The following is a 224857-nucleotide window of genomic DNA, read 5'->3' as shown; positions in this document are numbered from 1 at the left end:
TCACAAAAAAGAAGTGACATAACTCTCATAAAGCTGACATCACAGTACTTTTAGAAATGGGGCCTGAAACCTGGGCTACAATAGGCACACAAAAGATACCAAGCTCACATGGAAGGAAAGGTGAGAACCAGATGTGGATTTGAAGGAGTCAGAGGCTGTCCATCTGCCATGTTCAGTGTCCTAGAAGCCCTTTCACTTCTCAACCAACCCTTAACCCAGTTCTACACAAGCATGCACACACATAGGCACACATGCCCACTGGTGACTGGAGGGAGTAATCCAGCCAAAAGAGGCTGAAGAGGCCATAGACTTCTTGAACACCTGTCTTCAGGAAGAACGGAACTAAGAAAAAGGATATAAGCCAAGCACCGTTTGCCAGAGTGGAGGGTGAGAGCGACAGAACCCAGACATTCTGCGTGCCTTCGAAGGTAGCAAGCCACCTCCAGCTCCCAGGTACAGGCATCCCTAGATGGGGTTGGGCATGCAGCAGGGGAGAGGGGAGGGGCCAGGAACCTAGTTATCCAAACCCCTTACTGTTGAGAATACATATTCCCTTTGTTCTGAGTAGACCCTTATTGTGCTAAACATCCCCCACAAAATATTTCTCTATTTCTTGTGATCAAAAGGAAAATGAACAACTGAAACTTCAGACTGAGGCAGGAATCCCTAAGGGAGAGAATGGAAATGTGAAGACTTTGTGGGCATGTGCAGAAAAGCTCCGCTCCTTTCCTGTCTCTCCCAGTCTTCCGTCAACGCCCCTTCTCTGTCACTACAGCAGAGCTCCTATTCACTCTTCAAGACCCAGCTTAAGTATTCTGTGGTCCTCTCCTGGGGCCATAGAAGGAATACATTATTCCTTTCTAAGTCATGAGAAGATCTGATGCTCATTCCCACTATGATGTTTGCCTGTCCTCTCATGGACAGTGAACATCTTTATCTTGAGATGTCATAGCTCTACCTTATGGCCTGCACTGTGCCCCATCAGCTAGCATGCCCAAGTGAGAAATTCTTGGGTCGAGATAGCTCAAGTACCCTGAGTCCCTATTTGAGCCAAACAGAACGCATCTCAGAACAGAATGTCCACAGTCAAAAAGAAAAGAAACTGAGATGGACTTCACCAGACCCTGTTCACCAATCTCCAACCAAGAGCTTCCCTCTAGTTGTGGTTTGAGTGTTCTATTTAAACCTTGAATCGAAGCATAGTGGCCGGTGTGGTAGTAGTGAGAGACGGGAGCTTCAGACGTGTGAGCAGGTCATATAATTGCCCTCGACGGCTTTTTGTGGCTGTGGGCTAGTTATTTGCAGAGTGGGCTCCTGATAAGAGGTTGAGCACACCCCTCAGTTTTCCCTGTCTTATACATGTTCACTTAGTTGCCTCACAGGGATGACCTCTCTAGACATCTGCACCATGCTTTTAGACTCCCTTCCAACAGAACCATGAGCCAAATTAATTCAGAGCCTACCCAGTCTTTTGTATTACTTACAGGATCTGTGGTTGTTTGAATGTGAACCATCTCTTACAGGCTTATGCCTTTGAACATATGGTTCCGTGCTAGTGGCATTGTGTGGGGAGAGGTAGCAGAACATTAGGAAGCTCCACGGGAGGAAGTGGCTCTCTGAGGGTGGGCCTTCAATTTTACACGTCAGCGCTACTTCCTATCTGCTCTCCGCCTCCTCCACTGTAGACACAATGTGACTGGGTGCCTCACACTCCACACCACACCTTCCCTGCCGTGACGGACTATACCCTTCTTAAACTGTAAGTCAGAATAGACCCTCTCTCCCTTACATTACCCCTTGTCAAAATTAGGTCATAGGGAAGACACAGGCGAGGGCACTCCTTCTTGGCCTGGCAGTTGGTGGGGCACTCGCTCTGCCCAAGCATTACCTGACAACCCTGAATGGTGCTGTATCTAAGTTGCTTGCAGCTGTTTGTCTCTGTCCCAGCTACTGTGAAACATATACAAAACTGGAAACGGAGCAAACATCCATGGAGGAAAAGCCTTGAGCGCCGGGAGATGGGAGTTGGGCGAAAATGTCCCTTTTTTCATGTCTAAGGAGACAGTAAAGGTGCAGTCTACACAGCTTCTTCTGAGTCCACGCAGCTGCCTCCCCTTACCTTCAGTATAACCAGCTCACAATGACAAAGCCTTGGATTGGCTTTTACTCCTTCCATCTTTAAATTATTTCCCAAAATGTGCTGCCCATCAACAAGCCTTCATCTAAGTCTTTGCAAAGACACAATGTTCTGGTGATTTGGGTAGCAGAGTACAGCACACATGGAACATCTGCTTCCATGAGCCGCATGAAGACCACACTGACTGTTGTTACAAGGACTATGAAGGATATCATAGCTAGGATACTTGCCTTAGTTAAGGTTTCTATTGCTGTGAAGAGACACCATTACCACAGCAACTCTTATAAAGGAAAAATTTAATTGAGGTGGCAGCTTACAGTCCAGAGATTCAATCCATTATCATCATGGCAGGGAGCATGGCGGCATGCAGCCAGACATGGTGCTGACTACATCTTGACCAGAAGCCAACAGGAAGTGGACTGAGGCACTTGGAGTATCTTGGGCATATATGAGACCTCAAAGCCCACCCCCACAGTGACATACTTCCTCCGACAAGGCCACGCCTACTCCAACAAAGCCACACCTCCTAATAGTGCCACTCCCTATGAGCTTACAGGGGCCAATTTCATTCAAGTTACCACAATACTTTTGTGGCTAGATAGGCATCTATCTTAGAGATGGGAAGAATCTCAAGATGGTAAAGTTTAAATAAAACTAAAGAGTCACCTGTGTACAGCAATGCCAACTCCTATATCTAAACAAGCTTCATGTCATTAGTTATGACACATGAGACCTATCTTAAAGATGTTCACCTAGAGTTTGATCCCTTTCAGACCATGGCATGCAGTCATTGAGAGCGTGTGGGGCTATTTCAAGAAACTGTAATAACTTATTTGAGCGCTGCACCTTGCCAGCAGAGAGAATAAATGACTCCTCATTTCCACTAGTCTGCTAATACATGTAGATGCTATGGAAGCTAAATAGAAATTCATTGTGAAAACCTTCCAACGTTTTTAAGTAGCCTTTGGTCCTTGTGTGTCCTCTGTCAATAAACACAACACTCCCCAGCCTGAAGGCTATCTGCAAATCAGGTTCCTGTCACAAGGAGAAGCTGTATTCTCAGCGCTAACTCACACCCAATAAAACAAACAATTGGGGGGGGGCAGAAAAAAACTAAACAATTAATAATAGACACTAGGCCTCCAGCACCTGCATATGTGGTCCCATTTTCAAAGAGGAGAAACCGGATTTACAATATGTAAGGAAGTTGCCCAAGGCTATAGGTAAGTGATTTAGCCAAGTCCAGGATTGAGACCTTCAAGAGCTTCTTGTCACATTTCTAGTCACATGTTGGGGGCATATTGTGCTGTGTTCTCTGTGTGAAGCACAGTCATTATCCAATCCCACTCTTTGAAAAGTTTTCTTTCTGCCTACCTCACTCAATCATTCTGTCTGTCTGGTTTAAGCAGGTTTCTCCTGCCTATCCTTTTCCAAAGACTTCTTGCTCTTTAACCGGGAATCATTCTCTGGCCTTTAGCTCACCTACAAAAGAAGGTACAGGGAGGCAAGCTCTATTTACTGAATCTCCACAGCTGCCCCATTCTATCCCGTGTGCTAGGGAGGGCATCCTGGGCACTCATAGTGGCATCAAGGGAGGGCATCCTGGGTACACTTAGAGGAAGCAGACAACAAGAGCAGAATCTCACCATTTCCATCTCTCTTTCTGGAGATGCCAAGTGGCTGCAAGAAAGAAATGCATGGTCACATTTTCTGAGTGTGCCCCTTTGTCCCAAAGTCAGGGAGAGCTGCTTTCGGAGCCCCCTCACACCCTCCTCTGCTTGCATAAGCACAGGAGCCCTGAGCAAGCCCTCCTTTGAAATGCCAGCATACCCCATCCCTACCCCCACAGCCCCAGGCAGCCATCAACCTTGTCAATTGTCAGAATGACTGTAGAGACACAGTGAAGCTGGACCCAATCAACCTTGGCTGATTTGCATGTGTAATTCACTAAGTATATCTGTCACAATGCTGTGGGCGACTCCCTGACAGGGTGTGCCATGATGAATGGCCACTAAGGGGCAGAAAGAACAGAAGTAAGGTTCCCAGGTCCATCAACACAGAGGACTGAATGTAAGTGTTGAAGGGGCTTCAGGGCATCTCCCCAAGAAAGGTTTCCAGACATGCCTGCAATGTCACATCACAGACCTACATTTGGCATTCATCTGGGTTGTCTCTTCCTGCATCTAAAATATGCCAGTATGCCACAAAGCATCCCTGTCCCAGCAACTTATCTAAAGCCTCAAAGAAGCAAAGTAACAAGTGCCCTTTGGCCTAGTAATTCAACTATTCTAGGATTTTATCCTAATACATGCAAATATTTGGCTCATGCTGTTCTTTATAGATGATTGGATGATAATAGTGATGATGATGATGATGATGATGATGATGATGATGGTGATGGTGATAATGAAGTTTGGCACTGGTCTATATGCCTTATATATATTGATTTATTTTCACAGTGACTCTTTGGGGTAAAATATGATTAAGAGTATTATTATCGATATCTTTATTAGTGCATTGTTAAGCACCATTTTACAAATGAAGAAAACATTAAAGAATATCATCAATATTTAGAGGCAGCCTTCAGAGACTGCAAGAAGTCAGCCACTATTTGATCTTTCAGCATTCCAGAGTGTTCCATATACCCTTTAGTTTTCAACAAAAACTGTGATAGGGGCCATAATTATAATCATGTTGTTGTAATAACACCAACCTGCCTTTAAGGTAAAATAATGTCTCAACCCTCAGGCAGAATGGCACACGCCTTGGTTTTTCTGTGTTTATGGTAATGAGGTTGTTAAACCAGTACACACTACTGGAATGTCATCACAGCATGAAGCCTCTGATTTCACAAAATGGAGCTAGAAGAACAAAGGATAATGTAGCTCAAGTCTTTGGATGTGTTGGATCATGTATGTTGTTTTAAGGCTAGGATGAGTTTATAATGGAGCCTAATATAAAGGAAATAAAGAGAAACTTAAAGAAGTAATTTTCCCAATACTCTGGGATGAAGTGTGTCCCCCAAATTCATTCATTGGAGCAGCAGCATGGCAGTATTTGGAGTATTAGATGGCTGAGTTTAACTAAGTCATACACACAGGGTCCTAATCCAGCACTATTCTCTTCTGACAAGAAGGGGCATGGGAGTTCCCGCTTCCTCTGTCCCTCCTTTCTTCTCTCCTCAACCAAATGACACCTCCATATGGGACTCTAGCATCCCCAAACACAGGAAAATAAGTTTTTGTTGTTCAACACACACAGTCTATGGTATTTTGTTATGGCAGCTTGAGCAGGCAGGTGCAACCAAGATCACATCGTCATCAAATAGTAGAGCAGAATCTGATCCTACTCCCTTCCTGCATCAGGCTGAGTATAGTTGACACTTGCCCCCATCCCCCACCCTGCAGCATCTACCAAGTCTACCAAAGATTTCTTTTCAAAGAGAAAAATGTGGCAAGAAATGGGCTCCAGTCTACTGCTAGGAGTGAGCATGCCTGCTCTTGTGAGGGTTGATTCTGTGATGAGGAGAGAGTCACCCTGAGGAGGTGATGCTAAGGACCAGAGTGACAAGATGGAATGAATCTGAGTCTTGTCAACATCACACCGACCCTCCCTGACATCTCGTTGATGAGCTAATATGTTCTTACTGTTCATGCTATTACGAGTGGTGTTTTCTGTTACTTGTTGTAACAGACATGCCAACGGAAAACATAATCACTATAGGAAATCCCAAATATAGCTACCCACAGGTCTCAGAGGAGGGAGGTCTGACATGTCCAGGACCTGAAAACCACACCATGGCCTCACAGTCCCAACAAAGACAGTTCTTCATGTCAAACTCATTTACACCGATAGGAAAAGGTAGCTCGGGGCGCTTCTTAACAAACGCCCCCATGTCTACCCAGTGGGCTGACACTGTCTCTAACTTGTTCCTTTAAGGGTGATCTGGACAGAGCTCCAATTTGGAACATGAGCTGAGTAAGATATAACTCTTTGTTGTGTGATATTTTGATGGCATTCTGACACCCCCGAGACTGCCAATAAGCTTTGCTTTGAATCAGAGGGTGGATCTAGCTACTAGCTGACCAATATTAGCCTTAGAGGTTTTCGTCCTTGGGAAGCTTCAGCCCTGGCTGAAGAAATGATGTGTCTAGGGTGGCAGATAAATCACTGAACTTCATCAAACCATTGTACATTGTGTTCATGTATCGAAACACCACACTGTATCTCATAAGCATGTGCAATTACTAGATGTACATGTATTGAAAGACCACACTGTATCCCATAAACATGCATAATTACCAGAAGGAAACAGCTCAGAGGGTAACGCACTTACCATGCAAGCATAAGAACTGGGTCCCAGCACCCAAGTGAGGCTGAGTGCAGTAGCTCATACCCGTAATTCCAACACTCCTCCCATGAATAGGAAGGAGACAGAGATGAGAGAATTCCCAGAAGCTTGCCTGGCATACACTTCAGGAAACAGGAAACTGCCTCAATCAAGGTGGATGGAGGACTGATAAACAGAGTTGGCCACTGGCCCATGCACATTTGCACTCACATAAACGTGCACACATGAGCTATACACACATGAGCATACACAAACAAGCGTGCACATTGTACTCGTGTAGACACAATGTTTTAAAATGAAAAATTAATAAATGTTTAGGAAGAAAATGGCTCCACATAGAACTATTAAAACAAACAAATGAAACTATATAAATATATAGTTTAAATATATATTTTATATATATTAATAGTTTAAATATATTATATAAATAAATATAAATGTCATGTAGACAATAGCAGGTGAAATATTAATTGACATTAAAGACAATATACAGCTGGGAGAAAATTAAGCCAATTGACTAGTGTGTTAGCTTTTTTTCCATAATAACCTGCTTGAGGTAACATTGAGACATAAAGGTTATTTTCGACACATAGTTCTGGAGCTTCTGGTGGAGATCCTACGGGTCCACCTTGTCAGGAAACTGGTGACAGTGCTAATGGCCATGGTGAGAAGGAGAAAAGCAGAGAGATAGACAGATGCCCTTGAGGGCCCAAGGATCCCCATAAGATCCTCAAGACCCCACCTCCTAAAGGCTCACAGCACCTCTGACTTGCACAATCCTGGGGTGAAATCATTGACACACGGACCTCTGCAGGAAGCCTTTGTCCAGAACATAGCACTTACTTTGTGCCAAATACAACAAACATTCTTGTATTTAGTTCCCCAATAATTTAGACAGGGGTTGTCAGCTCATATTTGAGACGGGCTCAAAATCACACAGCCAGTCGGTGGCAGAGCCAAGATTTAAAATTTCTAGTTGCTAGATCACATTCTTTGTTCCTACCATTGGTGTTTACAAAGGAGGGTATGAGTTGTGCCTTTCAATAAAAACACTGATGCAAATCACATTTGGTATTTTATGCACTGGTCTTATGAAAACCAATGTATATCTGGTTAAATCAATGGGACAGACATGATTTTAAAATAGGCCATTCTCAACCTGCCCCTGCATCTCATGTCTCCCTGAGTATGGCAGTGGAAGGCTTTTTCTCAACCAATGCCCTCGTTTATTTCACTCTTTACTGGCATTAGAAGCCACAGACACTGGGTTCTAGCAGAGTCCAGAGGATTTCCTTTAACAAATGAGGACTCAACGTGAAGGTACCTTCCCTTAGAACATAATTCCTGAAATATTAGTTTTTCTTCAGCTCCACGGGTACCTCAGTGTCAGAGCCTCTCCCAGTTATGGCTTTTGTCTCTGACTCAGCTGAGCATGGCTTTTCAGGATAACAGTTGCCAGGTAAACACACAACCTAAACAATGGCATGTTATCAGCAGACAGACGCTGAATTAGCCCAGTGAGCCACAGGTGTGGGCTGGCAGCAGGTGACAGTTAGGGCTGCGAGGTTTGAGAATCAGAGCTCTGCAGACTGCTGGGGTCCTGCTGGAGTGGATTAGTGGGTCTGCCTTCTGTTGACAGGAGCCATAGAGGCTGTAAGATATTTCAACCTGCAATTTGCGGATCCAATGCTTTTTTACGATATCCAGCTCTTTGAACAGTGAGGCAAAATCTGCCCCACTAGTGGGCATTGAATTCACATCATTGCTAAATGTGTGTGTGTGTGTGTGTGTGTGTGTGTGTGTGTGTGTTCCCTGCATCCCGCCCAATGGAAAGTAATTCACGAAGTTCCCTCTGCAATCAACTTTTTCCTTGCTTTCTTAGGTCATAGCACCCCTCAAAAACCTCCAGATTCCCCCACAGAGGACCACAGAAGGGATCTTGGGGAGGGGGTCTTTCTCTTAAGCTAACTCTGGTTGGCTGGATTTCTGTCAATGCATGAGCTTGGGATACAGGTTATTAAAACGTGTATTTGCCACTTGATTGAGGCTTTAAAAGTACAAAGTCACATCTTTGCATATTTCCTGGGGAAGCTGTAAATGATGAATCCTGGGGTAGGGTATCCCCCATCTCATCCTTTTTTGGAAGATTCTCTGCCTCAAGAAGATGAGCCATACCAGGACCTCAAATTGCCCGGAAGATGTGCGGAGGGAGGCTCACTGGGACAGCTCATCGGAATCCGACCTGTCAGCAGCACATGGCCCGGTTAACTTATGAAGAGCGTCATGTGAGATTGTTTGGTATTCTGTAGAGGCAGTGGCCTATGTTGGGGGCCAAGGAGTGCAGGACACTTTGGGGTCTGCCAGACTTTCATTCCCTCCAGATCGCCCCTGCCTCCCAGCAGGAGCTGACCCGGGCTTGGAAAAGGTTAACTAGCACAAACATTCATCGTTTGTGGCGAGTGGGAAAACCCCATGTGCTGCCCCAGCTTCCCTTTATGAGGCATGCGGGGTGGGTCTGCTCTGTTGTTCCATGGTTGGCACTGGGTAAATGCCCAGCGTGCTTCTGCTTGAGGGGCTGGAAGGGCCTGTCTCCAGGACAGAGCCTAGGAAGAAGAAGAAAAAAGCCCACCCCATGCCATCAGTACCCTCCCATGTCTACAAGGGGGGGGGGGTGTGAGGGGTGAAGGAGGGAAGGACAAAAGTTGGGGACAGAAAGACTCCGGAGTACTGAATACAGGCGTTCACCTAGACCTAATCGGTTCAAATGCTCCATTTCAGACCCCATCTGCTTATCTCAAGCGAAGTTTGGAGACCAGCTCCTGTCCTATTGTGAGCCCATCATTTTGCAAATCTATTCCTGTCCGAGCACTCATTATAACAGATGTCAGCGGAGGAATCTGAGCTGTCGGGGAGCCGCCAGCCATGAAAGAGTAGCAGAGGCAGCAGGCCAGACACACAAAACAGTCGCCCCATCGCAAACGTAAACAGCAATGTTTGTCACAATATTTTCCCACATGGCCCCACAACTCCAAAGGACGGTGTTTGGAATAGAAAGGGAAAGGAAACAAGTCACTGTAGCAATAAAGAAGCAGGAGCAGGACATCAGATTCATTTTCTGGGATGAACCCTCTCTCTGTTACCTAGTCCTACAATCACCTTTCTCTGTAACAGAAACTAATATACGTCTAGCCTCACGGGAGAGCTTCTTGGTGGTGTTAAGAATTCTGTTCCAGTTAACTTTTAGGCTGGGCAGCAATGAAGAGAGTTCAAGGCTTCTGTTGTTTGGTTGTTTAGTTGGGGTCCCCCTCCCCAAGTTTTCTCCCTTTTCTGTGGCATCCTGTGGCGATGAAAGGACCCAACCTCTTGGTACAGTTTCTTGCCAGCCTCGCCCTCCGCGGAGTGTTAGGGTAACCTGTGAGGCTGCCAGCAGTTGGGATGCAACTAATGGACCTGTTTCCCTCAAGGGGAGTTGGCTCAACTAGGCTTTCTTGTCAACAGAAAGTAAAGAGCTATGTTTGGGAAAGAGACATATTGGATCCCTGGACTGTCTCCCAGCTCCTGAATGCACTGGTTGGAAATAGTCCTTTTCACAGTGTTAGGTAAAGAATGTTAAGCAGGGAACTATGAAGAGTTAGCATTCACCAAGACATAGCCTTGGTCTCATTATCTCTGGAGTGTAGAAACCATCTCTTCCTTCCCATCCTGAAGTAAAGCCCATTCTTAACTCTGCTTCAGGAACAAACCCCTCACTGCATCTGCTAACAGAGTTTGCAAGAGTCACATGGATTCTTGTTGAAAAGCAGAAGAAAAGTCTCTGAAAGGGTCTGCTAGCTCTTTAGTTTTAATTGACCCTAATGTGGTGATATTGTGTTCCCCAATATATTATGAACACTAATAAACTTATCTGGGGTCAGAGAACAGAACAGCCATTAGATATAAAGGCCAGAAAATGGTGGCACACATACCTTTAATCATTCCAGAGGCAGAGATCCATCTAGATCTCTGTGAATTCAAAGCCACACTGGGAACAGCCAGGCATGGTGACAATGCCTTTAATCTCAGGAAGTGATGGCAGGAAGCAGAAAGGTGTATAAGGCGTGAAAACCAGGAACTAGAGCTGGATGAGCTTTTAGGCTTTGAGCAGCAGTTTGGCTGAGATCCATTTGGATGAGGACTCAGAGGCTTCCAGTCTAGGGAAACAGGATCAGCTGAGGAACTGGCAAGGTGAGGTGGCTGTGGCTTGTTCTGCTTCTCTGATCTTCCAGCATTCACCCCAATAATTGGCACTGGCTTTGTTTTTATTAATAAGAACTTTTAACATTGTGCTACACCTTAAACTACTCTAAAAGTGGTTTGTAACTTGGTGATGGAGTACTTGACAAGCAGATGTGAGGCCCTGGTTTCAACAGTAAGTACCACAAGATAAATTGATTTAATAAATACATGAAACAACTGTGGATTAAAAATCTCTATATAACTTGGACTGGTGTTTGCTGGGGAAATTTTGTGTATGTGAGATTTAGAGATTAAGGCAGACTATAGTGTAATGGTCAACCTAAACTGCATGTCTTTGAACACACCTTTAAAAGAATCCTTTGTTTGTTGGCCACATAGAGCCTGGAGTCTGGGCTTCAACCTGTTGGTGTCTGGAGGCCATGCTGTTACTACAGCCATCCTGATCCGAGTGGCAGGGACTTCTACCTGGAGCCAGGATGCTGACCAGGTGAGCTGCTGCCTGGGGCCAGGCCTGGGTCAGTTGTCCAGCTGCAGCTGGGGTCTTTGTTGAAGTCTGTGGCCCAGATTGCCAGTAGGACTTACACAGAGACCGGGGATGTGGGCCGCAGACTGTGGCCTTGTTGGAGTATGGGGGCCATACAGATCTGGGTGACCTGTACTGCCACCCGGATCCATGGTGTCATCCAGGCCCAGGCTGCTGATGAGGGCTATATCTGGGTCCATGGCCCTACTGCAGCCAGTGTTAATATTATGACCAGCCCTGAAGTAGAAGCCTCTTTTTAAGGAAAAACCCTGCTGCTGCTGCTGCTGCTGCTGCTGCTGCTGCTGCTGCTCCTCCTCCTCCTCCTCCTCCTCCTCCTCCTCCTCCTCCTCCTCCTTCTCTCTCTCTCTCTCTCTCTCTCTCTCTCTCTCTCTCTCTCTCTCTCTCTCTCCCTCCCTCCCTCCCTCCTTCCCTCTCTCCCTCTCCCTCTCCCTCTTCTTTCCTATCTTCTCTTCATTCTCTATTATAATAAATCATTTCGGCGAGGATGTAGCGTCTGGGTTGTGACTGTCCACTCTCGTGCCCCGCCATGCCCGCATAGAGTGGGTCACCCGCCAGCCTGCCGCTGCATCTGCCCAGCATGTCAGCATGGTTCCCTGCATGCACAGAGTACCCTTGGGGGTCCCCTCGTAATAATTCATAACAGCCAGAGTCTGTGTTGTTGTCTGAGGCTCCTGCTACCATTGAAGGCTGTGCAAACAGAGGTGTGGTCTGGAGCCATGTTGGTGTACAAGGACCACACCGCCACTGGGTCCCGGGCCTATCTGAGCGGCCTCACTGCCACCTGGAGCAATGGTGACATGCATTGCCGCAGACCAGGTCTGGGTCTGTGGTCCTATGTGGCTGGGGTCTGTGCTGATATCCAAGTCCTGTATTGCTGCCAAAGCTCACATAGAAGGGCAGGATTGGGGCCACAACCTGAGGCCTTGGTGGTGTCCAGGAGCCATGCTGCCGCCAGAACCATCCCGACCATTGCTTCCTTCCACCTAGCGCCAGGATTGTCGTCTGGGCCCAAGCTGCTGCTGAGGGCCCAAGCTGCTGCTGAGGGCCATGTCTGGGTCCATAGTCCAGCTGCAGCTGGATGTCTGTGGCCTCCATCACCTCAGGGTCCCATAGGAACCATGGGAGACAAGATCAGAGGGCCCAGCTAAGCCAGCCCCGCCCTTCGCTGGAAACTGCAGCAAGACAGCCAGCCTTGGCCCTCACAGGGGAGCTGACCCCTGCGCTTGGGAGAGATGGCCTCACCCCTCACCACAAGCGAGATGAACTGATCCTGAGGGTATGGGCATAAGGGAGCTGACTCTACCCCCCTCACCTGAGGAGGGTGGCCCCGGTGGCCTGGACTGACCAGCTCAACTATCACCCAGGCCCACAGCTGGGCCTTGGGTTGACCCTCCATAACAGCTGCCCCATCTAGGACCTGCTGGAGCTCGTGAGGGGACTGGTCCTGTGGAACAATACCCACAGGATCTCCATGACTCAGGGTAGCAGCAGGAGATCCCAGGGTGGGTCTGGTGAGGATCCAGTGATGATGGTGTGCCAGAAAACAGAGGCCTTGAGCCAGACCAGTGACTCATTGCAATCAGCATTTGCTAGTAAAACTGATGGACAAAATGATACACTATATGACATGCTGAGGCTCCCAATGCCACCAGGATGAATGAACAGGTGTTGGAGAAGCAAAGAGGTTTTTTGTTGTGTTTGTTTGTTTGAGGTTTGTTTTGTTCTTGTTTTTGTTTGCTTGTTTGCTTTGGTTTGATTTTTTTTTAGTATTCCTTTATTGTGGGGGGCACTCCAGAGGGGAGGGAAGGATATGGGGGGACTGAGAGGTGAGTAGAATTGGGGTACATCACGTGAAAGTCCCAAAGAATCAAAAAAGAAGTTACATTTTCAAATAAAAATAAAAATCCTTTGTCATTCTGCCCTGCTCTGTGCTTCACAGAACCACATCCTGTGCTTCAAGGAATCACACCCCTGTGCTTCACAGAATCACACCCATGTGCTTCAAGGAATCACACCCATGTGCTTCAAGGAATCACACCCATGTGCTTCAAGGAATCACACCCCTGTGCTTCACAGAATCACGCCCCTGTGCTTCAAGGAATCATGCCCCTGTGCTTCAAGGAATCACACCCCTGTGCTGTGCTTCAAGGAGTCACACCCCTGTGCTGTGCTTCAAGGAATCACACCCAGTGCTTCAAGGAATCACACCCTGTGCTTCAAGGAATCACACCCCTGTGCTCCAAGGAATCACACCCATGTGCTGTGCTTCAAGGAGTCACACCCCTGTGCTGTGCTTCAAGGAATCATACCCAGTGCTTCAAGGAATCACACCCTGTGCTTCAAGGAATCACACCCCTGTGCTTCAAGGAATCACACCCCTGTGCTTCACAGAGTCACTCCCCTGTGCTTCAAGGAATCACACCCTGTGCTTCAAGGAATCACACCCAGTGCTTCAAGGAATCATACCCCTGTGCTTCATACCCCTGTGCTTCAAGGAATCACACCCCTGTGCTTCACAGAATCACACTCCTGTGCTTCACAGAGTCACACCCCTGTGCTTCACATTCCTGTGTTTCACAGAATCACATCCCTGTGCTTCAAGAAGTCACACCCCTGTGCTTCACAGAATCACACCCTGTGCTTTACAGAATCACACCTCTGTGCTTCACGGAATCACACCCCTGTGCCTCACACCCCTGTGCCTCACAGAATCACACCTCCCTTTCCAATCCAAATCAGCCAGGCAAATGTCATTTTCACCCAATCTGTGGCTGGGGCAACTGAGACTATCTGAGAGCTAGGGGTGAGAGGTGTGTCTTCATCCCTGCCTCTCTATGCCTTTCCCTACAACTTGTCATGAAAAGTTCCATCAACTTCACATTCACTCATGTGGGGAACCATGACATCATAAACAAATATATAAGAAAAGCATGTATATTAAAGCAGGGAAACATTTGTAAGGTATAAAACAGAAAAAAAGAAGTGACAGGGTACATAATATGACCCAAATTCATTTTGCAGTTGGGTTTATTTTTGTACGTTGATTAGAAATATATACAAAACACTAACCATGGTTGTTGTGGAATGGTGAGAATCTTGCTCTCTCTTCTCAGTTCTGTCTGTACATAGAACATTTTATACAAGTTGCATGTGGAAAAAAAGTATTTTTACAGAATAAAACAAATGTGCCTTACAAAATAAAACCAATGCCCTTTGATGGTACAACCAACCAGTTTGTGGTACACATCACAGATAATGCTGGAAGTCAAATGTAGTAAGGAAGGAAGCTGGGCATGACAGTGCAGTAGGTTTGGCACATGGCAGTCTGAGGCAGAGGATCAGAAATTCAAAGACATCTTCTATATACTTAGTAGCTTGGGCAACTTGACAAATCTAGAGTCAGCTGGGAAGAGAGCCTCATGATTGTCTACACTGGGCTGGCCTGTGAGCATGTCTGTGGGAGCTGATTGATGTGGAAATGTGCAGCCCACTGTGGGAGGCAACATTCCTTAGGCAGCAGATCGTTAATTGTGTAAGAATGTGGAGAAAGGAGCTGAGCAAGAGTAAATTAGCACCTGTTTTGGACAGTGGGTATGTTGTGATGAACTGTGGAACGCTAAGTTGAAATAAACCTTTTTCTCCCCAAGTTGTTTTATGTCAGAACATTCTATCACCACAACAAAAATACAACTTACAACAGCTACGAAATGAGCTTGCAGCCAGCCCAGGCTACCGCCAAATAAATTCAGTGTCATGAGAAAGGAAAGCAGCTCTGTTATACCTTTAAGGTTTGCTGTTTTTACTATATTTATTTTATGTGGTTATATGTTTGGTGCCATCAGAGACCAGAGGACATCAGATACCCTAAAGCTAGAGTTATAGACACTTGTTAACTGTCATGTGGATTCTAGGAACTGAATCAGGGTCCTCCGGAAGAACAGCAAGTGCTCTTAACTGCTGAGCCATCTCTCCCAGACCCACTCTGTCATATCTTTAATCATTCCAAAATGATTGAGATGACCCCATGGATCACTTTTGACTCCCAGCTCTATGCTCTCCGGGGAAAAAAAATAACATCATCTGCCATTTGGGTGATACATTTGTTAAATTTTCATTACTTGTTTGATCTACTGTGTGAGCGAATGCAGAAACATGAAGATGGGACACTTTAGTGTTAGATGAGTGTCTGTCTAAGCTCCTCTAACATGGGGTAACACACAGACACAAGTCTTCAAAGCAGTCGTACCAAGCCACCCCTGCCCACAGCAAGGTGGAATACAGCTCACATGACACCAGGGAATTGTGTTCCCACTGATGTACCTGGAACCCCTATCTGACACAGGAAGTTCAGTGTCCAGTTTGCTCCTTACAGAATGTGACTGCTGCCCAGAAGATTTGGCTGACAACATGAACTCCTGGAGATCTCCTGGGTACATTTCATAATGCTAAGGATGCAAATGACTATGTAGCCAAGAATGTTAACTTTGTGCAACGGTGGTGGCCACATCCTCCGACTCAGTCAGTACTTTACTGTGGCCGTCTGTTGTCGTCCCAAACAACTCATTAGTTACAGAGGACTTGAACTTTCTTAAATTATTTCTTCATGTTTTCATTTGATACTGATGGGATAAAGTTTAATATTTATTGTGCCTCCAAAACCTTGCAACTAATCTGATTTTCACTGGGCTCTGTTGCATTCAGCAGATATTCTGGTCTTCGTTACTGGTCTTATCCATCACATTTTTAGTTCTTAGGGGCCTGAGTGTAGAAACTCTCTCTCTAATATCTGTTTTCCACAAAGCATGTCCTCTGTGTAGCCCTAGAGCCCCTGTGAACAGTGGATCTGCTACCAGGAGTTCTGAGAACCATAGCACACACTATACTAGGGACAGTTAATATTTCTAAAGCTGTCTATTAAAAGCAATATCCAAAAAAAAAAATTGTCCATGGCATCAAAATGTGTAAAACTGGTATTCCTATAGATCAGTGGTCCTCAATAATGCTGTGACCCTTTAATACAGCTCCTCATGTTGTGGTGATCCCCAAGCATAACATTATTTTCATTGCTACTTCATAAATTATAATGTAAATATTTCTGGGGATAGAAGTTTGCCAAAGGAGTCTTGAGAACTGCTGCTGCAGGTCAAAAGTTGCAAATATCAGCAGCTTACTTTTGTTCTACCACACACAGACTTTCAAGTCCTAGGATTAGAGAAGATGTACTAAAAGTGTGTTGTGTGGGTGGATCGTCTACCCTGAGAGCTTTCACATGAGAGCCAGCACTGGATGTTTTTGAGCAAAGGCCTGCATTGTGCTGCATCACTGCCTGGTTTGAACACTAGCTCAACACTTCCTAACAGATAAGTCTTCATGTCCCTCAGGCCTCAGTTCTTCACCTGGAAAATGGGATGACATGGTACCTGTTTCCTAAGGTCTCTATGCAAATTAAATAAAGCATATTAAGTGCTTATGTTCATTCCTGGGCATATAATAAATGTCAATAAATTTTTAATTCTTTAATTTGATCAATAAAAATTTATTAAGGACCCATTGTGTCCAAAATTATTTCTCTTTAGTGGGTGTTGCTATTACATGAGATTTTTTAACTGCCTTTTACACATTCCATTCACACATTTTTCCTGTCAGTCATCATCTTAGAGATAAAGTTAAGAGTCACATAAATAACACAGAAGTCACTCTGAGGCTTTGAACATCTGGCTTACATGCTATTTCTCTTGCTTTTTTTAGTGTTATGATTGTCTCTTCCTAATGGGATGAAAATTCCATGCTCTAGAAGAGAGGAGAGGAGGAATGTTGGGAAAGTTGTAATTGATACTTTCTATTCAAGCATTTATGTCCCCAGGACTAAACAAGCCCTTTAAAAACCCATGACCAGGCAGACGAAAGACTGTAGCAATCACATGGGATGGAGGACACCAGGAGAATATGGTCTACAGAATCAACTAAGCAGGGATCACATGGGCCCACAGAGACTGAAGTGTCCATGCACAGGGCCTGCAGGGGTCTGCACCAGGTCCACTTGTGTATGTTGTGGCTGTTAGCTTGGTATTTGTGTGGGACTCCTAACAGTGGGAGCTGGGGTGTCTCTGACTCTTTTGCCTGCTCTTGGGACTCTTGAATTGCCTTGTCCAGCCTCAGTGTGAGAGCTTCTGCCTTGTCTTAGCATGTTTTTTTTGTTGTTGTTGTTGTTGTTGTTGTTTTGTTTTGTTTTGTTTTTTTACATGTTTGGTTGTTGTTTCTTGGCCCTTTTCTGAAGGGAAACTGGAAGGAGAGTAGATCTGAAGGAGGGGAGGGGCTGGGAGGAGTGGGATGAGGGGAAACACTGGAGTGTATTACATGAGAGAAGAATCTATAAATATAAAAAACAAATAGAGCCCGTGACTGGGGGCTGGAGAGATGGCTCAGTGGTTAAGACCACTTGCTGCTCTTGCAGAGGACCTGTCACACTCTTCCTTTCAATGTTTAATCTCTTGTTCTCTGTCTCTTCTTGCTAAGATGACAAGTCCACAAGCAGGGCATCTTATCTATTTTACTTATTATTTATTATCCATTGTTTATTCATTATTTGTCCCCCCAGAGTCTAGCACAGTGCTACAAGGGTAAGGGTCCAAGGAAATGCTGAAGGAAGATCCCAGACTCAAGTAGTATGTAAAAGCAAAGAGAATTTATTAATACTCAAACATGTACGCAGGGTCGACACCTATACAAAAATAAGCACAGCTAAGGGTAGTGTCATCGATAGGTCATCTCATGTAGGATTGGTTAAGAAAGCAGCAGTTACATTAGTATACCTTCATTTGTCTGAGTTTTAGTCTTGACATTTTTTGACACACTTGCACAAACTTGGGCAAGTCTAGATGTGACTCAGAAGGGGCTGCTGGATTTGTCCTTGAGGCATGGTGACCTGACTTAGGCCTAGTATTTGTTTTCTCTAGTCTCTGAGTGCAAAAGTATTGTGGACAAACAGCCCTTCATGGGAGAGACGCCTGTTTTTCCCTTCTCAGAGAACTGAATCCTAAACTCAGTTGTGAGAATTTAACCCCTTCAGCTGAATGAATAAATAAGCAAATTAATCTGAAGAAAACGTATTTCATTTGTAACAAAGCTTGGCACTTTTGATTGATGCTCTCTTTAGCAAAGACAATCTTTGACTCCAGTACTGAACAGGAGGAGCTAGAATATTCCAGAGAAATCCACAATGTAGCTTTTATTAAGAGAGATTGATGAATGCCCACTATCTAAGGAGATGATTGACAGTCAGGTAGTTGAATTTTCCAAGTTAAGAGAAAAATCCAAAGATCCTTAGCGAGTCCCTTTTGGAAGAAACAAGAAAAGCTGTTTGGCTTCAAAGGCACCTAAGATGCTGGAATCCACCTGACCCAACATCTCTAGAGTTGATGGACATCACACGGTGGCCTGTGGGAGTTACACGCTCTACAAACAAGGAGCCCTGTTTCACCAACACAGAAAACCCCAAACCACTCTCAGATCTTTGCTTTGTCCAGTAGCTGAGGGGTAGACATTCAGGAGCCTGCAGAGGGAGAACATCCACCCAGGGAGCAAGAACAAAGCATGAGACATCCTCCCTCTAAGTTCTGACCTCATCCTGGGCCTGGAGGAGTCTAGTTTCTTCTCTGCTTGCTGGGGTAAAATACCCTGACAAAATCAACCTAGGGAGAGAGGTATTTTTAAGCTCCCAGTTCCAGGCTACAGTCCATCACAGGAGGGACGTCCAGGTGACTCTAAATCAGTAGTTCTCAGTGTGTGCATCACAACCCCTTTGATATCCTGCATATCAGATATTTATATTTCAATTCATAACAATAGCAAAATGACAGTTTTTTTTAAGATTTATTTAGTTATTATGTATACAGTGCTGTGTCTGCATGGCCAGAAGAGGGCATCAGATCTCATTATAGATGGTTGTGAGCCATCATGTGGTTGCTGGGAATTGAACTCAGAACCTCTGGAAGAACAGCCAATGCTCTTAACCTCTGAGCCATCTCTCTAGCCCCGCAAAATTACAGTTATGAAGTAGCAATGAAAATAATTTTATGGTTGGGGGTCACCACCGCATGAGGAACTGTATTGAAGGGCCACAGCCTGAGGAAGGGTGAGATCCACTGCTATAGACTGTGCCTATTTGACAATTAAACTAACCAGAAAGAAGCTAAAGTAGGTTCTTTACAGCAATGATCTCTGACCAACAGGGCTCAGGGCTGCTAGAAACAGGGGTGTAGGGACTGCCCAAACACCAGCAACCCTCCAGCCTGAAGTTTTTTCAGCCTTGATCTTAGTTGCATGATGTGAAGCCAATAGGCTCGAGGAAAACATATAATCAATTTCCTGTTAGTTAGGTGTGAAGGCTATTATTTAGAAAAAGAGGCCTCATGACTAATTCTATTGTAAATCTGTAGAACCATTATTATTATTTTTGTGCAGAAGCTTAAATAACAGACATTTTCATAAAGAGAAAAGTGTTTAGCATTGTCAAATGCTACAGAAAAATGTAGATTGAACAGCAAAGAACACACACAACCCTGGTCCTAGCTTTCAAGATGATTTGGAGCTAGAAGCCGAAATGAGTTAATGGAAAAATGGGATGTAAGAAAGTACCTATGGATTGTGTGGGAATTCTTCCCAAAAGAAGAACAGAAATGTGAGAATTAATCCAGCCAGCCCAGGAGGAAACGGGACTTCGAATTTTGATGAAGAAGTGAGAAGCTTGAGCATGCTACGGTACCAGCAGGAAAGCATTGCTGGGATAGAAAGGATGTTTAACCTATGACGCTTGTTTCATTTTAGCTCTTTAGTGGCATGCATCCCCAACTTCTTCACTGTGATCTTCTGCTTTAGAGGCTGGAAGCCTGGAAACTACATCTCCCAGAATTCCTTAGAAGGGCCTTTGGATTCCACCAATGAGAGGGCAGAGCTGACAGTGGAAGGGCAGAGGCCAAGCAGATGTCACTACTGTCTGACAAAAGAGAGCGAAGGGACGGCAGGAAGTTTGTCCACTCCAGACGTCTCCCTGAGAATCATCCCTGTGGTGGTTCAGCAGCTGAGGTCTTTGGTGACAGTTTGCCAAGCTCGCTGAAGCTTCTGTTTTCCTGAGAACTAGCTGTGGCTCTTTTGACCTTTGCCTCCAGCTCTTCCAGTGGTTTCTGCTTTTCTAGTCAAACCTTTGTTTGGAGAATGAGGAAGCATGAAAGAGTGGGGTGGTCTGTGGAAGGAGAGGGGGTTTGAGGGAGTGGACAACAAGGGCAGTTAGGGACTTGGGTAACGGTGTGAACACAAGGGTGAGGCGTCCACATAACAGTTATGGTGTACATTTATTGATCTCCTAATGATCTAAGGGCTTTCAATTAATTTTCCCATTTAATGCTCATTATGATGTAGTTAATATGTGTATCATCACCACCACAGTGTCCTGGAAGAGGGAACTTCAGTTTAGACAGTCTGTCTCTTCATCCCCAGACGTATGTATAGATGATACAGATTCATACAAGTTGTATTCAGATACAGTTGTGCAGATTTTGTTAATATCGTCCTTCATTCTTATTTATGTAAGGGTATAGCACCCATCTTCCTATTACTCATCACTTGAACTTGGATATCAACAAGTGACATCTGCCTGTGTGATGTCACATTCTGTCTCAATTAAAATAGTCACCACACTGAATCTCACCTTCATCATATCTTTTTAAAACACAGTCACATGACACAGTCACATGACACAGTCACATGACACACATGTGTATTCTTAAACCTGTATGGTTGGTTTTAGCTTTTCTTACCTTTAATAAAAACGTAACATGATGAATAGAATCTTTTGAGGCTTAATCTTATTTCTTATCTTGTAAACATGAGACGGTATTTATTACTCGGACTTGTGAATTCCCCTAGGCTGTTGTCAGTACCTATGTCTGTCTGGTCTTCTGATGACCGAGGAAAACGTGTTCAAATCTCCCTAACACAATGGCAAACCTGCTAACTTCTCTTGAGTTAATTTTTGCTTTATGCATTTTGGAGGTACGTTGCTTAGCAAATGCAGACTTTTTGTTTCTTTCTCTTACATTGAACTTTCTCATTATATAAATTATTTCCATTGTTTTCACATGTTCTCTGCCTTAAATGCTTGTCTTATGACTAGCATCTGCCTAATATGTCATGTTCTATCTCTCAGTCTTAATGTCTTAGATTTATCCCTTTTACTTGATTTTATTTCTATTTTATGTGTGTGGCTGTTTTGCCTGCATGAATGTCTGTGCACCACCACTTTGGGGCCTGATACTAATGGAGGCCAGAAGAGGATGTGGGATCCCCTGGAACTAGGGTTACAGAAGATTGTGAGCCATCATGTGGGTGCTGGGTATTGAACCCTGATCCTCTAGAAGGGCAGCCAGTGCTCTTATCCACTACCTCATCTCTCCAGCCACATTTTTATTTTTAAAATCTATTTTTATTATTTTAGAATGTCATGCAATGTATTTTGACCTTACCCCCCCTCCTCCAACTCCCAGATCCACCCCCACCTACCCACCCAACTTCCAGTCTTCTTTTTAAAAAAATCAAGTTCAATTTGTGCCGCCCAAGTGTTCTTGGGTGTCGAGGCTATCTCTTGATGTGGCCAACCTCCCAGGGGTCACACCCTTATGGCTTGAGCTTGTGTGGGTCTTGTGCATGTTGTCATGATGACTATAAATGCCCATGAGCATCTGCCCTGCTGTGTCCAAGACAACACTACTTCTCTGAAGCCACGGGACAGCCACGGGGCAGCCACGGACAGCCACAGGGCAGCCACGGACAGCCACGGGACAGCCACGGGACAGCCACCGGACAGCCACCGGACAGCCACGGACAGCCTCTGCTCTTGCACTCTTTCTGCTCCTCTTCTACAATGATCTCTGAGACTTGGGGGACGTCTAGAACACACCCTCTCCAATGTCTCCTGTTCTCTGAAAGTTCACCAACTGTGGGTGATAAGTTTTTTGCACCCCATAAGCCTCTCTTCTGACACAGCAATCCAAATCAGACCAAATCAGACTGAATTAGAAAAGCCCTAGTTTAATGGGTAAAGTGTTCCCGGGTGATTCTCCAGCTCCCCAGAGAGGAGACAGGGATGACAGACTGAAAAATCATGTGTCTGTTTTCTGGGGTGCAGCTTAAATACCCTGTGCGTCTTGAGCATCTCTGGGGGACAAGCTGTGTTTGGTGGGCTTCGAAGTGGCGGGTTTGGGGAAAGAAATGGGTGAGGGAAATTGAAGTAGATCATCCACCAGAAGAGTGGGTCTGCCTTCATTGCCAGATACTGCAAAAAAGAAGCTTTGGTATGAGGGTTGAAAGATGCACTGGTCCATAGGTGTGTTAACTGTAATACAACGTCTGTTTAGAAGACTATTAGTAGGCTCTCCCAGGGCCTGTCACCTATCCAACCATAGGCTCTTGGTCAGGAACACAGTCACCTAAAAAAAACCAGCCCAATGGAGACACCAGTTGACATGCCAAGGTGGGTGGGGGACATCGTACCCCTAAACGAATCACTGCAGACAATTAATGGCTGATGAGAGAGGAAGAAGCAGTCTTCTCCAAAGAGAAGTGGTCATCCCTGAACACATATACACATGAGCAGCACTAAAGGAACTCAGCAGGCTGTGTGTGTGTGTGTGTGTGTGTGTGTGTGTGTGTGTGTGTGTGTGTGTGTGTGTGTGTGTGTGTGTGTGTGTGTGTGTGTGTAACTGTAATAATGAAAGAGATCATGAACTTTAAGTAGGAGGAGACACAAGAGGAGTTGGAGTGGGGAGAGGGTGGAATTATGTAAATACAGTCCCCATGTACGAGTTTCTCCAAAACAATTGTCTCTAAAGAAGATCCTGCTCCACCGGGCAGTGGTGGCGCACATCTTTAACCCCAGCACTCGGGAGGCAGAGGCAGGCGGATCTCTGTGAGTTTGAGGCCAGCCTAGTCTACATAGTGAGTTCCAGGAAAGGCACCAAAAGAGAGAAACCCTGTCTCAAAAAAAAAACCAAAAAAAAAAAAGGGCCTGTATTTGGTGTCCTATTAAATTTCAGTCTATGATCAAATAACTGTGCCATCTCTTCCTCTGGAAAGACCCAAGACACCTCATCCCTCAAAGATGACAAAGATCCATTCCATTTTTAACTCATCATTTCTCTTCTAGTTGTGTGTAATTTTTGCTGTTTTGATAAAGCATTGATTTGATCAGAACAGCACTTAAGGGAGACAGTGTGTCCCGGAGGTTTTTTTGTTTTTGTTTTTTGTTTGTTTGTTTGTTTTTTGGTGGCACATGCCTTTAATCACAGCATTTGGAAGGCATATCTCTGTGAGTTAGAAATTGGTCTGGTCTAGCCTACATGGGGGAGTTTCAGGCCAGCTAGGGTTACATAGTGAGACCTTGTCTCAAAAAAAGAAAAAAAAAGTTGTGTTCTTTAATACCAAAGTCAACTCAAGTGTCTTAAAACTACATAGAGTCATAATTTTTCTAAATTGAAAGAACACCAAGGATCAAGCTTGAATGTATTTGAGTTCAAATCCAGTTAATGAATCAAAGGTTGTCCACATCTACTGCTCATTTCTATTTCTGCCTAGGATTCCATAGCCACAAGAATCTTGGCCTTGAACCCATCTCAATGGCAAAGTTTTGAAGAACTCATTCTTCCCACTGGCTGAGGAGTTCTGAGTTGTCAGAGTTTTCAGTGTTGACCTCGGCAGTTTACAGCATTCTGTGAAGCAAGCCAAGCACAGATCACCAAGTCTGGGTTCATCTGTACCATGTTTCCTTTCTTTTCAAATATATGTAGCTCTGGGCATTCATGGATTTGAAATTTAGTCAAAGATTTTCCTAGTGTTTTAGTGTGTCCAATGATATGCTCACTTTTCATTTATGACCAGCATATTTATTGTATACTTGCTGCACAATATCCCACAGAACAACCTTTATATATGATGATTCCCACCTTCTCCAATTTTAGCAAGAACTACGTTTGCCATTTGCATTGAAAACTGAATGTAACATGAATTACTAAAGTGATCTTTTAATAAAAAACCCAGAGCCAGATATTGGAGTGAATGCTGAAAGATCAGAGACAAAGGATCAAACCACTGCCACATCTCACCTCTATGACTCCTTGGTTTGAAAAAGCCTTCAGCTCCTATCTCCTCATGCCTTATATACCTTTCACTGCCCAGCCATAATTTCCTATCTCAATGCTTTCTAATGCTGAGGTTAAAGGTGTGTGATTTCTAAATACTGGCATTAAAGGTGTGTGCCACCACTGCCTGGTCTCTATGTTTAATCTAGTAGCTTGCTCCATTCTCTAACCTTCAGGCAAATTTAATTAGGGTACACAAAATGTCACCACATTTCCCCTTTTTTTCTAAAATAATAAAAAAGTTATAACTAATATAAGAAACTATATATAAGAAGTACAATAAGTATATATAATATATACAGTCAAGAATTACATTAACAATGTCCAGTCTATAAACATTTGACAAATTCAGAAAAAATATTCCATTATCTGTCCTATTTTGGGGAGTCCAAATGTTGTACCTAATTCACTTTCTATCCTAACTTGTATTACCAACAGAAAACTATCTTTTAATATCTTTCAAAATTATACACTTTATACATCTTTAGTGAGTTTCTTTTCTGAATTTGTTAACAAGGAAAACTATAACTATAAAGTCTTCAACTACCTCAGAGACCCTAGAAGGAAATAATATTACCTGAGTAAGCAAGAAGTGCAAACAAGTGATTTCCAAAAAATGTCCCGGAGGTCTTAAGAGACACAGAAAGGGTAGGGGACAGCAGGACTTGCTGATGGTAACATGACACAAAAGGATAAGGCCCTGTGACGGAGGTCGTGTGAAGCGAAGGACTTTGAAGACTGAAGGCATTAGGGCCTACGGCTTGTCCAGATTGTCCCTGTTGAATCCTAAGCTGGAGCTATGCTCTTGGTAAACTGTGTAAGCTGAAGGCGTTTGAGAGAACAGGTCTAAGACTTACAGTCTTCCCCTGAATCACACTATGGAACCCTCGTGTGAGAGATTGAAAGTAGGGCTCCATCTGAAATAACTAACTCGGTGTCCTGGAATATCTGCAGTATCTCTGAGGCTGCAGAACCCCCGAGAGAGGATGCAGTGAACAGGCGTCATTGCACACCCTCCTGCTTACCCCCCCCACACCCGGGTCCTGCTGCTTCCCCCACGATTCTGCGCTCTGACCACGGGAACTTGTGCAAAGCCGGGGCTCTTCCCTCCTCAGACCTTTATTTCTTTACGGTACCTCCAACTGCATGAAAAACTGGTGGCATTAAGGAGGCAGAGCCAGGCGGACCTCTGTGAGTCTGAAGCCAGCCTGGTCTACAGCATGAGATCCAGGATGGGCACTAAAACTATACAGAGAAACCCTGTCTCAAAAAACAAACAAAAAACAAAAAGAAAGAAAAAAGAAAGAAAGAAAGAGAGAGAGAGAGAGAGAGAGAGAAAGAAAGAAAGAAAGAAAGAAAGAGGAAGGAAAAGAAGAGAGAGAGAGACAGAGAGAGACAGAGAGAGAGAGAGAGAGAGAGAGAGAGAGAGAGAGAGAGAGAGAGAGAGAGAGAAAGTGTGCACATCTTTTGGTCAACTGGCTTTTATTACCGGGGTCCCAGCCAGGAGCTCAGAAAAATGCAAGGAAGAGAGATCTTCCTCCCCAACCTATCCAGCATGCCAACCTCTAGCTGTCTGCAACTCTTTTGATTTAAACTAAGTCAAACTAAAGAAGAAATGAAATGCTGCAATCTCTCTCACGTCAACATCTTAAATGCTCAAAGGACCTCGTGGCTTAGTGGTTAGCATAGCAGACACCTTGGACATAGTCTCACTCTCTAGAACGTTCTATTGCACTGAGCTCGGCACTAGCAGAAGCCCTCTGTAGTGTCCTGTACGTGTTCAAATGTAATGTTCTGTGAAGGCTGTCTTTGTTTCCTCTCAGTAAACATTTTATCAAATCATTCTTCAGAGAGCCAGGCATTGAATCAAGCCCCCAAGGATTTTTTTAAATCAGAAATGGTTGCAAGAAGGTTCTACCATGGCTGGGGAGAAGGTTCTGCAGTAGGATTCCTGGTGTGTACCAGACCTTGCTATAATGCTGTGCACTGCCAAAGTATCCGAAGTAAACATGGAAGTGGCTCTGCGGCTGGAAGAAGATGTGCGACATTTTCTCTAGCCTAAATCTGCCAGTTTGAGTGTGACATGGAGAACACTGTCAGGAGTTCTCTGCTGAGAGTTCAAGGTTGGGGGAAACTCCATTCTCGCCTCCTGAGAGGAGGAGGGCCTATGGAGCGGCCTTGGTCTAGTCAATCTAGAAATGAACACTCTGACCTGTGAGGTAAGAAAACTTACCTCAAAGACCTGTATTTTTTACCTGAAAATAAAAATGAGAAGAAAATAGAGGTTTTACTAATCTGAGAGGTACTAGGCCTCATCTGGAGCCTGCTTCCAGAGTATTTATGGAAACACCCACCAAGAGCAAAAACTCAGCGAGACAGTTGGGGGTTCCACAGCCCTTTCAGTGTTCAGTGAACTGCTACAGTTGTGGTTCCCGTTAGTAGATGTAGGTTGTCTTAATTCCATAACCAATTTTCTAAGCCAGACACACCATTTGAAAAATTCTGCCAATGATAATGCGTACAAAGCAGCTCCAGATTACACTACACAAAACTGTCGATGTTAGTTGCTTTTACATTTAAAATGAGCAATTGGGAATAATTCAGACTAATACTTACAAACAAGAAAATGGTATTGATCCAGGTTCAGACCAACCTCATCTTTTGTTTGTTTGTTTGTTTTGTTTTGTTTTGTTTTTCTTTTTTTTGGTTTTTTGAGACAGGGTTTCTCTGTGTAGCTTTGCGCCTTTCCTGGAACTTGCTTTGGAGACCAGGCTGGCCTCGAACTCACAGATCCGCCTGCCTGTTCCTTCCCGAGTGCTGGGATTACAGGCGTGCGCCACCACTGCCCGGCTTCAACCTCATCTTAAAACAAAAAGCATGGTCATATAGTGAAGAGTGGAAACTAAGAAAGCCTGAAGAAGATAGAATTATCAAAAACACGGTTGAAGCACATTTATCTATTCCTTGTTTTGAACGTCACTGCAAATACGCAAATACGGAGGTGATGACCTCTGACAGAATGATTGTCTTCCTCTTTATACCGACCTCTGGTGTTGGGGCAATCTCCAGGACAGGGTGCCCAGGGGACCCTCCCCAGAGCCTGCGGCAGAGATGGCCTGTGCTCTGCTGCCATCTCGTGGGAACACGCTGTATACACACCTCTGGGACCCGCGTAAAGAAAGGAGGAATGTTTTAGAATCAAAGAACCAAACTATAAAAGAATCTGAGTTCTTGTGACCGTATCCCCTACTGCCATGTGCGTGGAAAGCCTCACAACTCAATCCAGATTCCCTTCAGGCCACAGGAACTCAGAGGATCTCTTGTTTCCTCTGTAACCTGTTGATGACCTCCTAGCATTGCTGAGCCGCACACCCCTCTGGCTCCCACCCCCTCCCCAGATTCTCAAATATCTAGATTGGTAATCGCTGTGCATATTTTATGAGCCCCCAGACCCTGCTTTCCTTCCCTCACTTATTCCATGCAGAACTGTAAAGGTCTCACAAGACAGTCGTTTCTTGTTTTTTATCACACTGACTTGTCTGTCTTTTGTGGTAATTATTAGGCTGGGTGTTTTTCATTTGGTTGGTTTTTTGTGAGGTGTTTGGTTTGGTTGGTTGGTTGGTTGGTTGGTTGGTTGGTTGGTTGGTTGGTTGGCTGGCTGGCTGGCTGGTTGGTTGGTTGGTTGGCTGGTTGGTTGGCTGGTTGGTTGGTTGGTTGGTTGGTTGGTTGGTTGCCTGGCTGGCTGGCTGGTTGGTTGGTTGGTTGGTTGGTTGGCTGGTTGGTTGGTTGGCTGGTTGGTTGGTTGGTTGGTTGCCTGGCTGGCTGGCTGGCTGGTTGGTTGGTTGGTTGGTTGGTTGGTTGAATGATTGGTTGGTTGGTTGGTTGGTTGGTTGGTTGGTTGGTTGGTTGCCTGGCTGGCTGGCTGGACTGGTTTGGCTTGGTTTGGTTTGGTTTCTATCTCTATAGCTACACAAATGTGTGACATGTTGGGGTGGATCCGCGTGCTTCTCAGCGCCCCCTGGTGGCTTGGACAGTAGCAGTCCAAGCATGACCCCACCCAAGAGGCGCATCTATTCAGATATCATCAGTGTCTGAGAACATATTTGTGCGTGTGCAGATTGTTTTTATGTGCTCAGTTGTCTTGGAGTCTTTGGATTTAGCATCATGCTTAGCAAACCGATTCCTTACAGTGAGGGATAGGGGGAAAAGGATGAGCGGAGGAGAGGGAAAGACTTGTGTAAATACGATAATTAAAACAATTGATAGCTAAGAGTGGTGCTAACCAGGCCGAGATCCGGAAGTCCAGTCGAAGAGAGGGAAGAGGGATTCTATGAGCAAGGCAGGTCGAAATCATGATAGGGAAACCTACAATCCAACCAAGCTGGTGGGAACTCGTGAAATTTAGACCAACAGCTGTGGAGTCTCCACGGGACTGGACTAGGCCCTCTGCATAAGCAAGATAGTTGTGTAGCTGGTTCTGCTTAAGGGGCCTCTGGTGGTAGGATCAGAATCCATCCCTGGATCATGAGCTGGCTTTTTGGAGTCCATTTCCTATGGTGGGACACCTTGCTCAACCTTGATGCTGTGGGAGGGGCTTAGACCTGCCTCAACTGAATGTGCCAGGCTCTGCTGACTCCCCATGAGAGGCCTTACCCTTTTGGAGCAGGGGATGAGGCATAGATGGAGGGGGGAAAGCTGGTGGGGAGCAGGAGGAGGGATGAGAGGGGGATCTGTGGTTGGTGTGTAAAATGAATAAAAAATGTCTTAATTAAAAAGAGTGGTGCTAAATTAGATTTTCTCTGTGTGGTAGATCAATGCTGAAACCCAGCTTTTCACTCGGAGCTGAAGTATGATTTTTTTCCTAAATTATCACACAATACCTCATTTGATATCTTAATCTCTATTATATAAATGACTTCCATACAAATTACAAAGCTCTTAAATCTCACAACTGCGTTTTGGGTACCTAATGAGGCCCAGCGGCAGGGCTGGATTTTGGGAGGTTTTGTTTTGTTTCTGTTTTCTATTTCCAATTGTACTGAAGGCCTGTTTTTCATTACACACAGACTTTACTCCCATCTCACATGATCTTATAGAAGCCAGGTGTGGTGATGCTTACCTGTATCTCCACCTTTCAGGAAGCCGAAGCAGGAGGATAGTGAGTTCAGTCCTGTCCCAAAGATTAGACATATTCTGATTGATAATTTTTATGGTTCTGGGATAGCAAAACTTTCTTTTTATTATTACCCGTTGGTTATAGAATAAATATCTACTTGTAACAAACACTAAAAAATATGAAAAGGAAATCAAATCACCTATCATTTCACCCACTGTTAATGCACGCTGATATTCTGAAGCACCCCTTTGATTTCAGTCCCTTTCTACATCTGGTTTTATACATACAGGTAGGTAGGCCAACAGCAAGAGAATATGTTATTTCCTTTGGGATCGAAATATACTTGAAATCTCATAGAGTCTCAGCAGTTTTGAGTAGTATATCTTTTTCTTTTAAAGTGAATCTTGAAGAATTACCTCAATTATAAAATGTTTCTAATATTTGTTAAGTATTCCACCACTTTCATATGTTGTTAATATATTAGCCCCTTCTTTCTTCCTATCATGTAAACCTGTAGAAAATATGTTATGAATTTTGGATCAAAGTTTCTTCATATAAGCCTAGACTGATGAATTCTATTTCAAAAAGTATATTTGGCTCGAATTAAAGATATCCAAAGTGTGTTCAACTTAGCTGCAGAACTGGAGCTATCATGGACACACTCCAGAGAAACACAGCTAATGAGGTCCTGTTTCGTGCGCTAACAGACTGGATTAAAGATTTAAGTGGGGCCCAGAGAGATGGCTCTGCGGTTAAGAGCACTGGCTGTTCTTCCAGAGGTCCTGAGTTCAAATTCCCAACAACCATCTACAATGAGATCTGGTGCCCTCTTCTGGTGTGCAGGCATACATGCAGGCATAGCACTGCATAAGTAATCATTTATTTAATAAATCTTTAAAAAAATATTTAAGTGGGAAGAGTCACAGTGGTGCCTTATGGTGATGAATAATAGGATGTCTTCAATATTACAAGGCTGTGGGGGATGGTCCCTGCACAGCAGAAAGCCTCTTGAGGTTCACTGTCCACAGACTCCATTTGAGCCCAGACCTATTGGTTGCCATGCGTGTCAATCACTAAACAGGACATTTGAAAGAGGATGGGAGGATGGCCCCCACAGGCTCATATGTTTGAATATTTGGTCCCTGATTGGTAGAACTATTTGGGAAGGAGTAGGAGGTGTGGCCTTGTTGGAGGAAGTGTGCCACAGAGGGTGGACTTTGAGGTTTCAGAGATCCACGCCACTCCCAGACATCTCTCTCTACCTCATACTTGTGGATCAAGTAAGCTCTCAGCTCCAGCGCCAGCCTGCCTGCTTCCCCACTATAACAATATTCCAAACTATAAACCCCATAACCTCTTTCTTCTGATAAGTTGGCTTGGCCGTGGTCTCTTATCACAGCAATGGAAGAGTGACTAAGATAAACTTACCAATCGGAAGTGTATTTTAAACAAATACAATTTGTTCATAGATGTATGACTTTTTAAGAAGCCTTCATACACATGCCTCGGGATGCTGCCTCCAGAGAGACAGACTGGTCATGTGCTCACTCTCCAGGCATCAGTTAAGATATGGGAGGGCTGTGGTTGATCTATTCCTGCTTCCTGCTAGTCCTAGCCACCACCTCACTTGACCTCTGCTCATCTCTTGAGTCCTGTGCATGGCAGAGCAGCACTCAGCAGCTTTGGAGAAGACATGGAAGAGGCTTTGGGCATTCCGTTCTCACCACCTCATGCAAAGGCTCGGGAACAGGGCTGGGTTGTCAGCAAGCCCTGCTACTAGCAGATCCTATCCCTGTACTGCGTTGTATAATGCAGCCTGTAATGGTGGGGAAAGCACAAGCTTTTTGGTCACGTGACCCTGGATTCAAACCTGACTCAGGCAGGCGTCAACATATCTGAGGTTAGAAGATACATCAGATTTCAAAGTTTGAGTCTTCCTTCCTCTGGGGGGAACAAAACCACTATTTATATCTTCCTTGACTACTCATTGATCGGAACACTGCAAGTGCTCAGGATTATTATTATTATTATTATTATTATTATTATTATTATTTGATTATTTCTGCCAGGGTTTGAATTTCTTGTGGCATAAGCCCTCAGCAATAAAATCTCACAGACTATCAGGTCTCAGTTATAATGAATATCAGGATAAGAACATAGGAAATTAGGTCAGCAAAATGTCAGTGGCAACTGCTTGCAAGCGTCTAGGAGCGCCAGCTACAGGTTGGAGCATCATTCTGAGAAAGTCCTGGAGAACAGCCTGACAAGATTAACCTGGTGATGTAGAAGACACAAGACCAGTCTTGGAAATTTCCCACTTGTTACATTTAAGGAAGAACTGCTGGTCTGTGTGTATGTGATAGGATTTAAGAAATTCTATAGAGCCTACAACAGGCTGAATGGCAACTCCCACAAGGACATGTCCTGGCCTCCAGAACCAGCAAATGTGGCCTTAACTTGAATAAAGACTTTTGGGATGTGGCTAAGTCAAGAGCTTTGAGAGATGCAGCCTTGTCCTAGCCTGATGAGCTGTAAACTCCATTACAAATGTCATCATAAAGAGACAAACCTGGAAAGGCAGATTGGGCTAGAGGAATGTAGGAAGACAGACACAGATATCACACATCCACAGACAAGGAACATCTCTCAGCAAGGGAGTAGGGATCCCCAGTAAAGCCTTGGGGTAATCATAGCCCCAGTGACACTGTGAGTTCAGAGGTTCTTTTAAGCCCCCAAATTTGAGAAAAAAAAATCTGTTCAAACAGACTGAGGGAAGTAATCAATATCAAAGAGCAAGTGAAATGATATTCAGTTCTGAGACAGCATATGAATTCATCCAGACCCGTGCAATGGACCCGAGAGGGTGGAAGAGCAAGTGGGAACACACTGGAGTTTAATTTGGGTGAAGCTCCTCCAGGGGGCAGCAGCCATTCTTTTTCAGTGCCACCAGCATACAATACCACATGTGGCACATTGTAGATGCCAAAGCGCTGATGCTAAACAAATGAACGTAGAAAATAGAGAGCTGAATAAATGAGTCAGTGGATGAATCTGGAACTTGTGTGTCACCCTGATGGCAAATGTAGCCATTAGTGATGTACAGTACCGTTAGTTACTGTAGCTCAGTACCTCATATGTGCATGGCAGTCAAAATGCCAGGAGAAAAAACAGCCCAAATTTTCAGGTATTTCCCCAAATTTTATCACAGTAATGTGGCAATTATAAAATGTAACTACAGGGAAAACAAAGTTCTCAAGTACCCTCGTCATTAATTGTGTGCATTTTCTGGATAAGAAACTCCAAGTTTGACTGCTTTATTGAAGGTCACCAGCAAATCAGTGGAAGGCTGAAGACTACAGTTTTGAGCTACTAAATCTCCTTGTGTCAGGTCTTTCTTGTCGGACTTTCTTTGGACCACCAGCCCCCAAATAATGACATAGAGACTTATTAATTATGAAAGCTTGTCCTTAGCTTAGGCTTGTTTCTAACTAACACTGAGAACTTAAATTAACCCATTCCTATTCCTCTATATGGCTTTTTACATCTTCTCCATTCTGTACGTCCAACTTGTTTTGCATCTAGATGGTGTTGCTACCTCTGTTCTTCCCAGAGTCCCTCTCTCTACCCAGAAGTCCCGCCTATCCTTTCTCCTGCCAGCTATTGGCCATTCAGCTCTTTAGTAAACCAATCAAATGCCTTAGGCAGGCAAGGTAAAACAGCAGCACATCTTCACACAGTTTGTTCAAATGTCCTGCAACAGCTCCTCCTGTATTTGATGAAGAGTCCTCAATTGAGATCCCTCTTCCCAGGTGTGTTAAGTTGACAACCAAGATTTGCCATCAGAAGATTCAACGTGAGAATTCCAATGAAGGCACATGTGGAGCCATCTTCATGAATGTGAGCTTCCATAGCTCCCACAAGCCCACCTGAAACACATCTTGACTCAGTCATCTTATTTTTACCTCCACCTTTATTGGTCAGGTTTCATTCTATGTTTTAGAAACTGCCCAGGCTTTATAACCCCAGAATGCTCCCTCTCCTGGGTAAATAAACACCAACGCTAAGAATACTTAAGACGCTTAGACCTTGACGCTGTGAGATAAGATAGTGAATAAAATGCTCACCACACAAGCATGAGGCCCTGAGTTCAGATCCTTGGAACTCACATTAAAAAGTCCAGCATGGTAGCATGCTGCTAAAATCCCACTACAGGGTGAACACAGGATAAGCCAGCCTAACTAACCAGCAAGCTCCAGGTTTAGTGAAGGACCCTGTCCCAAAAAAATAAGATGGAGAGAAATAGAGGAAGACACATAGGCCTGACCGCTGACATCCTTACACATATGTACATGTGTTCACCCACATGAGTACCCACCCAAGGACACACACACACACACACACACACACACACACACACACACACACACCCTTTGCCTCTCTTGCTGGGACTGTACTTTTCAAACATTTTGGTCCTGGGAGTCTTTTCACTTTTAAAAATCATTAAACTGTACTTTAACACATTTTTCATCCCAGTCTAATAAACTTGAATTTACGCTTTTAAGAGCATTGCATCTTTTGCTATACTTTCCTCTAATAGCTGGAAACAAGGACCACACGTGTGTACCTTACAGAAGCTCATTGTTGTGAAGTGTTGGCCATCAGAAGGTCAAGAAGGGTCGGCGGGTGCTTCTCTTTGGGGGGCAAACAAACCAGCAGAACCTCTAGCTGAGCTGTGCAATATCCGTTCATCTATCACGGCCCTTTCTGTGGAACTGCACACACATAATTGTAATCCCCATGCTTGCACCTTCTCCCAATGTCCCGAGCTGTTGAAACTCATCTGCAGGGCCAGAAATGCGGAGTGTTTGCCTAGTCTCCATGGGGTTGTGCAGTCCTGTAATCCCAGCCCTCGGGAAGCAGAGGCAGGAGTTTCAGACCTTAAAAGTCATCCCTTTCTACATAAGGGGGTTGATGCTAATCTGGGCTACGTGAGAACCTGCCACCACCCCCCAAAAAAACCTCACTATCTGGTACAGAGCTCCTGTCTCAGGTTAAGGCTGCTGTGTTTTCCTTCTGTTCTCATTTCAGCAGCTGGACGAGCCAGAATCTTTGCCCTCTGGGCTATAGTTAGACCATTTGATTTTGTGGCAGCTAGAAGTTGGCGATTTCCTGGGTGTCTTCTGTCACCTGGCACTGTGTTAGCATGCCCAACGCCTTGTCTCCTTCAGTCTTCACAGCAAAATGTTGTCAAAGCAGCTTTTGTTATCTTCCACCTACAGCGACAAGGAGACAAACAAAGAAGTCACTTGGCTTCCAGTACATGGCAATAAGAATGCAGTTTTCTGGCCTGGGAAGAGAAACACTTCCCAGCTCCACAGTTCACTTCTTCAGGGACATGGTTCCCTCCCTCCGCACTCAACACCAGCATGACTTACTTCAGAAAAATGAAAGATCCAAATAACTGTGCTGCTTGCTTCCAGAATGTTCTGAGACTCCATTCATCTAAATGGTGGGCTCTGACTACTCAAAACAGTGAGGAGTGCTCTTCAGAACTCTTAATGGCCAAGCTTTCTCTTCAAGACTCACTTCCAAACACTTACCTCACTGATACATCAATCCATGTCACTATATCCCAGTGTGTGTAACACGAATCTTAAAAGGTCTTATCAATTAAAAAAAAAAAAAAAAAAAAAAAAACCAGAGCCAGATATCAGGGTGAAAGCTGAAAGATCAGAGAAACAAAACAAGCCAGCCATGTTCCTACCTCTTTGAAATCCTCAACCTCAAGAGAGTGAGTTCCTGTTTCCTCATGTCTTATATACCTTTCTGTGTCCTGCCATATCACTTCCTGCAATTAAAGGCATGTGTCCTTCCCAAGCAAAGACATGAGATCTCAAGTGCTGGGATTAAAGGTGTGTGCCACCACTACCTGGTTCTGTTTCCAGTGTGGCCTTGAACTCACAGAGATCCAGACAGATCTCTGCCTCCCAAGTGATAGGATTAAGGGTATGTGCCACCACTCTCTGGCCTCTGTGTCTAATCTAGTGGCTGGCTCTGTCCTCTGATCCCCAGATAAGTCTATTGGGGTGCACAATATATCACCTCAAGTGTGTCCATTCTAAGACCACTAAAATATTACAAATAAGTTGCCTCAGTACAACACCTTCCCTTGTATGACAATACTCTCATGGCTTGAATGTGAACACAGAGTCACATGTTTGAATAGTTGGTCCCCAACTGATGACATTCTTTGGGGATGTTGTGGGACCTTTAGAATGTATCACCTCATTAAAGGAAGTAGGTCCCCAGGGCTGGGCCTTGAGATTTTATAGCCCACTTGCATTTCCATTCACCTTCTACTTCCTGGTTTCAGATGTCATGTGACCAGCTGCCTCATGCTGCTGCCATTCTGCTTCACCACAAGGTGCTGTTTCCCCTGAGACTGTGGTACCTAGCAAACACTTCTTAAATGGCTTTTGTCAAATATTTTTGTCACAACAATAATAGTAACCAGTGTCACTGCTGACACTCTGTTTATGGGGTGGGGGAGCGACCTTACTCCAGAAAGCAAGGAATACAGATTTGATTGATTGATTGATTAATGATTGATTGATCAGGAGGTATACTTCAACCATCTCCTCTAAAGATTCACAGACATCCTTGGTTTCTCATGTTCCAGGTGTGTGTCCTGATACGTATCCACAATCTCTCCAGATCCCTTGAACAAGTAAATCTTCATAAGTGTCTGTGGGCCACAAAGCAGTGACCCACCTGTAAGTGCATCTCTGGGACTCCTGCCTCAAGTCAGTCTGCTTCCGGTTGAGACCCAGAAGTGACCATCCTGGGCCGGTTCTGACCTCTGGAGACCTTGCCAGTAGCCACCACACACATGGACACAGTGGAGGTAAAGAGCAGGAGATAAACAATGCCGATTCTCTAGATGTTCCCACCAGAAGTGTGTGTTTCCCAAGTAGGAGCTCCTCCAAGTTTTGATTGTATCACCAACTTTCCAATCCTCATTATCAACCTGACTGAAATTTAGACTCACCTAGGAAGCTCACTTCAGGGTATGTCTATTAGGACGTTTTCAGAGAGGCGTAACTCCAGGGAGACCCACCCTGAATGTGGCTGATACCATTCCCTGGGCTGGAGTCGCTGACTGAATAAGAAGGGAAAGCAAGCATAAGGCCAGCATTCATCGCTCTGTGTTTCCTGAGTGCGGATACGGTATGCCAGCTGCCTCCAGTCCCTGCCTTCACAGCCAGAGGCCTCTCACTGCTACACTTTTCCTCACAGTAATGAATTATACCCTCAAACAATGAACCACAATAAACCTTTCTTTCCATTAGCTGCTTTCACCTGGTGTTTTGTTATGGCCATGGGAAAAGTAGCCCGTACAAACTCACTCAATGAACCAACGCAAAAAATCTTAAGATTTTTCTTTTTTAAACCTTATTATTATTCTATGTGCATTAATGTTTTGCCTGTGTTCATGCCTGGTGCCTAGAGAGGGCAGAAGAGAGCCTGGGGCTAGACAGTTGTAAACAGCCCTGTGGGTGCTGGGAATCACACCCGGGTCCTCTGGAAGAGCAGCTACTGCTCTTAACCACTGAGCATCTCTGCAGCCCTCGACATTCTTACACCTGTCAGATACTTGTCATGTCCCTCTATATCCCTGACACTTGTCTTTGTCGTTTCTACAAAGACTACAAAGATAGAAAAACTCAAATTGGGCCATTGCAGAGGACAGACGTGCAGTCTGTTGAAGACTTTCTTTGGTGCATTCGATGTCACTTGCCCCAGCAAAGTGTTTATCTTGGAGAGCACTGTTTCCTGACTCACTCCCATTCCCCTGGCCTCTCTCTTATACAGATTCTAAACCAAAGGCCGCTGTTGGCCACTCAGTTCACCCAAATAAAACCTGTGCTGCCCATGAACAAACAACTCTGCGTCTCCGAGCCTCCATTTTCCTTCCTGGACAGCTAGAATGTGATTCACTGTTCAGAGAACAACCACAATAAGGCAGGAAGTTCCCAGAATGCACCACAGTGCTCGAGCCCATCCCCATGTCTTCCTTTCTCCATGAGAAGGATCCAGGAAAGAAGGCTTCAGAAGCAGGAGAGGTCTATCAGGAAGAGTGCAGAGGACATTGTTCAGAAGAGTCTACAGGGAAATGGATATTGGGCTCAATTAATTGAAAATGGAGGCCTTGACCTTATAAAGGCCTAGAAAGGCTACCCCTCTCCCTCTGTGATGTCCTCACTCATCTCCATGGCATTTCTCTCAAGCCTGAGTTCTCATCAGAGTGACATCTGGGACTGGAAGCCTACCACTCACTGTTCCAAGTCCAGTGGGAGTGACCCAAATATTACATGAGATGTACTTTCAAAAAGTATGTGCTGTTTTCATAGTTGTTGAAATGGAAAATGTAACTGAGTGTGGCATATGTTTTCTCACTATGTCTACTCTTCCCAGAGCAAACTGATACTACTTTTAATCGAAGGGAAGAGAATGCACACAAAGCTACACACACACACACACACACACACACACACACACACACACACAAGGAAGGAAGGACGGAAGGAAGGAAGGAAGGAAGGAAGGAAGGAAGGAAGGAAGGAAGGAAGGAAGGAAGAAGAAAATAGCAGGTCTGTGGCAAACACAAACTGGGTTTATTTCTTTCTCATGTCTGTCCTGAGTGTTAACCTATAGGTCTTGGTAGACCCAGGGAAGATGCTTTCTTTCTTCATGAAAAGGTCATTTACATGCAATCATGAAAGCTTAGAACCAAAATAGCATGTAGAATTCACTACCATCCACCCCATTATTGAACAAACAAGGGCTCCAGGACTCCAATAGTTGAAACACCCAATCCAGTGTTACATGGAACAGAATCAACTCTCAGATTCTGAGTTTCTCAAGTGTGATTATAAAAACCCACACTGTTTCTCTGTAAGTCTTTGTTAGAGCATCTAGAAAAGAAGATGCTTGGGGCTGACGTGTCTGCAGCACCTTGAGAGGAAAAGCTAAAATGTAGAATATTGTGTGAACATTCAACATAAGCATCACCAGAAAGACGTGTGCTTTGCATCGATACAGAGACTTCTTCAAACTGTGTGCATGACCCAGTACAGTCCACTTACAAAGTCTGGCAGAATACACACACACACACACACACACACACACACACACACACACACACACACCCCTCACCTCCCAGGGAACCCTGCCCTGCCTCTGTTCAAAGACAGCTTCCTTTTGTTGATGGCAATTGCTTGCGCCAGCTGAGCGACTCTTTTGAGCCACACAACAAAAAGACATGCACAGAGGCAGCTTTCAAGACCTAATCTATGGTTAAGGCCACCCCTTCCCAGACAAGTAGGGTGGCTGTCAGCTGCCGGCCACATTCCAGGGACGGGAGGCAGCATGTGCCCTCTGCCCAGAGCCACCTCAGCACCGCCCAATAAAGGCCAGGGCCTGCATCCCACAGACGACATTCCTCCGCAGTACAGCTGCACTTAATGTTTCAACACATCCTATTGTTTGCTGCTTTAATGAGGCCTGTAGAACACTGTGTTTGTGACTGACAGCCACCACCATGCCAACGCGCAGGCCCTTGAACTTCTTGAGTTATGCCATCTAACAATTCTCAGTCATTAGTGAAAAATATTTATTTTAAAGTAAATACAGTCATAGCAAAGCCCACTTCACTGGCAGGTGGACTTTGTCCCTTCTCTTCTTGTCCCAACAAAAGGATATGGCAAATAGAACATCCACTTTGCAGACACAAGCAAGGTTCAACTCCAGATGTACTAGCTGGGGAAAGTTTGTAAAATACTTTAAACTTTAATTTCTCAGCAGCAAAATGTGTATAAAAACCACATCTTCCTGAAAGGACTACCAGGAAGCTGAATAAAGAATACAAGGCAGAGACTCGGTACTGTACCCAGCACTTTGTGTGAGCTCAAGGGACATTAGTGTTATTAGTTTCATCAGAATATGTGGTACTGGAAAACCATCCAAAATAACTTTTTTATCCCTGTTATCTGAACCCCTCTTTATCATGTTTTCATCCTTTTCCCTGACACTTCAGAGAAAATGAATTATAACCTGAAAGTGATTTGAACAATGACTAGCAGATGATACATCACTTCCAGCTATTGTAACAGTTATTGTTGATAACACTGCTATTATTACTGAGTAATGAATAAACTATAGTACTTTTGAAGACAAAAATCAATTAACTGGGCCTATTTGATTACCCCATGTTTCTGCTCTGAAAGCCTTTTTTTTTTTTTAAATTAAGATAGGGTCTCAATATGTAGTCCTGGCTGGCTTAGAACTCTTTATAGACTGGGCTGTCCTCAAACTCATTGAGATCTGCCTGTCTCTGCCTTGTGAGTTCTGGAATTAAAGCTGTGTGGCTCCATGCCTGGCCACTGCTATGGAACTTTAAGAGGAAAAAGAAAATGAAGCTCATGTGGGAGTGAAATAAAATATGGTCACAATTTAGATAAAGTAGGGCCACTTTATAATAAAAATCATAAAGTAGGAGAGAACAAATTAATGCCCACATGGGAAAGACTACCCTCCACCCATGTTGTAGTTTTACTGAAACACAACCCCACATATCTTTTCACATTATCTGTAGTTGTTGATCATATTACAAGAAAATAATGTAGCTTCCAGATACACTTACGACCTATAAAGTTCAATTTTTACCCTCTGGTCCTTTACAGAGAAAGTTTGCTGACCTTAAGTCTGAAGAGAAGGTAGCTGGTTGAAGACAGCATCTGATACTATGCTACTGTGGTGACAGAGTATATTCACCAGCAAATAGTTGTTTTTTGTTTTGGGGGTGGTTTGTTGTTGTTGTTGTTGTTGTTGCTGCTGCTGCTGCTGCTGCTGCTATTTTGTTTTTTGCAAAAACAAAGTAACTGAATAAATGAAGAACCAGGAAAGAGTTGACTGATTGTCATCCCTGACCTCAGGGCTTCATGAAGTCACGACCACCTCAAACTGGTGTGTCAGCTCTGTCATTGTCCTGGAGAACAGTTTGAGCCATTGTTGGGAATGAATGGGACATAAATATTGCTTGGAAATCAGATAATAATCCTGGGTTCCAGCCAGTAGGCTCCAAGTGTTCCATGCTCTATTCAAACAGGGGAGGGACAGGGGAAGCTGGTAACTGTGGAATGTATGTTGGATTTTACATTGAGGTCACGTGGGGAGCAGAGAGCAAAGGGGAGAGATAATAGTCAAAGTCCAAAGGATGTACTTGTCTCTTGCAGAGTGAAGGAAACAGGTTCACGTGGTTCTCCATCCTGCTGAGCTCTTCGGTACAATAAAAAAGCAGACTTCTGCATTCAGAGATCAACCATAATCACTTAGAGAGCAAAACCTAGACAAAGGCTGGTTGAGATTTGATTGGGATTTAGGATGGACTGCACTGTTGAATTTTAACACAATTGTAAGCTGAAATTTCTCTCAGAGTTCCTACTCTAACAGTATGTGCTCAGTCATCCTCCATGGGGTGGGCCTAGCTTTATATTTGATCTCTACACCTATCCACAAGAGTTTAGCACATTGTCAAGTGCACAGGATCCTTGAGCAAGACCAGATGAATGAATTGGGTCTGATGGCACAGGCTGTAATCCCAGAACTTGAGAGGCTGACACAAGAGGATCACCACAAATCCGAGGCCAGGCTGGGCTCCTTAGTGAATTCCAGGGCTACAAACAAGACCCTATTAAAAACTAAAAAGATGGTTGAGTGAACAGTGGAGTGGTTGACCAGTTGTCAGAAGACAGATTCAGCAATAAGATCAACACTTGACGATGTTGTTGATTGAGATATGGAGTGAGGCTCTTCACTCCAGCATCTGCCCTCATCATTTACTGTGGACACAGCATCTCCTTCATTCCTAGCACTAACTTAGCTATGCTGATGACCCCATTCCAAGTCCCAGATTGCCTGATACTATATTCCTATAGATACTTCATCGGGCCACTTTATAATAAAAATCATCAAATAAAAATCTGTGGCTTTAATATAATAGGGGCTTATTTCTTGTTCTAATGGGTAGACTTCTAGAATGAACCTGGCCCTTGTTTTTGTTGTTGTTGTTCGTTTATTTTGTTTTGGTTTGGTTTTTGGTTTTTCAAGACAGGGTTTCTCTGTGTTACTTTGGAGCCTGTCCTGGAACTCACTCTGTAGACCAGGCTGACCTCAAAATCACAGAGATCTGCCTGCCTCTGGCTACTGAGTGCTGGGATTAAAGGCATGCGCCACCACTGCCTGGCTGGCCCTCTGTTATTTAGATACAAGATTTCCTTCTGTTTTACTGATCCAGCAGTTGTGTGACTGGCCTAGTTGGATATCTCAACTTCCCTCAGCTTTCTGATTTGTAACATAAAGATATAATAGAACTTTGAGGGTATTAAATAATCCAATGTAAAGGACAGAACACATAGCACTTATTCACAATAACGCATTAACTAGCAGGGCACTGAAGAGGACAAGTGGAAAGATGTCACCCTAGACCTGGTACTTCAGTGGGGACAGACAGGTGACAACAAGACACTAGTTCGGGGAACAGGCTTTGTACTGGGAACAGAAATGGAGCAAGCAGTACAATGGAGTGGCTTCCTGCCCATACCAGCTTCAGTGAAGGTTTTCTAATGAAGGTGACAATTAAATGGAAACCGATGACAGAGAAGAGTGAGTCCATCAGTCACCAATCAGAGGCAAGAGGGAATATTTCAAGTAGAGGACACAGCTAAGGAAAATGCTGGAGATTGCTGGGACTGAACTAGAGTGTTGAATACATGGGAGAGGGGGTGATGCAATAGAGTGAATTCCTGATGCTTCAGGATGAGACCTGAGAGAAGACCAGGGACAGCTGAGGGGAGACTCAGGCTACAGCCAGCACTTCTCTCCAAACCACTGAAGAGTTTTCACTTGGTTTACTTGTATCTGTAAAAGAGATCTCTGAGTGAGTACTATTTGCAGAAGGCTTGTGGAGAGTGGAGAGAGAGAACGTAGGATGCTATTACAATAACATAGGCAAGCAAACATGATGGTCTCATCCAATGAGAGGTGGTGGAGACCGAAAGAAGTGATTGGATTTATGACAGGATTCTACCAGTTGATGGTAGATTCAGTAGCAACTGCTTGTATTCCTGATGAAAAAAAGAAGACAAATGAAAATGATTTGATTTGGGTATGGTGGTGCACACCTGTAATCCCATCCCCAGGAGCTGGATGCGAGAGGATGGTTGCAAGACCTTCCTGGATGTATGAGACTTTGTTTAAAACAAACACTGGAGCAACTGGTGGTAAGCGTTCATTATCCCTCTGTAATAAACAATCCCTGACTGCCATGGGTTGACATGCACACAGAAATGTGTTGTAGGAAGGACCACATACCCACTGTCTACTGATTGATTAAATTACTGAATGAACAAGAAGAGGAAAAGCACAGAAAGGGACATCGAGTGGTGGAGTTGAAAGAATCTTTGCCTCCTTTACAATTTTACCTACAAGGCCAGCGACTGGCTTCCACAAAAAGGAAAAATAAAAATCACACAACCACACACACACACACACACACACACACACACACACACACACACACACACCAAGGTTTGCTGTATACAAAGATCTAAACTAACAGAGGAAAAGGAAAGGGTCTTGAGAGCAAGGATACACGTGTTGGGTACATCCCTTGCTTAGGGAAGCTGACTCCTCAAAAACCCAGGATCTGATGAATGTTCAGGAAATCCTACAGTCATGTCAGCACCTAATAGCAACCAGAAGCATTGATTTACTAGGGCAGAGCATCATGCTGAGGAACCAGGGGAGCACTATGCTAAGGAACTAGGGGAGCACTATGCTAAGGAACCAGGGGAGCACCATGCTGAGGGAACAGGTGAGCACAGGGTCAGGCACAGGCAAGGACCTTTGTCCAAGGCTCCTTCATCCTTCTATGCATCATAGGAGGCGTCACCCACAGGTAGTGCCTTGGCCCCAGTGTGCATTCTACCCAAGACATGAGCATTCCAGCTGAAACAGGAAGACTATGGAAGCTTAGTATGATATACCTCATAATATCAATTCTCCTTTTTAAAAAAAAGTCCCCCCAAATAGCCAAACTAATGGAAACACATGAATTTGAACCAAAAGCTGTGGAGCCCTCAACTAGATCAGGACCTGGATGTTTGGAACCCTGGGCTTACACAGGGACACTTTACTCAACCTGGAAGGAGGGGACTGGACCTGCCTGTACTGAATCCACCAGGTTGAATTGAATCCACAGGGAAGTCTTGGCCCTGGAGGAGATGGGAATGGAGGGGAGGGGCTGGGAGGAAGGTGGGGGCGGGGGCAGGAGGGGGAGGACAGGGGAACCCATAGCTGATGTGTAAAATTAAAACACAAATATAATAAATTTAAAAAGGAAACAAAAAAAAGTCCCCCAAGAAATAGCAATGAACTAAAAAATTGTCTCTCTGTGAAGATGTAAATTTTGGAATAGTTTCTAATAACATTTGGAGCTAAATGAGTCTATGTTCAAATGTTGGCTTTAGCTGACCTTTGACCTTAAAGAATAATTGTTTGGTTTGGTTCAGCCCACCTCTGCAGGCTGGTGAAACACTGTGAGTAAAATCTCAGCATGGCAAGAAATTCTTAGCTTCAGTACCTTCCCACTACTTTGCCTGCCTTAACATGCTAGGATACTTTTCCTTTGACACTGTAATTTTGAGGGGTTGGATCAATCCCACATGACTTGAAGGGGGAACATCAGTATAATAGCCAGGCAGGGTGGCACACACCTGCAATCCAACCTACTCTGGAGGTGGAGGCATGAAGATCAGGAATTCCTGGTCACCCTTAGCTATGCAGCATGTTCGTGTAGAGTTGAATTCATAGCTCTCTTCAGCTACATGCAGGCCATAAGTCACAAGATGGATGCACCTCTATACACTATATCCTTTTACATAAAGCTTGAAGCCTCAGGTGATCCAATTTGCCCATCAGTTATGCTATACTGAAATGACAAAATCAGTAGACTGGATAAGGGGCTATCAATTCTGACATGCACTGATGAGAACCTTGGCCATAGTTGTTTTGAGGTAGGGTCTCACTGTATAGCCTTGGCTGGTCAGCAGCTCTTGATGTAGACCAAGCTGGCCCGAGATAACAAGTGTGCCTCATGTCCAGCATCAACCACAGATCCTCTGTGGCCATGCCTCAGTATAACAATGAAGAGACAGCAGCCAGTTTGGGTAAGCTTTTCGATAACTGGATTAGACAAACCACAGATCATTCTTAACTTAAAGATCAGATACTAGAATGGTGGGCCGCCTGAACTGGCAGAGTACTGGCCAAAGCAAGATAACCGGAACATTCATTACTGTTGCAACTTCACACCACCTTACTGACCTTGAATAAATCACTCAATGTCTTTAGACTTTATTTTTTTATTTTATAATTTAATTTAATTTTACATATCAGCCATGGATTCCCCATATCCTCCCCCTCCCACCCCTTCTTTAGACTTTAATTGTCATACCTACAAAGATCATACTCCTTGTCCATTCCGTTTAGCAAAATTGTAATAATATTTAAGTGAAATGGTATATACACAAGTGTACTAGAAACTATAATGAACAAATCAGTATTATTTATCCAGTTCCGTGTTCTCTGAAGGCAGCAGAATGTGTGACATTCTATAAATGTTTGCTGATAAGTGGATTAAAAACATCTACCTAATCAGAGTAAATGAAGATACTCAGGTCAGCACCTACATACATCAGCCAAATAAAATGTTATTTGGATTTTCACCTGAAGAAATCTTTAAACAGAGATGATTTCAAAACAAGATGGAAACTATGTGCTGTTCTCAGTTTAGCTGGATATGTCCTTCGATTTATAAAAACACAAGATATTTTCATCCAAAGCTGGGAAAGAGGTGGGCAAGGAGAAAAAGAAAGCAATATTAATCAGTAGGTTAGTACAAAAAGAGAGATTTCTAAAAATAAATATAAGAGTTTCTTTTTAATAAATTCTATATTTGAAACATAAAAAGCCATCCTTTTGTTTCAATGTTACAATCAGATTTGAAGGAGAAGAATATTTATACTCTGCTGCGGTGCCAAGAATTCTGTGTAAGGAGCAGACAAAAAGATCGCCCAGCTAACCCTAACACCAAGCTGTTGAACAACACTACATCCCCCTGAAAAAGCCCACCCAGCCAGTAGCCATCAAGAGAGAAGATACCCTCCTCCTGCAGAGAGTCCTGCCTGAAACCACGAGCTGGGATTCTGAAAACTATGTGTGGATTCTGAGTATCCGACCCTGGCCAGAATGGACATTTTATCAGGGACCACAGATGTCATAGAAGGGTCCCACTAGGGTAGCCAGCATGTCCAAACAATTCCTGGTGTTTTCCCCTGAGGGAAGTTAAGGGCTTGTTGTTAGGGCTTCTGTGACAGCAGCCCTTCCCCAAGCCCTGGTTACTTCTGATGTCCTAGGTGCAGGGAGATCTGTTGAAACCACATGATGAAGTGACCGTTTCTATTTTCTTTCCTTAAGTGTGTGTGTGTGCACATGCACATTAATTGCTAGTGTGTTGAGTGTGTGTGTGCACGTCCTCACGTGCCATCCTGGAGTTCACCCATTGGGCCAGGTATCCATCAGTCTCTGTCTCCCCAACACTAAGGTAACAAGCACTTACCCCTGTCCTCAGCTTTTGTTTTTATAGGTACTGGGCATGAAACTCAGGTCCTCATGCTTGCAAAGCATGCACTTTAACAATGGAGCTAGCCCAGTTTTTCAGTTTTCTAAAGAGAGGTCCAAGAAGTTTCAGCATCTGGCTACTACTCTCAGCTGCTTTTAGTCCTCAGCTTCACAAAAAGCTGCCAGGAGAATTAAAACACAGAGACTCTATTTGTGGGGTTGTGTTCCCTGCAAAGCAAAAGATATTTCAGCTCCCTGTGTGGACAATGTGGCTCTGTGGTCATCTCTCAATATCCAGAAGGAACTGGTTCAAATGCATGGACAAAAGCGAATTGGGTGTTTTCCTCAGTATAACCTTGGAGTCCATACTGCCCAGATTCAGAGCCCTATCCACCCCTCACCATAGTGACCCCAAAAAAGGTATACAGCTTAGCTCTGTCCCAGTCTCTCATCTGCAAAATGGCACTAATAGGAATACTATACATTAAGCTTATCGTGAATATTCAGTAAGTTAAATTAAGTTACTTGTGCTTAAGTAAATACCTAAATGTATTAAATTAAAAATTAGATTAAGCTCATTTGGAAGATGAGCTAAGTTAATGAGTTCACAGATAGAACAGTACTAGCACATGATGAAAGCTATGAGTGAGTTTACCCCGATGATGATGGTGATGATGGTGGTGGTGGTGATAATGGTGATGATACTAGGTGATGGTGATGATAATGGTAATCATGATGATGGTGGTGGTGGTGGTAATGATCATAGTGATAATTCCGTTTCCTTCACTCATACTCACACAAGTAAATCACTTCACTGCCCAAGATGACTACACACTAAAACTCAGTAATAAACATGCTACAAGGACACCTAAATGCTAACAGTGCTAACAGCTGAACATCAACAACACAGACACTCAACATCATTACCCAGGAAGCTTCCAGGCCAACATCCTGGTCCCCACTGTCACATACTACTCTTTTTCCCTTTCCCAGTATGTCAAGAGGAGATTCCACCTGTCACCTAAGATAAAACTATGCCCTCTTGCTTTTTTTTTTTAACCACTGCAAACAACAGGCTGTGGGGGGCAGAGGAGGTAAGTCCCCATCAAGAAAGTCCCAAGGAACAACAGTAGAGTCCCTTAGGGGAAGGAAGCCAGTTCCAGGTCTAAAAAGAGGCTATGAACAGCACTTCACCAGCAAGGAGAGAGATGAAATGTGTGGATTAAAGGCTTCTATTTCAAAACCAAAGAGACAGAGAGTATAACAGTCTGCAAACGTGGATAGGAAGTGCAGTAAGAAAAATATCAACACTCCTCCCGGGAGGGGAAGCACAGATCAGCAGAACAGGACTGAGCCTGTGCAAGGGGAACCCCAGGCCCCTCAGAGCGGCAACCCCAGGCAGAGTGGAGACTGGGCGGGCTCTGAGATACTAAATGTTGTGCAATCGGTGCTGGAGAGTTACCCACCATGTGCGTGGAGCCCTCTAAGCTGCTTGTGAGTTCCAGGCATCTTGGAGAACAAAGTGACAGGGATTTGAAACAAGTTGAAGAACTGATGTTAATAGTTCTCAAAAGAGCCCATCAAAAACAAAATTAAACCACACAGCTATGCAGGTAGTTACTGCACAACGCCATGTGGGCAGCGTTTTTCAATGCCTCTGGCTGCTGAAGTCTGTACATATGTCCTAAACAGGCTAACTCTACTTCCTGATAGCTTAAAAAGTAAACACGTCTCCCTGATAAAGTCTAGCAGCATTTGTCCCTAAGATAGACCCTGAGAGCATCCGGTCTAGGGGTTGCTGACAGAATTATGACAAAACCAAAAAATCCCTCGGTCTCAAAGTTTCTGAACTTCCTCAAAGTTGAACTGCTTCTGCTTTGTTCCTGGTGCTGCTCTGTTGTAGGACTTAAATCCTTACGTGCTATCAAGTAGTCAATCCAGGAGGAAGACTTCCCCAGGTCACCTGGTGAGGGCGATTTTCTCCAGCATGCCTATAGCATCTCCCAGAACTGAACAGTGTCTAGAAATGATAATGCAGCTCGATTCACGATTTGTCCTGGGACAGAGCCCATTCCAAGCCTCAGATGTGTTCTTCACACCCTTCCGAAAGAAATAACATCAGAAAGAGACTGCCAGCAGATCTCTCTGGTATAGCAGCAGAAGGAACCTGGCTGCCACAGCAGGTGACCTTCAGAATCTCACTGGAATCAGTTTCTCCTCAAGTAACAGTCCAGTGCAAAGGAAATCAACTGGAAAACCTCAGGCAGTCCTGACCTATTCTTTTCTCCCAGGAGTTCAGAGATGGCTTCTCTGAGGTAGCCCTGGACATTAGGAGTTTTTAAGGTTCCCCCTGGAAATTCTAATGAGCAGTCAAGTGGAGACTCACTGAGACACACAGATAATATGACTCCCCACTTCTTACCATTTGGACCTGTATTTAGCTCCAAAGGGCCTATACTAGAAAGTTCCAGTGACTGAAGCTCAATATGACATTTTAAAAGCTCAGGGAAAGGTCATATAACCAAATCTATTGCAGGTGCTTGGTGGAATAGGCCAAGCTTGGGGCGAGCAGCAGAAAGCAGTGGGACGGCATTGACTCTGGAACAGGATTCCGGGGCCAGGTTAGCCATCCAAGGTACAGAGTCAAGACAGAGGCTGTCAGAACACCGTGACCAGAGCAGCTTTGAGAAGAAAAGGCTTAATTATAGCTTACACTCCGCCATAAAAGGCTGTCAGGGCAGGAACCTGGAAGCAGGAGCTGATGCAGAGGCCATGGAGGACCGCTGCTCACTGGCTTGTTCTTTCTGGCTTTCTCAGCCTGCTTTCTTGTAGAACCCAGGACCACTTGCCCAGGGCTGCCACTGCCCACAGTGGACCAAGCTCACCCAACATCAGTCATAGAAAATGCTCACAGACTTGCCTACAGGCCAATCGGTTGGAGCCATGTTCTCAGTTCCCATATGACTCTAGCATGTGTCAAGTTGGGGGGGGGGGGGGGCGGGGCTTAACTAGCATAGCCTCAGTTCTCTGCCTCAGTTTCTGTATCTGTAAACCTAGGGGAACACCCTTAATATTTCACCACGTATCAAGAGAATCGAGCAAGCCAGTTCACTGAGAGGAAACAGGGACTAACAGGTGGTGGCTTTCAGTATGTTCGTTGTTGCTATTTGATTCTGTTCAGGCCTGGGTTTCTGCTCCAGGCTTCATGGGGTACAGAAAGAAGGATCACCGTCCCACTGCCCTCAAGATATTCACAACAGCATAGGAGAGAGACAGACAGGTGGAATGTAACATGTGTGACTGGGCTTTTGTGACAAGGTGCACGAAATTCAGAAGGAATAGGAAAGAAAGTCTTCCTGGAAGAGGCAGCATTAGATTCAGCCTTAGATGACTTGATTAGACAAACAGGCTCAGTCACTCACTCATTGCTTGAATAACCTTGAAGAGAAAAAAAAAAAAAGGCAGTTGAAAACCCAGCTGTTGAATTCTGACAGCCACAGGCGGATGAGGACATCACCATCTTCCAAGGCAGGAACCAGGCTTCTGGAACATTCTCTACATGCTTGGGACTATGCACCGTGATGGGCACTCCCATAAATGCTCCCTACAGAAAATCTGAACCTTTATGTTAGAAAGACAGGCCCAGAATGACCCACAGCGTGGTATGGAAAGGGCAGCAGCAGGCAGCGGGCACAGCCATAGGAAGGGAAACCATCCATCTCTCAGAAATCCCAGTCAGGTCTCTCCCTCGGGCCCGCCAGGAAATCCTGTCACTCAGCCAGGACTTATATACAGCTCAGAGTGGCCCATCCCACCAAGCGCCTGCCCTGCGTATAGTCAGCCAGGCCTTATCCACCTTCCCTTTCTAACCAGGGAAAAGAAAGGATTTAAAAGTAGACACAGACATGAGAAAGAATTACTGAGGCACTCATCAAAGCAAGTTAAAATAGCTAAATCACCTGGCATAGGAAGGAGCAAGCGTTTCCTCAGCATGCTACCGACTTTAATCCCTCTCTTCCTGGGGCTGGTTATGCAAAACACCTTGTTCCCTGCTGAAGCTGCAGGACTGGTAAGATCAATTTTCCTGTTTTTTCTTGCTAACTTTCACAATGTTCTCTAGATGTCTTTGTTTTCCCACATAATCTTGGGTGAAAAGCCATGCCTGGACTTCATAAAAAATCAGGGAAACTTTACGAGAATAAGATCCTAACTTGAGATGCTGTCCTTGTGGAGTGGGCTGACTTGGCCATTTCTTGCTCGCTGTGCTGACTCTACCGCTGACATTTCTCTTTCCTGGCAGAGCTGCATGTTCTGGGTTTTGTCTGGATTGTCTGATCCCTGTGAGTACCTACCATCGCATCTTCCCAAATGTAGAAACCAAGCAAGCCTGTGGGAAGATGACCAGGGGAATTCCAGGGTACATTGATGATGCCTTGTTAATGAAAGCAAGCATCAGAAACATTTCCAAAACCCGTCAGGCCCTCACACAGGATTCCTGCCTTCCTCAGGCTGTAGTGGAGGACCATGGTGACCTTTCTTTGGGCCTCATTCACTGCATCAGTATAAGGACCCCTGAGAAGCTCACCCAGGCCCATCGCAGGTTGAGGTTGAATCTCAATGAGCAGCAATCTCAGGTGATTTAAGATGGATTTGGAGTGTCTGGTCTCAGCAGCAGACAGCTGTGCTCTCAGGGCACTTTCCTGAGAACATGGCAGATACCACGATGGGTACCTCTCCAGACACTGGTGAGGGATACATTTGATCTGCGATGGCGCAGTGTTTCAGAGGCGGGGCTACAGGGCTGTCATGACACTAGCGTTAAGCAAGTGAGTTAAACCCTCCAAGCTCCCATTGCTCCCAAGACAGGGATCAGCAAATTGTAGGGATTGCTGTCACCACTAACTTCAGCAAGGAGGACTTGCTTCTGGGTGGGCACTCGGCCTTGAGCACTGTTCAAAGCTGTGTTTGTTCTTCGGTAGGCTCAAGCTTATAAAATGAGTCATTCCATTTGAAGACGGCAATCTGAAAGTCGGACAAATATATACAGTCATGTAAACTTGCTATGTAGCTGAGGATGACCTTGATCTTCTTGCCTTTACCTCCTGAGTGATAGAATTTTAGCACCACAAACTCATGATGTTATGCAGTACTGGGGATTTAACCAGGGGCTCTGTGCATGCTGGGCAAGTACTCTATGAACTGAGCCACATCCCCAGCCCAAAGAATTTCTTTAAAAGAGAGTTAAATTGGGCATATTAAGAAGGAAAATCAACATGACATCAATTTATCCATCTATCCAAAAAGAAACCCCAATGTAAATGAAACGCTGCTCTTAGAACACTTGAATCATGCCACAACAGTTAAAGGGAGTGCTGCAGTATTCTACAAGTAATGTCCAAGGGCGCACTGGCTCACAATGATCACCAAGTGAAAGAGTCTAGTAAAAGCAGAGGTTGTTCTTCTCTGCGCCACTTGGGGGCTTATAGAAAGGGCTAATTAAGGAATCAAGAGGCTGATAGCTCATATGTGACTTTGGGCAAGTCACTGCATATTCCAAATTAGTTTCAGTCCTCAACTCCACCACCTCTGTAACAAGAGCTGTGACCCTTGCCCTACTCTCTGAAGCAAAGAGAATGACACCTTTGGGAGTCAGCAGAGCTGTACGGTGTTCTGTGAATAGAAGGTGTCCTCCTCTGCAGACCTACTCGTCCTGGTGAACTCAGAGGTGATGATGATGTTTCCATCACACCTAACCAGTGCTGGGCTGCTAGCATGACAAAGAAATATGAGACATGGCCCTGTACTGCCTGGAATTCTTAAATAGAGAGCAAATGTGCCCTTGGATATTACTTCTAGAGTGTTCTGTTTTGCACTGGACTATGGAAGAAAATGGTCATGCCTGGATGAATTTCAGATTTAGCCCAATAGCAGAGGAGTCAGCTTCTGATGAACTAACTGCCTGTTTCTTTATATAGAGATATAGATATAGATAGAGTTATTGTTCACAATTTGTACATCTAAGCAAGTCAGTTTTCCCATATCAAAACCTCTTAACTGGTTATTTAAAGGAAACCACTTACCCAAGCAATTCTTAGCAAGCGACATCTCGGTCTTCCAAGTCCTTTCGTTAAACAAACTAAGCAAAGGCTCTGAAACCTGGAAGAACTCAGATAAGAATCCAACGTTTCAAACAAAAGGTAGCAATCACAAAAGGCAGTCCAAAGCCGAAGCGCTAACACTCTGGAATTCAAGCCAGGTGCAGTGCTCGGAGTGGGAGGGGTCTCTCGCTGAAAAGCCAGTTGATAGCAATCAACCTCATCGCCATTCCTGACTAGTGAAATGAAGCAGGGAGACAAGTCATCCTAGCAGATACTTTCAAGGCTCTGATAACAGGAATGGGTGTTCTTTGCTGTATTTGCACAGGCAAAAAGGTGTGACAAGAAGTCTTTGCTGATGATCAGGACGGAGTGCCAAGCCTGCTCGGTTAATATTGCAGCCAAGTGTCCAGACGGTTACACCAGGATTACCAATGACTCTTTTGGAGTTCGAGATTGCAGGTACTGATTATGAGAAGATGAATGTGTCCATGTTTTGGTGCTGAGAACTGTGACTCCAAATTGGAACATCCTGCTTCAAACATTGCAAAGTAGTTCCAGGATTTATCTCTTACTCTGAGACTATACTGAGCCCAACTTAGGTAACTCACAATCTATAGACTTGAGTCTAAATCTTTCTGACTGTTGACTCACGTTAAATCCAAACTTCTGTTGTACATAAACACTCTCCTTCCTCTTGACTTTCTATTTTTTTCAACTGGAGTCTTGTTTCATTTGAAAACGGTTCTAGACCTGGGGAGATGGCTCAGTGGGTATGTGCGTATGAGAGCCTGAGGTCAGATCCCCAGCACCCACTTAAGAAAACACGTGGAGCTCCAGATGCCTGTGACCCAGCATTGAGAGCTAGAGAAAGAAGGGTCCCTGGACTGATCTGCCAGCCTAGTCCAAATGGTAAATTTCCAGGTCAGTGAGAGACCTTCTCTCAAGGAGACAAGGTGGAAAGTGGCAGAGGAAAACAAGTGAAATCCTGCCCTGGCTTCTATCCATGAGCATAAGCATACATACCTGCTCACTCATATACACACAATACACACACACACACACACACACACACACACACACACACACACACACACACCATAGATAGATAGACAGATAGATAGATAGATAGATAGATAGATAGATAGATAGATGGATGGATTTAGATAGATAGATAGAAGGAAGGAAGGAAAGAGAAAGAAAGAAAGAAAGAAAGAAAGAAAGAAAGAAAGAAAGAAAGAAAGAAAGAAAGAAAGAAAGGATAGGGTTCTAATTTGAACATGCTTAAAAAAAAAAAAAACTGTAGGTTGCCTTGACTATATTTTAAGATTCTGTCTCAAAAGCAAAATAAATTTGCTAAGCCTTGGGTTTGGTATTTATTTTGCTAATAAGCTGTGGAACCTGATATTAATTAGAGTCCAAAGATGTAGCATAGAAAAATTTTAGCATTGTTGGATTGCCTGTACTATGTTCTTAAAGGTCGTTTCTGATCCAGAGCTCCCATAATTCAAGGCTGGTCCTCTCTAAAGGGGACAAGTGGGCCTGCACTCCTACTAACAGGTGTAGGCTCAAAGGCAAACACAATTTGTTATTTATTCAGCTAACCAATTTAGAAATTGGGCATTGTGCAATGAGTTAAGTTTTAATTTATGTATAGATGTGTACATGTTTGTGGGTATTTATGTGGTTTGGATTTTTTTTTTTGGTGTGTGTGTGTGTGTGTGTGTGTGTGTGTGTGTGTGTGTGTGTGTGTTTCATTCACATGTGAGGACAGAGGTTGGCAATGGGTATGTTCCTCAAACACTGTCCATCTTACCTGTTGAGACAAGGTCTCTCTCTGAAGCTGGAAGAGCTGTCCAGAGAGCACCAGGAAGCCTCTGGTCTCTGTTCCTCCAGGCTACGGCTACCGGAGGGCACCAACGATGCCCAGCTTTTTATGTGGGTACTGGGCACCCAGACTCAGGTCCTCACACTTGCACAGCAGACACTTTACCAACTGAGCCATCTCCCCGCCTAAATGAGTTCATTTTTAATTCAAGAATGACAAATTACTATTTTTAACATGAATGAAATGAAACCTTAGCATTGTTTTATAACAATTATTTTATCTTCACAATTGCCTAGTATGATCACATCATATTATGAACCAAAGTTTCTCAATATTAACTGGTCTAGAATTAGCAAGTACATGCATCAGTTAACCAATGAATTACTGAGTGAGAATACATTTGCTGTGGCTCTCGTTTTCAGTTAAGATCATATCAAGGTTAAAGGTTAAACTTATATGACTTCTTACTAAGAATGTTTTGTATTCTTTTGATAAGGGTCAAGATGAGCACTTGGTTCTATGTACCCCAGGTACTATTACCACTACCTCTTCTAATACTAATACTAATACTATTGCTATTACTACACACACACACACACACACACACACACTAAAATTTCTCATGGAGACTGCTCGTTTTAGAATGGAAGACTTGTCTATCATTCATTTATGCTAAAACAAATAAGCAAAAACAAAACCTGACTGGTTCTTTTGTTTTATTTTACTGTGTATTTTTGATGTTTCAAGAAATTGAATTATAAAGGTATGACTAACATAAAAGGCTGAACCTGTTTAATGCATACAATTCAATGCACTTAGAGATCAGGACACCTGCAACACCATGACCACTAGTTCCCCGTCAACATACCCATGGTTCCCATCTGTTTCACTGCGTCCTCTCTTTCTCTGTGACAAGACCACTAACCCACAATTCCCCATCTTTGCAAACAGTAAACATACAGCTTCAAGTTAACATGAGTGTTAGCTATAGGCATAGACTTCACAATAGACTTCTAGAACTTCCATAACCAGAGATTTGTACCCTTTGACAAATACCTCACTTCTCCCTCGTTTAACCCCCAACAACCACTCCATGCTCTGCTGCTATCCATTTACCCATCTGAGCTTCCTTGTGTCAGTAGGATCATGTAGTATTTGCCTTTCTGTGGTTGGCCTTTTTCTTTTAGTATGCTACCATCAAGTTAATCCACATTGCTTACGAATGGCATAATCTCAGAGCTGGAGAGATGGTTCCACAGTCAAGAGCACCGACTGCTCTCCCAGAGGGACTAGGTTTAACTCCTAGCACCCATGTGATGGTTCACAACTGTATGTAATTCCTGTCCCGAAAGATCTGATGTCTTCTTCTGGCCTCCATGGGCACTGTACACACATAGTGCAAAACACTCACACAAATAAAAAAAAAAAAAAGACAAAATTTTAAAAAGCAAATTGCATGATCTCCTATCTTAAGGCTAACTAATATTCCACTGCATATGCAATGTTCAATATTCTCTGTGACATATGCATGTTTTTTCTTTATCCATTCATCTATCAGCGAAAGCTTAGAATTTTGTGGCTATTGTAAATAATGCTATAATTAAGATGGAAATACAAACTATATATGTACAAACACACACATATGTATGTGTGTGTGATCTTCATATCATTTCCCTGACTGTGTTCTCAGATGTAGGATGGATAAGTCATATGACAGCTATTTTTTTTTAATATTTTGAAGAGCTGTTTTATACAGTGGCTGCACTGACTGATGTACATATCAACACTGAACAATTCTCTTTTCTCCATATCCACCAATATTTGTACTAGAGGGCCTTAGACAAAACTCACCTAATGGGTGTGAGATCACATTCATTGTGCTTTCAGAAAGAGTCTTCTGGGTTACAGATACATGTTCATACATTCATGGGCTCCATTTTTGTCCTCTGAGAAGTTAAGGCCTCCATCTCTGCTGTGAGTTCCCTCTGTCCCCTTGCTGTAGAGATACCCCTGCTGGTATAGTCAACGTTTCAGAGAATGTCAGTACCATCCCTGACTTAACTATGCACGCAGCAGATGTCTGCTGTTTGTTGTTTGTTGGTCAGCTGCATTTTAGGAACTGCTCTGGAAAAACTTGCTCCCACCCTGATCTTTTTGTATTTGTTTTTATTTAATTTTTTGTATTTGTATTTGTATTATTTTATTATGTGTATGGGGTTCTTGCTGGCATGGATGTCTGTGCACCATGTGCTTACAATACCACCTCCAAAGGCCAGAAGACAGTGTCAGGGATCCCCTGGAACTGGAATTACAGATGATTGTGAGCCATATTGTTGGTGCTAGGAACTTAACCTGGGTCCTCTGGAAGAGCAACAAGTGCTTTTAACTGCTGAGTTAACATTCCAACACACACACACACACACACACACACACACACACACACACACACACACTATTCTCAACAACAGCACAGTTGAAAGATGAAAGAGACCATATTCATCAAAGATGGTCTCCACTCTGAAGTCTTATCCTAGAATGAGCCAGACCCCAGGGACTCCCATAAACAGAAGGTAGCTGTCAGGTTCCATAGAGTTGTAGTCTAGAGTGGTAGCTCATTTGCTGCTAGAAATTGTTCTAAGGGATGTACTAGAGTATCTCCTGCACAGAGGTGGAGTACACATCACTAACTACACTGTAGCATCTCAGCGGTAGAATTTCTTTTCAGAAATGGTATCTGCAATGAATGTGCTAGTCTTAAGAAAGAAGTTTATGTTTAATCTGCAGACCCTTGTGTATCATATAACTCGTTATCCTTCCCTTCTTGCACAGGCTGATAGAAAGCTCAGCAACAGATTGAGGGCCACTTCTAGACTCTTCCAAGGCTTATTATCATCATTCATTTTATTTAATAACTTCTGATAACAGTGTATATACTTCCTGTGTGCTGGTTCTTTTTTTTTTTTTTTTTTTTTTTTTTTTGTCAACACGACACAAACTAGAGTCACCTTGAAGGAGAAGACCTCAGCTGAGAAATTTCCTCCATCAGGTTGGCCTATGGACATGTCTATGGTGCATTTTCTTGATTGATGATTGATGATGTAGTACCCAGCCCCTTGTAGGTAGTACCACCCCTGGGCCAGTGGTCCTGAGTTATATAAGAAATCAGACTGAGCAAGCCAGTAAGCAGCATTCCTCCATGGTCTCTGCTTCAGTTTCTGCCCTGATTTGCCTTAGTGGTGGACTGAGAAGTGTGTCAGCCAAATAGACCCCTTTACTCCCCCGAGATGCTTTGGATCATGTTGTTTATCATAGCAATAAATAAACAAACTACATAGCAATCGATAAACCAACTAGCAAAAGCAAACTAGAACACCCTTCATTTTCATTGTTTCTTAATTTTATTTGGTCATCTATAACAATTAAGAATAATTCATGATTAAGCTTATTCTACCTAGCAAGCTAAATTGTGTGTGTGTGTGTGTGTGTGTGTGTGTATTAAAAACCTAAATTAAAATCTAGGGCTTAGCATGGATAAGATAGTTCCATGAATAAAAGCACTTGCCATACAAACCTGATGGTCTGAGTCTGACCCTCAGAACCTGTATAAAGGTGGAAGGAAAGAACCAATTCCACAAAGTCATCCTCTGACCTCCACATGCATTCATGCTCTAGCAAATACACACACACACACACACACACACACACACACACACACACACACACACACACAAAATCTATATACATATAACAACAAATAAATCGAATAAAATATAGGACAACCCCACCACCTAGAGTTAACTCTGCTCTTATGGTCATGAGTTCACATCCTCTCTTTGTTCTCCAAGGTACTCGATTGAAATCAGAACATACTCCCTGTCTGTCCCTGGATGCCGCCATATATGTAGAAAGGACTACCTACAACCTCAATGTTGTCCAGGCCACTGGGGCCCAGACTGCATGGGTAAGTGACACAATTTTTGGATTTTGAAACTTGCTTTTCCAGTTCACAGAACCATGATAGGAAGGAAGCCCAGTGAAAGAAGAATGTGAGTATGATTTTCGAGAAGTTGGCATTTCATCTATATGTAGAAAATCTCTCTTTCCCCAACAACTTTTATATAGCAATCTGCTTGCTACAGTTAGTGATCTCTCTTCAAAAGATTTCCTTGGAACCAAGCCTATTCCTATAGCTCTAGTACTTGGGAGGCTGAGGCAGGAGAATCATGATTTCAAGGCCAACCTGGGTTGCAAAGCAAATTTTAGACCAACCTAGGATATATAGCAAGACCCTGTCTCCAAAGAAAAAAGGAGAGGATGAAAGAACAAAAGAAAAAAAGACCTTTTGTAAGTCATAAAAATATACAATTGGGAGAATACACATATATCATACACATGTGTATAATGGAGATCATATGTTTATGTGTATATATGACATATATGTATGTGTGTGTGTGTGTGTGTGTGTGTGTGTGTGTGTGTGTGTGTGTGTGTATAAAGGTAATGTCCAAAGAAAGAACATTGGACATTTGTAACACCAAAATAACTTTTCTTATCACAAATTCTCAAAGATGGTTGTTATTGTCTTTATCCACATCAAAAAGAACCATGAAGCATTTTAAAATTTTACATCTAAAGATTTTATATGTCAAAAACTATAATGTTGACCTTAAAAGACATACTGTAAGAAACTGTGTAAAGGTAATGGTATGTGAGGTTATATGAAATCGTATGCATGCTGTTGGAGTAACTTGGTTGGTTGGTTGGTTGGTTGGTTGGTTGGTTGGTTGGTTGGTCAATTGGTTGTTTGCTTGGTGGTTTGTCAGTCAGTTGGTTGGTTTGTTGGTTGATTTCATTCATAAGCTTGATCAGAGCTAGAGCTACCTGGAAAAAGTGAATCTCAATTGAGAAAAGGCCTTCAACAGATTGGCCTATTTATAGGCAAGTCTATGGGGAATTTTCTTGATTGAGAATGTATGTGAGAGGGTCCAGCCTACTGTGGGCAGTGCTGCTCTGGACAGGCGATACTGGGGGTACAGAAAAGCAGGCAGCAGGCAGCATTCTTCCATGCTCTCTGCTTCAGTTCCTTCCTCCAGGTTCCTGCCCTCACTTCCTTTAGTGATGGGCTGTGACACGGAAGTGTAAACCAAATAACCCCTTCCTTTTGCCAATTTGCTTTGTGCTATGTTCATCACAGCACTAGAGAGCTAGCTACCACAGCATATATGCATAAAAATTAACTGCAGCCAGCTTCCACTGGAGGAAGTCCTAGTCAACGATAAACCCAGGCTTCTGTGATCCACCACAACATTTGCTGGCTAAAACTGATGATAGCTGTCAATACCCAAATATTGACTGGACCTTTTCTGTGGTATGCAAATTATATGAGCCCCTCCCCACTGGGGGTGGTCAAAAATCTGAAAATCTTAATTCATGGATTAGCTTCTTGTTCCCTCGCTTCTAAGACAGTATGGAAATATCCCCCTCGGACCCACAAGGAGGCATGTTCTCCTCTGCTTTGTTTCTGCCTGTCTGAAGTTCAGAAAGGCCTTTCCAAAGCCAGAGAAGGGGAAAGACAGCAACTCACATACTGGCACGCAGAGACTCTAAGTGTCCAGGTTAATTTTGATCTTGATGTTTTTCTATCCACCTTCTAAACACACATTTTATATTTTATACACAAAACTGTGTCTTCTGTTTGTTTTCCCACAACTAATGACTAAATGAATAATGGTTTCCACTCAGTCCACATTATTGGCATTAGGCATAGGGATGCCCTTGGCTGTTCATCACCTAATGAGAATTCTGAATATTCCCATCTGACTAGGAAGAATCGGGTATTTGAAGAGCATGTCTTCCCAGTCCCCCTGTGGTGTGCTAAGTGATGCAGCAGGCACCAAAGGCTACTGTATTTCTGTCCTGTCCTCTAACTAGAGCAGAGCTTGTCAAGGAAAGAGGAGGGCAGAGGAAGCTGCAATGTCTCTGACTCCTTTCTTGGTGTGTCTTCACCTTCCCTAGCCAAGGCCTGGAGTATGTTTCTTGCCCTGGGAAGATCAAGCTTTGGTATTTAGACATCCTGACCATTCTGGTCATTGCTCTATTCCAGCCTTACTCTGTATTCTGGTTTCATTTCTGTTTCCATGACAAAATATTCCAACAAAAAGCAACTTGGGGGAGAAAGTGACTTACTTCATCTTATAATTTCTGATTACATCCATCACTGTGGGGGAAGTCAAGGCAGGAACTTCACAGAGTTGATCAAATACACAGTCGAGAGCAGAAAGGAGGAAATATGTGCACGTTCCCTTGCTTGCTTACTTATGCTCAGCTTGATCTCCTCCCTCTTAGACAGTTCATAATCCCCTGCCTAGGGAATCGTGTCCCCCACATTGTGCCGGGTCTTTGATTAACTTAAGATGATCCTCCCACCACCACAGACAACTCCAAAGGCCAAGCTAATGTGGACAATCCCCCACTGATGCTCTCTTCCCAGGTGATTCTGTTATGGTTGTGTCAAGTTGCAATTATAGCTAAACATCACACCTGCCTGCAGTACTGCATACTTCTGGGACTCCAGTGTACCAGACCCAAGTGCTGAAGTCAGCCATCTTTACTGTAGTTCCAGTGCTTTCAGAGTTCAAGGACGGCTGGCTTTGGGCGCCAAGCATATCCATGACTGCAACCGCTTCTCATAGCCTTCCCGATAGACTAGAAAGAGTGTTTACATTTGCTTTTATTTTTCTATCTCATAAAAAGCCTAAAATGATGCAGTTATTGGCCTGACACAGCATAGACAAGAACAAGCTTTTTTCTGAGCTGTATTAGGAAAGTTAGTGTGTCCAACAGAAAGAACGGCAGACCACATGCAGGCTATGTGAGAGCTTGTTTCTCTGAGCCTTTTATTAGCCATGGACATCATCTAAAACATGAGCTGCAAACAGGACTCAAATCCTTAGCAGTCATCATCACCCCGCTATGCCGTGTGCTAGCAAATATGGCAAGGTTCTCCCCTGGGATCATCAGTGCTAAAAAGGATTTTTTTTTTTTAATACTCAGCCATTTCCTCTCAGAGCAGGCCCATGGTCAGAGAGGAAGAAACGTGAAAATGGATGCCTGACATCAATTCTGTTGTTTGCTAGTGAGGTCAAAGGGTGCTTCCCTTTATCTTCATGCTACAAACATTCCAAGCTTCCTTCCTTCAGCTCAGGAAGAAGATAAACCCTTCCTGGCTGCCTGCCTTACTGTGCCCACTTTGTGGCCATAACAAGTCTGGTCTTGACTATCCCTTTACATTTCCGCAAGGACAAGGCCAGCTGAGGACTGCTGACATGGGTCCATCCCTCTATTCTGAGGAAGCACATTCCCATCCTCCCTATGACCTCGCATTGGAGACAGATGGGGTACTAGCTTCCTTTACGGTATGACAACAAACACATCCATCTGCAGCATCTCTGGCTCATTGTGAGAAGTACTTCTGTAACGTCTGATTCTGGAGATAGCAGATCAATCCTGAAAACTCAGAAAATGTCAAAAGCAAAATGAAAAAAAAAAACAAACTACCCATAATCTTCTAAAAATAAGAATAAGGCATGCATTCTCACTGAGGGAAAAATAGCTTCCTAACAGAAGAAAGATGTTTTTACTTCAATTTAATCTGACTCACTCTAATTAAAATTACTGCCTCTTTTTCAAACATGCATATAGAGAAACTTATTTTTAACTAAGCAACTTAATCACATTTGAATAGAATTTTGCTCTGCAGCACAGGCTGTCCCAGACCTCACTATGTAGCCTAGGCTGGCCTTGAAGCCCAGGCAATCTTCTTGCCTCAGCCACCAGATTGGTCATGTTACAGACATGCTCCACCACGTTTGGCACTGAGTACCAACACCCTGCTTGAGATGAAACCCACTGTTTTTCATTTACTCATCCTTTTTCTTTTTCTTTAGTTGTGAATGCAAAGGTTTTGTACAACTCAAGTAACAGAGTCTGAACGTGTGCAAAGGAGTCACACACACTTAAGCTCAGCTGTGAGCCCAGTAATCCATTTCAAAGAGAAATTGCCTTCTTAAGATTTAGTTAGTTGTATGTGTATATGTTTGTTAGAATTTATGCACACCACATGCATGTAGTGTCCACAGAGGCCAGAAGAGGGTGTCATATACCCCCTGGGACTGGAGCCACCAAATATGGGTTCTGGGAACAGAACCCAGTTCCTCCTCAGGAGCAGTCAGCTCTCTTAGCCACGAAGCCATCTCTTCAGCCCCTAAAGGAGAAATGGTCTGCTTTTTTTTTTTCCCAGCTCGATGTTGCTACATTCAATGCTGTTTTCAGTGGTATATTTTGTGCTATGTTGTTTACATTTCCTAGCTCTCCCTTCCCACTTTATACAGCTTACTAGGCACCACACATTTCACAAATACATAATGAATCTATGGATCAAGAGCCATCCTGATCTGCCAATTTGTATGAGCTTTGAGGGATAAATTCTTCAGAGTTCACACGAGGAACTTAGCTGGGATCTGTTTCCCAGGCAGACAGTTTCAACGAATGATGACTGGAATATCAGGATATGTTTTTGACTAATGCGTGCAGTGAGCTCAAGTTGCCTGGGCTAGGCAGACTCTTAAAAGATAAGGCTCCAGGAAGGCCCCTAACTCTAGCTGGCAGGAAATGCATTGTCTTATTTTAAGACAACAGGCCAGCTGGTAGTTTGCTGACAGCTCCTGATACATGAGAAAAACCTTGACACAGAGGCCACCCACCAGTAGTGACCTAAGGGAACTGTGATAATGACCTCAAATTGTCTCATCAGCTGCTTCAGCCCCCACAAGGCATCACAAATGTGCCCCTGAAGCAAATTCTATGATTGCTGTTTCAAGCGGGGTTGCTGAGAATGCCAATTTTGCTATCCCCACTTTTTTTTTCTTTTTTTCTTTCTTTTTTTTTTTTTTTTTTTTTGGTTTTTTTCGAGACAGGGTTTCTCTGTGTAGTTTTGGTGCCTGTCCTGGGGCTCTCTCTGTAGACTAGGCTGGCCTCGAACTCACAGAGATCTGCCTGGCTCTGCCTCCCAAGTGCTGGGATTGAAGGTATGCGCCACCACCGCCCAGCTTGTTGTCCACATTCTTAGTGGGGTCCCTGAGGTGACACAGAATGATTTCAGATGCAGGAAAGAAATGTTCACTTTTTGCTTTAATAAGTAGTTTTCATGTGTTATTAAAAGACCCCACTTGGACTATAAAATGAGGATTCTTTCTATCCCCATACTCATGCTATCTTTTTCCCAAAGCTCCTTCCAGGGCTGGCCAGCCCATAAAAAGAAAGCATTTATTGATCACCTATGATGTGCTGCACATAATCACGTATAGATTAAGCCTTTCCTCTAGTCACATATGCCATAATCTATGACCCTGTATGTCACAGACAAGTAAGAGAGACTGACATAAATGTGTGAGAAACCAGTTGTACAATGATGCCAGGTGAGGATGCCATGACTTTGAAGAGACTATCACTTGCCCTGTTGCCTGCCTAATCACTTCCAAAAGGCCCCACCCCTGGCATGGTCACACTGGAGTCAGGGATTTGACACAGCGATGTGTGGGCGACACATTACCTAACAATAAAATTTCACACTAACCAGTTGTAAGCTGCACCAGGATAAAGTCATTCCTACAGAGAAAATTGTCCCATTTCCTACATAGTGTTTGATGCTGGGGCTTTAGGAAAACCCCTAGGAGACAAACATGTCCCCCAGGCCTTCATTCTTAGCATAGCTGTAGGCAAACATCCCAATGGCGGGTGGCTGTGAGCCTATAGAAGGCCACTCATTAAAGACTGACATTCATTGAGTCTCCTCTTTAGAAATAAGCCTTGCCAGTCTCTTCTGTCCTGGCTAGATATTATTTTACTTTCTCTTGAAAACACAAAGAGAAACCATTGCCAGCTCAGAAAGCAACACTATGCACGCAGCAAGCATTAAATGAATCAATCGGCTAAGTCAGTGATTGGTGAAAACCTGTACACCAGGGGAAAAAACCTAGGGAAATATACGCAACAATGCACAGAAACAGTCACAGACTGAAGTCAGAGCTGACGAGAATCCTCTGAGGCTCACGGATGTGTGACTTCATTATCTGACCTCTCTGTGCTTCCATTTCCTTAGGTAAAATAATAAGAATAACCACTCAATGGAGTCTGTGGGGGATTCTGTTCAGGATCTAGAAAGAAAATAAGAACAACAACAACAACAATAATAATAAAAACAAAAGGCAAGAACTGAGAATGTGTATCAGTGTCAGAGACATGGTCACCTCAGTGCCAAGAAGATACATAGATAGATGATAGATGATAGATAGATAGATAGATAGATAGATAGATAGATAGATGGATGGATGGATGGATGGATGGATGGATGGATGGATAGATAGATAGATAGATAGATAGATAGATAGATAGATAGATAGATAGGTAGATGATATATACATTGATAAATAGATAGTGATAGGTAGAGAATAGATATCAGGGGCATCATCAAATAGAAACAAATGAATAAAAAAAACTTTTAAAAGACAACATTTGGCCCCTGGCTGGTACAGCTCTGATTTGCTAAATGGTTGTTTAAACACTGAACAAATTCTTCCTGGACATTCACAGTAAGTTACAATGGTACCACAGCATTTAGCATGTATACAGAGACCAAAGGTAGGAAATGTTTAAATATACACATGTGTGGACAGGAATGTAGCTTAGGTGGTAGAGTGTGTGTCCATCATGAACAGGCCCCTGGGGTTGATCCTATGCTCTACAACAAATAAATAAACACACACTTCTGACTCTTAGAATTGTTTTCATGCCAGTGGTATAAACTATAGGGAAAGACACTGTGTTCATAGAAGAAAGATCAGTCACTTACGGGAACACTGGCTACCTCTTTCCAACCTGACATTGACACACTCACCAGTTCTAAGGGATATTTTTCTCATGTATTCTTTAGTCATAATTATAATTCCCTAGTAGGGTGTATTCACTTAATCTTTTAAAAAAAATTTTCTTTCCCTTCTCTTCCTCCTGTGTGTATGTGTGTGTGTGTGTGTGTGTGTGTGTGTGTGTGCGCGCGTGTGCATACACGCTGAGGATCAGACATAGAGCCTTATGTGTTGGAGATCCTTGATTAAAACTGATATAGTCATATTTTTATTGCTTTAGCCATTTTAGTAAGTATTGAATAAACATTTTTATAATTAATTTTAATTTATGTTTTTAGTGTGCTTATTTCTTTTTATAATATTCCCATTTATTCAGACAGTTTTAAATAAAATAAATCAAAATGTTCCCACTCAGTGAACACATGTGCCAAGGTTCATTACAGAGAGACCTCTGGGTTCAGTTTTTCTCTTATTAAATTTGGAGAGTTCTTTAAATATATTAGATACAGAGGGCTGATTGAATTTGTGACTTACAAATACTTTCCCACAGTCCACGTCTCATCTTTGTGCTCTCCTAACAACACCTTTGAAAGGAAAACCTTCTCCATCATGATAAGGCCAGCAGAGGTTTTGTCTGTATCATGTGTTCTTAAATAGTGTTCTTTCTATCATGTCTAGGAATCTCACCTAGCATCTCATAGGTTCTCTTCTAGAAGCTTCACAATTGTAGGTTTTATATTTAGGCCATGTTAGCCTTTTTGTCTGAGTAAAGATAAGGATCAAAGCCCATTTCCAATTATTTCCAATAATTCCAGCAACATTTGTGGGAGGTGTTGTTGTTGCTTTTAAGTTTGGGCTCTGTGCTTGTGTGTGCATGCGTGCATGTGTGCTTGTGTGTGCATGCATGCATGTGTGCATGCATGCGTGTGTGCATGCATGCGTGTGTGCTTGTGTGACAGATAGCATGTAACCCAGGCTGGCTTCAAACTCAGTATGTAGCTGAGAATCACCTGGAACTCTTGGTTTTCTAACTCGACCTCTGATACATGTGCTAGCACACCCAGCTCCAACTACATTTCTTCAGAAGATTCTCCACGTTCTTCAATGCCTCAGTACTGTCTAGAAAACAGTTAACTGTGTTGTGCTTCTCATGTGGGCTCAGTTCTGCATGGCTGGCAGTACCATGCTCTATCAACTTACCTGGCTAAATAGTGCATGTCATCAAACTTGGACTCTCTCTAAGTCAGTCTGGTTACTCTAGAATCTTTGCCTTTTCACCCAGTGTCTGGTTATTAATTTCTACCGTAACATTGTATTAGGGTTTAATTGATGTCATCTTGCCTCTATACATCATTTAATCCCATTGCGGTCAGAAAGCAACCTTTGTATGATTTCAGTCTCTGAATCTGTAGAGACTAAAAATTCCAAAATATCACTCATCTTGGAAAATGTTCCATGTTCTATTATAAAAAGGGCGTGATCTGCAGCCCTTAGGCAATGCGCTATTAATGTCAGTTAAGTGGAGTTGATTGACAGAGCTGTTCAGGGCTTCTCTAGTGTGAAAAATTTGATGATCACTTATTACATCAATTATTGAAAGAAAGGTGTTGCAGTCTGTGACTCTGTGGATTTAAATGTTTCTTCTTGAGGTTTTATGGAATTTTGTTTCATGTACTGTGACTATTGCCATGTTCATTAAACTATTATTTATATCCTTTTGATGAGCTGGTATCATAACATTATGAAATCTTCTTTCTAATCCCTGGTTTAGAAAAAATGTCCCATTCTGAATGAACTTGTCTGATGAATTCCACCCACCCCAGCTTTCTTGTGATTGGTGGTATCTTAATACTTTTCTATTGCTGTAAAAGAAGAAGAAGAAGAAGAAGAAGAAGAAGAAGAAGAAGAAGAAGAAGAAGAAGAAGAAGAAGAAGAAGAAGGAGAAGGAGAAGAAGAAGCCATGAGCCAGGCGGTGGTGGCACACGCCTTTAATCCCAGCACTTGGGAGGCAGAGCCGGGCAGATCTCTGTGAGTTCAAGGCCAGCCTGGACTACAGAGTGAGTTCCTGGAAAGTCACAAAGCTACACAGAGAAACCCTGTCTCAAAAAAAAAAAAAAAAAAAAAAAAAAAGCCATGACCAAGGTAACCTACAAAAGAAAGTATTTAATTGGTGCTTCCTTACAGTTTCAGAGGGTGAGCTCATAACCATCATGGCAGGAAGCATGGTGGTAGGCAGGCAGGCATTGTGCTGGAGCAGTAGCTGAGAGCTTACATCTTATTCATAAGCTGGAAGCGGGAGAGGAGGGAGACAGAGCCTGGGCTGACATGAGCTTTTGAAACCCCAAACCCACCTCCAGTGACATATCTCCTCCAAAGAGGCCACACCTCCTAATCCTTTCCAAAACACCAAATTGACACCAGCCAGGGCAACACAGTGAGACCATGCCTCAAAAAATAAGAAAGAAAAAAAGTGAATCTTTTATCACAGAATATGGTTAGTTCTTAACATTTCTTGTATGTATATGTGTGTGTGGTCTGCACTGGTGTATGAATGTATGAGCACATGTGTATGGAGGCTAGTGAGCACATGTATATAGAGGCTGGTGAGCACATGTGTATGGAAACTGGAGGTAGATGTTGGGAGGCTTCCTCAGTTGCCTTCCACCATTGAGGTAGAGCCTCTCAGTTAATCCGGACATCACCGATGCAGCTAGTCTAGCTAGCTGGCTTGCCCTGATATCCCTGCCTCTGTCTGGCACTTATGTGGGTTCAAGGGATCCGAACTCCAGTCCTCACTCTGCAAAGCAAGTGCATTTCCACTGAGCCAACTCCCAGGTTCAGTTCTTAACTTTCCATCTAGTGTGATAACCCACACCCTTTGGTTAAGGTGTTGAGATATTTATAGAGAATACAGCAGGCTCACATCCACAGCTCTGTGGGCTTTCCACTGTGTGCAACTGCTCTGTTGCTCCGTCTCCTTCTTCACCTCCCTATGCATTATCTTCTCCAATCCTGCCTCACCTTCTTTATTGACTTTCTTGCTGCCCTGTTTATTTAAAGGAGTTAAGCATCTGCTTTTAGGTGTATAAGAACACCTTTCACTTTCTACAGTCTGCCTTCAGGCCGTATTGCACCACGCCACACGCAGGCATCCACGGCGTCACAACTTCCATCTCTACATCCCAGGCATACCGCTCTGGTTCTCTGCACCTTACTGCAGCATGCTGGAAGCTCCTTGACAAAGCACTAGCAATTTGGCCTTGACCAAACATGCTTCAAATGGTTTAGAATACAGGGAGGTGATTTTACACTTAAGCTCATTATGACAACGTCTGGCATTTCCATCCCTTCCTGTGCCTCTAGATCTCTCTCTGCTGTCATTTTGTATCTTCCTGGACAATTAATTACATTTCTCTTTCAGCTTTTGTATATCTGAAAAGAGTATTCATCATGCCTTTGTTCTTTACAGATATTGTTGCTTTAGGTGGGTTTTTTTAGATTGGCAATGGTGTTTCTGTTCTAGTACTTTAAAGATAAATGCTCCACTGTCCTCTAGGTGGAATTGAGTCCAACCCTGGAGCTGTTGTCATGGTAACGTGACTCTCTTATCAACGTGTTGGCTTTGCCTGCTTGTAAGATGTTCTCCTTGTCATCAATTTTAAGGAGTTTTATAATGGTGTGAGATTTTCATCACATTGCTTTGTTCAGGGTTCTTTGCATGCTGGGAACTGGATGTTTAGCATCTCCATCAAGTTTGGGAAACCTTGACTTTAAAAATTCAACGTCTTTTCTCCTTTCCCTGGACATTGTCCCACAGTTCACTCATGTTCTATTGATGTGTCCAGTGTTTTCTCGGTTTTCATTTTCTCTTTACTGCTGGTCTGCAGGCTGGACATTTTGGTGTCAGTATTTGAGCAGTCATTAATTGGAGACAGTGTGATTTGACTCCAATGTAGTGTTTTCATCTGTAAACATTAGGCTTGGGTGTCATTCACATCTCTCCCTAACACACTTTCCCTTTCTGCTCTATTGAACATATGGGACAGAATTGTAACATTGTCAGTCTTTGTCTGACATATGTGTCCTTTCTGTTGGTTTTAATTAACTAGTTTTTCTCTTCATTATTCATGCCTAGTTTTTATTGACTTCAGATATTGTAAATTTTACCTGGGTTTGGTGTTTGATAAACTTGTATCTTTTACATTTCTTAGGGGTGTGTGTGTGTGTATGTATATGTGTGTATGTGTCTGTGTGGGGGGGTGTATATGTGTATTGTGGGGGATATATGTATGTGTACATGAGAGTGTGTGTGTGAATGTGTGTATGTGTGTATACATGTGTGTATATGTGTGTGGGTTTGTAAGTGTGTGTGTGCGCATGTGCGTGTGCGTGTGCGTGTGCGTGTGCGTGTGTGTGTGTGTGTGTGTGTGTGTGTGTGTGTGTGTGTGGTGAGCCACAGTAAGCATGTGGGGCTCAAAGAACAACTTTCAGGAATCAGTTTCTCCCTCCACCACGTAGGTTCCAGGAATCAAACTCAGGCCCTTGGACTTGGCGGCAAGCACTCCACCAGGCGCTATACTTGTATTTCTTAAGTTTTCTTTGCAGGCTTTGCCTCTGATGAAGCCTTGCATCCTTAGCCATGTCATGGGGACGTGGACTTATCCCAGACCAGAGACTATGCAAATTAGGAAAGGCCTGATGTGCACAGACACACATGCCCCAAGGGCTTTCCTGGCCCCAGCTTAAGAATCTCTGCCCCTCTCACCCCTCCATCTTCACCATCAGCTGGTCTTCTTCAGGCAAAGGTTAAAAGCTTTAGCAAGGCCTCCATTTATGACCTGGCCTCCCCGTCCAGTGGAAAACAATCTGTCCTCTCAAAATTGGGCTATGTGGCATAAATTCTGAAAATATCCAGTAGGAGGAGCTGTGGGCCCTGGGCTTCTTGCAACCAGGCCTCAGTTGACTTGTAGAGAGCACCATCCTCTGCTGGCTCAGGCCCAGCCCTCTCCTCCTGACAGAGACACGTCTGCGCCCTCCTCACCCATTTTTTCTTTCCTCAATTTTTTTCCTGAGTGTCGTTGACTGTTATCATGCCAATCCTAAAGAGAGAAACTACCAGAATCTCCGCTCGGAGCTGTAGCAATTTGCCTTTACTATCACCTAGCTTTCCAGCCCAAGAACACCTTGCCAAGGGGACAGGACGCAACTGAACCTCAGGGCCAGACATGAGCTGTGCTGAGGGACACAGACAGCAAAGTCCAGGCTGGGATTCAAATTCAGAAGATTCCAATTGCCAGGCCCAGGGTCTTTCTAACAATCCTTCACATCACATCGCTAGTTGCTTAACAGCCCAGACCAAGTCTTTCTCTGTCTCTGTCTCTCTGTCTGTCTCTGTCTCTGTCTTTCTCTCTCTCTCTCTCTCTCTCTCTCTCTCTCTCTCTCTCTCTCTCCTTCCCTTCCTTCCTTCCTTGCATAGAGGCAACATTAGTGGTACCAAAATGAGTTCCATTCTGGATGTTTTCATACCAATACCTCATTTCAAAAGTGACTGTTAATATAGCCAGAATCAGATGGCATCTTCTCCCCTCATTGTACAAACGTGTCTGTCACCTGTGTTGTGGTCCTAGCCTGTCTGGTTGCTTGGTGAGGGTCCATCACAGTAACACGCAGGGCAACAGACCCCTAGAGTATCTTCAGGCCTTTGGGGACTGGCTTTGCTGCTATTGTGGAAAATCTAGATTTAAAATATGCACACCTCCAATCCCAGCACTTAGGAGACAGAGACAGGCTCTGTATGTCCAAGGCCAGTGTAAGGGAGGGCACACACCCCCAACCCGGATCAATACAGGGCATACCCAAACACCAAATTCTCAGCACAAAGGAGATTTACTACCCTGGAGGGGCAAGCGGAATTGAGGTGGGGGTGATGGTGTACAAAGGCAGCAGCAGCAACAAGCAAGCAAGAGAGGGTGTCTCTGCAGGAGTGGGTTTTTAAGGGAGGGGTGGGGTCTGCCTAGGGTGAGTTGGTAAATCTTGATTGGCTATATTAGCCACATAATGAATTTTGATTGTTGGACCTTGGTGTTTTGTCTCAGGAATGAGTCAGAGGTGAAATAAGGGGCTGTTTTAGAAATGGTAATAGTTCTTAGTAAAGGGGCAAAACCTGTGTGCAATGTTTGCCGAGCACCAGCCTGTGCCTGCCAGGCCTCGGCCTGCGCCTGCCAGGCTCTAGCCTGTGTTCAGATCTGCTAGAGCCCCTTCATCCAGCCTAGTCTAAACAGTGAGTTCCACAATAGCCAGAGATACACAATGAGATCCCGTCTTGGAAAAAAAAACAACAAAACACACAAGTATGTCAGCCTCTTATATTTTGAATAGGAGGAGCCAGAGGAAACATCAGCTTCACTTTGGACAACTCATGTTTCCTCCACAGTACCTGTAAATGGCCAACCATCTGTTAAAGGACCAACTTACTGGGAAAGCCACTAGCGTCTTTCAGAGAACAGCCTTTCTCTGTGTTTAGATGTCACTTTATCTAAGAACTGCTTCTGTGGTCTGCATATTTATGTCCTGGCCCTATGTGGCCATCTGGTTTTGTTACTATAACAGATCACCTGAGGCAGCCTGACTGTATAAAAAAGAGAAGCTTATTTAGCTGACAGATCTGGAGCTGAGGTACAGACTGGCAGGTGCTCAGCTCTGGTGAAGGCCATCTTAGCTGTGTTGCAGAGTGGAAGGAACTCACATGGGAAAAAGAGATCACATAGAGAGCAGAAGCCTGGGGCCAGTCCCAGCTTTTATAGCAACCTCTTGGAAGAATAAACCAGGGTTCTAACCAGACATACCCAGCAGTCCCTTCTGAGGACAAATGGTGACAGCTCACCCAAGTTGACATTAGACCCATGCTGCAGGCCACAGGAAAATGTATGGAATCCAGCCACTATGACAAAAGCTACTACTTGAAAAGGTCAAGGTCCTTTCCGAAGGTCAAACATGGCTTAAGAAGTCTGGACAATATTTTAGCTTTTGTATATATATTAGCTGGTTCCTACAGTAATTTTCTTGTATGCTATGTGTGCTTCCAAGAACTCCTAACAGTGTATTTATCTAAAATACCTATCAAACATCCAAGGCCAAACAATCTCCTGAACTAAGGAGATTATGGAAACAACGTCTGTCTCCTAGGTCAGGCAGATAGCTTTATTTCTTGTACAATTTAATCTGAGATCTTCCTTTCTTATACAGCCTTACTAACATTATAGATTCCTAACATTTTTACCTAACCACTTCTAGGAATGTAGATTGAGCACACAAATTCCCTTTTGGATATACTAACCAATGTTAGCTCTCAGTTGACCTCCTCCTTTACCACTCCCCTTTTGGGTTGTAAAGGAAAGCCTGACGGTCACTGCCTGAGGAAATCTCTTGTCTGCCTTTACTACCCTGTGAGAATTCCAGCCTGGTGACCTTGCTTTGCCAGAGGACTGCTATTGCTTAAGGTTCATAACTGAATACCTCAGAGACGTGGAGACATCTGAGAGGGATAAGGAGACTTAGAGGAGAGAATTTGAGGACAAGATGCAAGATGAGGAAGAGCCAGATGGGGAAGAACGAGATGAGAAAGACCAGGATGGGGCAGAACTAAAATGAAAGAATTAAGACAGAACATAGAGGGAACAGCAGAGAGGCAGAGAGAAATCAAGCAAGAAAGGAGCTAGGCATGACAGCAGAATAGAAGAAGCACTGTAGAGAAAAACCTGACTCAGAAGAATAAAGTGTATGGACTAAGTGTTAGTATTTAGCGGCGCTCTTACCCCGTGAGGAAGACGTTCAGAACACGACAAATCCATAGAAGAGTTTTTATTAAAGAGGATAGAGGTGACAGGCCTGTGTGAAACACACGTGGGTAAGGAGATAAGGGGGGGAGAGAGAGAGACTCATGCAAGATGGCACCGGCTTTTTAAAGGTTGGGCCATGCATGCATACAGGAACTCCTGTGGGTACTCTATACATGCGCAAAGATTACATGGCTGGATGTGCGCTTTACGCAACCACATAAAGCCACAGAGTCCTGGTCCCATGAGATGTCTGACCCGGAGATGGCTATTCTGAACCGGAAATAGTTAGGCGGTCCGCCGGGCAAGCCCAACCATGTGGACATGTAATTCTCTATCATTCCCGACTTTTATGTTTTAAAAAAGAAAGAAAAATGTGGATAGATGGGTATGGGATGCCGTTTCTCTCAAAGACTGCTTCAGGCTGAATGTTGGATGTTGATTGTTTCTTGGGGGAGATGGGGAAGCTGCCTGAAGTCCTGAGATAAAGTCCAGTAGCTGTGTTCATCCTTCATGGTATGGCTGGTCCTAGGATGCAGTCCTGCAGCTGTCCATCCTCCATGGTGTGGCTGGGAACCTTCTATCTGACAAAACACTGGTGACATAAAAAGCTTAGAGAAAAGACTCATTATTATTTTGTTTTTGGAGTTGACATTTATCTGAGGTAGATCTGGCCTGTCTGGTTGGAGACATGTTAAAAGTGGCTGTGATGTTTTAGTACTCTGCTTAATTTTTGACCTGAGACAAGCCTTATTCAAGGTGGTTTATTTAAGGCACCTGTTTGTTTTGTTATTTTAGCATTTGGGATATACAGGTGATCAGTTGTTGAGTACTGAACAGTGATAGATTGTTATATCCTTACCGCCTGGATATTTTGATGGTCCCTTTTGCCTCTGGCTCTATGTGGCCCTAGTTGGGAAAGGGGCGATACCTTATTCCTCTGGAATTGGTGACAAGGCAGTGGATCCTGGTGTCCTCTGGAGCTTGAGAGTGGAAGAGAACTTATTTTTTTGAATTAGGGACAAGGCAAAGATCATGGCCCTGTCTGTATGCACATGAGAAACACAGGTGGTAACTTTGAAATGAGACAATGAGCTCTTATCTTAGTTGGAAATCCTTCTCCTTAAGTAACTCTGAAAGTACAATTAAATCTGGTGAGGTAAGTAAGGCTGTCCTCTGTTCCCGACAATAGAAAGGAGGAGTGACATCCTAAAACTCCCAGGACTGAGTCAATGGCTCTGGTGTCCAGAAGCAAAGAAACTGATCGCTTCCCTGCTGAGTTCTGGGTTCCCTGCTGTGTCTGTAGCCAAGCCTAGGTTTGCTGGAGGTCTTAGCTTGCTGTACCCATGCGTCTTGGCGCCTGGGGGCAGTCAGCTGACTGGTTGTCTTTCTAGGCAGCACAAGGACAAGGCTGTTGATGGGCAGGGCATTCGCTAGCCAGTAGCCTTTTTCATTTAAAACGGGGACCCAACAGCTTTTGGGAGTCAGCAAGTGCCAGCATTTGGCAATTTCGTTTTCGGGCTTTTCTTTCCTGGCACACCTTAACCGCCACAGATGACTCTTTTGCCCGTGGGGTCAGGAGCCTTGTTCTCCAGATACTTAACTTTTAGCCGGGAACAAGAGATGGATTTTACTCTATGTCCTGAATTTTTCCTGACGATTGGTGGCTTAAGGACAGCTTTTGGAAGATCTGCCAGTAGGCAGACTGTAAACCGATCCTTTTGGAAGACTTGCCTGAGGCTATAAGCTGATTTCTTTTGGCTTAGGAGCCATCCTGATTATTGTAAACTTAATTGTTTAGATCTCAGTTGCTTTTAGACCAGTCTGTGGTTCTCAAGGCAGTTTGAGAATGAGTGGGTGGAGTTAAGGTGAGTTAGGGTGAGTCTTAGAAACCGCCCAAGCCCGCACATTTGAGCCCGCCCACCACCAGCGCGGAAGTCAGACAGAAAAGGTTACACATTGCAGACGCCTTAGTGGGAAAGGAAAGAAAGGGTTTAGAGCTTTAGCAGAAAGCCTGGAGATGAAACAACTCTTATTTTCCCGTTTGCTGGCTGAAGTACCTGCCACACTGTTATGTGGTCAGGTTTACCGGTACCCGCCCCATCCGCCAATGTAAGTGGGTGGTATCTGCCCTCTGTCCCATGGCTGTAACTGAGTGAAAATAAAAAAATTAAAATAACAAACAGGGATCAGACTTCAACTCAGGCATCCTGAGAATGAAGTAAGATCTAAGATCAGCTCAAGTCCCCCCCCACCTTTCGTCAAGGGATGGGAGGAGCTGCGACTGTGCTGCCGTGGGTCCACCCGGTAGACCCCAGACGTTTTTTGCTCCGAGCAAAAATGGGCCTGCCTTGCCAGCACAGCCTGGACAACCCCCGGGATTGTCCCTTGCAAACATATAGCTCAGATTTCAGCCATTAGAACAGCAGACTCACTGTAAAATATCATGGCGGTATCAATAGTGGAAAGCTGCGCTTCTCATGGCTGGCCACCACCTGCGGCGGCCAGCTGGAGGTGTGTGCTGGTTGGCGGAAGAATCACAAGCCATGGTTACCTTTTTAGAGCTTTTAGAGAGAGAGAAAGCTAAGATAAAGAGCAACTCTTTCCATTTGCCTGTTCGCTGGCCAGAATTAGATAACTCCCGTAAAAGATTGGGATTTTTTGTTATTTTTTAAAGCATACGTGGGCCATCTCGCAGTACAGAGACAGATACGCTTAGGAATCTTTAAGTAGGGCTGATCGAGTTGGAAGCCTTATTTCCCATGTCTGCAGTGGAGAGGCAAAAAACGAAAAACAAACATGATCCGGAGCCAAGACCTCCCGGAGGTCTGGACAGATCTTGGGCACAAGCCGCCTTATCAGCTCGTCAGCCCATAAGGGGGGGGGGGGCGCTGTGTGAAGCAAGGACTCCCCAGAGCCCTTAATGCTCAGCCACCCCGTCAGGTGCGAAGAACATGCCGGCTTCACACAGCCCCCAGGACGCACCTGACAGTGGTAGTCCCTTTCAGAAATATCTCAAGCTGCAGACGTGGGAGGTGGCTGGAAATCCAGGCCCACAATGGGGGCCAGCCATAGCCAGTAAAGAAAAGGGGAAAACTCACCAATCAGTAGCGGTGTTGCATGTGGATTTGTGCAACCAGGCTAATGGAGAGTGATCTGTCCCGAACGGAGCAGAGTTCCCAGTGTGTGTAGCACAGTTTCTGTCCTTGTTCCCAGGTTTCCAGGCACAGAGTGCCCGGAAGTGCCCTTTTCTGCACGGCACCAATGTTAGTATTTAGTTTGGCGCTCTTATTTAGTTATTTAGGCGCTCTTTTATCTGCGAGGAACACGTTCTGAACACGACAAATCCACAGAAGAGCTATTTATTAATATAGGATAGAGGATAGAGGTGACAGGCCTGTGTGAAACACACGTGGGTAAGGAGATGGGGGGGGGTAGAGAGAGAGACTCATGCAAGATGGCACCGGCTTTTTAAAGGTTGGGCCGCACATGTGTACAGGAACTCCTGTGGGTACTCCACGCATGCGCATAGGTTACATGGCTGCATGCGTGCTTTACGCAACCATGTAAAGCCACAGAGTCCTGGTCCCGCGAGATGTCTGACCTGGAGATGGCTATTCTGAACTGGAAATAGTTAGGTGGTCCGCCGGGCAACCCCAACCGTGTGGACATGTAATTCTCTATCACTAAGGAGTTTCGTGTTCATTTCCTATCATCAAAGATTAATTATCAGCTCATTGTAGATTCTTCCCAGACCCTAGGAAGGGACTTTGGAGGAGCAGGACCTCCATAGTTTCCATTAGACCCATTAGTCAACATAGCAGGCACACACACACACACACACACACACACACACACACACACACACAATGTAAATCAAGTGACACACAATAGAAGAGGATCCTTGGGGCAGTCATACCTTAACTTCTACCACTTAGCACCATTTAAAATTCTGTCTAATTGGTTGTTGCACTAACTAGCTTCTTTGATCAGTGTCCCTCAGCCTCAGTGTGCATGTAATGTTTTGTAGAGTGTTGGTGACTGATTGGAAAACCCTTTAGTGAAGGTTGATCATAGATCCAGTCAGCAGGAGTTTAAAATGCATGCTGGTTTGCAACCAGCCCTGGGTGAAATCCAATTTCCTTTGCTCTCCTTCATAAGTACATCACGGAATGGCTCAAGCCAACTCACTGCCTCATCAGCCCATCACTGCTGCTCCAGAGTCCAAATCTCTGTCCCTGAAGTCCCCTCACCTCTGTAACAGCTCTACCCAAAAGCTACTCCTTCAGCCCTTAGCTTTTCGAGACAGGGTCTTTCTATGTGATTCATGATGGCCTCGAACTCACTATGGTCTCTAGCTTAAGATCAGACCAACAGAATCTTCAATTGTTTCCTGCTTGTTTGTTTGTTGCTTTTGTTTTTTGTTTTGTTTTGGTTTTTTGTCCCTGGCAACTAACACACTAAGTGGCACACTGTAGGTGCCAACTGCATCTTTGCAGCATGCATTTATTTACTCAATCTAGAATGAATGAATAAATCTAGTCTGTTTGCTTATTCCAGAATGCCCAGGAGGAGCAGAGTCACCGTGCAGTGGCAGAGGCATTTGTGATGATGGCATGGAAGGCACTGGAAGCTGCTCCTGCCGAGTAAGTTCACAGAGCTGCTCCACCCCTGAAATGCTGCCTCCCCCTTCCTCCCTTCCAGCCAGTTCCTCTGCCTTAATTACAGCCCTACACTAGGAGAAGTCTCTAAGATGAACAGCATTAATAAATTGAATTTGTGATATGCAATAAAATGACCTCTCATCTTTCTATCCACCTATAAAACCCGAGAAAAGACCTATGGAGTAGCCCTCTTGGAAGACATAAAATGAGAACACATATGCAAAGCTACATTATGAATCTGTACAAGGGTATAAAGCTGTCACTTCTTGCTACTGTTAGTAATCTCCCCTGCTACTAGACTACCCTGGGCCAACCACAGGCATGTGGCCATTGAAGAATTTCTTTGTCTAACAAAAGTAACTCTTGTGAATTTCAAAGTGTGGAAGAATTAAACACAAATCCTTCTCAAGGGGATTGAGTTCAGCTCCCTTCAGAACAGACCTCGAAGTGTTTTCTTTTCACCCTTGGGTAAGACAGTGAGGGGAACTGCCAACACCTACTGTCTACTTATATTATTGGGCTGATGGTTTTCTTCTCTAGGGCTTAGACCTTTACCAAAAGAAAATTTAAAAATAAAAAAATTTAAAAATTTTAAAAAAACACTAAAACAAAAACAGAGATTCATACACAAAGACTTCAAGTGGCCTGAAGGAAGAAAGGCCCAGGGGAAAGACATATTAGAGAAGCAAAGGCTGGCCAGACCATCAACGGGGTGTCCAGGGGCTTTCTGGATAACACAGGAGTGCCTCAGGATACCCTCAGGGCTGATGTCATCCACCTGTGTTTTGCAGGCGGGCTTTAGCGGAACAGCCTGTGAAACCTGTGCTGCTGACAATGTTTTTGGGCCCAATTGTTCAGCAGGTAAGTCTGATTCATGTTCATTTAATGCACTGTGAGGATTTAAAGTCTCCAGAGATGGTTACTTCAGTTTTTAATGGTGGTTTTAGATTTCTGGTCTCCAGAAATATATGGATTTGTGTTATTGTAAGATACTGAGTGTCTTAGCTTTCCATTGCTGTAACAAAGAACATGAAACTGGAGCTTTAGTGGAGAGAGAAGGTTGATGCAGCTCACAGTCTGGGAAAGAGAAAGTGCATATGCACCACATTTCCTTTATGCATTCGTGTGTTGATGGACAGCTACGTTGGTCCCACCTCCTTGCTAGGAGAGTAGAGCTGCAATAAACACAGATGGACAGTGTCTCTCTGCTAGGATATGGAGTCCTTTGGGAATGTACCCAGGAGTGGCATAGCTGGGTTATATGATACATCTAGCAAACATTTTTTTGCAAGAAAATCTATAAACACATATATACCTTCAGCCCCATAAGTTCTTTGGCATATTCCATAATACATTTCATTTGCAGTAGAGGGAAGGCTTCCTCATTCTAATCCATGGGCTTGTTGAAGGCAAGACTCCATTGTACTTTTCTCTCCAGTAGCTTCTATGATGTTGACTGCATGGGAAACACAGCTGTTGTTAGCCAAATGAACAGATAAGTGTGTGAAAAATGTGTGAATGATGCCAGGAATACTATTCTGACCCAGAGCATAATTTCAAGAGATAACAGATGAAAGGTTAGAGCCATGGCTTAGACCCTGGTGGAGCTTTGGCTCCAGGGCTGCCAACTCAGCAACTAGATATACGCCTAGAACGTGTTTTCTGAGTGAGTTTCTTACCGAAAGAAAGAAAGAAAGAGAGAGAGAGAGAGAGAGAGAGAGAGAGAGAGAAGGGAGGGAGGGAGGGAGGGAGGGAGGGAGGGAGGGAGGAAGGAAGGAAGGAAGGAAGGAAGGAAGGAAGGAAGGAAGGAAGGAAGGAATACCACCATCTTTAGGGAGTAGTTCATGAGACAGAGCATGAAAGCTGTTAGCTGTCACTGTTATTATTGGTGGTGTTATCTAGCTCCTCCTAATCTTACATATTTCTTCACTCCTGGCTCTGTAAAGAGTATCTGATAGAGTACTAGCAAAAGCAAACTGAAACCATGTCTGTGTGTTTTCAGCATTTACATTGTTTTAAAGGCTAGCAACTAAAATATAACCAACTGATTAGAAATGACATGTCCATATCTCCTTCTATGTGGCTCCTTCCCTACACAATCAACTAGAATTTAAATTATATAAGCTAAATAAATCCTGAGGTGGGAAGGAGGAAGTGAGCACTCAGCACCCCAGGAAGCTGAGCAGTTATTTGTAGATGAAAAGTTAGAATAAAGATGAGCCATGTAAGCTCCTCGACACCAGGCATTGATTGCTGATAAACACAAACATGATGGAAATTCCAAACATTTCCCAGAGAAAGAGAATATGCCTCATGTTTGTGCCACCCAGGAAGCAAAGGCCAAAAGGATGAAAATGGTTTGGTCCCTAACTATTCTTAAAAAATGAGAATTTATTTGTGTTATTTATTTTTATTACATTTTAAAAATTAAGTGTGTGTGTGTTCATGTGTGTGCACGCCATGGTACATGTGTGCAGGTCAGAGGACAAACTATAGGCCACAGTTCTTTCTTTTTACCACGTGAGTTCTGGGGATTTGAACTCAGGCCATCAGGCTTGGCATCAAGCACCTTAACCTGCTGAGCCATCTTGCTGGCCCCAACCCCTAAAGTGTTAAGAGAATTAAGCCTAAAAAGAGATCTAGGGGAAAGCTTTCCAAGTTGTAGGTTTCAGTAGAACTTCCTGAGATATTTTCACAGGTACACTGTCCAGCCTAGAAGCCACAGGCCACATGTGGCCCCTGAGCTCCTGAAATGGGGCTAAAACAACCGAGGAACAACTTTGAATTTTTAGGATGTACTACCAAACTTAAATAGAAATAGCCAAATGTGGCCAGTGGGCCTCATGGTGGAAAGAACATCATACATCATAGATAGAAGAGCAGCCCATGAATCCAGACTGGTCTGAGTCTCGAACTAACCTAGGCTCTGTGTAACTTGTGCCAGGAAACAGGATTGTTGTGTATCCCCTGGGGGTGACAACACAGCCAGACTCCTCCTGTGTCCATGGAGGCACATGTTAAATGGGAGGCGGAATGAGTAAATCGTGGCAGCTGGTCATTCCCCAAGAGCAAGGCCCAAAGAAATCTTTCAGGCAGGCACCAGTGGGTGCAGGTATTGTCTCAACCACTGGAGTCTTGGTCCCTGGAGGTGGAGCTCCTGCCCGAAAGTGGGGCAGCTCTACTCGGCACCATCTATTTTTAATGCTGACTTTTCCCACTGCCAGGACACACCCTTACCAGGCTGTTTATTGGTGGAAGATGATTCAGAGCTACATCAGCCAGTGACTTTCATCTCTGCTACCAGCACCAGAGCCACTCAGTGTCTTGTTCTTGTCAGAAGCCTAATGCAAAACCCACATTCTCTATGTAATGCCTTCCTGTGTGCCTGGCAGTGTAGAAAGAGTTTTGCCACCCACAATCTCCTCTAGTCCTCGGTACACCTCTTGAAGCTAACTGGGTAAAGGAGCAGGGAGGTGATGGAAGGCCATGTGACCATTAAGGGGGCAGAAGATTTGACCCAGGTGTCTGTCTGGGTTCTCTGATCCCCCAGCACCGCACTGTTCTGGCCACGGGAGCATGCACCATGCATTAGACACGAAATGTTCAATGAGCTGCTGCTCCCAGGGAGCTGGAAGTGTCAGTAATAATGATGTGCTGCGCGTGGCCTATGCAGGATACTGTGGGGACCGCCCTCTGACTGAAATGGCCAAGCTTTGGGCTACTTTGAAAGTCACACCATCCAAGTTTCACATGCCTCTAGACCAGTGGGTTGTGAACTTTCACAGGGGTCACCTAAGACTATTGAAAGACTGTCAGAAAGCACAGATAGTTAAGTTATGATTCAAAACAGTAGCAAAATTGCAGTTATGAAGTAGCAACGAAAATGATTTTATGGTTGGGCTTCACTACAACATGTATTAAAGGGCTGCATCATTAGGAAGGTTGAGAACCACTGTCTAGAGATTTGCTGAGACCAGTTCGCGATGCATCAAGGGCTTTAGGAGAGCATCTGGGAAGCCCTCAGCTCCTCACTTCTCCTTCCCAAGGACAATTTCTTGGCAGTGACTGACAGGCCCACAGTACAGTGTCACAAGCTTCAGAGGCTGTCTGTGCCTGCCAGTCACCCAGTGCAGAGACAGTGCTGGAAGATGATGGGACACAGGGAGAAGCCAGAGCTGCCGGGGCTCATAGCACACAGCTGGGAGAGCAATCTCATAACAAGGAGAGTGTTTGCTGTTAACATGTGACCATTCACTCTCCCCACCCCCAAGCCGCCACCATCTTCCACTGGCTGTGTGGAAATAAGAACACTTAGTTGTCACCTCGTCTCAGAGTTCTGCATTCTCTGCTACTCTGTCATCTCCTTTAAGTGAGATGCTAGTCACCTGTGTTTGCATGCCTTGTGTTTAATGCCACATCTGCCAATAGGCAGAAACTGGGTGATGATTGTTTAATTGAATTGACTTGTCTATTAAATTCTATGTAAGAATCCTTTCTGTTGAGAGCTCTCCTCACTCATCTCTATAATCAACTTGAGTTTTCCCCCAGGGTTTGCCTCTTCCCAAACCTGCAGCCATGCATGGGCATCGATGCATCTTACTGAGACAGAAACAAAGATGACCAGGACATAAAGAAGACAGTGACGAATCCAAATGTTTCCGGTCCTTGAGAGAGCACTTACTAGTTAGCTCCCATTTTTTCATCGGTAAATCGAGAGTAATAATGTCACCTGCCTTGTGTCACCCTAACTAAAAATGCCTGAGAGAACATGAGTGACCAGTAAAGGCTAGCACAGGTCCAGGCCTCAGGACGGTAAGGGAGCGATATGCCTCAGAGGCAAAATGTATCAAGAAACGAAATAACCCAATCAAGATAATTATCATATAAGCTTCTTCGGGCCAATGTAACAAAGCAGTTCAAACTGAGCAACATGTTCTGAATCACAGTACTGGCAGAGTTTACTCCTTCTAACATTTTTCTCCATCCCTGCTGGAGCCCAAAGGAGCAAAAGATCTGTTTTGGGACTCCCGGGATGGCACTACAGAAGTGGGCTGTCCCACCAAAGGGATGTAACAGAAGCCACACACAGGGTACAGGACACACAGGGTGCATGGGTGCAGGACACACAGGGTGCATGGGTATGGGAGACACAGGATGCATGGGTGCAGGACACACAGGGTGCATGGGTGTGGGGGACACAGGGTGCATGGGTGCAGGACACACAGGGTGCATGGGTATGGGAGACACAGGGTGCATGGGTGCAGGACACACAGGGTGCATGGGTGCGGGACACACAGGGTGCATGGGTGCAGGACACACAGGGTGCATGGGTGCAGGACACACAGGGTGCATGGGTGTGGGGGACACAGGGTGCATAAGTACAGGATGCACCTGCTACTTACCCCTAGTGTGGTCTTCACAGAGCCTGCCCCCCTCTCACCTCTTCCTAGCCAACTCCCTTTGGTGGATTGGGTAGTCGTGTGTGTCACACTGTGCTATGATTGGTTATTTCCTTCTTCCATTGCACTGTGGACCCTTTGAGGATGGAGACTGGTCGAGCACAGTATTCTGAGCATGGTTGTTTGCTGGCTAATCACGAAAATGGAAGGGAACAAAGCGGATTCATCCTGGACACTTAGAAATCGAGTGTGTAAACCAGTGGATGGGCTGGCACAAACTGGAGACAGTGCAATACAACGCCATTGCCGCAGTCCAGACAAAGCTTGGCAAGGACCTGGATGAGGACCAGTAAGACAGTGAGCAGGATGTCAAGGAAGGAGAGGCAGACGAAGAATACTAAGGGTTTGGTGCAATTTCAGGTGTTTAGAAAACTTTAAACTTAGTAACCCATGAGTTTCTAATGTTTTGTTGTTGTTGTTGTTAAGCAAGTACCTCTTTGTAATTGGGACTCATTTGAGCTTATATGAAATGTACTCACAGCATGAAAAGTGTGTCTGGTAGGCAGAACAATGCCCCCTACCTCACAAAGAGCCATGTCCTACTAACCCTGGAAGCCATGAGCATATTAGGTTACATGACAGGGGGTAGTTAAGGTTGTGGTGGGATCAGGGCTACTAACTAGTCAGTTCGGTATAAAGAGATTGCTCTGATTGCCCAGGTGGGTGCAGCGTGGTGAGGAGGTAACCATAGAGACAGCAGTGTGAGAAGGACTTGGTAGCTCATCTGAAAGTGGAGAAAGGGGTCATAAGCCTGGAAACATGGGATCTTCCCAGAATCTGGAAAGGTGATAGAAGAGATTCCAGAGGAAACGCAACCTTTCTGCAGCTTTGATTTTGATCTGATGCAACGTTTGTACTTCTGTCCTCCAGAACCGTCGAATGGACTTGCACTGTTTCAGGCTCCTCTTTAGGATGGCTTGTCACAGTGGCAACAGAAACCTCACACAGCGTGCTTTGTGGGAGTCTTGGCTTCAGTATGCTGGGGGCTGGCTTGAGAGTAAACTGTAGCAGATGAGCCACCAGCTGGGTGCTGAAGCATTGACCACTCATATCAATGGCCCTTCATTTGCCGTCCATGACCCATCACTAGACGGAGAAGCCATCTATTTTGAGCAGACAACAGGATAGAGTCATTCCGGGCCCTAGTGGGTTCCTTTTCTTTTCTGATCTTTGCACTGCCCTCGTCATTCAAGAAGTAAGATTTGTTTACAGAGATGTCAGCCACCAACAGGGACGGGGTCACAGGGAGCTCTTCTCTTCATAGGAAGACACTAAATCAGTCCTACTGCCAGGCTATCCAAAGGTGAAGCAAACAGCTCAGTAGGGAAGAGAACCCCAGTGCCCACGATGTGCCAGACATAGGCACCATTGTCTGCCTTACACACTGAAAACCCCAACTCAAATAAAAGAAACATGAAGCCAAGATTCAAGCTGGTCTCTCTGGGAGTCTCCCCCACCTCATTGTGCAGAGAGTCTCAGAAGGGCTGTCTGAGGCTGTGACCCCTCCAGGGTCTTTAGGAGCAATCTCTGTGAGATAATGACCCCTCCCACGTTTTCTGCCTGCAGTGTGCAACTGTGCCCATGGTGTGTGCAACAGCGGACTCAACGGTGATGGAACCTGCGAGTGCTTCTCCGCGTACAGGGGCCCCAGGTGTGACAAGCGTAAGTGACTGTGGTTCCTCCCGGCTACAACAGACCAAAGAGATGCAGAGATGTGTTTCTCTTCTCCATTTGTTACTGGGGCTCCACCTGGGGGGAAGGGGAGTGATGGGTTGCCAAATGTTTTGTAAAAGGAGGCCAAAGATTAAGTAAGCACGGTAAAAAAAAAAAAAAAAAAAAAAACAGCTAAAGAGTTAAGAAAGGGGAGAGGTGGGTAGAGCAGTGGGTGGCACAGCCAGAGCTGTGCTATAGGGAGGCTGAGCAGGAGGCAGCGTGAAGGGAGGGGGCACAGAGGGAAGGATTCAGGCTGGGAGACCGAGAGGGGCCATCGCCGTAAGTTAGTCCATAACGGAGACAAAGCATGCTCTGAGTTACAGAAACACATCAACAACCACAGACAACAGAAGAGTCTCCAAAGCTTTGTGACTTACCCAAGGGCACAGGAATGACAAACAGAAATGGGGTTCAAAGCATTGGGTCCCTGGGAAATCATTTCAACAGTCTATTACAGGTTGAAGTCCAGGTTGAAGATGAAGAGTAGGGGTGAGTTAGACAAAGTGGGGCAGTAGAAGATGAGGACGCTGTAGAAGAGTGGCTGGAAACCGCAGAGAACTCTAGGGGACATGGAGTACTCAGGAAGGGCTTAACCTGGAAGGAGGTAGCCATCCCCATGCCTTGTTAGACATGGTCATGATGGCAGCCCACTGGAAAGTCGAGAAATTCCCCAGGCTAGCATTGAACCACAGTCACGTGGCAGTCCTGAGGGACCTGGTGAGTGAGGCTGGTAAGCCAGGATGCAGGGGACAGGTTAACCTAGAGTGTTCAGTGTCTCTGTGGAAAGGACTGTAGGAAAGTGAGCACTGGGTCCAGGCCAAGAATGCAGCATTATGGAGGGACAGTGCACTCTGGGTGTACAGCCTGGGCAGACATCCCACTGAGACCTGTGTAGCAGCAGCAACAGCAAATGCAGCAGGGTCACTGTATCTCTGTGCTGCATCCCAGAGCCGCTCCCGCCTGTTACACTGCCCTGCCAGCGCCCTCTACTGTTAAGACTTAATTCTCTCTAGGCAGGAGAAGCAAGCATCCTTTCACACCCCTACTCAGTCCCAGCTCAGCCATGACAGCAGTTTCCACTAGGTGAATTGGAAACTGAGGTATTTAAAACACAACATCTTGGTCATATTTCACCTGTGGCACTAGGTTCAGTCAACTTATCATCTGGATTTTAGCCTCCTATAAAATAAGAAAGGTTAGAAAAGTTTGGAATTCCTCAGAGGAGAAACTCCTTTTCTTGAAAGCCCGAGCTGTGTATGTACTGTGGAAGGGGTAAGTCCATGAACCAGCCCGTCTCCTCGGCAAAGGAGACCGCCCTGCAAACTGTCCATTCACAGGAGCCCCAGGTGGGCCGGATGACCTCTGTGATCTCAACCAGCCTCCTTCCAACCCCCACCCATCACTGCCCAGTGGACCTATGAACAGATGCCTTCTCAGCATGACAGACCATAAAGCTTCCCAAAGAAGAACACTGTCCAACTCACTTCCAAGTGAAAAATAATTTTTGTCAAATCGAAAGATACACAAAAGACTGGGACAAAAAAAATATTTGTAATCCACATGGCAGGTACACTTTTATTAATGTAAAGACCATGGCTGAGTTTTAAAAATAGACCTAGGAGCAGCTAATGCTCAAAATCAGACATGAGAAGCAGCAAAAACCACAGGGCGAGAAACCCACAAGTAACTGCGCTAACACACATGACACCAGACTGAAGTCAGATGACAACTCTGGAGGGTGATTTTGTTCAGTTTTGATTTCTTGCCCATTCTGTTCCTCAGTTTGCAGATGGATTATGACTGTCCATGGGCAAAGAGGGATGGCGGTGAAGGTGTGGATTCCCACCAGCGAAGGGGGAAATGCTGAGGCCCTACTTGTCGGGATTTACCCTGAAAAGGGAGAGGGCTGGAATGGGTAGATAAAAACACATGAACCAATAAATCCAGGGCATAGCATTTGTAAGAAGAAGCAAGCTGGAAATAGCCTGAATTTTGACCTTGGATGAATAAATTTTGGTACATCCTAAGCTAGTTAAGTTAATGCCAACTTCTATATGAAGTAAACACAAAAAAAACTTCAAGGGTTTAACATTATGGTTCTCAAGCCATTTATTAGAGCATCATCAAAGCCATGAGCTACTTTTGGATTATTTAAATTGATGAGAGAAACATAGGGAGTGGAGATATGCACCTCACCCAGGCCATAAGACCTTCTAGGCTGGGTTAGTTCACAATTCCACAGATAACTGAACATTTTTTCCATGACATGGTATCTTTGCTCAGTTGCCCGTTTAAGTGGTTGTTATGGTTAAAAGTAAGTCCCAGAGCTGGGGCGGCGACTCTGTGGATTAGAGAACTTGCTGTGGAAGCATGAGGACCTGAGTTTAAACACCAGAGCTGGGTGTGGCTTGCACACATAGAACTTCAGCATCGCAGGACCCAAAGACAGGGGGATAGTTGGGGCTTACTGGCTACAAGCCTAACTCCAGCTTCAGTGAGAGACCCTGTTTCAAAGGACTATGACTACTCAGCAAGTTTAAAGCCAGCCTAAGTTACAAGAGGTCCTGTCTCCAAACAAACACACTTATCCTACTAAGGGAGTCCTTCCATCGTCTTCCTGTGCAGCCATCCCTGAGTGTGCTGCCTTGCTCTGCCCAGAAAACTCCAGATGCTCACCTTCCAGCAAAGATGAAACCCAACTCAAATGCAAATGCCTGCCCGGTTACGAAGGTGATGGCCAACACTGCAAGCGTGAGTAGAACCCCACCCTGTGTGTGTTTCTGTGTAGTTCCTTGAGAGATACACAAAGCTCCAGCCGAAAGCTTGGTGGTCTTCAAAGCATGGCAGATTCCCCTTCTGTAGTCAAGCACATGAAGAGACCATGTCAACACAGCATCACAATTACAGTTCCTGATGTTCCTGTGTGAATCTGATTGGTAGAACGGGGTGGTCAAATGGGATGAAAGGATCTATTTCCTCTTAAACACTGCCCAACTGCCTTTGTGCCTGCAGTTCATTTGAGCCACAGTCCCCTGGCATCGCGTTTCTCTCTCCTCCATCTCTGAGAGTGCTAACCATCTCTCATTGTTGCACTGTCTCTCAAGCCGTCAACCCATGTTTAAAAAACATCTGCCACCCTCACGCGAGTTGTTCCTACCTGGGACCAAATCGGCACAGTTGCTCATGCCAAAAAGGCTACGTCGGCGATGGTCAAGTGTGTCTTCCAGTAGACCCCTGCCAAACAAACTTTGGAAACTGCCCTACAAAGTCTACAGTGTGCAAATATGATGGGCCTGGACAGGTGAGCTAAGACACATGGAACTGATATGTCCAGAAGTAGAAACAGGAGCTTTAGGAATACAGACCCTGGGCACCTGTGTCCTTTGGGCCTTCCTGTTCTGGTTCCCCATGCTCAGTTTGATGTTCCTCTCTAGGCAGTCTTCATAGTGTTTGGATCACAGGGCTTCCCTAAGCTATCTATCCTCCAAACTCCACATTCCCAGGCCCCCACCCCAAGTCAAGACTTAGCCATGCGATGTTCTCTCCAAACCTCATCCCATGTGGAGACCAACAAAATACAGACAGAATTCAAAATTAGACTGGATTAGTTTGTCCAAAATCAAATGAATGCAGTCTATGTCCACCTTCAATTCTCTGATCTCAGGAATGTCATTTTAGATTAAGGGAGATCCTAAGAGCCCAAAAGGATGGAAACTTAGCAAAAAGCCAGCAACACTGACAGGTTGTAGGGACTGAGGGTATTGTGGGCAAGACCCTCTGAATTATGTTATGACCTTGAGTGATTAAAAAGTTGCCCTGGACTTTACTGAGGAGAACAGTCGAAAGAGCTCTGTTCCCTGTAAGACTTGTCTATCAAGTACTTAGTGGATGCTAATTGTGGCCTTGACTACACACCATGTCCACGTGGAGAATTGCTACACAAGATGAAGAAAAAGCTCAGTGGGCAACCCAAGCACAGGGTACCCCTGATGGGAATGTTCTCAAATTCTGCAGATAATCTGTTCTCTCTCCCCTCTGAGCATTCTCCATACCAATTTCTGAGCCAGGTTTGCATTAAAAAAAACTCAAAGTACTCAAAGTTCTCTTTCTCAATATACAGGCTTCTATAGGAAAACCCATGTTATGCCATGAATGCCAGAGCTTGGAAATGAGACCTAAGATAAGATTTTGTCTCTTTAAAAATGAGCCCAAAGGCGGACTTTGAGAGCTTAGGGAGCCTCTGTTTTTCACGTAGAAGCAACATATTGCATCACCTCAGGACTTTTAATCCTGTTGTGCATATTTTGAATTGCATCATTTTTTGTTGGGTAAAATGTTACAGCATCCTTCATCTCCATTCTCTTCTTGTAACAGTGAAAAGTTTCTCTAGATATTGTCCAGGTCTTCTCTTCCACTGAAAACCAGTATTCTAGAGGAATAGTACCTCCCATCTGAATGACAATTTCTATTGACCTATAAGCTGTCTAAAGGGATTGATGTGTGGGGTTAAGGTTCAGAAAACAATAAAACTAAAAATCCAAACTTTACAAACAAGGGATATGAGCTTTCTAACAGGAAGGATATACAACCATGATTTCTATTTCTGGAAATTTTGACAAGTGTTTTGTGTAAGCCCCCACTTCAGTCCTGTTTACTGTTAGTGTTTGTGGGAGAATATACATATAGATTAAAGAATAGCAGCTGATGAGACCAGCTGGAGTCCAACTTGTTTTTCTCTCTCCATCTCTAAAAGTCTCACTGCGAGTGTAAAGAGCATTACCGTGATTTTGTACCAGGAGTGGGGTGCAGTATGACCAACGTCTGTGAATCAAACAACCCATGTCATAAGAATGCAAACTGCAGCACCATTGCACCAGGCCAAACCCAGTAAGTCTTCTCCATCTCACTAGATCTGTCCCAGATGGTGAAAGTGGAAACCAGTCAATGTGGTAAGTTCCTTGAAGGAGAGGAAGCATTTCTTAATCAGCCCTATATCCACTCCATCCCAAGTAGTAAGGGGCATAGTTAAGTATTTCCTTAGATCTGTTTAATTTGTGGGTCAGTCAATAGTTATTTCCTTCCTGATGACTGTGAGAATACTCTGAGCATTGACTTAGCCCAATATTTGGGCTTAAGGGAACAGAACCCAAAAAGAAACTGCCATACCTGGGGAAACAAATGGCTGTTGGGATTGCAGTAGTTAGACCACTAACATATACTCCTGTTTCAACATTCCTGGGACAGTGCTTGTGAATGATACAGAATAAGACTGGGAAAAGTGAATAAGCATGAGAGGTTATTTCCTGGAACCAAGTTTTAGAGCAAGTTTACCATGAGGGAAAACATTTGTATGCAAATTCCCAAGGCAGGGGCAACTTTCATTGTGGGAGGGAATGGTGAGGGGAGTTTAAAGACCAAAGATTAAGCTGAGCATGGTGGCAGAAAGAAAGAAAGAAAGAAAGAAAGAAAGAAAGAAAGAAAGAAAGAAAGAAAGAAAGAAAGAAAGAAAGAAAGAAAGAAAGAAAGAAAAAAGGAAGGAAGGAAGGAAGGAAGAAATTTGAGGTTAAATCATGGCTTTGGTACCTCCCCAGTGCACACCCTTGGAAAGGGGCACCACATGCCTGTGTACACAAAAGTGATGTCTACTCCCTAGAGCTGAGGGACAGTGACATGAGGAAATGCTGTTGTACAAACTCCAAGAAGACATGCTGTGTTTTCACCACTAGATGTGGATGGAGGCTTGGGTATCAGGACCCCTGTGCTTACATTACAACTCTGCCACTTAACCTCCATGAACTGGTGGTTCTTAAGCCAGTTGGGAGAACTGTATCTCCTATCAGGACTGTGATGAGGACCATATGAAATTACCTTCGTCTTGCCTTGAGCAGAGCCTTACACACACCAACAAACCACAGCCATGCATTGAAGTACACTGGCCCTCAAGATACACATGAACACATGGGTACACCTCTTCCTCCGAGTCTAGGGAAGTGGAAAGATAAGTAAACCAACACGCTCGTTTTATCTCCCTGATAGAAAGTCTAAGCAGACTACCTAATACGATCTCTCTCTTCATGTTCAGAAAGACAGAAATAGAAAAATGAAAACGGAACAGTGTGAGCTTCAACCAAACCTATGTTAAGGATGTTCGGTTGAACTAACAATGAATTTCAGAACTGTGTATGCCACTTGTCAGCCTTCCTACCTCCTCATCCTCAGGAAAACAAATCATCTTCACCTTAAAGAGGTCAAGATAGAAAGTCTGACTGGACGAGATTGGTAAAAGGAGAAGCTATTGTCCCTTAAGCAATGTACAATAGTTGATCTGGATTAAAGGATTTGTTAAGTTATGTCTCAACACAGCAAGTTTCTGCAGAATCTCAAACCCATACCATTAGTCATAGGAGGTCACCAATCAGGAAGAAGGGGCTCAAATGTAAACTCCACCATTCACCACTAGGGTCATCTTGACGAAGTCTAAACTCTAAACACAATCTCCTTACCTCAGGAGAGAGCAAGAGACCACCTTTTCCCATGAAGAGCTGGCTACATTTGTTCTCTGAACTCTACATTTACTATTGCTAAAAAGAGAAGATGGTGCCATTCTTGTGATGGGCATCACTCCCCATTCTACTTATCAGTAAGGGTAGGAAATGAGGGGCAATAGGGAGAGGAGAGGAGCTTCCATGGATGGAATTCATCTTGGCTGAAAGGAAGCCGAGCCAGACTGAGCCAGGCTGAAAAGACAGCTTGAAAACAGCAGGCTTCACATTCCAACCACACCAAAGTGCAACCGTGGTGAGCATTAGTGATGCTCTGGATCAGCAGTCAGGTCCTTTTTGTTCATTACATCCAGTAGAAAGGGGGCTGGTGAGTGCTCCAAGTCCCTTTCCTAAGAGTGTTAATCCCATTGGGAGGCTCCACCTCGATGACCCAGCATGTTCCCAGCTCCTAACCTATCACTCCCTAAATCCTCCTGTTGAAATCTCCCGAGGGAGAGGAATAAAAGAAATGAAGGAAGCAATTGATCTAAGATCTCTGGAATAACTACACTAACTCAACTTACACAGCATCCAGAGTTACTAATGCCGACATACAACCTAAAATGCAAATGGCTGTGGGTGTTTTTAAAGCCTTAAGACCATGGAAGATATTTATACTCAATTTAAAAAAAAAAAAAAAAAAAAAAAAAAAAAACTCTTCACCAAAGAGGCAATAGGTTCCAATTCTTTTGCACCACAGAAAAACTGAGAATATTCAAGTCAGAAAACAATCCCAAAGGCTTGGACTTTGGTCTGAGGTTTAAAGTAAAAATTAAAACTAGTTATGCCTCCTACATTCCTCAATGCTGAGGCCATTAAGACAGGATTCTCACCACCCATAAAACAGGCCGTTGGCCTCATAAGGACTGGCAGAAAGAAAGATCCTTAGGAGCTGGCAAGAGTTCCACATGGTGTCCTGGCAATTGTCTTCAGATGCAGCCCGTGTGGCTTGTACTGAGACTAAATCTCCATGGTTCACAGAGCTGTAATCCTTAATTAGTGTAGTGTGGTACTTAACAGTCAGATGAAGGGTCAGTACTGCCTGTAGGAGAGGCAGTCAGAGAAAGAACATAACAGCTTTTAAAAGAAAACCAGGGGCTGGAGAGATGGCTCCGTGGTTTAGAGCACCGACTGCTCTTCCAGAGGTCCTGAGTTCAATTCCCAGCAACCATATGTTGGCTCACAACCACTTGTAATGAGATCTGGTGCCCTCTTCTGGCCTGCAGGGACACATGCAGGCAGAATATTGTATACATAATAAATAAATAAATCTTAAAAAAAGAAAAGAAAACAAAAGCAAGTGTGGTGTTGTACAACTGTGTCGAAGAATTTGGGAAGCTGAGCAGGAGGGTTGAGAATTGGAGGCTAGCCTGGACTACATAGTGAGATCCTATTTAAAACATGTACCAGTTTAGCGCTTCTGGGGCTTATGGTGGGCCCAATTCTTGTATATATTCTGTAAGGAAAGGGAGTCAGGTGGGTTGGGACATGTGGTAACAGGTTTCTCTTTGGAGGAAATCACTTTGAGTTTCAGTGAAGGGTAGATTGGAGAACAGAACAAGAAATGCAGAATGTCCAGTTAAAAGGCCTCGGCTGCAGTCCAGGCAATGGGGTTCTGAAACGTTTGTCCCACTGAAACGTTTGTCCCATGGACTTGAAGATAGATCTGTTTCCCAAGAGCACAGATGGGTTTGTGAGAGTGTAGCTGTTCCCTGGGATACAGCCCCAAACGTATCACCTCTGTGCTTGGTGGGAGCCTAGCAGGACCTCTGCAGCTCCCTTAGCTCTACTCTCTGGAAAGTTCTTCCCCTTCCTCCCCCTTGGTCCCTCATTTGTTTCCCATCCTAGTCAATCTCACCTTCCTGCATACTATCTCAGTTTCAGCTGTGAAGTCTTCTGAAAAGTGGCAGGCGGCTGCCAGTGCCTCCTGACTCAGAGCCAAGTGCTACATTTTCAGGAATGTCCCAGACTTCTTGACACCATGTTAGTGGTCTGAAATTAGCTGAGGTCACTGATAAACCACTGAGATTGCCAAATGCTGTCAGGCAATGCTTTCCCGCCTGCTCCTTGAGAGCCAGTTAGACATTGGCCAGCATGCCACAGCTAACACATCTTCACCTCCTTTTCTTATGAGACTACACTATTGCATTAAATTTCTATGGTTTCTCTGGCTCCTCAAATATATATATATATATATATATATATATATATATATATATATATATATATATATATTTGACTTAATTCCTACTTAGTGGGTGAGTGGGTGACAATTGATTAGGAATGTCTTAAAGACCTGGCCCTGTTCTACATTCTGGAGTGACCACAGTGACCAAAGACACCCAAAGCCTTTGCTCTCACAGAGAGGGAAGTAGATATTTTTCACATAACTGGACTGACCAGAGGCTCCACAGCACAGTGAGAGGACGTGCAAGAAGAACTGACCCAGAGTGGGGGCGAGCTCCGGGGCACCGTGCTGGGAGAGTCACAGCACCAGGAGCTGGAGACAGTGGCATCTGCAGTCAGGAAGCAGAGAGGACACTTGTGATCGGGAAGCAGAGTGATGAGTGCTTGTGCCTAGTCCTTCCCCCTTTTGTTCAGTCCAGGATCCCAGTCCAGTGAGTGGTGCCACCCACAATTAAAGTGGGTTTACCCTCCTCCATGAACCTAATCCAGATAATCTCACTAAGGCATGTCCATAGATTTCCTCCAAGGTGGCTCTACAGCCGACCAAGTTGTCAGTCAATTTTAACCCTCCTGGGTAGCTTGTTGTGTATGGAGGTCCTTGAGTCTACATTTGTAGCTAACATCACAAGTGATTCTTATGTGGATGGTGTCTGGACTGCACTGGAAATTACTTCTACTGAGAACATACAGAGCTATCTGGTGTTTATAAGTGTGCTTGTGCGTGTGTGTGTGTGCGTGTGTGTGTGTGTGTGTGTGTGTGTGTATGTGTGTGTGTGTGTGTTATATTCTCTAAACCCCTGCTGGAAAGACAAACCAGGTTCTGCACTGACGGCTAAGTCTGGGCCTCTCTTGGCCTCCAGTCCTGTCCATCATATGGTTCTCCTCGCCTGGGAAGCCTGGGAAATGAAGCATTGGGCTGTGTACTCTCAGCTCGATGGCCCCAAGGCCCTGAGAATGTGGTTCTGCCCTCTCTCCAGATGCACTTGCCAGAAAGGTTACATGGGCGACGGCCTGACCTGCTATGGAAGCATCATGGAGAGACTCAGAGAATTAAACACTGAACCCAGAGGAGTGTGGCAAGGAAGGCTGACCTCTTTCATCTCGATCCTGGGTATGTTGAGTTCCTCCTCAAGGGCAGCCCTCTCTCTGCAAGGCACCAGCAGGCAGAAGGGACAGACAAAGCTGGTGCATTGGGGCTCACCCTTATAGGGAAAGGCCATGCAGGGGATGAGGAAGAGTAGAGATGGCTGTTTCCAAGGAGACAGCTGTTTGCCAGGCAGAGACTGAGGCCAGGGTCATGACATCACCACAGATTAACAGACTAGCAGCAAGAGCAAGAGGGACAGCCACTGATGTAAGAGATTGTCCCTTTTTCCCTAAACTTCCTGTGTTTCTCAAGGATGAATAAACGTTGGCAGAGAACACAGAGGATAGAGTCACTAAAGCTCCATGGTCGTATCCAAGTTCAGTGGGGAAGGTGTCATTTGAATTTTGGACAAATCTTGCTTGTGTTCACCCTTAGCTGAAGGCTACTAATTAACCCGTAGTGGCAACAGATATTCTTGGAGCCCTGGGCATGATAGCATGCTCATGCATCCACAAATGCCTTCCACAAACTATTACCCCATCCTCTGAAGGACAGAACATCACAGCTCATCAGAGCACTGGGTAAGACCTCAGCCAAGCACGGATTTGGCCAATCAGCAAAAATATAGAACACAGACCTGACCAAACAAACCTTAAAATGGCAGCATTGATGTGAGAACTGGCTGAGGGTGCTAAAACAGTTTCCAAGAAAGGACACAGTAAAGAAGTCACTGTCCTTGCAGGCCAATGCTGTGTTCTCTGAATAGTTTTTACTGTCGCTCCTGTGTGGTGTTCCACTCTTGGCAAGGCCTCCTAGGGAGAATCAGGCACTAAAGACGTGGCTTGGGCTTGAGAAGAACCTTGCAACAATTTTAACCTTCGGCTAAGAACTCCCAGGACACTACCTGAAAACAGGAAGTGCAGAGTGTCCTTTGAAAAATAGATGCCACACACAAACATTTGCCAGGCAGAGCTCGGTTTACCTTTCACCTCCAGGCATCTTGCTCCTATGTGGGAGCACAGAGCCTGGTGTAATCTCCCAGCATCTCCTGGGTGATGGAAACCCGCTAACTATGTAACCTGCAAGGCTCAGAGCAGAATGCAAAAGCAAGGTCCTTTGTTCAAATATTCTGCTTTTCAAGAGGGTGCCCATGGAACAGTAGGTCTATGGTGGGCTTCTCTGAGCTGCCCTTGAGGGGACCAAGGACTGCATGTGGAGACCAGCAGCTCAGCCAGCCATGGTCAGTGTCCAAAGACCTTGTCACACCCTGCCCTTTCATGGCAGAGCATCTAGAAGCCACAGCTAAGTCTTAGAGAGTTTCAGGAATATGTAAGGCCAGCACATCACAGCACTGTCTGCTCTTAGAGAGTCTCAGTTTACCAACAACACCACAGAGCAACGAGAACAGACCAGCCCGACACAAGACCCACCGAACACTTTCACTTCCGTGCACCTCTGACCCACATGACATTTTCTTTCACTGTGTGTTTGGACTCTTAAGACAGAACCTATGCCTGGCCACTGAGCAACCTAGGACCCTTCACTGTGCTCCTGCCCTCAGACACGGCGCTAAAAGGATTCGACGTGAGTATATAAATAAAACAACCCCATCCAAGGGGCCATTATAAATGCCTGAGCAGTCAGTGTCTTATTTAAAGTGAGAAACCTCTATTACACTCAAGATAAGGATGCTGGGTGTCTTAGTTATTGTTCTATTGCTGTGTAGAGACTCCATGACCAAGGCAGCTTACAGAAGAAAGCATCTAACTGGGGGCTTGCTTACAGTTTTAGAGGGTGACTCCATGATTATCATGGAGGGGGCCATGGTGACAGAGAGGCATGGTGATGGAGCAGTAGCTAGGGGCTTGCATCCTGACCCATAGGCAGCAGGCGGGGGGGGGGGGGGGACTGGGCCTGGCATAAGCCTTGAAACCTCCTGTGTCTCTTCTGCTGTGCCAAAAGGACAATGTCACAAGCATTCATCCTAGGCACTTTGGGTGGGAGGGATCCTCCTCTTTAATATATGATGTTTTTATAGAATTCATTTTAAAAGTATCTGTTGATTGTTGGCTATGGAGTAATAACAAAAATGCAGATTTGGTCCCGTAAGTTTGCTATTCAAAAGCATCACCATTCCATTCTACCTGCTTTTTCTTTTTGGCGGTCTGCTCTTTAACTGTGTTAAGTAAGTGCACCTTTTAAAAGCCTGGGGTGGTACACACTCCGGCACTCAGGTTACCTTCTCTTTTCATTAAAAAAAACAACAACAACAACCTTGAGAGCTTTCCTTCTGGTCCCCCTCCTAGATCCTTTGGCCTGGTACCCTCTTTCTCCCCCTTGTGGCCATTGCTCTGCTCTAGGTACCATGTCAGTGCCAGGGCGGCATCCCCCGGTGTCTGCCAGTGCACTGGCCATCAACTCTGACTCTGATTTCCACCCCCTTCAAGGCCGGGGCTCATCTGAAGCATCATCTCTGTCTGCCAGAGACCCATAGGGCACTCCAGCCTCGGTGTCTTTGATGATGAATGAGGCGTGGAATGGATTATAACACCCATTTCCTTCCAACATCATCCCAGCTGGCTCTCTTTTCTTAGGTAAAGGAGCTTTTGATGGGCAGCGAGGTTGCTCGGTACTTTGTGAAGCTCCACATCATTGCTGGGCAGATGAGCACAGAGCAGATGAACAACACAGACATCTTCTATACATTGACTGGAAAGTCAGGGGAAATCTTCAACAAGGATGAGGTCAGAATTTCTCTGAATTTCACTGCCATGACACACCAGAGCAACAAGGGGGCCAGAGGAGTCTGTAAAATTGTTACAAAAAAAGGGGGACTATAGTGTTTGACTTGGGTCTGGCTTGAGTTAGCTTTCAAGGCAACCATCATTCAGCTGCCACTGTTAATCCCACAGATGTGAGGAGAAAGACTACTGACCCATTATCATGGCCAAATTATTAAAGCAAGCAATTAATCAAAGCAAGCTTTTTATTTTTCGTGTACATGGGCTATCTCTCCCTAAAGGTGAGGTTCAGGAGATCAGTATTGGGCATGGGTGAGATAAGGGTTTTTATAGTTCTGGAGTAGGGGTGGGTTCCAAATGGGGGATTTAGCAAGAAAATAGGCAGGATTACAGAAGTAGAACATAAGCATAACAAGTTGGTCATAACAACCTCCTGAAACAAAGACATGGTTGCAAAGTGGTCATAACAAGGTGGTCATAACAAGGTAGTCATAACAACAGGTGGTCATAACAACCCTTTGAAACTAAGACATGGTTTCTGTTTCCTGGAACAGGCAGTACAGAACCATTTGTAGTTAAGGTTATAGGTGGGGCATAGCCCAATCCTAGAGAAATCAATTTAACCAAAAATAGGAATGAACCTACTTTGTCTTTACTATAAGATGTCTTTCAAGCCTAAGAGGGAAGCAGGCTGGTTTACCACCAACATGAAGTTCATGGTGTTGTGAGCCTGCTTCCTGGAAGCCCTGGCCCCAAACCACCAGCATTCCTCTTAGGGAAGGAAATGAATGGAGTGTGTCTGGTTAGGGTTGCTGGTGTTGATCCATTGTCTTCGTTCATTCTGCTTGTTTTCTATTTTTAATAAAACTACCTCACTTCCCCTCACAAATTGTTTGTGTTACTACTAAGCCCATGATTAACAGGTGTGTGTGCTATGTCCTAGGCTGTTGTATTTCACCTAGTATCAATAGTTGTCAGACTGTTGAGTGTTCTTTCCATGCTAAGTAGAGGTGTAAATCTTTATTTGTATTATGTAAAATAACTCTGGAAAGAGAGTGTTGAGGATCCTTATTTTCCTATGGGACAGTGGAGAGGTCACACAGAAAATATCTGAGCCAGAATTCAAATGTAAATCTAACTGACACCAACTGCTACGCTATGTGTGAGAGAATGTATGATGTGAGAACAGGATAGAGTGTGTATATGACATGGGTCATGCATATATTCTTGTATTCATTCATTGATATTTATTGTCTGTAATTCTTAAGAGTCACATAAGAGGAACAAGCAATTAGCTCCAGTTACTCATTCAGCAAATGCATGCATTGTGCACCTTCTTTGTGTAATATATTCAAGCAATAGTTCTCAACCTTCCTAATGCTGCAACCTTTAAATATAGTTCCTCATGTTGTGGCTACCCCAACCATAAAATTATTTTGCTGCTACCTCATAACTGTAATTTTGCTATTGTTGTGAATTGTAGTACATATCTGATATATAGAATATCTGATATGTGACCCCTATGAAAGGGTTGTTTGACTCCCAAAGGGGTCACAAACCACAGGTTGAAAACCACTGTATTAAATCGAGAGATGCAATACAATCAATTGGATTGTTGCACCCTAGTGGAACTTGCAGCTAATAGGAGGAAAGCCTACACTGACTTGCCCAAAGTTTTGCATGTGAAACTCATCAGTGATGTCATACACTATCTCATTGGAACTTAATGGAAACAATGAATGGTGGGTCAGGCAGACATCTTCATCCTCATGTAAGATCATGTGATTTATTCAAAGTCTCACAGCCACAAACCTCGGACTTCTAATTGTTTTCTTTCCAGAATGCCATATTAATTTTATTTACTTTTTCTTTCTTTGATATTTTAGGACAATCAACTAAAGCTCCAACTTCATGGAGGCAAAAAAGTTAAAATAATCCAAGGGAACATCATAGCTTCAAATGGGCTTATACACATCCTCGACAGAGCCATGGACAAGACAGAGGCCACACTTAAGAGCAACCCTGAGGTGAGACAAGTAAAGCATCGGTGAAGTCAGCCCATGCCCACCTTCTTTTCTGCCTGTAAACCCACATCCAAGAAGAAAGTGTTTGCCAGCACTTAGCCTTCAAGGATGGTCTCAAGCTAAGAAAAGACAGGATGACTTGTCAATTTTCAGTAGACTTCTTAGTGTTTCTGCAGAGAGAAAGGAAGCCATGCTGGGAGTGTTTTCATGACACTTTTTCCTAACCTCACTTATGGCCATATGGGACAACTCAGCCTGGTGCTCTGTGTCATGCAAGTTCACACCTGTGCTCCAAGAAGAGCAGTCAGAGTCGTAATGAATTTCTTCTTCCTGACCTGCATGCTGTGGCCAGAGACTGCAGTAGAATGCACAGATTTGGATGACTGGTCAAATCAAAGTAGTTGCATAATGCATAGCATTATATAAAGTCCTTTATACATGCCCACACTTTCACACTAACTCTGCCATGTCTCTTAATGTTAACGTTCATATTCCCCAAATCATTTTACCATTTTCTTACTGACTTTTCAGCAAAATCTCTCTTTTCAGCAAACCATAATGAAAATGCTACAACCAAGATACAGCAAGTTCAGATCTTTGTTAGAGGTATGCCATTTCATACATTTCAGAAAAACACTGGTTAAGTCCTTTATAAAAATCAGCAGAAATGCCAGCTTTACATATTTTCTGGCCACTGAATGAAAATAAAAAATTTGATTTCTCAAATACAGGCAACCAATGTCGGACAGGCCCTAGACGAAGGTGGTGTTGATGGCCCATTCACCATTTTCGTTCCAAGTAACAAAGCATTGGATAACATGAAGGCGGGCACCATGGATTACCTCCTTTCTCCAGAGGTAGAGTATCCACTTCCTGATGCACCTCACTCTGTCCATGCTGACATTCTCTGGACTAAAAATAAGTAAATAAACAAACAAGCAAATGTTTTCAGTTCCTTACAACACTAAAGTCACCCAGAGAATTAAACTTCAGTTGGCCATTTAGGGCCAGGCCTGGACTAAACTTTCAAAGAACCAGTCGTCGCTGTTAGATGCTCCAGCCTCTCCTTTTCTTTTGATCTCCCTTTTCTCTGCAGTGACCCTTCCCTTGTCTACCTCAGTTCTTCAGCGCAGCCATTGTCCCCCTTAAGAGATTGTAGTTTCCTTTATATCAAGATCAAGGTTTAAATGATTGAAATCATCCCTCAGGCCTAACAAACAAAATCTGAAGAGATAAAGAGCTGGCTATGGAATTTTTTCACTAAAATGACAAACAAATGGGGCAGTCTGATGGTTCTAGATTTGTTCTGTGGCTTTCCAGAAACCACACTGTCATTTCAGCAATGGGGCAAGGCTACCAAGGATGGGTACTGATGACACAGAACACAAGAAGTGGGAACTGCCCAGTTCTTTAAAAGCAGTGATTCCCAGACTCCACTGTGGTCAGGAATCACCTGTGAAGCTTATCAAGCAAGCGAGTTCTAGGGCCTGGTCCCAAGCATTGTGACTAGTGGCAGTACAGTGAGATTGATGGGCAGACCTGCGGAACAAAACGGAACACACATCCACTCTGACACAGGCAGCCTCAACCAGGCAGCTGTGGCAACCCTAAATCCTGTTTCCTTTTTGGTTTATAGATTTGTGGATGTAGTCCTTGCTACAATACCTTCGGGTACCAACAAGGACATCTTGCAATCTAAAAATGCTAAAGGGGAGAAGACACACACACACACACACACACACACACACACACACACACACACTGATCATGCAAAGGACTAAAATTCACATCCTAGTACCAACAGAAAGACAGCTCCCCTTCTCCATTTCATTCAATCCAGGACCCAAAGCCCAAGGAGTAGTCCCATTCACAATTAAGATGAGGCTTCTCACATTAGTTAACCAGTCAAGACAATCCTCCACAGGCATTCCCCAGTGATTCTAGATTCGGTCACACTGACAATCAACACGAATCACAGGAAGTGAGAGTGCTCCTAAGAGAGGGCAAGAGGTTGTGAAAGCCCCTGGACAGCTCACATGAAGCACATTCCATCAATATGCTGGGTGGCACCAATGACCCTTCACAGACAAGGCTACAGCACACAGTGACCCTCTGGTTGATTCCTATGTTCCTTCTACTCTTTTCTGCCTTATGTCATGGACCCAACACTAACTCGACTTTAGAAGGGGAGTCTCCCATTGATAGATTCTTTCCAATAGAAGCAAAGCTATAGAAGAGATTCATCCCAATCCCTTTATTTTTTAGGAAAACCAAGCCTTAACAGATAAGTGACTCATTCAAGGTCACACAGAAGCTAAACTGATATGCTACCCAGGCTTCTAAACTCAAGCTAAGTGCTCTTCTTAGCACACCTTCTTTATTTTTATTTATTAGCACAAATGCTTGGAAAGTGACTATTATGTCCCCATTCTGTTCTGTCTGAGCACAAAGTGATAATAGCTCAATATGGACATACATGGTCCCGTCATTCAGAAACTGACTGCCTAGTCTGGTTGGACATGTCTCAGCAATGTTCTCTCTGTATCATCTTCTCTGGTGTCATGCACTGAAGCCTGTAGCACTACTTCTATCTCCTACAAGTCTCAATTTCTTGGAACAATGGAGTAGCTGAGACCCAGAGGCTGATTTTTTCAAGGTTCCATGGTGACCCACCCAAAAGGCCACAAAGCATTTCTTACAGAGCTGGTAGCTGGCAGCAAACTCAGCATTCTTTCTGTAGCACAGCTCCATGCATCATACTACCAGCTTGTTGCTATGGCAACTTAATCATTCATCATCCTCACCGGATGTTTTTGAAAATGAACAGAGCAGCCAGATAATAGGTGTAAGATAGAAGTGGATCAGACAAACTGAGATATGTGGTCATTACTTACAGATCATGATCATAGTCAAATGCCAAGAGGCTTCTGAATGAGGGAGTGGGGTGGGAGGGAGAACCTCGAGTTCAGCCTGAGCCTTGATGGTGGGAGAACATGTCCCCAAAAAGGACAACCTTCTGGTAGTTGTTAGGCTCTTGGTCTGTGATCTTCGCCTGCCCAAGCTGTGCTACAGACCCAGGAGAACTTGAGGACTGGGAAGCTTCTGATGACCAGCTGAGTCAGTGCAGGGGAAGATACCACTGCCACTGCCTTCTGCCGCAGGGAGTGTGAACCTGTGCTCCTCCATTCTGCAGATTCGGGCACCTGCCTGCAGTTCTCCCTGAGCGTGCCTGGACCCTAGCTGTGGTAGCAGCAGGGTTGTGCTGCCATGGTTTGGTTTGATTGGTTGACTTCTTCCATTGTTGGTCCAGTGTTTTGATGCAAGAGGAAATCTTGGCAGTGTCTTAGAAGAAGGGTGACTTCTTTTGAGAGTATGAGTGATAAAGGTTCTTACAACTGAACACCCCTAAAATATCAGTATGTAGCCTGATAAGCCAACGTGATTTATGGAGCAAATGAAAACCATAAATAGAGGGATGTTATAAAAATTCCAAAATGTAACCTAAGACATGAAGTGGAATGAATGAGCAGAGTGGCTGAAAGTGTGGTTCCTATCCTGAGGAAGCTGTGTGACTTGGGTGTGTTTTGAGCCTCAGTGTTAGCATACATAAAATGGGTTAATGGTAAGCTCTACTCCCAGGGATGTTGCGGTTACATGAAATGTGTGTGCTATGTTCTTGGAACAGCCAAGAGATTTGATGAATGTCAGCCATTTGAACATGGAATTTTTCTTATCTTCAGTTTCCTAGTAAAGAGGTTAGGTTATTGTCTTTTATGATTAATATCCAAAGTCATTCATGTGAAGGGCCCTCAAAAAAAGAAGCATGTAGAGTTTTCTTCATTGATTGACATAGGATATTGTTTCCTTTGCAGGGCTCTCGGAAACTTCTGGAACTCGTCAGATACCACATTGTCTCATTTACCCAGGTTGGCTCTATTCTTCCTACTGTTACTTTATCCTTCCTTTTCAAGTACCAGATCCTAATCTTGAGTTCCAATATGTTGGGGCTAGAGAATTATTTGTGACATTTATTAGCTCTGAGCAACCTTCAGTCTATAACTATTGTCTGTGATATTATTAACAGAGAAATCCTTAAAGCCACAAATGCTCATGACATCAAGCTCCCATTATTTCATCAATAGTTAAGTACTTTCTTGAAGCAAGGACTGTAAGAAATGGGGACTCTGTGCCTTGCTGCAGATGACTCCCTGATTTCTTTCCACTGCAGCTGGAAGTGACCACTCTCATTTCGATGGCTCGCATCAGGAGCATGGCCAATCAGATCATACAGTTTAGTGTAACCCGCAATGTAAGTGAGAAGCCTGTGGCTGGTACTGACTCATGCATGTTTACTCTGATGCCTCTACACTAACTCACAGACATGAAGCCTTTTCTTGGTAGGTAACATCTGTGGGAATGTCCCTGTGAATGCAGGTACATGTGTGTACACATGGATGACAGAGGACCACGTAGGTGTCATTCCATAGCCTTCCTCCCCTTTGAGACAAGGTCTCTCATTGGCCTACAGTTCACCAAATAGGCTAGGCTGGCTGTCCAGTGAGCCCCAGAAATCCTCATCTTCACTTCCCCGGTGTTAGAATTACAAGTGCATGCTTCTGTGTCTAACTTTTTAAAGCACGGTTCTAGGGATCATGTCCTCCTACGAAAAGCCAAGCACTTTACCAACTGAGCTCTCTCCCCTATTTCACAGTTCCCATGTCTTTACAGCTGGTCCACTCTTTGCTCAGTTCTTTCAGCAAATAGCAGCTGAGAACCTACATCAGTAACAGTCTGGGTTGAAGCAAGAAGAAGAAAAGCAAGGCTTACATGCCAGCAGAGAAAACAGAATTGAACCGTCCATTAAATGGTCAATGAGTTGCTATTGCAATGAGTATCAGTCACAGAAGCTGTGAGAGCACATAAAGGAGGAGTCCAGGAAAGGCAGGTGGTCACGACTTGAAGGGTGAGGAGAATGAGTTTGTCAAGATGAATAAAAGAGAGTTTGGGGTGCAAGGAGAGCATGTGAGAAGACCTGAGGTGAAGGGAGTATCATGGTTTACTTAAGAAACTCAAAAAAGCTCACTGGGGTAGATAAGTCTGGGAGCAGAGAGAATTGTCCCCTGTTGATTCAACACCATCCGTTGTTGGTGGTGATGATGATGACCTGACCCATTCAGCAGACATCTACTGAGTATCAGGATGTGTTGGGCACTGTCCTAGGTCCTGAAGAACACAAACGCAAACAGAGAAAAGTTTCTGGTTGCATGGAACTTCCATTCTAGTAAGTAGGAAGGTAGTCAATAAAGATGCTAAGGGGAAAAAAGCTTACCATAGGAAGCAATGAGAGAAAAAATGCAAATCAGGAGATGGGACTAAGAAGACAGAAGGGGATTTTACATTTATTTGTTAGTGTAGAAAATAATGGATGCACTGTAACATTTCATTTTTACACATATGTGTGTATCACTGTACTTTGTGTATATATCCTCCTACTATCCTCTAGTCCCTCAATAGTTCCCTTCCTCTCCTCTTATGTCTTTACATCACAAATGCATGTATATGTATGTGTGTATTCAGATATACCCAAACCTAGATTCTGTATATGAAAAAAAATCATCCATGTTTTGTCCTACTCGGTACCCCTACTATCCCCTCTCACCCCCCATCTTCAGAACTCTTCCCCCAACTCTTAGCCACCCTTCTGCCTTCAGGGGACTAGCATTTTAGATAAAGCTCCAAGAAGTCCTCACAAAGAAGAAAGTATCTGAACAACGACTTGAAGGAAATAGCGGTCTCAGCTTGAGACTCTCTGGACAGAGAAGTTTCGAGAGAGAGAAACAGCCAAGAACAAATGTACACAGCAAGGAACAAGCTGAGCTAGTTGGGGGATGAGAAGACAGTGTGGCCAGCCAGAGGCGGGAGCAGGAAGAGGTGATGGAAAACAGTTATACACCAAAGGGATGGAGACGTAGGCTGGGTCCCACATGCCTGAGTGAGCCTAGAAGGCCCTGGAGGATTGTGAGAGCAGACAATCTGATGAGACACAATTTGGGAGACAGATCAAGAGACTTGGTTATAATAATCCAGTGAAAATGGCAATCAGGACTGAGGAGATAACTCAGTTGGTAAAGCATGTGTCATTCAAACTTGAGGACCCAGAACCCACATTAAAAACCCCAAGTGTGGTAGCACACACTTAAAATCCCAGTCATGGGGAGGGAGATAAATGGGTCCCTGGGGCTCATTGGCCATTCAGTCTTTCCTACTTAATGAGTTCTAGGCCATTGAGAGACCATGTATTTAAAAAAAAAAAAAAAAGATAAACAGTATTTAAGGAACAATACTCAAGACTGGCCTCAAGCCTCCATTGTACATATATGTACACACACAAAAAAAAAATGAATAATGATGGTGTCTTATACAAGTATGGCCGGGGACATGGTAAGTAGTTGAATTATAAATGTATTTTGAAGATAAATCCAACAAAATTTGCTGATGCATGCACTTAATGTGCACGTGTGTGTGTGTGTGTGTGTGTGTGTGTGTGTGTGTGTGTCTGTCTGTCTGTCTGTCTGTGTGTGTGTCTGTGTCTGTGACTGTGTCTGTGTGTGTGTGTGTCTGTCTGTGTCTGTGTCTGTGTGTGTGTGTGTGTGTGTGTGTGTGTGTGTGTGTGTGTTGTTTTGTTGAGACAGGGTCTCACTATGCAGCCCTGGCTGTCCTGGAACTCAATATGTAAATCAGGCTGACCTCAAACTCACAAAGATCCAACCACTTCTGCCTCCTGAGTGCCTTGCCAAAATATTTGATGGGTGATAAGGACTGAGAAAGCCAAGGATGACTCTGAGGCTTTTGACTTGGGCAGCAAGAATGAAGTTGCCATTGAGCAGGTGTGGGAAAGGTAGAACTCAGAAATCTTGGCAAGTTCATTCATTTTTTTGTTCCCTCCACTAGCTGCTAAGCAGCAGTATGTCTGTTTCGTTGTCTGATGTATCCACAGGGCTTAAAGTAGAGTTTATCAATAAATGTATTGAATAGATGGATCTTCATTTGAGAACTAAGAGGTAAAATAAGCAAGTGCTGTGTGAAATGGAAGTAGACAGACCTCTGTCCCACCTGTGCATGCTCAGGGACATCCTTGTCCAGGAAGGGATTCAGGTCACAGCCAATCATTTCCTGACGGAAAGCCACCACCTTCCCTCCAGGGAGAAACCAAGTAACATTGAGGGGTTCTAGAGATGCTGTTACTGGGCACATCTGCCTGGGGTCTGCTCCAGCTCCTGCCATCAGAATGGAAGATGTCCATGCTTATTTCAGGGACAGATTCTGGCAAATGACGTGGCCGTGGAAGAAACCGAGGTCATTGCCCAAAATGGCCGAATTTACACACTGAACGGGGTTCTCATCCCTCCCTCCATCATCCCAGTTCTTCCCCATCGATGTGATGAGACAAAGAGAGAAATGAAATTGGTAAGGGAACCTGGGGAATTTGGGAAACTGGGGCTGGCACAGCCATTGAAAGCAGGCAGCACTCTGAGAAGGCTGAAACCACCCCCTAAGGGTGCATCTCTATGAGAAGGTATGTGGTCCTATCAGCCATGAACCAAGGTTCTGCTGGAATTTCTACCAGAGATGGCCTGAAGTTGTGCAGGGTTCTTGGTGTGGCCATAACAAATTACCATAGATGTCAGTCATTTATTCTATCACATTTATGGATGCTAGAAATCTGAAATCAAATTATCAGCAAGGCCATGCTGTCCTTGGGAGTTCTGAAATCCCAGGACTCCTTTATTCTTTGAATAGGGGCTCTCAATATTCCCCAAGATGACTTCAAATTTGTGTTCTCTACAGATCCCCCTGCCTCTGCCTCCTACATAGCCAAGAACATAAACACAGGCCACTTCACTAATTCCCAAGCTTCTGACAATTCCCAGAAGCCCTGGGTGCTCTTTGGCTCAGCTCCTCACTCCCATCTCTACCCTCACTTCTTGTGGCTTTTTTGCCCACGTGTCTTCTCTTGTATTTTTTTCCTGGAGCTGAGGACCAAACCCAGGGCCTTGAGCTTGCTAGGTAAGCACTCTACCACTGAGCTAAATCTCCAAACCCCTTCTCTTGTATTTGTAAGTACAACTGCCACTGGATTTAGGGACTCCCTAGCCCAAATACAGCTGTAGACTCTATTTCCAAACAAGTCACATCCTGAGGTTTGGAGGGACATGAACTTGAAGAGAGTTGCTATTCTGCCTACTCAAACTGAGCAGAGCCCCCCCCAGGGGGGTGTCAGGAACGGTCTCCTTTCTTTTTCTTCCTCTGCCCCTGTCACCTGGAGACCCTGCCCAAGGCCACAGCTTTACTCTCTCTGGGGGAACAGAAGATAAACTCTTCTTTGCCCTGACATAGAGAATCACTCATCTTTCTACGTCTTCCTGTAATTTTTTCCCAATACCTGATTTTCTGTTTCTTCATGAGCTTCTGTGCCCTCTAATGACCTTTGCTAACTCAGGATCAACCGTTTTGGCTCAGCCAGTTTTAATCAAAGCACTGTTAATATCGATATTGCTCCATGGGCAATCTCTAACTTACTATGAACTATAAATCCCAAATTGCAGTGGTAAAAGGTCTGGATCTTTCTTTGCAAGGAACTTCAGTCATAATGATTGATCTCACAGTATCTTTGCAACACAGGCACTGAACAAGGGAAAAAACACCTAATTTTACTTTTTAATCTTTCTCCACCTCCACCTCCTCCTTCTCCTCCTGCTCCTCCTCTTTCTCCTCTTCCTTCTCTTCTCCTCTTCTTTTTGAAACAGGGTCTCAATATGGAGCCCAGTCTGGCCTTGAATCCACAATCTTCCTGAGTCAGCTGCCAAGTGCTGGGATTCCAGGCATGTGCCAGGATACCTCCTTCCTGTCCTCCCCTGTTGGAGGCTAAAAATATCCAAGAATCTTCTTAGAATGGTCCCAGAGCTCTTGACTGATACCATGACTGGCTTGTTTAGGCTATCGAGCTAACTTCTGAAAGCCAGATGCCATCTGGGGAACATTATGCCACTCTGATCAGCCTTCTTAAGAAAGGTTTACTCTTAAGAAACATTTACTCTCCTAGCCAGCCCCTGGCAGCAACCTGTTTGGTTCCTTTTTTGGAAATAATCACCACGGGTACGTTGCCTGGCTTAAGCCAGAGAGAGAGTAGCATCCCTCCTAACCCAGATGTGAAACTATTAGGAAAATTGGGACCTGCAAAACGGAGGAAGATAATAGGATTCAGTCATTGAATGAGTTCTTCAGAGCCCTCTACCACAGGCATCTCTGTTAGAGAAAGAAGCTTGCAGGACAGGGACACTGCTGGCCATGCTCTGTTTCTGGCTGTTCAAAAGCTGGTTCTTTATCTAAGGGACAAACTCGAGATGTGGACTCCAGTTACAGCCCAAAGAAATGCGGTTTCATAGGAACAAGGACTTTGCAGTAGCTGTCTAAGAATAAATCCTTCCTCCACTACGTAACTATTTCCTCTAGGTTTAAAGCCAGCCCTGCCTGCTCTGCTCAGTTCAGGAAGGTTTGGGTTGGATATCTATCTTCAGAGTCTGAATGAATCCTCTGGAAAATATGTATTCAGGCCAAGAAAGAGTAGAAATAGTTGGAACTTCCTAAAATTTCCTTTTTAGACACACTCAGAGCATGGCAGCCTTTGGACATGGTATGTTTGGACTTTAGATGCTTAATAAAAAACACTTTTTAAAGTCAAGTTCCTGCAGGAAACCAAACCTATCCCAGATGGTTCAAAACAGCACCAACATGTGGATGCTGCGTAAGCAGGGATAAACAACCACAGCAGCCATCCCACCCACAACCAAAGGGCTGGAGTGAGGTACTGGGCTGCCTGTGAGAGTAGGAAAAGCCAAAGAAGACATGGAGGGCTGTGGGTCAGTGTGCAAACTTGTCCAGAGCTGTAGGAACAGTGTGCCAACCAGCGTGGAGGTAAGGAGGAGATCCTTGGTTTGCTCTCTTCCTGCAACAAACACCTGCTGGTGTCTCCAGTTGACCAAAACCAGCTGGAAAATGGTCACCAAGCCATACAGAGATGTCAGGGAACAGATGTGGACCAATCCGAGGACATCCATCTTGTCTCTTCCTTCCCAAATTAAGAACCATTGGAGGCAAAGGCAAGAACAAGAAGGCAAGTTTTATTGTTCAGCTTTATTGCCGCTGAGCTAATGGGAATGGTGGCATTAGCTCTGCTGCCATTGCCTCCTCTGAGTCCCCGGAATGACTGAAAGGTCCCCTCAGGGGCAGGTGCTTCTCCATCAGAGAGATCAGAAGGCTCCAGCCTGTTTGCTGGCTGCTCTGTCCAGAGAGAGAAGGGGTGCTTGGGGCATGCTCAACTTCCCCAACTCTTGTCCGGCACTGGCTTCACTCCCACACCCTGGGAGGAACTGGAAGGACAGTGGGAGAGTCCAAAGAGCCCCCTTCACAGGGAGGGGAGCCTGACCTCCTGAAGGCTGTCTCCCTGGGGCCGTCAGGGGGATGCCGTGCTGACTGCCGCCATTCTTTCAGGGCACCTGTGTGAGCTGTTCCCTGATACGTTGGAGCAAGTGTCCGGCTGACTCTGAGCGCACAGTGAGTGTGACACGGCTGTTTCCTGAGCAGCCTGAACAAGTCCATTCTGACCTCTCACTCCTTTCTGCCCTTCTTTAAACCTGGCTTCCGTTGTCGCAGTGGGAGGAAGAGGCCCCACAGATCCATGCTGGGTTCCTAGCTGACCCTGGTTATGTCATTTAACCTCTTTAGCCTAATTTTCTTTCTCTGTGGATGACAACAGGTTCAGTATCAATTAAATTCATAAAAACCAGGAGCAAGCAGCCTCTCTCAGAACTTCCTCTCTACTTCTCTCTCCTAAATAAAGCCCGGTGTTGGTATTTGCTCTTCCCAATCATAATTCTAGAGGAATACACAAGAAATAATCAGGAAAGGTTACACACTTTCAGTTAGACAAGAAAAATAAGTCCCAGTTTAGGCACAGTATCCTGACTGTATGTGATGGTGTCTAATGTTCTGTGTACTTCAAAAGGCTAAGACTAGACTTTAAATGTTCTCCCCACAAAGAAATAATAAGTAAATCAGGCAATAGTGACATTAATTAGCTTAGACATTTAATACCACACTGTACCCCATAAGCATGTTTATTGTTTGCCAGTAAGAATAAAAATGGGGGCTGGAGAAATGGCTCTGTGGTTAAGAGCACTGACTGCTCTTCCAGAGGTCATAAGTTCAACTCCAGCACCCACATCAAGTGGCTCACAACCGCTTGTACCTCCAGCCCCACAGGATCCAACACCCTTCTCTGGTCTCCATGTGTGCTCACATATAGACACATATACACATGAATAAAAAAAAAGTTTTAATTAAAAGAATAAAGATAGCCAGGCGATGGTGGCACATGCCTTTAATCCCAGCATTCGGGAGGCAGAGCCAGGCGGATCTCTGTGAGTTTGAGGCCAGCCTGGTCTATAGAACAAGTTCCAGGGAGGCTTTAAAGCTACACAGAGAAACCCTGTCTTGAAAAACCTAAAATAATTTAATTAATTAAAATAAAGATAAATGTTAGAAAATTACACTGAACTATTTTAAATTGTTTATGTTTAATTAAATTCTTCACTTGTTTATTGATATTTGATCATATCTTAGACACAGTGCTTAGTTATGGACCAAATAAGGTATCATATTGGCTTGGGTTTTGCCTTAAGAAGTTCAGGCCAATATATATATTTTTTACAGTTATACAGCAATCTGTAATTATATACCAAGTACTCTGCTGGAAAAAGCAATGTGGCAACTGTGGTGGTATTGTGTTCCCCAAAATATTGTGCACCCTAATAAACTTATCTGGGGTCAGAGAACAGAACAGCCACTAGATACAGAGGCCAGAAAATGGTGGCATACATGCCTTTAATCCTATGACTTGGGAGGCAGAGATCATCCAGATCTCTGTGAGTTTAAAGCCACACTGGAAACAGCCAGGCATGGTGACTCATGCCTTTAATCCCAGGAAGTGATGGCAGAAAGCGGAAAGGTATATAAGGCATGAAAACCAGAAACTAGAAGCTTTTAGCCTGGTTAAGCTTTTAGGCTTCTAGCAACATTTCAGCTGAGATTCATTCTGGATGAGGACTCAGAGGCTTCCAGTCTGAAGAAATAGGATCAGCTGAGAAGTTGGCGAGGTAAGGAAGCTGTAGCTTGTTCTGCTTCTCTGATCTTCCAGCATTCACCCCAATACCTGGCTCCGGGTTTGATTTTATTAATAAGCCTTCTAACAATTCATGCTACAGGCAACGTGTTCTAACACAAGAAGGATGACAGCAATTTCTGTCTTTTAAGAAAGACTTTCCCAAACAGATTATTTCAATGTTAGACTACATTATTATTGAGAATGACAAGATCTTTAATACACTCCTAGTAGAAAATACTTAATAGAGTAAAACATTAACCTTAAGTAGGGGTGGGTGCTCATGTGTTTATTGTGCTTAATGAAGCCATTTCCCACAAGTCCTTTGAGAAACTATTGACCAGGAAACAGGAGGAGAATAAGCTGGTAGCACAGCGACAGCTGGATGACAGACGTAGTCCTGTCCACTCTATGCAGCAACCCTGGAGTATCAGTTGCTTGTTGCATTTGTTTAACTCTGTGAAGCTGTGTTGCTGTGCCTGTCTAAAACATCTGATGGTCAAATAAAGAGCTGAACAGCCAATAGCAGAGCAGGAGAAAGGATGGGCGGGGCTGACAGGAAGAGAGAATAAATAGGAGGAGAAATCTGGGAGGGAAAAAAGAAGAACAAACAAAAGAACAAGGAGAGGAAGACACTAGGGGCCAGCCACACAGCCACACAGCCAGCCACACAGCCACACAGCCACACAGCCACACAACCACACAACCACACAACCACACAGCCACACAGCCACACAACCACACAACCACACAGCCACACAGCCACACAGTCACACAGCCACACAGCCACACAGCCACACAGCCACACAGCCAGCCACAGAGTAAGAGTGAAAATAAGATATCCAGAAGAAAAGGGAAAAGCCCAGAGGCAAAAGGAAGATGGGATAATTTAAAGTTAAGGAAGTTGGCAAGAAACAAGCCAAGCTAAGGCTGGGCATTTAAAATTAAGAATAAGCCTCTGTGGGTGATTATTTGGGAGCTGATTAGTGGGCTCCCCAAAAGAGTAAAGAGCAAAAACAACCAATAACAGTTACTTCTTCAGTTGCTGTGATAAAACTCCCAGACAATCCATTTTGGCTCACAGTTCAAGGGGCCACAGTTCACCATGGAAGGGGAAGCATAGCATGAGGCTGCTTCTCACATGGATCTGCAGGCAGGAAGCAGAGAGAGATGAATGCTGGTACTCAGCTAGCTAGCTCTCTCCTTGTTGAGTAGTCTAGGACCCAAGAGCATGAAATGGTGCTGCCCCATTTAGGATGCGGCTTCCCACCTAGATGAGCCCTCACAGGCACACCCAGGGGCATGTCTTCTAGGGGATGCTACATCCTGTGGCTTTAACAATCAATACTGACCATCAAACCTAGGCAGGACATACATCATCAGCATCACTGCCTCTCAACTGGGGGAGCAAGGCAAGGACACAAGGCTGACATGTGGTAGAATCAGGATTCTGTCTGTGAGTGGGACATAATTTAGCCTCAAACTAAAGGAAGAGGGGGGAAAGAAATGAACAAGAACCATAAACGCTCCTGAGATCCCATGATGCACACTGGTTAATTACCTAAACTATTCCTTCCCTCAAGATCTCAGGATGCATTTATGTGGATGAGCTTTTAGGATCTTGTGACCTGGCAAGGTCCCTTCAGCAGAGCCTAGGACAAGGGGATAAACAACGCAAAGATGCATCTAATACAAAATTTGAGCTGAGAGCTAAATTCTTGGGATGAGATTTGATAGCAGCATCATTGTCTCATGTCACAAGAGGCAGCTAAGACCCACAGAGACCACATGGTACCAAAGTTAGTGAACAATAAAACGTAATCTCTGAGCTGGGCAGCAGTGGTGCACGCCTTTAACACCAGCACTCAGGAGACAGAGCCAGGCGCTTCTCTGTGAGTTTGAGGCCAGCCTGGTCTACAGAGTGAGATTCAAGATAGGCACCAAAACTACACAGAGAAACCTTGTCTTGAAAAACAAAAAACAAAAAACAAAAAAAAAAAAAAAAAACCATAGTCTCTGGACCAGATTTTAGCCTATCTGTTCTTCTATTTCTATATATATTAGAAAAGAAAAATATTCACATGAATTGGCAAACAGATGGACCATATGCCCATTGTAAGTCTTCAGTAATTGAGAGTTATAGCTAACTACAATGGGCATCAAATATTAAAGAATAGAAGGATGTATTTAATCTACCACTGAGCCTCGGGCTATTGATATATTTTTCAGTTGGTGGATTTTTCCACATAGAAGAGATTGATACTTGCTGGCTTCAGGATGTCCACATGAGCTTAAGGTTGGCTGTAGAGCAGAGGGAGAAGCCAGACCACATGCAGAATCAATCAGAGTGTTAAGTGATTGATTAGAAATGTCTGTCATAACATGAAAGGAGGTGTAAAGATCCTTGTGCCACAGGTTGTTCAAAGCTTGGCCTGTATTCTACCAACAAAGAAAGAGACTTCATGAAGATGGCAGTCTGCTTTGGGCTTGGGTGTGCTGGTGTGGCCCTCGCTCTGGTACCAGTAGTGCCACAGAGTAGAGTGGCTGGCACAGGAAGAGGCTGTGTGATGCCCAGTGCACGCTAGAATGCACACAACAGTGCTTTTACCCAATGGCTTTCTTCCAGGCACTCTTCCCACATAAATGTTTCTACAGAAGCAGAACACAGAACCTGAAAAGTGGCTGTGCCCAATACTGTAATGCTACCGTGAAGGTAAGGAGGATACAACCAGGGTCCCTTCCAGGACACCAAGACTTGTGAAGCTCCAAGCTATGCTATTGAGCTCTGAAGTCTGCTTGGTCACAAGGGGCCTGCAGGAACTTAGGATATTTTCCTGAATGGGAATCAAAAGGTAGACTTGGTAGTGTAGTTGGGCCGCTACCTCCCTGAATCATACCTTGAGTCCCCCTGCCTCTTAACATAGAGTCCGTGCCCCTGACACCCATGTGTGAGCCACCCTCCATTCAAACTTCTCACCTGGATTTTACCCTCATTTCTGCCTCACAATATGCATATCTGATACTCTCTTCAGAATGTCCACCCAGATACACAGGGGTTGACTCATCTTTCGAGTGTCCCTCTACCTAATCTCTCCTGTCACTACCCAACAAGCCTCCAAACTCCACCGCTACCTGCCACCACTCCATTCCAACACTTGTCTTCCTAGCACCTACCATGCCCTGGAATGTTCTTTTATCTCCCATTCGTATGTTTATGAAATCAAACCCAGGGCCTTGCGAATGCTAGGCAAGTGCTCTACCCCTGAATGATTCTCCAGCCCCATTAAGCAGTAGCCTTCACCTGCCTCATTCTCATGTTCACATGAAAGACATTCAATAGGTTGGTGGGAAGGCGCTCATAAGAAGGAATGGTATTGTACCCCACTAGTGGAAATCAGAACACCTCTCTTTTGAGAAATTTGTGCTCTCTTTGGGGTCCCCAAGGGCAGCATGTGTGTTGTTTCCAGATACCAAAATGCTGTAGCGGCTTCTTCGGGCCTGATTGCAACCCATGTCCAGGAGGCTTCTTGAAACCATGTTCTGGAAATGGGCATGTGAGTATAGTCCCTGCTTCACACTCTTTCATGTGGCCTGACCTTTCTGAAGTCACACAGCAATGTTGAAAACTCCTAAATCAAAAAGTGGCACAGTGCTCACCAGCATTCCCAGGACTCAGAAGAATTGGATCTGTTGCTGAAACAGAAGGTTCCTGAAACCAAGGAGCCTAGGTCAGGGGATGGGAGTAAGGGAGAATGTGGCTTAGTCTCTGCTCCCCTATAGTTCACCATGAGATCTTGGACAACTCGAAACTCTCCGGGCTTCACTTTTCAAACCTGTGAAGATCCTAATGTCAAAGGTTTTTATGGCACTTCAAAATAATAATAACATTGGCCACTGGTTGTTGTTGTTTTTAAACCCAACTTCAGAATCTAGTGAAACATAAAAGCCAAAGCTTAACTCTTCTATTTGGAGGCCAAGACCAAACAAAGGAAGGTAAATTCATGTAGGAAAACTGTGGTTCATGTAAGAAAAACTAGATCTGGGAATTTAATAGATCCACATCTAAACTACTGCTCTTGCAAATGGAAAGAAACATGGAGGTGGGGTTTTGTCTCACACAGAAAGTAAGTGTGAGAAGAGATCAGATAGTACCTGGGGCCTTGGGGTTATGGGAAAGTAGCCACACCCAGCTCTGATGTTCAGTATTCAATACCAACATGGTCTTGCCAGGGCTATGCGGGTAGTTGTCTTAGTTGAGTTTTTATTGCCGTGAAAAGACACCATGACCACGACAACTCTTATAAAGAAACATTAAATTGGGGGTGGCTCACTTATATTTTCAGAAGTTCAGTCATTACCATAATGGCGGGAGCATGGAGGCATGCAGGCAGACGTGGTGCAGGAGCTGAGAGTCTTTCATTTTAACTCAGAGACAACAGGAAGTAGAATGACAGTCACATTGAGGGAAGATGGAGCAAAAGGGACCTCAAGACCCACCCCCACAGTGACACACTTCCTCCAACAAGGCCACACCTCCTAATATTGCCACTCCTGTTGGGGACCATTTTCTTTCCAACCACCACAGTAGGAGAGCAAGTGAAAGAACACACTGAGCAAACAAGAATGTCAAGAGAACAGGGCCAGGCCTCATCTAAAGGTCTCTGTCTGCTTACTGCCACCCGCTAAGCATTGGAGGAAGGATCTCATTTCACATTTGTGCTGTGGCTTATTCTGAAGAGATATATTCACGACAGATAGAGTACTGGGGAAAAACAAAAGTCATACGAGTCTGTCTTGATGAACCAGTGTGTTCATCTGGAAGCAAGGGTGACTGAGCAGCCACTGGAAAAGCCCATCCCAGCACTAGCAGTGACTGGCAAAAGCTGCGTCCACCATGGAGTTGCTTGCCCATCAATCAGAAAGCCCCACTGAAGAGTCTCCAGCCCCAGACAGTGTTCACTGCTCACAGAAGCTCCGTAAGGCTCCCTGTGGTCAAAACTCTTTAGGCTTGTGTTTTGTGAGTTTCCTGAGGCTCCTAAATTTAGTTAACCTTCCCAGTGCTGAGCCTCACTCCATGCAGAATGTTTCCATTCGGAAGAAACAGCTACATAATACACCCTTGCACCTTGTCCTTTAAGGTTCTAAATCCTAGGTCAGGATCCCCAAGCCCAGTACTCTTTTTACATCCTATGTGATACCAAGATGACTCCACCTCCCACAAGGAGTCGAGAGTCACTTCCAGTGGGACTGAGCCTGAGTTCAAGCCATGAAGCAAAAGCATCTGCTTCTCCTTGGCTGTCACATGTGTCCTAATGGCCCACGGGGCTGCCTCTGCTCTCAGTGCATAGATGGCCTCAGCGGCAACGGGACCTGCATTTGTGAGGATGGCTTCCAAGGTTCCAAGTGTCAGTTCTGCTCTGACCCCAACCGATACGGACCTCGGTGTAACAGAAGTAAGTGGGCCTTCTAGAGAGCCCTCCCATAGGCTCTCTCTCATACTAAGCATGCTGATGATGTAGTCTGGTGTCTTGTGGATTTTGCTTGTGGTTGTCATCATCACAGCATGGCTTTATTAAGTGCTGATTCTCAAGTGATAGCATGTGGAGACAGCCAGGCACAAGGTGCTGAGTTTCTGGTTCTCTCTGGGATGAGTCTGAGAAAATACACCTTTAACAGCTCTCTTGGGGGGAGTGGGTGGTGCTGGCAGTGCTGACCCAGCCACCACACTTTAGAAATCACTGTCTAAGTCCATGAAGACATAAATAGTCCATTTTGAGAAATTCTCCCTTTCAATAATCCTTGCCCATCAGTTCCTCCACTGAAGAACTGTGGCTTTGGCTGAGTGCACCCTCGAGTTGCATGTAAAATAAGGACAATGGCACTAGAAAGTACTTTTTAAATTCATTACAACTTACGTGTGGACAGCTTTCCTTAGGACACGCTTAGGACACGCTTAGCACATAGCACATGCCAAAACCATGCTAGCTACGATTGTGACCTCTTGCTGTTTTCACTGATGTTCTAAGAGCGGTAAGCACACCTCAGTGGCACACGTATCAAAAAGCCTGTAGAACGTATAGAAAGTTCCACAGTAGGCGTATGCAAATTTGGTCCTACACACTCAGAAAATGTGTTGTTCTTTCAAATGACATCGTATGTACGTTTAACTATATACATTTTCAGATGTCTGTTCCTAAGCTAAAGTTAGAACATAACAATGTGGAATGAATAGGCAAGAGCTTCCTGTGGAGTCAGAGAGGCCAGAAGTTAAATTCTCGTTTCTAGTTCAGTGGCTGTGTGACCTGAGAAAGTGTTACAGTATCTCCATCTAGAAAATGACGATAATGCAGTAGAGCTGTCTTCTGGGCATCCGTGGGGATTGGTGCCAACCCTCCTCACTGCCCCTGAATTCTGCAGCTGCTCTAGTCCTCTGTATGAAAAGGCATAGTGTTTGCCTGGATCCTATTCACATCTTCACACACAAATCCCCTCTAGGTGAGTTATCATACAAATGTTCTATAAACACTACACGAACAGTTGCCATGCTATTTAATGACAAGAAAAAGGTATGTATGTGTTTACAATAGACATAGGGGTTTTTAAATAGTTTTGATCTGTGGGCCACAGATACAAAATCCCATAATACATCACAACTTGTTCACAATATCAAGCCAGATCATAACTGGGGGCTTTCAGCACAGAGATTACATCTACTAGATAATCAATAAACAAAGTCCCATCTATCACTACCCCCACTAACCCGACACATCTAGTGTAAACACACCTCCTTCACTAACAGAGTATTTGACTTCGAACCCAGAACACAGCGGGGGAGGGGGTCAGGGCTCTTCAGTCCTAGTCGATTGTTCTTTTCACCAAGTAAGATTTCTAAGACAAAAATAGGAATTTATTGCAAAACCCGACAACCTCAGCATTCGTCGGGTCTCCGACAGAATGGTGCAGGCTCAGATCGTGAGGTGGCTGCCAGCTTTGCCCTTCATCCTGGGTCTGTGGTCACTGGAGTCCTACTCCTTGAGAGCAGTCATCCTGGCTGTTTAGAATGGTATAACAGTTGGTTTTTGTTTTAAATCCAGGTATGATTTTCCAGAGTTTCCTTTGTTCACTCTTTTCTGGATGTTGGTTCCTGTCTCCTTCATCCCAGTGGGGTCAAGGCCCAGAGCCCTTCATTTGGGGTGCTATTCAAACCCCAATCCTTTCAGCCTTCCTTTGAGAGCCTCCATGTCCCTCCCTCCTCTTTACCCCTACCCCCATGCATAGGTGCCTGAGACTGATGAGGTCACATTGCATTGTGTGTGTGTGTGTGTGTGCATATGTGTTTATGTGTGTGTGTGCACATATGTGTGTGTGCATATGCATGTTTATGTGGGTACATGTGCATGGAATGTACATATATGTGTGGAGGCCAGAGGTCACCCTTGGGTGTCTTTCCTTAGGGACCTACCACCATGTTTTCTGAGATAGGGTCTCTCATCAGCCAGTGATCTCAGGGACCCACCTTTCTCTGCCTCCCCAGCACTGGAATTACAAGCACGTATCACCATGTCTGGGTTCTGAGGGTCCTCAAGCCTGTGCAGCAAGCACTTTTCTTTTTCTGTTGTTTTGTTTTGTTTTGTTTTGTTTTGTTTTGTTTTGTTTTGTTTTGTTTTGTTTGAGACAGGGTTTCTCTGTAGCTTTGGAACCTGTCCTGGAACTCGCTTTGTAGACCAGGCTGGCCTCGAACTCACAGAGATCCACTGCCTCTGCCTCCCGAGTACTGGGATTACAGGCGTGTGCCACCACCGCCCAGCCGCAAGCTCTTTTCTGATTGAACTAAGCCCCCACTTTGAAAACTTCAAATATCAATACTGAAAAGCCAGGTAGGTAGCTGAAGTTTAAGAGGACGACAGACCTGTGGAAGTGCTGGTTAATATCATACCCCACTATGCGCACAGTCGTGATAGACATGGACTTGGACAGCACAGGGTCAGGTCCCTGCATGGGAACTTGGGGGCAAATCCGGTGGTGGTCTGCTTGCTGGGCCTCTGCCTATGTATCTGGAAAGTAGAATGTGCTTACTCTGTGGGACTGAGGGTGACTAGGGAGGTGGTGAAAAGCCAGTCCAGGGCCTTGAATGAAGTCAGGTCCCAGATACTGGCCACTAATTATCACTGGTTTGCTGTGAATGAAAGTAGAGAACGAATACACGATCCTATCAGGAGTTCTACAAATAGAAGAAATCTGTTTATTCTAGAATGTTTCCAAAACGTGAGCAACTTCTCAGCTAACATCTCCAACCACAAAGTTCCTTGGCTTCTTTGAACACATCACAAACCACCTCCTTCTCCACATCCACACACAGATACATAGAGGACACACTGGGAACCCATACATCCTCCTCCTGATGGGATAGTCAGCTCTCCGAGGCTGCTGCTGGCACCCTGAGAAATGCTGGTGACCCTGAGTTCAACCAGCTCTGATGGACAGCAGTGGGTTGGGAAGGGCACAGTCCCCATCCTCCGTGGTTCCGTGCTCCAGTGGAAATCTCCAAGCCCTAAACACCCTCTTCCCTTCTCTTACAGCCTGTCTGTGTGTGCATGGAGCATGTGATCACCGCGTGGACAGTGACGGCGCCTGCCTCCCAGGAACGTGTAGAGAGGGCACAACCGGGAGGTTCTGTGACAAGCAGCCTGCAGCCTGTGGGCCCTATGTGCAGCTCTGTCACATCCATGCCACCTGTGAATACAGCAACAGGACAGCCAGGTAGGTGTGTGACCCCAAGGCTACTGTGCCACCTGTGGGTGGAGTCAGCCCATACACCTAACACTTTATAAAGTAAGGCATGTTCTGCCTAGCTGACAGTATGGCTCGTGGGGAAGCTAAGACTGAGCCAAAAGCAAATCTTAGTTTTCCTTGCTTTGAAGGGCACCAGCTGTGTGACCTTCAGCAAGTTAGTTTACCTCTCTAAGCTTCACTTTCCTCGTTAATAGTGATGAACCCTGCCTCATAGAACAATGACGGAGATTAGAAGAACCCACTATAAAAACATGGTGTCCCAGGCTGGATCGACCCTTATTGTGAGCAAGAAAACAATGAAGACCACGGGTGTGCATATTACAATTCCAGCAGGCAGGGTGCTAAAGCAAGAGGATTGCTGCATGTTCTAGGCCAGCCTGAGCTACAGCAAGACCTTGTCTTAAAAATCCAGAAGGGGTGAGGGGTAAAGAGACAACGGCTCAGCAGACAAAAGCAATGGCTGTTACAGCACCCATGCCTGCAGCTACAGCTCCAGGGAAGCCAACACCCTCTTTTGGTTTCTAAGAGTGCATGCATGGTGTGTGTGTGCGCGTGTGTGTGCGTGTGTGTGCGCGCGCGCGTGTGTGTGTGTGTGTGTGTGTGTGTGTGTGTGTGTGTGTGTGTGTACACAAATATCATATCTTTAAAAAAAAATCAAAAAGGAAACAAGGAAGGAAAGGAGGGAAGGGAGGAAGAGTTGGTTACCTGTCTTGCCACTGTGACAAAATACCCTGACAAGGTCCATTTTTAGACAGAGTTTATTTTGACGCACAAACAGATTCAAAGTCCGGTCCACTGTGGCAGGGACACCATGGTGGCAGAAGCTTGAGGCACTTGATCACCTGGCATCTGCAGTCAGGAAACAGAAAGATTAACACCTGTGCTCAGTTTGTTTCTCTTTATTCAGCCTGGACCCTAGGCCATGAAATGATGCTGCCCATGCTCAGAGTAGGACTTCCCATCTCAGTTGACCCAAGATGACCCTCACAGGTGTGCCCAGAGACTATCCTAATCTAGATGACCCTCACAGGTATGCTCAGATTCTAACCTAATCTAGATGACCTTCACAGGTATTCCCAGAGACTATCCTAATCTAGATGACCCTCACAGGTGTGCCCAGAGACTATCCTAATCTAGATGACCCTCACAGGTGTGCCCAGAGACTATCCTAATCTAGATGACCCTCATAGGTGTGCCCAGAGACTATCCTACTCTAGATGACCCTCACAGGTGTGCCCAGAGACTATCCTAATCTAGATGACCCTCATAGGTGTACCCAGAGACTATCCTAATCTAAATGACCCTCATAGGTGTGCCCAGAGACTATCCTAATCTAGATGACCCTCACAGGTATTCCCAGAGACTATCCTAATCTAGATGACCCTCACAGGTATTCCCAGAGACTATCCTAATCTAGATGACCCTCACAGGTGTGCCCAGAGACTATCCTAATCTAGATGACCCTCATAGGTGTGCCCAGAGACTATCCTAATCTAAATGACCCTCATAGGTGTGCCCAGAGACTATCCTAATCTAGATGACCCTCATAGGTGTGCCCAGAGACTATCCTAATCTACATGACCCTCACAGGTGTGCCCAGAGACTATCCTAATCTACATGACCCTCACAGGTGTGCCCAGAGACTAACCTAATCTAGATGACCCTCACAGGTGTGCCCAGAGACTAACCTAATCTACATGACCCTCACAGGTGTGCCCAGAGACTAACCTAATCTACATGACCCTCACAGGTGTACCCAGAGACTAACCTAATCTAGATGACCCTCACAGGTGTACCCAGAGACTAACCTAATCTAGATGACCCTCACAGGTGTGCCCAGAGACTAACCTAATCTAGATGACCCTCACAGGTGTGCCTAAGGGACTATCCTAATCTAGATGACCCTCACAGGTGTGCCCAGAGACTAACCTAATCTAGATGACCCTCACAGGTGTGCCTAAGGGACTAACCTAATCTAGATGACCCTCACAGGTGTGCCTAAGGGACTAACCTAATCTAGATGACCCTCACAGGTGTGCCTAGGGACTAACCTAATCTAGATGACCCTCACAGGTGTGCCTAAGGGACTAACCTAATCTACATGACCCTCACAGGTGTGCCCAGAGACTAACCTAATCTAGATGACCCTCACAGGTGTGCCCAGAGATTATCCTAATCTAGATGACCCTCACAGGTGTGCCTAGGGACTAACCTAATCTAGATGACCCTCACAGGTGTGCCTAAGGGACTAACCTAATCTAGATGACCCTCACAGGTGTGCCTAAGGGACTAACCTAATCTAGATGACCCTCACAGGTGTGCCTAGGGACTAACCTAATCTAGATGACCCTCACAGGTGTGCCTAGGGACTAACCTAATCTAGATGACCCTCACAGGTGTGCCTAAGGGACTAACCTAATCTAGATGACCCTCACAGGTGTGCCCAGAGACTAACCTAATCTAGATGACCCTCACTGGCATTCCTAGAGGCTAATCTCATAGGTGAGTCTATGTCTGATCAAACTGTCAATCAATGTTAACCATTACAGAATGAAGCAATGAATTGTTGATGCTTTGAAAGGTTCTTAACTTCCAAACAGTGTTAATAGCAGCTTCCCTGTAGCGGGCATTTGGTGTGAAGTTGGATGTGGGAGGACTTGCCATTCATATCCTTAACTATATAAAAGCTTCTGTAGCTTTAAGGGGTAGCAAACACCCCAGAATGCTTGCTCCCCTCTGGTTCGAAGGCAGTAACCACTCAAATACCCTGGAGGAAGCAGAGGATGTCTGGAATGCCAGCCTTGTTCTAGCAAGTTTTCTTAATTTGTATTTGAACTTACTTTCTTGTCTGGGGTGTTGGGGACTGTCACCCTGAAGAGAGCAGGCTGTGTGAGGGCAGAGACTGTGCCTTTCCTGTAGTTACATGATGTGTTTGCCTAAGGAACTTTGAACCACATCAGTGCCAGTGTGTATACCAAAATCACCTAGGAGTAAAATAGCGCCCCCCACAGTGGGCTGTCTACATGTTCTACATGATCTCAGCAGCTCAGAGACTGTGTTGGAACAAATCAAACTCTCTCTTTGTGTGGACACCAGATAAATCTACTTCCTCTAGGAAATTTGATCCTGGATAAGTAGTCTATAGTGTTTTAAGCACGTGTTGCTGGAGTTTCAGGGGTCATGGAAGTTTGATGGAAGCCATGTGGTATCCCAGTATCTATCACAGGGCATTTAATAGATATTGATCGAACCAATGAATGAACGAACAATGAATGAACAAGCAAATGGCCCACATTGAACGTCAAAAGTACGATGGGAGAATATTTGGGAAGGAATGTGTGAAAGGAGAGTGAGACCAGAAACTGTCATCTCACAGGAGGTACACTTGAGTGTAAGTGTGTGTGTGTGTGTGTGTGTGTGTGTGTGTGTGTGTGTGTGTGTATGAGAGAGAGAGAGAGAGAGAGAGAGAGAGAGAGAGAGAGAGAGAGAGAGATTGTCTGTCTTTGGGGGTTATGTGAAGGACCAGAGAAGAGAAGAGGGGTCTCACCTGATTGACTTGTTCAATTATTTCCCACCCAGCCCTGACTACAGACCCCCAAATCATCCACCCATGCTTGCACCCAGGCTCCCTGCACAGAGCTGACCACTGTGCCCAGGCACTTCTGGCTCCTCCCTAGCTGGCTACACGTACCTGCCTGGCCAGTGCTGGGCATCTTGGGCTGATTGTGTGCATTCTCCTCTTCACAGCTGTGTCTGCAATGAGGGCTATGACGGGAACGGGATTCTCTGTTCTAAGAAGGACCCTTGCATGGGATCAACCTCCACAGGAGGCTGTAGTCAAAACGTGAGTGTTGTTGCTCAAAGCCAAGTGCCCTGGGCTTTGTTCATCTTATTTGGTTTACTTTTTCCTTATAAGTAACACAGCAAGAACCCACCAAAGAAAGCCACTCCATGGAGCTAACGGCAGTTTATTAAGGGAAACAAATAACTTCCCATGCTGCCTTGGATAGTGGAGGACAAGGACAGCTGCAAAAGCTTGTTGGGTTTTATGTGGGTATGTGATGGGGCAGCAGCTCGGGCTGGGAGGGCCAGGCGGTTAGCAGGGTGCTCGTTCAGACACTTGCAGTCGGGAGCGTTCAACTACCTTGAGGGCTTCTGAGAAATGTTTTAGGTTTCTGTTTCCTGGCAAACACAGCCCAGGTGGGACCAGAGCCATCACCCTACATGCTATGAACACTGCCTTTTGGGAGTCCGCTTTATGACCTAACACTTTTTATAGAAATCCTGAGGTAGAGACATCCCCAAGAAGCAGGTCCTGGTCGCATTTCATATGCACAAAGCACGTAGGTTTGAACTTCAAATTCCACTTTGTATTAGAGTGTTTGAAACAGCATATAAAGTACTGGGTTTTGTTAGGGCTTTTCATAGATCCTTCGGCCTGTATTACTTCCCCCGAAACTCCTCCCATCTCCCTGCCCTCCTATGTTGGTCCTCTTCCTACCCCACAACCCCCTTTGGCTTTCCTGTCTCAGAGACTCCATTAGCCTCTTCCTGCACTCTTGCCACAATAGAGATAATGTGTGCAAGCAGGAGGATGGCCTACAGTCCAGGAAGCAGAAGGTGGAAGGGAGGAGAAGGATATGGTATTAGGGAACTGAAGATATCAAATAGATTACAAATGTATATGAAAGTCAGAATGAAACCCATTAGTTTATACAATAAATAAATACTAAAAAACCTGGGGGCTGGATCTCATGGCCTCCTTCCTAGTTTAAAGACTAAGACACACACACACACACACACACACACACACACACACACACACACACACGAATTATAATCTCAGATCCAAGTATATAAGAGAAAGCATGTGGCATTTGTCTCTCCAAACTTTGAATCTAAAGAAGACTATCTGGTGGGTGCCCTCCATGACTCTCCCTAAATTCAGAGATTCTGGGGCTTTGGGAAGATGGGTGTTGAGAATAATAACAACAACGATGAGGAGGAGGAGGAGAAGGAGGAGGATGTCATCCTTCACAGCTAAGAAGGACTCTAGCATATCTGCTCCCCTGCACCAGCCCAGTGAGGTAGACACTGTTATCCCTGTCCTCCTAAGGAGAAACCCAGACTTGGGAATTAAGAAACTTGCCTACAAGCTGGGCAGTGGTGGCGCATGTCTGTAATCCCAGCACTCGGGAGGCAGAGGCAGGCGGATCTCTGAGTTCGAGGCCAACCTGGTCTACAAAGCTAGTCCAGGACAGGCTCCAAAGCTACAGCGAAACCCTGTCTCGAAAAACCAGAGAGAGAGAGAGAGAAAGGAGAGGAGAGGAGAGGAGAGGAGAGGAGAGGAGAGGAGAGGAGAGGAGAGGAGAGGAGAGGAGAGGAGAGGAGAGAGGGAGGGAGGGAGGGAGGGAGGGAGGGAGGGAGGAAGGAAGGAAGGAAGGAAGGAAGGAAGGAAGGAAGGAAGGAAGGAACTTGCCTACATTCGCTGTTGTTAGTGTAGCTGGGGCTGCCACTGCTTGCACTAATATCTTTCAAATATGCTACCATTACCTGACCTTATCACTTCCATCCATTACCCACTTGAACAGGTGGTCTCCCTGCTTCCTCCTGCACTGCCCAGGGCACATGCAGCCAGAGTGGTTTGAAGCAAATCCTATCATTTCTCTGAGGCTTAACCCCCTTCACTTAACCCCTGGGCCTGGGGATGAAATCTAGACATAATTGCAGGCCCTGACCACCAGCTTTCCCTTTGGCTGAGCCCCACCCACTTCAGAGCACCCCACCTCAATGACCTCTGACCTGTCCTCTTTTCCCATGAGCCTTCAGCCTCCTATGGTCTCCCTACATAGTGCTACTTAGTTCTTGTTGCTGTAACAAAATACTTGAAGGCAATTCAGGCAGGAAATGCTAGTTTTGGCTCTCAGTTCAAGAGCATAGTCTTTGGTGAGTAAGTTATGGCGCCCAAAATACCAGGGAACTGGTCGCATTCATTCAGTTAAAAGACAGGGAGGCCTGCCTGTGCTCAGCTCATTCACCCTTTTATTCTGTCCAGGATTTCAGCCCATGACACGGTACCACCCACACTCGGGCTGGGTCTTCTCATCTCAACCTAATCTAGAAACTCCCTTGCAGACATGCCCTGAGGTTTGTTTCCTATATGAATCTAGATGCTGTCAAGTTGACAATATTGCCCATCACACCTCCAGATCAAGAGTAGTGGTATCTAGGATCTTGGACCCTAACATCATGGAGCCCTAGATTCATGCTTCTCTCTGTAGCTGGGTGATATTGGTGACCTGTTTCCCCATCTGTAAATTAGAGATAATCACAGTGCTAGCCTCCAGAGCAGCAGTTCTCAGCCTGTGGGTCACAACCCCTTTGGAGTCAAATGACCTTTTCATGGGAGTCACATATCAGATCTCCTGCATATAAGATATTTACATTACAATTCACAACAGTAGCAAAATTACAGTTAAGAAATAGCAAGGAAAATAGTGTTATGGTTGGGGATCACCACAATATGAGGCAAAGGGTTGCAGCATGAGGAAGGTTGAGAATCACTCTGTGAGAGGCTCCTTTGCTTCAGTCAGTCAATAAAGCAGTCTTAGCTGAACCACTAACACAGTGCAGTGAGGAGTATAGCCCTCAGCTGACCAGCTCCAAGCAACTTTGCTCTCAAAATCACCCAGTTGCTTTATTATGTTTATGTGAATAAGCATTTCAATCATTCCCATTGCATTCCATGCAAATACATGCCTCTAGAACAGTCTTCAGATCCTTTCTGACACAGTCCTCCAAAGGTCTTGCTTTTCTTCCTCCTACAGGCAGAATGCATCCAAACTGGCACAGGGCCACACGTCTGTGTGTGCCAGCAGGGCTGGACAGGGGATGGAAGGGACTGTGTGGAGATCAACAACTGCCTGCTGCCTGGCGCAGGCGGCTGCCATGACAATGCCACCTGTTTATACGTAGGCCCTGGGCAGGTAGGTGACTTGGGGAAGAAAGGAAAGAGGAAACAGGGTTCCTGGTGGGACTTTTTTTTTTTTTTTTTTTTTTTGTCACAACCACAGAGGTACTTTGGTCCAAAGTTACTATGGCTTTTCCCCTCTTTTGTGCTCGGGAGGATGGGTTGGTTTCATCATGAGTCTGTGACATAGGTGTCATAGTGATGCAGCCATACGGAAGAGGAACTGAGGCCTGAGGGGTTAGTGATTTTGCTCTGTGGCACAGAAAATCAATCACGCTATGACTCACACTGAGTCAGAACTCGGAGATGCCTCAGTCCACCCCCATGGGCCACATGCATGTATCTACAACACTCTGTAGCTTGTTACCCAACTTTAGGTGGCTTCATTTCATGAAAAGAGGCAGAGGTAACTGCCTGGGAGTTAGAGAGTAACAGAGGAGAGGATACTAACTACATTAAGATTGTGGGAATAGAAATGGTAGGTCCACACTTCCCATCCACTCCACCTGCCCCCTTTTCTCCCCCAAAATAATTTAGGCATGTTCCATAAGATCAAGGGAACATAAGACCAGAGGAAGAACCAGGATATATGCTTCCTCTCTCTCTCTCTCTCTCTCTCTCTCTCTCTCTCTCTCTCTCTCTCTCTCCCTCTCCTCTCACTCCTATCTGTCTCTCTGTCTCTGCCTCTCTCTGTCTCTGTCTCTCTGTCTCTCTCTCTCTCTCACACACACACTTTTGAGTAATGACATAATTTCTCACATTTGTATTCTGAAGCTGGACTTTGCTAAACCTCCAGGTTCTTTTGTTGAGCAATGTGTGTTTCCCATGAGGTTGGGTACCATGTAAGGCCCAACTTTGCTTCCTATGATGGCTCCAGGCCTTCCCTCATGAGCCTTCTGCCTTAAAGGACACATTTCCTTTCAGGGGTTAGGCACTGGGGCAACACAGTGCTTGAGTGGTGCTTGGTGAGATCTTGAGGTCAGATCGTGCCCCCTCATTTGCTATAGGACAGAATTCACCCAACAAATGGAAGTCTGGCCTAGATAAGGCACCAGAGAAGGAGGTCTCTAGGGGCCTCAAATGCTGTTCTTTCTCCTCCCTCTTCTCAGCTCCAGGAACAGGGGCAGAGTGTCTCCCCTGCGGAAGCAGTTCAAGGCTAACACTTGTGAGGTGATAAATGGGTGGCTGGCCCTTAGACAGACAGAAGTACTGGGACTCCTTAGAATCTCATCACTACCAAACAAAGGGGTCTTCTTAGAGGTCTTTCTAGTGAGACCTCCTGAGGTGGCTAAAAGGAGGTGAGGGTGATCAGGAGAAAAGGTGAAAGGGAATGGGAATGTGCAGCCAAGGACATGCGGGATGCCACCCAGCCTGCTTGTCTCTCCTGAAATTACGTTGTTTAAGTACCAGCCCAGGCAGCTTCTAGGTCCCTCCTGGTCACTGTCTGTTCATGTAGTGCTGAGGGCTCACTGTGCTGATGTCTCGGTAACTTAGACCATGTCTTAGTCACTGTTCTATTGCTAAGAAGAGAGACCATAACTAAGGCAACTTAGAAAGTAAAACATTTAATTGAAAGGCTGTTTACAGTTTCAGAGGGTTAGCCCATGACTATCATGGCGCTGGAGCAGTAGCTGAGAGTTTATATTTTATCTGCAAGTTGGAAGCACAAAGAGAGAGAGAGAGAGAGAGAGACTGGGCCCAGACTGGGCTCTTGAAATTCCAAGGCCCACCCCCAGTGACACACCTCTTCCAACAAAGCCACACCTCCTCCAATAAGGCCATATCTCCTAATACTTCCCAAAACGGTTCCATCAACTAGGAACCAAGCACTCAGATATAAGAGCCTATGGGGACCAATCTCATTCAGACCACCACAGACCACAATGGGTGCTTCTCAGGCAGTGACGACTGGGGTGGGGAAAGTGTAAGGATATATTTGCATCATGATCTTTTGGTTGTAACAGAAAATCCAATTACCTGTGCATTCCTGGTGAGAATGAAAAATGGCATGGCCAGGGAAAACAGAATAGCAGCTCTACAGAAAACTGAAGATGGGACTACCATATGACCCAGAAATTCAACTGACCCAAAAGAATTAAAAGCAGGGGCTCCAAGGGATATTAGTATAACCATGATGCTAAGAGCATGATCAAAACTAGTAGAACTAGAAGCAACATGTAATGCCTCAGTCAGCCTTAAGAAGGCGTCTCTGACCCATGCTACCGCCTAGATGAACTTGAAGACCTACTAAGTCAGTAGTAGTCCTGGAGGACAATGATTCCTCTTTTATGAAATCTCTAGCAGAGTCAAATTCATAAAGACAGAGAGTAGAAACGCAGGGCCCTGGTGTCAGGGGTGGAGTTAGTCATGACAGGAGGTTTCAGTTTGTGGAGATGAGTAAGGTTCGGAGCCAGGTCAGTGCTGGTTGAAGAGCAGCAGTGGGAGTGTGGTTAACACCACTGAACTGTCCATTGAAAATGGTTACGAGGATAAGTTTTATCAGCTATGCTTTACCAAAAACCTCTAAAACCATGAAAGAGATGGGGAGTTCTAAAAGAAAAGGAGAAATTTGGACTTGCACAACTATAGACTGTATGCAGATGCCAGTGAAGGTGTGGTACAGTGCAAGGCTCAGAAGTCCACACAAAGGATGTCCATCTGGCCCCAGCTTCTGCCCAGTCTCCTAGGTAAGATGGCCTCCAGCAGCTTTAGCCTTCACTTGGTTGCAGTTGATTTAAAAGGTTTTAGACACACCAAATGGATACTAACTTTAATTTCTGTGAGTATTACTTTACAGAGACAAATATATGAAGAAGTAATAGGGTTGGGGACATGTAGATGTTGTCCCAATAGCAGATGGAGGAAATTCAACCTCTAGCTAATGAGCTTGGGTTCTACCATGCACAGGGTGTGCTTGAGTTTCTTGTAGGTATAAAATATTATACATGTATATATAAAATGTACACACTTGCCTTATAAAGCTCATATAGCAGGTATTATTGCTAAAGACAAAATTCATACAATGGAAGTTCTATTCACTTCTTCCCCCAAATGAAAGGTCTTGTGTCAACCCCCACTGGGGTGTATATATACTTCCAAAATCCATCCTAAACAGCCCTCCTCCAGTCAGACATGGTTCCTCACCTCTGTTCATGTCTCCTGACATTTCTCTTCAGTTTGAATGCCTTCCCCAGCTGGCATGTCATCCCACAAGGCCCAGCAGTGTCCCACTTCTGAAAGAGCATTCTTAGAGAACATCCTAAGCCCACACACTCCCTCTGAACAGTAGTCCATTCCCAGAAGCACCTCACCAGCCAGTGGCTCCACAAAGCTTGTGCCTCTTCTATTACAGTTTGTTAAGATCAGATCCTTCTGGTTATCTTTAATGGACTTCTGTCTTTCTTTAGATTCATTGGTGGTTCCATGATAATCCTGTTCTGTTTAACTCAATTAAAGAAATTCTTTTAAAACCACGTTTTAAATGTCAAGATATTTTATTTTCATGGAAAACAGCTGGGGAAATAAAATGGGAAATTAATTATGAGCTGATGTATTTTTTCCTTCTGGCATCTTCTGTGCCCGGGTTGTTAGTTTCCTTTACATTGTGGTAATCAACTGCAGCTTTCTGGGTTCACTGTCTGCCATGAACATGAAGTTGTTCTCATTTTACCATGACTGTCATCATCATATTTTATTGATTAGCTGCCGACACAAGGACCATGACTCCACCATGGAGCAAGTGAGGGCTGGATACAGCCTGCACCCTGCCTACTGCAGTAAGGGACTAAGCTAAACCCTCGAGCAGAAGGGGCACTTACTAGCTCCATGAAGCTGCATCAGCTGCAGAGCCGTGTGCTGTGGGTTGTCTATGCAGAAGTGATGCCTTGAACCCATCTACTCAATGGGGAAGCATTACCTGAGTTAAGCAGAGTGTCTTCAAGCTAGCAATAGCCTTGTACATGGATAAGCCATTGTTTTCTTAATCTTTCTCTCTAGATATAGGGTCAACTTTTGACTGGTGGTAGCCATTGAGTCTGAGCTCTCTTTATTGTGAAGTCAAGAATTTTCAAAGAAAGTAAGGGGTTGGAGATTTAGCTCAGTGGTAGAGCACTTGCCTAGCAAGTGCAAGGCCCTGGGTTCAATCCTCAGCTTCAAAAAAAAAAAAAAAAGAGAGAGAGAGAGAGAGAGAAAGAAAGGACAGTGATTGGGCAGCATAATGTTAATGTGTGGTGACCAAGTGCAGTTGACTGTGTACAGTGACTAGCAGTCTGGAATCTGGTCTCCACTCTTTGGGGGGATGAATGGCTATGGTTTCCAGAGTCTGCTGTCCGGTGTAATAGGGTGCAAGGCTTGAGAGTGCTTGCTTCAGTAATCCCTCCTGTCTTCTTGGAATTACAGAGTGAATGTGAGTGCAAAGAAGGATTTCGGGGAAACGGGATTGACTGTGAACCAGTCATTTCATGCTTGGAACAAGCAGGGAAATGTCACCCCTTGGTGAGTTACTTGATGTTTCCTTCAATACTAAACACACAAAAAAAAATTTCTGAGCAAGAACAAAAATCAGGCTGTGGAGCCGCTTTTTGTGGCCATCAGAAGATACCTGAGCAAACAACTTGAAGAAGGTTTGTTTGGCTCCTGGTTTCAAAAGTTTCAGTCCATGGTCACCTGGCTGCGTGGCCTCTGGGTGGTGTATGGTGTGACAGAGCATCGTGGGGAGGGGTGTGGAGTGATCGAAGTGCCTCACTTCAGGGTGGAGAGGAACAGACAGGAAGTAGTTGGAAACAAAACATGACCTCATGGGCGTGTCCCAGTGACCTAATGACTCCAACTAGGTCCAACCTTACAAGTTTTGACCATCTCCCAGTAGTGTCATGAAATTTTGAACCCATCAATGGAGTCATCCATTAACACAGTATTCCCTGGGGAGGGCACTTCATATCCAAACCCTCACAGCTCTGTCTTGTCTGTGGCTAGCCATGAACAAAAATCTCTCACCTCCAAAGGGCATCCCTAAGCAGAATTTGAGCAGCTAATGCAATCTCCAGTCTATTTCAAAGCTAGGAAGAAACAGTTTGGGTTACCAGATAAGATGCTAGGCAGCAGTTGAATTTGAATTCAAGAGAATAAGTTTTGGGGAAGGGTTCAGTGTCCCCAAAATATTGCACAAGATGAGTTTATACTAAAATATATTCATCATCTGTCTGAAAATCAAATATAACTCTCTTGGATTTTTCATTTGCTAACTCTGGCAGAGATGAAAAGAAAGAAGTTTGTTGTGACTAAAAGCAGCATCGGGAGCATCCTGCTGCAACACTGAAGGCTGTGGGTTGCTACTACACTCTTTCAGCCCTGAATTTGCAGGGCTCTGTTGCTGTCTTTCCTGTAGAAGTGGGGAATCAAACTAAGGGCAGTGAACACTCTAGGCAAGTGCTCTACCACACAATTCCCAGGTCTGAATTCAAAGTTCTTATCTTAGAGCCGACTGACTATCTCTCAGATGCGGATGAGTCAGGTCTAACATCTTAGTTAGGAAAGCAAGCCGTTTCCTCCATCTTGGTTTCCTCAGGCTACCTGTCAGTCTGCTGCTTCTGGTGTTTGGAGCTGCGTTTGTCAAAAGGGCTATGAAGGAGATGGCCTCTCGTGCTATGGAAATGTGCTCATGGTAAGTCCCTAGTGAGAACCTCAAGTGCAAAGTCAGAGAGCGCACACAACAGGAAAATGAATGTCTCAGCTAAGATAGCCTTAGACAGATAGCGCCATCTGCAGACCCTTTGTCCAGATTTTATAGGAAAACACTTGTTTTTTACAAAACCTCACGTTTGGTGGGTCACTCGTTATCACAGGCTGCTGCAGCTTCTGTTTGATACTTTCTGCACGCAGAGCAGACTTGCCAACTTTTACTTGCCAATCTGTCACACAAAACTTCCCAAGTGAGCAAATGCCCTCCCTCTGCTAGGCTGCATGGGATGACTGACTAAGCTCCCTTGGGTCCTGTGACTCCCATGGGTACCCAGAACATCCTGGGTTTATCCATGCTGAATGAGGTGGTGGTGGTGGGTGGGTGGGTGTGGGTGTGGATGTGCGTGCACGCGCATGCGCACGCGCGCAAATGCCCTCTGAGTACTGTGTACCAGGTGTCTTACTAGGTCCTTTATGCAGCAGCATCTCATTTAAACCTTGCAACAATTGTTTGGGATTAACGCTATTATGATGCCCATTCCACAGGTCTGCAAACTAAGGCACATAAGCACACTTACTTGTCTGAAATGTTGGTATCTGTCTATGTGTCAACAGTATAGAGTATTCTACCCATGCAGTATGGGTCACACCCAACTGTCACTACCTCTCCATCTCTCTCTTCCCCCAGCACTGGACTATAATCTCAAGGGGGAGGAGCTTATTCCTGTGTCACTCACATTTAAATACTTATGAAAATCCCAGTCTTTGGCACCAGATAAAAGAAAAATAAATAAAAGGGAAGGTATGGTGTGTTGTAGATAAATGGAAAAGAACAGCCGGAGGCAGACATGTGAGACAGAGAGCCAGGCCATGTGAGGAGAGAGGGAGTGAGCACAAGAGAGGAGCCGAGCCACAGGCCAAGAGGGGTGGCCTGGGCCAAGAGACTGCCAGGAGGTAGAAGGACCAAAAGGGCCAGTGTAGCCAGAATGGCTGGATTGTATAGGGAAGAGCTGCTGGGGAAGGGCAGCCCAGTCCTTGGGCTGGAGAGTTCAGGGGAGGGGTGGGTATGACAACAGAAGGACCCTGTAACAGGCAGGGTCTGAGGGATGCTGAGAGATCCTGGTGGCCAGCGACGCCTCTGACATGTTACTAGGCGCCTCAGTTAGCAGTTGGTCCTGGTTGGACACCCAACACTGACCTTTCCCTCCCATTTGTTTGTCTAACAGTCAGCTTCTTTTTCCTCTTCTTCTCTGAAACCTTCGCTCTAGAAATCCCCTAGAACCTAGAGCCTCCCAAACAAAAGCCACTCCAGTACCTGTCCCAGGCTGCTATGGCACCGCACCCCCCCTACACACACCCCTGCTATGTTTGGGGAGGCCCTACCCTTTGCCTCACTTAAACCAAGGAGCTGTCCCCAACCCAGCCCTGGTGCTTAGACTCCTCTGCTAGACATGTCCCCAAACCCTCCAGCAGTTCCAGTGCCACAAGTCCCTAACCTTCCTTGGAAACAAAGTCCACGGCCTCTGCCTGTCCCCTGCCGAGTCTCCACCCAGGCCCTCATTTTCTCCAAACAAGCTTTCTGCGCTGGCCAAAGCACAGTGCAAGTCCATGCCCCAGCCTTCGGCTCCACACTGGCTCTGACTGGGCGCTGTTTGCCGAGCTCTGCGAACCTTGGGGCCTAGATGGCTGTTTCTCACCAGCTAAATTCTGATGTGTAAGAGCTTACGTCGGAAAAGCTAGACTTACCTCAGTCTAACAGGCATGTCCAAACTATAGCCCATAGGCCTGTGCCCCCCAAGATAGCTATGATCCAAAATTGCAAATTTATAGAAAACATTATCAGATCGGTCTTTGCATTTTTTTTTCTTTGTAAGTATTCTTTGTTATATGGTTCCTAAGTGTGAACTTTGTAGATAACAACATTGTTTGACACAGCCACCTCTAACGGCAGCCGGTCAGGCCCCTGAGTGTGAAGGCCACCTGCAGCTCTTGCTCACGTGGCTGGGGTGCAGATTCACATCGGCCTGGGGAGGCTGGCTCTGCGAAGAGCCCAGATCAAGAGGGAGGGTGCAGGCTGGCCAGAGCCTCCCTGAGGTAATATTTCTGTGTTCTCTCCTTCCTCTCCTGCCCTCCTTCGAACAAATGAACAAGGGATTGCCCCTTCTCTCTGAAGCAGCTGGATTTTACCAGTGGATAAATGTAAGTCCCTGGATCTGAACTTGAGCACCAGCAACAGATCACTTTAGAGTACTGGAGTTTGTGCAGTAGAAAACTGGACGTGCATGGGGCGGAAGTGGGGTGAACAGCAGCTCCCCACCTTGCATACATTTTAGAATCATAGGGGCACCACACCCCTGCAAACTCTGATTTGATAAGTCAGGGGTTTGACTAGGACTTACAGCTAACATCTGAGGAACTTCATACATGCGTAGCTCCCTGCTCAACATACTGGGAGAGCTTACTCTTCCCACTAGCAGAGTATCAGAGTCCAGTCTCACCCTGCCCCCAATGTCTGGATCTCTGTCCTCTTTGACTGAATGCACCATGGTGTCTGACCTAGCCAGACATCATAACAGATTGTCTCTTTAAGTAAGTATGCACCAAAATAGGTCTTGCTTAGTCAGCACTCACTCAGAGAACAGTTCCCTGTATGTTCCAGAACATTCCAGGACCCACTTGTTTCTACAATGGAGGTTCTCTGTACAGCTCTCTTCCTATCGGCAAGGCAAGAGACTGCTCCCTCTCTGAGCATGCTGGCTTCCCTCTAGCCACACCATGCATAACACTTTCACCCCCACATGCAATGCCAACCCTGTAGCAGGTTGGACAAGGTACATTTCCTCCAACCTGCTTTAAATGTTGTAGTGTTAGATGTTTCACATCAGTTCCAAGGGGAGTATTCACTAGAAAATCAGCAAGTTCTATAAACCTGGATTTAGGGGTTTAGAGTTGGGTTTTATTTTTGGTTGATTTTTTAGTACAATTGTTGAACATAACAATAGACTTTCTGGGCATGAATGAAACATAGTTAAATTTGATCCAGGCCCTCATTCTCTGCAGTATCCTCACATTCTCACTCTAAAGACATCAAAGAATTCATAGTTCTTTGTGTGTCTGCACATACACACATAACACACATACACACACATCAAGACTACCTGGCTTTTCATTCAGACTTAGGATGACAAAGTATGACCTGATCTGGAAACTCTGTGTTGTTATAAAACCCCACACATTAAAAAATTTAGAAGACTGATTCTCAAAAGAGAAGGTAATTCATCAGCCAATAGCTGGGTGGACTGGGGAGGGAAAGCTAGTATCTTCCCAGCATTCCTAGAATTACAACACATGGAAAGCCATCATCTCTGACAGCATAAGTCAGCCCACTAGTCTCCAACACTACTCAGGTGACTTTCTTTCCTCCTGTGATTCAGAATGCTTCCCTGCAATCCATGCTGTCTACCACCTGGAACCTCACTGTCCTCGTGCCTTCCCAGCAAGCCATTGAGGACATGGACAAGAATGAGAAAACCTTCTGGTTGTCACGGAACAATATTCCAGCCCTGATAAAGTGGGTGTCATTTACCTTATTTTCCATGTTATGTGACTGGCATCAGTGTTAATGTTCCTTAGTTCAATGTAGAGAAGCCACATGATCCTTCACTGCCTAGGATGCCCCTAGCAACCCTCCCCTGGGCTAGGGGAAGTTATCTGTTAACAGCTGACTCTAAACCAAGCACTGTGCTTTTGCATATCATTTAGTTAACCCTCCCAACACCTCTAAGATGGGTGTTACAATTATTCCCACTTGACAGATGTGAAAAGCAAGGCACAGGGTGGTTAATGACTAATTCCAGCTAAGGCTGATCACTTTGGGAGAGAATGTGAAGTTTGAGTCTGGTAGTCTGGCCTCAGGGCTTATCCTCCTGTTCAGTGGTACTACCTGGTGCATGAATATTTGATTGTGGTCCTTATGATCTGGTGCTTTAGATATCACACACTACTAGGCACATATGGAGTGGCCGATCTGCAGATCCTGTCGTCCTCTGCCATGCTAGCAACATCCTTGCAAGGAAGCTTCCTTCACCTGGACAAGGCAGACGGGGTAAGAGCACTGTCGTCTGGCTGTCTGGAGCACAGTACCTTTACTCATGTTGTCCTTTCTGAATTTCTGTGATGGAAATTTCCAGATATGTACACAGAAAGAATAGAAGCCTGTGTGAACATTACCCAGTTGTAACACTGATCACACACATACACATTTTTAAAAAACAAACAAAACAGAAAAACAACTAGGCTATAGCAATATATTCATTAATTTTCTTGTCACTGTGGTCAAATATTTGACAAATGCAACTTAAGGGTTTATTTTGGTTCAAAACAGTGGTTTGAGAGGAAGTCACGATGGCAAGAGCTTAAGGCAGATGGCTGCACTGCCTACATCAGGAGAGGTGAATAGGAAGCTTGGCTAGCTGTCTACTTTTTATGCAGTCCAGACTCCAGCCTGTGGACTAATGTCCCTGATATTTAATGTAAGTCTTCCCACCTCAATTAACCCAATTTAAAAAGTCTCTTGTAGACATGCCCTGGGGCTTGTTCCACAGTGATTCCAGATCCCATCAAGTTGACAACCAGTATTAGCCATCACAAAAGGGAAAATCAGTTTATCTAACAGAGGGTCACTGGGTTTATCAACCACACTCCAGGGCAGGCCCTGTGCCCAGTAGTTGACCAATAAAAAAAAACAAACCCCACATTTCTTTGGGGGCAGTGCTTTTTGTTTTATTTTGGCATTTTTTATTTTCTTGCCTTTTTGTTTGCTTTAATTTTTGTTTTTGTGGTTTCTTTTTAAGAGACAAAGAATATAAAGTTAGGTCGGGAAGGAAGTGAGGAGAGTCTGGGAGGAGTTGGAGAAAAGGTAAAGCATGATAAAATATATTGTATGAAAAATTTTTAATAAAAGAGAAAAGACTAGCTATCAGCAGCAGTGATCCAAATGCAGACCATCAAGCTTCTCCTGACATGATCTAGAAAGGGTAAAGGACAGTCCAATGCCACGACTTTGATTCTGATGCAGTTAAGCAAGACTGGTGCCCCCTAACCTCCCAGTGGAATCATCACCAGTAACGGGATTGCAGCCATATAAGTTAGCTAGACTGCAAGCCTATAGTGAGTACCTATTCTGCACATGCATGTGTCATGAGTACTTACACTGCATATGCATGTAACTTGAGTACTTACTCTGCACATGCATGTATCTTGGTGCTAGAGCCAGGGCACTGGCCATGGAGGAGTGGAACTCCAGAGAAACTGTTGTTGGCACTCCTGGAGTCTGTCAAGAACTCACATGCCAATTCGATGGGGGAGTCTGGCTTCAAGGCTGTGAGTGGTTGAATGTTAAAGTCTTCCCCCGAGTTAAACAAAGTGAGGGTTCTAGCAAACAGTGGGGACTGCTGCAACCATAAATCATCAGCCATGGGCAGAAATGTCTTGAACTTCCCAGCTTCCCTTTCGGCCTGTGAGCATTAGGAAAAGAATCCACTGAGTTGAGTCTAAACATGAGGTTCATTGGCTGATGTAGAAAGCAGAAAACTCTAATACATACTTCCATAGATAGTTTATAAATTTTCCTTTGTAAATCTTTGGAAAGTCCAATGACATTCATGTTATATTCTGAATTGTTTAAATAAAAATATGAGATAAAGATTTGGGGTACAATTGGGCATGGTAGAACATGCCTTTAACACCAACCCTGGGGAAAGCAGAGAGAGGTAGGTGATCTCTTGTGAGTTCAAGGCCAGCCTGATCTGTATAACAAGTTCCAGGCCAGCCAGGGATACACAGTGAGACCTTGTCTCACAAAATAAATATTTTTTTTATAAAAGCTAATGGTGTGAAGACGTAACTAGTGAGAAAGAACACTGTGGAGTGTTGCACAGCTGTGTCTATCTGCTTAACAACACTACAGTGTATAAATCAAATAGGTGAGCCCAGTTTCCTGCTGTGGATCTGTAATCCCAGCTACTACAGAGGTCGAAAATTACCGCTGCTCAAAAGGCAGGAACCCCCAAGTACACTCACCTTCCCATTGCATTTGCACTTGCAGAATATCACAATTGAGGGGGCATCCATTGTGGACGGAGACAACGCGGCCACAAATGGAGTGATACACGTCATCAACAAGGTAAAGATGCCCCTACCCACGAGGTGGAGTTGCTTCCCACTCTGTGATGTTTTCCTACATAGTACGGTTTGGGGCAAATAGAAAAGTTAGGCTTAATATCAAATGACCCTTCGTTCTCTGGCTAGAACCTCATAGAGACTCCTTTCCTTCAGATGTGGCTATAACCCACACCACCTGTAATGGCACATGTACAGGCTCCTGTCACACATGGGCCTCACATACATAGTCTCTCTCGTATATGGAAACATCTTTGGAGGTGCAAGTCTAAAATAAAGAACAGGGGGAAAGCAATTGGTTATCACTACTGCACTACTGTATCCTAAAAAAAAACGGGGTACAGAAAAACCTGAGAAAAAATAGGAAAGCACAGAAAAACTACCATAAGATTGTCATTTTTCACCTAAGTCCCAATTCAATAGTCTTCATAGGTATGAAAAAGAAGACAAAACAGAAAATGGGGTTGTAAGCTAACCCATAATTTTCAGTTACTATATTAGGATATTCATTTTAAAAGAAATTTCAAGTATACTGGAAACTTTCAGAAGGTGGAGGGCTAAGGGAACAATTAATTGCATTTTAATTAAAATTGTTCTCAGTTTTTAAAAGCTACACCTCAAAAGAGAGGCGATTTGTGAGTCTCCACATTTATCAAAGTCCCTGCCCTCCTCCTGCATTATCTAGAAGCTTAAAAGACAACACTGTTCAGCAGGAGATTTAGCACTTATGGGAAATTATGACTCCATGTGATACCAAGTGACAAAACTGCTTATGAACAGTCGGGACTAGTCTTAGCTTTCTGGAGTACTAAAATACATTTATCAAAATAATTCATTAATTAAAAAAAGAAACATAACATTGGGCTGGGGTGATGGCTCAGTGGGTAAAGTGCTGTCATACAGGCCTTGAAGAGCTGAATTCCGATCCAGTATCTATGTAAGGGAGCAGAAAGAGAAAGTTCCTTAACCAGCCAGCCTGGCTAAAATAATGAACTCTAGGCTAAGTGAGCAAAACACACACACATTCACCTCTTCTCTCATGTATTTTTGATGGACAACTTCCTTAGTAAGATAGTACCTCAAAACACCTCTTACTCTGAGCTTATTACCATGGGATAGTAAGTCCCAAGCCTTCTATGGTCTTCCCACACAGCCCATGTCTACAGAGTAAATGCTAAAGTGATGTCTGAGTTTGAACTCTTGACTAGCTGTATAATCTTGTAGAAGTCATATAGCCTCTCTGAGCCCCTCATTCATCTTCCTTTGTGAAGATTAAATACACCCTCTACTTCAAGCCTTCTACTAAAGGACCCTCAGTAAATGCTGGTTTGATTCCCTCTTCCTTTGAAATCCCATGATTTTTCTGTATAGAATTTATTTGGCATAACCATCAATTGGCCTATACTGATGCCTGTTTCCTGAGACCATTTAGTGACTATATCCTGGGAGGCATGTGGGTGCATCTTTCTGTGTCCCTCATCAGAACAAGCATTTTGCCCTATTATGATAATTGGAATTTCTGAAGGTCCATTAGGTTCCAGGCACTGTGGGAAATGTCACACCCCCACCTGGTGTCCCTTGTGTTGTTTTTTTTCAACACTAAGATGGTGAGTGCTATATTGTCCTTACATCACAGATAAGACAACACTCCAAGTTAAGTAATTGGGTTAAGAAAGAACTGACATGAACGTGGAAAGTTTATGATTGTTCTCTTCTTTGCCCCTGGATTTTGCAGCTCCCTCAAAAACTCCTCTGTCACTTGGAATCCTGCCTGCTCAGTTAGCACCATATGTACAGTTGTACATTATGTACAGTTGTGGACTGTGAGCTGCATAAAGGTGCTTGGCCACAAGGGGAGTGGAACTGAAATCCAGCCCCAGTACCTTGCTTTGTACTCACTGGAGTTTAAAAACAAACAAACAAACAAACAAAAAAGGGGTAGCTTTTATGAAGTCTGCCTTCATAAATGTATTTTGTTGTGTGACATGAACATAAAGCCATCAAGGTCGAGCAGACCATCTCCTCACAGCTCTCAAATCTGTCATGCCTATCTAATCTGAAGTGCCCCACCCCACCCCACTTTGGTTCTGTTATGTTAGATTATTGGGGAAAGTGTAGAAACAGAGGTGGAAAGAAAGAGAAGCTAGGCCCAACCTTAGGTGGGGTTTTAGGGCTTCTGTTGCTGGGATGAAGCACCATGACCAAAAAGCATGTTGGGAGGAAAGGGTTTGTCTTGCACTTCCCTATCACTGTTCATCATCAAGGGAAGTCAGGACAGGAACCTGGAGCTGTGCAGAGGCCATGGAGGGGTGCTACTTACTATCTTGCTTCTCATGGCTTGCTCAGCTGCTTTCTTATAGAACCCAGGACCAGCAGCCCAGGGATGGCACCACCCACAATGGACTGTGCCCTCCCCATCAATCACTAATTAAGAAAATGCCTTACAGGCCTGCCTACAACCTGATCTTATGGAGTCATTTTCTTGAGGTTCCCTCCTTTCAAATGACCTTAGCTTGTCAAGTTGACATAAAAACTATCCAACACAGGTAGGACCATGTTTATTCATGTCAAGGGGCCATCGTGTCACCCATTTGTGTGGATGCCAAAAAAAAAAAAAAAAAACAAAACCCGCTACATAAGATGGGATACAGCCCCTTACATGGGCGGAAACTATTACACCATAGTCCCTTCTTTCTGGAGCTGCTTGGTCTGACCACAAGGGAAACTGGGAAGTATAATCTTTTAGCAGCAAACTATCATTTCTAACTCTAAAAGGATATAAAAATACACAGCAAGGCTGGGCGGTGGTGGTGCACGCCTTTAATCCCAGCACTTGGGAGGCAGAGGCAGGTAGACCTTTCTGAGTTCAAGGCCAGCCTGGTCTACAAGTGATATCCAGGTCAGGCACCAAAACTACCCAGAGAAACCCTGTCTGGGATGGGGGGAACCATAGCAGGGACATTATAGCTGTTTTTTGCTGAGGAGGGTTTTTGCCAGAGAGGGTAGTTCTGGGTCCATTGAGATGGAGTCCTCTGGTCATATTATCAGTGGGAGAGTCTTAACTTGATGGGTTGCAATAGATCATGCAATTGCTGCCCTGCATTTTTGAAGAGACTTGGAAAACAATTATTAGAGAGCTATAAGCAGATGACTCGGTAACAGAATTAAACCAAATGATTTTCTGGGAAGGTCGTGGTATAGTGAGGAACAAAGGTGGGGGAAACAGAGTAGGTCGCTAAGAGGAAATGAGAATAGAGTTAATTTAGAGGGTCAGTGACTAGTCCCTTTGCCAAGACTGCTGTACTGAAATAAGCTAGGAACAGCTGGGAGCTACAGAGCATCAAAGGAAGGGAACCAGAGAAAATAGAAGACTGATGTAAAGAATTGTATCAGGCCTGGGGTAAAAGGGATGAGTCCTCTTTAGCCAGTTTCTCCACGGCACCTAAAAGATCTCTTGCAGATGTATGAGGAACAAACAGCTGTTTAAGATGAGAGTTATGTGGGAAGCTTACGGAACATTTTATTTATGTATAGGGTGAAGTTCAGTAAGTAAAATATTTAAAGGATAGGGCCAAGATGTAAGTATGAGGATAGTAAAGAGGAAAGGAGTGATCCAGAGGAGAAAGTTCCAAAAACTCAGAAATGTTTCTGTCTCCCTCTAATCTAAGTGCTAGAAACAATGTGTCTGTAAAGAATCAGATAGCAAATATTAAGTGTCCAGGTCCCCTGATCTCTGCCGTTGTGACACATAATCAGCCTCCGACAACATGTAAAAGAAATTTCTGAGATTGTGTTCTAAAATAAACTTTATTTTTTTTGGCAGTGGTATAACAAATTTTAATTCATAGTAGACATTCTGAAAATAGGTAAAAAATAGTAACTGAAAAGGTCTAACTAGCTCTCAGAATTGACAAGAGTGTACACCAATAATCATAGCAGATTCACAACTGCCTGAATGCATGTTACAAACATCACATGCAAATGCTACATTTAAAAAAAAATCCATATAGCAACACTAATGCTTTCTGGAGCCCTGCACTCTGGGCACTTCACTTGAAGGGAGACAAGCTCCTCTTTCTCACATTAAAGGGCAATGACTCCACCTAATATTCCAATGTAGGCAGGTCATTCTCCTGGTCAAGGACTATCCCTAGAAAGGCAGGCTCACCTAAACCATGCTAATGAAATAGATGTAAAAATTAATTCTTTGTACTAGAAGCCTAACTCAGGATAGTTAAGTCAACTATTAGTAAACAGGTACTACTTCCTCCCCATTATAGTTTCTTATTCCAAGATAGGGCAGAAAAAGAAAGTGAATATAGTAATGAGATTGGGGGGAAAAGTGTTTAAAAAAAAAAAAGAGGAGGGATTTTAAGAAATATCAAATATGAGTCTTTTCTATCAAATACTATAAATCTTGTGTTTAGGACAAGGAATTAAGTTTTTTGTTGGTTTTTTTTTTTTTGTCTCTCCCATCTTATATAGATTTGCAAATATTTTAATCCCCCCCACAAGAAAATTTTTGTTTACTCAATGGTACTATTCCTAGCCTAGGAATTCAATAGCCTGAAGCAATGACCCTTCTCTCCTTGGCACAGTGACTTCTTTTTCCCCTTCCTCCAGTAACTGTGCACTAATTCTTTTCAGACTTGTCAAGAGAGTAAGATTATGAGGTCAGACCCCAGCTAATGGAAAAAGACACAATCACCACCTTCCTCAGAAGAAAAACCAAGTACACTTCCTCTGTCTATGTGTGTTCCTTCTTCCTGAGCACACCTCTTGATCCAAAGTAGTTTGCTTTGTTGGGGGAGGGGAGGGCAATTATTCCAGACCTAAGTGGGCTGGTCTGCATTAACTATGCACAATGTCAGTGCTTTATATTGTGTGAAAAAAACACAAGGTTTGGTATCCACAGAACAGTAATACAGCACAGATTCCTTAGCAGTGCCTGAACTACCCAACTGGATACCTGAGCCAGAGGAAATGCCATCTTCTCAACTCTAACACATCAACTAAGTTACTCCAGTCACAAAAACAGAGCTCCTGCTCTACCCCTTTTACCATAAACCTGAAACCTGTCCCCATTTCAAGTAGGATCCACACAGAGGGACAAGAATACATGTGTCCATGGATGGCCCTTTCCTCCAACCTCTTTATGAGCAGTTCAAATAAGAAAGAGTTCTGTGTGTATCTTCTCGATGTCTATTCTAAAAGTGTCAAAAATGTCTTATCTTTTAATGGAGAGATGACTTGCACTATAAAGTTCATGCTGGATTGCATTCCTGCCTCTATAAATGCTTGATTTATAAAATAACATTTATTATGAGCTATATACAAGACCCTGAGATAGGGATATTTTTAATAATGAAAACATTTAGGTTTTTCTATGAGTTATATTTCTTTGAAACTTTCAGAACAAACATGAAAATATAAATCAAAATTATAATAGTATAAGCAAATATTAACAGAAGTTAATGTTCAAAACTGAGTTCTTTGTCAGGCAGTGGTGGCACATGCCTTTAATCCCAGCATTCAAGAGGCAGAAGCAGGCGAGCCCTATCTACATAGTGAGTTCCAGGACAGCCAGTGCTGTTACACAGAAAAACCCTGTCTCAAAAAAAAAAAAAAAAACCAAAAAACAACAACAAAAAAGCAGCTGGAGAGATGGTTCAGTGGTTAAGAGCACTGACTGCTCTTCAGAGGCCCTGAGTTCAATTCCCAGTACCCACATGGTGGCTCACAAACATCTATAATAGATCTGATGCCCTCTTTTGTCATGCAGAGCACTCATATATAAAATATAAGTAAATTTTTAAAGAAGTGTTCTTAGAAAGCCATACACATTACAGTGCTCCCTTCTCTAAATGGCTGTGTCCTTGGCTGCTGCCTATAATGCTCCAGAATAATATTCTTATTTTCAACTAATCATTTACAAACAAGCAGAAATTTTCTAAAAGGATAAGACAAGTATTTGTAGACTTCAGGTTTGTACCATTTGATGTGGAAGCTACTAGGAAAATAAGCCATATATGGAATACCAAAACTTAATTCACATGAGGGAGGGAGGGGGGATGACACTTGAGAGTAACTGCTAACAGACTGAACTACAAGAATCAGTACATCTGGAGTAGCATTTGCTTCTTACCTAAGTCTTCCTGAGCACCTAAAACACCCAGAAAAGCCACAGAAACCAATACAACAGAGCAGAGAAGGGTTCCAAAGTCAGCTCAAGCTACTACCTAGGACTTTAAGCTGAGCTTTTTGGTTCACACTCAAAGTTCAGTCTGTGTTTAACATTTTTAAGTTCGGACATATCAAAGCCTAGAAGTACCGAGGGTCTGTGGACTTCTATTGCTTTCAAGCAAGTGTATCTTCTTGTTCCAAAAAACAAAGCCACATTAATTCTTTCCATCTTCAAGAATAAAGACAGCAGTTCTACTTCTTTTCTGCTAGGATATGGTTTCTTATGGAAATACTCTCTAAGAAACTGCTTCTTCTTCTCATAGGAGTAGTCTTTGTATTTTTTAGGATCTAATGCCAGGATCTGGAGTAAATCATCATTGGCTACCAGTCCATTGGTTGTACTTTCATCCCTCTGTCTCTTCAAAGGCATAGCACTAGTCCCTTCCTCTGGACCTGATGCTGAATCACCCTTTAGTACAAGCAAGGGAACTTTCTCATCTTTCTTCTGGTCTTCTGCCCCCAAAGTACCATCTTGCTGCTTTCTCTTTAAAGGACAGGTAGAATCAGGAATCCTTTCCCCATTGATGAACTGCAGTTGACTAGTCTCAACAAAACTCAACCCAACTTGCAGGTCTGAGCTGTTGTTTTGGGGAGCATGTTCACAGTGCAGCAAATGACGAGTAATGGCTGCCATAGTCAAGCTTCCAGGGTAGACCCCACAACAGTGGGCACACTTGAAGGCAGGAGAACTGAGCACTGTATGGGGCATTGGCATAATATGGTGTCTGTCCTTCAAATGTAACATATAGGTATCGGCTATCATGAATGTGCTCAAACAGAGAGGACAGGTCAGCTCTTGTTCGCTGAGACACTTAGGTACAACCTTAATCTGAGGCCTCACCTTAACATATAAGGGAACTAATGATGTAGAGTATATCCCTGAGAGGATAGCCAGGAAGACTTCCTGTTCTCCAATCATCTCTCTTGGCAGAGTGATGATGAAATCAAGATAGGGGAATAACAGGTCACCATTAGCATCTAGGATCAACTGGGAGCCCCTGTTACTATAACCCAAAGACAGCTTCTTCTTCCTAAGGTGTTTAATTCTGCTATGCTCCAAGAGACCCTGCATGTTGTGGAAAGTGCATGAGCAATACAGGCACCCCAAGCCATGTGTGAATAAGTGGTACATTAGCTCCTCCTCTGAGACTAGGCATTTGCAGGAGAGGCAACGCATGGCCTTCTCCCTTGTCCACTTAAGAAATGGTGCACACACTGCCAGCTTTACTGGTTCAAGTTTCTCACTGGAGTTGGACTCGCTTTGTTTGTGAGCCACTTCCATGTGAGCCTGGTAGACATTGGATGGGAAGAATACATTGCAAATTGGGCAGATTTTCCACTGCTTGCCCTGTCTGACAACCACATTCATATCCACCTCAGGTGAAGAGATCTGAACAAATATGCCCTGGTCTGCAGTGTCTACCAGCCCTCGTGAGGAGGACAAGCTGGGTAGAGCATTAGACATCTGCGGACCCACACTAGGAGACAGAAATTGGTTGGGCACCTGGGATGGAGTGACAGTCACAAGGCCAGCACTCTGAGAAATAGGTAGAGTGACAGGCACTGGATCCAGCATGTAAAGGGTTCTCCCATTAACCTGTGTCCCTGTCGGAAGGAGCTTCCTGAAAACAGAGCCTGACTTGAAGAACATGTTGTTCTGTGAAGTTTCAGCTCTCACTGACTGGTTCACCTGCAGGATGCCAGTGCCAACAGACTGATTGAGCTGAAGCACACTGGGTCTAACTGGTGGACCTGCAGGAAGAACTCCTGATGTAACAGGCTGACTAAGGAGAGGAATACCAGAGCTCACACCCTCGTTCACAGGGACATCTGAGATCACCAGCTGTTTGGGGGATGGCAACCCAGATACCACTTGATCTGCAGGGAGAACCCTAAAGGATACTGTCTGACAAGAGGGGAGAGCCTGTGATGTGACTGTCTGGCCTACATGGAGAACCCTGGACTGGACTGCTTGACCAGTGGGAAGGGCCCCAGAAGCTGCTGTCCGTGCAGGACTCACAGAAGCAGGGGTTTTCTGACCTTCAGGAAGGACTGCCAATGAGACCACCTGGCCCACAGAAATTGTTCCTGGTGATGTGGTCTGCAGAACCCCAGGACTGAGAGAAAGACCAGAAGATAGGGTACCAGGCCTGATCAGTCTGCTTGTGGGCTCCACTGGCCTGCTTGTAGACCCCACTGATCTGACTGGAGGTCCTGCTAGTCGACTTGCAGATCCCATGGGCTGTGTCAGGGGTAAAATCTCAAGTTGGATAGCTTGACTCATTGGAACATTGCTTATTCCAACAGACTTATTCACAGGCCCAAGTGGCTGACTCATGGGTAGAGCAGGAGTGTCTACAGGCTTATTAGATGAAGCCCTGCCTGATAAAAAGACAGTTGAGGGAGCTGAAGGCTTCCTTGTGAGGCTGATCTGGCCCACTGGTAGAGGGCTGGAGACAAAAGCCATGTCGGATTGGAAAGCAGCAGATGGAGAATGGGTACGGCTCCAAGAAGGACCTGGGACCTCCACCGGTGGCTGTACAAGGGCAGAGGTCACAGGTTGGGCCAAGGTCACTGGCTGCACCATGGCTGGACTTGGAGTATTCTGTGACAAGGCAAGGTGGGTCCAAGGTGGCTTTGCTGGAGCAGCTGTATGTGGAGCACTGCTGTTTGGTGGCCTGGACAAGCCTGCCTGTGACTTTGGAGCAATGGGCATTTGCTTCAGAAACCCAGTCCTCTTGTTGTGTTCTGAAATCACAGACCTCAACTTATTCTCCAAATCCTTATGAACATCTGATGTCAAAATATGGGACATCAGATCATCCTGGCTGCACATACTGGCACTACACTTTTTACAATAGTATCTTTCAGGTGGTAGAGTATTTGTCACAGAAAGAGTATCACTGGCTTTTGGGTGCTGCTGTTCTTCCTTAGGTTGAAAGCCAATGTAGGCATTAAGTAAGGAGTGAAAATGGGTGATCAGCACATGCTTCTTCATGCTACAGAAGGAAGTATTGGAAAAGTTACATTTTAAACATGTAAAATGCTTTATATAACCCTTCAATGACTTCCCATTGCCTGGAACTTTCTCCTTGGGGCTGTGAACTTTCCCAGCTGGTTCATGGAATAACCAGAAGTGCGTGCTCACCACATTAGGCTGTGAAGCAAATGAACAATCTGGACACTGAATCTGCAGCTCTTGGTCTGCCTCATCTTCATGGCAACGATGCAAATGGTTTTTGAGAGAAGCAAGCACATCTGCTGAGTATGTGCAAAGGCTGCAGCAATATGGCTTGGGCCGGTATCTCATTTTCTTTGTCAAATGTCCCCTTGGAGCAACATCTGGCCAAGATGTATTATAAAAGTACCTGTCTCCTGGACCAAAGCCTTCAAGATCCCTCGACAGGTCTTTGCAGTTGTCAAGTCCAACCTTCAGAAGAATGCTCTTCACCCATGGCCGCATAGTTCTGACGTAGTCCAGATTTTCCACAGGAACTTGAAACATTTTTGAAGTGTTCTGCCCTGCAATAAGGGAGCCTCTGCCTCAGTGCCACAGCTCTCCTCCTCAGAGGTGGGAACCCAGCCTGTACCCGCCTCCTACTGCCTCCCCCACCATGCCCTCCAACACCACAGTGGCATCCTGCGCAACCTTCCCGGGCCTCCAGTCACACACTGAACTCTAGTCACACACTGGCCTCCCGCTCCCCCTTCCTGGCCTCCAGTCACACACGGGCCTCTGGTCACGCACTGACTTCCAGTCACACACTGACCTCTGGTCACACACCAGCGTCGGGTCATACACCGGCTTCCAGTCACATACTCACTTCCGGTCACACGCTCACTTGCGGTCACACACTGACTTCCGGTCACACACTGGCTTCCCGCTCACTCTTCCCCGGCCTCCGGTCACACACTGACTTTCTGTCACACGTCATGCCCATGACCTTCCCCGGCCTCCAGTCCCACACTGACTTCCGGTCCCACACTGACCTCCGGTCCCACACCCGCCTCGGGTCATACACGGGCCTCCAGTCACACACTGACCTCGGGTCACACACGGGCCTCGCACCCCAGACCCCCAAGTCCTCACTCACAGCGGAGGCCCTCGCGGCCCTCCTCAGCTTGGGGTCCAGCCGCTCACCACCACTCCGTCTTCCAGCACAGACGCGAGAAAATGGCGCCCCAATGCCTCCGGAAGTGACGTCTGCTCATTTGCATACTCGCACCAGGCAGCCAATGGCATGAAGAGTGCTTGAGGGCCCTCCTGGGCCTCGCTCCTCCCCTTCCGCTCTCGCCCTTCTTCCTGCCGCTATGGTGCTTCCGCCCGCCCGCGGTCCTTGTCCGCCTCCAGTCGCACGCTTCGCTCTTCAAGGGCGCGGTGCATGCCTCAGGTCCGCGGCTCTACAGCCTGAGCCACGCCAGGCCCTCGGTGAAGTCAGTCCAAGACTGCAGGAACAGAGAAGATCAACGTTCCCGCGTTGGGCTGTCCGTTTGACAAGGTTCTAGAACGAGAAGACGGAGCGGGTTGGCTTGGCCAGAGGGTCAGCCATTACTACTTGTAAACTGCAGTGCCCGTGTGCACCAGCAGACGACGGCATGAATGTGCAGGGCCTGGTTGGGAGATGGGGAGGAGAAGCAGCGTGTACCCACTCTCCTCACAACCGGACGTCGATTATGGCAAGGGAGACCGAAAGAAGTCGCCCTGGGGGTGGTGACTCATGCCTGGAAAACCCATCACTCTGGGAGCTGAATCCGGAGGACCACAGGAAGTTTGAAGCCAGCCTGTACTACATGGCAAGATCTTTTTCAAAAATGGGAAATAAAAAAAAAAAAAAAGGAGGGGATCAAACTGCTGGGGTGTTGTCTCAGCAATCAATTATTTGCCCTTTCTGCACAAGGTCCTGGGCTTCAAACCTAGATCACATGGTCACACAGCCAGAAATCTAGTTATTTATGTACAATTGTCCTATCTTTTTATTTTTATCAAGCAAAACATTTTTCATATGGCAAATTCAGGCTTATGGTAGACTTAAGGTTTCCAGGATAAGAAGTGAAGAATTAACAGGATAAATTAATGAAAGTTAAAAGGAGTTCCTTAGCGAGATCTTTAAAAGAGTCTTTTGTACAAAAGGAAATTTTCTCCAAATGGAGAGTAAATTTAGGGAGGAGACTTAAAATTGGGCTAACATTTCCAAGTTCCTTCCAGTGCAGTCACTTTGCATGCTGGGATAACTTATTCTGTAAATTATCAAAATGTTTTCAGTCAGTTCTGTTAACTGCACAAAGAACCCAACAGGACTTCCATAGTTATTAGTGAGCATCAAATGGTACCAAAATTTGCTGAATAAAATTTTGGTGCCTCTTTTCCCAGGTGCTGATCCCCCAAAGAAGTCTAACTGGCTCTTTACCAAACCTGCTCACCCGTCTGGACCAGATGCCTGACTACTCCATCTTCCGAGGCTATATCATTGCAAGTACCATGTTCTCTGCATGACAGTCTTGTCAAGCTGCCTGGGGACTGGAATCCCTCACTGGCTGTCCTGTCTTTGCAGCAATACAATCTGGCAGATGCAATTGAGGCTGCAGATGCTTACACTGTGTTTGCTCTAAACAATGAAGCCATCCAGAATTTTATCAGGGAGAAGAAATCCACATCGCTAGTAAGTGGCAGCAGCAGTAATCAACTCTCGAAGATTTGTTTTTATTTTTTAATGGGGTGTGTGAGCTGAACATGGGTGTGAGATTGTGGGTGAGTGTGTGTGTGTGTGTGTGTGTGTGTGTGTGTGTGTGTATAGATGTGTACATGTATATATAAGAACAGAGGCCAATGCAGTTATAGCCAGAGGTGTTATAACTCTCCTGGAACTGGAGTGGCTGTGAGCTGCCTGATGTGAATATTGGGAACTGATCATAGTACCCACATTTCACTACTGAGCCAGCTCTCAGCCTCATCAATATTTTCAATCCATCAGACATAAGCCCTTTCCTGTTTCTGTCAAAAATCTGTTCATCCAGCTCTGTATACTTAATAGAGACCCAAGCAGAGACCCTACACCCAAACCTCCCCATGTCACAGCAGCCATTAACACAAAGAGAGAGAGAAAGAGAGAATAAAATATTTAACAGCAAAAAAAAAAAAAATTAAGCTGAAAATATGTACCTAGTGTCTGTAAAAGTATGTGTTCTCTTTTTATGTGAAAAAAAACTGGCCTTAACATCTCATTAGGGATATAAAATAAAATCAGTAGAATTATTAATTTGCATATCAAAGAAACATCTATAATTACAGTCCAAACCATTTATGTACTTAGAAACCACTTGAGCATTTGTTTGTAGATTTTCTCCAGGGTGACACTTTTTTTTGTTTTTTGTTGTTGTTGTTGTTGTTTGGTTTTTGTTTTTTTTTTTTTTTTTTTTCCGAGACAGGGTTTCTCTGTGTAGCTTTGCGCCTTTCCTGGGACTCACTTGGTAGACCAGGCTGGCCTCGAACTCACAGAGATCCCCCTGCCTCTGCCTCCTGAGTGCTGGGATTACAGGCGTGTGCCACCACCGCCCGGCGACACTTTTTAATGTCAGAAAAAAATACCCCCTTTGCCACTGCAATTCTTTTTTATTTTTTTATTTATTATATTTATTTATTTGTTTTTGTTTTTTCAAGACAGGCTCTCTCTGTGTAATAGCTCTAGCTGTCCTGGAACTCACTCTATAGACCAGGCTGGCCTCGAACTCACAGAGATCTGCCTGCCTCTGCCTCCCAAGTGCTGGCATTAAAGGTTTTTTTCCACCACCTCCCGGCACAACTTTTTTTTATTTCAAAAGTCTTTGCATTAATATAAATGAGTGCACTTATTTTGGATAAAAAGCATATTTCTACTTGAGGGTATTTTGTTTTAATGGTACTGAAATACTTAAAATAATTTTCACATTCTTGTCACTAGTATTTTCTCTTTTATATAGAAATATGTAATTTTTATGACTTTTATTGCTAAAGCTCAGTTTATGTTGAGTTTTTGAAGCTGAAATCTTTGTGATAGCAAAGAAATCCTTTTTCAGATCTACTCACTGCTTTCGTCATGCCTGTCTAGATGTCCTTGGCCATCCTACCTGGGAATTCACAGCTCACCTTATTAGCTAATACCTCTGTGCCCTGAGGTCTTGTACACAGACAAGGCACTACTTCTATTTCCAGTCCCATAATTCTGGCACAGTAGAACTGAATGTAGCCAACTGACTGACTTCTTCTATGTCACACACAGAAGGAAGACATACTTCGGTACCACGTGGTCCTGGATGAGAAGCTCCTGAAGAATGACTTACACAATGGCATGCACCGAGAGACCATGCTAGGGTCCTCCTACCTCCTCGGCTTTTTTCTCCACAATGACCAGGTACATCTTCCTAACAAAACTCAAGAGCTACCATCGACCTTCATCTCTTCCATGCTGGAAGAGTGCTTCCAGGCCTAAGCCTTATTAACAAGAAAAAGTTGTTTCCGTTTGTTATGCCAGATGGTGGGGACCCCCAAAAGATCACCACAGAGATAGAATCCCCAGTGTGAAAACAAAAAGCATTTATTTTCAAGCTCTGAGCTTGGTCTCTCTGTCTGTCCGATGAAGCGGTTGAGAGTAGAGAGCCCTGAGCTCAGGCAGGGTGGAGGTTTTATTGTACCAGAGGTTGGGGTGAGGGGATTTCCAGGGTTCAGGACCCTGATAGGCTTACATCTGTCTAGCAGTATCTGTAAAACAAATAGGTGTATGCTAGACTCAGGGACATCTGGCCACCTTATCTAACCTTATCTAATGGTTGGAGTGTTTGGGATGTCAGGATCCCTGGACAGGGTCAGCTTATGGCTTTTCCTGAGTCTGGGTGTTGGCTGCCAGTAAGCCTGTCACAGAAGCTGTGTCTGGGACTCTAAGCCTGTCATGGCGGCTGTGTGGTCAAGCTGTTTTGGGCCCCCCTACACCGTTGAATCAAAAAGCAGTAAATAAACTACATAGTCAATCTCCTACTCTCCTGTCATGTGATAATCAGCGTAGCCTGTAACACAAATTGCTAAACAGTCTTACTAATAAAAACCAGGAGCCGGGTATTGGAGTGAATGGTGAAAGATCAGAGAAGCAAAACAAGCCACAGCTAACCTCACTTCACCAAATTTTCAGCTGACCCTGTTTCCTCAAACTGGAAGCCTCTGAGTCTTCATCTGAATTGATCGTAACTGCTGCTAAAAGCCTAAAATCTTAAATGCCTAAAAACCTCTAGTTCCTGTTCCACGTGCCTTATATACCTTTCTGCTTCCTGCCATCACTTCCTGTCTTTCCCAAGCAAGACGAGATCTCAAGTCCTGGGATTAAAGGTGTCTGCCACCATGTCTGGCTCTGTTTCCAGTGTGGCCTTGAACTCACAGATGCCTCCAGAATGCTAGGATTAAAGCTGTGTGTGCCACCACTGTCTGACTTCTATGTCTAATCTAGTAGCTGTTCTGTTTTCTGACCCCAGATAAGTTTTATTAGGGTACACAATACATTGGGGAACACAATATATTACCACAGTAGCCCTAACCAACTTGTAGCACGGGAGCCCTAGCAGGAACAGGCACCCTTCAGCTGGTACCACAAACCCAACAGATAGTCTTCAGTTTCCAGGATGGAAAGGGGCTTTGTTTCTCAAAATAACTTGCAGGATGTGGCACTGGCTTCAGGAAATCAGGAGTCTAGTGATATGTATAAACTCCTGCAGTCAAACAAATTAACATTAATATTTGTGCAATCAGAAGGATTGTGATGTGATGTGCAATCAGCCACCACACTGGCATTCCAGGGATTTCATCACACAATTTTTTATGAATGCTAAAGGGTTAGCATTCATAAAAAAAGATTTTATGAAGCTAGTTACTATAGTTGTAATATAAAATTCTGTTCATGCTTGGTGGTGGTGGTGGTGGTGGTGGTGGTGGTGGTGGTGGTGGTGGCACACGCCTTTAATCCCAGCACTCAGGAGGCAGAAGCAGGCAGATCTCTGTGAGTTCGAGGCCAGCCTGGGCTACAGAGCGAGATCCAGGAAAGGTGCAAAGCTACACAGAGAAAACGTGTCTCGAGAAAAAAAAAAATCTGTTCATGTAGTTCAAATGCCATATTTTAAAACTGTGTGGAAATTTAACAAGAAACTATAATTCTGTCGGGCGGTGGTGGCACACACCTTTAATCCCAGCACTCAGGAGGCAGAGGCAGTCGGATCTTTGTGAGTTCAAGGCCAGCCTGGTCTACAGAGCGAGATCCCGGGAAGGCGCAAAGCTACACAGAGAAACCCTGTCTCGAAAAACAAAAAAAACAAAAAAAAAAAGAAAGAAAGAAAGAAACTACAATTCTAAAATAAATTATCAGAAGAAAAATTAATTGCCTGACCTACACAGTTGCAAGACAGCCAGTGTTGGTTAATGCAGCACCCGTGGCGGCTATGCCGACAGAGGAGGGTGCTGGAGGAGAGTCATGAGCCATGGTTACCTTTTAGAGCTTTATTGGGGGGGGGGAAGAGGGAGAGAGGGAGAGAGAGAGAAACAGAGAGACCTCGGGGAGGGAAGAGAGCAGGAAGAGAAAAAGGGAGACACACAGAGGGCCCACCCGCTTTTTAGGCTGGGCCACGTCCTAGGCTGATGATGTAATTAAGGACAGAACCCTTACAGCCACTACTACATGAGAAACCCTGTCTCAGGAAAAAGAAAAAAAAAGTCACTAAGAACCAGGCTTGGCACATGCCTGTAAGTGATCTTAGGACTAGAGACTCTTTGTGAGGTGTTCTGTTGCTGTGAAAAAACACCATGACCAAAAGCAACCTAGAGAAAAGGTTTTATTTCACTTTTTACTTTCAAGTAATAGTACAACATTGAAGGAGAGCAAAGCAGGATCTGAAACAGAGGCCACAGAGAAGTGCTGTTTATTGGCTTGTTTCTGCCTTGCTCAGTTTGTTTTCTTATATACCCAAGGACCACCTGCCCAGAAGTGGTACCACCTACAATGGGCTGGGCTCTCTCACATCAATCATCAAGAAAATACCCTACATACTTGCCTACAGGCCAGTCCTATAAAAACATTTTCAGCCTGGTAGTGGCGGCACACGCCTTTAATCCCAGCACTCAGGAGGCTGAAGCAGGCAGATCTCTGTGAGTGCGAGGCCAGCCTGGTCTACAAAGTAAGTTCCAGGAAAGGCACAAAACTACACAGAGAAACCCTGTCTTGAAAAAAAAAAAAAAAAAACAAAAAAAAAACCACTAGCCAGCACAGAGGCTGAGGAAGAGGGATCACAAGTTTGATGCCATCCTAGTGAGACCTGAGTGTCATGATTTGCATGAGAATGGCCCCATAGGTTCATGTGTTTGGATGTTTGGTCCCTAGTTGATGGAACTGTTTGGGAAGGATTAGGCATGTGGCCTTGTTAGAATAGGTGTGGCAGTGAGCTTTAAAGTTTCAAAAGCTCAAGTCAGACCCAGTCTCTCTCCCTCTCCCCCTCCCTCTCCCTCTCCCTCTCCCTCTTTCTCTCCCTCTCCCTCCCCCTGCTGCCCGTGGGTCAGGATGTAAAGCTCTCAGTTACTGCCCCAGCACCATGCCTGTGTACTTTCCTCCATGGTGATCATGGACTAACTCTCCAAACCTCAAGCAAGCCCTCCACTAAATGCTTTGTTTTACATCAGTTGCCTCTTCACAGCAGTAGAAGAGTAATCAAGACACTGAGCTACATAGCAGGAACTTGCCAGAGAGAGATGGAGGGCAAGCACACTGTATTGGAACGAGCATTTAATTGTGCATTCTTAGAAGCAATATTATTATTTAATCCTTTAAAAGATAAAATCTTTAAAAATTTCTTCTCTAATGAAATAAATAAATTTTATGTAAACTTTAAAAAACTTATATATAAAAAAACCTAGCCGGGCGGTGGTGGCTCATGCCTGTAATCCCAGCATTCGGGAGGCAGAGGCAGGTGGATCTCTGTGAGTTCGAGGCCAGCCTGGTCTACAGAGCTAGTCCAGGACAGGCTCCAAAGCTACAGAGAGAAACCCTGTCTTGAAAAACAAAAAAATCTAGCTAGAGCCGGCTATGGTGGCACATGCCTTTAATCCCAGCACTTGGGAAGTAGAGGCAGACAGATCTGTGTAAGTTCAAGGCCAGCCTGATCTACAACATAAGATCCAGGACAGCCAGGGCTGTCTCAGAAACCCTGTCTCAAAACACCAAAAATACAATTTTAAAAAAAATCTAACGAGATTTTTTAAGGCTCTTTTACTTTCCTCATTACTTTTAGAATAATCCAATTCCAAACACTTTTCTCCATATTGGTGTTCAGAGTCTAGCAAACACATTTTCCTTTTAAATAAAGTTATTTTTTCAGAAATAGCAATTACCTTATTGATAGAAAGCTCTCCTTTCCGTTGTTATTTTTCGTCTGTCCTCTATTCATCAGGTAGAGATGAATATGCAAATGCTGTTAACGGAGTTATTTTCAGTGTTTGATGTTCATTTTCCGCTAGCCCAGAAATTTCCTGATTTAGAGCAAACATCAACACAGCAGAAACATTGCTTTTACTTTCTCTATTCAGTGGAAGTACAGGGAAAGTGCTTTCTAATTGAGTAGGTGTGTTTATGTAAAATTTTCAATGCAACCCATAATTCTCTAGATAGATCTCATGATGGAAATGATTCAGACTTTTTAAATGCCAAATTAAATAGGAATACATCAAATGTTCTGCTCTCTGGGTATTCAAAAATAACTCAACATCTTGGAATTCTGGAAATTTGTGCTACAATCACTATTTGAGACTGAATGAGTTTTCCTCATGATTTTCTCACTATTCACTGACCTTGAAACAGCAGTGTGGAACTTAGTCCTCACTTACCCAAGGGTCTAAACAGAAGACCACTTCTCTGCCAGACAATCATAAGAGACTGTGGTATTCGGTAGCAATTTCAACAGTGAGAAGTGTTACTGTACCATTTGATATTGTTCTATGAATTTTAAGTTCTTATTGAAGACTAGCACATTCTATGGAGTAAGCTTTTCCCTATCCCATCTTCAGCATCATTTCACCAATCTAAGAGTTGCTGGGAAACTGGCCACAAGATGGAGATGTTCTGAAATGATGCATTGTGTTCTCTGTGTCTTAGAGGAGACACTCACACCTTGTGGACCACCAGACCACAGCACTGATGAGCGTGTCCACAAAGCCAGCCTGCCAGTGGGCACAAGCCTAAGGATCTTAAGGCAATAATTTTTAAGCAAACATAAACCAATTAATTTGAGAGATAGAGAATACCCTAGAGATGATTTTGAGCAACATTTTCCTTTTACAAAGAGGAATGTTGAGGTTCGGGAAAGCAGTTGACCCAATATCACACAGCTTTATGGTACCAGTTGCAGAACTATGGACTCCCCTCTTCCAAGGCTCTTTCAACTACATTGTGGTACTTTCCAGCCAAACTGGAATATCTCCTAGACTGTTGTCATATTGAGGGCCTCCACTTCCTGTCTTCTGCATCTCCTTAACACCACCTAAATAAGACCACATCTGATTCTCTTGTTCACAGCTGTATGTAAATGAAGTTCCAATAAACTACACCAATGTGGCCACTGACAAAGGAGTGATCCATGGTCTGGGGAAAGTTCTGGAAATTAAGAAGAATAGATGTGACAGTAATGACACCATTATTGTAAAAGTAAGTCACAACAAGGGCCAGTGGCAAAAGTAGTGGGTTATGGCTTTTTTTTTTTGTTTGAAACAGGGGAGCAGGGAGATAGATGTCTCAGTAGGTAAAGATGCTTGCCACCAAGTCAAAACAACCTGAGCTCAATCCCCAAGACCCGTATGGTAAAAGGAGAGAAGTGAATTCTGCAGGTTGTCCTCCACACATGTACAGACACACACACAGACACACACACACACACACACACACACACACACACACTTGCACACACAATGCACTTGCACACATACTAAATTTAATGAAAAATGTTTAAACAATAATAATTTTAAACTTAAGATTTTCTATTAGGTTATTTCAGTTTAGTTCAAAACCTCCTCAATCGTTATGATTGGCATTGTAGCTCAGAAGTAGAGCACTTGCCTGGTATGTGTGAGGCCCTGGGTTCGATCCTGAGTACTGAAACTTAGTGAGCAGCTATAATGTGCCAAAAAGTGTCACAGCTATAGAGGAAAAGGATGCGCAAGACACAGCCCAGAGCTCCCTAGGCTTGTCATCCGATGGGATGGATGGTACCTAGCATGCCTGAGGAAGCGTAGACGACTATGCTGAGCAGGATTCTGAAGCCCTGGGTCCCTTGCAGAGTGAAACTTGCAGGGAGAGGTCCATGGGTCAGCTCTGACAGGTGTTGACTAAGGCTGGTCAACCAGAAGAAGAGTGCGGAAATGGTAGATTCAGTGTGCAAGCCTGTCACTGCAGGCTGTGAGACAGCGTCGTATCTTTTAGTGATAGTAACAACTGCTGGTGTTTATTAGGCATCACTCTACACATTTTACACGTATTAACCCATGTAATCCTCACAACACCCTGAGCAGTAAGGATTTTGTCTCCAATTTACAGAGGGGAAAATGAGCCACAGAGAGGTATATTCACATGGTAGTGAGTGGCAGAGAAGGGATTCAGATGATCTGCGCAGTCTGGCCCTAGAAACAGAATTCACAACAGTGACACTCACTGTCGAGTAGGTACCAATAGCTGGACACTGGTAACACTCAAGAGTGTCTGCCAACCTGTCTTTTGTTCTTTGTACGTGTTATTTTAGTGGAGGGCTCCAGATCTACAGCCCTCAGCCACACCACATTTTTGTCAAGACAGGCACTGCCCCAGTTCAGTAAACAAGGGTTCCAGTGCGTCAATAAATTGGTGCTAAAGAATGTAGATTTATCATTGTGGAATGCTGGCAATGGCCGAGAGAAAGGCTAATCTGACCTAGTCTGGTGATCAGATGGCCAAACACCCTAACAGTTGTGCTGGAACTCTCATCCAGTAACTGATGGAAGTGGATGCAGAGATCCTCAGCCAGGCCCCAGGTAGAGCTCCAGGTGTCCAATTGTCGAGGAAGAGGAGGGACTGTAAGAGTGTGAATTGTTGAGACCAAGATTGGAAAAGCACAGGGACAAATAGCCAAATGAATGGAAGCACATGAATTATGAATCAACGGCTGTGGAGCCCCCAGCTGGATCAGGCCCTCTGGATAAGTGAGACAATTGAATAGCTTGATCTGTTTGGGAGGCACCCAGGCTGTGGGACCAGGACCTGTCCTTAGTGCATGAGCTGGCTGTTTGGAACCTTGGGCTTACACAGGGACACTTTGCTCAGCCTGGAAAGAGGGGACTGGACCTGCCTGTACTGAATCCACCAGGTTTAAATGAATCCCCAGGGGAGTCTTGGTCCTGGAGGACATGGGAATGGAGGGGAGGGGATGGGGGGAAGGTGAGGGTGGGGATGGGAGTGGGGAGGACAGGGGAACCCATGGCTGATGTGTAAAATTAAAACACAAATATAATAATAATTTTAAAAAAGAAAAAAATTTAAGTAAAAAAAAAAAAAAAGAATGCAGATTTAAATGGATGATGTCTTCCAAGCTTTAAAAGGTGTTTGCATCCTTAGACTATTGTAGATGAAAGCAGTGTTCAAACAGGCAAGCCCTGGAGTAAAGAGCTTGTCTCTTGGAACATCAAGGAGTGGAGCAGATGCTCTCCTCTGATGGTCAGCTCTGTGTTCTAAAACCAGCAGCTCCTAGCTCTTACTTGCAGCCTCATTTTGCACTGAATAATAACCTTGACATGACCTCTTTATCTCCACACTTTCTACCAAGGGAAGTTGTGGGACGTGTTTCCAGCAACCAATCTGCCCATTTAGAACAAAACCATCTGTAAGTACTTTTATCTTATTTTGTAAATAAATAGATAGATAGATAGATAGATAGATAGACAGACAGACAGACAGACAGACAGACAGACAACCTCCAGAGAAGAGAGACTCCAAATTGGAAAGCATATATTTTCTTCTGTCCCCTTTCCCTCCTTGGTTTAATTCTAGCTTTTTATGTGCAGTGCATTTTTTAAGGAAAGGGCTTATTTTGGCTTCCAGTTTGAGGTTATGGCCCCTTATGATAGGGAACTCACAGCCGAAGGAACATGAGGCAGCTGGGCACACGGCATCCACAGCCCAGAGCGGAGTGGGGTTCTTGTGGCCTGCTCACTTCCTTTTTCTTTTTTTAAATTTCCCTTGATTGTTTATTAATGAAATCTATTTTTGGCAGTTCCATGAATATATATAAAATATATTCTGATTAAACTCATCGTACCCTCTCTTATCTGTCAACGCACACAAGCAAGGCCCTTTCCCACACCCATGTCTTTTGTCTTGTGTCTCGCCGAGTTTAACCAGGCTGTAAATGTCACCATGGATATGGGACTGTCCACAGAGCCTGGTGAGACACAACAGAAGGCAGTGACTCCCCCCTACCCTGTCCATCAATAATGAGTGGTTTCCTTGGGAGGGGTAGGGCCTCATGGGCTCCTCCCCCTTCCTTGACTGCTGACAGGCCCAGACTTGTACAAGCCCAGTGCAAACAGCCACCACTGCTGTGAGTCCACGATTGTAGTGGCTCTGTCATGCCCAGAGAACACTCCTTGATGGCCCTTCTCCCTGTTGATGTGCATCTCCATAGCCTTAAATGCGGGTTTGGGGTGACTGAGGGAAATTTAACTCATAATTAAAATAGAGATGGGCTCATAAACCAACATGCAATCCAAGAAAGTCTTTTTCCACTTTCACATCTTTTATACTAACCAGTTAAGGATCACAGCAAGCTATTCTATGAGAGAAGACAGTCTCCAGGTCCCGTAGCCAGCTCCTCCTACCGGGTTCCCTTTTATAAATGAAGTCACAACTGACCTCCTCAAAGAAACAGATGTAAGCATTAAGAAGGTAGACAAGACATATCTTTAATTACCAATCTGTTTCGTATAGCCAATGACTGTTATAGAGAATAAACACCCTGTGGCCCCATGGTAAACAGTGAATGCCAAGTCTCTCATTTGGGTTTTAATTTGGTAGTAGATGTTATAAATCTTTATGAACAAACAATTCTTTCTTGGATTTGGCATACTATGAATCAATAAACAAATTAAAGCTTAAGTTAATGACTGGAAGAATATTTAAGGACTAGAAGAATATTTTTATCTGGCTTTTTTTTAATTCCTCTGAAATTGATTTAGTCTTCTAGAGAAATATTCTTAGAGAACACCGCTTTACAGTATAACTCTGGGTGTGCCAGCTGCCCTGAAGTAGCCGGCACTGTGGGGTTCTTGTGTTCTTGCTTATGAAGTCGCACCAAGAAGCCACAACCACTCTTTCCAGAATATGTTATAGAAATTGGGAGGCTTTCTTCCTAACTACAGGGATGACAAAATCCTTATGATTTCACAGGGCGAGACAAGGAAATGCATCTATACCATTTACTTCATGGGGAAGCGATCTGTATTCATTGGGTGCCAGCCAAAGTGTCTGAGAACCATCATCGTGAGTATGCGCTAGCCTTCCCAAGCACTCAGCAATGGTACAGAAATCTAGTACACTAGATTTCTCAGAATGCTGGCAGATGTTCTTCCTGCCATCTGCTGCTCAGTTCATTGTTGTCACCCAAAGTAGCACTGGTCACAAGAAAATGGGTAAAAACCAAAGCACTCACCTGAGTAAGGAAGAAACTGAGGGTGTGGAAGGTAAAGGGGATATCCCTGTTCTCAAAACACATGTGTGCGATGAAACTTATCTACATTAATTAGCTAATTAAATGTACCCAAGAGACAAAGGATGTTGTAGTCAGCAAGGGAAGGAAGGCAAGGGGTACTTGGCCATTCAGAAAATGGAACCCCAAAACCCAGAATCACTTTGGAATTTTCTGGAAAATTCCTTACAACTTACTGTCCTGCTTCCTCCCTGGAGGATGAGCCCTCTTCTCGGGGTTTACACTGCAGAGCGTGGGGCTGGAGAGAGTTTTATGTCTTAATGTACTTCAGAATAAAGTCACTGAAGCCAAACAGACTTCCTGTGGGGCTTCTCTGAACCACAGTAGGCTCTCGAGAATGCCAGAGCATCTGGTCCTTCCATAGATGAAACACCATCCAGGATAAGTGTCCCTGGTTTGGAGGTGCTGAAGGCTTGAAAGGTCCCACCACTCCTCCGGTATCACCTGTGTTATTCTTTGTTGCTTAGAGCTGGTCAGGAACACCAGCCTGTAATCCCAGGCTCAGGAAGTAGAAGATGATAAGATGTTCAAGGCCAGCACCAGCTAAAGGAGGCCCTGTCACAACAACAACAATAAATTTGTTAATCCAGCCCAAACTGGCTCCGCCCTGGCCACCCTCCTAAGTACTAGGATTACGGCATGCACCACCAGCCAGGCTTCCTTTGCCTTGTTCTTCCTGCCTCCCCTCCTTGGCATTCTTCATCTTCATCTCTTGTCTTTTTATTCTCCCTCTTCCCTGCCTACAGGGCTGGCAAGTGACCTGAGAAATTTCAGAGCCTCACTTAGTCCTCAGAGGGCTCCATCCCCTATCCCTTAGAAACCCTGGAGTCTAAGAAACAGGAAGGTACACACACAACACCAGGAGTCCCCAAAGCAGAAGATAAACATGTGCACCACCTTGTCCTTCTGTTTCAGACGAGAGGATGCTGTGCTGGCTTCTTTGGCCCACAATGCCAAGCCTGCCCCGGGAAAGGTCAGAATGTGTGTTCTGGGAACGGCTTCTGTCTGGATGGTGTGAATGGCACTGGCGTGTGCCAGTGTGGGCAGGACTTCAATGGGACAGCTTGCGAGACCTGCGCAGAGGGCAAGTATGGCATCCACTGTGACCAAGGTGAGCATCGCTCCTGCCCAGACCCTGGCCGCCTCAGTCCTCCCAGACCCCAGCTAGCCAGCAGCATGTTAGAAAAGAGCAGTAGCTTCAGTGTTCTCTCCCCAGCCTCTCCTCAGGCAGCAGGACTCACCCAGCATTATGATTGCAAAGTATAAGCTTCTCTGTGAGCAGGTATAGTGTTCCCGGCATTCGGGAAGCTAAGGCAGAAAATCTACCCTGAGTCTGAGACCAGCTTGGGCTACAGAGTCGCTGATGTCCATCTGTTTGTTTGTTTGTTTGAAGCCTCTGCTATTTCATTTGTTATAGAGCAGTGTCCCAAACCATTTCCAGGCACTGATCCGGATGTACCCACCCACCCCCACCCCATTTGTTTGCTGACATTTCCAGCCCAACTCCATCTCTCAGTTTGCCTATATGTGCTAATCACCATGATTAAACTTCCCTGTGGACTTGCTCAATAGTTAGGTTGGGGGAAGAGAGGGACAGATTTGTCCTAATGGCCCATTTAATCCCAGACAAACTGCACTGGTGTGCTGTACCCAGTTTACAAATAAGGTTATTAAGGCCAGGACCGTGAATGAGTCCCCCAAGGTCAGCCGAGAAGCAGACCTCAGGTCTGAATGCATACCTTTCTTGACCTCAACGCCTGGCTCTTAATTGTCCTCTTTGGGAAGGTCACTCCATGATCCACCATCAGCAAGCACCCCGCTTTGATGTTTAATCAGTCTGGGGAATCCTCTTGAACGTCCACGTCCTGGCTTCCTTGTACCCAGGGACACGGGGAGAGCTTCCCCCTTAGATCAGAAAACAAGTCCTTGTTCCAGCTAGTCCTAAGACCATGGCTCAACTATCACTGTTTTCTTACCACCCTGTCTAAACCAGACAAACTAATACATAACTGAGTGGCTGAAATTTGGCCATGTGACATATCATTGAAATGAGTGTTGATCAATCTTCCTGTTGTTTGGGAGACTTGCTTCTATTCGTCTGTGGATGACTCCATGGGGTCCACCAAGACCCAAAGCTGAATGCTTTTGGTTGAAGAGTGGTATTCCTAGCTCTCACCAAGTTCTTATTTATTTATTTATTTACAATTCTTTTATGTTCTTCCATCAAGGTTCCCACCTCTATCCCCTCTTCCCTGCCCTCCCACTGAACCCCCTCCTAGTCTCATACCTGTTTTTATGAGCCACTGCATTAATTCGGGTTGACTGCATGAGCGTGGTCAGTGGTTGTTTACTCGAGAAGGGCAATCTGCCAGAGGCTGCACTCCCTCTCAGTGTGACCCTCCACCCCTGGGGCTCTTGGGAGGAATAGGGCCTTACAAACTCTTCCTCCGTCTGTGGAATGCTGTGAGCCCGGTGTCCTGCAGCTCTTGTGCAGGAAGCACTGACTGAACCACAAACTGTAATAGTGCCAGTTGGAGTTCATGGGTGCCAAACTACCGCACGGTGTCCGGAAGACCGCCTTCACGGCCCCTTCCCACTTCCTCTTCCACAGCGTGCCCTGGGCCTGGAGGGCTGTCTTACTACTTTTCAACTGCTGTGACAAAACACCACGGCAGAGACAACCTAGAAAAGACAGTGTTTAATGTGGGGCTCATGGTGCCAGAGGGTTAGAGTCCATGACTATGGTGTAAGGGAGCGTGGTGGCAGGCAGGCCGGCAGGTATGGCGCTGGAGCATAGCCAAAAGCTTACATCAGATCTACAAGCATGAGGCCAAGAGGGAGATATCTGGGAATGGTGTGGGCTCTTGAAACCCCAAAGCCCATCCCCAGCGACACACCTCCAACAAGGCCACACCCCCTAATCCTCCCCAAACAGTTCCACCAACTGGGACCAAGCACTCAAATATATGAGCCTATGGGGACCATTCTTATTCAGACCACTACAAGGTGTGATATAAATGTGCTGTTAAGTCTGAGGCACTCAACGGTCACTTGTTCTCAGCACCCAAACCAACTTTGAGCCTCTACATTAACCAGTTAACTACTTCCCACTGTCAATAAATAAATAAACAAATGCTTTTCTGACCAAGGCTAAGCGCAGCGCTAGTCCACAAGTACACACATCAATATTTAGAGGATGAGGGCTGGAGAGATGGCTCAGTGGCTAAGAGCTTCAAGAGGTCCTGAGTTCAATTCCCAGCAACCACATGGTGGCTCACAACCATCTGTAATGAGATCTGCTGCCCTCTTCTAGCCTGCAGGGATATGTGCAGACAGAACACTGTATACATAATAAATAAATAAATCTATCTTTAAAAAAAATATTTAGAGGATGGTTTGGCACCACATCCATTCAACAAAACAACAGTAATAAGCTCCCCTCCAGACCATTGCCTCCCTAGCTCTTGAGTTTGACCAGGTTTACAATGCCATGCCTGAGCTTCTCTTGTGGAACAGACCTAAAATCCAATGAAAAATGTGTTGGTTTCCCCTTTAACAGGGGACGTTGTTGTACTAATGGTCACATCTTGCCTAGAGCGGCAAGAATCTGCATAGTTTTGGGAGCCTTTGGGGCCTCCCTGACCAACAGCTCACAAGGAGGTGCCCCACGCCTGGCACTGGGATTTTTGTTTAATACCCATGGCTTTTAGAAGTAGCATTGTCCACAATCCTTTTTAAAAAAAAGCATTTTTAAGCTGGTTTACAACGTGATGGATTTCACTATGGCTCTTTCATATTTTCATCGAACCTTTTTTTTAATTCTCTTGTTTATTGAGCATACAACATGCTTGATGATAGATTGTCCCTTAACACTCTGTGCATGTCAGCTGACTTACAATAATGTCCCTAGATCTTACATGTAAAGCTTAGTGAATTTTTTATGTCTGTCCCCATAAGTCATGACTCAATTCAAGGTAAGAAACACCTCGACTCCTCAGCTTTTAATAAATTCTTAAAGAGATTTGGGATCCTACTATAAAGTGAAGAAACCATCAGTTCTGTGTCTTTGGAGAAGGCAGAGCAAACAGGTTTTTACAAACCTGGTATCAAATAGAGAGTTGTTTTTTTGTTGTTGTTGTTTCTGTTTTTGTTTTTGTTTTTTTTAACAGGGTCTCACTACTAGCCCTGGCTGGCCTGGATCTCACTATGTCTACCAGGCTAGCCCTGAACTCACAGCTATCTCCTCAGTACTGGGATTACAGGTGTGCACCACCATGCCCAGCCAGATAGGCATCTTTTGAAGTCTACTCTCTTAGGGTCCCACATGATCTCAGATCCTCAAGTGACCTTAGCTGAGGACAGTTTGGTACTGAGTCACATTCCCACAGTGCCACACAGTCGCAGAACTGTGGCTTGAACAGGATATAGTTGACCTGATAGCCTGCATCCCTGCATCCTGTGACCGCAGGCCTACACAAGACCCTGGTCAGAGCCTGGGTGCAGAGAAGCACGCCCAGGAAATGATAAAGGGGATGTTGAACATGAGTCAGAGTCTGGTCATGTTTTCTACCTAGCGTGCTCCTGTGTCCATGGGAGATGTAACCAAGGACCCTCAGGAGACGGCTCCTGTGACTGTGATGTCGGCTGGCGAGGAGTGAACTGTGGCAGCGGTAAGTATCCTCAGCGCTCTGCCTTAGCCTGCCTCTCGGAAGACACATTGTTTTCCTTCCAGAGTGGAGACGATACCTTTAGTACTTCCTGAGAGTAAAATCCCTTGCTACAAAAAGTGTGAAATAAGGAAAGCACAAAAAAGGAACCATGTTACTCACATTCCCAATGCAGGAAACCCCTATTAGTGATCTTCTGTGTGACTTAGTACAGAACCAGACTCCATATTTTATGACCTCTTTTCTCACTCCACGAAAACAATGGGCATTTTCCTCCATGTGAATGCACCCAGATCAGCATCTTTAATAATGGTATTAGAAACAGGAGCGTTTGTGCCTGTTTGCTGCAGTGCTGGCGAATGAATGGCCGCCTCACCCACCCGTGATAGATAGGCAAGCTGTCTGGCCCTGAGTTACATCCCTTCCCTAACTGCACTTCCTAAAACCAATTGTCTACTGTCCTAAACAGTGTCCCAGTGAGCATGTATTATATTATATGCCTCTTCCACATTTGTCTTCTTAATTCATGTGTTTAACTTCAAGGCAGGTGTCAGACAGGAGCTGTTCTCAGGAAGGGTTTTGCTGCTTATTGCCAAATGGTCCAATAGCAACGTATTATTCTCCCAACCTCAGGGTCTTATGAGAACTTATTTGCTCCAGTCTCACATGTTTCTAATTGTACTCCTCCAGGTGACAGTGATGAGAAGAAAGGGAGAGCTTCACAGATCCAGGAAATCTGCATACATTTAGAGGTCTAAGCAATTGCAGGGTGTGAGCACAGAGGCAAAGAGGCAAGCTGAATAGAAGAGGTTAGAGGGGCAGCCAAGGGCCAGATCGCTAAAAGATAGGCACGTTGGCGTCCAACTCAAGCTAGTAGGAAGCCATTAAGAGTTTTAAACATGATTGCAATATCTTATTTGTATTTAAGAGAAATCAATCAGGAATCAGGTTGAAGAGAATGACCCTGGAAGTCAGCATCATAGACCTTATTGTCCCTTCTGAGGCAGGAACTAGAAAGAAGATCGTAAGTGCCACCAACCCTGTGCGGGCTCCAGTGATGTGGTTTGTCTGAGGGGCTATCATTGTCAAAGCTCCAGAAGAATGCTAAATCCAGAAGTCAGAGCTATAAGAACACCAAAATGGGGAATCTAAAGGATCCCAAGCCAAGGGGACATCTGATACCAAGAGCAGGTATCAGATGTTGGGGTGCAGAATCAGGATTCAGACAGTCTGGAAGAGGGCCATGAAAAGTGGTGGGGATCACATAAGCAGGAAGATATCCCGAGTAAATCCCCAGAGTAAATGCAGTGCCTTACCCCTCACTGTCCCATTATGCTTCTAAGAGCACAGGGCATGACAAACCAACCTCATTTAAAGGGACAGGGAACAGCCTAGAAGCTATGGCAACTTTCCAGGAGACCATTAGTGCAGTTCCTCAATAAGGCAGCAGCAGAACTCTGATGTGGACAATGGAGGCCCCTGGGGGTCAAATGAGTCAGACTGGGAGATGCAGGATGCTGAGGATGGTGCCCTGGGGGTCAAATGAGGCAGACTGGGAGATGCAGGATGCTCAGGATGGTACCTTGGGGGTCAAATGAAGCAGACTGGGAGATGCAGGATGCTCAGGATGGTGCCCTGGGGTCAAATGAGGCAGACTGGGAGATGCAGAAGATGCTAAGGATGGTGCCCTGGGAGTCATGAGGCAGACTGAGAGATGCAGGATGCTGAGGATGGTGCCCCTGGGGGTCAAATGAAGCAGAGACTGGGAGATGCAGGATGCTGAGGATGGTGCCCTGGGGGTCAAATGAAGCAGACTGGGAGATGCAGGATGCTCAGGATGGTGCCCTGGGGTCAAATGAGGCAGACTGGGAGATGCAGAAGATGCTAAGGATGGTGCCCTGGGAGTCATGAGGCAGACTGAGAGATGCAGGATGCTGAGGATGGTGCCCTGGAGGTCAAATGAGGCAGAGACTGGGAGATGCAGGATGCTGAGGATGGTGCCCTGGGGTCAAATGAAACAGACTGGGAGATGCAGGAGATGCTGAGGATGCTGAGGATGGTGCCCTGGGGTCAAATGAAACAGACTGGGAGATGCAGGAGATGCTGAGGATGCTGAGGATGGTGCCCTGGGGTCAAATGAAACAGACTGGGAGATGCAGGATGCTGAGGATGGTGCCCAGACCGTGATTCAGGCAGCAGCATGGAAGAGGACAGCTAGACCGCTCAGCCTGGGAGCCACCCCATGCTCTTTAATGTCTGCTCTTCACTGATGTCATCTCTGAATATTCTGCTTGTCCACATCTCTGGAATCTCTCTCCACCTGCCCTCTGTCACCAGGAGCCTTGTGATCCAGCTCCCTACCATCCATCCTGTGTCCTATCCCTCTCCTTTCTGTCCTCCACATAACTGCGAGAAAGAACTTTCCAAAACCTAGACGAAACAGGTAGGTAGCATTTCTCACCCGACTCCATCCTCAGGACTTCTTGACAACTTGCTATGGCTTTTCAGTCATCTATAGAACAGGAGTCAGAGACTTCATCAGGATCTTTCACAGGCCAGTCACCAGCTGGCATCTAGCTGGTTAGCACCTACCCCATCCAAAGTGTGTGGTCTTCACAGGAGCATCCACTCTAGGAGACACCTGATTAGTGGACTTGACCTTCAGGTTTGTCTCTGGGTTCCCTGGCAGCAACATGAAAAGTGTTTACACAGTGGCAAGGATTTACATAGTTAAAAATGACTTCAAGGAACTCCGTCTTTCCTGCTACTGGGGACTAAAGCAGGAATTCTCAGATAATTGGTTTCTTTTTCAGAGATCACCAAAGACAACTGCAATGGGACCTGCCACACCAGTGCCAAGTAGGTGTCCTCTGACCTCTAGGGACAAGACAAACTCAGTAGTTCTCACCTCAGGCTCTGTGGGGAGTGGAAGGGGAGTGTTTTCCTGACATCCTTGAAGAGAATGTAGATTACATTTAAAAAGAAACTGAATGTCTCTGAAGAAACCACCATGTTCCATGCATGAGCAGCCAGTGACTCCCCTAGCACATTGACAAGAATGCCACTTGCCACCCCAGCCCATACCACAGGGGTCAGTCTCATGGAGGGGGCATCACGCTCAGTAAGCATTGCCCCCAGTCCCTTCCTATTCCTTTCTGCCACAAGGCACACCCTCCTGTAAAATAGCAAAAGGCATAGCAGCTGGAGTTAGACCTGAACCCATGGTCATCCTCCAGCACTCATCACGTGACCTGGAGTCAACTTTACTTCCTCCCCGCCTTGGTTTCTTCGCTTATAAATGGCAGTAATAATTACACTGCCCTTCAGGGGCTGTTGTCTCGCCTGGGAACGACTTGCGGTAAGCGCAGAGCTCAGCGGAGCACTTGCCTAGCTAGCACTGCCCTTCGTATGCACCCTGGACCATTTGCCTGGAGTGGCTGTGGTGGGATCATGCCAGGAGCCAACTGTCCCCTCAAGCCATAGGTAGAACCTCTGAGTGCTTCATAGGGTTGGGGCCTGGATGCTGGGCTGAAGAGGGATTAGAAGTCACATGTGGGACATTGTGTTTCTCTGAAAATGTCACCTGCCCTTTCCCACTGCAGCTGCCTTCTCGATCCAGATGGCAAGGCTTCGTGCAAATGTGCGGCAGGATTCCAAGGGAATGGAACAGTCTGCACAGGCAGGTGGAGCAGGGATCTGCTAAGGGCTTGTGTGGACTGAGAGATCCAGCTGGGCCTCAGGAGCTGGTGCCAGCCACTGGTGGGACTCACATGTAACTGAGCAAATGATGGTGCCCAGCTCTGCATGGCTGGGGCATGTTGGTTTGGGATGGGCAGGCAATTGCATCTGTTTTTCATGTATCTGAGCAGTGATGTGCAACCCTGAGAGCAATTGGAATAGACTCCTGGCTTAAAAAGCTATAGATGTGATTGATAAAGGGTGCGGCTGAGTCATCAGGACTCAAGGTGGACCAGTAAAGGGTGTAAATCCTGGTACTTCTTCCTGCCAGACTTGTAAACTTGCATGGGTGTCTAACTAGCCTGAGCCCCTCTGTTCATCCATACAGGAAGCGTCAGGCCATCTTCCTTGCACAGTGCTAGAAAGGGTGAAATGGCCTCTCTGAGTACAATGGCAGAATAAGGCAGAGGGCAGAGGGCAGGCCCTTGCCTCATTATTAGACCCCTGAGTTTGAATTTAATTTTTACAATCTGTGTTACTTAGGGGATGTTGCTTGCCTGTGCCTTTCGCCATTTGCTCATCTGAAAGTTGGTGATGATAAGAGAATCATTACATTGGGTAGTTGTATATGATCCAGATTGTGCCTCTAAAGTGCTAAGACATGTGAGCTATTATTCTTAGGGTTCATACACAAATTTAGCACTAGAAAAGGAGAAACTCAGCCACGTTCCAGTTGCCTGGCACTGGGACAAATGCTGCTCTCGGCATTAACGAGAGAAACCTCTCTTTGCAATGGATGATGGTGACTGCAGACTCATGGATGTTCAAGGTGCTGAGAAGAAGTGAGAGTTGAGTGCTCGGCCTCAACAGGACATTCAGAGCACCCCATCTAAGGCTCAGGGAACACTGGGGAAGAGAGAGCAGGAAGAACATAAGAGCCAGAAGATGGTGAGAAGGGCTGGAAATGCTGTCCTCTGAGCGTGAATGGCCATCGCAAGCATTAGCTCAGCCTCAGCCGCCTGCCCTGGGCCTGCCCAAGGCTGAGCCTGTTCTCACCCAGTATGGATGGGGAGGGGCTCAGAGGGCCCCTCTCTTGGCTGAACTGTTGGCTATTGGAAGATTCTGAGATACGGACAGTCACTGTCTTCAGTTGTGTGCCTGCTGATGAGCCTACCAGCTTCCAATGGAGAATTCCAAAGCCATGGACACATGAGGTTCAAAACAATAAGATAGGAATGTGGGAAATGGACTCGTGAAGGAGGGGGATAGGAGAGAGTGGGGTGAGAATAACCAGGATGCATTATTATCCAGCTATGAAACTGTTAAAAACAAACAAACAAAAACAAAACAGATGAATCATTCCTAGGGAGCGACCCTTAGGCTGATCTTTGGCCTGTACACTCACATGCAACTGGCTCTAGTGTCATTTAGGTCTTCTTTCATCTTGTTCAATAAACATTTATGAGCTGCGATTTATAAATACTAACTGATCCATTTCGGATCAGTAAACAGTACGATGGCATGCAGCAAACACATGCACCAGCCAATGCAGTCAAAACACAGCACATTTCAGCCAAAAATCTCCTTTGAATTAGCTGGCATTAGCCCTACTAACCCCTGTCCCTGCTCAGAGACCCCAATCATCTTTCTATGACATTGGAGAGTTTTGTCTCTTCTAGAATCAGGTGTGAATGGAATTATGGATGCTAGTGGGTCTGGCTTGCTTCTCTCACCCCTTTTGATGGCTGAGTTAATTTGATTGAGTAGATAAAGCACCGCCTCCACATCCATTCACCATCTGCTTGTTGTTTTCAGGCTTTGACTATCATGAATAAAATTTCTATCACACACACACACACGCACACATACACGCACACACACGCGCACGCACGCATGCACACACACACGCACACACACACGCACACACACACAGCTCTTAGCATCATTTTTCTCTTGAGAACCTTGTCCTAGGGGCTTTGGCCCAGACTTAGGCAGAACAGTTACCTCTCTAGACCATGTTAGCCTAGGCACTCTCAGAGGGTGCGGGCTGCCCTGACCCTGAGGCCACATGTTCCCTGCAGAGGGAAGGACAGACTGCTAGTCAGAAGAGCTGGGAAGGACCCTCCATCCTAGTCAGAGCTACTGTTGTTGTAATGAAACACCATAACCAAAGCAACTTGGGGAGGAAGGGATTTGTTCACCTTCTGATTCCACACCACTGTTTATCACTGAAAAAGTCAGGACTGGAACTCAAACAGGGCAGGAACCTGGAGGCAGGCGCTGATGCAGAGGCCATGGAGGGAGCTGCTTACCGGCTTGCTCCCCATGGCTAGTTCAGGCTGCTTTCTTATAGAACCCAGGGCCAGCGGCCCAGGGATAGAACCACCCACAGTGGTCTGGGCCCTCCCCATCAATCACTAATAAAGAAAATGCCCTACAGGCCGATCTTAGGGAGACATATTCTCAATCAAGGTTCTCTCCTCTCTGATGACCACAGCTGTGTTGAGTTGACATCAAACCAGCCAGTACACTCTCTGTGTTGAGTAATTAACCACACTGATCCAGTGCCTGCTGGAGTTGGTCTAAAAGCTTCCTTTCATCCATGGCTCAGGTTTAAAAAACTGTCTCCTCCTGTCTCTCTCCTCTTCTGCAGCCATCAATGCCTGTGAGATCAGCAATGGGGGATGCTCTGCCACGGCTGACTGCAAAAGAACCACCCCAGGAAGACGGGTGTGTGTGTGCAAGGCGGGCTATACGGGAGACGGCATCATATGCCTCGGTAGGTGACCATCCCTTGTCCGTCTGGTGAAATGGTGTCTGTTAAAATGTTCTAGTGTATGAGCTCTTATTGTTAGGACTGCTGCTGGGATCACCATCAAGCCCAAGGGTGTGGAAATGATGTACCCACAGGGGTGTGAAGGCATGTGATGCAAAAAATTCACTTTGAATGGAAGGAGAAGCCTTTTCCACTTAAAAATTCTAGTGGCAACTGATGTTTGGGACTTTCATTGATTTACAATGTTGCCCATCTTTAGAAAATTGCAAAAGATTACAGGCATGTATCTAGAGACAGGGACTCTTAAACTATTTTTACATTACACCATTTTATTATATGCGTAGATACTTTCAGAAAAAAAAATGGTATCTTGTGCTTGCTTTGGCAGAGCATATACTAAAATTGGAATGATACAGAGAAGATTAGCATGGCCCGGCGCAAGGATGACATGCAAATTTGTGAAGCGTTCCGTTTTTGTTTGTTTGGGGTTTTTTGTTTGTTTGTTTTTTGTTTTTTTCTTTTTGTTTTTTCGAGACAGGGTTTCTCTGTAGCTTTGGAGCCTGTCCTGGACTAGCTTTGTAGACCAGGCTGGCCTCGAACTCACAGAGATCCACCTGCCTCTGCCTCCCAAGTGCTGGGATTACAGGCATGCGCCACCACCACCCAGCTGCGTTCCATCTTTTTAAAAAAGTAGTATCTTATGATATACAGTGTTTATACTTAATGATGTAACAGAATGATTCCTTGAAAGTAGGTATAGCCTACTTGGGAAACAGCACACAGCTCTGTTCTAGAGGTGTGCCCTAGAAAACTGTCTGAATTTTAACCCACCAAAAAGGGTTGTCACCATCATTCTGAAAGAATCACGTGCTCTTGACCTACATTTGCTCATTAACAGTCCACTGCTCACGTTTTCCTTTGCTCTCTTGGTGTATTTTCATATTTTTCCTTAGGCATCTGGAACTAAGCTGTCTATGTCATGTATTTGTCCCTAAAAAAAGTTTGTTTTGTAGCCACACACACTTCCTGACTTCAGTAAATTGATTATCACTGTAATACATTTTTCTAGTTATATTCACATTCTAATTTTATCCATTGTCCCAATAGTTCTCTAGTATGGGTTCTTTGGAGGACTGCATATTGCATTTAGTGTCTTAACTCTTTGGTCTATTTCTTTGATACTGTGTATTTTATTTGGGGTTTGAGGGGTTTTTTGTTATTATTGTTTTTTCATTATTAGATTCCACTTGTATATTCCAGACCAAAATGTCACAAAAATCATGTACCTTTGTAGGCTGTCACAGGTCTCAAGGTTTCCATCTGACCCTTGTTTATGATATAAGGAGGTCAGAGTGCTACCAAGTTACCCACTCCCCTCTGCTGCTGTGAATCAGTGGAGAGAAGCTTTACCATCAAGCTGTCCTCTCCTCTCAGGATGGCCTAAACTGAGTGTCTATTAATGGGTCTTCTCTAAACCAGTCTTTGTGATGTTGCAGATGATTGTGCTTTCATTCCCAAGTCTCCTCATCTGTTGCACTGGGTGCTAAGATTCCCATTCGAAACATTCATATTCATTCCACAGAGGGTCAAATTTAAGCCCACAGATGGTGCCTCTGCTAGAATTCCACCCAACCCAGTGTGGGGGTCAGTTTTGAGAAACCACCCCCCACCCCGAATTATTTCTGCCTCTGACGTTCCAGAAAACTGAGTCCCACATAGACACCTGCTGCTCTTGGTCAGTTCCCGGGGAGTGCCCTCAAGGTGCCTCTTCACAGACATAAAGCTTGACTCTACTAACACATGTTGGCTTTTGTTTTAAAGAGATGAACCCTTGTTTGGAGAACAATGGGGGCTGTGACAAGAATGCAGAGTGCACGCAGACAGGGCCCAGTCAGGTGAGTTGCCCCCCTGTAGGCTTCTCGGGAGCAAACCCCTGAGTCCTAAGACCCAGGCCTCAGGGAAGGAAGTGCGGAACAGAAAGAAAGACCTTGGACCAGTTGCAGCCAGAACAAGGGCAGACAAGGAAAGCACAGAGGCAGTCTCAGGGGAGGGGACTAGGAAAGGGCTTTCCAGAAGTGGGGTGACTCACCTGCAAATCCCCGTGATCCTAGAAGCGCCTGGAGGTTTCCCAATGGCCCCTCTCTTTCAGCTTTCTGACCCCCAGAACGGCTCCCATTTTTCTTTGGCTCCAGGCTCTGGAGGGCACTGTGCCATGCATGCCAGGAGCTCACAGTTCAGACTTCCGCATTGATATGGCCCCCAGCACAGACAGTTGTGCAGCTACCCTGGGGCAAGTGAATTTGGGGGAGTAGGAAAATAAGAGGAGTCTAGCAAGGGGTGGTGGTCATGGAGCAAAAGGATACAGGGGCAACGGAGGAGCAAAGACCCACACTCTGCCTCTCTCAGTCCCAGACACATGGAAAACACACAAAATAACTAGTCAGGGCAGTGCATCATGACCCCGGGTAAGAAGTCAGATACCCAAGAAATGTCCCTTGGAGCTCACTGAGCCTCTTAGGAGACTGCAGCGCTATGTCCCTCAATGGGCAGATCAAGCAGGTGCCTAAAACTCCCTAAGTTTAAAAAAAGAAACTTAGAAGGGTGTGAGTGTGTGTGTGTGTGCGTCTGTGTGTCTGTGTGTACATTTAATCATCAGAAAGTCTCAGCACACTCTGTTGGACTTTTACTCACATCTCACATATTTTCACATCTCAATAGAGTTCCTATAGACATGGAATGAAGAAATTGTTCTTGTAAGGTTTCTGGCCCCGGGGCCTCTCACAGTGTTCCTGCAGACCCAGAAGGCAGCGATGGTGAACTGAGCTCTCAGACTCCCACCCCAGCCGAGATGAGACAGCTGCTAGGCCTGTTGGGGAAGGCTTAGGCAAGGTGGGGCCGGTGGCGAAAGAAGAGGAGAGTCAGTGGGAAGTGCCCAGCTTGCCCTGGCTGGCTGCCTGCGGATTCCAGTTCTAACAAGTGGCCATCAGGCCTGTGGGGGCCTGTTCCCAACCCCCTGCAAACAGCATCCCCTTCCTCAAGCTCCACCGCCTTCCTTGTCCATGGAATGGGTGTGGCGGCTTGTTTTCCTGTGTGTATCCCGGGAGCTGCAAAGCCTTCCCCTCAGCCTACGCTGGCACTGGTGTCTGAGTTCCTTCTTGTTGGGGATAAGACAGTACTAGAGGTTAGCTCTCTTCCCATCAAAAGAGAAGGCATCTTGGCAATAAGGATGGGATGTCTGTGAGCTCTAGAACTCAAGTATACTAGACTTGGTATTAGGAAGGGAGGGAGAGAGGGAGGGAGGGAGAAAAGGGAGGAACAGAGGAAGGAAGGAAGGAAGGAAGGAAGGAAGGAAGGAAGGAAGGAAGGAAGGAAGAAAGGGAGGAAGAGTTCCTTGTCATGCCTCCATTCCACAGTCAAATTCCAGTCTGAGACCCAGTGCACTAACCTGCTGTTAAATGACCACTTGCCTCTGCTCCCAAACAGGCCGTCTGTAACTGCTTGCCAAAGTACACTGGAGATGGGAAGGCCTGCACACTCATCGATGTCTGTTTAACCGTGAGTATGCTTCCGGGCCCGTAACCTTGGAGCCTTCTCCTACCTTCTCGGGAATACAGAGGCCAAGTGTTCTCCCCTTGGAATCACAGAGCTGCTTCTGGGTAATGAGGCTCACTTCTCCTCTTGTGTGCCATGGTCATACTGGAGAGAACAGACTGCTGCCCCACAGCCTGCCCCCTTGGCTACAAGATTCTGAAGGGAGGGACCTAGTTATTCGGAGTTGGTCCGGCATTCATCTGATGCAAGTGTCCCCAAACCAGCTTAATTAGTATCCCAAAGTATAGGGAGCGCTAAGAAGCATTCAGGAGTCAACTAACAAGCCCTAGCGTCCTGCTCAAAATCTGCTTGCTTAGCCACAATGACTGGGTGATGGAATGCTGACCTATTGCCTGAGTTTGTTGTTTGCTTCTTGTTTTTTCTTTACCTACCGAATAGGGAAGAAGAGAAGGGCAGTTGAGAGTGACCCTGACAGAATCTAGGTTGTGGAAAAGGAAAAGCTGCAGGGGCCGGGAGGGACCAATCCGTGGCCAGGAGTTGAGAGGGAGGGTGAATAAGGGAGACATGAGGAGTACTTCGGGCTGGGAAACGACTCTAAGGAAGCTTTAGTGTTGGGCACATTATACATTTGTCAAGACCCACAGAACATACACCAGCAAGAGTGGGCCAGCATGCAGGCGATGGACTTTAATATCAGTGCCTCGATTCCAACAGATGTACAACTAACCAATGCAAGCTGTTATGATGCGGACAGCCAGGGAGTGGTGGTGTCGCTGTAGGAATGTCTGCACTTTCCATTGTTTTCCTATAAACCTAAAACAGCCCTTAACATCAATTAGTTTAAACAAAACAAAATCCACCACATTCATAGAGAAGCCAGCTGTCAGTTTTATCTTTTACACACACACACACACACACACACACACACACACACACACACACACACACCTGAGCATTGTTTCTACTACCCAGATTTGTGTCTTTCCTGCTTAAGCTACCTCCATGCTATTAAGAATGTGCCCAGGAGAACACAGAATTTTTATCCTACCTTAGCTCAGATGTGTTGCCCCTCATCAGTAGACAGCTAGAGAGATCTCAGGACCCAGGCACATGAACTCCATGACCTCTGTACAAACATAACCTCATGGCAATCCTGTTGTGAGCAGACTCCATCACCTGTCAGAACATTTCTTCTGGTTTTCCCATGACTTTTGACTACAGACCAGCTCCATGTTGTACTAACCCAGTAGGAGCTAGGTCTGAAACTAGACAAGCTGTCTCCTGCTGTTCAACCTACCCCAGGCCCATGCCTCCAGTGAAGTAAGACGGTCTGTAAGCTTCATTCCCCGGCATGTCACATCTGGGACACTTCGGTCATCCAGGCCTCTGCATCAACATGACATTGATATGTGCTGCTCTCTAGACATCTGGGTTTCCATGCTTTCTCTCATTTAATTCTTCTGGTACCCAGTGGGACCAGGACTAACTTGTTGTTTGTTGTTTTTTACTCTTTTTTGGGGGGAGGGCCTACCACCTAGCTCCCAAATAAATCACACATGGAGGCTTATTCTTAATTATGAATGCTCTGCCTTAGCTTGGCTTGTTTCTTGCCAGCTTTCCTTAATTATCCTGTCTCGGGGCTTTCCTCCATTCTCTTACTTCTGTACATCTTACTCTTACTCCATGGCTGGCTGTGTAGCTGGGTGGCTGGCCCCTGGAGTCTGCCCTCCTGGCTGCTGCTGCTTCCTCCCAGATTTCTCCTTCTATTTATCCTCTCTGCCTGCCAACCCCGCCTGCTTCTCTCTCCTGCCTCACTATTGGCCATTCAGCTCTTTATTAGAGCATCAGGCGTTTTAGACAGGCACAGTAACACAGCTTCACAGAGTTGGACAAGTGCAACATAAATAAAGTAACACACCTTAAAATAATATTTTGCAGTACTGACTAACCCATAGTTTACTAGCTATGAATTATTTTCCTAGGCGTCATAGTTTCATTTCCTGTTGATACCCCAACAAAGCAAACTAGGGCAGAAGGGGTTCATCTGGGTCACAATTCCAGGTCACAGTCCATCACTGCAGGGAAATGACAGTGTCAGGAGCTTGGGAGAACTGGTGACATTACATCATAGCCAAGGCCAGACAGCAATGAGCTAATGCATGTTCTCCTGTGCTGAGCTCACCGTTTTCCATTCATATAATTCAGAATCACCTACCTAGAGGATGCTCCGCCCACAGTAGGCAGATCATCTCACCTCAGTTAACTTAATCAAGATAATCCACCCATAGGGGCTAGAGAGATGGCTCAGCAGTTAAGAACACTGACTACTTACTTTTCACAAGACCAGGGTGTCATGTCAGCACCCACATGGCAGCTCACAGCTGTCTGCAACTCCAGTCTCAGAGGATCCAACACCAGTCCCTGGGCACCCGGCACACATGTGGTACACAGACGTACATGCAGGCAAAACATCTATACACATAAAAATAAACAAATGGCTTTTGTAAGAAGCCATCCCCTGTAGGCATGCTCACAGCCAGCCTGATCTAGGCAGCCCCTCACTGAGGCTCCTCTCCTGTTGATTCGAGACTGTGTCACACTGACTGTTAAAACCAACCATCACAATAGGGGCTGCTGTAAAATTTAACACAGGCAGGGCACAGAAATTTATGTATGATTCTCCAGGGCTAAAACCTAAAATCAGTGTGAGCAAGGATGCGTCTGAAAGCCCGGGCAGAACCCTTCCTTGCCTCTTTTCGATAGGGTGGCCTGCAGCTGCAGTCTCTGGCCCTCCTCACCTCCATGTCTGCCTTCTGTCTTCCACACACACGTGTGGGTTTAAGGAGCCTCATCTCAAGACCCTTAATGACATTAAGTGCTTTTCTAAATAAGGTCACAATTACAGGTGACTTGGGGCTTAAGGACCAGACATGTTTGGAGTGGGACACTTCTTCTGTAAAGATCCTTATCAGAGATCATGGAGCTAGTACATGATACAACCAGTGCCCGAACCCGTGTGTGTCTAACCCTGGGCCGACACTGTGGACCAAATGCTTTGATGGCTTGTCCTGCCTGAGCGCTTCCAGCTGGTGCTGTGAGAACCAAGAGGACTTCTTCTCCTTGTTTGGGTCTGGCAAGCTCAAGAGAGCAGTGTCCTCTACGTGAAATGACCGTGAGGCCCAACAGGAGCTGGGACACAGAGGCAGCTGGGATGTGGGACTGTTGTTATGACACCTCCAGCTGGCTGTTTGACAGCAGCTCCTCCATGTTGTATTGGCCAAAAGATGTCTGCCCTGGAGGTCCAGAGGCTCTTTCGCTGTCCTCTTGAAGCATGTATGTGTTCAGGAATTAGCTCTCAATTCCAGTCATTAGGGCCATTGGGGACTGGACAGGGACCACAGCAGGAAGATGGAAAACGTGGTTCTTCTCTAATGAGTACCATCTCCAGAGCCTCAGATCTCTGTTGCTCAGAGCAATGCCAGCCAGTGTTGGCTGTGCCAGAACAACAGAAATTTTAATGTAAATTTTTCCAGTTTTTAAATGATAGTACTCACTCAAAGCAAAAGGCAAAAATTCTCTAAACACTGGGTGGGATAAGCAAGCAAAGTAGCAAGCAAAGGAGCTGCCCAAGAACCATGGATTTCTCCCTAGTCCTACCACCAAGAGCCAGGCAACGGGGCTTCTGTGGGAGACTCTTCGGTTCCAAAACACCTGTCTGTTTAGTGCTGCCCCCACAGAATCCTGGAGACCAGGTAACTTGAACAGAAATTTAATCCTAACTCTCCAGAGGCCCAGGATCAAGATGCCAGTAGGTGGTACAGGCCTTCTTGGTGTATCATAACAGGGCTGAGTGAAAAGGAAAAAGAGAGAGGGCAAAAGACAGAGGAGGGTGGATAGAAAGAGAGGGAGAAAAGGAAAGAGGGAGGGAGACTGTAAACCTCCACAAGGAGAGAAGAGGCTCCATGAGGCACACAGTGCCGGGGATGGTGCTGGTGCCAGGGTAAAGGCTTTGTGAAGACAAGAAGGAGTCCCACGGAGCAAGGGCCCTCATGGTGAGGGATGCCCTAGGGCTCCTAGGCCTCTGAAGGGTTGCAGAGATCAAGAGTGATGTGACAAGATAGGACCTCTGTGTGGCCTTGGAGCATGCTGGGTATTGCAGCTGTCAAAGTCTGGGGTCATTGCTGGAAGCTTCATGTCCCCTGGAGTCTGCTTTTCTAAGCAGCAAATGGAAGTTTATCCCCTTGGGGATGGAATCTGGGATGCTGACAAGCATCATACTCAGCAAATGTTTTTGGACAAGAGTGTGGAGGAAAGGAAGATTTCCCGGCAGGGATGTTGAGCCTGTTGAGCAGCTCCTCTGCTCCTCACAGGAGCTTCTCTTCCTGGGTCCATGTTCCTTCCTCACTGGTATCTGTTCCGGTTCAGAGCCCATGCAGATGCCGCCATGGAGGCTCACTCTGGCTGCGTTTTGTAATTTAGCCTCCTCTTTCACATCTTATAGCTCTTGAGGGCAAGGCAATGGGTTCTCTTTTATACTGGCTTTTTGTCATCTTTCCTATGATCCAATCAGAGTTTGGCCTAAAGGTGGGAAATGTCAAACATGAAGGGTAGTTATCCATAGAGAACTGGAGAGCTGGTTATATGAACCTGCCATCTTGGGATATGAAGCTGCCTGAATAAATGGCCAACAACCAAGGGTCTGTAAGGCAAGTTCAGGAAAGCCGATAAAACTGATCAAAGTTGGAGAGAAAGAAGAAATATGTGTGTGGTATGTGTAGGTGTGTTTGCACATGCACGTGTGTGTGTGTTGCTAGGGATTGAGCCCAGCACTTTGCACATGCCAGACAAGTATTCTACCACTAAGCTATACCCACATCCCTCAAAATATAAATTTCAGAACAAATATGAACAAAGTTGGCAAATGTACTGGTCCAATTGAGCCCCTCCTCTACCTCTTGGCAATTTTATCAGAATAATGGCGGCTGCAGCCCATTTGCCACCTGCAATCATACCGGACAAGGTCAAAGGATATGCACTTGCAAGCAGAACTACAAGGGAGATGGACTCACCTGCCGCAGCAGCATCTACCAGGTAACAACACGTCTCCAAGGAGTCAACTCCGCTTCCCAGATTGCTGAGAGTCCAGGTTCCCCGGGACTTGTAAGTCAGTTGCAATGAGAAGAGCAGATACAGCTAAGACTGACAAAGCTCTGAAGTCAGAGATCCTGGGTTTGGACTCAGCTCTGCCAGGAAGGAGCACTGTGCCTCGGAGCAAGTGATGTCACTTTTCTATGCATCCCTCCGAATCTGGAAAAGAAAATGACAGGACACCAGCTCCATAAAGTTCTTACAAAGTTAAATTGAAAATTAAATGATGGTGGATGCCAAAAACACTGAGCATGAGGTAATGCCAAAGCATTGCTATGCTTTGGGTTGGTGTGTGAATAGATGTGTGTAGTTTGTATGATACATCTGATGTGGGTGTATAGAATGTGGTGACTGTGTGTGTCATGTGTGTGATGTAATGTGAGTGTGGATGTATGGTGTGTGATGTGGCATGTGTATATAGAATGTGGTGACTGTGTATGACATACTATGTGTAGTGTGTGGATATGTGGTATGGTATGTATGAAATATGGAGTGTGTCTATGGTATATGAGGTATATGTGTGTGTGATGTATGATGTGTGTGTGGTATATGGTATATTTGTGGTGTATGGGATGTGTAGTATATGGGATGTGTATATATGGTATATAGGGGTATGTGGTATATTTATGGTATATGTGTGGTATATGTGGGTGTATGGGTGTGTGTTTATGTGTGTGGTATATGGGAAGGTGTGGAGTATGGGGGATGTGTGGTGTAGCTATGGTGTGTGTGTGTGCGTGCACGTGTGCATACATGCCATTTGCCCCATTCTGCCTACACTGAAGATAGAGGAAGAGGCAGTGTGAAACTTTCTGGTTTCTACAGATTACAAACACTCAGAAAATTGTTAAAGAGAGGCCAAAGCATTCTGACTGATTGAACATTCTTGCAGGGAGGCCAATTCGGCCTTAAACAATAACTGACCTTCACAGGATCTCAACTATGTTTGTGTGTTTTGTAAAGACTTGAGATTCTTTTGAAATGCTTGTAGAGTTCTGTGCCTTGAGGAGTGGTTGGATCTTTCTTTCATAAATTGGATAAGATTCCAGAAAGGACCTGGGACTCAGTGTGTCGCTCAGACATCCTGAGCATCAGCTACAAGCCCCTCAGTGAGGCTGGAAGAGAGCCATCTCGTGGCTTTCCACCGAATTGTCACATACAACTCTATATTATTGTGTGTGAGTCCCTGATCAAGTGACATTTCCCTATCTTTGCAGGAACTTTCTAAGGACTCAACAACTTCGAAGTATTTCTTCCAGTTGCAGGTAAGAGAGTATTTGTCTACTTCTGAGGCATGTCTCAGACTCTGCGTTCAATTTCCACCACTAGAATATGTGTGCATATACTATCTATGTGTATATACGTGTATGCATAAATACATCAACATGCCAGGTCTCCAGCAAGATAGAAGATAAAGCTATAGCCTCTGAAGTCATAGAGGGCAGAAGAAAGTCTAGAACTAAGATCTGTGGCACCAGCCCCATTGCTGGCCATGTGTGAACTCTGTCTCTCAAGTCTTAGGTATAAGCAATCACATAGCCATTAGTGTTTGTGGCTCTCATCACATCTAAACATTGACAGGGTACAGTAAAAATACAGTAGGAAAGAATACTTCATACAGGGATCTTACCATGAGTGGGGCTTGTGCTGTGTGAGTCACACAATAGTAAAGTGGCCTAAGAACACAATTCTCAGAACATATCCCATAGCTAAGTGACAATGACTGTGTATGAAAATGTCTATCACAGAAGTGGAGAGAGACATTATCGGGTGTGTGAGTTACCTGTTCCCAGCTGTTACACCTGACAGAAACAACCCAGTGGAGGATAGCTTTTGCAAGGTTCTATGCTTCTGGGCCAGTGTGAGACAGAGCATGTGGCAGAGGAACTTTGTCATGGCATACAGGAAGCAAAGAGGAAGCAGAGAACACAGGCTAGACATACCCATCCCGGAAGGAGCAGCTCCCAGGGTAGCTCTCCTACTCAGCCCATCCCCACCTCCAATCTTTCACCTCCAGCATGTCATGGGTCCCTGGAGGAGGTAACCCGTCCATTAGGAGACCTCAGCGTCTCCTCTGTCTATGAAAACGGCCTCTCAGGCACACCCAGAAGTGTGCTTCTCAATCTCTTGGGGGCTTCTTAACCCACTTAAGTTGACAGTCAAGAGTAATTCTCACAGTGGGACAGCTGGTTAGGTGAAAGCATGCTGGCCTTCTGGGAACCCTCCACAGAAATCCCAGATGCACTGAAAGATGAGGCATGAGAAACTAGCAAACACCACAGTAGCCCTACAGTCTTAGGAAGGCAAGCAGACAGTTACACAGCCAAGTCAGCCATATTGGTTCCTACAGTTATGTGATTATCACGGTGTATGACTGTCACATGGAGAGCAAAGGCTGGAGTCATCTTTGATAGGGCTAATGGGTAGGGTTGTGACCTCTGCTTTCAGAAGCATTTATCTAATAGCCACATATTAATTTTATAATTAGAAAAAGTACGACTTTGATGGCATAGAATCTGGTTTACTTTGAGTCTGCGGCAAAACACTGACTCTGGCCTATCTTTGAGCCTCACCCTGTGTCTGTGAGAGAAGAAGCCACTAAGCTTGTCTCTGAAAGAATGACACATGGCCCCACCTGCCTTCCTGCAGGAGCATGCTGTCCAAGAGCTGGCTGGACCCGGCCCCTTCACTGTGTTTGTGCCGTCTTCTGCTTCCTTCAGTCAGGAGCCCAGGGTGAGCACCAGGCTGGGACTGTAGAGGGACTGGGGAAAGGCGTGGCCTGGAGCCCACCGTGGTGATGTTGTGAACAAGACATTTAGTCTCAGGTAGAGCTGACCAGAGGCAGAAGGGGCTGCTTGTGTGTGTGAAGGTCCCTGACAGGCCTTTGGGTTTGGGGCACCACTGGCCAGAGGCTTTCTAGACAGTGTAGGAAATTGGAGAAGTCTCAAGTGATCAAAGAATCCAAACTCTCTAGAGACCAAAAAAAAAAAAAAAAAAAAAAAAGTGGAAAGATTCACAGCTAAAGGGATTGAAATAGTTCTTGACTTGCAAGAATTACCAGACCAGAGCTTTCATGGCTCTGTCATTCATCCCCCTATGTGAGATTGCCTAAATACAACTAAACAACTAACATCTCCATAGACAGCCACACTCAGAACGGGGCCTGGCCATCATGTATCCATCTCCATAGACAACCACACTCAGAACGGGGCCTGGCCATCATGTATCCATCTCCATAGACAGCCACACTCAGAACGGGGCCTGGCCATCATGTATCCATCTCCATAGAGAGCCACACTCAGAACGGGGCCTGGCCATCATGTATCCATCTCCATAGACAGCCACACTCAGAACGGGGCCTGGCCATCATGTATCCATCTCCATAGACAGCCACACTCAGAACAGAGCCTGGCCAACATGTATTCCATGTTTATACTGTCAGGCCTATAGCTGAATGTCATCCCCATTTTACAGTGGAGAACACTGAGGGAAGTAACTTTGCTAAAGTCCCATGCTGGAAGATGGTTGAGGAGGGATTTGTTCTCAGCCACTGCACACACTGCCCCTCTCTATATACATATATTTTAGGTGGCAGCAAAGCAAAGGCACAAGAATAATGTTTAACATCATTTGACCTTTGGTTATTTTATCTTAAAGCCTCAAAGGAGGGAGAAAAGGTTTTATGGGGTTGTTGTTGTTATCGTTGGAGACAGGGTTTCTCTGTGTAGCCCCGACTGTCCTGGGACTTGCTCTGTAGACCAGGCTGGCCTCAGTCCACCTTCCCCAGGCATGTACCACCACTGCCTGGTGTTTTGTGAGCTTTTTATTACAGTGACCCATAATTGGAGTCTTTGTATTTTGAATCCAAATAGAAATGTACCACAGCCTCCGATCCAGAAGACTTACTCCTGCCTCCTCTCTAGGAAGGCCCTCTATGGTCTCTCCTACCATGTCTCCCAGCAAAGTCCTTTTCTGTAGAATGTTTTGGACGCTGGCATCCTTCAGGCAGTGACAGGCTGGCCCAGAGCCACCTCGAGACCCCTCCCACCTACGATTTCACCCTCTTGCCTGAGCAGACACTAGCTCCTCAGAGTGTGGGAACGAGGAGACAGAAAGAAGGTTCTAGCAACAGGCTCCTGCCTCTGGCCTACCTCTCTGGCTTCTTTTCCAGATCAAAGACTGGGACCAGCAGGGCCTCATGTCCCAGGTTCTTCGGTATCACGTGGTCGCCTGCCAACAGCTGCTGCTGGAGAACCTCAAAGTGACCACAAATGCTGTGACCCTCCAGGGCGAGCCGATCTCCATCTCTGTCTCTCAGGTAAGAACAGCCACTTGGGGAAGGTGCTATCCTCACCCTCCACATCTGACTTCCCCTCCTGAGTGACAGCATCAACGGTAACCACTGAGTGATTTCTACTGTAGGACTGTGCTAAGGACTTCACATGCACTGATCCAGTCTGTCCTGTAGCCCCATGATGGGAATACCAACATTGTCCTCAATTTCCAAGTACAGACGCTGAGCTCAAGGAGGTTAAGGAGCTTGTTCAAAGTCACATAGCAAAAAACAGTTGAATTGGAATTCAGACTCAGAGGCAAGGCAGCTCCAGATAGCACAGATGGAGTGGAGGATGGGTGATGTCACGGACACGTTGATGAGAAACCAGCTGTGAGCTGTTTATTCTGTGAGCTTTCAGAATTGTGTTGAAATAAGCAACCGGCCAGGTTGGCTGATCACACATTATTTGCTGTTAACCTCAGAGGTGAAAACTGTATTGTCATCTCCATTTTCCTTCTAGGACCATAATAAACAGTGTGCTTGGGTCACATGGACCTTCAGGCTCTGCCCCTGATGATGAGCACACCAGAGAAGCACCCATCCTGTGGGAAAGGATTCTGAGTGGCTTCTCTGTGCTCTTGCCTCTCACGGTTTTCCTTTGTCTTCAGGATACCGTGTACATAAACAATAAGGCGAAAGTCCTGGCCGGTGACATCATCAGCACCAATGGAGTCATCCACGTCATCGACAAATGGCTGTCTCCCCAACACTTGCTTGTCACCCCCAAAGATGCTTCAGGCAAGGTTCTGGTAGGTACCCCACTGTCCCCCTCCAGCATGTGATGTCTGTCTGTCAGCTCAGCTGCACTGTCATGCTGCCGCTTCAAACAAAGGTTGTTCAAGTCAGCCCATGGATTTTAATGCTGGGGGCAGTGGTGTGTGCCACAGTGCCAGCTCCTCATCAACTTCAAGTAGGAAGGTCATGTGAGCCCAGGAATTTCATGCCAGCCTTGCCAATATAGTAAAACTCTATCTCCTAACAAAATTTTTAAAAATAATTAATTTTATGTTTTTCTTTAGTGTCCACAAGGGAACGTTATCTTATATAGATTTGGAGAAGGAAGGGGCGGGGTGAGAGAGAAAAGCAGGAAGGGAAGCTGGATAATTACATATCCCTAAAGCTAAACCTGAAATAAAACTTTCTCTTAATGGACAGAACAAACAGTTTTAACTATTTATTCATTTATTCTCTTATTTATTTCTTGGTTTTTTGGGTTTTTTTTTTTTAATATTGAGGATTGAACCTAGGCTTTGTACATGGTAGGTGAGTGCCTTCTTCCTGAAGTACAAAATCAACCTCTTTCCATTTTCTGTTTTGGGACAAGGTCTTATTAATTTGCTTAGGCTGGTCTTAAACTCATTGTGCAGCCCAGATAGGCCTCAAACTTCATTCTCCTGCCTCAGCCTCCCAAGTAACTAATATTACAGGCCTCAGCCACCAGGCCCAGTTCACTTTGTTTTAATCATTAGTATTGGCTGCTCTCCTTCATTGCAGGTAGCAGAATCCATTAAACCTCACTTCTAAAAAGGAGTTTCTTAAGATATTGTGTATATGAATAAATCTGTTGGAGGCCATAGTCTAATTCAATGATACACAGGTGGAAACAAAGGACCTCTAACTTTACCCTAGGGCCATTCTGACTGTTACAGCTCAGATTCCACCTCTCCAACCTCTCCTCCCAGGGGTCTAGAGACCAAACTGCTCACATCCACACCATTGTGCTCCAGGTGGCCTAGCATCTTGTTAGCTGCACCTCAGATTGTTCCTTTCCACCAACAGATCTCCACAGTGCTTGGGTTTGGTTGACCCTGCATTGCCTGTGGGCTTCTAGCCACAAGGGAGTCTGGAAAATGTTGTGTCCAGCTTTCTAGTCTCTGCAATGTGGAAAAACATGGGCAAAAGAAAGCTGCTATGGTTGCTAATGAGCCAGTGGATAGCCCAGCCCCTGCTGTGTTTCTGCTATTGTATACAGTTGGGTTGTTAAAGCTTGGTAAACTGTCTAAAGTGAGCATGTTCAACCTACAGATGTGTCCCAGGGTAGCCATAAATGTGGCCCAACACAAAATAACAGACTTACTTATGATATTAGATTTGGTTTTGTATCTCTGTCTCTTGAATAAGAGTCAGGAAGGTGCCATCCTCCACTCATGGAAGATATAGTGTCCAGCTTTCCCTGCACAGTTCTCAAGTATGAATTTTGTAGATAGCGATGTCATGTCGCAATGTCAAATGGTTGGGCACACTTGCAAGATGAAAGGTTTTATGCCCTTTCTTATCTTTGCAGCAGAATCTTACTACAGTGGCAATGAACCATGGATATACCAGATTCAGCAAGCTAATACAGGTAAAACACAAAGGGAAAGAGAACTGGGGAACAGCCCATCCTGAACTCTGCTTTGTTAGGTCTGCTTGTGTTTATATCTGAGAGAGGCACCCCCACTGACCAGTCTCCAAAGAGTTCCAAGAACCTTGGTTCCCCAACAAAGCATGGTCTATAATCTCCACATTAGGTCCTTAAGTCCCCAAAAGATCTGAGTGTCAGATTCTCTAGGGAGCTGGTTAGAAATGGGAGTTCAACATGTTCAAAATGAAAATCCCAAGGACTCACACGATGGAAGGAAAGAACCAACTCCTACAAGCTGCCCTCTGACCCCTATACCTTCCAGTAACTAAATAAACATAATAAATATTTCTTAAATAAGACTATCCAAGGACGTTAAAACTGAGTAATCCTTGTCCGCATAGCCATCCCCAAAACTCTATAGTCACCATGTACCTGTTCAGCAGGGTCTGGTTGGACAGTTTTAGAGCAAACTAACAAGCCTGTCAAGGGCTTGATGAAGGTCATAAAGCCGACTTCACAGGGAAAATTAATATATGGGATGTTACCATACCTCGTAAGGCTCTCAAAAGTTTTTCTCCTATTCATCTTGACATTTCTTTGGGGTACATTTTATCTCAAAACTTTATAAGCAAACATACATGCTCAGTATTGTATAAGTTTTTCTTAATGAAATGTGAGGAAAAAATAAAAGCTAGTCTTGAGAAGTTAAAATATTTGGACAGAAGTAGTATCAAAAATAAGATACTCAATGGTTTATTTTCCTACTAACAGAAGCCTAGATTCTAACTCTCTGGGTTGCTTTTTTGGGGGGAGAGGGTTGGTTTTTTTGAGACAGGGTTTCTCTGTGTAGCGTTGTGCCTTTCCTGGAACTTGCTTTGGAGACCAGGCTGGCCTCGAACTCACAGAGATCTGCCTGGCTCTGCCTCCCGAGTGCTGGGATTAAAGGCGTGTGCCACCAACGCCTGGCTTCTGGGTTGCTTTTTAAGAAAATGGGGTTCAGAATGCTTGGGGCACAGTGCTCTAGCTTCTGTCTGTGTCACTCTGGGACCTTCAGAAATCCTGACAAGCCACAGTTCAGGTCATGGAGAGACTGGCTCAGAGAGGCCCTTTGCCTGAAAGGAGGGCCTTCACCACACAGCGTGTGCACAGTAAGGATGATGACACCTCTGTTTCAGGACTCGGGCTTGCTGAGTGTCATCACTGACCCCATCCACACCCCAGTCACTCTCTTCTGGCCCACGGACAAAGCCCTCCAAGCCATACCCCAGGAGCAACAGGACTTCCTGTTCAGTGAAGACAACAAAGACAAGCTGAAGGAGTATCTGAAGTTCCACGTGATCCGAGACTCCAGGGTAGTTTTTCCAATGCCCAGAGGAAGATACTGTCTATCCCTGAGGCCCCATGACATGTGTCCCCATGCCTCCCTGGGGAGGAGGGAAGCTTCAGCCCCTCTGCCCTGTGAACTGTGTGCTGCCTTTTTACCTTCCTATTCATACGGCAGAATGGCAGCTGAAAAAGGTCCCCTCGAGCTTTTCCAGGTGTCCTCTACCACTCCTGATTCTGATGTCCCTACACAAATGACTTAATGCATCTTAACGCAATCAGCTGTCAGCCCTGTGAACTAGCCAATTGTCCTGGTCATGTAGGGGCATGAAGCCAGACCATGTAGAGACTTGGCAGTCACTCTGAGTCCTCAGTGACTCTTGTCACTCCAAGATGAAGACATCCACTCCAAGATGCCAGTGCCCTGACTTCAGGTCACTCAACGTCCACATGACTTCCTGGGCCTGCATAACAGATTGCCACAGGCTAGGTGCTTTAGAACTGTAGAAACTCATTTCCTGCCAGCAGTAGAGGCTAGACTGCTGCGATCAACGTGGCGAGGTCATTTCTTCCAGTGGTTCTGAAGGGAAGACTGTCCCCTGAGTCTCCCAGGGCTGCTGGTGGTTTCTGGCACTCTCTGGCATTCCTTGGCTTGCAGGCGCATCCATGCAGTTTGCCTCCATCTTCCCACAGTCATACTTTCCCTGTGTCTCAGTGTCCCTCTGTGGTATTCTCCTCTTCCAACAAGGACATCGTTTATATTGTACGAAGAGCCCACCCTACTCCAGGGTCAGTTCATCTTGCCTAACTATTAACTGTATTTGCAGAGACCTTGCTTCCAAATAAGATCACGTTCTAAGGTCCTTGGGGTCAAGATTTTATATCATTTTGATATATTTTTATTTTCTTGAAACAGGGTTTCACTATGTAGTCCTGGCTAGCCTGGAGCTCACTAAGTAGACAAGACTAGGCTGGCCTTGAACTGAGAGATCTGCCATCTCTGCCTCCTGAGTGTTGGGATTAGAGGCATATGCCAAAATGGCTAGCTCCTATGACTTTTAAAGGAGCACATTTCAGGACATAAAGCCACCCTGGACCATTTCTCAGCTAAGCCCACTCATCCTTTCCTTGCCTTCATAAACCTAGACAGCCTCTTCCAGGATGCCCAAGCACAGAGGCCCAGCTGGTACAGACTGTGCCTAGCGGAGGAACTCCCAGCCCCTAGAAAGCCCTAGTCACCCTAACCCTGGTTGCTTTAGCAGAGTTACTGTAATAGAAATCTTACCCCTGAACTGGGTTTGCTGGCAAACTCCTCTGGCCCTGGAGCCCCAGGGCAGGTACTAACATGGCTCCTCTCCCTCAGGCTTCTGCGTCAGACCTGCCCAGGTCTGATTCCTGGAAGACACTGCAAGGTTCAGAGCTGAGTGTGAAGTGTGGGACCGGCAGTGACATTGTGAGTGTTCTGGGGATGACCAGATGACATGAGAACACTTCTCCAACCATTCCCATTTTGAGAGGCGTTTGGGTGTCTTGGGGTGTGTTTAGGGAGGCTGTGTTTCTGTTTTCCATTATCAGCAAGTTCTTTTCCCCTCACTGCCTTTAAGGGTAGCTATCAAACATTTGATACACCCTGGCATTCCAGGCCCTTGTGACAGGTGCAGGAAACCCCCTGCGTGTTTGTTTATTTTACTCCTTTCTGAGCTGTAGAGGAGCTGGCCACATTGTAAGCTGTGGGAAGAAGAAATGTTTGAAGGGATTTTGATCTCTCTTTCTCTGTCTTTCAGGGCGAACTCTTTCTAAATGGACAAATGTGCAGGATCATACAGCGGGAGCTCCTGTTTGACATGGGTGTGGCCTATGGCATCGACTGCCTGCTAATGGATCCCACCCTGGGTGGCCGATGTGACACTTTCACTGCCTTCAATGTTACGGTCAGTTCTAAAATTACCTGGTGGTCCAGCATGGGCTCCCAGGAAGGGCCATGATAAGACCAGGTCCCAAGACACCTGAGAGCCAATTGATGGCATTCTTCAAACTCAGAATCAGAAAGCATCTGCTTAGCCACTTGCAGGCCTAGAAATCCTTGGTTTGCTTCCCACCATCCTCCCATTATTCCTTCATCACCATGGAAACAGTGCTGGGTACCAAACGTTAGCCTTCTACTGTGCCATTCATTTTCAGACCCACCATCCACTTATTCATTCGGCAAACATCTCTTTGAGTTCCTGCCCGATTACATCATCTAGAACTGACATACTTGGCAACTAACAAAAATGGTTCAGTGTAATGTATAATATGTACCCTGTATACCTCCATTCATTTTCCCACTCACTCAATTTGCAACACTAAATGAACCTGTGTCATGGGCCCGCCACCATACAAGATATGACTGGCTTCACTCACCCAGCCAGTGCCACCGCATGAATGGCGGCTTTGAGCTGCTCTGCTCAGTACCCATCAGACCCCACAGCAACCCAATCATGAGAGTCCCCACCAGCTCCCGGTACCCATCAGATCCCACAGCAACCCAATCATGAGAGTCCCCACCAGCTCCTGGTACGGACTTGGAAACTGGGGTGAAGTGGTGCCATAGCAGAGTTCATCACTGCTCAGTGCCAGTGTCTGGCATCTCTTGAACAATTTAATAAGTACCCCACAGTTTTAGGATTCTAGCCTAAATGAAGGTAAAGGAAGATTCTTTCCTGTTTTAGCGGGTGTAGCCTTAACTTCCAAAGTGTATCTATGCACTGTCTTCCAGCTAATTCATTTCTTTTGTCAAGTCCCCAGAGGTCAAATGGCAGCAAGTATTGTCCCTAAGCTATACCTTATAAAGACTAAAGTTCACAATGTATCAGTTATCAGTCAAAAGTCACCTGCCCCTCACTGCTCGATGCTAGAGCCTGGGCCCAGCTCTGTATATCAGGGGACTTCCTCCAAATGACCTTCAGAATTCTCTAGGACAAAGTGAAGTATGTGTGTCTGTATAATCCTGATCATAGCCATATCTTAATCAAAATGAAGGTGTGTGTGTGTATGAGAGAGAGAGAGAGAGAGAGAGAGAGCGAGAGAGAGAGAGAGCGAGAGCGCGCACGCCCACACAGTTGCCTATAAAAACCAGAGGTCAGCCTTAGGTACCATTGCTCAGAAGCTATCCACCTTGTTTTTGGAGACAAGGTCTCTCCCTGGAAACTAGGCTTCACTGATTGAGCTAAGCTATCCAGGCAGCCATCAAGCCCCCGCCTCCCCAGTCTCCACTTCTCCAGTGCTGGGGGTCGACAAGCATGCACCACCATGCCTGGCTTTTTATGTCCTTTCTGGGAAGTGAAGTCAGCTCCTTACGCCTGTGCGGCAAGCGCTTTACCCACTGAGCCATCTCCCCAGCCCCAGGTCCAGACATGAGCCTGGACACCTCCTTGTGGTTGCCAGTGTTCTTGATGTTGAAGTTGCTTGTCTTGCACACTAGGGAGACTGCGGGAGCTGTGTCACTACACCCAGATGCCCACCATGGAGCAAACCAAAGGTGACTATGAATCCTGACATCTGGAGGTCTATGGGGACGTTTCATTTTCATACAAGGACAGACTCACTAGGGTGGTATGGCCATAGACTGTGTGTTTGATGTGCAGACCTCAGTTTTCCAGTGGGGGAGGGGTACCTGTGAAGGGGTCCATCAGTGTGTTCCGTATGGTGTTTTTATGCATGTTCTCAACCCAGGCAGCCTGTCAGTTTACTGCCCATCTTATAAGAACTGTCTTGAGGCGCTGGAGAGATGGCTCAGAGGTTAAGAGCACTGACTGCACTTCCAGAGGTCCTGAGTTTGATTCCCAGCAACCACATGGTGGCTCACAACCATCTGTAATGAGATCTGGTGCCCTCTTCTGGTCTGCAGTCATACATGATATATACATAATAAATAAATAAATCTTTAAAAAAAAGAAAATTATTATAATGATAAAAATAGTGGATATTGTTGGCTTTTGTGTGCTAGGAGATGTATATAAGATAAGAAAATGAGTTTCAGAGAAAAGGGCAATCAGACCAAGGCCACACAGCTGGTATGAAGCAAGCTATGACTAAATATCAGAAAGCCATGTAGGGAAACAGCTAAGTCTGGAAGTTCATGGGTATGGAGACAGACTCCAGTAGTCTTTGCCAAGTTACATGAACTTCCAGTGTTGCCTCTCTAGAACAAAGTGAACTCACAGCTGTGTGGTCACTAGGAAAACACCACTTTCAAGTAGAGCTCCATCGAAGTGGTTGGCACAGAGTAGGTGTTCATGAAGTACTGTTTTTATTCCTTATCTAGAGGCAAGAGCTGGGGCTGGGCTCAGTGGTAAAGTATGAGTTTAGTGCTCACACAAAGGTCGAGGCCTTTCTACTAGTAAAGCGTCTACAAAGACAAACCCTCATGGTCGTGGAAGGCTCAGCCAGTACAGTGCTTGCTTAAGAAGCATGAGGACCTGAGTTCAATCCCCAGCACTCACATAAAATGCCAGAAGTGTAAGCTGGTATCTGTAATCCCAACACTGGGAAATTGAGGCAGGATGACCCGTAGGACTAACTGTACAGCCAGTGAAATCAGTGAGCTCTAGATTCAGTGAGAGACCCAGTCTCAAAATGTAAGATGGAGGGCAGTAAAGAGGAAACCCACATCAACCTCTTCCCTACATGTACACACACATACACACGTGTCCCTCACACACACACATGCACACACACACCCCTCACACACACATATACACACACATGTCCCTCACATACACACAGGTACACACACACATACACACCACATACATACACACACTCATACACACACACACACCCTCAAATACACACAGACACACATACACACACGTCCCTCACATACACACACACATATATCACACACACACACACACACACACACACACACACACACACACACACATCCCTCACACACAAAGTGAATCTCACCCCTTCCTTGCTGAGGATATACGTGATAGCAATCTGCCTCTCTCCACACCCTCTCCAAGCAATCATTCCGTTGGCAAACAGCTCCAAGGGTGAGAAATTCTGTTCAGGGCCCCAGTTCTGCCCTCCCCCTTCACTCTTGGCCTGTCCAGAAAATCCCGTCTTCATCCTCAGGAGTGCCAAGACCCTCCACCACTGGGGGGGGGGGGGCGCTGGAGCCCCTGCAGCCCAGCCCAGCGAGGAAAGTGGAACAGCTCCTCTCTCCCTCTAGGGTGTGACACAGAGCTGTCTCTACAACCCACTGCCGTTCAGGAGGAGCCTGGAAGGCTGCCAGCAGCTGTGCTCCCTGGTCATCCCGCTCCCCAGGTGCTGCAAAGGTTACTTCCTGCCACACTGTCAGGGTGAGGGCACCCCTTCTCTTTGCCATTCTAAAGGGGTACGGGCAGGCTGTGCTTTTAAAAATACCCAAGTTCTAAGGAGGTGGGTAAACGCCACCCTCATGATCCCCATGCCCCAACCCAGCACTCTGAACTACCACCTTCAGAGTTTGTTTTACTGAGATCCTACTGTGCATCCGCCTTCGTGTTTAAAACCAGACTACAGCTGGGCCCGACAGCACAGGCCTGTAATCCCAGCTAGTTAGGAGGCTGAAGCAGGGGGACCACAAGTCCAGGGCCAGGCTGAATTACAAAGTAAGTACATGTAAGGACAGCCTGGGCAACTTACACCCTTTCTCAAAATAAAAAGAAGGCTTGGGAAACAGTTCCTTAGTAGAGCACATGGCCAGCTTGTATAAGGCTTTATTTCCAGGACTGCAGAAATAATAATAAATAATAGTAATAGTAATAAAATCAGAATAGAACATTTTCCCTGCTGATTTAAAATGCATGCCATATTATTTATTGCTAGTTTCTATGCAATGTTCATAATGTTGGGAAGTATGTCTGTATGTGCTTTGACATGATTCTTTCTTGAACAGTGATGTACTAATAGGGTTTTGTGGGCTAAGTCCATAGTGACAGGGTGTCTCTTTGTCAAAAGGAGTCTGATCTCAGTTTGGAAACCTTGACATAACTTCTAGTGATGAATACATCAGCAGCGATGCTTAACAAAGGCCTACAAGGCACATCTCATCTGCTGGACTTTGCCCTAGGTAGGCACACTGTTGAAGGCTCCCATGGACCAGATAACAACCCCACTGCCAGTCCCTGTAATAGATGGAAAATAGACACTTGGGAAAAGTAAGAAGTAAGCCCAAGGTCCCAGGCTCCAGAAGCCATGGTGTTCTTCCTGCATGTGCATCCCACTCGTTGTCTATACTGTAGACCACCCTACAAACTCTATGGGCGCATGCTGGCCTAGGTCCAGTCACCCAGCTCCCAGCCTCCATCACTGAAACGTGGAGCACACTACTTAAAAAAAGACCACTAGAAACCGTTAAATTTGTTTACCCCTACAGATTTTTAAGACACTCTCAGAGGTCAGAGCTGCAGCTCAGTGGGTGGAATTCTTACCTTGAATGTACAAGGCCCTGGGTTTGATTCCCGATGCAGCATTGGCGGTGTGGGGGCACACATAACCCCAGCACTCAGGAGGTGGAGGCAGGGGGATCAAAAGTTCAAGTTCAACCTGGGTGGGATGCATAAGACTTTGTCAAATAAATGAAATCAGTATTCTTAGATTATGCCTTCTGATCCTCTCAGTAATGATGTGGTATAGGTCAGGCTGGCAAGATGTCACTGTCACCGCCATTACCATCATCATTTAGCAGACAAACAGCTCAGAGTAGGTTCATGACTTGGCCCAGGCCTACTCAAAGCCAGGTCTCCTGACCAGCATTACAGCATGCATTTCAGCCCACGGCCCTGCCAAGGCAGCATCAGATGAGACACATGAGAATACTCAGGTCCCAGATGCCAGTGGCTCGCCAGGTAGGTGCCCTGACACCCAGGACCATGAGAAGGTGTCAGAACTGACCGTGTCTACAGCAGTGCTGCACTGCCCTGCTCTGGGAGGCTGTGTGGTCACTGCTGTTTCATTTTCTTCCAGCCTGCCCTGGAGGACCAGATACGCCATGTAATAACCGGGGTGTCTGCCGTGATATGTACTCGACCACAGGACAGTGCCAATGCAACACCGGATTCAACGGGACCGCCTGCGAGCTGTGCTGGCCAGGGAGATTTGGGCCTGACTGTCAGCGTATGTGGCCACTTGCTTGTGTTAGCCTGTTTGCATGTAGCTGTATGCTTCCTGTCCTCATCCATGCCACCCACTCGACCCGGAGGAGTCACTTTCCATCTCTCTCCGCTTGCACGCTTTTCCCTCCTTGTACGCAGTCCTAGTATCCATCCCTTGCAAGAGCCTCACGTCTGCAACTGAAACTCAGTCCCTGAAGCCAGCAAGGAACTTGTGGCTGAGCCTCCCCGACTCACTGAGTCATTCTATACACACGCGGTGACTACAGGTATTTCTCATGTGCCTGTCATGCGGCAGACATGTACAGTTCTGCATTTAATCCTTAGCGCGACCTTTGAGGTAGGAACTGATGTTGATGATGAAACTAAGGTGGGAAGAGGTGAGCCGTGCACTTGGAGCTGTCTAAGATTCAGGTTAGAGGAGGGTGGGGACAGCACCCCAGCCCTCGTCAAAGAGTGCAGAAAACAAAAGTAGCCATAAAAGCTGTGTGGGTGTGTAAGCAGGTAACAGGCCTGAACGAAAGGCCTCTCACACAGAGAATCGGAGCTCCTGGGAGTGCTGGCAGACAGACTCACACGGGGCCACTGAGCCCTCAGAATCAACTGAACTGAAGTTTTCACTCTGGCTTGCTAACATTTAAGTGGCCTGTGTCGTGAGGGACCACTGCACTCACACACAAATCAGAGGTGAGTAGGCCTGACCTGCAAGAAAGAGCAGGAGTAGCTGAGGCAGGGGAAGGGCAGAAGGCCGTGAAGCCTGCAGGTCCCCAGGAAAGTCTGGACCAGAGAAAATGACTCAGCATCCATAAGTGTGCCGGGCCAGGTGGCCGGTAGAACTGTTGTGAACAGATTGCAAGGATTGCTCTCACTGTCCTGTGGAGCACACACTGTAGGGAGCAAGTGCTGAGACAGGCCCACCCCCACCCACCCCCAGGGAGGCTGCAGTGGCCTTGGAGGCCGAGGCCGATGATGGTGACATGGGCCGGCACAGCCACACCGAAGTGATAATCGGAATTGGTGCGTGGTTTTCAATTTTCTTTTTAAATAGATTTCTCAAGCGAGAAGCCACCAGTTAAGTTGTCACTCACATCTGTGACATGCCCCATGACATGCTACTTGTGTGACCACAGCGTTTGTGACATTTATTGTCACACATTCAGAAGCTATTTAGGCCGACGAAAATGGGCCTTATCGTGATTTTCCTATACTCCAATTGTGTAGTAGTCTGGCCTGTGGATAAGTTCCTTTTGGAATTTGGGGGGCAATAGTGACTACGGTAGAACACCGACTATGCCCAGTAGCAGGTGGTCAGTAAGTGGGCTGACCAGACATCAGCTACGGGTCACTAACCACTGGGCACTCTGATTTCTCTTACAGCCTGTGGCTGCTCAGAGCATGGACGGTGTGATGAGGGAATCACAGGATCTGGGCAGTGCTTCTGTGAAACAGGGTGGACAGGCCGCTTCTGCGACACTCTCACAGGTCTGTCGGGGGAGTGGCCAGCCACTGGCTGCCCTTGGCTACAGAGGACCCTAGTGAGGGGTGCAAGTGAGGCTGGGATCTGAGGAGTAGCTGAGAAAATAACAGCGTGGCTGTTCCCACTTCACCTGTCAACAGTGGTTTGTACTGTGGCCTGGACCTCGGGAGGTTGGTGGGTCCGAAGAAAACTTGATGAAAGGATTTTACCCAAATCTAAAAACCATGCAATGAGAATGCCTCACTATGGTGGCACTCAGGCCCAGACGCATGGTGCCAGAAATCAAGTGGTGTCAGGACAACTCGGTCTTTGGAGTCCTGAGACCAGGACATAGTCCCTGATCCACTACTTCCTGCGTGAATGGCCTCAGCCAGCCCACCCTCACCTTGCTCGTACATACTGCACACTGTGCAAGGGAGGGGGTGCTGGGGTTACTCTTAAGTTCCTGGAGTTTGTATCTGCCGTATCAAACGCAGTTGTTTCCATTATTATTGTGGTTATCGTCACCATTATACTCTTAGTCCATGCTCTGTTTTCAGAAACCCAAGTCTTTCTGTTCTAAGATGTGAAGGCCAAATTAGTCTGCCTAAATTAATGACGTTTCCTCCTCCCCAGAGTCAGAAGGGCATCACTAGGCTCTTACATGGGTTCCAACAGAATGGCTGACCTTGCTTCCACCCCTGCCTACCCACCTAAACACCCGTCAGCTTCAGGCTGCCATGCACACCACAGCCCCATCCAATCACCAACGTTCCAGACTTCCCAGCTCAGCAGCGCCCTTGGAAGACAGTGAAATTTCTCTTCCAATGTAACCTTCTCCTCCTGGTAGCCCATGTTCTTAGGGCAGAAGAGTCTATTGGCCAGGTTCCTCCCTGCTTGCAAGTTTGGAGGGATGAAGTTTTAAACAGTCTCCCCAAAGGCAACCTCTGCATTATAATCTGAACTGCTTAGCAGACGGATCCCCGAATCTCCGAGGTGGGAGAGTCCTCGGCTAATCACCCCCATCTTCCTGCCATTTATGACATCTGAAGAGTCGTGGGAAAGTGTGTAGGGAGGCTGACTGCACCACGGGGCACAGGGTAAAGGGTGGCCTCTTTCTCTGCAGTTGTCTTTCCGGTGTGCATCCCTCCTTGTTCTGTGCATGCCACGTGTACGGAGAACAACACGTGTGTGTGTAACTTGAATTACGAAGGTGATGGGATCAAGTGCACTGGTGAGTCCTCTTTGCATACTCAGGCAGTGGCGGCGGCGGGCACCGGAGGGGAGCAGGGTGTGGTCACTGGCCGGGCTCCACTCTTCTGCTTTCCGATTGCGTCTCTGCAACAGTACCTGACCTCTTTAGAACTCAGTCTCATCAATAGTTGGCTCACAATTGCCCTGTCTACCTCTCAAGCATGGTTTTAAATTTTTAAATTGCTTTGTAAAACCAGGTGTCCTGTTTTTTTATAGTGTTTTTCTAATTCAACAAGTAGGCTCGCTTCAAAAATTCAGAAGCTGACTACGGCATTGAGATGAACAAGTTAAGACTGAAGACATTACACATCCTCTGACCCCCATTGCCCTGTCAGTGAGCATGAACCCAGAGCCTTTCAGATGCTAGACACGCACTCTGCCACTGAATCACACCCAGCATCCAAACGGCCAGTCCACAGGGGCTTAGATGTGTGCTTGGCACACAGAGTCTCGGGTGAAGTAAGCGAATGTTTATTCTGTCTTGTATGACAGTTCGGAGGGAGCTTCAGAGCTAGCACACCTAGACTACTGTAGGATGAAGAAGGGAGGAGGAGGAGGCAGAGCTCCATCCCAAAAGCAGCTAAAAATCAGATCTTCTCCCATCCAGTTGGCTGGTGCTCATCATATGTCATACCTAGCTGCAAGAGAGCTGGGAAATGCCACCATCTTGTTAGACAAGCCATAACACACTCCTCCTACAACTCTCTTTACCCCAGGAGAAAGAAGAGGGGATGAGCAGTCTCAGGAACTTGTCTTTTCTGAAGTTTTCTATGAGTAAACACTCCCACAGATAAATATGCTTTATAAACAACAGGTGTTGACATGCCTGCCCTTTTGTAGCCTCCTGCAAGGCATTCCAGAAGAGTCCGTCCATACTCAACAATGGTAGCAAAGGCCCAGCTCCCTCACTCTACCCTGCTGTCCAGGAGGAGGCTCTTGCACCTCACCTCACGTTCATGCTCTCAGAGTCTTAAGTGACTCCAGTGACTCTGAGCATAAGTGCAGCCAAAAGAAATAGATCCACTTCCCAGCTCCTCCTGCAGCTTCAGATAGACAATTCTGGGCCGAAATTTGGCAATTGTGAAAATGAAGGCCCTAAAAGCAAACACAACACTGTAAGGCCATGTAGCTGAAGTTTTCCTGTGTCCAGGCCTGCCGGCAGTAGGGACAATTCTTTCCCACTAGCGTCCCCCAAATAAACACACAGAGGCTTATATTAATTAAAACTGTATGGCCTAATGGCTCAGGCTTCTTACTAGCTAGATCTTATGTCTTAAATTAACCCATTTTTATAAATCTATACCTTGCCATGTGGTATCTTTACATCTTGCTTCTCCTGGCAGTGTCTCCTGACTCAGCCTTGCTGTTCCCAGAATTCTCCTCTCTCTTTGTCCCACCTATACTTCCTGCCTGGCTACGGGCCAATCAGCCCGTATTTATTAACCAATCAGAACAACACATTCGCAGCATACAGAGCAATAATCCTAATCCGCAGCAAGGCCACACCAACCTGGGTTCAGGTCCCAGCCCTGCACACCCTACTGCTTTATCTGGTCAGACAAGCAAGCTCTCTGAGACTGATCCTTTGAACAGGGTTGGAGAGTCTTGTCTCACAAGGTGTCCCTTACTGTACTAACCTCATACCTACACACACACACACACACACACACACACACACACACACACTCACTCACTCACTCACTCACTGTTCTAGTTTGCTTTTCTGTTGCCCCTATAAAACACTGACCAAACACCTAAGGACTATATAGTAGGCCCACCCTAGTCCACTTCCTTAGGTAGGAAAGAGTGTTTGGCTTACATTTTGAGGCCACAATCTGTCGCTGAAGGAAATCTGTAGTTTGTTGTTTTTACTCTTTACTCTTTGCTTTTCTGGGCGACCTGCCACCCAGCTCCCAAATAAATCACATGGAGGCTTATTATTTCTTATTTCTTGCCAGCTTTTCTTAAATTATCCCATCTACCTTTTGTCTGTGGGATTTTACCTTTCTCTATTTCTGTATAACTTTTCTTTCCTTCTTATTTCTTGTCTGGTTCTGTGGCTGTGTGGATGGCCCCTTATTTTCTTTCTCCTTGATCTTTCTACCCAGATTCCTCCTTATTGGTGAAATTATTAAGGCCACTCCACGTAGTTAAAAGGGAGGTTTATTTTGTGGGGTAACTTACAAATGAAGGGGTAGGTTGCAGGCAAAGGTATAGGGTAGTCCGGCGGTGTTCTCTGGAGAACTCTGCTCGGTCCACCTCTAGTGTCCCGCGTCCCGGAACCAAGAGACCACCTCCTCCTGCTCCTCGGTCTTCCGCTCCTTCCTCTGCCCCGCCTTGTGGGCGTGATCATTACTGAAGCCTCAATGGGGGTTGGAACTTCCAGGCCAATGCTGGGATGGCTACCCACTACACCTCCTCCTATTTGTTCTCTCTGCCTGTGAGCCCTGCCTAGCCTTTCTCTGCCCAGCTATTGTCTGGCCATTCAGTTCTTTATTAGACCATCAGGTGTTTTAGACAGGCAAAGTCACACAGCTTCAGAGTTAAACAAATGCAACATAAAAGAATGCAACACATCTCTGCATTATTAAAACAAAATTCCACAACATGAACAAATGTAACATATCTAAATAATATTCCACAACAGAAATGAGCACAGGAACTCAAGTGGGCCTGAAGCAGAACCATGGAGGAGTGTTATCTCACTCACTGGCTTTGCTCAACCAGCTTTCTCATCAGCCCAGACCCACCTACCTAGGGATGGAGCCACCCGTAGTGGACTAGGGTGGGCCTACTACATTCATCATCAATCAAGACAGTCTCTTACAGACATGGCCATGGGTCAGTCAGATCTGAATCTGAACCATCACTCAACTGAGACTCCCTCAAATGAGTCTAGGTTGTATCAGGTTAACCAGGACGAGAGAGAGAGAGAGAGAGAGAGAGAGAGAGAGAGAGAGAGAGAGAGAGAGAGAGAGAGAGAGAGAGAGAGGTGCCAATTTATTATGAAAATTCTCATCAAAGCTGTCCCATGAGTAGTATGTGACAGGTCTGTCAGGGTGTCACAAGAACATGAATCATAACAAGCTAGCAGAGAGCTCACAGACCAGGAGACCAAAGACATATGAGGACTTGGTCAGCTCCTTTCCATTCACGGTCAAGGCTGACTGACCCCAGACAGTGGTACAGGAAACCCTCTACTCTTTCTCTTGCAGTTGTGGATTTCTGCAAACAGAACAATGGGGGCTGTGCAAAGGCCGCCAAGTGCTCCCAGAAGGGCACGCAAGTCTCCTGCAGCTGCCAGAAGGGCTACCAGGGGGACGGCCACAGCTGCACAGAGATAGACCCCTGTGCAGATGGTGTCAATGGCGGATGTCATGAGCATGCCACCTGCAGGATGACTGGCCCAGTAAGTCCCAATTCCATGGAGACATTTGGGATAGCAGCTCTTTGAGCCTGGTGTCCTCAGGTTCAGGCTGGTGTCCTCAGCTCCCTGGCCTCTGCTTCCCCTCTGGCCTCTGCTTCACTATCTTCCCACCTTCGTCTGCTTCTAGTAAAAGTCAGTGTTGATGCGATTTTGTATCCTCAGCAGAAAAGGACGTTAGAGTCGAATTTGGTGAAATTGATGTAAGTTCTGTTGTTTAGTTAATAGGACTACACCAGCATCACTCTGGCTTCCCTACAGCTAGAGGGTGCTCACATTAAGGGAAGCTGATAGCTGATAGGGATCGTGATCCCTTTGGGGGTCACATATCAGATCTCCCGCATATCAAATATTTACATTACAATTCGTAACAGCAGCAAAATTACAGTTATAAGTAGCAACAAAATGATTTTTATGATTGGGAGTGACCACACCATGAGGACTCTGTTATAACAAAGGTCTCAGCGTTGGGAAAGTGAGGACTGCTGCCACAGAGGGTCTTCTATGCTTCCTTCCCGACTTTCCCATAAGTCTGCCGTGACTTCAGATCTGAAGTTCATGAAAACAGAAAGCTGGAACTGGAGAGGTGGCTCAGAGGTTAAGAGCACTGCTTGCTCTTCCAGAGGTCCTGAGTTCAATTCCCAGCAACCACATGGTGGCTCACAACCACCTGTAATGAGATCTGGTGACCTCTTCTGGCCTGCAGGCATATATGCAGACAGCATACTGCACATATAATAAAAATTAAAAACAAAAACAGAAAGCTGATAAGAAATGCCGTAACAGGGACACTTCCTCGAGTCTTTTAGGAACTGAGCCGGTACCCCATTTCTCTGTTGGGAAGAGCAGCTGGGACTCGATGCCCATTACCAGTTACAAACAGATTCAGAGTCAGGCAGCCTCTGAGACTCAGCTCTGAGCATCTGCGTTGTGTGGCTAGTGACCACTTGGTGTCTCAGTTTCCTCATGGGGAGGAATCCAGAGACATCACAGGGTTTATAAGATTGGATGAGGTCACTCTCTGACTGGACCAGTGGTCACAAACAACAGCAATGAACTATGGCAGGTGCCAGGGATATGGGGAAAAAGACAGACGGCCTCCCTGCATTCCAGGAGCACGTGTACAACTAGAGAAAAGGGTGGCACTTAGTGCCAGTCACGACCCTGGCACAGAGTGGGAAAGGCCATGAGCAGAGACGGGGGCCGTGTGTTGGAATAGCGGTCAAGAGCTGCTTCCTGCAGGGTGCTTTGGAGGGAGGGGCTCTTTGAGAAAGCAGCACTGATGCAGAGAAGGATGGCAGCCTTTGGTCATGAGCCTGCACAGAAAAGACAACATTCATTCTACTTGGGCAGGGCAGGCAGCGCGTCGGCCTTTCTGAACTGCTTCTGTGCTGGGTGCGTGTCTTCTGGCACTTGGAATCCTGGGGGCTTTTTCACCTTTCTCCGCCCTCTCTCCTCAGGGCAAGCACAAGTGTGAATGTAAGAGTCACTATGTGGGGGATGGGATGGACTGTGAGCCCGAAAAGCTACCCCTGGACCGCTGTTTACAGGACAATGGACAGTGCCACCCAGATGCCAGCTGTATGGACCTTCACTTCCAGGGTCAGTGTGGCTGGGGCCCCATCCCAACGCACCATTCTCTTCGCGCTTGGGTGAGGGGTGTGTGCAGGGGAAGAAAGAAAAATAAAACAGAAACTAAAGAATCCATACGTTATCCCGAACTGCTGAGGCAGGAAAGTCAACTCACAATGGACCTTGAAGGCTAGAACTGGGAGAGGCTCAAAGGACCTTCCCAGTGTTTTCCTCCTTTCCCATGTTGCTTAGCGCCTTACAGCCATTAGCTGGAATCGAATCTGGAAGAGCAGCTTAAAGTGGTCAGTAACAAAAAAGAGCAGCCATGTCTTCCCAGCTCTTCGCTTCTCCCACAGTGGCTGGCGTATACCACATGCATGTCTGAGGATGATCTGAACGGTGTATGATACATGGGTGATAAGACCCGCAGTAGAAAGTAGAAAAGCCACAGTGCAGAGGCCCAGAGGGCAGGGCATGTGGAAACCCTACAGGAAAATCACGCAGAGCCCGAGCAGAGCCCGAGCAGAGAGGAACTTCAGTGACTTCAAAAGTGACCCAAGTTACTGTGCATTGCATCCTTTAGTATTGACTGGAGATCCCTGCATGTTTGGCCCTCACTTATAGCAAGGCCAACTCAGAGAGTTTTTGTTGTTTAGGTTTTTTTTTTTTTTCATATCTCAATAGCAACTATTGATTTAATACTTGTCCTACACCAAACCCTGAGGCATGCCTCAAATCCCTCCCAGAACAAGACAAAGGAAGTATAAACAGAGAAAATGCAGTGACATGGAAGACATAGACTGTTCCTGCAAGAAGAGGCCCAGTATATTGGGGAAGCTTAAGAAGATAAGGGGGAAACGTAGTAAAACAGAAGACACACCTTTACCCTGTGTTCCTGCGGCTACGATAAAGAGCAAGACTAGAGAGAAGAAGGTTGAAAGTAGGGGCTCAGAAGTCCTGGCTGTCTGCATGCCCACATCTACAGCAGCAATGTGCAGGACAGCTAGAAGGGTTTCTGTGAGTAGATAAACAAATGCAGCACACCCATGCAGCGGGCAACGTTCACCAGGAAAGCATCAGAAATTCTGATAGATGGTACAGCGTGGACTATCTAGCCTTGGCATGTGACATCAATGACATAAGCCAGACACAAACAGACAGCCATTCTATGAGTCAGCCATCGGAGAAACCTAGCTCAGGTAGACTCCTGGGGAGAAAGAATAGAAGAGGGATTCCCACAGGACAGAGGAAGAGAGAATGGGAAGTGACTGTTTCATGGTAGAGACTTTGTTGGAATCATGGAAACGTACTGTAAATGGAGAGCAGTGATGCTTGCCCAACATTCATGTATTTAAAAGTCGTAAGAAATGATCAAAATGGCCAATTTTATCTTATAAAATTGTATCGCAATGAATCTTCTGTTAAAAACAGAGCAGTGGGCATGATAATATACACCTTTAATCCCAGCGCTCAGGAGGCAGAGGTAGATAGATTTCTGTGAGTTCGAGCTCAGCCAGGTCTGTGTAGAAACTTCCAGGCCAGGCAGGACTACATAATGAGACCCTGTCTCAAAAAACAAACAACAACAACAAAAACAAAAATAAACACTTGTTTTTCCAATAGAGCAGTCTATCTAGGTGAGATGAGAGATATTTTCCAGGGATGTGCAGTAGTAGCCTGGGCCTACAGTGGAGACCCAACAAATGCATGCATTGGTCAAACCCAGAGAAGATGGGGGAGCCAGTGTGCTTAGAGAAAAAATGGACAGGGAGAGGATTATTCTAGGTTAGTGGAGATTGCTGAGGGAGTCCCCACTGGGCCATGTGTGTGCAGTACCTATAGAGGCCACAGGAGGGCGTTGGACCCCTGGGCCTGGAGTTGCAAACAGTTGTGAGCTGTTGTGCAGGCACTGTTCTGAAAGAGTAGGCAGTGCTCTCAACTGCTACGCCGTCTCCCCAGCCCTCTTCATACAACTCGAAAGAGTAAATACTTCAACTGACGTGCTTCAACATAACTTGAGGGGGAGTGGCCTCCTGGGGTACCCTGTGCTTCAGTTGGGAGAGGCGACTTCCCAGAGCATCCTGGGCTACAGATGGCCTCTACCGTGAAGTCCTTCTAAGTCTTTCGCTTCAATCCTTGCCAGCCAAGCAGGCTGACCGCATAATTTCCCTCCTCTTCCAGACACGACTGTCGGGGTTTTCCATCTGCGCTCCCCCATGGGCCAGTACAAACTGACCTTCGACAAAGCCAAAGAGGCCTGTGCCAAGGAGGCTGCATCCATGGCCACCTACAAGCAGCTCTCCTATGCACAGAAGGTGGGTTCCCGGTGAAGCAGCTACTTGAGGCAGGGCCTGAGGGAGGGTGTGCAGGCAGCCTCCTGGGAAGCTGGAGAAAGCTCAGGCGGCTGCCTTCAGGCCTGCGCAGGAGACTCCTGAAGCAATGGTGAGAGCTCATCTGCCGTGTGTCCAGCACTGTGCAGGGTGTCATGTTGGCATCCTGACCATGTCCCTGGAGGTAGGTGTCCTCCTGTTATACACACAAACAGGCTCAGAAAGGTTAACTATAGTTAGTATCCAACGTCACCCAGAGGTGGTACATCCAGGAGGCAGAGGGAAATGCTAACATCGCAGCTGGATGCCAGTTAGGCTAGACCCTGGTCTGGGTCTCCTTGATCCCAGAAACAGCTCGGGTCCTAGGAACTGGTGAAAGAAGTGTGGGCACTGCAGGCCCACCCCAGCAGGGAGGGATGGCACTCTCTGGCCAGGCTGCTCTCAGCCTCTAGCACCAAAGCTGCCTGCTGGTGGTTCTCACAACTACGAAGGAGGAAGAGCCCAGTGATCTGATTTGAGGACCTTCCTCCCACCTCCAACACAGCCAGAGCGTGCGACCTTTGTCCAGACCTTCCCAAGGTCAAAGCCCTTGATGCCAGGATCGGACTTCTGACCGGTCTGAATCTTCTTGTTGTGATCAGACCACTGAAGCCTGTAGTCCTGGTGTGTCTGTACAGCAGTAACGGTAGTGTGTGTGTGTGTGTGTGTGTGTGTGTGTAGGACTATGTGTGTGTATCTGTACAGGACTACAGTAATGCATGTGTCTATACAGGACTTCGGTAGTGTGTATATTTGTATAGGACTATAGTGTGTGTGTGTGTGTGTGTGTGTGTGTGTGTACAGGACTGTGGGAGTGTGTGTGTGTACAGGACTGGGAATGTGTGTGTGTGTGTGTGTGTGTGTGTGTGTGTACAGGACTGTGGGAGTGTGTGTGTGTGTGTACAGGACTGGGAATGTCTGTGTGTGTGTGTGTGTGTGTGTGTGTGTGTGTGTAGGACTATGTGTGTGTATCTGTACAGGACTACAGTAATGCATGTGTCTATACAGGACTTCGGTAGTGTGTATATTTGTATAGGACTATAGTGTGTGTGTGTGTGTGTGTGTGTGTGTGTGTGTGTGTGTGTGTACAGGACTGTGGTAGTGTGTATCTGTACAGAACTGTGGGAGTGTGTGTGTGTGTGTGTGTGTGTGTGTGTACAGGACTGTGGGAGTGTGTGTGTGTACAGGACTGGGAATGTGTGTGTGTGTGTGTGTGTGTGTACAGGACTGTGGGAGTGTGTGTGTGTGTGTACAGGACTGGGAATGTCTGTGTGTGTGTGTGTGTGTGTGTGTGTACAGGACTGTGGGAGTGTGTGTGTGTGTGTACAGGACTGGGAATGTCTGTGAGTGTGTGTGTGTGTGTGTGTGTGTGTACAGGACTGTGGGAGTGTGTGTGTGTGTGTACAGGACTGGGAATGTCTGTGTGTGTGTGTGTGTGTGTGTGTGTGTGTGTGTGTATAGGACTGTGGGAGTGTGTGTGTGTGTGTGTGTGTGTGTGTGTGTGTACAGGACTGTGGGAGTGTGTGTGTGTGTGTACAGGACTGGGAATGTGTGTGTGTGTGTGTGTGTGTGTGTACAGGACTGTGGGAGTGTGGAGTGCAGAAGGAACTCAACTTGGATTATTGAGAGATTGGGATAAACTAGGTGTGTCTGAATCTTCTAGGTGCTGGCTATGATTTTGAGCAATTTATTTTGTTTTGCCTCGGTCTTCTTTTTTAAATAATTTTTGAGAATTTCATACATAAGTACTATATTTACATTATTTCCACCCTCCTCCATGACACCATCCCTTCCCATGTCCCCACACTCCTTCTCAAATTCATGACCTCCTATTTAATTTACTACACACACACACACACACACACACACACACACACACACACACACACACTGCTGAGTCCATTGAGTGTTGCTCATGTTCATATTTGTTCAGGGCTGACCACATGGGACTGAGAAACTTATCAGCGATCTCATCCCTGGAGAAAACCAATCCTTCCTCTCTCTGAACACTTACCTGTCTCTCAGCAGATGTCCTCGTCCTCTGGCTCTCTAGAGTCTTTCTGCCCCCTCTTCCCTAAGTCTGAGGTGTAGGAGTTGTGTTGTAGCTATATCAACTGGTGCTGGGCATTTCGTCTGTTGTAGATCTCTGTCAGGGCTCCATCTGCTGTAAAAAGTCTTTAATGAGGAGTGAGAGTTACACTTATCTATGAGTGGAATGATAAGTATTTAGAATGTAGTTAGAAATTATGCTGGCTTAGGAAAGGGCTGTAGTAGTATATATGACGTCAGCAGCCACAGGTAGCCGGCGAGGTTTATGGCCCCAGTCAGTGAATCCCCTCCCACTGAGCAGGCCTTAAGTCCCACTGGACAGCTGCTGACACCTCTAAGATGAAAGTGTTATCGTCACTCCTTTGGGAATATTTTGCCATGCTGTTTCGGTTTGTAAGCTTTAGAGCTGGGCAGGACTACTGATTGCTTCTCTCCCTTGGCAGCTGGCATAGCACCTTCCGATACTGTAAGAGCCAGTCCCCAGGAAGGAGGTCTCTAAGTAGGTTCCAGCTTGATGCCTCCAAGTCCTATGTCCAAAGTGTATGGTGTCTTTAGCAATAGGGTCTCACCTGCAGGTTCTGTGGGGTGACCAAGAGCATTGGCAAAAGCCTATATTGTTTGGGAATATCTAAGTCTTCTGGACTCCATTGCTCATCAGCTGGAGAAGAGTTTTTCCATGCCTGGCACTGGGGATTTTGTTAGATGATCTACAGTTCTTAGGGCAAAAACCATCACCCAATACCTCAGTCATCTTAACCATCTGATAAGGATTTTAAAGTTACAGCCACATAAAGTGATGGTGGTAATGAATTAGAATTCCATCATCAGTTGAGTTTTGTTTATTCATAAGCAGAAGAATTTGCCCTGGGCTAAATGGCTGGTGGTGAATTCCTTCTCAAGAGAGAAGTGAGCGTTAAAGGCCTGGACACCTAGAGAAAGAAAGAGCATCATGATCATTCATCCAATGGCCTGATGGACAAAAGTTTAGTGACTTATTTATTCCAGGCCCTAGAGTACAGCAGGCTCCATAGATTCATAGTCTGGGTAGGGATCAGAATTACCAAAATGATTCCACAGCAAACAAGACAGTCTGACTAACCCAGTCATTGCCCTGTCTCTGCAGGCCAGCTATCACCTCTGCTCAGCTGGCTGGCTGGAGAGTGGCCGGGTTGCCTACCCCACGACCTATGCCTCTCAGAAGTGTGGTTCAAACGTTGTTGGGATAGTGGACTACGGAATCAGGCCCAACAGGAGTGAAATGTGGGACGTCTTCTGTTACCGGATGAAAGGTTATTGTCCCATCCACTACAGGCTCCAGGCCAGACTGCTCTGAGCACCTCTGCCTGGCCAGCCAATCCCCAAGAGTGAACAGGGTGGCCCAGGCCTCACCTCACTGGGTGTGGCCCCTGTGCCTCTCCTTTCCAGATGTGAACTGCACCTGCAAGGCAGGCTATGTGGGAGATGGCTTCTCGTGCAGTGGGAACCTGCTTCAAGTCCTCATGTCCTTATCCTCGCTCAGGAACTTCCTGACGGTAAGTACCCTGTCTGTCCGGCTCCGCTCCAGCAGGGAGGCTTGCCTGCAAACAGCTAAGGAAAAAGTGGGGTGTTTGTGTTTGTTTGTTGTTGGTGTTATCTTTTAAAGTGAGGTTTTGAAGGAAGCCAAAGGCTCACAGCTGAGATTGAGAGCATAGGCCCTCGAGAGAGGAGGGGAGGAGGCTCTGTGAGCATAGCAGCCTCCTGGGGTGGTTGTGATCTTTAAATGACTTGATATTTTGACACTGTAAGCACACGGAAACTTCTAGTTTCATCCATGCAACACAGGTATCGCCTGTGTTTGCATCTAAAGCAGTTTAAGACACTGATCAAAAAAAAATATATATAGCATGACTATTTCTTAAATCATGGGCACATTGTATCAGAAGTGAACACATTTTTGTCTTTCCACTGCATTAAAAGTCATTAATTAACAGTAAATTCACAAGCTATGTACTTTTAGTACATTCAGCCCTCTGTGCCCTTGATAATATGACCACTGGCAACCACGGGTTCTTTATTCCACTGTCGATTGCTACTACTTACTCTTGGGCCATCTATGATAATTCATACAGTAATATACACACTTACACAGGTAACAGAATGGCTGCAGAAGGGATAAAGAGGCCACACACTCAAAGAGGCCTTATGGAAGGCAGAGGACTCACTCAGTGCCCAGTCTCCCCAAGTGGTTAGATATTCAAAGAACCTAGTGACAGAGGCTGGAGCGCAGCCGGGGGCTCAAGGCAGGTGGGGCTCAAGGTTGGGCACATCTGGCTGAACCGCAACTGAATGAGCCTAATCGAGCAGCGGCGACCATGCTGAGCTGATGTCCTAGCACAGTCTGGAGTTCTCTGCCTGTCCATCATGAGATGCACGCACCGCATCAGATGGCTGAATGACAGATCAGTGAGGACCGGTGTTAGGCGTCCCTCCTTTTACGGGTGAGGAGGTTGTGTCTTCATATGTCTGGATGTAGAAAGATTGTTCATATGCCCATGCTCCATGGCTCCTGCTAGACAGACGACAGTGTCTTTGTGCATGCATGAGATGCAACACCATGCTGCCTCTGCACCCAAAATGCAGCCAGCTGCTGCTCTGTAAGATGGTATCTTGTGACAGGACACGGGTGTTGCCTCACACAGTGTGGGGCAGAACAGGGCATCTTGGGAGGATACAGTGAAGAGAGGAAAAGACATCCTAGCCCTCCAGCCTGTAGCCCAACGTCAGGGTATTCTCAGAGACACTCTGTGCCCCCAGCTCCTCCAGCCAGCCCAACCCCCACACCATGGTGGCCCATCTGACCATTTCCTTCTGCTCCCCAGGAGGTGCTGGTTTACTCCAAAAGCTCAGCCCGAGGCCAGGCGTTTCTGAAACATTTGACTGACCTGTCCATCCGTGGCACTCTGTTCGTGCCCAGGCTACTGGGAAATAAGGTGAGTGGAGTCCTGGTACCTGCACCTTTAGACGAGAATGTATCATCTGTCACCACCTCAACAGTGGATTGTGAATCACCCCAGCACACGTGATAGTGCATGCCTGTCATTTACTTGGGAAGTAAAGGTACAGGACCTTGTCAGAACAAAGAAACCAACAACAATCCCTACCCCAGATACAGAGGGGTACTGTACCCCCTCAGCACACACAGATGATGAGCAGCTGCCACTTCCGGTTCCGGCTGGCCTGTTGACGGCTCTGCCTGCAGTGTTCTCACAACCAAAGAGACTAACCCAGTCATGGCCAAGAGCAGGAGTGCTGAGTTCAAACCTGCTGTTGAAGTCCTCTGGTCCTGTTTGCTAAGGGGACATCAGCCAACAGGTCACAAGGCTGAGCCCAAAGTCGGGGAAGGAAATAAGGGGCCAGAGGCAAGAATCCAGGAAGGAAAGAAGAATCAGGGACCCTGGTGCAATGAGGCCACACACCAACTTCCTCATCATGTAATCCAAAGAGGAGGAGTGGACTGGCCCAACCCCCACCCTGCAGAGGCTGAGCAGCAGGCTGTGAGCCCCAGGCACTACCCAGTCATACACCTCTGCCTGCCTAGTACTCACTCCATGTGCTCTGACCCCTCAGGGAAACTCGCTTTAGAGAATGGAGATGACTTTCCGTGTGCTAGTTACATGTGACCCTTAGGAAAGACTCCCAAACCAAACACCTAAGAAAAACCGGTCATTTCCAGCTGTTGCTCAGAATTAAGACTATTCATCTACTTTTTTCCTTAGAGCCTGTCTGGGCGGGACATCGAGCACCACCTCACTAATGTCAGTGTCTCTTTTTACAATGACCTTGTCAATGGTACCATTCTGAGGACCCGGCTGGGAAGCCGGCTACTCATCACCTCCAGCCAGGACCAGCTCCACCAGGTAGGAAAAGCCTTCTGGGCTTATTGAGAGGGCTGGAGAGAACACACGCAAAGCTCCTAGCAAGCAGTAGACACCCGATAGATGCCAACTGTGACAGCATGAGAGTCCTCTTCAGATCCACAGATCGGGGTTGGTGTGAATGCAAACTGTGCCTGGACATTACATACTAACAAGCCACCCCAGACCCTTGGCAGCAGACCGGCCTCAGGAGCCGGCTTAATGAGGACTGAGAAGTGGAACTCTGTTTTGTTTTGTTTTTGTTTTTGTTTGTTTGGTTTTGTTTTTTTGTTTTTCAAGACTGGGTTTCTCTGCATAGCCCTGGCTGACCTGGAACTTACTCTGTAGACCAGGCGGGCCTCAGACTCAGAGATCCGCCTGCCTCTGCCTCCAGAGCCCTGATTAAAGGCGTGGGCCAATTAAAGGCGTGTGCCACCGCCACCCAGCCGGAGAAATGAAACTGTTTTGAAGATACTTTGTTTCTGTCCATTTGTTAGTCTGTGTCGGGCATTAACTGTGAGCTTCCAAGTCAAATGACCTTGGGGTGACTTAGTATACCCAACTTCTTTGAGCTGTTTCCCCACCGGATACATAGGGATGAGGGTGACAGTGTGGTGGTGGTGGAGGTGGTGGTGGTAGTTATGATGTGGTAGTGGTGGTGGTTATGATGGTGGTGGTTATGATGTGGTAGTGGTGGTGGTTATGATGGTGGTAGTTATGATGTGGTAGTGGTGGTGGTTATGATGGTGGTGGTTATGATGTGGTAGTGGTGGTGGTTATGATGGTGGTGGTTATGATGGTGGTGGTTATGATGTGGTAGTGGTGGTGGTTATGATGGTGGTGGTTATGATGTGGTAGTGGTGGTGGTTATGATGGTGGTGGTAGTGGTGGTGGTCGTCGTGATGGCAACATTGATGACCACGGTGTCTGTGAACTGTCAGAGGTTCAGTGATTCAGAGGTTTTGGTGTGTAGAGACCAGCGTCTAACATGATGAGCCCTAAGTGGCAGGGCCTGGACACCCATGCACTTCTGAACCACCTGAATCTGTCAGAATGTGACTCTAACTCTGCAGATGGGACGTGGTGCCTCAATTCCACCTACATCACAAGCTAGTGCTCACACCAGGATTGACACAGAAAACCCTCCCCTAGAGGTGTGGTGTGAGCCAGAGCCTGAGCCTTGGGGTTTACCACTTACTGCTAGAGTGATCATGGGCAGGCCATTTCCTTCTGATAGCTCATCTGTCACACAGGGTTAGAGAAGTAAGCCCAAAGGTCTCTACAGGCCTCAGAGCAGCTTGTCTGGTGGCATGAAGGCAACGGGTGTTTGACAATACACAGGGAGGCCAGGCTGAAGCCTCAGCCCCGAATCCTCAGAGAAAGCCAAGTGGGAAACCACCTCTGTGGGGGAAGGGGAAGAGGTCACAGGTCTCACACACCCTCTCCTCATTTCCCTAGGAGATCAGGTTTGTGGATGGAAGAGCCATTGTGCAGTGGGACATCATCGCCTCCAACGGGCTCATTCATGTCATTTCTGAGCCTTTGAAAGCACCTCCCATGCCAGCAGTAAGTATTCCGGTTCCTGGTGAGGAAAAACTCCAGCGTCAACTGTGCATTTCCTGATGTGCATGCCCACCAGCTTCCAGTCCCACTGTCTGTTGATCAGAAGGGAAAGATGAGTCGGTATGGTCGACTACCCAGGGTCCGGAGATTTCACTACATCCAGCGTGGGATATCTGAGGGAAAAATTCTACGTACACTATGTTCTTATGTCTGTTGACTTTATTCCTCTAAGACAAAATTCTGTTACAGCTACAGCTCCGTCAGGCATTTGGGGCAGGAATAAATGTAGATACACCAAGCTCTTTGTCGATCTACTTTATTCCTCTGGGCTAAGATCCTCTCTACAAAGCTTCAGTTCTGTTCAAGCCTTTCTAGTTCCTTTCCGTTGAATTCTCTCTCTATTTATCTGCTGTCCCTCTAAGTCCCATCTTAATTCTCTCATCTTAGCTCTGCCCTTCTAGGTTCTCAGCCATCTTGTTCTTCCCATCTGGCTTTTCCTCATCTTGTTCTTCCCCATCTGGCTCTTCCTCATCTTGTTCCTCTAGTCCTCTCTCCTAGCCCTTCAATCTAGTTCTTCCCATCTAGTCGTTCCTCTCCAGTTCTTACCCACCTAGTTCTTCCCTCCTCCTTTTCCTCTCTCCTCCTCTCCGTCTCCTAATTCTCTCACTTCTCCCTAAGTCTCTCAGGATCCAGTTGTAAACCCAAGCAATAGCAGTCCTCTCCAGAGCAAGGTCAGCAGGCTTGAATTTTTACAGGGTCATAAAGTCAGGTAAGAATTTTCCTCAGGTGTGACCAGAAGGCTTTCTTTTACAACCCCAAATGGGAGTGGTAAAGGAGGAGGTCAACTGAGCGCTAATGACCAGTTAGTATATCAAAAAAGGGGTCTATGTGCTCAGTCTACATCTGAGAAGCGTTAGGTAAGAAGTTAGGGGTCTATTAATAAGGTTGTGTAAGAAAGGAGGGACTCACCGTAAATTACCTAAGAAATACAGCTATCCGCCTGACCTAGGAGGCAGGTGTTGTTTAGTTTGGCCTTGGGTGCTTGATAGTTATTTTAGATAAATACACTGTTAGGAGTTCTTGGAAGCACACATAGCATTACAAGAAAGTCACTGTAGGAACCAGCTAATATATATACAAAAGCTAAAATATCACCAAGACTTCTTAAGCCATACTTGACCTTTGGAGAAGTCCTTGACTTTCCCAAGTAGTAGCTTTTGTGATAGTAGCTGGATTCCATTACATTTTCCTGTGCACACATGGGGAGAAGAAACGACATGGGGATGCATACAACCAGTGGAAGGGAAGTGAGAAATCCTAAGCTGATTTCTGAGTCTCTGAGCCCATTTTCTCATCTACCCAGTGTGTGCAGAGGGGTTCACAGTACTTCCCTGACCTGGGGAGACTGCACAAAGAAACACTGAATCCCTAAATCAGCTCCGGATAGGCTGGCTGTGGTTATTGTTAGTATCCTAACATTTCGCAGGGGCACATGAGGTGCACTGCTAGCTACTAGAAAATTCCACAGCTGGTGGTTGTGCATTTAAGCTCAAAACCAGACAGGTCTTAAAGCCCACTGTACCTCCAGAAAGCTGTGTGGTTTGGGCAAGTACTTAGCATCTCTTTGCCTTAGTTCCTCCATATAAAAATGGAGGAATGACTGTCTATATCTCTTTAGGTTGATATAAGAAATAGGCCCTGGCAGTAATAAGGCCTAGAACCATGTTAACTTGACATTGTTTTTATGAATCACTCCAAGGTGCCTGGGCAAGCAAGAACTGGGTGAACTCAGACCTGCTCTCTGGGGAAGTCACCGGTTTAAGAACTGCCCCTTTCCCTTTCTGTACAGACCCCTGCCCACACTGGCCTGGGGACAGGAATAGTGTGTGCTGTCATCCTGATCCCGGGTGCAATTGCTCTGGCTGCCTATTCTTACTTCCGACTAAACCGGAGAACAGCTGGCTTCCAGCGCTTTGAGGTAAGAGAGAAGGAAGCAGGCAGTGATGGGCTGCCTCTCATCTGTTTTCTGTGCACAGGCAGGCCACACACACCTGTAATCCCAGTACTCAGCAGGCGAGCACAGCAGGATCACAAGTTCCAGGCTAACATGCCATAGCTTCAGAGCCAGCTGAGCTATGCAGTAAGATCTTATTTAAAAACAAACAAACAAATGAAAAACAAAAGCAGACAGGCTGGAGAGATAACTAAGCCACTAAAATGCTTGCTTTGCAGCCATGAGGACCCGAGTTCAACCCCCACATCCCACATAATAAAAGCCAGGTGTGTGCTTATAAAGCCAGCACTGAAGAGAGAGACAGAGGGTCTCTGAGGTTTGTTGGCTAGCTGGTCTAGCTGAAGTGGCAAGCTCCAGGTTCAGTGAGAGGACAAGTCTTTATAAAAAGAATGTGGCTAATACCTGAGGTTGTCTGCTGCCTTCCACAGGCATAGGCATACATTGTATACCTGCACATACACAAACACAAAACAAACACCACCAGAATGTCTAAGAGCATACATTTATTAGCTTGTGGCTCTGGAGACTGGGAAGTCCAAGGCTAGGGCTGGCACAGCTTGGCTTCTGACAAGGGCCTCACACCACCTCAACTCACAGAAAACAGAAACGTAAGGAGGCATGCGCAGAGCAGCAGGAAATCAGGGGCAGCCTCACTATCACCAAGGCAGTCATGATGACTTACACCAGGCTTCACTTCCCACCAGTGGCAATCATACCTCCCATATCAACGGCCAGCTCCAGAGGCCGGGCTACCTCAAATGTGTCCTCACCCAGGAGCTGGTATTTGGTTACAGTAACTAGAATAACTACCTCACCCCATGCTCCTGCTTCCTGGGAGGAGTCTAGACAAGTGGCCACCGCAGTGGCCTTGGGCATCAAGACTGGCCCTGAGAGTTAGGGATAGGGTCTGACACCTACCTGCATGGCCTCACTCTCTAGCCAGCAACTCTCATTCCATTCTGTTTGCAGAGTTGAGTCTACCTCAGGAGCAAGCTCCTGCGCCGACCTTGGGATGGCCTTAGGTCTCAGTCTGTTTTCTGTCACCATGACAAAATACCTGAGATAATCACGTTATGTGGAAGAAAAGTCTAGCTCGTGGTTTTAGTCCATGGCGACTTTGCTTTGGGAACTGTGGCAAGACAGCACATCATGGCGGGAGCACATGGCGGAGCACTCACTTCACGGTGGCTGCTAGGCAAAGAGAAAGGAAGAAAGGGGCCAGGGTTCCCAAGTTATCTTTGTGGACACGCCCCTCAGTTTCCAAACTTCATCCCACTAGGCCCCACCTCCTAAAGGTCCCATTGACTCCCAAGAATGCTCAGGGATGGGATCCAGTCTTTAACCTAGCTGGAGCCTTTGTGAGACACGTGTCCAAACCACAGTCCCCAGAGAACTGGGCTGGGCAGAAGTGCAGCAGGCAGGCGGCTTCCTTCTGCTCACTGTGCTCTTCCTGGTCTCTTCCAAGCTCAGGAAGAGCTGTGCAGTGCCTTCAGGCTATAGCCCGTGCTTTCCAGAAGTTAGCTGGCCCAACTATACGCTCAGAGGCAACCCTCAAAAATATCTCTTACTATAACCAAAACTCCACAAGCTAGACCACTTCAACTGTTCAACTCACAGATCTGAAAGTTGGGTGATGGGAGGCCATGTGGCCACACCTGGTAAGGGCTTTCTTGCTACAGGCGACTCGGCCGGGTTCTCAACACAGTGCAGAGAGTCCTAGGGTGACAGCCAAGTCCTGGCTTGAGCACCTGCTCTCACAGAGTCCCAGTCCCAGGGGTTCTGCTTTGCCCTGCTGTTCCCTTGAACCGTAACCACCACCCCAAAGTCCTGCCTGCAAATGCCACAGTAGAATCAAGTCTCCTGCCCTTCTAATAGCTCAAAATGGGGACAGAATTTCAATGCATGTTTGGGTGAGAACATTCAATGGTCAAATCATGAGATCATTTGTAGCACATATATGATCTTTCTAAGTTCAGGGACGGCCACACAACTCCAGGGTAACAGGGCTCATCGGTGCAGTGCTTATGGTAGGAGAGTTGGCAGCATGGGTCACAGATCATTTCTGGGGGATGGAAATGCCCTCTGGGCCAGTTTGGGAGACACACCTGGGCAGACATGTAAGTCGTCACTGGGACCCAGTGCCTCCTGTCACATGTCAATCATCTTAGCAGTGCTGCTGAAAAGGCTCCTGAGGTGAAGTTATCCCGGGGACAGTCCTGCCTCTCAACCCTTGTAATTCTTTCTTAACAGTCGGAAGAGGACATTGATGTCTCAGCTTTTGGCAAGCAGCCGCCTGAGAATATCTCAAACCCTGTGTATGAGACATCAACATCGGCACCCCCTGAGTCCTCCTGTGACCCCTTCCCAGTGAGTTTGCACTTCACTTGAGGCTGGGGTGCAGAATGCTGCCTTCCAGCAGGGTTCAGTGGAGCCACAACCCCAGGAAGAGCTTCCCTTTAGAATGTACCTCAGATAGCAAGCCTGGAGGCCAGTTTTCTGTTCAGAGTGCCAGCTTTTGTGTAGATGGTAGAAGCCTCAAACTAGAGGCTACCCTGTGGCCAGGTGGGCTGCCTCTTGCGGAAGCAGGCCTGTAGAAAGCGCTTCCCTTAGTGATGCTCACATCTGACTAATTCTGCCTTGGGCAGAGCCGCTCCTTGCTTACGGAGCTGCTTTTGCTTAAGGAGGTCTTTAATGGGTGGTCTTCTGATCCAGTCTTCCCAGAAGGAACCATCTATGTATTAAGTGAAGCTTGAGCTCAGACAGGAGCTATTCTGACTTTAACCCAGGGTGACCCTGTGGCAGGGCACCCCATTCACAGGAAGTATGAGAGGTAACCTGCCTGCCCTTTTTCATCAGTTCTGGACTGGGAAGCTAGGGAAAGGCATCTCCCCCCTTGCATAACCATGGAGAAACTTAGCCTTGTGTGCTGAGTATCCTTGTCTGATGCCTGGCTGTGTCGTTGAATACCAGTAACAGGACTCATGGGCCCAGGGCACCAACAGGCTACATTCTCTGACCTTTATATTGGAGTGAGGTACCCGTCCCAGTTCTGTGCACCCCAAACACCTTGAGAAACCTTTGCTAGCATGTAGCATGCTGCTTGTCAGAACCCGGGTGCCACTCCGAGCCAGTGACAGCAGGAGGCTCACTGGGGCTCTGGCAAGGAGTGGAGGGTGTTTATGCGGTCACCTGCTTTAGTATTTCCCTATGAAAGTTTATAACGAATCACCACTGGGTACACGTAGTAGCTAACCCTCACACCTTCCCAGGGAAGTAAACATTCCTATGGAGCTGTTAGAGATGGGGAACCATCTTCATTGAGGACCTCACAGGCAGCTTCAACAGCAAAGCTTGTGCGGCCCCAGCATAAGCACCCCTGACTAGCACCCACCCACCCCCACTCCCACCCTCCACCCCCCACCTCCGAATGAGGCAGCAGCCTGCAGGAAGGCTCCTGTGGTGTGCATGCCCCAGAGCAGAGCAGTGATTCCCCCTAGAAGGGTACAGCTGCAGGAGAGCACCCCCTCCCCAGAATCACAGCCCTCTGTCTTCCAGGACGCCGAAGAACAGGAGGTGGAGAGCGGAGACCCCCTGGGAGCACTGAGAGCCTGATGTGAACAGTCAGCCGACAGCCACTGCCACAGAAACCCGAGCCACCACAGCCCCATGAATTCTCAACACCAGTTGTCTCTTGGATCATTCATTGTTTTAAACTATGATACACTCAGAAACCATACCTCACCTCTCTGGTTAATATGGGGTTGTTCCCATGGGTAAGGCGCCATGTTACCAGGACCATTCAGGGGAACCTCCTCCTCTGAGCTCTATTGTGATTCTTTGCATGTTCCAGATGGCATCTGCTCTGTTCTGTCTTGTCTTGCTGGTAACTGTGATCCTGTGGTATTTTCCTATTGACTGTGAGTGCCTAACGCAGGGCTTCACTTCATGTACTTTGTATCCAGTACCCAGAAGTACCTGCCACAGGGATGTGCTCAATAAATGTTTATGGAACAACAAAAAAAGAGTCACTGTGTGCCTAGGAGGGGCCAAGCTATGAAAGCAAAGTACACTTAGTAAGTAAGGCTCATTAGAGTCCTTTTGATGGGCCAACATTTGTCTTATGAATTCTTTAGTTTTGTTTCCTTGCGTTTCTTTTAAGCCAATGAGACCCCACTTCACACCCACTAGGACAGCAATGAGCAAATGGTCCATCAAAGATAAGCATTGGTGAGGGTGCAGAGCACTGGGCCTCCAGGCTTGGCTGGTGGGAATGTAAGGAGAGGTACTGTGGGAGTCTCAGGGTTCCTCCGACAGTCCAACAGGGTTACCACAGAACCCAAACTACCTCTCATAGGTGTATACCCAAGAGAAATGAAAAACATGTCCGCCCATAGATTCACATGTACTCACGGTGACACTGTTCATAACAGCCCAAAAGTAGAACCACGGAAATGTCCACCATCTGATGTGACCAAGCTGTGGTGTACCCATGCAACACACCCCCAAAAGATGCAGTATTACTATATGCACTAATGAACCTTGAGATCATTAGAAAATGCACCGACCACAGCATACTGTTCTTCCTTCACCCCACTTCCTCCTCCTTCCCTCTCCTCCCTGTATAGCCCAGGCTAGCCTCAAGTCCATAGTCCCCTGCTTTGGCCTCCAGAGTGCTGGGACCTTGGGCCTAAACCACCATACCCAACTGTGCTAAAAGTGTTTTCTTGAGACTGAGGAGCTGGGGAGTCACTTTCACAGGTAAGCAGTGGAGGTCCAGCCTCGGGTGCCACAGCTTCTGGGACTGGACTGAACTGAGGCTCTGTCTGTCTCCCCGAGCCCAGCATCGGCAAACTCAACACCTATGGACTTGAGATGGGGATTTCAATATGCTGTAAAACTCTGCTCCCTCCTCCCTGTGGACAGTTGCTCACACTCAGCACGCTGTAACAGCCATCTCTATAACACCCAAGCACCAACTAGCAGGACAGTGTCAGCATGATGGAGTCACTATGGAGGACAGAGTGTTAGGCTGGGGTGAACAGACTTCAGGCTCCCCTCTCTTGCCCGTACACCCCAAGTCACCTCATTCTATTCCATCAGAGGTTTGCTGAGTCAAGTCTAAAGTTCTGGAAACCATAAAATGTCTTGTAAGCTCTCTCAACCCCAGGGAACTGAAGCTGTCCCAGTTCTCTGCAGAAGACAAATTCATCACCACATTTCCACGAGAGCACCCCAAAATGAATGTGGGACAGATTAGCTGGTGGCTCTGAGACATCCATCGTCACAACAGAAACATACGTGATCACACTGGGGACCATGGGGATATAGACGAGGGTCCATTCAGCACAGTAAGAGGGAAATGTCACAGGTGCTAAATCTATACACACAAGACATAAAAATAAGGCATTCGAAATACTTATAAACTTATCCAAACCCAGCAGCAAATTTTCATTGTTTTTTGTTGTTTGTTCATTTGTTTTTACACGGGGTTTCTCTATGTAGCCTCGGCTGTCCTGGTGCTCTCTGTAGACCAGGCTGGCCTTGAACTCAGAGATCTGCCTGCCTCTGCCTCCCGAGTGCTGGGATTAAAGGCGTGCGCCACCACTGCCCAGTGAAATTGTTCTTAATACTCCTCAATTCCGTATTTCCTTAGCTTGTCCCAGCTTCCCGGGTGAACGACTGTGAGCAAACAGGTGACTTCCACTTCTTGTTCCCCGGTATAGGGCACCCCATCCCCCCAATGCCTGCAGAGCTCACATAAGTTTCTGTTCATGACCTCCGGTCTTAAATCCCCAAAAACAATCTACATTTCACCCTTTCTCAATCCCCTTTTGTGGGTCCATTAGATTGCCTTTGAAGTTCTGGGATTCAAACTCTTGGCCTCAAGCATGCTAGGTCAGCACTCCACCAGGGAGCTGCATTCCCAACCCTATGGTTGTATTTTATTTTTGAATCTTTGACTTCTTTTAGCAGAACAACCTCAAATCCTGGGGGAACCATATTTTGCAACTGATGGTGCCACAAACCAGGGATACAATTCAAGCTTTTATTTGACTGTGAGCTCATTATCACAACATATACAATCAACATGTAGAATAAATAGCAAATTCACATTCCAAATAAATAGTAAACCTACTTTGCATTTATTGTGCCCGATACCACAGGCACACTCTATCATTCCACTACACAATACTACAGTGGAGTTCAAGCTTGGGTTAACAGAAAACACAGGAGCAGTGTTGAGGGAGGAGACTGGGAACAAATGCTTCATGCAGGAGATTCTTACATGGAGTACTGCTGGGAGAAGGGGCGGACCAGTGGGAGGGGTGGGTTCTGAAATGCAAGTACAAGGAGGTCTTAGTGACCCCAAGAGAGCTCTGGAACTGTCCCAGACTAGTGTTGGAGAGGCCGGAGTACCTTCACATGGAACAGTCATGGATCATACATGCCCAGGAAAGGCATGTGATCTGAAACAAGGCAGGGCTGTGCATCAGGGGCTTTCTCCAAGAGCAACACATCAGCCAGCGGCCACGCCCAGCAGCTGGGATGACAGCCATGGGTCCCGAGCACAGCTCAACAATAACAAGGGCAACAGGCAGCTCAAATGCACACAGGGACGCAATCTTGGCAGGTACTGCAGACACAGTACTTACCCTGCCCATATGGAGCCTCATGTGGCAGACAGTGGCTCCTAAGGGGATGTGGCACACTGACCCTGACCTTACACTAGTGCCCCCAGGCTGGGAGGCTGCTCCTCCGCAAGCTCTCAGCAAAGAATCTTGCCATCCAAGCAGGAGCCAGCAGGCCACAGGCGAGAGCCCCGCCTAGGCCACAGCCTGTGCTGGTGAATGAGGTCCCAGTGGCACTGGGCTCCCATTTCCACAGGGGCCGCAATGCGAGCCGCCTGCAAAGTTGAACCGGTCTCTTATTAGAAGAGCTCCACTCCTCTCCCTTCCTTACCCTGTCAGTGATCTGAAAGGGTGGCTGAGCTCGGCCAAAAACATACATAAATAATAAATAACAAGAAAATAAAGGAGAAAGGAAAAAAATCCTTTCAAACGAAAGGAAACCAGGCCTGGTGGTATAACGCCTTCTCTCTCAACACTCTGAGGCCAACCTGTTCTACAAAGTGACTTCCAGGCCAGCCAGAGCTACATACTGAGACCCTGAGGGGATGGGGTGTCACTAAAGGGGAGAGCACGGATCGGCTCCCTCGACAAATTTAGTCTTTCGAGCATTTTAGTCAAGAGCCCCCCAAGTAGGTTTTTGGCAGCCAATGAGTGGACAAAGTGGAATTTCAGTGTTCAGCGCTTGCTCGGGAGAGGGGAGGGGAGAGGAGGAGGAGGCCGTTCCATTCACCAGAAGCTCAATTAGGTAGGAGGCATAAGTGCTTTTCACTGCTCCCTTCCAATAAATAAGAGGGCTGATGCATTCAAAGCAGCTAGTAATTTAGTCTGAGAACTGAACAAATCAGCAGCAGATGTATTAATGGGGGGGGGGCACGGTGAGGGGGGGCGGCGTGAGAGCTGAGGCCAGAGAAGGAAAGGGGAGGAAGGGAGGGGGAAGAGAAAAAAAAGAAAGTGGGGGGGGGGGGGAGGAGGGAGAGAAGGAAGGGGGGGGGAGGAGGGAAGGGCATGTGCTATTTTAGGAGGAAAAGCAAGGCTTTGAAAGCCCAACACCTAAGGTATTTTTAAAGCCAGCTCTCCCCTGAAAAAGCACCTCAGGGAAAGGCCAGCAGTACAAATTGCTCAGGTGGCCCCTGAGGGCACCACAAACCTTGCTGGGTATCACACTAGCATGGACTGCCCTTTGAGTCAATTTTGTTCACATGATCCTTAGAAAATCAGTCTAAGCAATGTAAAAAAAAAAAAAAAAACCTATAATTTTAAAGATAATAAAAATAATTTTATTGCTGGGCAGTGGTGGCGCACACCTTTAATCCCAGCACTCGGGAGGCAGAGGCAGACAGATCTCTGTGAGTTCAAGGCCAGCCTGGGCTACCAAACGAGTTCCAGG

At 45.7% G+C, this 224857-nt stretch overlaps 2 protein-coding genes and 1 non-coding gene across 3 annotated transcripts; 2 read left to right on the top strand and 1 right to left on the bottom strand.

Annotated features, from left to right (window-relative positions):
- The first annotated feature begins 50305 nt into the window (after window positions 1–50305).
- Stab2 (stabilin 2) lies at window positions 50306–220519 on the top strand. Its single transcript, XM_036170220.1, has 69 exons — window positions 50306–50383; window positions 52738–52871; window positions 58083–58198; window positions 77555–77640; window positions 78450–78519; window positions 84684–84779; window positions 87456–87581; window positions 87935–88131; window positions 89584–89717; window positions 94537–94670; window positions 96148–96230; window positions 97241–97390; window positions 99274–99414; window positions 99961–100017; window positions 100143–100268; window positions 103284–103337; window positions 103640–103720; window positions 106726–106878; window positions 109963–110025; window positions 114258–114344; window positions 115099–115185; window positions 116973–117084; window positions 120211–120391; window positions 124172–124268; window positions 127252–127410; window positions 131793–131888; window positions 132961–133056; window positions 135225–135272; window positions 136508–136644; window positions 137064–137178; window positions 139180–139257; window positions 150868–150966; window positions 151049–151156; window positions 152753–152884; window positions 158069–158197; window positions 160341–160397; window positions 161960–162052; window positions 163194–163389; window positions 166853–166948; window positions 169759–169804; window positions 170548–170624; window positions 173277–173402; window positions 175221–175294; window positions 176883–176954; window positions 181923–182042; window positions 183317–183364; window positions 184749–184832; window positions 186271–186417; window positions 187044–187184; window positions 188720–188779; window positions 189955–190131; window positions 191466–191555; window positions 191887–192033; window positions 193566–193622; window positions 195324–195453; window positions 197102–197251; window positions 198625–198729; window positions 199830–199937; window positions 203173–203366; window positions 204842–204983; window positions 207135–207268; window positions 210495–210660; window positions 210797–210903; window positions 212230–212340; window positions 213127–213267; window positions 214723–214830; window positions 216677–216805; window positions 219092–219208; window positions 220397–220519. Exons 1-69 carry the CDS (start codon window positions 50306–50308, stop codon window positions 220451–220453), a joined length of 7647 nt encoding a protein of 2548 aa, XP_036026113.1. The 3' UTR covers window positions 220454–220519.
- Window positions 145501–149001, bottom strand: LOC118570982 (activity-dependent neuroprotector homeobox protein 2-like). Its single transcript, XM_036169793.1, has 3 exons — window positions 148054–149001; window positions 147740–148020; window positions 145501–147676 (listed from the first exon to the last, which is right to left on the bottom strand). The coding sequence occupies exons 1-3, from the start codon at window positions 148999–149001 to the stop codon at window positions 145501–145503; spliced, it is 3405 nt and encodes a 1134-aa protein (XP_036025686.1).
- On the top strand, window positions 173774–173877 carry LOC118571286. Its single transcript, XR_004943324.1, has one exon. It is a non-coding gene; the product is annotated as a U6 spliceosomal RNA (small nuclear RNA).
- Window positions 220520–224857: the final 4338 nt, after the last annotated feature.

The sequence above is a fragment of the Onychomys torridus genome, chromosome 20 (assembly GCF_903995425.1).
Source record: "Onychomys torridus chromosome 20, mOncTor1.1, whole genome shotgun sequence".
NCBI lineage: Eukaryota > Metazoa > Chordata > Mammalia > Rodentia > Cricetidae > Onychomys > Onychomys torridus.
This window is presented reverse-complemented; position numbering and strand designations above follow the sequence as displayed.

Excerpts from the sequence above, each read along its gene's own strand:
- LOC118570982 (XM_036169793.1), bottom strand. The coding sequence starts at position 149,001 with ATGTTTCAAGTTCCTGTGGAAAATCTGGACTACGTCAGAACTATGCGG. Across the intron at positions 148,021-148,053 it reads CAGTGACCTTGGCCCAACCT|GTCCCAGGTCCTTCTTGGAG; the intron begins GTGACCTCTGCC and ends CCACCGGTGGAG. Across the intron at positions 147,677-147,739 it reads GAGATTTTACCCCTGACACA|GCCAGTGGAGCCCACAAGCA; the intron begins GCCCATGGGATC and ends GTCTACAAGCAG.
- Stab2 (XM_036170220.1), top strand. The coding sequence starts at position 50,306 with ATGCTACCGACTTTAATCCCTCTCTTCCTGGGGCTGGTTATGCAAAAC. Across the intron at positions 197,252-198,624 it reads ATTTGGGCCTGACTGTCAGC|CCTGTGGCTGCTCAGAGCAT; the intron begins GTATGTGGCCAC and ends TTTCTCTTACAG. Across the intron at positions 203,367-204,841 it reads CCTGCAGGATGACTGGCCCA|GGCAAGCACAAGTGTGAATG; the intron begins GTAAGTCCCAAT and ends CTCTCTCCTCAG.